Source organism: Thamnophis elegans, chromosome 3 (genome assembly GCF_009769535.1).
Source record: "Thamnophis elegans isolate rThaEle1 chromosome 3, rThaEle1.pri, whole genome shotgun sequence".
NCBI classification, from domain to species: Eukaryota; Metazoa; Chordata; class Lepidosauria; order Squamata; family Colubridae; genus Thamnophis; species Thamnophis elegans.
Window position 1 is genome coordinate 117345365 of NC_045543.1, and position 288358 is coordinate 117633722.

General features: G+C 37.9%; 3 protein-coding genes across 7 annotated transcripts; 1 reads left to right on the forward strand and 2 right to left on the reverse strand.

The window, feature by feature from the left end:
* The first annotated feature begins 20861 nt into the window (after nt 1–20861).
* CD180 (CD180 molecule) lies at nt 20862–36328 on the forward strand. The gene is made up of 3 exons (XM_032214244.1): nt 20862–20967; nt 29732–29898; nt 34460–36328. The coding sequence occupies exons 1-3, from the start codon at nt 20878–20880 to the stop codon at nt 36177–36179; spliced, it is 1977 nt and encodes a 658-aa protein (XP_032070135.1). The 5' UTR covers nt 20862–20877; the 3' UTR covers nt 36180–36328.
* Nucleotides 36329–42451: 6123 nt separating this feature from the next.
* LOC116505485 (microtubule-associated serine/threonine-protein kinase 4-like) lies at nt 42452–148609 on the reverse strand. 5 transcript variants are annotated; one of them, XM_032212730.1, is made up of 28 exons: nt 148310–148609; nt 145745–145825; nt 108490–108578; nt 98707–98776; nt 97276–97296; nt 96265–96343; nt 94291–94448; nt 91327–91402; nt 90659–90868; nt 88418–88519; nt 86886–87018; nt 82353–82414; nt 81333–81418; nt 74905–75113; nt 74177–74315; nt 73401–73533; nt 72621–72786; nt 69567–69668; nt 66794–66916; nt 66091–66209; nt 63763–63887; nt 63436–63668; nt 61613–61813; nt 59486–59715; nt 55502–55624; nt 49465–49601; nt 48501–48682; nt 42452–47857 (listed from the first exon to the last, which is right to left on the reverse strand). In XM_032212730.1, exons 1-28 carry the CDS (start codon nt 148396–148398, stop codon nt 44094–44096), a joined length of 7242 nt encoding a protein of 2413 aa, XP_032068621.1. In that variant the 5' UTR covers nt 148399–148609; the 3' UTR covers nt 42452–44093. The 5 variants fall into 5 exon arrangements, with proteins under 5 accessions (XP_032068621.1, XP_032068623.1, XP_032068622.1 ...); XM_032212732.1 differs by lacking the exon at nt 145745–145825; XM_032212731.1 differs by lacking the exon at nt 97276–97296.
* A 13426-nt stretch (nt 148610–162035) lies between these two features.
* On the reverse strand, nt 162036–236640 carry LOC116506226 (microtubule-associated serine/threonine-protein kinase 4-like). The gene is given in 6 exon segments (XM_032213875.1): nt 162036–162071; nt 213839–213960; nt 223124–223186; nt 223189–223276; nt 229837–229895; nt 236553–236640. Coding segments are annotated over 6 exon segments (456 nt in total).
* Between the last annotated feature and the right edge of the window lie 51718 nt (nt 236641–288358).

Genomic DNA, 288358 nt, shown 5'->3' on the forward strand with positions numbered 1-288358 from the left:
AATAACTATATTAAATGAATGATCCACTTAACAACTGCAGTGATTTCCTTTTGTCACCATCACAAAAAAGCTTGTAAAATAAGGTATGCGACTCACTTAATAACTGTCTTGCTTAGCAACAGAAATTCTGGTCCCTATTGTGGTTGTAAGTTGAAGACAAGCTGTACAACAGTGCGCTCTATATAGAGCTACCCTTGAAGAATATCCGGAAACTATAGCTTAGTTGCTGTTAGGACAGTGCATGTAACACTGCTGTTAAAAGGTAAAGTTTCCCCTCGGACGTATGTGCTAGTAAATGTGTATCATTTTAATGGTGAACCACACAGAGTTGCCTTGCAGGTGAGATGAGTGAGATGTTAAATAAATAAGTAAAACCGGTAGCTGCGTTTTAAACATTTCTTGTGCTTATTGCCCTGATACGGTTTTTCTGTATCCATTTTTCCATTCATGTATATTGTCAGGCCTGCAGTTATTTTAGGATCTTGGCCTGCCACACTCTCTTTTATTTCATGGTGCTGTTTCATTAGTGTAGTAGTTGGGAGGGGGAACAGAAAGGAGTAGAATTGTGGAATGTGTTGTTGTCATTCTTTTCTAGAAGCCCAAGTTCATTTTTTGTCTCCGCCCCTCTGCACCTGACCAGAACCAGCTGGGTGGAGATGCCAGTGTGGCCAAAGAAGATTGGACCATGTGATGGATTTATGGGTGTGGGGATAAGATCATGAACTTTCAACTGGGTGGAATCCCAGGAAGATTTCAGATTTGGGATTTCCACAGTTCATTGCCAACATGTCTGTCTTATTAAACTGGAACTATAAGGATAGCTCTGCCTTGGACTCTGATTTAATTCTGCATGATATTTGGAACGCTGACATATATATTCACAGCTTCCATTGCAGTTACCTGAAATAGAGCAATTTGTAACTTCAGCTCTAGGAGGAGGAGGATAGTGTTCAAGGTCAGGAATCTCCCATTACATTTCACAAATCTATAACAACATGGGGACAAATTTAGGAAAGAGCACAGAATGAGACAACACAATAATGGGTTAGGGTTAGGGTAGTGCTTGTTTAGTGACCACAATTGGAACTGGGAAGCGGTTGCTGAGTGAAACCAAGACTATTAGTTCACCTTTCCTTTGCTTTACAGACCTGTGTGGGAAGAAATATCCATTTGGTTCAGTTCCAAACTGGGAGAAAGACACTGGAAACATGGAGGCTGATTGGAAAGATGGTTTATTAGTTAACAGAACCACCAGGGTTTGTGGCTCTGCTGCAGCTGACAAAATGGAGTTGAGAGTTGTTATACTTTCTTTGGACTTTTGTATTTGAGCTTCCTGTTCCTGTGCAAGAACATGTATTCTATTGGCTGTTGTCAGATTCCTATCGGGGTCATATAGAGGTTGTGTAAGGATCATAGCTGGCTCTATAGGCAAAAGAGAAAATGCAAACCCGAAGTACTTATCTGAGCTAACTTCGTCAACCTCTGGCTTATTGTTTATGAAAACGTGTTGGGCAATTCCTATTCTGGCTTAATGGCTTTCATCCTGTGTTGTATCTTGGGTGAGAGGCTGCTTCTAATCCTACCAGTTTGCCTTTGTTCAGACTTTGCTGCAGGGAGTTTCTAACTATTCTGTCTTGAATGGATTTCTGCCTGCAGTATTTGCTTTGCTTATGAATAGATCTATCTAGGTACTTGTCTTCCTCTTTCAATAAGCTCCTTATCTCTTAAGTGTTGGCATCTTCTGTGGGCTATTAAGAAAGACTGGGGGCTGGTTCCTGCTTCTAAAAACATGCTTCTCCATTTCTTCTTTAGGGAAATATAACATCTTGCCCTTTTAATATTCCTCAAAATATTTCATCTTTCTAGGAGGGTGGGGGCTTCCCACACCTGCAAAGGTGGTAAATGTGAGGATTGGTCACAAAGCTACTTTTTCATCACTGTTGTAACATCAAAGGGTCACCAAACAAATCAATCGCTAAGTGAAGACTACCTTTGGATTTGTTTGATCTAAGGCAAGAATTTTGCAGGCCATGTGTGACCCCAGCTCGTGTGTGTGTGTGTGTGTGTGTGTGTGTGTGTGTGTGTTTGCTGTATAGGTTGTTTTGGTATTTTTTTCCAAAATAGAAAACAAAACAGGTGCATTAAGTCTCTGCTGGATTTAATGGATCTATTTTTTTAAATAAAAAAAATCCATTTCTACCATCAAGATAAAGATGAAAATCTCATCCCTGTCCCTCCAGTGACATTACCACATCACTGCCTCACAAATACAAGGTCTTTTTTTAAAAAATGTCCCCATCCTGACTTCAATAAGATTGCCTGCTGCAGGTTTAAGGCAATTATATATTTCCACAGGTTTAGGGAGTAACTCAGATCTTTTGTCAAAAGGAAGGATGGCAAAGAATAAAATTTGTATTGCTGCAAGCACAGCCTTCACACTGCAGGCAGGAGAGGCAATTAACAGAAGCCACTGATAACACTGGTGGAATAATTTATGAGGCAAGTTGTGAAGATACTATCAATGAAGCAATTATTTTTGTTCTTTATTACTCCCGCTCTCTCATTTATCACTATAAACTTCTACCTGTGAGGATAAGCTCATCTCCCAAAGTGCTATCTTGCCTCTTTTTATTTTATTGTGGTAAGCCAATCTAGAGGAGGGGATGATGAGCAGCCAAACTGTGGCTTATTAAGTGACATTGAGATTCATTCACATCGGCACATAAAACCACGCAGGTAGCAAGAGAACAGCCAGTGGGCTTATCACCTGCCACTGGGTCTCTTGCCCCCTCCTGTCCTATCCTAGGAAGGACTTTCCAGGAGACCTAATTCTCCATGCCAGAGAACTCTGCAAAAAAAAAATGGCTTTTCAGATTGACAGACGCTTGTGTGTCTTTTATTCTCGTCTTCTCTGGCTCCTCTCCAAGTATACTGAGCAGGAGGATAAGGAACAGCTCACATTTTTCTGGCAAGAACAACTTGTGCTTTATAGTGTATGTTTCCAGTGATTAGCACACTGCCACAAAAGACAAGTTAAGCACCTGTTTGAGGGCAAAGGGAATGAGAAAATCATTTTGTAATGATATTTCTCAAAAGCAAAAAAGGCAAGAGCATGTTCAGAACTTTATCTTCCAAAATTTAACCAGTTTCAATAGAAGATGCTTTGCTGTGATCTGTGATAATATACCACCTTGCTTGGAACTGCTTATATATTCTTAGCTGCTACCTTAATATTTCTTAGCTCCTTGGTTACAATTTGAATTATTAAGTTCCATCCGTCTGTGGGTTTAACTGTAGATTACTCAATCAACAGTATGATAATACAAAGCAAATTATTACTAATAAGACTTAAAATGAATGCTTGCACATTCACACACATAAAGTGAAGCTAATTCATACATATTCAAATATCACTGGACAACAATTAATAGACCAAAGAAAAATCATTACCAAAAATTAAATATTCATAGATGCAGAATTGGAAGAGACTCATAAAAATTGTGAAAAATGGAAGACTTCCAAACAATAGAAGAATAATAGAAGAAACTCAAATAACAAACAATTACAAATATAAAGGGAAAAGCTAGTAGGAACTGCAGAAATGACAACATTGAAGAAGTAATAACAACTGAGCCAGTACAGAGGAGCACTGAAATAATCTAGGAAAGGAGCCCCTAACAATAAGAATTAAAAAGGAAAATTGTGGCATACACAGAATTACCACTAGAAAGAGAAAGGCTGCCACTGATAATCTTAGTGGTTGAAAATGAAAAATATGGACTTGTTAACATTAGAAATGGCATTTTCCAGGGTAACTCATTATCACCCTTATATTCGTCATTGCTATGATCTCACTTTCAGTGATTCTAAAGAAAACAAATTTTGGCCTCCAAACAGCAAAAACATGCTAATAAAGTCTCAATTTTGCCTTATATGGATGACCTGTAGTTTTATGGAAAATCTGAATTTGAAATTCAGTCATTGTCAAATACCGTAAAATATTTTTAGTACAGATATAGCAGTGAAATTTCACCTATATAAATGTTCTACAGCAGGGATGTCAAACTTGCATCATCATGTGTTGTTATGTGATGTATTGGGACTCCCCCCCCCCTTTGCTAAACAAGGTGGGGGAGGTTTCAAATTATACCACTAGTAGTAGCAGCATAAATAGTTAAAAATAAACTGACATGGATTAAAAACTGAATGTTTTCTAGTCAATTTTTTGTAAGTGGATCAAGATAAAATATGTTAATGGCTTACAATGAAACCTAAAAAGAAAAATAAGAAACTGAAGCCTTCATTTTTTTTCTGCTCAAGAGCAAGCTATTAGAATTAATGCAATCAAGTCCAAAATTGAAAAATCACCAAATGATTCAAAATTCAGTCTGTGCAAAGAAATAGTAGATCACATGTAATCATGCAGGTCATGCAAAAAGATCACACACACTGATTTTAAATAATGACATAGCACCATTGCCAAAAATGATTCACTAGAATCATGTAAAATGTACATGATAATGTAAAAAATTATCATGTGCCAGTAATGAAATATTGGTGTGAATGTAGAGCTGAAAAAGTGGTCAAAAATGAGCTGGATAAAATATTGCAGGATTTCTGAATACAAACTGATAAATTCTTCAATCATAGCACATCAGCTTTAATTGTGTCTGAAAAGAAGACAGTGTGGATAATTGATGTGGCAATACCAGCCAATCATAGAACAGAAGACAAGGAATTGGAGAAGTTGTGAAAATAATTGACTGTAGACTGAATATGTGATAGCAATGTAATAATGCCATTTTAGACAATATGTTTAGAAGCATAATCTCCAAATCATACCTCCATTCTATTCTGTAATCATCATCTTGCACTTTGGACTGAGTTCTGAGTGCCTCCCCTTCATTAAGAAAGAACCAGATGAACTGGTATGTGTTTGGAGAAGGGCATGGAAAATGATTAGAAGATTAGAAAGTGCTATGAAAAGAGATTTATATCTTTAACCCTGAACAGAGAAAACTAAGGGAAGATGGCTGGAAAGATTGTCAGGCAGGAGAAGATTAAAACCCACTGTCCATCATTCTAAAACACTGAATACAACACAATAAAGTCAACTTCCAAGAAGGCAGAGTCTGATTGAACGTAAGGAAAAAAGTAGCAGTAAGAGCCATTCAATAATGAAATCAGTTACTTAAGAATGTAACATGCATACTTTACTACATGCATTTGTTCAGAGATTAGATATTCACCTTTCTGGGATGTATTTAGATTTCTGTCCTGAATATCAGATATCAGACTTGATGTCCTCAAGGGATCACATCCATCCCTAGGATAACAATAGCACTTAGATTCAGATTCCGCTTCACAGTGCTTTACAGCCCTGTCTAAGCAGTTTACAGAGTCAGCATATTGTCCCCAACAATTTGGGTCCTCATTTTACCCACCTCAGAAGGATGGAAGTCTGAATCAACCTTGAGCCTGGTGAGATTTGAACTGCTAAATTGCAGGCAGGCAATTTAGATTCTATGAGTTGGAGGGTCTTGATGTGGGGAAAGTTTCTTAAACAAATGCTGAAAGGAAAGAGTTTTCAAAAGAAAGCAAGAGGATTTTGAACTGCTAGGTTGGCAGAAGCTGGGACAAGTAATGGAGCTCACTCTGTTACACGGCACTAGGGATTCTAATCACCGAACTGCCGACCTTTCTGATTGACAAGCTCATTGTCTTAGCCACTGAGCCACTGTGTTCCTATTTCTATAGTAGTATTACAATAATCCCACGGTAGGGTAGATGCTGGCTTTTCTAAGTATTGTATTTTTAATTTTCACATACAATTACTCAATTCTCTATCATAGGAGATACCACCAGGAAAAAAAGGTGCTTCAAATTATAAACAACTTGACAATCTTATTGGCGACTCACTCAGCTATCAAGTCACTTATGCTTGAAATGAAATGTCAGGTTCTATGGTAAATTGTTAGCACTTTTTCATCATCAAGACTGATCAAAGTATGTATAAAAGATAATTCCATTCCTGATTAAAAAGATGAAGCAACAAAGAAGCATTAATGTGGAAACTATGTCTGTTAATCTATTAGATAATTAAATGGGGAGTGTGGAGAGTTAAAACTGAAAATCAATTTGGACTACATTTGAAAACAAATCAAGCAACCATTGATTTCTGGAGGAATACTAATTAATATTTCTCAATGTTTCTGAAAATAGAAATGAAGATGGTGCAAAAGAGGAGGAACATGGAAACATAACAGTGCTGTTTCCAAAACCTACAGAAATGTTCATTAGGATACACTGGCTGGGATCACAAGCCAAGATGCCTTTGGTTTACATTCAGCAAAAGCATAACATTGAATGAATGCCAAGGACTCTCTATTCTTCTTAACTCAACAATGTATTGCATAGAAATTATAGAGAGAGTATTTGGACTTGGCCCATCAGTAGGACAACACTCCACAAACAGAACTGAATGAGACCAAATTTGGTGTAGCAGAAGAATCTAGGAAAAGAAGGATTGTTTTGAAAATGGGTCAGATCCAGCAGAGAGCTACAGGGCAACAACATTCTCCCATGCATTTTTGTGGGATAAACTCTTGTTCTGTGCTTTTGATTCAGAGGTCAAATTCAGCAGGTTCTGACAGGTTCTAGAGAAACAGTAGCTGAAAGTTTGAGTAGTTCGGAAAATCAGCAAATACCACCTCTGGCTGGCCCCAGAGTGGAGTGGAAATGGAGATTTTACAAGGAGAGGGGAGGGAATGGAGATTTTGCAGTATCCTTCCCCTGCCACGCCCATCAAGCTATGCCCACAGAACCGGTAGTAAAAAAAAATGAATCCCACCACTGTTCTGATTGTTATTAAACATTTCATCCTCCTCTTAGTTATGAAGGATATGAAACAAATCACCTTCATCTCCATGTTACCTATGAACTACACATCTTTTCTATGGCTGTCACAGGGATGCATGAGCATGATTACCTGTGGTCATCTTAAAAGTCGTGAAGTAGTGACTTCACAGAGAATTTTTTTTTGAAGTTGCAACTAGAAGAGCTGTGATGGAGCAGTGGTTAGAACGAAGTTTTGCAAGCTAATACTGCTGGCTGCCAACTGCCAGAAGTTCGATCCTGACCTGTTCAAGTTTACTCAGCCTTCCATCCTATTGAAATTGGTAAAATGGGGACCCGGATTGTTGGGTGCAATATGCTGATTCCGTAAACCTCTTAGAGAGGGCTGTAAAGCACTATATAAGCAGTATATAAATCCAAGTGCTAAGTGCTATTGCTATTGCTAGAAAGCAGGTGAAGCAGACACAACCTCACCAGTACCCATCATGGGAGGTGGATTTTATTTTCTGCCTTTGGGGATGGAACAAAGGATGTACTCATATTTTAAATGACATTTAAATATTCTATATGAAAATGTATATGGAGATTCTCAGTCATCCAGGTCATGGTTGTGCTAAGGGTGCTTTTTCAAGAGGCAACTGGACTTTCCTGTTTTTCTTTGAAGACATTTCACTTCTCATTCAAGAACCTTCTTCAGAATTGAAGAAGCTTCTTGGATGGGAACCGAAATGTCTTTAAAGAAAAACAAGGAAGTCCAGTTGCCTCTTAAAAAGGCACCCTTGGGGTGATTTTATGTGAAAAAAATGCCCCTCTTCTGAAATGCATTTTCCTCTTTTCTTGCTACCCCTACTGTCTTCTTCTCCCTGTGTCCCAAGCAGGAACTTACTGCAGGGCAGGCAAAGGAAGAAGTGGCTGGGATACATTCAAGCAAGAACCAAGTGTTAGGAAAGGTCCTAACACAACATCAGATTTTTAACAATTGTTTCCACAAAAAGTGCTGAGTTCCACGCAGTAAGTTGGTTTCACTTTGAGATAAGAGAAGAGGGGAGAAGGGATAGTTCATAAAGTTGTAATGGACACACATTTTGCTTATGAGATCATCAACAATTGGATTTACACTATATTAACACATAATAATATTATGGTCTGGTGAAATGTGGAAAATAATCCACTGTAACTTTGATCTGTTCACAAGCTTTCAAGGAGGCCGGTTCATGAGTAGCATTCTTCCAAAGTTTATCACATCACAAGTCAGGGAGTCAGGAAGCTCTGACAATTTATTTAGCTATACTTTTTAGCCTGTATATATTGTCTATGATATAAGCATCCATCGTCAATTCTCCATTCATCATCAGGGGAGAATTAATCCAGCTTTTGCCCTATACATACTATATGTTGGACATACAGTATTGGTTGGGAATCCAACACATTTGAAGGATAATAGGTTTCAAGATGGGGGCGACATCCAGTGAAAAAATGGGTAGAATATATCCTGCAGTTATGTCCACTCAATTGATCCACTTTGTCTTACATAAATTGGATATATTAATGTGCAGAATATGGCAGGACTTTACTCCCTATAGTACTCCCATCTACTCAATGGTGGGTTTCAAAAAATTTTAGAACCACTTCTGTAGGTGTGGCCTGCTTTGTGGGAGTGATTTGCCAGCCATGTGACTAGGTGGGAGTGGTTTACCGACCATGTGACCAGGTGGGCATGGCTAACTTTTCAAATGTGGTGAAACTCACTTAACAACGCTCTTGCTTATCAACCAAAACGTTGGTTCAGGAACTCTGGCATTTGAAGCACGCAAGACTTAAAGCTGTCAAGTTACAAGACTCTTGCACCCTTAACCCTTTAGAAAAAAAAACCCAGGGGTGTTCAAACTTGACAGCTTTAAGACTCGTGGACTTCAACTCCCAGAATTCCTCCTCCAGTCATGTTGGCTCAGGAACTCTGGCATTGAAGTGTGCAAGTCTTAAAGCTGTCAAGTTAAAAGACCCTTGCACCCCTAACCCTTTAGAAAAAACCCCAAGGGTTTTCAAACTTGACAGCTTTAAGACTTTAGGACTTCAACTCCCAGAATTCCTCCTCTCACTCTTCATCTTGATGATGTGCAGGCGGGCGGGGGGAGGAAGCTGGAACTGGTTCTAAACGGCACTGTAGATTTGTGGAACCTCTTCTATAGAAGAGGTTACAACTGGCAGGAACCCACCCCTGCATGTAGTACAATGTTTGCTGTCCAGGAAGAGCAAAGGGCTGTAGGAAGTTTGCTCCCACCCCCTCCTATTGGATTGAAATATTTTAGGAAATATTAAAAAGGCAGCATACTATATTTCCCTGGATGAGAAAAGGAGAAACATGTTTTAAAGACAAAGCAGCTTCCTGCAGCTCCCTGCTCTCCCCCTTCAGCTCCAGGGTGATGGGATTAAAGCATGGTAGAGCATGATGCAGAAGTGGTATTCAGCTGGTTCGCACCGGTCCATCTGAACCAGGGACTGCCATTTTCCCGCGGTCGGAGAACTGGTAGCCATGGCCAGCTGGCCATACCCCTCAACTGGTCCCCCTGTCGCCACTTGCTTTCCTCACCAGTCCAATGCTCACTCTCCCTGCCCGCCTGCCCAATGCTTGGTCGCTCTACCCACCAACATTCACTTGCTCGCTGGACCCTTGTCCTGCCCATCTGAGCAAATTACATGGCTTTACCACGCGGCACAGCCACCAGCTATCTGCCTCACTAGTCACCTCTGCGCCTCGCCTGCTCTGCCCAGCTCACCAAAGGTAAGTAAGCATGCTGCCCGCTTGCCCTTGGTCAGGGGCCGGGACCCTAGGGATGTGCCATTCCCTGAGGCTCTGGAGCCACTACCCTCTTGCCATCTACCTTGGTCGGGTCAGGGAATGTTTCTTCCCTATAGCCCCAGCCCTAGCTCTGCTTTCTCTCTCCCCCCCCCTCTTTCTTTGGGCTACTTACCTTCTGGGGTGGCTGGTCCAGAGTCCGGAAGACAAGCTTACCAGAGTTTTCGGCAGGCCCAAGTGAGCCACCACTGCTGGGAAGCGGCTGTCTGGCAAAGAAGCCTCCCTGCCACCACCTCTTTGAGATCCAGATGGCAGGCTTCCAAACCAGCTGCTGGCCACATGGCACTGAAAAGTGCTCTGATTGACCAGCGAAAAATCTCCTGCCATTGCTGCCATCTTTGTGCATGCACATCCTGGCAGCAGCTTTCTCGTCGTCCAACCGGAGAACATTTTGGCACTCTGCAGCCAGCGGCTGGCTGGCAAAGAAGCCTCCAAGCCACCTCTTTGAGAGTCAGTGGCCTGACTGGCGCAAGTGCCACTCCTGCCAGCCCGACGGACAAAGGGAGCAGGTGGTAGCAGCTACCTCAGTCTGGTGCGAGCTGCAGGTCTGGCCTGGGGTGGTGGGGAGCGGCTTGCTCTGGTGGCTTCTGCAGTGGTGCCCCTTCTTGCCTCTGATGAGCCTTCCCTACAGTTGCAGCCAGAGCCCCCTGCTCCTGCTGGCATGCTAAGCGGGCCGCTGGGCCAGCCAGGTCCCATCTGCAAGATGAGCGTGCAGGAGAAAGCCTTCTCTCTAGATCTCAGGGTTGGCTTCACCAAGGACGAGCCCAGGCCCTCGGTACCCAGGGAAGAGGGCATCCTCTTTTCTGCAGATCCACAGCTTGTTGGCCATGCCTTTTCACCCAGAAAGGACAACAGAGGGAAAGCCAAGATGACCACTGCCATCCCACTTCATCCAGACCTAGATCTGGGCTATGAGCCAGAGGGCCATAAGTTAAAGTGACCAGATTTTAAAACTGGTTAAGCAGGACACTATTGACGGGGGGAGGGTGGCGGTGTGTTCTTGATTAAAAATTTTGCCGCCCGGCGCTATGGCTGAGGTGAAGCTGCCAAAGTTCCCGCTGGGGCCCCCGCCCGTGGCAGCGGCGGTGCTGCCTCCCTCCCCTTCCCGTCGGAGCACCTGAGCTGGGCACCAGCTGGGCATTACCCCTGCCGCCGCCTTCTCCTCCTCTGCCATGCTTTTGAGAAGCCCTGGGGCCTTTTGTTTTCTGCTCCCGCCCCCTCCGCCACATTCCTACTGGCTCCCGCGGCCTCATGGTTCCTCAAAAGCATGGTGGAGGAGGAGGGGGCAGGGGTAATGAGGTGCCCAGCTCAGGTGCTCCGAACGGAGGGGGAGGCGCTACTGCCACGTGCGGGGGTGCCGGCGGGAGCTTGGCGGCTTCACCTCAGCTGCAGCACCGGGTGGCAAAAGTTTTAATCAATAACACCCCCTCCCCATTCCATTCCCAGGCAGAAGAAAGAGACTCCGGGGAGGAGAGCTTGGCCAGTCATTGGAAGGCATTTGAGAAGGAGAAAAGCAGGCAAGGAAACTTCTCAAGAAGTTCCAGCTTCTTCTCCTCTGGGCTGGAGGGAGGGGAGGAGAAGGAAGGAAGGAAGGAAGGAAGGAAGGAAGGAAGGAAGGAAGCAGGAAGGGGAGGAGGGAGGAGAAGGAAGGAAGGAAGGAGGGAAGGAGGAAGGGAGGGAGAAAAAGGAAGGAAGAAAGGAAGGAAAGACGGGAGGGAAGGAAAGAGGGGAGGGAGGCGAAAGGTAGGAAGGGGAAAGGGAGGAAGGGAAGAGAAGGGCACCTTTTATTGTCCTTGTCTTGTAAAAGCCCCGCAGGCTGCGACCCTGGGCTCAGCTCCTTCCCCAGGCATGGCCCACCTGCTCTGCTGGCCCCGCTTCCTTCTGAAGCAAAGCTCCCGGGCGCCGGCTGCCTCTTTGTCGGAAGGCGAGGCAGAGCCGCCCCAATCGAAACCATTTCAAGCAGGGCAACGGGGAGCAGGGCGGCCATGCTGCCCGGGGAAGCCGGTGGGCTTGTTGCAATTGCCGTGGCGGGTGCAACGCCCTACCTTCTGCGGGGACCTCCGCTCCAGGCTCGTACGTGCAAAGTGCGGGGCCGAGCTGGGAGGGGCGTCACACTGGGGCCGAGAGCACTCAGCCCACCCACCCCCCATCTGCGTCCCCCTCCAGGGATGGATCAGCCGCAGCCCGGCCGCTGCAGGTGAAACAGCTGGGAGCCTCCAGGGCGTTTGGAAAAACTGGATGCACCCCCGGGTAAAAACCCTCATTGCAAGTATTGCAAAGCCCATCTAAAAATCTGAAGTTTTTTAAAATGCCGCGGGATGTGGGACAAATTGTTCAAAAGTGTGACTGTCCCACCAAAAGCGGGACATCTGGTCACCTTATCATAAGTATCAAAAAGTCCCAAACTTTTTGCCACCAGTTCAGTGGGTGTTGGTAGGGGGGGTCATGTGACTGAGTGGGCATGGGCATGAGTTATGTCAAGTTTTCCCACTCAGTCACATGCCACCCTCACCTAGCCATGCCCACCAAACTGGTGGCAAAATGTTTTGAAACCCACCACTAACATGAAGGGATTAGCACTCTACCCATCTTGCAACATAATTCAACACATGGTACCTAGATCCCCACCCCCTGGGAGTCTGGCAACTAATGGGATACATTTCTTGCACAGGAACAGGAAACTCTGAGGCAGGGCCCAAAAGAGTATATAAAATATCCGTCTCCACTTCATATCCCATTCTCCCCAGGACCTCAAACCATGTGGTCCTGCCCACCATTAAAAACCATCTTTCCAAACAGTCACCATATTTCCAGTGTCTTTCTCCCCACTTGAAACTGAACCCAGAAGGATATTTCTTCCAACAGGGCCTTATTCAAAAAGTTTTAAACTTTGAAACCAACATCTTTCTTCATTTTCAGAAGTTTTCAAAAATCTCTTCCGAGCTACTTTCACACTTGCTGCAGCTGTGCGAGACACACAGGTGCCATCCTAATTCACCTTTTGTCTCAAACCCTGACAGAGAATGACAAAATTGCCTCAAAGCATTCAAAAGCCCTTTGTCATATTCATATGCCTGAATTCTGTCACATCAAGATGACATAATCTAATAATGTCATATATGTAGGTATTCTAATTTGTTAATTAATTATATTAAAAGATAGCTCACAGACAGTGGACATGTTTTTTAACCAGCCCATACAATACTTAATGGAACCAGTTTGGTGAAGTGGTTGAGGGTAGAAACCAGGAGACTATGAGTTGTAGTCCCACCTTAGGTACAAAATCAGCTGGGTGATCTTGGGTCAATGTCATGTTTCTCAGTCCTGGGAAGGAGGCAATGGCAACCCACTTCTAAAATCTTTCAATAAAATCACAGGGACTTGTCCAGAAAATCACCAAAAGTCAACGCTGACTGAAAGGCACAAAAAATACAAATAAAAATTATTACAAATAACCACTAGGTGTCTCTGCTGCACGAAATTCAATACTGTATTGTCTTTTTCTTCCTCTAGGCCCTGACATTTCAATTAGTGTACAAAGATTCATGAAAGACCTTTTTATTCTAATAACCCAGGTCCAGCGTATGCATAGATCACCTCTCTATATAAGGACACAAAGATTTAAATGTCTAGCTAACATCAAAGTCTGGGACTGCATTATAATCAAAAGTCTTACATTTGGGATAGATTGAATGGCCAAATTAAACGCTTAAGGCTTCTTCCCAGAAGACTGTATTGGAATCAGTTAAGCAGGCACCCAACCATCCAAGAACTCTTGAAAAGATAAATGGATTGCTGTGTTTCAAAGAAGCAAATGAGGAAGCCCAAATTGCATCAGTCCTAGAATTTGGGTTTATTTATTTATTTATTTATACGATTTATAGGCCGCCTAATCCCGGAGGGTTCATACATCAAGTGAAGCCATAATGTGGTTTGACTTAATTTGACCTGTCTATTGTGTGCTTGGAGAAGTGGGGGAAAGCAGTCATCCATTAACAATGCATGCCTACCAGGATCTCGTCTATGGTCCTCTTATATGGGATGCAGTAGAAATTGTTGGCCTGATTTTACATTATGGAGCCTGGAGATTGAGGTATAAAATAGCTGTCGTGAAGTAATTTCTATATTTAAAAAACCCAACTCTTGCAATAATTGGTTTAAGCCCTGCATATATTTGGCGAATGACCCTCACCCTACAAAGCTTGATGAGACACCAAGTGGACAATGTTGCCCATTTCTGGCTTATGGCTTAGTCCAATCTAATAGATATTGGATTTACAAGTGGAATTTGATAATCACCTAAAAATAAAAAGACATATAAATAATACATGCAATGAGTGATATAGATTATCTTTTTAAATTGAAATATAAGAGATACACTGGAATTACTTAATGGAAATTGCATATGAACTTCAAGTAAGGAGGCAAAAAGATTTGAAGAAAAGAGTTCAGTTTTTATCTATGGGTCTTAAGAATGGCTGGAGGAAGAAAAAACACAAATTTGGTTTATCTAACGCTGGGTTAAATAATGATTTTCTATTTTTGATAATGTTAATAGTTACCTAAGTTTGCATAGTTTCTCTTTTTGAAGTGTTCAATGGCATAATGGACTAGTTTATAATATTTGCCTTATTTTTTTGGATATGGAATAAGTTGATATTATTTCTGATAATTAATAACTTTCAATTTTATTATTATAATTGTAATATTTGTTAAGAGATGTGAGAGATTTAGATTAAATTAAAAAGGGAATTATATACTTACGCCGTTAGATATTAATTTTTACTGGGCCTTTGTGATCTATAAAAACTAAAGACTTAGAGATGAGTTTATAGTAAATGCGGTGAGGTATGGAATAAAGACATACCTGGTGTAATTAAAGATAAATTGTTAATGTCGAATATTCGTGGGATGAAAAGGGAAGTTTCTTTTTGTTACTTTCTTGGAAGGGGAATGTCTTACTTTTTTCCATGTTTTTTTTTCTTTTTTTAATATGTTTCAATTAGGTTTCTTTAGTTCTATCTGCTTATTCTTAATAAAACTACTGGGGGGGAAATCTTACGGTCTTACAGTTTCTAGCCCATTGCCTTAAACATTACAGTATACCAGATCAGTTGGCAAACAATAGTTCAATCATATCCAGTATGTTTTATATATTTTATCTAGCCTAAACATTTTTAAATCAATGTTTGTGTTACTGAGGAAGCAAAAGAATTACACATGAAAAAAAGATAAATAAATCTGCCAAGATAAATACCTAGTTATATAATTGCTACCCAGAAAATGTATTGTACACAGACCAAATCAATAAGTCACTCACTGAAAAATTGTGCAGTTGATGGAGATATTTTTTTACTCAACCAAAAATGTTGGCCAATGTTAAACTCCTTAACATTAAATAGAATGTTTTAGTTACGAAGGATTAAACTAAGGACTAAACATTAACTATGGAAGTTACGTGTCATTCACCACCCTGGGGTCAGTTAAAGATGATTTTACAGTCTGACACTGCAGCATATACTGAGCATGAAACATGCTGAAGAAAAAAGATGGATTGCCAACAAAGTTTTTTGTGACTCCCAGTTGAGGAAGAAATGCATCATGACCCCTAGTGCTTCAACTCAAAGCAGAGCTGCCACATCAGCGGGCCAGCCTAAGCATTTTGTTTGGAGGAACAAAATGATACATCCTTCCCTGTTCTGACACCTCTTCTCCATCCAGGAATGAAAGCTAAAAGCCACGTAACTAAAAAAGTTTCTTTTAATCAATCCAAGCTCTTGTTGGCTGCAAGTCCAAATAAACAAAGATAATAGCTCCAGCAGAAAGTCCTATAACTCACACCAAAATGCAAACCCAGGTTCTCTTATCTCAACCCACTTATCCAAGTTGACTTCTCTCGGTTTGTGAACGTGAACAAGAACGATTACTAGAACAGGAACGGAATGTTGACTCCTGCAACCAGAGCGTGGCACCAGCAGTCTCTTTATACTCAGGAGAGGATCCCAATGAGCAACAGCTGCTCGCAATCATCTCCTGTAAGTACTCAGTTGTTCCTTCTGTCGAGTAACCCTTCGACGGGGTGCATCCTGCAACAACTCCCAAGTGTTTCCCTGAACACTCCCTCTGATCCAATGCTCTGCCGCCACCTGGTGGCCAATGGCTCCTGCCGGGCCACAACACTTCCCTGTCCATCTTTAGCAGTTGACTAGATAGCAAGTTAAATTTTACTTTTCCACAGGAGATCAGGAGATGGGATTGTATCCTCCATCTATTCATTCCTTCACCTACTTCCTTACTGCTTTTGCTAGATTCCTAATCTGCTCCTATTACAGCTTCTTTTTTACCTTTGCTTCCTTAGAACCTTCCCTTAGGGGGAAATCCATCTACAATCATGGAGCATGATTTCAAAATCAGTATATGACATTGCTTTGACTTTTGGGTTCCTTGTCTATTGTGGAAAAGAATCAGAGGGTGGGGGGCGGGAAGCAACCCAACCTATAGTTCTATCTAAGTGAATTAGAGCATACTGGCTGGGGAATTCTGGGAATTGATGTCCATACAGCTTAAAGTTGCTGAGGTTGCATTAGCAATCAGCACAGAAAATGGTACAAGACTACTTCATAATCATAATAATGTGCCAATATAAAAGGCAAAATAAAAGGCATTGGTTTCAGTAGAAAACAAAATTTAAAAACTGAAATACCAATAAGGGAGAATATTGGCATTTCATGTAGGAGAATAGAAAGAAGAGTCATCTTCTATTTTGGTGGGATGAAATCAAGTTAATCTGTGGGAAAGAGAAGACAGAATTATATGTTCACTTGTGTTCAGCTTTTATTTCAACATTTTAGTTTTTAAGGATTCCTTGGTGCTCTCTGAGCTTGCTTGTTTTCTTGCAGACGTTTCATTACTCTAATTAAGAAACTGCCATCAGTAAAAGCCCAACCAAAGAATCCCTAAAACTGCCCCACCCATGCAGACAGGCAAGGCACCACAATATAAACTGACAACAAACAGCACTCCTTGCTAGCACTGATGATGTTACCTAGTTAGAGTAATGAAATGTCTGCAAGAAAACAAGCAAGCTCAGAGAGCACCAAGGAATCCTTAAAAACTAAAATGTTGAGATAAAAGCTGAATGCAAGTGAATGTATAATTCTGTCTTCTCCTTCCCACAGAGATTAATTTGATTCCTTCCCACCAAAATGGAAGATGACTCTTCTTTCTATTCTCCTACATCAGGGGTGTCAAACTCGCATTGTCGTGGTGTCATCACATGATGCATTGTGACTTTTTCCCCTTTTGCTAAACCAGGCGTGGGCATGGCCAGTGTGTAAACACATCCTATCTCCTCCTAACCTTCTGAAGAAAGAAGTGTCCAGCCCTTGCCAAGCAGGATTATTTCAGCATAATTAAGGAAACTTGTCAGCATGAGTCTGGCCACAGCCTACAGCCTTGGGGATTAAGTATGCATGTCCTTGGCATGCAGGAAGTCCAGATGTCTTTATCTTCTTAGGCAATGAGTTAGATTAGGTCCAGATGGCATCATGATTGCTTGAAACTCAGTTGATTGAATTAGTAGAGCTGTTATTTGTTCAGCAGTTTTAAAGCTCGGGACTCCCATTCGTTGTCAATGTCCTAGAGTTTGTTGCCAAATGCCTGGTGGGAGGGCAGATCAATAACTAACAACTCTATAGCATTTCTAAATGTGTATATTTAACAGCCCGGTGCTGTCCTGGAGAACACATTCATATGCTTTTCTGTTGACCTTGATGTGGCTAGGCAGATGCATTGGCTGCTCTTGCAACAGAAGGCTTTTGCTGTCTGCTTTGCATTTCAGCCTCATTTAACCACATCCTCTACCCAAAACCCACAAGGCCTTGCAAGCACCTGCTATCAGGCCACTGTGCCAGGGATCAAATCAAGAACATTCAAACTCTAAAGCTTTTGCAGTTGTACTAAAAGCTACTGTAAGTCATACAGCACATTGTGATTCTTGGCCTAGTATATTATTATAGTGTAGGCATAATAATATGATGTAGGTGTATACTATTATGTGTGTGGGTGAGTACACATGCTATTATAATATAGTATGTAATTATTTAGCATATGGGTGCTCTAGGGAGAGCACTGGCACATTTCATCTCAGTTCTTGTCAGAATTTCAGTTCTTGTCATAGAATCATAGGGCTGGACATTATCTTGAAAGACTTCTAGCCCAACACCTTGCCAAACTAGGAATCCTTATGCCATCCCAGACAAATGGATGTCCAATCATTTCTTGAAAACCTCCAGTGATAGAGCACTCCAACTCTGGGACTCAAACTGTTCCATTGATTATCACTGTCAGGAAATTCCTCCTTATTTGCAAGCTGGATTTGCAAGAAAGCAAATCACTGGTCTAAAGCCATGTTGCTGGCTTTCATGCTTACAATTCAGAGTCACATGTTTTACACCAGTACCTTAACCACTACACCAAACTGTCTCTATCTTTCTCTCCCCTCTCCAAAACAATTACTGAAAGGAAGAGAAAAACAGTGTTTTTGCTTGACCAAATCCCATCTTAATGCAGCATATTGATTGTTCACACAGAAATGAGACAGCTGAACAAGGGTTATAAGAGGCAGGTAAATGCATTGATGAGTTTGGTGAGCCAAGCTGAAAAGGCTGGGGACCACTCGCTTATGGATAACTACAAGTCAAGGTGCTATATTGACTTAGTGGGTGCTCAAAGTAATGAGAGTGAATGGGCATGAAGGTGTAATAATGGAGAAGATCTCAGAGATCTTGAGCTTACTCTACTGAATAAACCATGTTGCTTGCAGAATATCAACATATTCTTAGTGCCCCTGGTGTGACCCATGTTACACTGCAGTTCTGCGAGTTACACTGATTGCCAGTTTGCTTCCAGGTCCAATTCAAGGTGTTACTCCTCACCTTTAAATATTTTCACAGCCAGGCTATCTTGGGAACCATCTCACTCTGATGGGGTAGCTTGCCTCACCTGTGCTGGCACAAGGGGCATGCTGCAGACCCCATTGGTCAAGGAATTCTGGTTAGCAAGGTCTAGAAAAAGAGCCTCTTCTCCATGGCTCCTATCATCTGAAACATTATGACCCCGCCAAGGTGAGATCCACCCCTCCCCGTTTTGACTTTCTGAAAGGGCTTGCCAACTGGCCTGAGTTACCAAAGGGAGTGTGGCATTCAAGAGGTGGCTAATGGATTAGATAACAATCACCTGTCCCCCTGTCCCCTTTGCTGCCTTCCTATGCATATGGCCCAATTTAATTTTAATTGAGTTTTAAATTTAAGATTTCTATTTATTGTTTTAATGTTTTATGTGGCATTTTAATTGAATGATTGTAAGCCTAGAGTCTGCTTTGGTGAGATAGAACTCATCAATGAATTTATTAATTAAATAAAAAAGCAGAATGAAATATGTTGATGCCAGGGAGAATTAAAAAACAACAAACTCTGAATTATGAAGCTTAAATCAAATCAAATAATCTGTGGAAGGGAAAGAACAAAGGAAATGGGTACGAATAAATGGAGACAGTAGGACAGGGATGGTAGGCACACTGGTGCACTTATGTACGCCCCCTACAGACCTCTTAGGAAAGGGGTGAGGTCCACGCTAGACAGTTTAAGGTTAAAGTTACAGGGGTTTGAGGATGTCACAACAGAATTGGGTAGTGCATTCCAGGCATTAACCACTCTGTTGCTGAAGTCATATTTTCTGTTTGGAGTCAATTGAGTTTGAAGCAATTTACCTTGAGTTTGTATCAATTTTTTGTCCGTGTATTATTGCAGTTGAAGCTGAAGAAGTCATTGACAGGTAGACTTAGTCTTCAATCACTCGTTTGGATTGCTCTGATAAGTTATTACGAGAACTTCCAAACCCACCTAACCAACTGTATCCCTACCCAATTCCTAGATACAAGTCATGATATTTTCAAGAAATAATATGCTCAGAGAACTTGGTTATTTAAAACAGACAAAATCCCATCCTAACCATACCGACGGACTCCAAATCCAACAACAATGTCCATTTTCCTCTGTGAATTCATGGAGAGCTAACCCTAACCCTAAGTAGAATTTTCCCGAATGGGATTTTTCCATGTATTTTGCCAGGAAATGTACATAAGGCCAGCCCCCTCCTAACCATACCGACAGGCTCCGAATCCAACGGTGATGTCCTTTTTGCTCTGCGAATTCATGGATAACTAACCCTAATGCTCATTGGAATTTTCCCGAATGGAATTTTCCCATGTATTTTGCATGGAAATGTACATAAGGCCATCTCAAAAGGCGTGCCCCCTCCTAACCATACCTCCGGGCTCCGAATCTAACGGCAATGTCTGTTTTGCTCTACGAATTCATGGAGAGCTAACCCTAACCCTAAGTGGAAACAGAGTTCCAGGGCTATGCTGAAATCTGCCTCTGGAGTATCACTCTAGCATAATTTTGCAGATGTGCAGAAGCAGAGTTCTGGGGTTATGCCTTTTGAGCTAGTGTTATGTACATTTCTTGAAAAAAATACATGAGAAAATCCCATTTGGGAAAATTCCACTTAAAGTTAGAGTTAGCTCTCCATGAATTCACAGAGCAAAACGGACATCGCCATTGGATTCGGAGCACATCGGTATGGTTAGGAAGGGGCATGCCTTTTGATCTGGCCTTATGTACATTTCTTGGCAAAATATATGGGAAAATCCCATTTGGGAAAATTCCAATGAATGTTAGGGTTAGCTATCCATGAATTCGCAGAGCGAAACGGACATCACCATTGGATTTGGAGCCCTGTCGGTATGGTTAGGAGGGGGCACACCTCTTTTGCTGGCCTCGTTTACATTTCCTGGCAAAATACATGTGAAAATGCCATTCGGAAAGTGAGTTTCTTGTGAAATTTTCCAATAATTTATGGCAAGAATTGTACAAGTATTTAGGAGATAAACCAGAAGTGAAAAAAAGAGCAAGAGGAACTGAAAAAAAAGCATGCTTCACAAATATCCTTTGGGTGTTAAGAGGAAACGACATCTTTTTCAGGCCCTGTTTGGTCTCTCCTGAAGCATTCGAGTCAAGATGCCTTTTCTGAACCCCACACTAGAAAATTATTTTTCATCCGTCTTCCATTACAGGCGTGTGGAGAATCTAATCAAACCCTTAATGGTTTGCTGCACATATTGCTGGCTTCTGATGGGGCTTTTAGGTCTCAGCTATGAAGTCTCCAAACCCCTCAATCAGATGTGCACTGAGGTGAGTGATCACTTATTTGTCTTTCTATTGGGAGAAAAGTAGCTTCAAGAAAGAATCAATAATTAATTTGGGAGCAGTGAATACTTGCATGCTAACACTGGGTCAGTGAAGGGCTGAAAGTCGTCCGGTGGGTGAAACAGAAAAATGCACATTTAGGAGCACATTTGCTGTACAGAAAGAAAATGCACTTTCTCCCCCACCCCACCCCCCAAATCAGACTGACTTTGTACCCATTGTTATAGTTAGTTGTGATTCTATTTTATTAGTTTCGTATTCACAGTGATGCATGCTTGCTAGATAGAATTGTGTGCCTGCTTAGAAGCAGATACCATTTTGAAATTCCCACATAGGCAATTTGAGGCAATAAACAAGCAAGCAAGCAAGCAGGTTGAGGTGGGCTATCTCTTCTTTAGGCCAAGAACCTTAAAACAAATTGGACCAATGGAGATTGGAGATGAGAGAAGATCTGCTGTTTAAGACACCATGTGGAGTTTTCAGGCACCGCTTGGAATTGGCATGTGCAGGGAACATTTGCCAAATGCGGCTGGACTAAAGAGGGGCTAGGAGGAAAACAGACCATTGGCACTTTTTATCTATGTGCACCAGGGGCTCCTGAACAGGTGCTTGGCTTTATAAGCAGTTTATATGCACCTCATTTCTGTACAACTAGACCTTGGGGTGTGATGTTTCTCATGGCACACTTACACTCACTAACACAGACATTTTTTACAGCTGTTAAGGAAAAGGCTAGCGGCCTCAGATTCCCTCTGGCTTTTTGAGTTGATCAAATGATTGCTTTCTTGATATGTGCCAAAAAAAAAACAACCTCACCACCAACCCCGGATGGGAAAAAAGGAAATGACTTGGCACATATATGAATGGTAGTAATGAAGTATCTTTCAGAAAGTTGTACATGCTGTACAGTGGTGGGATTCAGCCAGTTCGTACCTATTCGGGAGAACCGATTGGTAACTTTCTAAGTAGTTCAGAGAACCGATTGTTGGAAGAAATCTCCTTTTGTTTTGTCCACTTTGCAGGGCTAATCCTGTAAGGAAGGCAGGAAGGAAACATTGTAGTGTTGTTTCTAGCCTAATCTTTATTGACCTGCTTACAGAAACTGCCTCTCCGGTTAACCTTTATTACATTGTAACAGCTAAGGCAAAGCGTCCATCAACCTGAGTGACCTTGAGTTGGCCACGCCCACCCAGTCACATGACCACCAAGCCCCACCTACCCAGATGGTCATTAGGGCAGAGAACCAGTTGTTAATTTATTTGAATCCCACCACTGATGCTGTAGTCCACTCACAGTTTCATCTTTTATACTATGTTTCCCTGAAAATAAGACAGGGTCTTTTTTTTCCTTTCTTTTTTTTTTTTTTTGCAGGCCCCCACAAACTAAATCAGGCAACTAGTCACTTACTGCAATTTTCCACCGACTTTCATCAATTTGGCATTCACCCATGAAGTCAAAACCCAGAAGGAATTGTAGATTGACAATCCTACTGCTCCTTCTTCAGTAATTCCAGAACCCTTTATTAAACTCCTGAGTATATTCAGTTTATGCTAGACTAAAATAGGGGAATATTTCAAAAAGTACCAATTGTTCCCATAGGACACAACGATCCATTCTCCAGCTTTTCCCATCTTTAAAGTACCCTGAAACTTCTTTTAATACATTGAGTGCAATAGTTTTCCTGTTCAAAAACAAAGTGCTCTGAAGTTTAGTGCCCTGAAGTTTAATTCAGGGAGTTTTCCATTCTGAAAAGTTAGTCACAACAAGAGTTTGGTTGATGTGGGTCTTACAGAAGAAACAGTGGTGAGATTCAATATTTTTAGTACTGATTCTGTAGGTGTGGCTTGGTGGGCGTATCTTGGCTTGCTGGGTGTGGCAGGAGAAGGATACCATAAACCTCCATTCCCTCCCCACTCCAGGGGTAGGATACTGTAAAATCTTCATTCCCACCTCACTCCAGGGGAAGGATACTGTAAAATCCCCATTTCCTCCTGATCAGCTGGCAGAGAAGGCAGACAATAGATGGGGGTGGGCCAGTCAGAGGTGGTATTTACCTAAGGTGACCAGATTTTCAGATTGGTAAAGAGGGACACCTTTGAATGGGGGGGGGAGCAACAAAATTTTTCATACAACGCAAAAATAGTATTGTAATATTGCCACGAGGTGGCGCAGTGGTTAAATGCAGCACTGCAGGCTACTTCAGCTGACTGCAGTTCTGCAGTTCGGCTGTTCAAATCTCACCGGCTCAAGGTTGACTCAGCCTTCCATCCTTCCGAGGTGGGTAAAATGAGGACCCGGATTGTTGTTGGGGGCAATATGCTGACTCTGTAAACCGCTTAGAGAGGCCTGAAAGCCCTATGAAGCGGTATATAAGTCTAACTGCTATTGCTATTGCTATTTTTATTTCAACATAACTACAATTTACAAATATAAATTGTAACTGTTGCCAAACATCAAAATTTTGATCACGTGACCATGAGGATGCTGCAACGGTTGCTAAGTGTGAAAATGGTCGCTAAGTGTGAAAAATGGTCATCAGTCACTTTTTTCAATGCCATTGTAACTTTGGTCACTAAACCCATTATACCACCTTTCTTGCCACAGTTCTTAAGTGAATAACTGCAGCTGATAAGTTAGTAACATAAGTGAATCTGGTTTCCCCATTTGACTTTGTCAAAAGGTCACACAAGGCGATTACATAACCCCAGGACACTGAAACCATCATAAATACGAATCTGTTGCCAAACATCAAAATTTTGATCACTTGACCATGAGGATGCTGCAACGGTCGCTAAGTGTGAAAATGGTAGCTAAGTGTGAAAAATGGTCATCAGTCACTTTTTTCAATGCCATTGTAACTTTGGTCACTAAATGAACTGTTTGAAAGCTAAGGCTAGCTTGCATTATATTGCCTTATGCTAGCTTACATTTTCAAGAGAGAGAAGCTAAACTCCTTATTAGAATTGAAATAGAAATGAGTAGAGTAGAGTAGAGTAGAGTAGAGTAGAGTAGAGTAGAGTAGAATAGAATAGAATAGAATAGAATAGAATAGTTTATTAGCCAAGTGTGATTGGACACACAAGGAATTTGTCTTTGGTGAATATGAGCCGAGGTGGCGCAGTGGTTAGAGTGCAGTACTGCAAGCCACTTCAGTTGACTGCTAACTGCAGTTCGGCGGTTCAAATCTCACCAACTCAAAGATTGACTCAGCCTTCCATCCTTCCGAGGTGGGTAAAATGAGGGCCCAGACTGTGGGGGCAATATGCTTAGACAGGGCTGAAAGCCCTATGAAGCGGTATATGTCTGTTATTGCTATTGCTAATTTGCTCTCAGTGTACATAAAGAAAAATAAAATAGAATACATTCATCAAGAATCATAAGCTACAACACTTAGTGATAGTCATAGGTTACCCAATAAGCAATCAAATTATATTAGGAAACAAATTATTAGATTTTTAAATTATTGGATTTTCTTTCAAGGAAACTCAGTATGTGCTTCCTGATTATTAAAAGTGCAAATTCAGTGTAAATGACTCCTGACTATTTAAAAAAAGATTCTATCCAAAATAAATTAAAATAAACCATTTTTAAAAATGGTTTATTTCAATTTATTTTGGATAGAATCTTTTTTAAAATAGTCTAAGACAATTTAAAAAAAGAATCCACACAGAATAAAACTATTTTAAAAAATCCTATGCACAATAAATAAAATATTATTTTAAAATACATTTAAAAAATAAAAGAAAAAAACCTGGCTCACTTACCAGCAGGCAGGCACTCCAAGTCAATCCAGAATGATGTAGATGTTAATACGAAGAACTGAGCAAATTAAAATGGTGAAATTAGTCCCAAGAAAATATTTTTCAAAGAAACCTTGCCACCATTTTTTCCACATGAGCCGACCTCCAACCTCAGTGCCCCTCCCCTCCGGGAAATCCAGGAAGGAACAGTTGCTACTTCTCTAGCCAAAGTATTTCCTGGAGCTCTATGATACTGGGTCATCTTTTCTTATAAAAGGAAGTAAAGGGGGTGGAGGGGGGATTCCGTTTTCTTGCTTTAACGTTTTAATATCTTCAATGAAAGTACTGAGACATAGAGAGGGGTAGTTAGACAAAGTGTCTTTTGTCTTGCCCCAATTAGGATTTCTTAAGCAAATCCACTGCGCTTTCAACATGAAGCCAGAAAATCGGGACTTTTTTAAAACGCTGCAGGACGCGGGACAAATTGTTAGAAATCATGACTGTCCCGCCGAAAGCGGGATATCTGGTCACCTTATATTTACTAGTTCTCCGAACTACTCAAAATATCTGCTACCGGTTCTCCAGAACTAGTCAGAACCTGCTGAATACCATCTCTGAGCAGAAACATCTAAACGAATTATCAGATGAGAAGATCTCTCTCTGTTCCCTGTACAAACTCCTATTTTGTTGTTTAAAAAATGACATGGCACATAGTAATCTATATGTATTGACTTAAACATTCCATCAAATCAGTTTGATCTGCTCCTAAATTCATAGCCTCAGTAATATAGTAATAGAAATATTTTCCTAAGCTGTTCTTAGATATATAAAAAAAAAACCCAACCAACCAAGCAAAGCAGGTGAAAATAGGAAATGTTTAGAGTCAATTTTATCATATTTATTTTCTAGGTGTTTTTTTTCTTACATACATGAATGAATGAATCTATCATATTCATTCAATGATATTACATTTCCTCAACAACTAAAAAAAAATAGCTTAGAGTGAGTAATTCTGAAAAAAGGAAATGCCCACAGAGGATCTGCTGTGATGAGTTAGTGAATTTGCAACTTTCTGTGAGAGCAGATTCTTTGGGGCTGGCCCCAACAAATGTATTTGCTGGAAAATGTGTGATTCTTTACATTATCATTTTCTATAGGATGCTTTTTCTAGTGCCATCTAAAACAGTGCAGCAGCACTTATTTGTAATAGAGTAAGTTGTTCTATAGCCGTGATGGTGAACCTATGGTATGCGTGCCACAGGTGGCATCGAGAGCCATTTCTAAAGGCACCCGAGGCGTTGCCCTGTCAGCTCCAGCATGCATGCGCACGCTGGCCAGCTGATTTTCAGCCTTGACTTTAGGCTGTTTTTCACCCTCTGGAGACTTCCCTGAAGCCTCTGAAGGACAAAAAAACCACCCAAATTGGAAGTTCAGGAACAGATTTCCAGTTTACACATTGGATTGTTTTTTGTCCTCCAGAGGCTTCAGGGAAAGCCTCTGGAGATTGGGGAGGGTGAAAAACAGACCTACCGGACCCACTGGAAGTCGGAAAATGGGCTGTTTCCGGACTCCAGAGGGCCTCTGGGGGGCAGGGGAGGCACAGGGGGCACTGCGCAGGGGGGTTCCACCACAAAACCGCGTTCGACTAAAGCGCACTTGACGAAACCGCGTAGCTGACTTCATCAACAGGGCAACAACAGCGCGGAGACAGAAGCACGCTGTAAATGCTAAACCTAAAATTAACCCCTAAACCTAACCCCCCTAAACCTAATCCTAAACCTAACCCTCAACCTAACCCTAAACCTAACCCTAAACCTAACCCTTAACCTAACCCTAAACCTAATCCTAACCCTTAACCTAACCCTAACCCTTAACCTAACCCTAACCCTTAACCTAACCCTAAACCTAACCCTAAAGCTAACCCTAAACCTAACCCTTACCTTAAGTTGAATCGGCTTGCTTTCAAAGCGCTATTTAAAGCGCCCTTCTTTCTCCGCGCTCGCTGTTGTCGCCCTGTTGATGACATCAGCGACGCGGTTTAATCGGGCGCGGCTTAGTCGAGCGCGGTTTTGTCGTGCCACGGTGCAGGGGGACAGCGTGCAGGTGTGCTTTTGGCACCTGTGGTGAAAAAGGTCACCATCACTGTTCTATAGTATCTAGATAAGTTACAGTATTTTAAATGGAAAGAAATTGAAACTAATAAAAATGCTTTATAGAAATAAATGTATTTAGTTGTACTCTTTATGTTCACTTTCAAATGATATTTCTAATTGTTCTCCTCCTGACAGGAAAATTATATCCTAGCTGAAGGAAATTGTGTTCTATGATTATTGTATTTAGCAACGTTTTCTACAAGATTTTGAGAAATTCACACAAAATTGAATGCAGTATATTTTACTTATATAGTTATTTATTGTGCAACATGGTAGGGGATCCCAATAGCAGTTATATTATTTTGAGAAATGTTTTCAAGGTCACGCACACATTGTATAACCGTAATTTTTCAATCATTTATCATTTGTTGAACTGTCAACCTATTGTGAACTCTTTGCATTAAAAATGAGTAGAAAGCCTATATGTGAGATTACTATTTCACATTGAGCTCTTCACTGTACACAAGACACTATCAAAAACCCCTGTAAGCCACATATCATAACAGAATATGAAATCATGAACTTTCATTATCATTCATCTGATCGTTATCCTATAATGCTGATGTCTTTTTTGTCTTTTAAAAAAATGGTCCATTATGTGGCAGCAGCAACAGACAAATGGCATTAATATAAATTTTTGTGAAGTGTCAATAACTGAGAAAAACACTGTTAGCATTAATTTTTAAAAGAAATGTTAAATAGAGGGACAAAATGTCATTCTGTGACCCTTTTTATTCATTCCAAAAGGAATTTAATTTGATGTAACCTTTATACTGTAATTTACCCTCCCTTCACATAGACAATGACAGTTTACGTCAGATTCCTGGCAATGACATTTCTAACGGTAGCTCTAGTTTGTCCCTGATATAGTTTTAAAAAGAGTTAGGGTTAGGTTTCAGATTTATTCTATTGGCATATTGTGCTACATGTTGGCGTATTTGCTTAAAATATAATAGTTTTTATTAAAAACATAAAACTGGAGAGATACATATAATACATTCAGATATATTGATAGTCCTCAATGTACAACCATTTGTTAAATGTCTTCAGTCACTCTGAAAACCATTGCAGCATCTCCAAAGTCAAATTATCAAGCTTGGGTGCTTGGCAACCAACATGTATTTCTAATGCAGTGGTGAGTTACGGCCAGTACGCCCCGGTACGGGCATACTGGTGCCTGCTGGGAGCACCAGGTACTGTTCCATTATGGTGCTTTGGAGGGCCTACCAGCAAGTCCTGCGGTCCTTACCTGTATTTAGCCATTTGTGCATGCATACCAGTGGTGGGTTTCAAAAAATTTTAGGACCTCTTCTGTAGGTGTGGCTTGCTTTGTGGGAGTGGCTTGCCAGCCATGTGACTGGGTGGTCATGGCCAACTTGTAAAATGTGGTGAAACTCACTTAACAACGCTCTTGCTAAGCAACCAAAATGTTGGCTCAGAAACTCTAGCATTTGAAGCACACAAGTCTTAAAATTGTCAAGTTACAAGACTCTTGCACCCCTAACCCTTTAGAAACGAAACCCCAGGGGTGTTCAAACTTGACAGCTTTAAGACTTGTGGACTTCAACTCCCAGAATTCCTCCTCCAGACATGTTGGCTCAGGAACTCTGGCATTGAAGTGTGCAAGTCTTAAAGCTGTCAAGTTACAAGACCCTTGCACCCCTAACCATTTAGAAAAAAAAACTCCAGGGGTGTTCAAACTTAACAGCTTTAAGACTTTAAGGTTTAGATAGGACTCTAATTCAAATTTTTAATTTGAATTTTTTTTTAATGTTATTGTCAATTCTTATTGGGTTTGTTTGGGTTATTCTATTTAATTTTTTTTTAACTTTTGTATTATGTGTTTCTTTTAATGTTGTACACCGCCCTGAGTCCTTGGGAGAAGCGCGGCATAGAAATCTAATAAACCTAAACCTCTTAGAGGCGGGCAAAGCGATTGGTGAGCCAGCCAATCAGTGAGCGGCAGGTGGGGCAAGCGTGGTGCGGACAGGTGGGGGAGGGAGCTGGAACTGGTTCTAAACGGCATGGTAGATTTGTGGAACCTCTTCTATAGAAGAGGTTAGAACTGGCAGGAACCCACCTTTGATGCACACACAGTGTATGGTGCTTATGCAATGCTCCACTGAGCAACTGGTGGTGATGCACATGCGTGAGCAGCACACGTGCACATGGTGGACGCCCAGCTCCATCGCAGCGTACCGGTTGTGAGGGATCCGGAACCCACCACTGTTTTGATGGTTGTAACATCCAAAGCAGTGGTGGGATTCACATTTTTTTACTACCAGTTCTGTGGGCATGGCTTTATGGGCATGGTGTGGCTTGGTGGATGTGGCTTGGTGGGTGTGGCAGGGGAAGGATACTGTGAAATCCCCATTTCCTCCCCCCTCCTGGAAAAAGGTTACTGCAAAATTCCCATTCCCCCACCCCCACCCCACTAACCTGCTTTCCAGTTCCATTCTCCTGTTCAGGGCAGCAAAAGAAGATCAGCTGAGAGGCAGCGGGGGTGGAGCCAGCCTATTTGCCAGTTCTCTGAACTACTCAAAATTTCCACTACCGATTCTCTGGAACCTGTCAGAACTGGCTGAATACCACCCCTGATCCAAAGTCCTGAGATTGTCATTTGCAACTTTCATAGGACGCATCTGACAGGCAAAGTCAATGGGGAAAGCCAGTTTCATTGAACAACTGCACAATTCATTTAATAACTATAGTGATTTGCTTGCAACCATGGAGAAAAGGGCACAAAATGGGGTATGACTCAGTTAACAACTGTCTTGCTTAGCAACTGAAAATCTGAGCTCAAGGACTACTTGTATCGATGTACTGGTATCTAACTTGATATATAATTTTTTACAGTTTTTTATTAATAGAAGCTACAGTTGTGAAGGTTTAGGACTGACAGACCTTCCAGAAGAACTGCCTCTCACAACTGAAGTTCTTGATTTCAGTTTCAACTTCCTATATGTGCTTCAGCAATCGACATTCAGCAGGCTGAAGGCCCTGGTGCACTTAGACTTAACAAGGTAGGTATGTTGGTTGAATTATTATACTGTCCAGTTGCAGAATGATCTGGAAGGGTTCAAAAAGTTAAAATAAACAACACTGCATAAACAGAACAACATGACATCCTTCCACAGCAAACCCCCCCCCATTTAAAGGCATTCACTCAAATGCTCAATCAAGACCTAGAAAAACTGGTTTTAAAGAATTTCTTGAAAGCAGACAAAGTGGAAGTCATATGCATTTCTCATGGGAAACTTTTGCAACAGACAGATGTTGCGACAGAGAGAGCTCACTTCCTGCATTTGTTAAATTACCATGGTTCCCCCCCCCAAATAAGACAAGGTCTTATTTTCTTTTGACCTCCGAAATAAGTGCTTGGCCTTATTTTCAGGGAGGTCTTATTATTTTTGAGGTGCAGGTGGTGGCGAGCATGGTCCCCTCATGGCTGCTGCTGTGTTGCGATATTTTCGGGGAGGGCTTATTTTAGCATATGTGCTCAAAAGCCCAATTGGGCTTATTATCCGGGGAGGTCTTATTTTCAGGGAAACAGGATACTAACACCATTGTTAAATGAATCTGGCTTCCCTATTGACTTTGCCCTGTCAGAAGATAGATAGCCTTACTTTCCTGACAAGACCTGAAGCAAGCCGACTCTATTGGAACACACAGACTGAGCAGATACGATGGGAAATAGTCTTAGAGTCTGCCTTCCCTTCAAAATTTTCAAGATGCCTAACTATTCTTCTCCACCATTTTATTTTCACGCCTTTGTGAGGTAGACCAAGCTGAGAGAAAATGGCTCAGTAAATTTTTTTTAATGAACCCTGATAGTTAAATATGGAATTGAATTAAAGTCTGCTGGGTCCTATTCCAGCACTATAGGGAATCCTCGACTTACAACAATAGTTCATTTAATGACTCTTCAAAGTTACAATGGCACTGAAAAAAATCACTTATGACCCTTTTTTACACTTATGACCTTTGCAGCATCCCCAGCATATGGTCCAGTGATGGGATTCAGCTGGTTCGCACCTATCTGGGAGAACCGGTTGTTAACTTTCTCAGCAGTTCAGAGAACCGGTTGTTGGAAGAAATCTCCTCTCCCCCCCCCACTTTACAGGGCTAATCCTGTAAGGAAGGCAGGAAGGAAGGAACATTCTCATGGTGTTTCTAGCCTAATCTTTATTGCGCTACTTACAGAAACTGCCTCTCTGTTAACGCTTATCACATTGTCACAGCTAAGACAAAGCACTCATCAATCTGAGTGACGCTGAGTTTGCCACACCCACCCAGTCACATGACCACCAAGCCCTGCCTAGCCAGTTGGTCATCAGGGCAGAGAACCGGTTGTTAAATTATTTGAATCCCACCACTGATATGGTGATATGATTTACACTTGGATGCTGGGGAATTGGTTCATATTTATGATGGTTGCAGGATCTCAGGGACACGTGATCACTTTTTGTGATCATCTGACAAGCAAAGTCAATCGGGAAGCCAGATTGACTTAACAACGGTGTTATTAATTTAACAAACACAGTGATTCACTTAAAAAATGTAGCAAGAAAAGTCATAAAAGGGGGCAAAATGCACTTAGAAGTTTAGAAGTTTAGAAGTTTAATAACATTTGTATGCCGCCCAATCCCGTGGGATTCCGGGCGGCTAACAATACAAACAAATCAAAAGAAAAAGAAGAAAGAAAAGATAGATTTAAAAACACACCATGCACTCCATTTCAAGTGGGGCTGGACCATATTTTGGGGTCAACAGCCCCAAGCCTGCCGGAACAGCCAGGTTTTAGTGGCTTTATGGAAGGCCGAGAGTGTGGGAAGGGTCCGGATCTCTGCAGGGAGATCATTCCACAGGGCCGGAGCAGCTACAGAGAAAGACCTCCCCCGAGTAGTCTCCAACCGGCATTGCCCGGTCGACGGTACCCGAAGGAGGCCCAATCTGTGAGATCTTATAGGTCGTTGGAGGTATGTGGCAGGAGGAGGTCCCATAGGTATCCAGGTCCTAAGCCATGTAGGGCTTTAAAGGTAATGACCAGCACCTTGAAGCGCATTCGGAGACCGATGGGAAGCCAGTGCAGCTCGCGGAGGATAGGTGTAACATGGGTGTACCTAGGTACACCCGATATCGCTCGCGCGGTTGCATTCTGGACCAATTGTAGTCTCCGAACACTCTTCAGGGGCAGCCCCAAGTAGAGCACTTAACAAATTTCTCATTTAGCGACATAAATTTTGGGCTCAATTGTGGTTGTAAGTCAAGGACTTCCTGTACTCTGAATTTCTTTTTCTGTATCTTTTTTTTATGCGCTCATGTTTTCTCATATGTTGCTATTGTGGATGGAGTTCTAAATGGCTCAATAATAGTTGCAATCATCTTCAACAATTAGAGCTCTGGAAAACCGGAAAACCTGCAGCTGTTTGATAATGAAGGCATTGGCTCTGTATATGTCAGTGTTTCTCAACCTTGGCAACTTGAAGATGTCCGGACTTCAATTCCCAGATTCCCCAGCCAGTGAATGCTGGCTGGGGAATTCTGGGAGTTGAAGTCCGGAATCTTCAAGTTGCCAAGGTTGAGAAACACTGGTATATGTACATTTAGGTACAGTTGTCAACATAGCAGCTTTTATTTCTTGTAATATTTGACATAAGCTTTAAAATGTTACCAGAGATTGTCCTGTACTTTCATACAGAAATTTTATTTTCTACAGTGTTTTTCAAGGGTTTACTCAAGAAAATAAATTTTAATCAAGCTTGTAACACTCCTTCTGAACCTGAAATTGATAGGCATTTGTCTTGTTTAAACAGACATACCATGATGTGCTTTGATAACCATCTAAAATCTGTCAGCGTTGATTGGGTCTCTAAACTGATTTTAAAATGATATGCTTCATTTTGCTACCTACAGGTAAAACTCGAAAAATTAGAATATCGTGCAAAAGTTCATTTATTTCAGTAATGCAACTTAAAAGGTGAAACTAATATATGAGATACATTCATTACATGCAAAGCAGGATAGTTCAAGCTGTGATTTGTCATAATTATGATGATTATGGCTTACAGTTCATGAAAACCCCAAATCCACAATCTCAGAAAATTAGAATATTGTGAAAAGGTGCAATATTCTAGGCTCAAAGTGTCCCATTCCAATCAGCTAATTAAGCCATATCACCTGCAAAGGGTTCCTGAGCCTTTAAATGGTCTCTCAGTCTGGTTCAGTAGGAATCGCAATCATGGGAAAGACTGCTGACCTGACAGTTGTGCAGAAAACCATCATTGACACCTTCCATAAGGAGGGAAAGCCTCAAAAGGTAATTGCAAAAGAAGTTGGAGGTTCCCAAAGTGCTGTATCAAAGCACATTAATAGAAAGTTATGTGGAAGGGGAAAGTGTGGAAGAAAAAGGTACACAAGCAGCAGGGATGACCTCAGCCTGGAGAGGATTGTCAGGAAAAGGCCATTCAAAAATGTTGGGGATTTTGACAAGGAGTGGACTGAGGCTGGAGTCAGTGCATCAAGAGCCACCACACACAGACAGATCCTGGACATGGGCTTCAAATGTTGTATTCCTCTTGTCAAGCTGCTCCTGAACACAAACACTGTCAGAAGCGTCTTACCTGGGCTAAAGAAAAACAGACCTGGTCTGTTGCTCAGTGGTCCAAAGTGCTCTTTTCTGATGAGAGCAACTTTGGCATCTCATTTGGAAAACAAGGACCCAGAGTATGGAGGAAGAATGGAGGGGCACACACTGCAAGATGCTTGAAGTCCAGTGTGAAGTTTCCAGAGTCTGTGTTGATTCGGGGAGCCATGTTATCTGCTGGTGTTGGTCCACTGTGCTTCATTAAGTCCAGAGTCAATGCAGCTGTCTACCAGGAGATTTGGAGCACTTGATGCTTCCTTCCTCAGACGAGCTTTATGGGGATGCTGACTTCATTTTCCAGCAGGACTTGGCACCTGCCCACACTGCCAAAAGCACCAAAACCTGGTTCAATGACCGTGGGATTACTGTGCTTGATTGACCAGCAAACTCACCTGACCTGAACCCCATGGAGAATCTATGGGGCATTGCCAAGAGAAAGATGAGAGACATGAGACCGAACAATGCAGAAGAGCTGAAGGCCGCTATTGAAGCATCCTGGTCTTCCATAACATCTCAGCAGTGCCACAGGCTGATAGCTTCCATGCCACGTCGCATTGAGGCAGTAATTGCTGCAAAAGGGGCCTAAAACCAATTACTGCGTACATATGCATGTTTATACTTTTTAGAGGTCCGATATTGTTCTATGTACAATCCTTGTTTTATTGATTGCATGTAATATTCTAATTTTCTGAGATTGTGGATTTGGGGTTTTCATGAGCTGTAAGCCATAATCATCACAATTATGACAAATCACAGCTTGAACTATCTTGCTTTGTATGTAATGAGTCTATCTCATATATTAGTTTTACCTTTTAAGTTGCACTACTGAAATAAATGAACTTTTGCACGATATTCTACTTTTTCGAGTTTCACCTGTATTTCAGTTATATCCATAGTTGTGCTTTATTTTAATATCAGATTTTGTTTTGTTTTAAAAGGTGTCATATTAATTGGGTATATGAAGGCACTTTCGAAAGCCATATTTTCCTGGAAACCATTGTCTTTACTGGAAACAATCTTCTCTTTCTGGCTTCAACAGCATTTATGGGTCCTCAGAGTCTGAAGCATCTTGATCTAACCCAAACAGGGATCACTAAATTAGCATTTATCCCAATGCAGGACCTACAGAACATAGAAACACTGTTACTAGGAAGCAACCATATTCAAACATTGGAGCTGCTATCTGATTTTCCAACTAGAAAGCTCAAACACTTGGATTTACAGACGAACAATATACAAACAATATCAACTAGAGGCATAGAGGTATTAAAACAAGCTAACAATCTAACTCTCAATCTTAGGGACAACAATATTATGCACATAGAGACCAAGGCTTTTAGTTCGTTTTCTTTCTACAGTTTGGACTTTGGCCGTTGTAGTAATATTTCAGTGATCTTGGATGGATTGCAAGGTGTCAGCACTAATGTCCTCTGGCTTGGCACTTTTTGGAAAGTAGACAGCCTTCCCATTCAAGACAGAACATTGCAAGGCTTATGCAACATCTCTGTAGACTATCTCACTCTACAGTATCACTCTTTCCTAGAACCTTCTGGCGACACTTTCCAATGTTTGTCCAAATTGAAAAGATTGGACCTGACCCACACCTCCCTTTCTGAGCTACGGAGCCTTCCTCAGATGAATTTACTGAAAGAATTAAATCTCAATTGGAATGAGTTTTTGAATCTCTGCGACATCGACTTTTCTGCTTTTCCCTCTCTTACCCATCTCTATATCCAGCAGAATTATAACACCATGAACTTGAGTTTTGGATGTTTGGAATCCTTGTCAAAGCTTCAACACCTTGATTTGAGCGGGAGTCACATAGAAAGCCTAGATTGCTGCAGCAACCAACTTCATGGTCTTGTTGGCTTGCAACACCTCAATTTAAGCCACAATCGCAACCTTTTATTCCACCACACGGCATTCAACCAATGCTCTAACTTGAAAGTTCTTGATCTCTCTTTTACACACATTATCATCAATAATTCTCAAGGCCCATTCCACAATCTACATTCTTTGCAGATCCTGAACCTTTCTTTCTCTCATTTGAATACAAGCAAGCAGAATATTTTGCAAGGTCTAAGCAGCCTTATTGTCTTAAACATGAATGGAAATACCTTTAAATCTGGCACCATTTTCAATGACAACTTTCTTCAGAAAGCACCCAATCTAGAGGTGTTGACTTTAGCTTCTTGCCAATTGATGGTTATAGAAGCTAAAGCATTTTCTGCCCTCAGCAAGTTAAAACATGTGGATCTGAGCCATAACAATCTTACTGCATTCTGTTCAGATGCGTTTTCCAGCCTCAGGAACATTTATCTCAATTTTGCCAATAATAGGATCCATATTATCCCACATGATTTGTTGACTGGACTATCTGGCCAGAGTATAATCAATTTAAGTTACAATCCACTGGAATGCACCTGTTCTAATATTGGATTATTAACTTGGTACAAGCAGAACATAGATAAAATTGAAGATTCTGAACAGACCTTGTGCGCTGAGCCCAAATCACTAGCAGGCACTAAGCTTTTCTCTATAAATCTGTCCTGTGGATATAGCGCGGCACGAATAGCATTGATTACTCTTGTTGTGATAATAGTAATTGTAGTGACCTTCATTTTGGCCAGGTATACTTTAAAGCAAAAATGTTTATAGATAGAAGCTTATGAGAGAAAGTAAGTATGCAGGAATTTTTGAAAATGTACAAATATATTTCTTAATAGAAAGACGTTTTTAACATCAATGGGTGTTTCCTTTCCTTTTTATATCAATATTGCTTCACTTAATTCCAACAACATAGATTTGAGTAGAAAATGATTGCAAAGGAAGAAATCAGTGTATGTTGTTTAGTATTGCATTTTCTAACTATTGTATTTCTAATTTCATTCTCTCAATGTGTTATGTGATAACAAAATACCCCAGGCTCTCAATGTTGTGGCAGATAGGTGAACAACATAGTAATGTAATGTTCTAGAAAACAGGAGAGACCTCAACTTTCCAATTGATTTAATTATGTAAAAATATGAAGATTGTATGCCCTTAATTTTCTCTGAAACCTTTTTTTACATATTAGAACAGTAAAATCAAACTTATGACATGCATGTCAGTGGTGACACACCATGACCTGTTTGGTGACATGCCAATGTGCCAACACCCAACAAAAACTATTCTTGAAGGCATAATTGGTCTTCACACAATTTTTGGAGGCTATGGAGGCTTTGCTATTGCATAGGCCCTGGACCCTCCGAAAAATAGTTTGTTTTACTCATATTTCATTTTTGTAATTAATTGATATTTCTTTATATAAAATAAACAGCATCATACATGACTGGACTGTATTATTTTAAATAGACATATAGAGAATTGTTTCTCTTTTGTTTTGGGGATGGGGATGGCAGTAACACACCAGCAGAGTCAAGTTAGTTATATTTCCAAATTTTTGACATGGCAAGCCCCAAAGGTTTGCCCTCACTGTATTAGAATATATAAAAATTACTTCTTTTCCCCAAAATCTGTAAAGGTTTTAACACTAATATGTTAATATAAGAGAATATACAGTTCTTTTTTTACACTGGTGGTTTTATGAGATTTGTTTCTTCTAAGTGAATATGAAGTATACCTTATATCTTTTATTACGTTTCACAAAATGTAAACAAAATGTTTTAGCGGTAATGCTAAAGCATAGTTTAACTTTGATGACTAAGACTAAAGTTCTGTACTTTTTTGCACTCTTATCTTTTAGAACAGTGGTTCCCAACCTTTCCGGCTCTGGGGATTGGCAGTGATGGTGGGAGGGGGACAGATGGTTTTGCATGCGTGCCCACAATTTACACAAATATAGCTTCACATACTCATCAGCCACTTCCACAACCCAGTTCCCAATAGGCCACAGCCCGGGGGTTGGGCACCCCTGTTCTAGAGTAACTCTAAGGATATTGATCATGATGGTTTTTCTTTTATTACGATTTGCTAATCTGTGTGAACTTAAACATTAGAGAAGCATGTAGTTAAGAGGTTCTGATCTTGGTTCATTTCTGTAGATTATAATTGCAATTTTTGCTGCTAAAAATGAGACTATAATTGAAAATCAAAATGTTTTATTATCAAGCTTCATGGACATAGCTCAAAAATCTGGATCCCTTTCAATCGGGTTTCAGGCCTGGTTATAGCACGGAAACTGCTTTGGTCGCACTGATCGATGATCTCTGGCGAGCCAGGGATAGGGGTCACCCCTCTATCCTTGTGCTCCTTGACCTCTCAGCGGCCTTCGATACCATCGACAAAGGTATCCTTCTGCGACGGTTGCGAGAGGTGGGAGTCGGAGGCACCGTCCTTCGGTGGTTCTCCTCCTACCTCTCGGACAGGTCGCAGTCGGTGTTGGTTGGAGGGCAGAGGTCAACCCCTAGGCCCCTCAATTATGGGGTGCCGCAGGGTTCGGTCCTGTCCCCCCTCCTATTTAACATCTACATGAAGCTGCTGGGTGAGATCATACGCTGGCACGGGATTAAGTACCACCAATATGCGGACGATGCGCAGTTGTATCTGTCCGCCCCATGCCAACTCAGCGAAGCAGTAGAAGTGATGTGCCAGTGCCTGGAGGCTGTTAGGGTCTGGATGGGAGTAAACAAGTTGGCACTCAATCCAGACAAGACCGAGTGCATACTGATGTTCCCTCCCAAAGATTGGCCAAGTATTCCATCTCTCAGGTTGGGGGGTGAAATTATACGCCCCTCAGAGAGCATTCGCAATTTGGGAGCCCTCCTGGATCCCCAGCTGACTTTAGAACACCATTTGTCGGCTGTGACCAGGGGGACTTTTGCCAAGGTTCGCCTGGTGCACCAATTGCGACCCTACCTGGATCGGGAGGCCCTTCAGACAGTCACTCATGCCCTTGTGACTTCAAGACTGGATTACTATAACGCGCTCTACATGGGGCTGCCCTTGAAGAGTGTTCGAAGACTTCAGCTAGTCCAGAATGCAGCTGTGCGAGCGATCGTGGGTGCACCCAGGTACACCCACGTTACACCTATCCTCCGTGAGCTGCACTGACTACCGATTAGTCTCCGGACTCGCTTCAAGGTGCTAGTCGTTACTTATAAAGCCCTACATGGCATCGGACCTGGGTACCTGAGAGACCGCCTCCTGCCAATTACCTCCCATAGACTGATCAGATCGCACAGACTAGGCCTCCTCTGAATTCCATCTGCCAGCCAATGCCGGCTGGCGACTCCCCGGGGGAGAGCCTTCTCTGTTGCAGCTCCGGCCCTCTGGAACGAGCTCCCCGTGGAGATCCGGATCCTTACTTCTCTCCCAGCCTTCCGCAAAGCCACTAAGATCTGGCTGCTCCGGCAGGCTGGGAGGCTGTTGAAATAGCCAGCCCCACTGTAACTATGAATGTTGTGTATTTTAAACTGTTGTTTGTCTGTCTGTCTATTTATCCCCTTCCTGTGTTTATTGTAAGCCGCCCGGAGTCCTTCGGGAGTGGGCGGCATACAAGACCAATAAACAAACAAACAAACAAACAAACAAACTAATAAGTTTGATTTAATATATCCAGGCCTACTGATGAGCCATGCAGTATTGCAGGCTAACTCACTTCTCGCTGTCAGGAGTTTTGATTCTCACCGGCTCAAGGTTGGCTCATCCTTCCAGCCTTCCGAGGTCTATAAAATGAGGACCCAGATTGTTGGGGGCAATATGCTGACTCTGTAATCCGCTAAGAGAGGGCTGTAAATGCAGCATGAAGCGGTGTATAAATCTAAGTGCTATCGCTATTGCTACTAGCTTTGTGTATTTAAAAACAAACAAATATGCACTGTGTTTTTTTTCAAGGTTTAAAAGCAGAATATATAAAAACTGATTCATGGATAAATATGTGCTAATGTAAATTTTTTAACTGTGCATGGCTTTTTTATTGCCTATTTTATGTGGATATCTTTTATATCATCTCTCTTTAGGACATTACGTTCGTGAGCACATCGTGCTACTCTATCCTTTCCCAAAGTTACATGTATTGTCAACCATGTATGCATTCATTTTCTCTGCATTAAGCATGGATATTTATAAGAAAATGCCTATTTGTGCAAATATATCGGTTTTCTGTACAGGAAGCCTACAGGATAAGAATGTCTGACTTACAACTTATACTTATAATGGGCTATTACTAAAAATAGTGGACAACATTGTTCTTCTTCAAGTCAGTAAACTGATAAAGCCCTTTCTTTAATATGCAGCCTATTTTCAGGTTTTTGAAGACATCGCTCAGTTTCAATTTTTAATCAATTTGAGGAAGGAGAATGCCATCCACCATTTTTAATAATAGGCAGTCAGTTTGTAAGTACAAGTTCTGACCTATGTAAAAAGTACAGGTAGACAGACTTAGGAATCAGAGGTGGTATTCAGCAGGTTCTGACCAGTTCTGGTGAACCGGTAGGTGGAAATTTTGAGTAGTTCGGAGAACTGGTAAATACCACCTCTGACTGGCCCTGCCTCCATCTATTCTCTGCTTCCCGAGTCCCAGCTGATCAGGAGGAAATGGGGATTTTGCAGTAACTTTCCCCTGGAGTGGGGAGGGAATGGAGATTATACAGTATCCTTCCCCTGCCCCCCAAGCCACCCCCATAGAACTGGTAGTAAAAAATGTTGAATTCCACCACTGTTAGGAATGGAACTTGTTCTTAATCTGGAGACTGCTTGTATTTTGAAAGAGACTTTACCTTCATTTATCAACTCTTGTTTTGTGTTGTGGCATATTGTGTATGTACATTTGTGTGATACACATATGCATGAAAACTTAAGCTTATAAATTAAGCTATATTTAATAAATAGGCTTGTAATCAAAGTTAGAACTGATTAATTTTTGGCTGGGAAATTATCAAGCAGTGGGGAAAATTTGGGTTATTTTTATGTATCCATGATTATTTCTGCAATTCAAATTTGAATTAACACAGACTTTCATACACTGTACAACAATTACATCTTCAAAAGCTAAAGTAAATTTCATGGAAAATGCCTTACTGGAAAATAACAAAAACCTTTGGTATGTAACAAAAAATATGAATATGTATTCATTTATATAGAATTGCTATCTTTCTGAAACATATTAACACAAATATTCTGTACAAGAAAGAACAGTGATGCCTACAACTGATTAAAAATTTTAAGGTAATAAAATTTACTAAAATTAATAAAATATTGAAGTTTATAAATTCATTCAGCTATGTGGTATTTTCATCAAAATGTTCTAATTCAAAATAAAACTACTTGGTTTTAAAGAAAAAGTATCCAGATATTGTGTTACTGACAGAAACATGTTATTAATTGACCACTAAAAGTACAGTTTATTCCACTAAACAGTACCTTTAGTGGAAAATGTGAAAAAGGTATTCCTAGATAACTAGATGCTAACATTTTTTCTAAATAATTAGATGCCACTGCAATATGCCTTTCTTTTCTTGTGAGATGTGTAAAACTTTTTTCCCTGGAAATCTACTTTATGACCTAAAGTCTACAATGTTCTGCAAATCTGTAAACTAGGGAACTAAACTATTTGAAAACCAGTTAGCTTCCATTTGGATAGTGCCTGGTATTATTTCCAACTATGTTGTGCTGCATTATTTATTCATTCCATGGTCACAATGATGGAATAAAAAATATCCTCAATTTTCTTCACATACCTACATCATTTCTTGGTTCCAGAAAATGTCATGAGTCAGAATGGATGTGCTGACACTTCTACATCTTTACACAGGCCATTGGACAAAGTGAGCATGTAGCATATATGGTCATAAATGAAGTAATTAAAGTCTTTGTGTACTGAAAAACACTCTAATTTGTTTGTTGAAATTCTCATATATGTGATTTCAAGTTCGCTGGAAATGTTGTCGTTTGTTCTGCTTTCCTATATCTTCATAAAGTTTTACTCTTTTCATTTTATTCTCAATTTACAACCCACTAAATCTATGATCAATAATCTTTCTTCTGTCACTCTTTCGTATTTCACTGAAGAATAAATCATATTATGTTTCCAAGCAACAGAATGTTTACCAAATCTCTTTTCCTTTATTACAGCCTCATTCACATAATTCACATGGAACTCAATGCACATTGTACTTATCAGTGTAACAAAAAATATTTCACACACATTCTTGTTTATTAAATCGTGAATATTTAAAATGTAGTATTTCAGAATTCAAGAAAGCCAGTTCAAGAAACAAACTGAGATTTATTTCATGCCCTTTTTTATTTCAATGTTCTCCAACTTCCAAGTATAAATATTTGCATTTAATAGGCAATTTTTATGACAATCATGGGGATCTCTTAAAGAAAAAAAAAGAGACTGCAAATACTTTATTGCAGAAATACTAACCATTTTTTAATATAATTTGATAATTAACAGTAGGGGATACTACAAACGGACATTATAATATACAGCCACACAAAGACTGACAAGTAATACACAATTCAGAGGACCTCTAACAATTCACTTTAAGGTAAACATTAACGTACAAGGAATTACATGAATGCGAACTCAGGTGCTACCGTATTTTCAAAATGAGGGGAAATATTTGGCAAAAGTGATAAAGCACTATATACAAAATATACATTAAAAGATACATTTGTAAACAAGATAGCTACATGTGCTTTAAAGAAAAAAAGTGAAAGGGTTTACCCCCCCACCCCAGTACAAGTAATTGTAATACAAGTAATACAAGTAACTTCCCAGAGAACGACATTCTGATTTGGGGGTGCATTTGCATTCAGTTTTATTCCCAAAGCACAAATTCAGACTATAAATGACAGGAATACCTGAAGAGCATTTTTCCTTCTCTGCTTGTTTTAAATAATTCATGAGTGGCAAATGAACATACAACCACTCAAATGGACATTTAGAAACTGGCTGCTGCTATCATTTTCTGAGGCTTATAAATATGAACAAATCCCACCTGGTTTATTTCTTCCCCAGGGAAAGGCATTTAGAACACTTGTAACGATCTTATAAACAGTCAGTTCATAATTAGGTTATGCTTGGTTGGTTGTAGTTAGGAAACAGGAAAAATGCCCTGGAGGACACTCAAGTTTAAATGGACTTCTATAAGTTTGTATAAAAAGGAAGAAAAATTAATGAATTTTCTTCTCATTTTAACATTCTTGTCTATCATAACCTTTGATGTTTTCTATCTGTTTCCAACCAAATCAAGTTTCCTTCAAAAGTCATCCATTTAAACTTATTTCATGAATCATGAAATTAAAGCAAGGCTTAGGAAAACTAAGCTCACATTCTAGTCCCAAAAAGCTCCAACATGTTCTCTCCTTTTAATCTAAAAATGTTTTTTTTTCTTATTTTAAAAAATTAACTTCTTTTCTATACAAATAAATATCATGCTATGAAATGTTTACAGATACTTAATATACTTCAACCAGAATGTGAATCCTAGCATCACTTGCAAATAAACAGCAAGTTTAATTTACAATGTAAGGCCCCAGCTAAGTATTTATATGTTATCAGGTACTGAATATATTATCTAGATAAAATGATGGAAAATGCACCCCTTCACCACTTTTGTCATAAAACAGCAAAGAAAACTGAACCACTAAATGACCAAATTTACCTGTCATGATCGCAAAGATGAAATGTAGTTCTAAGACCACATTTGCTTCTACATAAGTATCATATTAGAAAGGCCAAACCATAGTTAATACAACCTGAATAAAGAAGTATACTTAGCATGCCATGAAGAAAAAGGAACATTTCCTGTTATTCCAAAACTGTCCTCCAGCAAGGAAGTATTATGTGAGAAGACAATGGAAGTTTTTTCTGTTTCCTAACACCAACACTAAATAAATACAATCACTGCGCATTAAAGAATTGCAGCTTGTTCATTTAAGCCAATGTTTTTTAAACTTGGGAACTTTATGATGCGTGGACTTCAACTCCCTGGGAATTGCTAAGTTCAAGCAGCACTGGTTTAAATGAGTAAGTCTAGCTCATGCACAAAAGTATGAATCTGTAGTGCTTAAAACCAGGCAGCAAAACTCATTAGAAATCAGTAGATCTCAATATTCTTAAATTTTTATGGTCGGTGTACAAATCTGAACAGGAAAAAAAAAAGATCTACTTTCATCCTCCCATTAGAGGAAATGCAACTGTGGGTTCGGTTTAGGCCTAAGCTTTAGCAATTCTATTTCTTCTTTGATTATGGCAAATTGGTGGCAAAGCAGCAACTCTAAAAAAGAGTAAACAATACAATCAGCAGCAGTTGGATACTGTAAATCAAAACAAACACATTAAGTATTTACATGAACTTGCCATGACCAGCTGCAACCCCAAGCCCACTTTACCTCAAGTCTCTCAACTTCTATACAAATACCATATGCTAACAGTTTAACCGGTAACATTTGGGAAGACATTTATGAAAGGGGAATAAAACACGAGTCTTTCTTTACAGACCCCGCTGAAGTGGCACACTTTTGTTTCTGAAAGAAAATACTACACAGTGCTGATTTTTGAGGGGAGGGGGAGACAGACAACTAGACTTTCATTCGAGATGTCCTATTTGCAAGCAACTACTAAGAGCTCTTTTTGTGAGGGCTGTGTCTTGAGGGGTCTTTCCCTCGTTTCTGCCGGGAAGAATCTTTGTCCAACGAAAGTGCATTGAGAGAGTCATTTGTAGTCCCTGACTTTGGCAAATCTTTACCTACATTCTGTTTTCTTGTAGCAGAGGATTGAGGCAGACTGGGGTCTCTTCCTTTTATGTCCACAGTGCTAGCAGAGTGAGACCTCTCCTGACCTCTGGGCTTACCCCCCAAATCGGAAGTAAGGATTTGCTCTTCTTTAGGGGGCGAAGTACAGTGAAAGTTCAATAGTGACACAGTTTCTGTTCTGCCATCTGCGGAGGAAGAAAAGCTGCTTTGCTTTTTGACTTCCTTGCAGCTCGCTTCGAGGGGCGGCGCTGCTGAGAGCACTTTAGCCTTTGAGGAAGGCAAAACAGGGGCTTTCTGTCTAGGTTCTGGGCAGCTGAATGGGCTGTCCAGCTGCTTTGCAGTGTTTCCCACTGTGCGACACGAATTCTGCAACGTGGTCAAGGAGGAATGTTTTGTTGGGTTTGATTTACTCCCTTCTGCCAGTTGCTTTGGATTTATGTGTCCTTTTCCTTTACAGTCCTGAAAGTTTTTGTTACCTGTGGCTGACTTTTCCACAACTTTTCCTCTGGCATCGCAAGCAGGAACAGAAAAGCTGGAATCCAATTTCCTGCTGTCACTTTGAAAATAAAGTGCATCAGTACATTTCCTTCCTTCAGGTTGTTTTTCTGGAGAGACTGTTGGGTTACTTGAATCCTTATCTCCCTTTTTGCTCAGCAAGGGACACTCTTTCGCAGTGGACACCTTTGGCTTGTTCCGTAGATGGAATGGCTTTTGATCAACTGGATCTCCTAAGCTTGCTATCTCTTCCTTTTGAAAAAGCTTGGTATTCTCCGTCCCCTGGCTTTTACTAAAAGATTTAAGCTGATTTTCAGCAGCGGTTCTATTGAGTTGGACCGGTGGTTCTGATCTACACGCTACCACCACATTCTGTTCTGTCTGAATCTGTGCATTATTTAGCTTTCTCTGAGAGCTTGAAGAATGTGAGAAAGAATCCAAAGTGATCTTAAATATGTTTTTCCCCTCCTTTCGAGAACCAGCCATTCCCAGTGCACCGTTCTCTTTTTCTTTTACCTGTGTAGCTAATGGTTTATGTGCAAATTTTTCAGAATGTTTTAATTTAGAGGAACAAGCATCAAGAACCTGCTTTGATTTCACAGTGCTATTCTCCATAGCAGGCCGGAGAGTTTCTTGATTGCTATAACACACAGGAACATCTGCTGCAGAGGATCTGTTGAATGGTTCTTTTACAGCAGGAACATCAGAATTGCTACTTTGCGGCTTAAAAGCAAAATTAGGCTCCTTATCAGCAGTCGGAGGCTGTGTGTTTTTAGATTGCCTCTGCTCTTTTGATCCCAGGTCTCGAAGCTTATCCTTTTGCACAGTTGCAGCAACCATTGTTTTTTCTATTTTAACTGAATTGAAACACTTTGGGGAAAGCAAAGCATTCGTTTTCGGCTTAGGCATGCCAAATTCATTTCCTGAAAATTCTCCAGTGATGTTTTCATCTTCCTTTGCAGCCTGTTTAAGCATATCTTTGACATCTTTGGGCTTCGCCTTGGAATTTGATGCCTGTACTTTTGCTGTGCCACATGCTTGTAAATGAGCAGTTGAATCCAAAGTATACCTTTGACTGTGCTTAGAGTCTTGATTCGAAACCAAATTTGGAACGAGGCTCTTCACTGAGGGATCTGCAGTCCTGTCATCATCAGTCTGTTCGGTTTTCATGTGGCTCTCCAAAACTTCTTTAACATGCTTCTTCTCTTTTCGTTTGCCCTTTTCAGTGTTTCCTTGTCCTTGAGTAGCTCTGCAAGTTATCATAGCAGGATTCTGATTTTGGAAGCCATTAGATTTCATATTGTTTGTACCAACCTGGAGTGTCTCTTCTTTTTGACAGGTCTCCCTTACAGATGAGTCATTGTTAACACTGAGACTAGAGTGTGATTTTTTTGACTGCTGTTCAATCATCACAGATGCTGAAGTTGAATGCTGGGTATTTTTGTTAGGCTTTGAGCTCTGCAGCTCCAAAAGATCAGCTTTACAGGGTCTGGATTGCTGGATAGTTGGTAGCACCTTCTGAGTAAAGGGCTCAGCTTTTAGGCTATTGTCACACTGGGGGAGTTGATCGCTTTTAATACTCTGGTCATCTTGGAATGCACATGAAGACACTTCTGCCTTTGAAGTCTGTGGCCCTGAAAGTAAAGCAATATCTAATGTACCTTCAATTGGTTTCAAGCAAGAAACAGACCTTCCTTCTAGCTTGTAATCTGAAGAACTCTTCCAGGCCAATGATTCTGTGGAGATCAAGGTGGATTTCTCCATGCCAGGTTCTGCTCTGCTGTTCAAGGTTTTGAGGGGAACAAAAGGAACAGAACTAATCTGAGCAGCGTGAGCACTGCTGAGAAATGATGGACTTTCAGCAGGCGAATTGGAATTCTGCGTAATATTTATAGGCTTAGCTGAATTAAGCTGTTGGCATTCAAGTATGCTTGCTGCCAATTTGGGCTTTAGCACTGGACTGGAATTGTCATCACTTTCTTCGGAAGATATTTTCTTTCGAAAATAATCTATATTTGCAAGCTTACTATCTAATTTTTCAAATTTGACAAATTCTTTTGTTGATGCACTTTTATCTACATTCCCTTCTTTTCCATTTGCCAACTTCTCAGGTGAGGGGGGCAGAACATCTAGCAATGTGCACGGAGGGGAAAGTCTTTTGAAATCATAAGACAAATGACTAAGTTCATTAAGTGCAGGGCTATGACATGAGATACATGCGTCTGAAGCACTGTATTCTTTGGACTTCAAGTTTGCATTCTTCTGAAGGGTGTCTTTCAGTATGCCACCTGTTGACTGTGTCTCCAAAGCTGTAATTTTAACTTCAGAGTGATTTGATCTTTCCAATGCTTTGTGAAACACTTTTTTGCTATCCTTGTCTTCCAGGCATGAGATAATAAGGTTTTCTGATTCACTGAAAAGTTCATGTTTTGAACATGAACTTGTTTTCTGCAAATATTCCTGTTTTTCTGCCAGATCTTGTTTTTTCACAACTATCTTGAACTTTAATTTCTCTCTATCTAGTTCATCAACAGATTCTTGCCTGCCCAGTTTCCTGCAAAGGGGGCGTTTTAAACAGCCTTGCTCAGCAGGCCTCACTCGTGTGACCGAAGGCGATTCCAATGCATTCTCCTCCAGACTCTGAAGGGTTATATCACGCTGGGATGCTTCTCTATTAACCTCTTCCTGAGTTACTTCCAAGCTGTGTTTGCGCGAGCATAAGTGTTTCTTATCAGTGCCATAAGAAGGAGCAAGTTTTTCTTCTGACTGAACCCTTTTGAGCAGTGGGGATCTTGGTGGCTCTGCACTCTTAGGTCTGACAATATGTCTTACAATAGTGGGAGGCGAATGCATTTTATTGGGGAAAGCCTGGGCTATTTTTGCACTGCCTATTGAATGACCCAGTAAGGGTGATGGAGATCGCTGAGGAGAGGTTGGCTGAGGTGTTGGAGATGGAGTCCTAGCCAATGGTGAGAGGGGAATATTGCCAGCTGATTTGCGCCTTCCAGATCTGTATCTTGATCCTCCAAGCTTGGGTCCTAAACCATGGAGTGTGCTGGGTCTAATATGTCCTGAGCCAGCTGGAGAATTGGGTGCACTTGAACTTGGAGAACTACTTTGGGAAGAATTTGTTCCTAGGGGGGGAAAAATAATACATAAAACTGTAAGTTCTTCATTTCAGTATTTAGAAACTATTATAAGACACATTATTTCCATAGAATCTAGGTAAGGTAAAGGTTCCGCTTGCACATATATGCTAGTCGTTCCTGACTCTAGGGGGTGGTGCTCATCTCCGTTTTAAAGCCGAAGAGCCAGCACTGTCTGAAGATGGTCATGTGGCTGGCATGACTAAATGCCGAAGGCACACAGAACGCGGTTACCTTCTCATTAAGGTGGTCCCTATTTTTCTACTTGCATTTTTACATGCTTTCGAACTGCTAGGTTGGCAGAAGCTGGGACAAATACGGGAGCTCACTCTGTTACACGGCTCAAACTGCCGACCTTTCTGATCGACAAGCTCAGCGTCTTAGCCACTGAGCCACAGCGCCCCTTTCATAGAATCTACAGATCATGAAAAAAACTATTGTCAAGTCTGATACAGACTAAATATTATCAGAGATCATATTTCTCTAGCCTTAGAAATTTTATGTTTGACACTCATACAGCCACACAAGAAATTTCATGAAAATCAACTCTCCTTCACACTAACTCTGGGATTAGTCTCTGAGGAACTTTTAATTTTTTTTCATTGACAATCTTTAATCACCAATTCCTTACCTGAGGGGAAATCAGGGGTGGAACGAAGGCTTAGTGTTGGTGATCGGGGAGATAAGCTATGAGTTGGAGAACCAGGTAAGCTCTCTCCTGATGATAATGATCGATTCAGACAGGAGAAACTCCGACTTGTATGAAGAAGAGGTGATGGTTGCTTAGCCAGCTTTTTGAAGAGAGATCTCCTCCTAATATGAAAACAATTTTTTTTTCAGTAAAATCCTAGTAAAAGCAATACTCCAAAAGTTATAACAACATTCCTTTAGTAGTTAAAAACTTGCCAAAGTTTTACTTGACATTGCAGCTAGATGTTTAGGTACTTACGCTGTAAATCAGAGGTATATGTTAAAATCTACAAACTATGAGAGATAATTTCCAATTCTATTCTGGAAGTTTGGGATAATGCTCTATCTATCCATCCATCCATCTATCCATCCATCCATCCATCCATTGCCCATTTCACCTGAGTGACTCTGTTCAATTTACAAATAGCAATAATAATAGCACTTAAAAGCCATATACTAAACACTTTTTAAAGAAATCCTAACTAACCAAAATCTTAATTCTGAAAAACTCTTGAAAGAAAGTTATGCTATAGAGAGAGAGAGGGAGGGAGGGAGGGAGGGAGGGAGGGAGGGAGAGGGAGAGAGAGAGAGAGAGAGAGAGAGAGAGAGAGAGAGAGAGAGATCCCACTGCCCCTCTTATTATTTACATGTAAATACCGCAACCCCAGCAGCTTTCTAGCAGGTTAATCATTATAAAAAGCACAATCTTAAATTATTCTAAAAAAAAAGGGTATTTGGGTATTTTAAGAGATTTTGTAAAGTAATCTTGTAGAGTAATTAATCAACAGCCTTTAAGGTAATATTTAATGCTAGTAATATCAAGAAAAATTGGAAATCTTGATTCTAACATAAAGAAATACATATTACAAAAATGTTACAAATTTTATTAAGGAATCACAACTCACCTTTCCAAGCACTCCTTCTTTTTTGTTTTCTTACTCCGTCTAACCATTCGACCTCTATAGCTATTCTTTCTAGCTGGTCCTGTTTTTATTGAGGTATTTTCAAATGGGGTAGTAGTAATTGACACTTTATTGCCACTCTGTCAAATAAGAAAACAGGATCAGACAATATGGTACCACTATAAAGTCTTTATTAAAAAAGGGACAAAATAATCAGAATATGGGTATCATATATGAATCAGAAGGGGGGAAAAAGAGTATATTGTTCCATTGGTATATCGTTGGTGCGTTCCATAACAAAGCTTAGAAGTTGATATACTACTGAGATACTAAAGTGCGGAGGGGGGATGTTCATTTGAACTTGGCTGATTTTTATCATCACTACTCTTTTGTGTCTTGACCAGATATTCCTGGATTTTTCTTTAATATCTATAGCCTGAAAAAGTTTGAGAAATTCTGTTTTCTAGTTTTTCTATCCTATGTAGACATAGGATTTTCTGTGTCACTCTCATAGCCAAATCTTAGTTTTTGTTAAGCAAAGCCATTATAAATAAGATTTTTACTATGAGCAGTATTTTTCTTGTTTTTAGCATTCTTTATGCTTCATCTTACAAGTGATGTTAATTTAGAATGCCCCCGTAGCCACATGTCAATGATTAGGTGTTTGGCAACCAGCTTGCACTTACAATAGTTATAACGTGATTGGTATTTATGGCCTTCCCTGCCAATTTCCTACCGCACAGTCAATGGGGAAGCCAATGAGGGAAGGTTGCAAGACATTCTGGTAAGTTCCCCCAGCCCCTCCATCCTGTCCATCACCCAGCGCTTCTTGGCTCACACCCCATTGCATGTTTATCTCGTGTCTACCTGTACATGTGGTCCACCATATTCTCATGCCCCAGACTTTCTGAATTTGCACGTGGCCTGTACCACTACTCCCAGGGCCATTACCCCTCCCCTTGGCACCCCCAAATACCTTACCTGGAACTTCCATGCTTTCCTGTTTAACAACCTGTGCATCTTGGATTATGATGCCAACCAGGATTGGAATTGTTGTTGCTAACAATATGGTCATGTGGTGTTGTAAATTTACAACGGCATCACTTAATGATAGTAATCCTGGTCGCAATTGCCATCATACTCCAAAGACTACTTGTATTACCATTTTTTTTTCAAACTAACATGGTTTTCAGATGCAAATTGTTATTTAGCATTGAATCTGCTACTCAAAGCAAAAATAAAATAAATAATTGCCATTTTAAATAGATACATCTAAGCCCCCTAAGTATGCCTAAATATTTGTTTGTAATCTGGTTATAGATTGTAAATATCCTCTAGTTGTTTTTTTTTTTTTAAAGCATATTCTGCAGATCTTTAAGAGTTAGTTGCCTGCAACAAACTGTGTTTTTGGTCTCAGGGCAGTATACACCCCCCAGAGTCTTGGGATATATAAACATTAAGCCAGTTTTGGATAAATTGAGTGAAAGGAATAGCAAATTAGGTAGTATTAATCTGGGTATTCCCCAAAAGTAACATCACAACCACGAGAATTCTATAGGCCAAATGGTATTACTAAAAATTCTGAAAGTTTATTACAACCTCATCCAGGTTAAGAAAGACTGAAATAAGCAATATAATCCTGTCAACAAACGGTTAATGCCAGAATATATAGATAGTTTATGCAGGGCAATAAATTAATATCACACACCACACATTCTGTATAAACTTATGTATATAGCCTGTAGTGCATTAGCAGAATTGTGCAGTTATCTATGTACTTATAATGTCATACACTTTAATCCTTCTATAAATTAAATCATGGTAAAAAAAAATTCTGATGTTTTTTACAGCAAAATATTTTCTAAATGACTTCATAAAAATGCATTTCCTAAAACTCTTTCATTGTGCCTTTCATTTCAATTTACAAACAAGAAAACTATTTTTTTTAACTCTACTCAAATGATTTGAATTCACACACTTTTGGTAATACGGGATATACAGTAATAACAAGATATCACATATTGTGAGAAAAATAATTAAAAATGGTATCTAATCCTTGTGAGAAAAAACATGGTCTTAATGATATACTCTGAAGGCCCATTTTGTTCCATCAGTTGCCGGATTGAAGCTGACAAATTATACATGGTGATAGAATTGTGGAAGACAGTTTTTTCAGATAAAGCTAATTATCTTTTTTAAAAAATAAAAATGGTTTTTGCTTTATAATTTCAGTCTCTCTAAAGTATTAAAGCAACAGTATGCCTAGTGCATGCTTGACAGCAATTTGAAGGAGACCTGAGTTCACTTGAAAAGACCAGCTGCTGGAGGCTTCCTTTAGTATATCATTACTATTAATCAGGTGTTAGCAGAAAAAATGGAAAGAGGATGAAGTATAATTACACAGTTCAGAGGATAGCTAATTGCAAGGACTGCTTTATTTTATATCATTATATTTCTGCCATTTTTCTCTTCATTAATTTGGGAGTGCATCTCCACCCATCCTGGCAGGTTACCTCCCTGGATGCCTCCTCCAGGTCTGAGAGGAACATCTAAGGCCTCTGTTTTTATGACATGTAAGTGATTTTATTAACCATTTTCCACTTGATTATCCAAATGCATAAGGTTCAGAATCACTACCTGGCACTCTGGACAAATAAAAGAAGGCTTTTAATTATTTAATTTAATTAAATAATTAAAGAGATGAATATAAATAAACATACCCAATTTAAACGAAAACCAAATTGAAAGGAATTGAAATGAGTGAAGGGACCAATGAAGTTGAAATCAAAGCAGGACTTTTCTGAAGCAGACTGTAGTCCTAGTCCCCTATGACCCATCCAAAGCTTACTGAATCAAAATTGGGGGGGGGGGGGCAGAGACACACAGAAACACAACAGCCATATTCAGCTGACTTGCTTAACTAACTGGATCATAATGTGTGTCATATGAACAGGAATACTGAGTCATATGAAATTTAATCTTGTTTGAGACACATCCCGAGTCAGCATGTCATTTAATTGTTGACTGGAAGGTGTTCGCTATTCCCTTTTGTTGGTTGAAATGAAGCTTTGATAACAAGATTTATTTGATAATTCCCTCTGTGTGGTCATCTCAGTTTTCATCCTCTCCAAAAGCAGAATAGGTATCAGTCTTGTGAGAGAGACCAGACAGAAAGCATGGCGAGATGAGTTAATACTGCTTTAACGTATGTTAACAGTAACAGAATCCTGCAAGTGTGAAAGTATTGTTTCTCCCTTCCCGTTCACTTTATAGCCCAAGAAACTAGCGAGGGTCCTGTGTTGACTCCCCCTGGATGCTTCCCCAGATAACTCTCTATGCTCCTGACCTGCCAGTTCCTGGCATGTCAGGAGCAGAGTTGAATGATGGCTCTGAGCAGCTGTCTGTGAAGGATTTGACTGAGGGTCCGGGAAAGTATGAAGCTGCAGCCAGTCAGTGAGGAGGAAGAGGAAATGCCTTCTGTACTTATCCGAGAAGAGGTAGGACAGAGAAAAGGCAGGAGCAGAGAAGGTCAGCCAGACTATTCATGAGGAGAAAGCCTCGCCCTTCTTGATGGGCTGTACTGGAAGCTGGATATTTGGCACCGCAGACAGATGGAGGCGATGCTGGGGACAACATGTTTGTTTCCTAACTGTGTGTTTTCTGGTTGATGTGATTCCTCCCTCACTTTGGATTGACACGTCTTGACTTGGATCGTAACTTGGAAACTCAAGACTTTTCTTGCCTTTTTGGGCGGGAAAGATAGAGGATTTGGCAAACTTCGGGGTGGATTGGCAGAAAAAATAGTGGAGTTGGAAATAATGGCTGGGTTAAATACGAAAGATGTAGATAAAGACCCAAGGGAGGAGCATGGGAAGCAAGTTAAAAAGAGAAAAGCAAAACTTCTAAGAGGGTGAGAGACGATAGATAGAAAGCATCCTTTTTTTTGTTAAAACAAGACTGGCTGATTAGAGTAGATTAAGAAATTAGGAATAGGGGGAATATTGTTATACTTATTTTTGCATAATAAATTTAAAGTGAAAGGTAGAGGTTAAGATCAGATTTTGAAAAAGGATGTTATCAGGTATGTTCAAGAACAATGCTATTACTATTAGAAGGGCGTAGCAAATATTGAATAACAGAAGAATGAAGGATTATGTGCTGACATAAATATGTATAATAACATTAGAACCATATACATTTGATTAATGTAGTAATTCTCATTTGTATCAATATTACTTTTCTATCAAACTGAATGACACTGAGATGACACACTGTCCTTGTAATAATGTTGATGTACTGTATTTTTCGGAGTATAAAACACACTTTTTTCCCTCAAGAAAGAGGCTGAAAATCTAGGTGTGTCTTATACACTGAATATAGCATTTTTTGCTCCCGAAACCCTGTCCCCTTCACCAAAATGGTCATACATAGCCTTTAGGAGGCTTCCAGAGTACTCCTGGAGGCTGGGAAGGGCAGAAATGAACCAAAAAAGGCTGTTTTTTGCTAACCCCTCCCCCCCTCGGCAGCACTCTATAAGCTTCCTAAAGGCTTCCTTCATAATCTTGGTGTGTCTTATACTCTGGTGCATCTTATACTCTGAAAAATACAGTATATTTAAAAAATTTAAAAAAACTTTATGCAAAAAAATAAAAAAGAAAAGAATGGAAATCTAAATGGAGAGAGACACTATTGTAAATGACCCCTCTGGCTTCTTACCACAGTTAATGGGAAAAGAGATTGAGATAATATACTACAAAACCTTACCAAGCTTTGTCTTGTTATTATATCTACCATCCAGAATGAGGGGGGGGGAGGAGAGGTTTTTTTGGAAAGGTATATCATCTGGTACTTTCTTAGAATATCTTATGTTCAAAGTATTTTTTCTCTGCTCCATTTATTCTGTACCAGCCAATAATTTCTGCATTATTTACTTATATATAAAGCTAGGCACATCACTTTTAATATCTCCGGATTGTGTACAAGTGAAAAACAGCTGCAAAAGAACTGAAATGAAAAGTAAGAAATAATCTAGGACTAATACAGCTAGCTCATAAAGAAAATTCTCCCTACTGGACTCCAGAGCTTTTTTAAAGGATGGCAGAGTCATGGCAATTCATATTTGGGAGTGTGGGGAGGCCGTGTGCAGGGTTATTATTCCAGAGGAGTCTTTTGTGACAAAGAAGGCAAACCACCTGGCTCCTATCAGATGACTCTGTTTTAAATTAGGATCTAAAGCTTGTCTACTTTGTCAGGACTTATTTGACAGACAGACTTTGATGCTAATTGAGAAAACACTAAAAAAAAAACCACCCACCTTTAATTTGTATCTACTATCACATTCCAAACCCCTTTATAATTTGCTGAAGTTTTGTAAATTCATAGTCAATGTTAATTAATACTCCAACTTAATAAATTATTTGAAATAAAATATAAGAATATGTTAACCTAGATTAATTAAAAATTATCTTCAATGCATTAATTGTCAGCTATAAAGTCCTACTTCACAGAAAGGTGTACATATCCTAGTGGAAATAAGTTGTCCACTGAATTGATGGACCAGTCTATATTATTACTGTTTTAATTGGTTAGTGCATGCTGAATAATAGAACAGAATAACAGAGTTGGAAGAGACCTTGGACTTCTTCTAGTCCAACCCCCTGCCTAGACAGGAAACCCTATACCATTTCAGACGAATGGTTATCCAACATCTTCTTAAAGACTTCCAGTGTTGGGGCATTCACAACTTCTGGAGGCAAGTCGTTCCACTGATTAATTGTTCTAACTGTCAGGAAATTTCTCCTTAGTTCTAAGTTGCTTCTCGATTACTTTCTACCCATTGCTTCTTATCCTACCCTCAGAATGATATAGTGTGTTTGCGTGTGTTTGCGTCCGTGCGTGTATACACACATACATACATACACACTCTATATATGCTTAAATAACAAAATGAGTAACCTATAGTAAATTCACTGATTGGGAACAAAAGAATGAATGATAAAACATACAACACGAGGGACAGGTTTTTGTCAGATTACTGTACCTTTAATAACAGTTCTATGACTTCAGTGTGAACAAGGCCATGCACTGGCTCTCCATTAATATGCGTAATGAGATCACCAGCCTTCAACCCAGCATGATAGGCTGGACTTCCCTCTTCAATGTTCTAGAAAGTAAAAGAAAATGCATAAGCTTAAATATTTTTGCCCTAGAAGTATAATGCAGTAGCTTTTGGATTTATCAAGAAAAAAATGGATTACTTTGTTGCTCTTCCACATGCCAATGGTACAGAGTCAATCACAAAAACTTATTCCATCATCTTCATAATATAAACAGTTCTGCTCTTTATATCACTAAACCTTAAAGATTAATTATTAATGTTAAATTTTCTGCCTGTTATGTGCAGAGTTTTCATTTTAAAATTTCTATGTTCAATATCATCACATTCTGATCTATCATGAGAGAAAATTTTGGGAAAACCAAGGGAAACACTAACCAGTCTGGATTGGTGACAGCACAATTGAATGTTGAAAAGTAGACAAAGTCATTTTACAAGTATATGCAAATTCCTATTGGTGGTGGGGAGTTGTTTTTTCATTTAAATTTACAGTTGTATTTTTCAAGACAAGGATATCTCATTAAAGCTTGGTTATTTAATGTATTTACAGATAAAGGAATGTTTGTGCAGAAATTAGAGGAATGTTGATTGGAGAGATATGCATGAGTACCTTTTGATGGAGATGATGCCATGTTGTTGGCTGAGAACCTGAAAGATTTGCAGCAAATGTTAGATATACTGCATGATGCAAGAGTATGCATCTAAAAATTAATGTATCAAAGACCCAGGAAATTATGTTTGGTATGGAAAATGGAATGAATAACTGCAAATTATATATAAGTGATGAAAATCTATAGCATATAGATGAATTTGTGTTCCTTGATAGAATAGTTACTAACGATGGAAAAATGGATGAAGAAATTTTATGACACACACATTCTGATTCAGGAGTGTATGGTGTTTTATTAGGAGTGTTTGCAAAGGGAAAGAACAATGGCTTTGCATAACTGGATGCTTCTGCCTGCTTTGTTATATACAAGTGAAATTTAGAAGAAATGTAAAATGTGAATGCACAGGGGTTTTAAAAAATGTGTGGAATAAAACAAGAAAAGATCTGGTTATGAAAAGATAGGTGAGGAATTAATGTGGACTGAATACAAAAATGAGCGGTCATTACAGATAGTCCCCATTTAGTGATCACAATTGGGATTGGCAACTTTGTCATTAAGTGAAGTAGTTAAGTGAAACTGGAACTGTCCTTATGAGCTTACAATCTGTGAAGGTTATAAATGAAAGGATCATTCAAAAAATGACCTTTTTCATCACTGTTAAAACAATTGCTAAATGAGACAATTGCTAAATGGGGATTACCTGTGTTAAGGAAGAATGATAAGGTGGTTTGCTCGTATAGAAAATATGAATGAAAAATGGAATTAATTGAACCAATATGTGAAGAAAAAGTGGGTAGTTGAGAGGAAGAGGGAAAGAAAATCATAGCTGAATTGATCAGAAAAGGGGGAGTCAGGCAGCAGCCCAAGGTGCTGGACTTCAGATCCCCTCCCAGCATTAGTATTGGATTCAGAATGATTCAACTTCTTTTGTTAAGTACCGCATTTTTCTGAGTATAAGACACACCTTATTTTTGAGGGGGGGGGGGGACACAAGAAAAAAAGAATTCTGTCTCCTAACCCTAACCCTACCAGCATCAGGATCAGCGGCGTCCTCACTTCCACTCAGATTTTGATAACGAGCAGCACAAATCTTTTTATCTATTTAAAACAAACCCTGTCACCCTATGTGCATTTAACTGGAGTGAGTGGGGTGGGGGATGATTTTTCATGGGAGCACAAGACGGACTTGGCACCGAAGGCTCTGCTCTCGAGACACCACAACCTCCCTATCTATAGCCGTAGGCATTGAAAGCCTTACTTTCTCACAGCAAGGCCCAATAGAGATGCAGCATTTCAGTCGTCCTAGTAAAGATGGTGCTAGGCTTCCCAGCAAGCCCCCTGTGCTTTTGCTGCCTCAGTCGGAGCCTGATTCCGCAAGCAGCCCACGGAAGCGTGGAGGTCAGGACTCGGTTGGTGAAGTGGATGCTGCACAGGAGGTGTAAGGCAAGGTGGCTAGCAGCTCTGCCTAACTCTTTCCAGATGACTCAGGTGGAAGACAGTTAGCTTTTGCTCCTGGCCCAGGAGGAAAGAGATGAGTCTGCAGAGAAGGCAGAGGAAGGTGTGAGGTGCTGTGATGTGCAACAGGGAACCAGGGAGGAAAACATTTTCAGATGGCAGCGGTGGCTGTACTCCCTGTTTTTGGATTCGGGGAGGGAATCACAGTGCTGCCACCTGAAAACATTTTCCTCCCCGATTGGGATGGAGGCCAAAAAAGTGGCTAACTGCCTGAAAAATGCCGTTCCAGGAGACAGGTATTGCCAAAATGGAGCATCGCTTTTTCGGTCTCTGCACACCAAAACCGCCGTCCCCACATTTTCATGAGAGCAAGCAGCTCCACGAATTGCATTGGGGGATCGGGCCACCAGGCGGTGGTGGTTGGAAAGGAGAGACGTTTCACTTTTGGCGCTCCTGCTCAGCTCAGCTCCCGGGAGGGCTTAGGTGGTGGTGGCAGCAGTTCCTCACATTTCTGGGGAGTGAAGTCATTGTGGCCATTGTCTCTCATGAGCTGCCTGATGAGGCTGAGGCACCTATTGCAGCCGCAGGACGACAGCGTAAAGCAGCATCACCTTAAACTAAAGCCTCTGCGGGCAGCTCAGGGGAGACAATGACGACAATGACTTCACTCCGTGACAATGTGAGGAGCTGCCGCTGCCGCCGCCACTGCCTAAACCCTCCCAGGAGCCGAGCCAAGTGGGAGCCCCGAAAGCGAAACGTCTCTCCTTTCCAGCCACTGCCACCCATTGGCCCGATCCCCCAATGCAATTAGTGGAGCTGCTTGTCCTCATAAAAATGCGGGGGCAGTGGTTTGGGCATGCGGAGAACGAAAAAGTGATGCTCGTTTTTGGCAATACTCATCGCCTGGAATGGCAGTTAGCCCTTTCAGATAGTGAGCCACTTTTTTGGCCTCCACCAAAATCGGGGAGGAAAGCGTTTTTGGGTGGCAGCGCTGCGATCCCCTCCCCGAATCCAAAAATGGGGCATACAGCCAGTGCTGCCACCTGAAAATATTTTCCTCCCTGGTTCCCCATTGCACATCACAGACCGGCACACCTTCCTCCTCCTTCTCTGCAGACTCATCTTTTTCCTCCTGGGCCAGGACCAGGAGCAAAAGCTGACTGCCCTCTGCCTGGGTCATCTGGTAAAGGGACTGGCAGAGCTCCTAGCTGCCTTGCCTTAAATCTCCTGCGCAGCGCCCACTTCACCAACCAAGTCCCAATCTCCATGCTTCTCCAAGCTACTAGTGGATGGGGGGGGGAAGCAGCAGGTGGGTAGGCCTACCTTTGGACTTTAAGACGCACCCAGATTTTCACCCTCTTTTTGGGGGGAAAAGGTGTGTCTTATACTCTGAAAAATACGGCAAATACTGCTATAGCAAGAAATTGGAAGACATTGTTCTTCTAGAACAAATACTAATTTTAATGCCATTTACATTTTTAAGTTCAAATATTCTATTTTAAATGGTTAGGGCTACTGTGTCTTACAGCCACTTTAGTTATATTTCCAATTCAGACTAAATCAGTGGCTCTCAAAGTGTGGTTTGGAGAATTCTGGAGTTTCCAGGGAGTCTATGAATATTTTAAAGTTTCTCAGTTTCAATTTCTAATATAGTACTATTGACAGATATTTGGGGTCCTCAATCATAAAGAAGATCTGAAACCAAAATGATTGAGCACAGCTGGATTACATATTATACTAAGTTATAATACTTTTCCATTTATTAAACTACACTGAATTATGTGTCTCATTTAAGCATAACCTGCAAACAAATTAATCAGATACAAGAGATTATAAATTTTACCCAAATAATGTGATGGACTGTGTAGATGTCGCTATCACCCACATATACTCGGATTGCTCGGATAGTGAATCCATACTTTTTGCCTGAAGTATGAATTATGACAGGCTGGTGGGGACTTGCAGGAGCGGTTGATGAGTCACGGCTTGGAGAAGAATCTCTGGAAGATGAAGGATCTGAAGATATGGAATGGGGAGACATTGGGCTGCCCAAAGGCGACACCCCAAATATATCTGGAAAAAAATGGTCGTCTGTTTAGGAGTATATTCAGTTTCATATATATGTTAATACAGTATGTTATCATATTCACAGCCATGTTTAAGAAGTATCTGCATTATTCAAAACATTCTAAAATACTTCTTTTATTTGGTGAGGAAAATTACCAACCAGCAGGTTTATGTATTTTATACAATGTTTATGGTTAATATCTTTTTGTTTAAAAACTTAAGGTAGAATCAGAGTTGGTATTCAACAGGTTCTGACCAGTTCTGGAGAACTGGTAGAGGAAATTTTGAGTAGTTCAGAGAACTGGTAAAAACCACCTCTGACTGGCCCCACCCCAGTGGTGAAATTCAATTTTTTTACTACTGGTTCTGTGGGTGTGGCTTGGTAGGTGTGGCAGGGGAAGGAGACTGCCAAATATCCATTCCCACCCCACTCCAGGGGAAGGATACTACAAAGTCTCCATTCCACCCCACTCCAGGGGAAGGATATTGCAAAATCTCCATTGCCACCCCACTCTGGGGCCAGCTAGAGATGGTATTTGCTGGTTCTCTGAGCTACTCAAAATTTCTACTACCAGTTCTCCAGAACCTGTCAGAATCTGCCAAATTTCACACCTGCCCCGCCCCCATCTATTCTCTGCCTCCCAAGTCCCAGCTGATCGGGTGGAAATGTGGATTTTGCAGTAACCTTTCCCTGGAATGGGGTGTGAATGGAGACTTTACAGTATCCTTCCTCTGCTAGGCCCACCAAGCCATGCCACGCCCACCATGCCATGCCCACCAAGCCTTGCCCACAGAACCGGTAGTAAAAAAAAATGAATCCTACCACTGGGAAGAATATGTTCCTACTCTTACAAACTATATAATAGACCCATGTTTTGCAGAAGATTATTTTATGGTTAAAACAAAGTAGGGAAAATATGGGATGGATAATTTCATTCTAGCTCCCTCCCAGCCAAGTCATATAGGACTAGTGCAGTCCATAGAAATACACTTCTGTATTTCTTTCACATTACATTACAGTGTAATGTGATCAGCATGTTTTCTTTTTTGCTTTCCTCTCGTGTTGCATGTGTTCACTTGATTGCTTTCAGAAATTATCTGGGCTATCCCTACTTTCATTTCTTCCATTTATCTGGTTCAAGTGTGTATCTACTTTGGGAAAGGCAGCCGATGAGCTGATCTGGATAACAAATCCAGAAGATAAAAAGCAAGGTGGCTTCGAATGGGCCAATCCTTAGCACTGCAAGCCACCATCTACCCGCCTCTCTCTTCTGGATCTGATCCAATCCATTGTTTAAATCAAAATTCCTTTTGCTAATAGCAAATATTCACCAGATAATGCAACTTTTTTTTTAGAAGAACAGAACAATATGATGCACAGTAAGGTAAAGGTAAAAGTTCCCCTTGCACATATGTGCTAGTTATTCTTGACTCGGGGGAGGGGGGGGCGGTCCTCATCTCCATTTCAAAGCCAAAGAATCAGCGTTTTCCGAACATGTCTACGTGGTCATGTGGCCAGCTTGATTAAATGTCAAAGGCACACGGAATGCTGTTACCTTCCCTCCAAAGGTGGTTCCTATTTTTCTACTTGCATTTTTATGTGCTTTCGAACTGCTAGGTTGGCAGAAGCTAGGATAAGTAACTGGAGCTCACTTGGTTATGTGACACAAGGGATTCGAACTGCCGACCTTTCTGATCGACAAGCTCAGTGTCTAAGCCACTGAGCCACTGTGCCCCTTTTAATATGATGTATAGGAAATAATTATTAGTAAAGATTCAGTGTACACACCATGCAAAACCTTTAAAAAGCATGACTCATTTTAACACAAGAAAGATTTGATTGAAGATGCAATGCTTAAAGTGGAAAAAAAGGATCAATTTCATCATTGTAAACAGTATCTACCTCCTGGAATCATAAGGGACAGAGCACTGGCCGAGAGAGACTTTGTAACCTTTCCAGGTATTTTCTTTTTTTCTGTAGTTTCTAATCGCTGACGAGCCATATGAGATGCTTGTTCAGTAGATGGCTTTGAGAAATTATCTGTGCTGTCCACACTTTCATTTCTTCCGTTTATCTGATCCATGTGCTCTGAAAAGCTACCGGCTGCACAAAGTAAAAGAATCAACACATTAAATCAAGATTTGGGAGGACGTCAAGCAGTAACATAAGGATTTATTTTTCTGGTACAATCTCATGCAATAAAATTCTAGAACAAGCACCTGCACAGTTATTAATCATCATTTTGGGATAAGGACCAAGCATTAATATCAGTTTCTTTGTCCTTCCTTTCCATGTTTTTCTTACTTTAATAATTGGTGTAATTTTCACAACCCTGCTTAAAGTTGTTGGGTTAGCTTGCTGTCAGCTACAATTTTTGAAATACAACATAAAACATACCAAAAGTGCTTTTTCTAAGACAATTTGACTTTTTTTTCTTTGAAAATATTTCTCTTATCCAAAAAGCTTCTTCAGTTCTGAAGTGAAACATTCTCAGAGGGAAAAAAATAAGAAACTTTGGTTGCCTTTTGGAAAAAGCACCATCAGCACATCCATGACTTGATTGATTGAGAATCTCCATTAATATTTATAGGATAAAACCAAAAGAGAAAAAGTTAGAGCTCCTATGAATGAGGAGCTTTCAGAAGATTATCAGACCAAAGCTGATTATTTCTATATGATTATAACATACCATTTTAGGCAGAGTATTATAGAATATTGTATCAATATAGAAAACTGGTGAGAAAGCTTCAGTAGTCAAAACATTGGAGAAAAGTGATCATCTAATGCTGGAGCTTCTGACTTTAAATTAAACTAAGCTGAGTGTAGTCAAACATGTCCCTTGGACTTCATATACGCTTTTTATTAGATAACTTTATTAACAGATTATAGGAATGCTACTGTATAGATATATCGTGATTACAGCAAAGCATTTATGCTAGTACCCTCCATGATATTTTACTCAGCAAACTAGACAAATAAGGATTACCTAACATAACAAGTAGATACATAGCTGGCTTGAATTCTGTACTTATTAAACAATATGTACATATCGAATCAAAAGATTGAGGAATCCTTCATGCTCTCAGACCTTGGCTGTTTGCTGTAGACATTTTATTACCAGTCTAAGTAACATCTTCAGTGCTAGATCAGGGCTTCAGCCTTCAGACAAGTAATGATACGACTACAAACAATCAAGCTCAGAAAGCACCAAGAACCCCACAGTTCAACCATGGGCTACATTTTTTTTCCTATTAGTATCAAAGGATTGTATCTTGGTCAATTGATGCTTACAAGAGTTATAAATCTTTATATCTCTCAGGATGAGACCATGACCTTGTCACTATGAATCACATTAGATTTTTTTTCTTCTTCATTAAAAGTAGATGTTAAGGAAAGGGTGAGGAGTACAATGAACAGCAGAATATAGAAAATGTTAGTTCTTTGTTATTTTAATAGATTTTACTACTGTTACAAATATTCTTTTAAAAAGTTGACGTAAGTACCTTCTTATAACTAAACCAAGAGGGGCAAGAGGTAAAAGAAAGTTGTGTTCGTTCCCTATATGTTGTGATATAAAGAAAACAATCCAATGTGCTCATCTGAGTGACCCATTTCAAACCCCTGAGCAGTTGAAAAATTCAAGATAACTTGTTCTTATAGCCCGCTCAATAGGTAGACCTAAGAAAAGGCATTTCTATATATTATGCATCAATTATGCATCATACCTGAGAGTGTGGAATTACTAATTGTGCTTGCTGGAGTTGTTACCTCTACTTCATCTTGAACAGTTTCTTCACTTATAAACACAGTCTTTTCTTGAAGTTTATGAGATCCAACAGAACACAGTAATTCCTCTGAATCTCCTTCAGCTGATATAGCTAATTTTGGAAGTAACCCTGAACTGTGGCGCTGCTTAACACTTTCAGTATCTGAAGAAACTGATGTAGATATCTGTTGCCTGTATTTAAAATGATATCACATGTCAACACACACTAAATATACATAAGTTCTCAAATGTAACACAGTAATCGAATATTATTAATATTACTTACATATCAGAATATTCTGAGCTCCAGCATGAAGATTCTGAAGATGTTAGTGTCACATTTGTTGTTCCTTCTACTATATTCTCCTTTTCTTCAGTCTGAATAGTGACTCGATCTATATTACTAAAAACCTGTGTGCGGGGGTTGGGTATGAGGACAAAATAATGAAAAGTTAATCATTACTTGTATCAAACACAACTTCAGAAAAGTATGTCATATTCTTCAAATACTTCAAATGAAAGTGTGTACAATCTAAGTTTACTTTCATACAAGGAAGAAATACATCGCGGGGTTTGTCTGCATCATTCTAAGTAGCTCACAGTACATACAGTCAAAGTGAAATCCAGATTATTTTGGTTGTTTCTGGTTTTGGCAAAGAAGAAACTCAGAACAGGTGAGTAGTGCAAAGCTCCTGCTCCTTCATCTTTCCTCTGTTTCTTGCATTCCTGTGTACCAACTTGCCTGCTGATTTTCCCATGGTTTTCCTTTCCCATTCCTCCCCCAACTGCAACCATCTTGAATACAAGCAGAACACACAATGGATATAAAAAGTCTACATACCCCTATTAAAATGCCAGGTTTTTAATCTGAGAGAAAATTTTTATAAGATGTTTTATAGATGGCACTTAGATCCCAAAAAGCTTGCTTCTATGTATTCAAATGTTCAGCCTAAATGTTGGAGATGTGGTTCTCTTGATGCTACGTATTTTCATATATGGTGGACATGTCGTAATGTTAAGGCATTTTGGATAAAAATTTGGTGGATCCTGCAAAATATCTTCAAAAAAAGGATAAAATTCACCCCGCAGCTGTTTTTACTGGGTATATGTATTGACTTTGCAGCCGTAGAGATTAATTTGGTTCTGTACTTAATAACGGCAGCAAGACTCTTGGTGGCGCAATACTGGAAGAAGAAAGACCTGCCTACAATTCAAGAATGGACTTTGAAGGTTATAAACTTAGCCGAAATGGCAAAAATTTCAGCATATCTTAAAGAACATTCAAACGAGAGATATAAACGAGACTGGAAAAAATGGATTGATTATACACAAAGCAAATACGGGACTAAGAAACTCCAGATAGCTTATGCTTAAAATCAGTAATAACTTAAACTGTTAAAAATTTGGGTAACAGTAAGAAGCTGAGTTCAATGTAGAGATATTTTAGACTGTGATTGTCAAAAAGTTATACCATGTATGGGCTCTGGGAAGTCGGGGGGAGGGAAGGGAGGTGGGGATCTAGGGGGAGGGGGAGGGGGAAATATAATATGTGTTAAATTCTAAAGTATGATTGCACTTGTATACTGTGGCTTTTTAATGTTAGTGTCAAAACAGAACAAACTGAATATATTGGAAGGTAATAGAAGTATACCGAAGGGAGGAGCTGAGTGAAAGAAGAAGGAGGGTGGAGAGGGTGAGTGAGAGGAGGAGGAGAAGGAAGGGAGGGAATGGATTAAGAGAGGGAGTGATAGGGTTAGGGTTAGATAGAGGGGGAGGGGAAGTAGGTGTAGAGGGGTATGAGAGAAGGAAGAATGAAAGTAGGAGGGGGTTGAAAGAGGGTGTATGGTGGGCTAAGGCGGTATATTGGGTTTGTATTGTAGGGGGCATTTTCTATAAAAGTGAGGGCTGTGTTTATAACCCAATGTTATATGCCTCGGTTATGCACAGTAAACATGTGATTGTATAGAATGAAATGGAAATAAAAAAGACTTGTGGAAAAAAAAAATGCCAGGTTTTTGTGGTGTAAAACAATCAGGCCAAGATAAAGCATTTTAGAGTTTTTACACCTTTAACATATAAGCTGACAATTCAATTGAAAAACAAATGGAAATCTTTTGGAGGGAAAATTTAAAAAAAAATGGTAATGTTTGGATTAGAGAAACACACACTTATATTTTTTAAATATAATAATTGAATGTTGTTGGCAAAAAGAATTTGGAAATAGGGCAGTCCCTCTGATTGAATTTATTCACAATAATCCAAGAGGGTACTATAGTAGGATATCAAGTTTATTGCAATTCCACATCAATTGCAAACTCACTGTAAACTTTACTTTAAACCCTCCTCCTCAACAGCTTAATTCAGTAGAAGAAAAATACACTTCATGGTAATCATATTGGCATCTTACTGATTCCTTAAGCTGCTGGGAACAGAATTTTATTGCCCTGTATATTCACAGGTGGCTACTGAAAATGACAAGTGGTTTGTGTGCCATGAGTTCCTCACCCATATTAACATACCAAACCCTTAAATTTATATGCAAATGATTTTGTAATCATTTATAATTACATTTTTGTGCTATGTATATTTGCATGCACAATATTTAAGTACTAACTTTTGAAAATCGATGTGAACATGAAGAAAACTGCCTTATCTCCAAATTAAAATCTTCATCATTTGTATCTTCTTCTTCTTCTTCTTCTGTCTCCATATGATGATACTTCTCGGAACGAGCTATAAAACAAGATAGATAAATAGATGAGACACACACACACACACACACACAAACACACAGTTTCCCTGAAAATAAGACCAGGTCTTATTTTCTTTTGGGCCCCAAAATAAGCACGAGGGCTTATTTTTAGGGGGTGTCTTGTTTTTTTCATGTGCAGGAGATCCATCACTTCTGCTTGTTTATGGCGGAGGAGGAGGCTGAGTGGCCTATCAGTGCTGCCACCGCGAGGCAGGGAGAGGGGCTGGAGCTTCTGCATCGACTTACCTCAGGCTCCCCCGCAGCCAGGCTATCCACGACCCAACACCTGCCTCACCTCACGGCTGCGGCACCAGCACACCACTTGATGTCCTGCTCCATTGCAGCTGCGAGCAAGCAGAAGAAATGGGCCAGAAGCCACGTGGGCCCTGCTGCACATGGCTGCTGGTTCTGCTGCCACGAGGCAGGTATCAGGGCATGGATGGCTTTGCTGCGTGGGCCCTCAGTTAAGCCAGTGCAGAGTATGTGGGGCAGCTCCACAGCCACCTCATCTCGTCTTATGGCTAATACATGGATATTTGGTATATCTCTATCAAAGTAGACATACTGTCAAAGTAGCTTGTGTCATCTTCAGATTCCAGCTGAGGAATGAATTCCGCTTTTTGTCTCAGCAAACTATTCCAATCTAAGTTTTGAAAGAACTGATGTTGTTTCACTTCATAAGTACCACCTGGGAGAGCAAGAGAAAACTGTTGCAGATTATATATACAAATAAATTGTTTATACTTTTAAAAATGAATTACCTTCCAGATTTACAGATAAAGATTAGAAGAGCTGCAGGTTTATCATGCCACCTCTTTTCATAACTAATGAGAAATGTTTATATTTGGAAAAAGAACACCAAAGAAAGTACAATATGCCCATTAACTATTAGTGCATTTTTAAGTTGTTAAGCAGTATATAATAATTTTCTATTAGACCCAAAACTCGGACGTAATATTAAAGGAAGCTTATTTATAAATCAGCAGAAAGCAAATATTTATTAAAACAATGGATTCCTTGTAGGTTTAAAAAAAAATATTTTTCAAGGTTCTACTTGCATTTTTGCCTAAATTTTCCCCCCCACAATACTCAAAATTGATAAGTAAATAATCTTTGTCAGCATGTAAAGCATTTGACAGTGTATTGTACACTACAATTTCTCAGAGTAGTCTAAATATTTATAGAAAGTAAATATTTTTTCACTGACATATTATCATTTGCAAACAATTCTACATTCATGGTTAATGAAGCAGAGCTTTGAAGCATAAGAAATTCCATTTTCCACTGAAAACTAATGACACTTCCCTCATCTTCCATTACTTCCAGCTGCAGCAAACTACAATTTCCAGAATTCCAAAGCAGCATTGACAATAGTGAATGATGGCTGCTATTGTAGCTTAGGCAGAAACATAGTGATATAGATTTTCAATCCCTCATGTAGAAATATAAAATAAAGATTTGCCTCTTTACCTTCTTTTTATTGGAGAGGAGAAAATTGTAAAAATTCTTTAAATTTGGTACGTTTAGTAAATATAGGCTAGATTTTAAGAGCAATTTTATATCTTTCGCAGAATTCCCTGTGGCCTCTCGGGTCATACTGTGAGAGAAAGCTAGCCCGGTCTCTGCGATGACCAAAATAAACATTTAATTGTAGGATGACCATATTTCTATTTTTTAGTCCAATGTTGGATGGTTCTGTAATCATCTGGGAAGAGTATATATCATAAATATAAATATAATTGTAGTGGCAAATGAACTTCAAAAATAAGTTGATATGTACTTACCTAAACAGATAAACAGAATTACCACAAATGGGGAAAAAAGCAGTGACAGTAGAAGTGACTTCTAATTTCTGTCATTGTTTTTGCTTGTGGGAAATGGCAGGGAACATTGGGAAATCATATGATTGTGGGGATGGTGCAACAGCCAAAACCCTTTTGCAAATAAACTTGGTCTGAACATAGTGAAAATTTTAATTTCACAGGTATAATGGGTTCTGGGTTTTTTACATATTTTTAAAGTTAGTAGATTTTAGGTACTGTATTTTTTGAATATAAGACACACTTTTCCTCCTCGGCCCTGTTTTTGGCCTCCCAACCTCCCCCATGTCCTGTTTTCACCAAAAATAGACTAATTTTTGGTGGAAACGAAATGCACAGAGTGTTTGGGAGGCCTGCAGAGTGCTCCTGGGGGCCAGGGAGGGGAAAACCCAGACGTGTGGAGGACAAAACCTTTTTTTCCTTGTTTTTCTCTTCAAAATCTAGGTGCATCTTATAGTCCAAAAATATGGTACATTGATTCAAAATTGCTGCAGTATAATAGCATTAGCAATAGCATTTAGAATTATATACTGCTTTATAGTGCTTTATAAGTAAGTAAGTATAATCTTTATTGTCATTGTACTTAAATACAACAAAATTAGTTTACAGCCCTCTCTAAGCGGTTTACAGAGTCAGCATATTTCTCCCTACAATCTGGGTCCTCATTTTACCCACCTCGGAAGGATGGAAGGCTGAGTCAACCTTGAGCCTGGTGAGGCAGCCGGCAGTCAGCAGAAGTAGCTGCAGTACTGCAATCTAACCACTGCACCACCAGACAGAGTTGTGTCTGCACAGCAGACAGAGAGATAATAAACTGTATGGGTTAATTTGAAGGTACAAATAGACAAAGAAATAAACATAAAGAGACTTTTATTAGTCTACAACTTGAGTCCCCCAACTGTAATGAACGTTTTAAGTATTAGGAGGGGGAGGGAGAAATAATTGGTGGACTGCTTCAAAACATGTGTGACCAATTTTATGATTGAAGAGATCCCATCAAAATGTTGGGGTTCTAATTGTCATGGCAAACATGATAGTTTTTTTAAAAGTGTATTTGTGAAGTACTAGTGTATTATCTAGATAAACCATTCCAGGTTATCTGCAAGTCTCTCAGGAATTAATCAATTCGGCATCCTCTACAATCTTTACCATAATGCCAAATTGTTTAACTAGTGAGGACCAGCATTTATTGATCTATTGTGAAGAAAAATAGGAGGAAGGAAGGAATATTATATATGTTTCTGGCTTTTAGCCATTTGTAAAAAAAATAAAGGCAAGATACAAATAAACAAAAAAAATAGTAAGAATAGATTAGAAAATGAGAAGAATTTAGAACGTGTAGTTAGATTCAATGCCAGCTTAGTTATTGTTTAGGTTGGCAAAACAAAAAGAACAAAGAAATACATTTTTAAACTACAGCCAGAGATAGGTTTAAGTAGAAACAAAAAGATCAAACGCACAGCAGACAAAGAGATAATACTTCTAGCATGCAGTAAAATAAAAGCAAAGTTTTCTAACCTGTTCCTAATCTCTCCAAAGGGTTTTGTCTCAGAAGCAAAGCAATCAAATCTTGGGCATCTGGAGGTGGTGCTTCATCCTTTTCAGGCCAGTTGATCTCATCTAGGAGAAATAAATACTATTTGTAAATCTGTTTTTTTAATGTTGTAGCATACTATATGGACAAATGAAGGCAGCTTAATTTTCAGTTCATAGTTGTTATTCCTTTATAGATTTTGAACCTCAAAAAATGTTTGAAACACTTTTGTATTGTCTAATATTACTAGTTTATTGTACTACTTATTGTAGCATATAATATACTATGCATACACCCAAGACTTCAAGCACATAAATAAATAAAAGCTTATTCTGAAGTTTGCTGGTTTTCAGTTTTTAAAATGCCATTTAAATTTGATTTGAAAAATATGAGTATGTGTTGATACCCTAAGGGATCAAAGCTAAAACATTTGTTACATGTACTAATTAAACATTTTATATAGCTTTGCACCATATCAGAAACAGTATTTATTACTTGTATTATGAACAGCTAGCATATTGTATAAAAAGCTCATTAACAGTAGGCATACCATATATTTCCTTCACTTTTATTAAAAACTATGCCAGATTATTTCTTTAAGCCTTTTTAAAAACACAATTGCAATTTTTTTTCCTTTACCATTACCATCTCCTTTTATTAATAGACCTTAACATATTTCGTAAAATATATTGGGAAATGGGTAAACATAGATTGTTTGACATAAACAACAGGTATCTATTTCTATGCATCTGGAAAACATGAAAGAACACCAACTAGAATCGTGATAGATGTGGTTCAATTAGCATTTAGTTTTTGCCACAAGCTGCAAAACAATACTTTGGTTCAGCCTGCAGGTTACAATCTAAAAGGTTATGGAATTTTAAATGAAATAAGAACAGCTGCTACAGAAATAACATTATACTGTAACAACTACCAGTGAAATCATTAACAATCTGTGAACTGCATTTGAATTCTTCATTTCCCCATTCTTTATTATTTGGGAAACAATTGTTTTAAAGTTTTTATTACACCTCTTCTAATTTATTGCATTACGCCATTAGGCATTTTCCATTTTATGCAAATTAAGTCAATGTGAACTTTTTAAAGTATAGATAATATTTAAGGTTTGACTAGACTATGGTACTTTGAATCATTAATTTAAATAGTTTCTGTTTAAACTGCCTGTCATTGATTTAATTGCTTTCTCCTCTCCTTTATATATATATATATTTACTTTTATTTATATAAATACTTCTATTTCCATAGTGAATTGAAGCATCAACCAACTTCCCTTTCTGGACGTCCTAATCTACAAAAAACCCAATGGCTCCCTAGGACATACCATCTACCGGAAAAAAACACACACCAACTGCTACTTAAATGCACAATCCCATCACCACCCTGCACAGATCAACTCTGTAGCCAAGACCCTCATCTCCAGAACCAAACACCTAGCCGACAAAGACCACCTGAAAACTGAATTGCACACTCTCACAAATGTATTAATCTCCAACAGATTCCAAAGAAAAACAATTACCAACCTAATACAAAGGGAGACTCCCCCAAAAAACTGAGACACAGAACAGGACAATGGCATTGCCCTCCTTCCTTACATCAAAGGCACCACAGATAAAATCAGCAAAATTCTCCACAAACACAATATCAAGACAGCCTTCAACACTGACCAAAAAATAGCCAACATCTTAAGAAACCCCAAAGACAAAATCCAGCTAGAAAACTAAGGAGTCTACAAAATACCATGCAAAATCTGCCCTGCAACATACATAGGACAAATGAACAGGAGAATAAATGCATGCATCACAGAACACAAGAACGCAATAAGAAAAAAAAGAAAAAACTTCCTCCCTTTTCCAGCACCTTAAAGCTACAGGACATGAAATTAATTTTGAAGGAACCAGGTTAATCTCCAAAACTGAACACTTCAACAAGAGAATAATTAAGCTATCGAAAGCTATCGAAATAGAGAAACACCCCCACAACATGAATAAACGTGACAATACCTCCCGCCTACCAGATATCTGGAAACCAACCCTAGTCAACAAACAAGCCCCACCCAGGCGGTTACAACACGAAACAACAATGGACACACAGCCAGCACCAATCAGCACCAATCAACACCAATCTACCAATCATGATACAACCACACTTTTAATTTCTTCATGATCTTATTCTTCTCTGGCAGCTCTGTAGCAATTTTTTTCCCTTTTCCATTCCTTTCCCTAGTTTCTTAATCACAATTGCTCTATACTGGAAACATGCAGACAGAAATTGTTCTAAATGTGTATTTAATGCATAGTCACGACTTTACCAGTATTTGTTAATGTAACTGTGATTGCTGTTATTGTAATTACTGAAAAGCAAACACATTTACTCAAATGACTTTGGACCTGGGATGTGTGTCAAGAGAAAAGGTTCTTCTAGCAGTGAAAACTTTACAGAATGGGAAAACATGGAAGTGATTCAAATCATAAAAAAATAAATTAAGCACTCTAGAAAGAATATATAATATTTCTTAAATTTATTCTATTTTTTCTGAAGTTTAAATTTGCAGACTTATAATTCTTGCCTGATGGGCGAGATGGAGATTAGTTATAGATACATAATATAGTATTATAGGCTTTCATAAATAATAAAACCCTGACTGAGGAATTAAAACTGGTCAGGGAGTGTTACAGTCACTCCCAAGCCCAAAGACGACATGTTGAAATCTAATCAAGTTCAGTTCTTTATTTGCCTATGCCTAGTAGAATCTTGCCAGACTAAAGACATAACTTTCTAACCTAATAGATATATTTTGGGAGATTTTAAAGTGTGGCTACCCTGAACTTCTTCCTACTTATCCATCCAGTTCAAGGCTGTGCAGGTTTCTGTTTTGGGCCCCTATCTGGAATGTGCTGCATCCTCCCTGAAAGCATAATGCCACGATTCCCCCACCCCTTGTTCCATCACAGGTAGCCATCCCTAAAGGAAAGTGTGTAGTGATATAAGGAAAATCACTTCTGTCTTGTGATAATTACCACTGATAACTTGTCCAAATAGCTCCTCTGGTGTATCTCCAAAGAATGGCACACACCCAACAAGAAACTCATAAAGGATAATTCCCATGGACCACCAGTCCACCGGCTTGCCATAACCTTGCCTTAGAATCACTTCTGGAGCGATATATTCTGGTGTACCGCAAACCTAAATAAGGAAACAGTAAAAAAGACATTTGTAAACCTTAACATTGTCTATCATATTAAATAGTTTTTAATTTTTAAGAAAATGTTAATTTTTCATATTTTTCTAATAAAAGTTTCCAACTTAACTTGTGCAAGTCAAATGATATTCCAAGACACTGCCTGCCAACTTGAAATCAAAATACATTATACATATATTTATACTGATTATGTTTGGACTATTCTTATTTTAAATTGAAAACTTGAACAGTTTTACCTTAAGTAAATCTTAGAGTGAACAGATTGTGGGTAAATGGTAATGAGGCATGCTTAAAGGGAAATGGGCCATAGCTAGGATTTTTAGCATCCTTGATTGTACAATGCATCATGAGTTTCACAAGTACTCTGCTGAGACTCTGAATTCTTTATAAAAACAACATTCAATTTGTCTCTTTCACAACCTCACTTGCTTTCAATTAGACCATTCATCTTACTAATAGACCATAATGGTGAAAAACCAAATCTGAAACAATCTGCAGTGCAAAAATAAAGATAACTCTTCTATAGGAATTTGCAATACTATTATAAAAATTGAAACTAATTTACTAAACTTTCGGAAAGAAAACAAACATTGGTTACCTGTTTATCCAGAAATTCTCTAGCATCCTTCTCAATATGACCCTCATAAAGATTAGTAGTCATACTCATGAGGCCAACCTTAGACAGCCCAAAATCTGTTAACTTTATATGTCCCATGGATGTTACTAATAAACTGGAAGAGAGAATAAGCATAAGTAACTATTAGCAACTTCGTTACTGTTGTAACAGAAAAGTGTTTTCAAATCACCACTTAATATTAAGTCTTTATTATAATCACATTCTATCTGCAAGAATGTTGGAATTACTATGATATTTGAAATGTGATTTTTCATGGTGTATATTTAATTTTGAAAACAAAGTGCTACTAGCTTAGTGAGATCCATTAAATCATAAGATAGCCTTAAGGAGTGACGGGAAGAGAGTCGACACCTTAAAAAACTAAAGTTATCAATTTGTAAACTGTGTCACATTTTTTTAAAGAATGTCCATTTAAATTATTCACTACTAAATATCAAACATCATAACACAAATTTATAATGCAGTGGTGTACTCAATTCAAATTTTAAAAATGGAAGTTATAAAATAGTTTAATCAATGAACACATTATGAACATAAATATCTTGAATATATGTACTAATATTCATCATAATTATGAATTTATTTCACAAATCATCCCTCTTTGTATAATTAAAAAATATTGCATTGTGAATTCTGAATATATACAAGAATAAAATAAAGATTTGCTTCTTGCTACATATTATACACTCCTAGTTTTTCTGTAAGTATTTTCTGTTAATTACATGCTACATACATACTTATCAGGTTTCAAATCTCTGTGTACTATTCCATAGTTGTGGAGATATTCCAGTGCTAAAACAGTCTCAGCAAAATACATCCTGGCCATATCTACAGGCAAAGGGCCCATATTTTTCATCAAAGTAGCACAGTCTCCACCTAAAACATAATGCATATTGCTATATTTTATTCCACACAGAGAAATCAACCACAACATTCCTACTAGCAAACAGATGGCAGTATTAAAAACAAACTTCCTTATTAGCAAATAAAAAAACAAAATACACTTCAGTGTGAACATACAGAAATTCTTTTTTTTTTTAGTTCAGGTTAAAATTTTAAAATATTGTACACTAATTTGCTTATTATACTATAGCGAAGAAAGCATTTAGCTTTACAAATGTGCATCACGATTTGGGGGCAATTTTGTACCAACCACAACTTGTTTGGTTGGAGTCTTTCCTTCCCACTCTTATTTCTTTCCTCAATAACCCGTGAGGTAAATTAAATAAGAGATTATAACAGACAAAATGACATTAGATAATCTTGTGATCATACAGAGACTTGATGCTATGTCTCCCTTTTCCATTCCCATTATTGCTATACAATTACTATGAAATATGGAGGAGAGTCATCTTTTAAGTCAAGAGATAAAACATTAGAAATTTCTAATTTTCAATATTCATTTATGGTTTCTCAATATTACAATACGTTGCACTTGACACATGATGTAAAACAAAGACTGTACCTTCCACATACTCCATGACCATGCATAAATGGCGTTTAGTTTCAAAGGAACAATACATGCTGACTACAAATGGATTTTCTGCAAATGTCAGGATATCACGCTCAACAAACGCCTGCTGAATCTGGTTTCGAAGAATGAGATTCTGTTTGTTAATCTTTTTCATTGCAAATCTCTGTCTTGTTTCTTTATGACGCACTAGGTAAACAGCCCTTGGAAAGAAAAGTAATGGGGAATTATTAAATCAATTACAATTTAAAAATTTGTAATACTAAGTAGGTGTGCAATCTGGTAGGAGTTTAACATTTAACATTAACAAGTTTAACATTTGAGAAATAATAGAATTTATTTCTTAATGCAGCTTGCTATCCCAATTTATCATTCATCTACTCAATTACAGAAAAGAAGCATTCATAATGTTTTGATCATTATCCCTGTTTCATTTTATTAAATTTTTCATAAAAAAAGATACGGCACAATATTACAACTGAAATAATACACAGTTAGATAAAATGTTATTGTACCCAGAAATGTTCAGTTTCAAAGGAAAGTTGAAAGATTATAAATATAAATAAGAAAAAAATCGCTTATTTATTAATCCAATTTATACAGCTACCTATGTCATATATATGCTCTAGGTGCCTTATAAATAAATAAAACAATATAAAACAACCAAACAATACAATAGTATAAAAACATAAAAACTATCATAAAATTCATAGCTGAGATAATCACTGTAACACTCAAAACCACCCCAGGGCAAGTTCTGCATTAATAGATTAAGAATAAATTACTTAATAATTTAAGTAATAATTAAATAATAAATTAAAATTAACACATTGATTATGAACAAGGTTGAAAATGGCATAAATTTCATAGGTAACACTGTTGTTATATTCAGGATTTATCATAAGAAGTTAAAAAAATAGATTCCTCCCCACTCATACTATATGTAGTATCACAATTAATACACTAGTTTAATTTCTTAATTTTCAAACTAGAGAAAGTATACAAAAGAAAGAAAACAAGTGAAAACTCAAAAACTGAAGATAAATGCCTTTGAACATACCATAATTCAGTGCTTGCAAGCCAATATTATTACAATAAATTAAAATTCAAATTACAATGACACTAACTTAATCAAAAGTTCAAATCACATATCCACTGTTTGCATTTCCTCATAATGTATTTTAGAGAACACCATGTTCTCATTGCCACAAAGCCACATTTACCTCTTCAAAATTTGATGTTTGTGTAAGTATTTATAGCTTAAGTTCCAAGATATATATTTTTATGAAGCACCTTCAGGAAACATTTCAAATATGTTAAGTAGTAGAAATATGTGGATTTGGGGGGGGGGGGGGGGGGGGGGGGGGGGAAATCAGCAACCTTTCCTCAGTTAGCAGGATTTAAAAGCTCCAGAAGAGAAAAGTATTGTGATTTGTCTTTATCCTTTTCTGGGATTCCGCAATTCTTCAGCACAGAATAGTTGAACAAACAACTATGAATGTGCCAGCCTTTCAAAGCAGATTAGATTAGAACAGATTGAGTTGTGTATGCTACTTTTATTATAAGATTACAATAATAGAAACTTGCAATGCTGAATAAACTCCCCCCTCCCATTCTTTATCGTCGTGAAAACTAGGGATGATCATGTATGAGACACTTTCTTACATTACAATTCTGCTTTGGGCCCCATTTTTATTTTTCTGATTGTTGCCTTAGTTGTGGATCTTCCTCCTCTTATTCAGAATTATTCCTATTGCTCATTTCAGAGGCCCAAAGCCACTCTTCTATTGGTGTACCTACACTTTGGAACAGCCTCTCACTAGAAAGTCAATCTGCCTCCCGTGCTATTAGCTATTTGGAGAGAAAACTTCTGATAATTTGTTTTCTCATTTTAATATATTTGCACTTAGTGTATTTGGTACATTTACACCTTATGTCTTGGTAACTATATTTCTTAATATACCATAAAATTGAAAATATAGTTTTTGCGACCACGTCACACTGCTGTCTCATATTCATTCATTTATTTAAGAAACTCACATAGCTGTCTGTCTTATACAGATTGGGCACTTTATGGTCTATGAGTCACAACTGGCCCGTTGACAATCCCTGTCCAGTGACAAAGTTGGCAACAATTGGGGGGGGAGTCGGGGGATGGCAGTAAGGAGTGGTGAAGGAATAGTAGTGGTGCACCAGCAGCTCTCCACAACAGTTCATTTCTCATGTGGGCCCTTGGAAAAATAATAACCCACTCCTGGTCTTCCCCAACCCCTGGCCCTCAGCCCACTATCAGGATGTGGCCCATTCAGAATAGGATCATGCAAATGGTGGGTGAGCACATGTGCAGCTCCATTTGTGTGAGCAGCAGGCACTCGCACTCAAAGCTCCATTTATGTGAGTGGTAAGCACATGTACCTGCCACTTATTCAAATAGAGATGAGTGCACTCATGCATGTGCCTGTTGCTCACACAGAACCATCCCCTCTCCCGGAGTCCTTCGGGATTGGGCGGCATACAAATCCATTAAATCTTAATCTCTAATCCCCTACCCCCCCCCCCCCGGACTGCCAAGCCAAAAAGGATGGAGACCACTGTTATATAACACTACTCCGGAAAGTAGTAATCAACTACTTTTCCAACTTTTTCCCAAGTATCTTTATCCCATACTTGTAAATGAGCTTTTTGTTTTCAAAATGAATGACTCTGTATTATACTTTTGATGCGTGTTTCATTCTTCCAGGATATTAGCTATCCCATCCAATTTTTGCAAGTCTTCTGCAAGTCTGATTTAAAAAACCTCCAATTATTAATCTAAGCTATTAATTATTTTTAAAGACAAATAAAGGGTCCAAGGCTACATCTTATTCCATTCAATACCATTTTATTTATTGGAGGAAAACAATAATACATTTCAAATCCATTCTTCTATTAGGGCTTTCCTATCAGCAACCATATTTATCATTGTTCTGAGTTTATTAAAATCAATTGTTTCTGAACTACAAAATGCACATTTGAGTGTTCTCAATCCATCATTTACATTGTCACTTCCATCTAATTTTAATACTACCTCGACTTCCTAAATTAACTTTTCTCTATCAGTTATATTCTGTCAGGAATATCTGATGTATTGTGCCTTTACTCATCCTCTGTGAGATAAGGTAGACATTCCTTAAACAATGATGATTGGCAGAGTTTCTCTCCCAAAAGATGGGGGGATAATGCAAATTTTTCATCATTACTATCTTTATGCCTGTTTGAAAAATCTCCAGTTTACTTTTGGAAATCATTTCTGTTTCTTCTTGTTAGATTGGCCATGCAATAAAAGCTATTACATTGATTTTATTTGTTTTTCTATCTACTTTAACTTAGATATTATATATAGTATTACAAGGTTTATTTATTTGGATTTCAGATCAAATGCATACATTTTAATATACAATATTAAGTAGTCTTTTTAAATTATTTTAGTCTTTTTGAACAAATTATATTCTATACTTTAGTCAAGGTATTAAGTCCCATTTATCTTCGTTGTATCAATCAAATTATAATTGCATTAGTACATCAAGAATTCAAATTGTATCTTGTCTCATACAATCATTGAAATCAAAGTATATTTGTATGATGTAGCAGTGCCCCAGGGTCATGTGATCACCATTTGCCAGACTCCCAGCAAGCTTCCGATAAGGAAATTCAAGGGGGGGAGCTAGACTCACTTAACGACCGTGTGATTCACTTACTGACTACAGCAAAAAGGTCATAAATTGGGCATGGTCACATGATGACTTAATGACCACATTGCTTATTGATGGAAGTTCTGTTCCCAAGTGGAGTTGTAAATTGAGGGCTATCTTTACTAAGTTCCTTTCACTGTGTATATCTCTTCACCATCTTGGTAGCCTATCCCACTTTAGTTTTTAAATGTCTTCTTTAAATGGTGATGCCCAAAACTGGATACATTATTCTAGATGGGTCCTGACTAAAGTGGAGTGGAGTGACATCATTTAAGACTTCCCTTTAAAGGAATAGGAGAATGGATGACACCACCACCTAATTCCCCAGTGCTTCCTTCATAAATATTCAGTCTTCTGCAATATTCCTTCCCCATATTGATTAGAAGGGATAATTTATTATTGTGTATTTAGTATGACTCAAAGTTTATTCAGTCACTAATCCTTGCTTTGGGCAGGCAGTGCACTTTATAAGCCAATTGTCAAGCTGACAAACATTTATTTTCATTCCTTGTAGTGTTATTTACCACCATGACTGTTTCATCTTCTGTCAGGATACAGCTGCATCTCCTCTATCCTTCTGGAATCCAACATCTTTTCTTCTGTTCTGCTGTCTTCATTCTTTCCTCTGAAAATGCCCAGCTTGATTCTTCTGTGAAGTCTTGATAGCGGTTTCTGAGTTCCAGCAGTGCAAAATAGTTTCTATGTAACTTGTTTCTAATTGCAACTCTCTGACTGCTTGTCCCTTTGACTCTCTTCCTTATAAAGAGTTGCTTGCTGTGTCAATTCTTAAAGTCTCTTTTATTTGATCTGATAAACCCCCATTCTTTGCCACAGGAGCAACAATGGGCATTACTTATTTCTACCAGTTAGCTTTTTCATCAATGGTGCTAAAAACAGTTCATTTGCAGTAAAGATAATGCCAGGTTGTTTTCATGTAACATACATGACAAAAAACCTGCAAGTCACATCCGAAGAATCCGGTCCATACATTTTCACTCTGGTCCTTGGTATGTGGAGTTCTGTAGCAGAGGCAGCAATAAACTGCTTATACGCCAATGTTAATCAAACCTTGCTAAAGCAAAAACAAGGTCTATGCTAGGTGGGGAAGGATCAGTTAATCAAGTTGAAGGAACAGAAAGTACCAAACCAATGTTACAGTGGGTGGATATAGTCACCAGGGGAGTATCAGACTGTGTTTTAATGTGACTGAGCAAAGCATTGCAGTTGCTGGCAACATTGAAAGCTATAAAGTAGAAATTTAAACGTTATAATCAAAATGTTTCTGAGGAGTTACAATTTTGACATCTGCTAGAAGTTATAGAAGAAGGTCATTCTGCAAATCTGTGGTGAAGGGTAGTTTGGATTCCCAGGAAGAAGAGGCTACAAAGAGCAAAAAGGCAGAGAGCAAAGAGGCAGCAAAGCATGGAAGGTTTTGGTCAGGAGAGAGAGAGTTAAGAAGACTGCTCCTTAGCGATTCCCAGAGTATATCTCAGTCAGAGGTGGTATTCAGAAGGTTCAGATCGGTTCACCCAAACTGGTAATGGAAATCGTGGGTGGGCTCACCTCGCCCCTGCCCCACCCGCCTAAGCTCTATGCCATCCTATTTAGGCACATTTTTGAGGCTGAGCGCATGTGCGGAAGGCGCTCTTGCAAGCAAAGCGCATGTGCGGAAGGACGGGCACATGCACAGAAGGGGCACATGTGCCTGCAAAGAGGACATACATATGTGAAGCGAGCGGGTGCACGGACAATGAACCAATGGTAAGAAAATGTTAAACCCACCGCTGATCTCAGTGGTGTAAATAGTTGCTTAAATTTGACAAGATTTCTGTTTATAGGTGAGCAACAATAAAGACTCAGAAGTAAGTCCACCTCTTTCTTAGTTCTTGGTGCCTGACAAATGTTGCAGCCTAGGTGCCTACATTGGTTGTTGATTTTGTAATATTTCTATACACACTAGGACCTGATGGAAAAGCATGCCAAGAATATACTTAATCAGGAGCTCTCAGGATGTACTTATTTTTAATGATTGACACATAAAACATATTACTTTGCCACCATAATCAAACAACTGACATTTTTGCTGTCAGTTCCTATTCCAGAAATGTTTGCATTCTCAATCAATCCCTTAAAACAATGTCTCTCTTCATTTCTCCCAATTCCTATTCTCTGACTTCTGAGCTCTACCAGCAAATTCCTCTCTTTTCCATTCTCTATTCCATTGAGCTTCTTTCCCATTTCTTCTATACTTTCATGACAGCTGAAGTATGAAGCCGAGTACCCCCTTCAGATTTATGACTATATGTCAGCCTCACGCTATTCAGTGCTTCACACAGCCACTAGCTCACCTCTCAATTACTTCATTCTGTCAACCTGGGATTTTTTCTTCAGGATCACTGAAGAATGCTATAAAGCTACTGTGGCCACCTATTCCCTCTTTCCCTCTCCCTGGAGTCATCTATTTTCATGAGAAATAAATGACAAATGCATTTCATTTTAAACAGCATGTCGGCTTCAGTACATTTCTTCTGACATTTTTCCACAGCAATAGTTTTAGCATTCCTCCAAAAGAAAAACAATTTTTGTGCGCACTAAGAAAAATATATCAAGGTACCTAAAGTTTTGAAACAAAATCCAAGGTACCTAAAATTGTGAAACAAAATCCAGAGAATTTTATTTGTTTTTACTCACCCGTATGCTCCATTGCTAATCAGCTTAATTGTTTCAAAATCATTTTCACGAGGCTTCCTCTTAAGTTTAAGTGATGCATTAGAATTCTTCAAAGTAAATAGAGGAAAATTAGTTACACCAGACAGTAATACTAGGATTGTACATAGTTTCAGATAAACTTCAAAGCATGCATAAGTGTGCATGAACACATGTTGGCAGCTCCTTAAGTCAAATGGTGCCGTGTCTTGAAAGTATGCTGTAATTGATGAAGGAATCATCTTGGAACAATTAGCTTCTGTAACTATTGGCAGGTTTATGTGAAAACCCCATATATTGTGAAGCATCATTTTTCCTTCTCATCAAAAGCACCACCACAAGTCGTCTGTACATTTAACCAATCCATTAGTTAGCAGATTTTCAGATGTATGCCATTCATCAAATAAATACTGCATTTTCAGTAATGCCCAGCAATAGATTAGAAGCCATTATTTTATCAATTAGATTTCCATTATATTTTAATTACTTGCATACTGTGTTTTAGATATAACTTACAAAGCATCGTCAAGAGTAACCATAACAAAATCATTATAATCAGTCCTAGATGAGAAATATAGTATCATTATTAACATCTAATACTTAATGTTTACTCTAAACTTATGTTTTGTCTTACATCATTAGAATTTTTATGTCTGTACCTCGAAGTGCATGTTAAAGTGGCAGCATGGTCAGGACAACAACCATTTTTCATCTGTGCATTTTAAGGAATGCACAGATGCTGATTTAGATCCCTATTCTTGCCTTATTTACTTTTGTATGACAGCTGAATATAAAAATCAGCTATTTCCCAAATAACACTAAGCTAAAATATAGCTTGTATTTCACTTAGCAATGACATATGTTGCTTATCATTAAGGGTGAGCTAATTCATTATGATTGTTCTCATAATTTAAAAATATCATTTGCATTTTGGGTGGATTCAGCCAAAGTAGAAACTATTTATTTAATAGTAAAAGTACAAGAAAACAAGAGATTTACACTGACCGGTTCATCCGTTTCTGGAGTGGCTGCTGCTCCACTGTCATAGTTAGTTAGCTGAGCTATTTCTATCAGAAAAAAAAGAATATCATTTTTAGAATGCATTTTACGTATGTTAAGTTTTATATTATGTAGCGCACTGTATACTGGTCTAAGATGGAAAGAAAATTCTTAATTCAGGATCTTCTTAAGTGGTATCAACTTTTCACATCAATATCCACTAAATTAAGATCAATGTTAAATTAGGTTCCTTTATATTCAAACGCACCAATATAAAAACAAACAAATTAGGCTTTGAATGAACTGTTGTGTCCCCGAGAATCAAAAACCATTATCATTTATAGGCCATCAAGTAGAATTTCTGTTCACTGTGGCTTTTGAATTCTGATGCACTGGCATCTTAAAACAACGTACAAATTTATAGGATGCTCCATAAATTACTGATAGTTTTTTAAATAAAAAATCATTAGATTTTAAGGTTTAGTATTAAAAATAACTAGTTGGTTTGCAAGGATTTCATGTCCCATATTTAGAATAAAATGTATAAATGAATTATAGAGCTTAACAGGAAATTTAGCAGATTATATGACTATTTTATATTTGAGTAGTTGATTTGTTACCTTCTGAACATTTCCAGTAATTCACTTGCAGCAAAAATATGATGAATGAAATATTTTAAAATGTTAAGATATGTCTAAATATTTATATTCCTTTTAAAGAAAATAATAGATTTGAGCTTCATTCTTGCTAAATGTAGAAAATCCAAGATTATAGCCCCACAAGATATATATTCTTGTTTATCTTCCCCATACTTTCCATTGTAATATCAGAATATGTTTGCACCAGTAGTTTTTGTTCTGCAGAAGCTATCTACTGGAAACAGTAGATACAATCTTAAGTATGAACTATTTTTTATTTTATTTATGATATAAGTAATTAACATGATTACAGTAATTCTAAAGATTTGAAACTTTTAAAAATTTTCCCATGTCTCTTCAACAAGAGCTACCTATCTTATCTTAATCCTATTCTTCCATACTAGATGCTGATACAACATGCAATCATGGCAAGTTAGTAGAAAGAGAAATGATTGGAAATAACGAATCTATATCTTCAAGATCAGAAGATGTGGAGAGGCAGGGCCCATAGAATCGTCAAGAGTCAGTCACGGTTTAACAATCATCACGATCATCATAAACTTAAATGAATTATTTAACAATGGACACTGGATGCAGCTCAGAAAAGAAATAAAGAATTTGTTTTTTTGGACTTCTTATGTTTGGATATTAGTTAACTGTCAGCAATGCAAGGGTGTTCCTTGATGTTGCATAAATGGCACACTTTTTGCTACACCAATTCTATCCCTTTATCACTCCCTCAAGCGTGTATTTTGGACGGAAAAGCAGTGAGGATATATTTTTGTCAGCAGACCTTGGGGATCATCAGAGGCTATCTACCAACAGATCTACCAGCAGATCTGTGCCTCATTCTAATCTCCTCACATTTATTCAGGTAATACAATAATTCACATGACTAGAAAAAGTCATTTATATGAAAATCTCCATGTAAATTATGTCTGTGTTTCAAACTTTGTTATTGCATTATAGATTTCCTCACAATGAATATTTTAGTCACAGAAATAAATACAGAAATAGAAACTTAAAAAAAAAATTTATTTTGTGGGTGTGTACAGGTATTCCTCAACTTGTGTGTTCAGCAGCCAGTCAAAAGTTACAATGGCACTGAAAAAAGAAAATATATAATCATCACTGCACCCCTGGGATCAAGGAATTGCAATCATGAGTTCTTGGCCAAAAGCTCACCTAACAGTTGAGGTATCCCACTGTCATATGATTGTCATTTGTGAATTTGCCTGCCAGCTTTCCAAAAGCAAAGTCAATTGGGAAGCAAGCAGGGATAGGTCACAAGTCACTGTGGTAAGTAACTCACACTCTTCACTGCCTATAGTCCTTATATCTTGTAGGAAACTTGCACACACACACCCCCAGCAGCAGTCATTCCTGGGCCCGGTGTATGCATGCCATACATCACATTTTAGCTCTCTGCTGGCCTGTATGTAAGTTGTCCAGGTCTCCTTTAATGACCTCTGATTTTTGCTGAACGATGGCAATGGAGGAATGCCATCATTAAGCAATGTAATCATGTGATGTGCTTTATGACCACATTGTTTAGCAATGGAAACTCTGGTACCAGTGACCATTTTACCTGTACACACAATTATAAACACTGACATACAACTATTTGACTTTGAAGCTGAAAGTACAAAGTAAAAGATTTTATCATGGTAAATATAACATTCATAATCCAAAATGTATTATCTTACAAATTTATAATAAATCACAACCTAAGTCAAACATGCCTGGAGGGTATTCTTTCAAATCAAACCAGCATGTTTTTATTTAAGATGAAGGGCACTTAGAGTAAAAACATAAAACTTGAGATTAGCTTTACTATCAATAAATAAATGTGAAATTTTATTAAAGAACTGCTGTGAGGAACAGCTTTTGGTTAGTTTTTCATTTTGTAAAAACCAAGCCATTGTAATGTACTTTGACAGTTTTGTCAATCCCATATTTATATTCATAAATAGAAAATCAAAGTGGTTCAGTTATGTATCCTAGTTTTGATTTAAAAAATATCCATTATCTGAGAAGTACACATTATTTGTAAACAGTAGGTAGTAATAGAATAAAATCAAGTCCGCTTTTGAAGCTGAAAGCTAAGGAAACATTTCGCAACGCCTGAAGACATTTTTTAAACTCATCTAAATACCATTAAACATCTGCTTTTTTATTTTATTGACTTAAACCATTTCTAAAGAGTCATAATTCAAAAAGGTAAAGATTTAATCTAAAAGCCACAGGGAAAAATTTCAACCTGGGGAGCATTTCTGAAATACAATGACCACACTTCAATAAATGATGAATCTGCTATTTATTGCTTTGGGTACAAAATAGTTTTATCTAGCATTATCTGAAAAAACTGCATGCATCATTTTATTTGAAAATAAACTATACCTAACAGACAAAAAAGTAAAGGATGCAATTTTAAGTCCAATTACTGGAAAATTTCATTGGAAGCAAAGAAATTTATTATAACTGGGGGAAAAAAATCAATGTCCTTCTTTAAAATGTGCTTTCATAACATAAATCAGAGCTATAGGCTTGAATATTATGAAGTTCCCATAATATAGCACAACAAATAAAGCAGGATCTAATTTATATTGATCCTAGAGAGAAACTGAATTCTCCCTTGATACTATTATAATTGTTGTATCAATTATCATATATGTATATAGCCAATTTATAATAACTAAGGACCATTATTCAGTTCAACCTAATTTCATTTTGCTCTGAAAAATTGTATTTACCTAGAGATATATCTGTTTTGTCTCATTCTAAAGAATGTAAAAATAATTGATCAATGATACCTTCTTGAATATGGAAGCTGAAATATTCAATATGCTAATTTCGGAATAAGTCTTATTCAAATCTCTTTATTCTAAAACATGTAGATTATCATATTTAATTTACATACTTTAAAAGAATGTGATGCTACAATGTGGGATAAATAGGGTGCATGACATTCAGACTTACATAATACATTTTCTTTTAAGAATGCACAAATAAAGACACTGTGGTTGAAATTCTGGGTTTGTAAAAACAATCAAAACAAATTTGCACCTTCTATAATTTCAAAACAACATAAAGCTGTGATTGATTTTAAACATTTAGGATAGAAGAAGAAAGAAAATAAAGATATTATGGTTCAAGTATAGATGAACCTGGATAATGCAATTTGTTTTGCCCTAGCATAATTTATAAACCCATAAACCCACTATTGCTTGTTCAACAAACTATTGTTAATACTAATTGAACATTACATACAAATAAAACTATATTGTCATGAATACCTATTTCCATGGCAAATAATATAAAGCATTATGTCAAAATATAAACATTCAATTTGACAAATATTCATGATTCTAAATTAAGAGATTATGCGCAGAATCAAGTGCATTTGTGCTACATTCAATTTTATTATGAAACTAGTTTATTTTTATGAGACAGATGTTTTTGTTTGTTTTTCAATTTGTACTTCTACTTCATTAATTGTCCAATAAATTCTTTCAGATTTTTACATGAAGATAATTAAAAAATGCTCCAATTATTTTCTATTAATGTTTTGATGTGTTCTCCTATAATACTGGATTTATATCATGCTTCATTATCATGCCCTACAATTTGACTAAATTTTCATTCATTCCAGCTTTGACAACATTGTCAAACATCTTGCCCCAATTTCCTTCTTTGAAAAAGTTGATATTAAGCCCTGATTAACTCATCAATTATTTTCTGAGAGAGTGAGCTTAATCAAAGGTCTTTTATTATTTTATAGCAGTTTGAAACTAAAATCCCATGATGTATTAGATACATATACTGAAATATACAAGATTAATAAAAATGGTAATACCAAAAAATGGGCATAATAAAAAAAAATCAATTGTGATTATCATACCTTCCAAAGGATCCTTATTCAAACCCAGTTGACTTATGATATATCTAGGGATGTCAGTTTTAATGCCTTGCCCCTCTTTTGCATGGCCTTCTGCAGCCTCCAAAAGATAGTAAAATTCTTCAGGATCAAACTCCTAATGGAAAAGGAAGAAAACATGGAGATTTCACCCTTATCCCAATAGGCATTAACCTACTTCTTACTGCAGGAAAAGAATCATTTCTGTGTTATGGTTGCTATTATTTTTTATTAATTCTTTATAAAAAAACATTTTATGTATAGCAATTCCATATACTATAAACACGATCATTGCTATATAGATATTTGTTTTGCAATGCAGAGTGAGCAGTTAAAAATGGAATTAAACTTAACTTCTTCTCGCAAAAAAACTCCTCAATTTATTTAAAAAGGAACTTTTAAAAATCTGGGTACACAGGACCCAGGCATGGGAACATCAAATGTCTACTAGATCAGTGTTTTTCAACCACTGTGCCGCGGCACACTAGTGTGCCGTGACATAGTGTAAGGTGTGCCGTGGGAAAAACACTTTATATATAGTCAATATAGGCACAGAGTTAATTTTTTTTAACATTTTCTAATGGTGGTGTGCCTCGTGATTTTTTTCATGAAAAAAGTGTGCCTTTGCACAAAAAAGGTTGAAAAACACTGTACTAGATAAAACTGAAAGGAAGACTGGACTAGCTCAAAGGAATATGAAACTATCATGCTGTAGACAGCATGGAAAAGTAACTTAGTAAGGAATTCTATCCTATGCATACTGCATTTATGCAGCCTACAGTAACTGTGGGGTCCTTGGTGATCTCTGATATGGTTATTTTCTTGTAGATGTGCTTGGATGATGTTACTTAGTTTGGTAATGAAATGTTTATGGACCATAAAGCATCCGTTACATGGCTATTTCCCCACACAGAATTACATATAAACTCTAAAGTGTAAAATATAACAATGAAATATATGAAATTTGATTAAGTGTTATTTTAACATTCACCATATATATATATGGTGATATATTTATATTTGGTGATATATATATAAATTGTATGTGTAACAAATTTCAATGCTATCATAAGCATATACAGTTATATACTGGTGCATTACCAGAGATAAGTAATATGGTTTGTCTCTAATATTACCCAGATATTGTCTGCTTCTGACAGTATTTGGGTCTTAATCAAAGGCCCAAGGTATTGTCGTGTATTTAAGCAATGTACATTGGCAGATTCATCACTTTCTCACTGATATTACCAGACAAGAGACCCTAAAGAGCCTGCAGATCCAGTATTTGTTTTGAACATTTATTAAATATCTATTAAATCAGATGTAATAAAGTTGCCCTATTTTCAGCCAGACCCAAGGGTAGTCCTCTCATCATTATTAATACAGGAGGTTGCTCACTTTATTGGACAGATATATATTTAATGCTATTTAAGTTTAATAAAAATATGAACATGTTTATGATTTATATGCTATACTTCACTAGCTATCAAAGTTATCTAAAGCAAACATAATCTTACCAAACATTCAAGTAAACGAGCAGGACGTGCAATCACAATAAGTATTTTTCGGACAAGCTGCTTAATAAATGCCAGTACTCCACTTTCTGATCGTTCTTGGGCCTGTTAAATAGGTATTAAAATAGTCTTGATAGTAAACATGGACACAAAGAAACACTAATATGATAGATTAAATATAATGAATTAAATAAACTATATTATTTCAACATAAGCATCTCAACAATCTTGAACATTCAAGAAAACCAATATATTTGTAAGTGAGCAATTACTGCTAGGCATACATTACATAAATGTTAAATGATATTTACCATTTGCTTGATTTCTATGGTATAGGAAATTACTATCTAGAAAGACAAACATCTTAGTCCAAATTAACAATAAAAGCTAGAGAAGAAATTATAGAAACAGACATAATGTGAAAGGAGCCCTATTGATTGATCAATTAGGGCAGTTTTACCACAATATGTGACCCCAGAAAGTTTGGATGTGGCCCCCCCCAAAATACCTTTAAATTTAGAAAAGTAACAATAAATGAATGGTCTAAGTGTGATAAATGGGGAAATAAATTACATATTTTGGACTGACTTGTAAAAGTAGACTTCCAGAAGTCTAATAACCCCAACCCCAACCATATGTTTTTTTCCTAGGTGAAATATTCTTACATGCCTTTGTTCGTATCTCAAGAAGACACTTTTTTGCTTCACTTCAAAGCAGTTGTAGGATAAAGTTTAAATCTCATACACTACTTACAGTTTACAATGGTTGATAATTATTTGTAATTCAATTAATTCAATTTGTGGAATTGAATTAAACAGATTACAAGTCACTCCTAGACATTTGGTTTTAAAACATTTGTATAGTTCAATGTGGTAGTCAACCTGGTCCCTACCGCCCACTTGTGGCGTTCCAGCTTTCATGGTGGGCAGTAGGGGGTTTCGTCCGATACTGAAGCACTTTCCTTTTTTTTAAATTTAATTGACTTTTTAAAAAAATGTCATAGCATTATTTAAAAACATTTTCATTAGGTTTTCATAAAATCACCATTACTGTGGAACTGGTGAGCGGTTAGAAAATTTTACTACTAACAGAGATACAAAAGTGGGCGGTAGGTATAAAAAGGTTGACTACCCCCGGTATAGTTCATGCATAAAAAAATTGTAAATATTTATAATTAAGATACAAATAACAACAGATTTTGAATAGATTTAATTAGTTTTTAATTCAGCTTTTCCAAGCATTAATAAATTATAATAATACAAGAAATAGATACATCATTTTGTCAAAATGCTACATATCTAATATATTACTATCTGTATCAAATGAAACACTAGGTGAAACTATAAACAAAGCTTTTGTGAAGTGAAAAAAATGCCAGCAATAAAACTCAGTTAACCTTGACCTCAGAACTCCTAAAATGTCAGCTAAACAAAACTGTTCAGATGCCTTGTGACTTCCCTAGGCCCTGCATTGCAATCACAATGTGCCAAGCAGCAGGGGACACAGCCATCTACTGAATGTCACAGCTGGGGACTGACTGAAATGCATCACCAAAATACTAAACTGTATTCCCACAGTCTAGTTCCAAAAACAGCAGGCTTTCCTACAAGACTACATGGTTGAGAAACGCAGTAAATCAGACAGAAAATAGAGGATACATAAATGAAAACCATAAAAGTGCCATTTGATTCTAAAGATACTGTTTATAAATGTGCTTGAGAATCAATGGTAAACTTATCCATAAATTAAGAATATCAAAATCATTCCACTGAATAATAAAGCATTAGGTAAAAACTAAAGCATTATTTAAATATTTGTTTCTCCTTGCCGATTTACCACGTAAAACCGTATTTTTTTCACAATAGTTATTTAGATTGTACTAGAATGGATAACATAGACTCATTTGTCTATAAAACACAGAAACAATTATTCCAATCTGTCAAATACACTGATATGCAAAGTACTTCCAAAATTATGAAACCTTCATGCATTTTACTCATACATTTTAAACATCTAAAGAATATTAAGTAACAGAGCAATTGACAATGATTCCATGCCAAAGAAAGACCTTGAAAAACTGTAATGGAATCAATATCTACTGCCCAAAAAATTTCTGTTTACGTCTGGGGGAAAAACTTGCCTAGAAAACAGCAGGGACTAGTCCAGAAGTAAGCAGTGACTTGAAGGCACGAAATAAATAAATAAACTTTGCTTATAAATTTATGAAACCTTAATTGATTATACCTCTTGTAGGAGCTTATCCAATTTGTGTTGTAATTCAAAGAAATATCGTGAGGTAATAAGACCCTGATGAGATTTATCCAAGCAGTCACGGCCCAGTTCAATGATCTGATGATGGGTGAAGCTGAGCACTCCATCTGCCAAGGGAAGGATGTTCTCAGGAGAATGGTTGGTGATAATCTCTTGAAGCCTTTCTTCCATCTGAGCAGTAGCCTGTATAATATATGTTTTATAGACTTAATAAAGGTATTAATGAACTTAAGCTACTAAATCAAAATTTGCATGAAAGCAAATGCAAAAAATCCCCAAAAATAATTTTAAATTATAAACAAAACTTTTAACTTAATCTGATATTAATAACAAAGCTATAAAGGTACACAAAAAAATTAAAACCATATTTAAAATATAACCCTATAAAGTAGGAATTGTATATATATATACATACACACACACATACACTATATATGGACTTATTGATTCCAGATACATTTTTCTGCTATGTCAATAAGGATGTTTTTACAATTTAATACTAACATAAAAGTCAAAAGTTTTCTGGAATTTAAAAGAACAAAGCTATTAGGGATTATTTTAATCTGGAACACAAGAACACTGTTTTTCCATATGGTTTTCTTGTGAAATTAACACTAGATACAATTTATATTCTTTATTACCTTAGGAAACCTTTCTTTGTACACATGGTTCATCATAATAATTTCATGATCACAGCAGGCAGGTGGACGTCCAGGACTGCAAGAAAGAAATTAACCCTTGAATCTCATTCTAAATTAACTTAAAATTTATAATTCATGTTTTCCACTGACAGCCAGTCGGTTTATTTATTACAAGTCACAATCTGCCCAAATAGTGGGACCAGGTTCTGTTTACACAGTTCCAATCTGCCAACAATATCTTATTTTACTTGGTTTCTTTTTGATTGCCAATTTTTGCCTGTGTTTTATTTGCACTTTGAGCCTATCTCACATATTCCGTTAATTTACAGCATTATCTTTTTTTAATGTACTTTTCCCTTTTTTTCTCCTGCAAATTTTGCAGTTTTCTGAAACCTGTTAATATGTTTTAATTTTATATGAATGGTGCCAAGCTGTCTACATATTAGATAAAACAGAATATCTTCTAACAACATTTCAATACATTGAAAAACTATTATTAAGCAATTATTTCATGAACCATTCAATACTGATATTATTAATAACAACATTTGGAATATGTATATATTGATAAAGATATTAAACAATTATTAATTTAGGAACTAGTAGGACTGAGATATGTGAAAGCCAGCTCTGATATGTTTCTTATATTAGACATCATAGCTAATAAATATTGTACTAGGAAAACAATAGCAATAGCAGTTAGACTTATATACCGCTTCATAGGGCTTTCAGCCCTCTCTAAGCGGTTTACAGAGTCAGCATATTGCCCCCAACAATCCGGGTCCTCATTTTACCAACCTCGGAAGGATGGAAGGCTGAGTCAACCTTGAGCCGGTGAGATTTGAACAGCCGAACTGCAGAACTGCAGTCAGCTGAAGTAGCCTGCAGTGCTGCACTCTAACCACTGCGCCACCTCAGCTCTTGTAGAAAGGCTGCCGTAAAATTCTAAACAAGACTTCTGATTTATCTATCCCAGGGGTCGGCCATCTTAAACACTGAAAGAGGCATTTGGATCCGTTTCCCACAGAAAACACCGGGAGCCACAAAACCTGGGTGGGTGTGGCAACTCAACATCACTCCCACCCAGTCACATGACATCCCCCCCCCCAGACATGCCTACCCAGGTTTCATGGCTCAGTGTTTTCTGTGGGAATAGGGTCTCTTTCTCTTCTCTCCCCCTCCCTCTCATTTCTGTTTTTCTCTATTTTTCCTCTCCCTTTCTCTTCTTCCTTCTTTTCTTTTTGCTTCCCTTTCCCTCTTTCTTTTTCTTTCTTTCTCATTGGATACGATAGCAAATCCAAAATAAAGTTATTAATTGTAGGAAATTGCTTTTCTGTAATCTTTTCATGATAAACTAAGCTGGCAAGATTGTACTAACAGCAATAGGATATATATTTTGATTTCTTTTAGCAATAGCAGTTAGACTTATATACCGCTTCATAGGGCTTTCAGCCCTCTCTAAGCGGTTTACAGAGTCAGCATATCGCCCCCACAGTCTGGGTCCTTGACAACTCAAGATGGTTGGACTTCAGCTCCCAGAATTCCTTGGCCATCTTAAAGTTGCCAACATTGAGACTTACTACCTAATATTATTCCTGATATTAAAATGCTATAATATGGGTTTATTTTATTTATTTATTCAATTTCTATAGCCACCCAACTCAACAAAGTGGCTCTTATTCCAAGTATGATTAAAGGAGCAGTCAAACAAGTGTTCCTAAGTGGGTTTTTTAAAAAAATTATCACCATTAAATATTTGATAAAACAATATACTGTATTTATTTGAGTTCAACAAATAGGAGAAAAGGGGGAAGATAAACAGTTTGGAAATAAAAATAAATGAATAAAATAAATATATATCATTAAATCGATTACTTTTTTGTGATTTCTCAATAATTTGGCATACCTGGAAGCCAAGACTATAGAATTTTGTAGGTATACTACATTTTAATCAGGAAAATTATTTTAGTAAAAGAAAATATCTGCATGTATACAGGACACACACACACAATTATAAAGTTTATAGTAGGAGGTGGACTTTTATTTATTCCAAATTTAAAATGTTAGTCAGAATACTTAATGAGCAAGTTATAAATCCATCAAAACAAAGTATCCATTGCAAAAAATGAGACCATCAATGTTTACTTCTTCTTACTTAGATTAAAATTCCTCCCCATCAGAGAATGTATTGTGGCAAGACCTGATTATAAAACATCAGCTTACCTTATCAATCTAGCCCTGTCTTGTCAAACAATATTTCTTTTTCCCATTCATCCAAAATCTATATACTTCCATTAAATTCTGATTAAAGTAATAGATGATACCAGAGAAATCTGATCAGGGTTCACTGCATGCTTGCATTAGATTGACTTGGTTATACTGACACACAAATTACAGTCCCCTGTTCAATTATATTGTTCTGCTATTCAATAAAATCAAAGTAGTGAACCACAAACATGAGTAGAATAGTTTTTGCCTGCAAAACTTCTATTCCATACACTGTATTCTACTAGTCATGAACACAGTGTTTTATTAAAAGTTATAAAGTATCCATACGTTTTTACAACAAAAATATACCTAGCATATGTTTTTTATTTAAATTTGGAGATTTAAAATTGCCATTCAATGTATGTTTATGATAAAGATATATTAAATAATTTTTTCTAATGCCCATTGGTAATCATGTTTCTAAAGAATATTAGACTAGAAATTCACCAGAATAAAAATTATGAATTTAACAATAAAAGTCAAGACTTCATACAAATACTGAAGAATTATACATTGAAAGTACCTTTTAGAGTCTATTTTCCTTTTTAAACAACAATATAAAAGAGGATAGATTAAATTTGTTTGGCATCTCAAAAACCAGTATAAGCATAATAATATATATAGTGTGTATGTGTGTATTTGGATCATTTTTCACAAGTTCTTATACATGTCATACTTCTGGAAAAATAAACCTACCTGAGGCTTCTGGATCGTGGCCTCATTTGAGTGGTCCTACATCTATTATCACTAGCAATACTTTCAGTAGCACAGAAATGTTTAGATAAAAAATGAAGTTCGTCTGGTGTTGGCTGATATGGTAACTGGTGTAACTTCTCTTGGGAAGAACAGGATGACTGCAATAAACATGTGAAATATTAATTTGTACCAATAGTCAAAATAAAAATCTGCTCTTCTCACTTCTTATCAACAAGATTAGAGTATAGAAAGAAGTTTCTTTTTACACGTAAATGTACAATGTTGCATTTCGAATATAATTTTCCATACCTACCAAAACATGTGCTAAATCAGAGCACTTGGGATTTAAAAGCACAAATTAGAATGTTTGCTTCCTGAAAAATTACTCATATTTATGGTTTTGTTTAAAATATAACATTAAAAAATTTAACTGTGAAAAATGCAGTTAATGAAAAATAAGTTTTCTCTTAATTACATGTTTACTATTTCATACATATTCTAGTGAAATACACTTTGCTCAATTTCAAATTGATAAGTATTTAGTGGAGAACAATCTCTTGAATGCTACATGATGTAAAATCTCTCTGGAAACCTCTTACCAAAGCAATTCATTGTAAGATTTTTCTGAAGTTTTAAAATAGCACAATTTGATAAAATAAATAACTTAAGAATGGAGGAATGCAATTAATTATAATTCCTTCTGTTTCTTTTGAATAGAGTTCATCATAAAAATAAATATTAATAAAGTTCAGTACTTAAAATAGTATTCCATAATACCTAGGAACCAAGCATATTTTCCAATGAATATGACACTTTATTTAAAAATGGGTTTATTTCAGGGAAAGTACCGGTAATTCAAATTTGTCAATGCAAAAATGATTACATAATGGTTAATGCAGCATTAAGTCTTAAATAGATAATAATAAAAGATTAGAGAAAATGTCATTCAATTCTCTACAGATCACTACAGACAGATCTTACCTCCCATAATTCAAGCACAATACTTTTTAGAGTAAATTATTTAAAGTATAATGGGTGAATTAAACTATCAGCTGTATATTTAAGTCACTTAAATCTCTGTCTCAATTACCAATGTGTTCACAAATTCTATTTAAGGTAATTGAAAATCTCACTATCATAGCCAGATTATGACCATTTAACAGTAAATGTTCCTTCCTGTATCATGATATTGATTGATTACAAGTTTTCAGGTTCATATTGTTCAATTATAAACCTTTTTGGATAGATTTGTTGAGGCTAGCCGCTAACCTACACTATCAACATAGAAACCACAGACTTCTTCAGCACTTCTGTTCTAATGGATAGAAAGCAAAGAAGCAGTTAATAGATAGCCGAGCTATCAGTACTTAAGTCATGATAAGTATTTAATTTAAATCAGACAAATTACATTGTATTTAATAATGTTTGCTAGAATTCCTATAAAAGAAAATAAAGAATAATGATACTGCCTAGTTTTGTGGTGGTCACTGAAATAAGTGGTAAAAATGTGCAAAAGTATTTTAAATTCAAATTGTTTGGAAAGCAAAATGCTGTGCTTTGACCTTGAAATATAGCTGTTCTGGTGCTATTCTGATCTTATTCAAAATGTTGGGTTAAAAATGGTTTGACCTTGGAATGTGCTGCACATTTCTAACATTCTAATATAGAAATTTACACGCCCAGTTATTGGATGTTCTAGCATCATCACTCAGTGTCTATCTATCTAGTAGAAAATATGACACAACCAATCTCTACAATCACACTTCTCAACAGGTTATTAAGTTTAAACTTCACAATATATATTCATATATCTATATCCATCCATCCATCCATCTATCCATCCATCTATAGAGAGAGAGACTGTGGTACAGAATCCATTCTTTACTTTTCAATACTACCCAAAACTTCACTGTTTTTTGAGACAGCGGAATCTGAACATATGTTACAGAAAGCAGCCAATATGAAATTACTTACTGAAACTGTTGAACTGGGAGTATTTGTACCATATCCAGAAGAAGGGAGAGATGCCAGTGACCAACGCCGTCCATCGGTCCTAAAGTGTATTTGAGTTTAGTCACAAAATACAACTGCAATTTTACCATGCCAAAATATTCAAATAGAGTTTATGCAATAATATGACCAAAAGGAAAATACAGCACTATAAGTAAGCCTTATTCAGTGCATTTCTTTAAAGCATGTGCAAGTGTTTGGAAACAAATGGAAGATTTCATCATTCTTATTAGCCAATTCAAAATGCTGACTAGGAAGAAAATAGAGATAACAAGTGGATAACCACCACAATCTACGCACTAAATATAACACATGTAGATTGACAGTTAAAGTGAATAAAGAATGATAATTGTTTTATTTGCAAAATGAAACAGAGATCATTATATTTTAGCAAAATATTGATCGTAGGGAACATTTTTTGATCTTTTAATACGCGTAATGAAATTTGAGACATAGAACTACCAACCTAGTTTCATTCCCAGTCACAGCCTAAATGTTTATCTAACACATACATAGCTGTTGCCTATGCTTTAAATTTCACTTCTACCAAGCAATGCTATTCTCAGACAAACATCAACAATGCATAAATAAGGAAACTCAACCAAGCTATGGTTTGTACAGCAAGTTACATGCATAATATGAATGATATAACTATAATATAAGAAATCTCTGCTCGACATTGCTCAGAATTCAGCATGCAGAAACACAGCTATATTTAGTCCCACATCTGAATGTAACACTTTATCTACCAAAGATAGGTGCCTAATCATATCAGACCAAACAGTTTAAATACACATACATGGAAAAGAAACACACCACACAAGCACGCCTTGTTTTCTCTCTATGAGGCAAAAGAAGCAGGGAGAAAACAGAATAGCTGCAGATTGTATCTGGACTTGCTGTGATGACCTATTCAGCCTTGCACAGACATGGCTGCAACAGTGAGCACAGCTTGTACAAGTAAGAGATAGTTACCTTTCATTTCGATGCCCGTGACTGCAAATGTAATTGTACCAAATATATTTAGAAAGAAACACAAAAGAACAACTTTTTAAGTATGGGTAAATTACACAGAATCTTCAAATATCTTAAACAAGTGGAATTAATTTCTACACTTAATTTCTCTAACAAAGAAAAACTGACTTCTAATGTTAACAATTTTTGATGTGCAAAGAGATCCTTAAGTGAATGATACAAATTTCTAATTCTTTCTGGTCATTTATAAAATTTATTCAAGTATCCTGTGAATGAAGTTTTTGATAATGCTATGGAGGTGATCTAGGGGAGACATGATAGCAATGTTCCAATATCTCAGGGGTTGCCACAAAGAAGAGGGAGTCAAACTATTCTCCAAAGCACCTGGGGGTAGAACAAGAAGCAAGGAAACTAATCAAGGAGAGAAGCAACTTAAAACTAAGGAGAAATTTCCTGACAGTTAGAACAATTAATCAGTGGAACCACTTGCCTCCAGAAGTTGTGAATGCTCCAACACTGGAAGTTTTTAAGTTGGACCATTTGACTGAAGTGGTATAGGGTTTCCTGCCTAGGCAGGGGATTGCACTAAAAGACCTTCCTTCCAACTCTGTTATTCTATATTCTAGTTTTGTTTTTCTCACATAATAAAGATGGGACAAATTGAATCAATTGATTGAATCAACTGAGTTCTGGCATCAGATAAGCATCAGTTGCTCCCCAATTATGTTGATTTTTAAGTATTTCAATAAAGAACACTATTAGAAGGGGAAAGGAGGTTATTCAACTATATATATATATATAGAGAGAGAGAGAGAGCAAGAATATAAATTATTTTAGCATCAAATCTCACTGTTATTTTTGTTTACATTCCAATCAGTATTATTCTATATGCATACTGGTTTTCTACTTATGGAATGGGTGAGATTAGACAACATTTTATAGAGAGAAAGTGGTGGGCTACCATAACAGAATTTGTGATAGAGCTTGTTGCAAATGATTATGTATCTTGTTGAAAAAGGAGAACATTTATAGCTTAGGGTTGAAATGAAGGGTCTTTGGTGCTCTCTGAGTTTGGTTGTTTCCTTACAAACGTTTCATTACCGAACTAGGTAACATTATCAGTGCTAGAAGGGATGCTCTCAATTTATATTCTAGTGGTTTGCCCTGTCACTGTTGGTAGGAGTGGTTGTGGATCGTCTTTGGTTGGAACAAAAAACTCAAAACACCTCCCCACTAGCAATCAACACCCAGATCAGCATAGATTAACATCAAGATTGACATCAGATCAAAAATCAATATCTAATAAGGAGTTTACTGTTATCTAAATAAGATAACAGTAAACAGCCCAACCATCAGCATTATCATTAAAGATACATATCAAAAATATTTTTCTGATAATAGAGCTGATGTTATAAGCATATATTTTCTTACCTTCGTGCAAAAGAGAAGTGGGCTGAGGCACTAGGAGAAAAATTTCTAGGGCTGTCTTGAGGACTGCTGCCTATTAAGAACAAGATAAATATGAAGTATCTTATGATAAAGTTCCATAAATCACGAGGTTCAACAAGAATCTGTAATAAATTTCAATTATTATTTCTCATTTAGATGCCTTCTTGCCCATCCCCCATACACACTTATATGAAACTGAGTTGTGCTCTAATTAAGGTACCTGGCAGGATATCTTATGTACTATCTCAAGGCATGTGAGTAAAGGTAGTCCTTAACTTACAACAGTTCACTTAGTAACCATTCAAAGTTACTATGGCAATGAAAAATGTGACTTATGATCATTTTTCACACTTATGACCATTGCACCATCCCAATGGTCACATGATTTACATTTGGATACTTGACAAGTGACTCACATTTATGGCGGTTGCAGTGTCCAGGGATCATGTGTTCACCTTTTGGAACTTTCCAACAAGCAAAGTCAATGGGGAAGCCAGCTTCACTTAACAACCATGTCACTAATTTAACAACTGCAGTGATTCACTTAACAAATATGGAAAGAAAAGTTGTAAAAGGAGGCAAAACTCACTTAACAAAATAAATTTTGGGCTCAGTTGTGTTTGTAAGTTGAGGACTACCTGTAGTAATAATTTGGTGCTAAATCTCTCACTTTTCTTCCAGACAAACGTAATATTTTTTTTCTATTTGGACCAATATTAAATAAATGCACATGAAAAAGCAGCTAAGACAGTGATGAATAATCTTTTTTTTTCTTTTCCAGGACCTTATTTCTTCAGGGAACCATATGCTTGTTGGGCTGAAGAAACAAGTCAGTGGAGCCAAACTTAAAATGGATGGATGCCCACATTTTTTTCCCTCAAATGCCCTTTTTTTCTTCAGCAGAAAGTAAAGTTTCTGTACTTTAGTATATAAAAACCATATTTTCTATATACTAAAATATATTTAAGTATATATTTAGACCAAAACAGAGTATTAAAATACAATCAATTACAGTAATATTTAATATATTACTTCTCTTTTTAAACCAATGACCCAAACTAGGTCATGTATACCAATTTGCGTCATTTGTGTTATTAAAACATTAAACATATAACACAAATTACATAACCTGTGGTGCTTTATTTTATTTCCATAACATCATCTTTATTTACAAGTAAAGTAACATGGGCTTCACATATTTTATTGATTAGGTTATTACATATTTCTGTTCTACATCGTACTTATTTTTTAAAAAGTGTTTCTACTATAAGCACATTTTTAAAATCAGATGGAACATTACTCCTAAATCTAGAAAAACCAGGCCATGTAGAGATGATTTGGAATGAAATAAAGATATGATTCCTCATTGTGAAGAAGGCATTTCCTTTGGCTTTGTTACTATTCTTACATAGCAATAGCAATAGTTCTTAGGCTTATATACTGCTTCATAGTGCTTTACAGCACTCTCTAAGGGTCACAACGAAGTGTGGATCCTCATTTTACCGACTTCGGAAGGATGACAGCTGACTCAACTTGAACTGGTCAGGATCAAACTCCTGGCAGTTGGCAGTCAGCCTGCAATACTGCATTCTAACCACTGAGCCACCATGACATAAAACCACGCAATTTGCTGCTAAACACTGGGAATGCTTGGCACACAGTGGCTGATATCCACTTCTTCCTCTACCCTCAACATGTATAACTGGAACATGTGGATTTTCTGTGGGCAAAATATATAGGTGACAAAACAAAACAAAATTGAACTTTTTATAAGCGGCGCTGCCTGTCAGAAAATGAATTAGTATCTTTATAAAATTCTTTGATAAGCCTTTATTGTGTTTCACAAAAATATATCAAGCCACTTTAGTGAATACAGTTGAGTTACTGCATATAGGACTTGCATTTTTCAACCTGTTTCAGTATTTTTTTTTAACTTAGTAAATTATTAACAAAGTGTATCGTTTAAAATATGAAGACATATCCGATATTCATTGATTAATTACTTACCATAAAATGTTCTACCAATTTAATTATGATTGTATAACATAAAATATCCTACAAATGAAAATGAATTATGGTGTATATAACATGTTATTATTTATTTAGCATATAGTGTTTGTACATTGAGAGCCAGGGAGTCTACAATGTTATTATAAGTAGTTTGGCTGCTTGTTTGTTTAGTTCTCACTCGCGTGCTATTCAGGGACCACAGCAGGGGGGCAAATTAGCTCCACACAAAGGGTAGATAACGACACTTAGCGGTTATCAGTGTTATCCAAGACTTTCTACACCAATTTTGCCTCGCATTCAGGCAGGTCCAGTGCCAGTTGGTTCTTGCTATCGCACAAAATGACATTAGCTTCCACCGGAGTGGTACCTTTCTATTTACTTGTATTTTTACATGCTTTCAAATTGCTAGGTTAGCAGAAGCTGAGGCAAGTGATGGGAGCTCATTCCATCATGCAGTGCTAGGGCTTGAACTGCTGGAATATAGAGAGCTGGCCTTTTAGGCTGGCAAATCCAGCATCTTTAAGCCACTGAACCATTGTATGTATCTCTTTTGTATAATAGGTTAATCCGTACCTTGATTTAAGGGAATATAATTTTTTTAGCCTGACTGGCCAAATTAAACTATTTCTGGTTTACATATTTAAACTGCTTCTTCTAATCTAGAATATAAATCTGCTAAAATGAAAGACTGCATATTTATGATTCTGAAAAGACTTGCACGTCCTATTAGCTTCTCCCAATTTAAATAGAATAGCTACATGATTTACATCATAGAACAAGGTCCCTTACTTAAAAGGTTGTCTAATGAAAGGTTGCCAGTTTTAAAGATACAAAAGAATATTGAATAGGGACACTGAAATTTGTTATTTCTTAATGGGCATTCCGGCTGGAGAATCATTTATAAGTAGCCAGATCTTTAAAATATTGTTAGACTCATGTCATATTTTTACCTTCTGTTGTTTTTGGCTGCTTAATTTTTTTTAATTGAAAATATTTTCAAACAGTTTACCCTTCTAGCTCTTTACCTGGTTCTTAACTAATTCCTTCCCAAAGGTTTGTTTTCTTCCAAAATAAAGCAGTAGTCTGGATTACTACTCTATTGCAGTTCATATTTTATTAAGGATATCTATTATGTTGATGAGGTGGTTTTTTTTCTTAAAAAACTCCTCTGTTCTTGAGGAAATTCTGATCTAAATGAAAACAACGAGGAAGCACTGAAACTGTTTTACAACATGAATTATGTAAACAAATTAATCAGGCAAGGAAGAGACAGTATTGTCAGGGGAAATCAATGTAACACACAGCCCTATTTGTATCTTTGCCTACTTGGGAGATGAGAGGAGCAGCAATTCTTCATTCCTGAGTTTCAAATGCTATTTCTTGTTTCTTTCTTTCTTTTAAAAGCCAAAAAAACTAATAGTGAGGTGAAAATTAACTGTGTTTGGCACTTTTTATTGGAGTAAATGTCTTACTTGTTTCATGAGAGTTTGGGAAAAATGGAGTGCTGACCAGCAGGGCCACAATTTCAACATGGGGAATGGAAAAAATGAAAGGAAAGAGGATGATGGAAATGCTTTACATCCAACTGTTTCAAAGTAATATATTTTTAATGGTACTCTTTATCTATTATGTATTTTAGTTAATTGTTTCTTTTCTTTTTCACTGTTCCATACCTACCTCGCCCTTTTTAGGGGCTTAATTTATTCTGGCTGCAAAGAATCTTCTTGTTGGACAAACTTTTATACAAGATTTTTAAAAAGGATTTTTGTCTATGCGTGTAATATTTAATTGTGTGGCAATTGAGGAAAAAATATTAAAATTAGAGCCCTAGCTTTATAACTCACAAATTTTCTCTCAGTATTTGTTCACCCTAAATCCTATTGTTCCAGAGCTTGTTGCTTTCAAAGATTTCAAAAGGGTCATGTAGTTTGCAACTACGGTTGACTACTATTTAAACCTAATCAATGGGGTCAGACATTATATACTTTATTAACACAGGTTATTCATAGAGACATTGATATGACAGTAGATAATCATTATTTAGTGAATCAGTCTGATATAGTAGTTAAGGCAACAGGCTAAACACTTTAAAATGTTGGGTTCGGGTCCCATCTTAAGTGCTAAGCCAGATGGGTGCTTTGACCTAGTTATTCTTTCCTCTCATTCTTTGACCCTTTTGTATGACAACCAAATCTTGTCAGCCACTCCCCCAGGAGTCCAAACTAATTCAAAGGCAGACACACATAAAGACACATACAAATATTTAAAATAGTAATGAATCTGAACTTGATATATTATATGGGGAATATCACTGCACATTTTAGATTTCTAGATTTTCTAGATTTTATTAACATTTGTAGGCCGCCCTTTTCCCTGAGGGGACTCAGGGCGGCTCACATAAAATCAGGGAAGGGGAAATGCAGACAATAACAAAGACACATATAATAAAACAGTAACCAACATGCAGTCATCATTCGGGAGGGGCAACTATCTTCATCCCCAGGCCTGACGGGCTAGCCAGTTCTTCAAGGCTGTGCGGAAGGCCTGGACGGTGGTGAGGGTACGAATCTCCACGGGGAGTTCGTTCCAAAGGGTCGGGGCGACTACTGAGAAGGCCCTCCTCCTTGTAGTTGCCAGCCGACACTGGCTGGCCGATGGAATACGGAGGAGGCCCAATCTGTGTGATCTTATTGGTCGCAGGGAGGTGATTGGCAGAAGGCGGTCTCTCAAGTATCCAGATCCACTACCATGTAGGGCTTTATGGGTGATTAACAGCACCTTGAAGCGCATCCGGAAATCAACAGGTAGCCAGCGCAGCTCGCGGAGGATAGGTGTAATGTGGGTGAACCGCGGTGCACCCACAATCGCTCGCGCGGCTGCGTTCTGTACCAGCTGAAGACGCCGGATGCTCTTCAAGGGCAGCCCCATGTAGAGCACATTGCAGTATTCCAGCCTAGAGGTCACGAGGGCCCGAGTGACTGTTGTGAGTGCCTCCCGATTCAGGTAGGGTCGCAACTGGCGCACCAGGCGAACCTGGGCGAATGCCCCCCTAGCCACAGTCGTCAAATGGTGGTCGAACGATAGCTGTGGATCTAGGAGGACTCCCAAGTTGCGGACCCTCTCTGAGGGGTATAGAGTTTGACCCCCCAGCCTGAGAGATGGAATATTGGTGGAATCCCTGGGAGGGAAACACAACAGCCACTCGGTCTTTTCTGGGTTGAGCACAAGCTTGTTAGCCCTCATCCAGTCCATAACCGCCTCCAGGCCCCGGTTCATCACGTCTGCCGCTTCATTGAGTTGGCACGGGGCGGACAGATACAGTTGAGTATCGTCCGCATATTGATGGTATCTGATCCCGTGCCTGCGGATGATCTCTCCCAGCGGTTTCATGTAGATGTTGAATAGTAGGGGGGATAAGACCGAACCCTGAGGCACCCCATATGTTAGGGGCCTAGGGGACGATCTCTGCCCCCCCACTAACACCGACTGCGACCTGTCTGAGAGGTAGGAAGAGAACCACCGCAGCACGGTGCCTCCCACTCCCACCCCTCGCAGTCGTCGCAGAAGGATACCATGGTCGATGGTATCGAAAGCCGCACAGCTATTCTTGAAATAGTTTTTTTAAAAAAATCCTGAAAACTTAGTTGCTATTGCAGCATGTGTATTATTTGATGTAATAAGGAATTTTATAACTTTTTATAACTTTTGTAACTTTTCAAAATATATGTTTTAAGGTTTGGCTCATCTGGACAGCAAAGTAACTTTTTAAGGCCCAATATTTGCTTGCAAAAATATTCTGATTGCTTTTAATTGCCCCAGAAGGTAAAGAATATTTAAATACAAAAATAATAACTTTTTATATGAAGGCATATTTTTGTTTCCAAGTGAGCAAAATACTAACCTTTCACTAAAAAGTCTTGTGGAAGCAGCAGTTGATTTGTTTTAATAAAATCTGTCACTTTCAATCTGTAATTTGTCTCTCTGGGCCCACCAAAGACGGGAAATTTGAAAGTACAAAAATGCAGATGGCCATTGGTAAAATACTTGAAATTGTTTTTTATTATTACATACTGATCTGCTTTTAAATGTAAGCAGGTGTACATAACCATCCCGGTGTACATGGATATGAAGTACTGCGTGAGTTTTCATTTCCTTATATTGGTAGCACTTAAATAATTGATTTGGCTCGTAGGAATGGGCTATTTTCCTAGGTCTGGAATGAAGTTTTGTGCACCTATGAAATTCTCAGCTCAGGCCATTGAATATTAAAGAAATAGTATTAGTGTCTTAAAGGAGTTTGTTTAACCAAAATATTTTTTTCACTAGAAGAAAATAGGAAGGCATTAGAAAAGAAAATAATTTTTATGGCTAAAAATTGAATCTGTTTTTATAATATTCAATGAGTTAACTGAAAATAGACCACATTGAAAACTACATGTATATTGGTTAAATGTTAGCATTTACTACGTTAAAAACAATAATTTGTGTCTTATCACAGCATATCATTTATCTGTAGAATTCATCACCTAAAGATAATATGATGGCCACTAATGTGGAAGGATGTAATTCATCATCTAAAGACAATTGATGTCACTGAAGTGGGACGGAATAGTTTCATAGGAGATACTGAACTTCTCTTAGAAGAGCTCTCATATTACAGAACTACAGAGATTCTCAATGAAATATGGATAGTAGTGCTTAAAAGTTTGTGAAATCTTCAGAATTTTCAATATTTCTCTGTAAACATGACCTAAAATATGATCTGTTCTCCACACAAGTCCTAAAATTAGATAAAGAGATCAAACAAATCAATCAAAAACATTATAGTTCTTTATTGATTTATTGAGGAAAATGATTCAGCTCCATATCTGTCTATGAAAAAATATATGAATCTCCAGGATTATTATCAGTTTGTTTGTTGACAAAATTATACTCTGATGTTTCAATCAATGGGCTGACAATCAGATTCAATGGAGACAGAAATTCTTTGACATCTCTTGTAATTTACTCAGTCAGAAAAAATAGTAAAAGTGTTAATGAGAAAGAAATAACTAAAAGGGAGTCTGCTAAAGAATATTTTTCTGCTTTGCCTCTCAATGATGGACACCTGAAAGAGAAATATAGATCTTGAATATCATATTTGTCTATGTATATTTGTCCTTTTATATTTACTTTTCTTCTTATGGGACAGCCATCTGACTAACCTGGGTAACTTTTAGATGTGATGACTTTGCTTCCCAGAATTTTTAATTCTCTATTTCACAGGGAATTCAAATTCTGCCCAAGCACTCTCTGTCTCTTGCCCTGGACAATAAGAATGGTGGGCATACCAATAACTGCTGCAGGTCTTTCTAGACCCTTTCAACATGTACAAGCTATGCAACAAATGGAAACAGAACTGGTAAATTGAAAAAGGAATCTGATCTTTGGAGTGCAAAATAGGGAAATTAGTGAGGATGGCAGGCAACAAAGTGCCTTGGAGTGAAAACTTCAGAAAACATATCAACCATATTTTATTTCTAAAGCACAACCATAAGCATGGTTGGCAGAAGCTTGTTCCTGTTGCTTGGGCAAGGATGGCATTCTATCATCCTTTGCATTGCAAGGTGTTCTCTGGGCCTGGACAAGTTGGGCAGATTTGATGACAGATGTCATCGCCACATACTTTTTCATCATCCTTTCCCAAAGTGGCAAGTCTCTTGCACTCTTACTAAGGGCTGCAGAATACAAAGAGTCTCTGAGCAACTTTAGTCTTATCTTACCCAATCTGCTGTGTCTCTTTAAAGTTAAGGTGAGTACAAGGAAATTATCAGGAAAGAACAAGGTAGGCAAAGCAAGGTAAGGCATGGAATATGACATGGGAGGGCCAGCAAACAGTCAGCAAGCAGGCAGCAAAGAGGCAAAGGCATCTCTGGAACAAGGTAGCTGGAGCTGGTACATCACATAGTCAGCTGGGCACTATATGTTGTAACAATGATTGAACTTCGAAGTTGAGTATAATGGTTCTACCTGTTGAAGATGCCACTCAAATATATGATGGGGAATACACAGAGGATCTTTAATGTTAATTTCAGTTTTTTAACTGAATAGACGAAAAAGTTATTTCAATTGCAATTAAGATACTTTGTGCAAAAGCTGTGACCGAGCTTCTAATAAGATGGATCTATGGTGTCTGAAAATTCTGGTCCCTAGAAAGAGGTCAATTATTTTTATGTATTATGTATTTTATATGTATTTGTAGCTCATGCTACAAAGTATCCTACTATACATTTTGATTAAGGCACAGGTTTGGATGCATATTTTCTATTATTGGTTTAAGTCATTCTATTTAGTTTAAGTCATTGTATATCCTTTTAAATACTTAAATTAGTTTTTTTCATACAGTTCAAGAATCTTAGTTCTTCAAGATATTAATTATGTATTACTTTATTAAAATAATAATCAAGTTCATGAATTCATGGAATTTTATAAACCCAATTCAGCACAAAGGAGGAAAAGGATAAGGAGTATTGATTATTTAAAATATTGGAGCAAGGTGCCATTTAATCATTACATCCCTGCCTCCCCACCCCCACCCCCCACCATGATTTGAATGGCCTCCACCCTACTGGCACTTCCAATGTTGCTCTTTGTCCAAACCTTTGGCAAGGATGATTAATGCTCCCTTTCTTTGTTTCTATCTAGGTTTGTTTTCTTGGTTTTTTCTGTTTGTGCTCTTGCTGTGTTGTCACTTTTGTTGTTAAAAACATTTTAAAACTGCCGAGAGCCATTGGGAGTCATTAACATTTAATAACTTAAATTAATTATTATTAATTTGAATCAGAAGAGGGTCTTTACAATGGCATATTTTAATGCTTCCTCCTCTACCTTATAGTCAGAAAGGCATTTTGAGATTCTATTCCTGAAAGATATTCACTAACGTGGATTGGAGGACATTAAGAAGTAGCATGCATACTTTTACCTTTCTAGAAAACTTCTTTTGGTTAGATTTTTAAATCCTCTTTTTATTATTTTTCATAAAATAATAATAAAGCAACTTCAGGCTCCTCTGTCTCTTGTCTGATTGTTTCCTAAGCAGCAGCCCTTTCCCTCCTCCCCCAAGGGTCATCCACACATTCCATTGCCCTAATTCTCCATCCTCTTCCTATTTTTTACCACCTCCAAAACTCTATGAAGTGAGCTAAGCTGAAAGAGAGCGATTGGCCCAGATTTACCCAACTTTTTACCAAAAATTTATTTGTACTTTCTTTTAGTTTATTTGTATCTACCAAAAATGAATGCAGCAAAGTCCTATTTATAAACCTATGCCATCTACAATTAATGTCAACTGCAATTGTTTTGCCTTGAGTTACAGTTCCAAATCTATTTTATGTCAGTTCTGCAAATGTTTTTATTTTGTACTGCGCCTGACCAATAATAGTAACCAATTTACTTTAAAAGGAGTAACGAAAGTCAGTTGTTCAAATTGTACAGAGAAATCAACTAGTGATGCAATTATCAGTTTAGTATGTTGCATAATGCATTAATTATAGTATTTACATTTTTCACTCCTATTTTATCAATGACTTTTGCTGTGGTTATAAGCAAGAATTATTCAAATAGATATATCAAATTCATTGCAATAAATATTAAAACCTATATTTCATATTATTAAATTCAACATTAAAACATATCACATACTAAAAATTTATACAACATTTCAAACAGGAAAATTTGAAAATACTAAAATAGATTTTAAAAGAACAACGGTATTACCTGCGTGAGCAGAAAGTGGTGAATGAGGCCGAGGCATAGCTGAAGATTGTCCATTACAGATCAAACTTTTTCTATTACTTGTCCGGCAACTATAAGAAGAGAGTACTTAGTTATTAAATGATAATGTGCTATAAATCATTAGTTAATATTTAAATAACTCAAAATACATAGCACCTGTGTACACAATACATTTACATCCTGAAAAGGAAAGAATAAATCCTAAAGTTATCCTATACATGAAATGGCCAAGCAAGGTATATCCTATATATCAGGAAAAAATATACTAAGATTAATTAAGCCACATTTAATACAAGCATTATCCGGCAAACATATTCACCTTCCACTTTCCTCTTCAAGGTTACAAATGCAAGTTTACTTGATATAGAGCAAAGGTAAAGGAAAGAGGTAAGGGAGCGAAGGTAAGGGGAAAAGACCAGAAAAAATGATTGTGAAAAAATATCATTAATACAATGTAATTGTGCCTATATAGATTTATTTATGCCAAACAGAGGAATGATTGATCTGTTTTATGATATACCAATTAAAAATCTAATTATTGAGGCAAATTTCACATCTGTGCTTGTAAATAGATGTGGCATATACTACAAAGATAAATGTTTTCCTTTGCTCATATGCTTTGCATCTCAAATATTGCCAATTACTATTTTTCCCAATTAGAGATGACAGGAATATTGGAGTTATATTTCATAATAGAAAGGATTCTTTGCAGATTTTTAGCAAGATTTATAAATTTTGAAATTCTAGGCAATGGTGGTTACGTGATCACCATTTGTGACCTGCCCTGCTACCTTACCATAAGCAATGGGGAAGTCAGCAAGAGACCGCAAGTTGCTCCAGTCAATCAGTGCCACTGCTTTTTTTCTGAGAAGCCCCCAGCAGGGCAAGTATAAGCCCCAACTGCATTCGTGCCATCCACCCTCAGGCCCACCTCTGCACAAATCACATCACAGCATTCACTCATTCACTCTTGCTACAGCATACTAGTCCATAATCTTTTAAGCAAGAATTTACCTCTTTAAATTATGAGTGTAGCTTGACATGAATTATTAAGGAGTTACAATTTATTCAAGGCTTCTGAAGGAGTTACTGGTTATTCAAGACTCCTGAATACATGTCTTATTGCATACTCAATTCCTTTTATATCTGTAAATCATTTTACAAGTTAATAGTGACCCAAGATTATGAATCTTGTTTACATTTCTATTAAATTATGTTGCTATTGTTTCCGATGCGCAATACTATATGGTTTGGCTGCCTGCAACCTGGCAATTCAAATCCTACCAGCTCAAGGTTGACCCAGCCTTCCAAGGTGGATAAAATGAGGACCCAAATTGTTGGGGGCAATATGCTGACTCTATAAACCACTTAGAGAGGCATATAAGTATATGTAGGCATATAAGTTCATGTAAAGCAGCATATAAGTCTAAGTGCTATTGCTATTCACTATTCACAAACATCATGGCATATAAATGCTGGTGTCTCTTTAACAGAATAGAATAAAATAGAATTCTTTATTGGCCAAGTGTGATTGGACATACAAGGAATTGTCTTTGGCATATATACTCTCAGTGTACATAAATAAAAATAAAATAGAATACATTCATCAATGTATTTTAATTTTAATAAATTTGTTTCACAGGTCTCAGTCAGATTCCCACAACACCTGTTGTTCACTAGGTATGAACTAATTTGGCTTCAAATGTTTCTATTATTTCATTTTGATCAAATCAAAGGAATCAATCAATCAAATCACTTCCACTTTCTTTTCTCTACTTCTTTAAGTTTATTCTAGATTGACAAGAAGACCAGAGGAAAACCTCTACCAATCTGCTAAATGACTTTTGTTCTGCTTTTTTCCCTTCATTCACTCTAATACTTTAACTAAACAATGAATCTGACTCTTCAATTGTCACATATTAAGCATCTAACAGACTGCCAGATTCTGTTGTTTCATTATTTTTAAATCCTCCCAAATAAAATGATTATATATTTCTAACCTGTTGGTGCAAAACCTGTAGCGTTAAATACGAAGATTCTTTATTATAAATATATAACTGTGAAGTCTTATAGCAAAAGTGCTTTTCTTCTGCAGGAAAACATTTTAAGCATTGCAGGACAAGGGTTAGAATATCAAATAACTGCTCAAGAATAGATTACTTTTGATTTAAAATTGTTGTCTGCATTCAGAAAAAAAATACCACTTTATAATAGCCATACTTACTAAATGCAGCATTTTCTGGTAAGTTACCTTAAGTTTGATACGTTCTTAGCTACTTAACAGTCATACACACACACACACTCACAGGTATGTATATATAACATAAATAAATATTAACATGCAAACATATTTCAAAGTTATACTCCTAACTGCAGCTTTCATGATAAGCAATCAACAGCATCAATAATGATACCCAATAATGCGATCCATTAAGGTTCTTTTACTCTGTATACAGGAGTAAATTACTAGCAATAAAGGTTAATTGCTAAAAGGAGCATGAATGGAAGATGTGCTGACAGCAATTACTCCTTATCATGGTTTTCACATGAAATTTGGCGTCTGCTTTAATCGTGTATAATTATTTCACTTTAACATCCTTAATTATTAATATTTGCACTTGTAATGAAGATGGATACAAGCTTTAAAATACTATGGCAGCACCTTTAGGAGCATGTGCTGACGATTGCACTCTGCTGTAATGTAGCCCATAATTTAGTTGCCATCTGGATGAGCAGGAGATGAAGCTTAGAAAGAATATGAACCACTGTATTTGAAAAGCTACTGTGAAATAAAATAGTGCAGTCGGCCAATAAAAATGTGGGGAAGAACTTTTGTTATAAAACTTAGTTGCAGTAAGAAAAAGGAAAAAAAAGATATATATATTACACAGATACTTTCCCCTTCTTTATTTATCTTTCTTTGTAATAAAACCTATGCCAAACATCTCTTTCCAAGACATAGAGTATTTAATTTCTACTTTGTTTATATGGCATGTGTTATGAAACATGCTGATCTGTCATTTCAATTGTTTGCTATCTTTGCAAATTCAGGTATAAAAAGTTAACTATGAATCAACATTTTAGAATCTAGATAACAGAAATTATCTAGTAGATTATACATGTGACTAATGTACTGCAAATGGCTAAAAAAACCAACTGGAAGAAAACTGTTATTTAAAAAAGTAAAAGAAGTTAATAAGTTTTCACTTAAAAATACTTTTTTTAAAATTGCACCAACACTATTAATATGGGATAAGAAGGCTTTCATCAATAAAACAATATTGAACATACTTGTAATTAATGTTGCTATTGCACAGATGCTAGTTATTGGCTTAGTTCCAACCTAATTTCTCTTTAGTAAAATGTATCACAACAAACCTGACAGTAAAATCCCTCTTTCTCTATACAGTACTGCTTCCAAAGAAGGCAGAATATTGTTCTGTGCCTTATTTTGAAATACAATGCAGTTTTTTGCTAGGGACAAAACAATATTATGCAGCTAACATTTCCATTACAAAGAATCTCTATCAAATTTTATATGTACTTCAAATGGAATGAATCTTGTCCACCAGCAATAAATAGGAAATGTATATCAAGTTTCATATTTACTTCAACCTTTCTTGTGGTTGTAAAATCTCAAGGGGATATCCTCCCGATTCAGTATCTATATACTGAATGTATTAACTGCGCTTATCATTTCTGATTCTTCTGCTGATACTACAGGGAAATTAAAAAATATATATGTTTCCTCTTTTAAAAGTTTGTTTTGGTCAGCTTGGAAAAATTAGGTAATAAGCAAGTTCTCTTTGTTTTTTTATTTTATTAAATAATTGAAAAACGCTGAAGGAAAAAAAGCAGAAAATAAAACAGAAAAAATATAAATTTAAAGATGACCTGCACACAATTGTTTCTCAAACCATATAAAGCAAAACCATTGCACAGAAAAGAGATGGAAGATCTCTAATGCTAAAGCAAATATTTCTTTTCTAGGGCTTTATTGAGAGCTTTTAAGGGTCATCTCTGCTTTGGAGTGGCTATGCAAAACTTGTGAAGTTAACCTTCCCAGTCTAACTGGGAAGGCAGCCAGAAATTTTGTATTTCTAAATAAAAGAAGACAGTGATAAATTTTTGAACTACAAAAGTGGTAAATTTAAAGAAATGAATAATTAGAATTGTAGGAAAAAGAACCAAAATAGTGGTAACTTCACAATTCTGGAATTGCCTTCAGAATAAGAAGTTCAGTTATGTTAACTAGAACAATAAGATTTAGATTTAAACTTCACCCATCTTGCACACTGAAGTATATGAAGCACTGAAAGAGAACTTGGGGTACTAGTTAAGGCACCAGGCTAGAAACCAAGAGACCAAAACATCTAGTACTATTGGGAACAAAGGAAGTTTGGGCCAATCACTCTTTCTCAGATCTGGAAGGAAGCAATGGCAAACCACTTCCAAAAATTTTGTCAGTCCCAAGAAGTTAAAACAGACCCCAAAGCATGAACAATAACAACAATAGCAATAATGATAGGAGTCAAAACTGACTAGATTACCCTCCCCTCCGAAATGAATCACCACCTCTTCCAATTTTCCCTACAATAATCCTTTGAGATAGGGTTGGGCTGACAGATACTAGTCTTTCATAGCACTTTATCAAAAATGAACGTAGATCTCCATGATCCACTTTAACTGCAACATCATAAAGGTTTTTGTATTTCAAATATTCCAGTTCCATCTTGCACCCTCCACTCAGTTTAGTGAATGCTTCTGCCAACTTCTATGAATCTCTCAATAGTTTAAAATCTCTATTATACAGTTGATTCAGAAATGCTTTAAAATTAAGGCAAACATTTCAAACTTGTTTTGATATTAGCAACAGGATACAGATAGTCAACATTTACTTTGCTTGTTAGACATTGGCTGGTAAGTTTCCCCAAAACTCATCCTAGGTTGAAGGCCCTTTGCAACCAGCTGGCAATGTAGTCAGCATGCAATTTAGATTGCCTAGAATAATGTAAGCATGCTTGGATAAAATTGGGCTTCAACTGCATTTGTGATATATATTGGGCAAAATGCATGTAAACTCTCTGATATTATGCTTTACTATCAGCAAAGAATACTGCATGGGTCACTATGGCTAATTGACTTTTCCAGTATCTTACTAAAAGGCATTATAGGTAGTCATTATTTACTTTGCTTGTTAGACATTGGCTGGTAAGGTTGCAAAGGGCCTTCAACCTAGGATGGGGGTTTTTTTTGGGGGGGGGGAGAGGACCATGCAACATTCTGAATAATGAATCCAGAAGAAAATTCTATGGTAGGTAAATTAGTGAAATTGAAACGACAAACAACAGGAAAAAAGTCAGACAAACACCCAAGAATGAGTCAATATTGTTTGAAGATTAGTTGCATTAGTTGATTAGTTGCAATAAAGCATTTTTTAAAATAAAGTTAAAATGTTGCAAATAATTTAACACTGCACAGACTAAATGCACAGTTGAATGGCAAGCAAAGTGATTGAGGATGGAATTATGAAGCAATGTAAGAAGCACAGTATGTACAAAATAGAAGCAAAAATGAATTTCAAGACAAAAAGATATGAAGTTTAATGAATGTTGGTATAAATTATATTTAACTATTTTACATTTTCTGATTCCTTGCTTTAACATTCTTTTGCTTCTTCCTTTTTTTCTTTTTCTCTACACTTTGCCTAACATTTTTTATCTGAAAGGAAATTGTGTCATGGAATGTATGTATGTATGCATGCATGCATGCATGCATGCATGCATGTAGATATTGGGAGGCATAGACTATCAAAAAGTTAAACGTAGATTTCATTTCAATTTTGTAAAGGATCCAAATATATTTGATAATGAATTTGTCATTTCCAACTGTATCAATTTAATCATCATCACCAGCATAAGCACAGTATTAACAGGAACTGAGGTTATCTTCATCAAGACCACGGATGTGTAGAAGATAAACTGGTCAGCCCTTCAAAATAAATCATATCAGGAAGCAGACTTCACAAGGACTACTGGAACTCTACCACTGTAGGGTATAATAATAGCATCTTGAAAGGCTGCCAGAGTTTCCCTCTGTCTCGTTTTATATCATGTACAATCAAGGCAATGTTATTTTGAGTCTCTTTCTTACTTTCCCAGAGCTGACATTTAATTTACAGTTCTTGCATTCCTTCACCGACATTATTTCTGCAACACTCTGCCAGAGTCTTATTTCTACTGAAAATTGTACCACATACTTTAGATAGTACCTTCATGCCTACTGTCATGAAGAATATTATCTCCTTAAAAGCCAAGGTATACATGAATGTGAAAGTCATAGGAAGTATTTTTGGCACTGAAATGGATGTTATTTGCCAATAATTCCAATTTTTAATCATGCTTTGAAAGGAAATGATGTATTTGGAAGTCAGTGACCCTGTATCCATATTTTGCTTTATTCTTCAATGGCAACCAATGAGCCTAATTAGCCAAAAAAGTAAATTATGTACCTCTATGTATTTTCCATTGTTTTTCTGTTTTCCCATTGTGGGAAAGACAGGAAATTCACAAGATGCAGACACTGTTTGATTATCCCAAAATTGCTGAAGTAGTACAGTATTATAGGAATCAACCATTAGCAGTGCTATGTATAGAAATATCTGTGGTACCTAGCTTCAAGGCAAGAAACAACAGCTAATATCATCCACTAATTGTTAAAGTTCCATTTGTCATCCAAAGATCTATAGAGATGATAACGTAAGTTCAATAGCTTAATTAAACTGCAGGAAAATTCCTGAGGAAAATGTGGAAATGATTTTATATGTGCAAAACAATTTAAAATTCCTTGCATTTCTTTTTGCATATAAATTTTGAAGAACTTCATGATTTCTACAGATTCATTATCTGCATTTTATGCATCATGCAGAAGTATCGGCAACAAATAATTATATAAGTCATATTAACATATCAGCCTACTACATGCTACTTCTACATTATTTCTATATAAATAAGACCAATGATAATTATGGACTTAGGGAGCAAATGTTGACATCCATCATAACATAAAATACTGTTCAAATTAAAGGAAATACTTTATGAATAATGTTGGACAAAGGTCAGTTTGATCTATTGGAAGAGAAAGGGCTACAGTTACTGTACATGTAAAACAACTTCAGGTTGTTTTAAAAAGCTACTGGAAGCACAAGTATGACTAAAAAGAGTAGCTATTATACATATAACTCCATATTTATTTATTTTTAATTGACTACATGATATAAACCACAAAATGGTTATTCTGATCATCTTATCATGATGGCTGAACCATTAATTTTGTTTTCTTGGGATGAGTTTGTACATCAAATTATGCCAAAATTAAACACTATAGATCAGTGTTATATATGAATAAGGCCTGTGATTTACTATGTTAGTAAATTATATGTAATTTATTAAATTCAGCATCTCTTTTATTCTTTGGTTAATAGGAAACTACTTTTATGCATATACCACCACATAAGGGTAACAGAGAGATGGCATTTGCTACCTGTTGCTATCTTCTCAATTGTGCCTTTGTATGCATTAGTTCTTAAGGCTTGATCTTGTGCAACCAGAATTAACTCCATCTCTTTCTTCAATTTCCCTGGTGCCAGGTCTTGTTCTCTGCTCTGCCTGCAATTTTTTCCTTGCTTGCTTACTTGTTTGTTTCTGTGCTTGTACTGGCCATGTAATAATTTGCCTTGCCATATCTCTTTTGTGTTTTTTCTTGTAGGCTAGTTTTGTCTGTCCAGTATTCAGTAAGCCTTCATGGTGTGCTAGCTTCAGTGCATCTTCTTTGCTGTCCTTCAGATATTCTTCCAATGTCCTTTTTTATTTCCTCAACTGTCTGCTGTACTTGCAACATTCCACATCCAATTATGTTCTTTGGTAAATAGCATCAATGTTGCTATGCACATATTATTATTATATTTTATTCATTAAACATGAAACTCAAGCCAACTGAAGATTCAAAAATGCATCACAAATACCATTGACTGGTGCTAATGGTTGATACGGGTTGCTGCCAATGTCCTAGGTATCAACCAAGTACTACATGATCATCATCATCATTATTATTATTCCTGCCCAACTCTCAACAATTCTAAAAAATATTGTTGGATTCAGACTACATGCCCAGGAAAAAATGTTTGTTTCAGCCAGTGAAAGCACTTCATTTGGCATTCGAGTCACACTGGTTTAAGTAGGGAAGGATATTTTGCGATTTGTTTTAATTGTTATATTCTGCTTTCTGACCACAGTTTGGTTGGCACAAATGGTGAGATTCAGGCAGTCCTGGCCAGTTCAGACTATGTCACATCCAGTTAATTACCTAGGGGGCAAGCCCTCTACAAATTATATGATGACACAGCTATTCAACCCCCTACTTTGGAGTCTTGCCACATCAAAAATATTCTTCCAGGTATCAATAATATAAACCAGGCCCTCCATATATAATATAACCCAACAGTTCTCCAATTGATAGCAGGCACCCCTATAAGTGAACTCTCAATCTTGCAGAGATTGAAAACTCATCTTTCTGTATCTGAGGCCCACAGGCTGTAACTGGATATGAAACCATAACTGGAACTGGACAAAAACTACATGGTCCTGTTCAACTCTCTGCTTCACTACCAATACATTATTGCTCCTACACATAACAAGACTTGTTGCTACAGTCTCTTCTTCTGTAGCCACTTCCAACCAATAAGGCCTCTAGGATGGTTCCATTGTTGTGCCATACCATCAGCTGCCAAGCAATTGATTGGCATGCCAGATGTAGCACCTAAACTCTTTACCCCATGCCAACTTTCAAAAGGGCCTCCTATGCAGCCTGCTTTAGCTCTTGAAGGGCAACCACCAACAGCCTCTAGGTCCAAATCACCAGAAGACCCAACAAGAGGTCCAGATCACTCTGACTTGATTGAAATGCAACTCTTCAGCCTCATATTCTGGAAAAAATATTGGAAAATACTGTGGGGTTCTACACATAAAACAATAATCCACTTCCAATAGGCTTTTCACAAACCTTTAGCAACACAATTCAATTCAATTAGTAAAACACATGAAAACCAAACTGTATTCTATTGCCAACTCCAATGCCATATTAAAAATAAATATTGCACAATTCTTGGTTTATTTCCATAATAATTGACTCCAAGGAAATGAAGAGAACCATTTAGAGTTTTCCAGATGATTATAAAACTAGTCACTAAATAGGTTCTGGTTTTTGTTTTTGCATTTATTTCATACAATTGGTTTTATTGAAGCCACAATTTTCCTTAAAGTAACCTATTCCATAAATAGTATCATATACAGAACTCTTTATAGAAGAGATTGTCAGAACCGACAGAACTAAATCTTGATTCCAAAGATTTATTATTTATTATTTTAACTCTGTTATTCAATTAAGCCTACAAATATATAAATAATAGCAATGGAAGCAGAATGTAAGAACCAAAGTTTAATGAAGAACACTAGAATATTTACAAGTCCTTTGTTATGAACATTCAAACTTTTACATGATCATATTCCCAAGGATTAAGAGCTTGCTTTGTTTGGCTATTTTTCAGGCAACCAGCTGGGATAATTAAAATATAAAAATAATGCATTCGATGCCAGAATATCTATAGGAAACAAACAACTTGATAGTAAATACTTCTTGTTTCTTTCAGTGCTGTTGTAACATCAAATGGACATAACTGTTGTAAGTCAAGACTACCTGCACATTGAAAAGGTATTATTTGAAAAGAGGCATTAGAACTAAAGACTACAGCAAAAGTTAAACACTGGCAAAGTTCAGCTTTCCTATGCTCTATAGATCTGTGAAGGTCATAAATGTGAGGAGGATTGGCAGCAAGGTAACTTTTTCATCACCACTGTAACTGCAAATACCTGCTATACAAGACAGTCATTAAACAAGGACTACCTGTACCTTTCCTTCCCTTTGTTTTTTACTAGCAAGAAGAATTACACACTGTCATCAATGGAAGGAAACTTGCATCTAACCCATTCTGCCCAGTTCATAAGCATTTCAGATTGGGAGAGTAATTGTTTAAACTATATACACTGTAAAGGTGAAACTGCATAGAAAAATGCAGGAGCTATGATCTTGAAATGCACAAATTCTGAAAGGAAGTGGTTCCCAGCCAAAAGCTCAGAACTAAAATATACCTACCAGATGATGGTACAGAATTAATATACTGTATGAAAATTACTGACATTCCAAAAAATAATATTTTTGTTTTTTTCTCGTATCTCTCAACTAAAACAAGTTAGGGTTTCGTAGTTTTGCAAAAATTTCTTTTCAGGCTAATTCCAGAGTGTGAACAAACAGAAATAATTAATTTCAGGATTATTAACCTTGGAAAAATTGGTAAACTAATTATTTCATGTTATCCGTTTCATAGAATTCACAGAAATGTAAAATAATTTTTTCCTTGCAATACAGAATATTTCATCTAAAATCCTAAGTGCATTAATTTAATGCATCTTTTAAGAGAGCAGTAGACATTTTGCACGAGTCCAATTTTCATGCATTCCTGTTCTGACCAACCATTCCAACAAATTCTGGAGGGCAACTGCAAAACACTGATGGGATTTAAAAGTATTCCACAATTTGGAAAAAGGCAACATATGAAACTATTATATAAATCATAAGGTAAGACTAGATCCATCCCAAAAACCATGTGTAAAATAATAAAACTCAAGAGTCATCTATGCAGTTGATGTAGATCTGTTTATTTTGCAGCATCACCTCAGGCCATCGTACTCTTGTCTGAGTTTACTAAAAGTCAGATGTTATGTGATAGAGTCTGTGAATGAGAAACCTCCGTAGCCAGAATATGTTTGTATGTCAAATAATAATTTTTAAACTATAAATAGATTTACATGCAGTCTTTTGATGTTGTAATCATCATACATATTCCATCACATAAAATGCAATCTAGCTGGTTGGTCTTTCTTTTAGGCATAATGTGACATATTTAGTTGGGGAAGGATTCTGCTGACATTATATTTTCTAAAGATTCACTATTTTCATGGGAGCACAAGTCAATTTAAACCCTACTTATATGTGTCCCCCCCCCACCCAAAAAACTTTTTTTAGAAGAGGGTTAAATGGGACCTTGAAGGTCTTCTAGTCCAACCCCCGTTTAGGCAGGAAACCCTACACCACTTCAGAGTAATGAATATCCAACATCTTCTTAAAAACATCCAGTGTTGGAGCATTCACAATTTCTGGAGGCAAATTGTTCCACTGATTAATTGTTCTAACTGTAAGGAAGTTTCTCCTTAGTTCTAAGTTGCTTCTCTCCTTGATTAGTTTCCACCCATTGCTTCTTTTCCTACCCTCAGATGCTTTGAAGAATAGCTTGACTCCCTCTTCTTTGTGGCAACCCCTGAGATATTGGAACACTGCTATCATGTCTCCCCTGGTCCTTCTTTTCATTAAACTAGACATACCCAGTTCATCTAACCGTTCTTCATGTTTTAGCCTCTAGTCCCCTAATCATTTTTGTTGCTCTTCTCTGCACTCTTTCTAGAGTCTCCACATCTTTTTTACATCGTGGCGACCAAAACCGGATGCAATATTTCAAGTGTGGCATTTTCTTAGTCCTCAGTCCCTTTCTTTTCTTTTCCTATATACTGAAAAAGGTACAAATGATATAACATAAGATAATTAATTATAACATGAGGATCTCAGGTGACAATCGATAGGGATCAGGCTATTTTCAACATTGGAAAGCTGCACTTGAGAAGATTTTTGGGTATCTCAGGTATAAAACATGGGGGCTGGTAGGATTGTTTTCCTCTCCTCTCAGCCAGGATGTAAATGGACAGATTTTCCCTGGATCATATAATACCGGAAGTAACAAGGATGTGAGCTGTAAGGACTTTATAACTATAAACAAACCTTAAATTAGACTCAGAGGTAGACTTGCAGTCATTACAACTCCCACAACGTCACTGTTATCTGCTATTCCAGTCTGACTGGTCGGCATACAAGCAATTGACTTAATACCAACTGTAGCTTTCAGATTACCTTCAAGGCCAAACCCTGTGTAGAATGTAATAGTGTGTGTGATGGGAGGCAGGAGAAAGAGCCACAGACTGGACGACTATCATGTAAAACATATCTGAGGTCACAAAACTGAGAGGGGTGATATGGAAACTGTTTCAGAAGAGTCCTCTCTAGTTTTCAGAAAGTAAAAGGAGGGTAGAAATACCTTAAGTCTTGTAAGAGTCTTAAAGAGTCTACAAGTCTTTAAATTGTCAAGTTTGGAGACCCTGACAGAATTTGTACTCACAGTTGTGCTTCTTATCTAGACTACTTCAAACAGCTAATGTAGCTTTGAAGTAATAATGATATTGTCAATTGACTTGGCCTTTTGAAAAGGTTTCGAAACATGGCTATGATGTCTTACTTGGGCTCGGAGAGGAACACAGCCATGATGCTGGTTAGTGCCCTGAAAGCTTACTTTTAACTCTGATATTTAATCAGCCTTGCCTCTTTTTAAATTTTATATCTGTTTTTATGTTTTAATACTTTATTCGTACATGCCCACAATCCCGCTTTGAGGGAGATGGGCAGCTTCAATATATATATACATACATATGCATATGCATATGCACATGCACATACATACATACATATATATATATATATATATATATCCGTTCCATTATATGTCATAAATAAGTTAAATACTTAAGTTCTCCTCCACTTATCATTCACATTTGAATGATAAGTGGAAACACATTTTCATCAGGTTTCATAGTGTTTTTCAAACTATATTCTGTATAATATTTGATGGGATTTAAGAGGGGGGGGGGGGGAGAAAGTTTCACCGATACATAGCAATTTTCTATCACTAGAGTTTTGCTTTGTGATAGAAAAGAGGTTCTGGATTTTCTTTTTAAACTAACAAGTTTCCACAGCCTAAAAGCTTGGAAAGCCCTGGTTTGGTTTAGCACAATGAATTTGTAAATATATATTTTTTAATACCTGCCATGATGAATAATGAAACTGTTCAACTACAGAGCAAGCTTCACATGTGAGATTTCTGCTTGGCATACAAGAATGTTTGTCAGGGAAAAAATATTGGCAATAGGTATATTCAAATCACTTCCTGTTTTCTAGTCTGCTGCAGATAACTCATTCAATTGGCCAAGTTCTCTGCTAATTATTTAACAAGGAAATAGAGGACCATGTAAATAGAAACAAGTCTTTGCTCAGATCCGAAAGTACGGATTTATGAGAAAAGCATTACATCACCTTTTAGTTCCTTTTAGTATAAGGAAGTGGAAGAGAAGAGTCATCATACCTAAAGTGAGAATGAAGCTTAAAAAAAAAACCTGACCCTAGCTTTCTAACATGTCTCTTCTTGCTTCCTAGATAAAGTAAGGCACGACCTATTTGTTAGTAATCTTTGGGTGGCACAGTATTAGTCATATTATTTCACACACTCCATCTAAATAAAAAGAAAACCAGACAGCAGCAAAACTCGTTTCACTGCTTTTCCTTCTGTTTCATTCAGAAGAAGTTTATGAAAACTCCCAGTGGCGTAAAAAATATTCCATCTCACCATGACTACACCATGCCTTTTGGCACATGGAAAAGTTTAACTTATACTGTATTTATATGTTATACAATTTACTTTAGTCAAAATAATTGCTAGGAGAGTCTAAAACATATGTCCACTAAAATAACTATAATCTATGTATATGAATCAAATGAAGTAAATCATAACTTCAAAAATGTATATTGCATTAAAAATACCATTTTGAAATAATGAAAGTGTGCATAAGCAAATTTATTCTTATGCTGGATCACCAAAATGATACAGATGTCTCCTGTATCATTTTAAGTAAGGATAATCTCCAGATGTAGCTGGTTAGCTATACATTCATAGTATATAGTTATAGGAAGCGGGATATTTTTCAACAACATATTTTTATTGTTGACTTCAAACCAACAATCAAGGTTAACGAGTGAATTTTTAGGAAGTTATGAACAGACATGTTCATATTATTTTTCATAATCTAAACAGATACACTTACTTGTTGTCTAATTTTTTACCCCCATTTTAGTTCATCATAGGGATAACAAAGTGAGACATACTTCACTCAAGATGCCCTATTCATTATTAGCCGACCTAATGTAACTATTTTTGATGTGATAACAATACTTCCAAAAAAGGAACAGTATAGTTACAGGTATGTTTATGCTATGTTGTAAAGAAAGATCAAGGGAAATTAATGGCAGTAATCCTATTAATAGGATTTGCTTTACTTGTGTGCTAACTACATCCTTTCCTTTTGAAGGAAGGTTTAGAATCCATGATCCAAACTTCAATAACTCTTCATTTATATTATTACTGTAATGTACCATGTGTGGGAATTGATGTCTTTAAAAAAAAAGGTTTGAAGACTACATTTTATTCAAAAAAGACTTTTGCCTGAGACTGCTTTACACATTACTTTATATCAGTCCTGAAAAAGTTTAATCACTTTCCAGTTTTATTTCCTGACAGACTTCCTAAATGATTTGAGGCAGTGGTGGGTTTCTAATTTTTTTTACTATCAGTTCGCTCATGAGCAATCGCAGAAGTTTCCAGGTGGTTGGGCAGAGCCTCCCACCACTGCCACTACCGGTTCGCCCGCTCTGGGCTGAACAGGAGCAACCCACCTCTGATTTGAGGTCCGATTATCTACAGGGCTTACCCACACCTCCCTCTAATTTATTGTCATTATCATGGACCATGTTGTAAATAAAGGGCTTTTTGAATAATAGTTATTTTAGCTGTTAAACATCTTCCTATGGAGGTGAAATTTAGACTGTTGTTAATGTGTTTTTAATACAGTGTGGTCTTCCATTATGTTCAGTTTTATCAAACCACAATAGTTAGCTCTTCTATTTTTCAGCATTAACTCCGCAAAAGCAACAAACAAACAAAAAGAGAGAACAAAAAAATGTCAGGCTCATCTTGCCCCAAAAAAGATTGCTAGCTCCTGAATTGAGAGTCCATTTGATCTAGTAGTTAAGGCATCAGGCTAAAAACCGGGAGACTTTGAGTTCTGTTCTTGTCTTAAGCATGAAATCTAGCTAGGTGACTTTGAGGCAGTCTCTTTCAGCCCTAAACAGGGAAATGCAAATATATCTATTTACCAATCTATCAACCAATCTATCTGCCAGTTCAGTATGGTAGTTTATACTCCATTATCTTCAGTGAAGAGGTCTTCATCCTATAGTTGATTTTGACTGATGATGATAATAATTTGGAAGCGGTAAAACAAAAAATCCCACAATGAAATAATCAAATGGTTACCACCTGCCATAAGAAAACAAGCAAAACATGTACAAAATGAAAAACATATATATCTGAATACAAGCTTTGTATTGTAAACAACAAGCCAAGAAGGAGAATAGGAATGCATCCAGAAAAAATATGTTCCATAGATATTGGCAATCAAAACTGATACAAGGTATATTGCTCCTGCATTAAGTCTAAATATGACTGAATTTCTTTCTTTGAAGATTTCATTAAAATGAAATCTTTGAAAGTATTATAATGTGGGCTTAAAACTTTCCTCCCACACAACCCAAACTCCTCCCAGGAAGACTTAAAAAATGAAAGACTCTAGTGAATTCTTGTCTAATGCAAGGAAAATTGGGTTTGCTCAGGGATGCATTTAACTGGCCTTTAATGTGCTTTCTTATGAGAAACTTAAGGATAGATTGTGATTCCTGTCAGCACATTCTGATCTAAGAAGGATCTCTGGAAGCTGTTAAAGGGCCATCTGTTATACAACCACTTTCAGTACTCTACTGTTCTTGATTGCCTTTACTGTTTTTACTGAGTTAATCAACCATGAAAGATTTGCTGGCATGGTTGGCTAGAAATATTTAATAAATAAAAATATACATAAAGTACTACACTTGTGCATAACGCAACTTTTCCATGAGAGGCCCAAGCACATGGGAAAGCTTCCAAGTTCTCCTCCCAGTGGCAGCTACTTCAATATCATGAATGCCATTTGGGAAGGTCCCCAAGCTTACAGAGCACAAGCAGCTGATATATTGGAGGGAAGGACTAAAGGTCCTTGTATGCCTACAGTAAATCAAAACTTATTCTGATAACAGACCATACATTTAGAATAAACAGCCAACTTTTGTTTTCTTATAATCTTTTTCTCTAACTCTGCTGTTAATTCCAATCAAAGGAGATACACTGGCATGTGCAAAATGTATGTGGCTATGTTCAAATGGCCCAAACTATGTTTAAAACATGAAGATTAATTTTACATGCAAAATCAGTTTCTATAAAGCTTGAAACTACTTCAAAATATTTGCAAATGCAGGGAATCCTCAACTTACAACTGTTTATTTAATAACAGTTCAAAATTACGACAGCCTAAGAAAAGGCGCCTCACAGTATGACCATTGCACCGATCACATGATCCCAATTCCAGTATTTGACATTTATGATGACTGCAATGTCTTATGGTCACATGATCATGATTTGCAATCTTACCAGTCGGCTTCCAACAAGCAAAAATCAGATTTACTTAAGAAGCCAGATTTGTTTAACAATCGTGTAATCATTTAAATGTGATGAAAATTGTTATAAAATTGAGTCCAAATAGGTGATGCCTCCCTTTTTGACTGTGGTGACTTATAATGGAAATTCCAGTCACAGCTGTAGCCATATGTCAATAAACACCTGTATGGCATTTTCCAATCCTAAGAATCTGCCAACTGCCTTTTCATATTTTGTTGAGATAAAAACAGGTCAGAAAAATAAAATTAACAAAATCATCCTTCTGAAGACTAAAAGAAACAATCTTAGCTCCAATTAAGATAAACTATTTCTTCCTTTTTCATTTATCTTCTTTGTGTCCATTTACATGCCTGGTTTCTGCACCAATATTTTGGCAGATATTCCCCTTTACAATCAAACAGTCAAACAGTGGTTTATGAAACTTTCTACATAAATAGCAATCTGACTATTCATGAGCATTCAGACTATCATTTTGAGATTCTTATAAATGAATATGGTGCTGCGTTGATTTATTTTGTTATGAATTTATGAGTCCCCCAAGGAGCAATTATTATTTCATTAACATTTTATCTAAAAAAATGTTAGGGGGGAAATTCCTTCATCTTAGCACAGTCACCAATTTTCTGTGGCTGATGTTCCAGGCCTGAGTTTCATTCCAAACCCCAACACCACCTTCAATTTCATTTACAATACAAAATGTTCTTAAGTGTTATTCTTTGAAATCCTCCAAATCCAAAACGAACAAAGAGTTTATAGTTTCTTCTTTATTGTTACTATTCAAGTCAAGACATAGGCCAACAGGAGAGCACCCTGAATTGCATAATAATCCTATGTTGCAACTCATTTAGGAAACAAAGAAGCTCAAGGAATATATTTTGGCTCAGCTGTAGGCAAGAAATGGACATGGTAATCCAGAGGAGAATTAATGTTTAACTTAAGCTTTCAACGTAGTACTCATTCGATCCTGCTGAATTAATACACACACAGTGAAAGACTCACCCTACCCAGAGCTGTGATAATCAATCCACACACTTCCTTTAATGCTGAAATCTGTTAATGGTCAAAAAGGCCTATTCCATCAAAACCACAGGGTATGTATGGAGACTGAATATGATGCTGTTTCTTCTGATGTCAAGCATCGATAGGGATGTAATCATATCTAGAACTTAGATCCAAAGAGAAGAATTCCTTTTTGCTTGTAACCTGAGAGGGCAAACTGTACTTACTTCAGTAAATTTTAAGGTTCATAGTTTAGCAGAAGATGTGAGCCTAGAGTTGTCCAAAAGAGATAAATGCACGAAACTACTAACATAGAAAATGGACAGCTATATCCCATTCACTAAGGTAAGCACTACTGCATTGGAGAACACAAAAGAAAAAAAAACCCATTGCTTAGTGGAAGCACTCTTCAAGGTCTGATATGACATTAAAACATGTTATTAATAGCTTGCATAGTTACCAACAGTTCTAACTTTTGTATTTTAAAGCAGTACAGTTACCAACAGTTCTAACTTTTGTATTTTAAAGCAGTACAGTTAGTCCCATTCTGAGCAAATAGTGAAATGTTTGTCTAGCATTAAAAAAAAGCTTTAAGTACAGATGTAGAGGGCATACATATAGCAACCACTAAGTATTTCTCCAAGGAGGGGCCCTTAATACAAAAACATTTTTGTCATTTGGTCTGGTGCATCCTGAAGATGGCTATATCTAAAGCATTCAATTGCAAAATGATATTTTGGTATCTTCAGCTATGGTAGTCTATTTTTCCAGACTATGAGAAATAAAACTGGTTGTTCATATTAAGAGAGACACTAAAAATCAAAGAATTGACCTTAACTGTTATCGTGAAAAAAATAAACCACAAAATAGTTCTGATCAGTACTATTTACCTAACCTATTGCTAACTGATGCAGACTAATAAAAAGCAAGTCCTACTTTCAACGTGCTATGTGTTATAAAGTGATATTTGATAAGGCCTCAAACATAGACAAAAATCCAGATGTTCTTTATATGTTCAAGTAATCTTTGACTTACAACACAATTAAGTCCAAAAGTTCCAGTTCTGAGCAAAACAGTTTTGCCCACTGCAGTTGCCCATGCATTGCCCACTACAATCACTGCAGTCGTTAAACTAGTAAGATGGTTATTAAGTGAATCTGGATTTCATATTGTCTTTGCTTGTCAGAAGGTTGCAAAAGGTGATCAAGGACCCTGCAAACATCATAAATATATGCCAGCTGCCAAGTGTCCAAATTTTGACCATGTGACCATGGAGATACTGCAATGGTCATAAGTGTGAAAAGCAGTCATTATTAACTTTTTCAAATGGTCACTAAATAAATGGTTGTAAGTTGAGGATCACCTATATTGCAATCAGATCCACTGGATCATATCTGGACTTGCATTCTATAATTTTATTAGGGGGGGGGAAGAAGGGAGGGAGGGAGGGAGGGAGGGAGGGAGGAAGAAAGGAAGGAAGGAAGGAAGGAAGGAAGGACTCTTTGCTAATATGTGTCTCATAAATACAATCCCACCATTATTTAGAAACACAACCAAAGATCCATTGGTATATAGTAACCATTCCTAATGTGAGTGAACTTATGATATGTGGACTTCAATTTCCTGAAATTCTTGGCTGTTCCTCAGAATCCCTGATCTATATAGATAAAAGTGAAATACCACTCACACATCATCACGAAATCTCAAAAACCATAAAGCCTACAAACTTGAAATTTGGCACATATGTTCCTCTTGGCTTCTAGGATTTTTTGAAAAGACCATCAGATCATTAGTATTTCTTATATTATTATTATTATTATTATTAACATGCTAAGGAGTCAGACATTCTACTCCCCCTTCCCACCTGAAAAGAATTCTGTTCCAATTAACACTTGGGCATAGGTGTGGCCAGCACATGTGGCCTGCGGCCTGGGAGTTTAGACATTCTACTAACTCTCTCTACCTGAAAAACGCTCTGATGTTAGACTAAGGAAAAGAAGGGGGTAAGATAGGAGAGGCCTCTGTGGGGAAAGCCTGAGGGAGAGAAGAGACTTCTGAGGAGCAAGCTTGAGAGAGAGAAGGAGAGAGGAGAGGCCAATCATAACTGCTCATTAATTTTCAAGCTGTAAGTGTCGATTTATCAAGCCCAATCACATAGATTCATAGCGGAGCACGGGCATTTAGCTAGTATCTATATATAAAGAAAAAGTCTGTAATTTTGGAAAAGCAGAAAGAAAATGTTGACACTTTTATTGAAGTTTTTATAAGGCAAAACGTATGGAGTTTATACTGGCTTATAAATATAATGAAGAGTTTTATGTTATTATTTTATTTATTATATTTGTTTGACACTCATGCTCCCCAAGGACACTCTGGACAGCTTACAACATCAACATAAAAACACATATCTATATATCTATGTCTATACACACACATGTAAGTGTATAAAATCTCAATAGAATCATAACAAAAACACAAATTATAACTAAAAATATAATAGATAGGGAGGAAAGGGGGTACAGAATGTTCAGGGAAAAGTGGAAGTTGATATTAGTCAATCACCCATCTACAGTGTGCTATTCCCCCACTGGGGTCCTACTAAGCCAACTGCCGGGTCTTTTATTTGTTTACAGGATATTCTTAAATATAAATCATTTCTCCTAACTTTAAAATAATAAAAAAGGAATAAAGCTGATGAGACCCACCCAAGCAGCATAAAATTAATATTTCCAACTATTAGAAAAAGAAAAGCATTTGATACCAGCAGAATGCTCAGAACATTACCATTTGTTCTTATTTTAATTACTGTCTCACTGATAGCAGCTAATCACTAAAAGTACTGGTATAGGTTAGGAAACTCACTCATACTGAGTCAGACCACTGGTCTATTTCAATCTCAACTGGCCTTTTATGTCTATAGCTTCTCCCCATACCAGAAACCAAAGATTAAACCTGTATGCAACAATTTGGCACTCGACTACAGATCCTTTTGTGAACTTCACACCATTCTACAAGTAGTTACTAAAATCCACTCCAATTTTTAAATGCAACTTATCTTCAGTATTTTCCAATTTTATAGTGAAGCGCCAGATTCTGAACTTGCCACTTGGTTTGATTATACTCTACTTAACTTGTCATGAGTGCATTTTTCTTCCATTGCCACTTTTACCATAATTTACTTAGCTACTAAACTTTTGTTGTTTGCTTTATAGTTAAGTTAAAATAATTTTTCAAAGTATTTTTCATTACTAATTATTAATTTTTATTTTATATATATATATTGTTTTTCCCCAAAAATAAGACAAAGTCTTATTTTCTTTTGACTCCTGAAATAAGCACTTGGCCTTATTTTTCGAGGAGGTCTTATTATTTTTGAGATGCAGGAGTTGGCGAGTGGGTCATGTCATGACTGCTCCTGTGTTGCAATATTTTCAGGGAGGGCTTATTATCCAGGGAGGTCTTATTTGGGGCGAAATAGGGGAGAGGGGGGAAGAGAGAATAGCTGAATACTGAAATAAAGTACTGAGATAAATATATTCCAAACAGTTGATCAGTTTTAGTTTCCCGTAATTTATCAACCAATGTCTCATCTATACACTCCCTATATAAACCAGAAGCTAAAAATCTTAAATAACATAGAAATCAAAAGTCAGACTATTAATTATGTAAACATATTTCTAGAGAAAATTGAACTGAAAAAGAACTCCATATCTACTATTATAGGACTCTTAATTGGTCTTGGTAAAGATATCTCAGTTTACCTAATAAATGTGATAATTTTCTCATGTTTTCAACTCAATTGCTCCCCCAAAAGCAGGAGGCTTGAAACAAGGAACAATTGAATTTTTTAGAATATCTAGCTCAGTAGACAGACTTCAGTGAGCAGTAAATTACAATACAGCATATGCAGTATGCTTATTGTTCATCCATATCTTTCAGTGTATTTGTTCAAGGATAAGTGTATGCAAACTGTATACAAAAATATGGATAAAAACATGTTACATAAATCAAGTAGTAATATGAAAAAATACATGCTCATTTTGGAATAGTATTTTGTTCTTGAAACAATTTTTATTTCACTATTACTTCAAAATTATGTATTTCTTTCTGCTTTGTTATCACTTTGATGCATCTACTATTATATTGCTTCCAATAGAATAAGAAAAGTAATTTGATCCAGATAGATTACTGAACATGCAAATGCATACAAAGGAGAAAATAAGATTGAAATAATTATTATTATGTTTTAATAGTCTCAATATTATTCAGCAGATACTATTATCACATACCTAAATAAGCAACAGTGCCAGTCTATCCTAAGATAGATTTAGGTAGTTCTAATCATGCTTCTAAATAAGTACATATTCTGTAACTATTTTTAAATATGTGCCATACACATTAACTTCTAAGAAAAAAATATCATAATATTAATAAAGCAGCAGCTCATTAGCTTTTATTTTATACGGGTAAGAATTTGATCAAACCTGAATTTATACCTCAACTTCCATAACAAAAGTTATACTACTTCAAACAACAACATTTATAATAGTTACTGAATTCAAAAGTTTCATCCCATAACCTGTATTTAAATTAGCCCAAAATCCACTAATTATTTACAGTCTACCAACTATTAAAAAGCAGCATGAAACTTGAAACAAAAATCAGGAAGTTACTAAAGTAATATTTACCTGTTTTTCAACCTATTTGACAACAGTGTTAGGTAAAGAATTGTATGGAGTATTTTTTTTAAAAAAAAAGAAACTTTACAAAATAGGTAATAGACAAGTCAGTACAAGAGTTTTCTGGAGTCTGTTTTACCTTTGTGTTCGACGGAGACTGTTTCCACTTCTCAAATGAGGCAACGTAAAGTTTGAGAGGACACTCCAAATCGCTGGATCAGACATATCCGTACACTCTTTACTTTCACACACCAATTATTTAAAAAAGTGGAGAATAGAAAAAAAAAATTAAAAAAATAATCCCAGTTCGATTATCTCTCTCTCACCACTGAAAATGTAAACATTAACTCCACTCAGAACAACATTACTGTAGATCAAACAGCTGGGTACTTTAGATGTCTAAAGTAATAATCATAATCATAACAATAGTAATTTTTAAAAATCCTCTTCTCGCAAATACAAAAAAGTTTTTCCTTTTCTCTCTACAATTCCTGTGTTCCTAAGCATTACAATAGTTTCTAGACTCCAGTTCTGCTGAAACTCTGTTCCTGTACGTGTGATTCAGCCAAGGTACTTTGTCATCTGTTTGGAAGATACCATTCTGAGCCAGCAAGAGGGGGAACTATAGTTTTGTTTCTTTTATAATTTTCCGGTTATAATAGGTTTAACATATAATTCTACTTTTAAAAAGCCCAGTACATGAAGGACACTCTTACTTTTTTAGAATTCTTTAATATCGGAAAAGCTAAAGACCATACAATTGCTCCCCTAAACAATTTTTGGAAATGGGCTTATCTCTCAGGGATTTTTCCAGGACTTCAATCTATCATCATTGAACTTGTATTTCTGATTAATAAAAGATTGAAAATTTAAACAGTGTGGTTTATATGGAAGGAAGAAAAGGTCTCGCTTCTTTAAATTTCCTGTTGTAGATATTCTAGGAGTTATTTATTAAAAGAGAGTAATTTAGTAAGAGGAATATAAAAAGTGTGAATAAATCATTTCATTCAAATCAGAGGATCTTATAAATATTAATATTTTTCTACATATGAAAGATGGTTTATTGAAGTATATTTATCCTGTGATAATCACTTATATTCAAAGCAAAACACTTTTCATTATTTACTTGCTCAAAAATATTATTTTAATGAAACTACTTCTCAAATTACAGACAATTTAGGAAGGGCGCTTAGTACAGTAAAATTTGAACACCAAAAAATAATACTTTTTTTAAGGAAAAGTACAACAGGGATGGTTATGTTCATATTCTTGCACTTGTAAATTTTAATTTAATATATCTGATCATATTCTGACTGCCAAGACTGAAAGTGAAATTGGAAAAACGAAAACATTTTACAGTACAGATGGAGTAAGCAGAATATAAGAAGGAAACCACCTCAGTATATTCCTGCCAAACGTTCCACAACCTGGACTTAACCACTGCAAGATGAGTATAATCTCTCTCACAAACATTAACTCTGCTATATTCTCACAAACAATCCACAATTTTGGGTGGGGTAGGAGAAACTATTTAATGACTAAAAGTACACACCCCAGCGTTTCTTTCACTTTGAAGCACCTTCATGCTTACTCATTACTCACTCACTATATGATAAAAATACAGTATTCCAGTTTATACATATACTGTACATACATACATACATACATACATACATACATACATTTTGAATTCAGTACACTCAATGGATATGTTCATAAAACTAAATTTAAGGAGGTAAAAGATGATGCAGATTATTTGTAAATGTCACACCTGTCAGCAATTCCTTAAAGAAGCAAATTATATTTTCTGGAAATGGAAAATGTGTACTTAAGACAATGTTAGAAATGCAATGTGTATGCATTCCAGTTATGCTCCAAATCCATTTTCCTCCTCTGAAACCAGATCTCTGCATAATCCAGCGAGGTGCAATGCTGAAGTTGAAAAAATAATAAGCTGGGATGCCAACAGTTTTTATTGTTTTTCTAGTTGTTGGGAGTTTTTAATGATTTTGCTGTTTTACGAGCTGCCCCAGGTTATAGCTGGGCAGCTATATACAGTCAAAGTCAAATAAACGAATCTTTAGTTCTTGATTCACTTTGTTTTGTTTTCAAAACACTAAATTCACTTTACGATTTTACTAATGTTAATTATAGGTAGTCCTCAACTTGCTAGCAGTTGGTTTATGGGTTATATGACCACATTTCAGGCATTCACAATTGGCTCATATTTGTTAACAAACAATTTATGATAAACAATTGGTTGGCTTAATGACCTTGGATTTACTAAATGATCATTGCCACAAAAAAATGTAAAAATTGGTTTGGTCACATGATGATGTGATTTACAACTATCATGACTTAAAACTATAACATGCAGGCCCCATTGCAGTTGCAAGTCAAGCACTATCTGTTTTGCAGTTGATATCAGACTTTTCTTGACATGTCCTGAAATATTTTAAATCCAATACAAATAATAATCCCTTGCAGAAAAGTGTTGCTGTTCAGCAACTATGTACAGCAACTTTTGCATTGATTTAGAAAGCATTTGTACCTGTTTGCATTCAAGGCGGCTTCAAATATTATGTTGAAATTTTGTCTTATGATTCCCATTTTCTATAACTGGAGGTAAAAAATACATTAAGTAGAATTCACAAAATGAATATTTTGGGAAAGGATCTATTTGTAATGTGCAAATGAATATATACTGTTACTACTATTTCTACAACAGTAGCTAAAGATTGCGATAAAGATTGTCAGCAGCACAACATTTGATTAAGATTTAAAATCCAAACAATGGTGAAAGAAGTTGTTATCTACAATGGTTTCCACCAAGGTCCTCTGTTCCGGCGGGAACAGAGGTTTAATCCTATTGGTCGAAGGGTCTGACAGCTCCTATAAAAGGGCTGCTGTCAGACTCAACCTTCGCTGGGTTGTTCTCACTTGTTGTATTCAATAAAGATCTGTTGTTACCGTTTAGCCTATGTGTGCCTATCCATTACTCAATCTAACAGAAGTAATAAGTAATGAGGAAAAAAAACCTGGTACCAGAAGAATCTATCCTAAATGCCACCAAACTGTCACTATTAGCTGCCAGCTTTTTGAAAAACTGTAACACTGCCAACAAAAGTAACATGTTCTGGGAGAGCCAAACAATATTTAATTACCATCTATAATTTACCCATCACAAAATAATTTTTAATTATGTAATGCTGAAAATTAGACAAGCATCCAATATTGTTACACATTGTAAATTTTTGTTAGGATGTGCTCTGATGCTTTGAATTACATATCAGATAATAGTTTTTATGAAAAAAACAGATAAGATATTAGGTTAATATCTATATTGATCCACAGAAAAGAAATATAACATGCCTTTGGCTAGGAGAATTACCTGTACCTTAAAGTATTTGTACATCAATCAAAATATTTTTAAATGTATACTTTGTTTCTTTAGGATAGGAAAGGCGGAAGGGAGTGAGGAAGGGAAAAAAATTATGTTGCTTATAGGAAGTTATTTAGCCTATTTTTTAAATATTTCAAACATATAATTCTTCATACAATGACAAGTTCCAAGTTTTTTAAAAAGAATTCAAAAGAACATTAAGCCAATCTTTATAACACTATGAATATTCAGCAAAATATAGTGTCCATCAGCCATTTAACAGTTACATCAATGCACTGATAATTGCTTTGTAAAAGCAAAGATCCCAACTTCAAAAACAGACCTATAGAATATTTATTGATACTGTTTATGACAGATGATTGTGTAATAATCTTTTAGACAAATTCATTGTGTATCCCATCACATTTGGCCTATAAAGAATATTCTGTCCTGATCTATTTTATTCCTATCACAGAGACTAGTAAACTTCAGAAGGACAGTGTAGCCACTGGTCCATTTCTATAACATTCACTACAAATTAAACCTGAGAAAGTAAAGTCCTTTTCAAGGGACTTTTTAAAACATTACTATGAGTATCAAGGTGCATAATATATAGCAAGTTCCCTGTTTTTATTTTTTGGATTTTATGTTGCAATATTCAGTATAAAGCACACAATTCAGTTCTCTTAAAGTAGCCAGCACATACCAGCTGCATTAAATTTTTTCAAAGCAAGATACTACTACAGTTCCTATATGGAGCTCAGTTAAACCCAGACATCACTTATGATAAATTAAAGATGCCAAATCAGTTTTGTATGCCAATTATTCAGTGTGAAAATATTGTGCTTAATGTCCAAAAGCAAGGCTGATAAAATTGGAATGATGGTATAGTTTTGTGTGTTTAAATATTGGCCAAAAGCTAATTTTCAACCTCAAGACTTGATGCGTCTTATTCTCACAGCTAAATATTAATCTTTTTTGAAACAGCAAATATAACAAACATGATCAATGGGATTTCCAGATGAAATGCTGATACAGAATTACAAACTGAATTTGATAAGCTGTTACACCAGCAGTGGTGGGTTGCAGACGGTACGCCCCAGTACGGGCATACTGGAGCCTGCCTGGGGCACCGGGTACTGTTCCCTTCCAGTGTTCCGGAGGGCCCACCTGCCCACCCATGCTCCTTACCTATATTTAAAGTCTTTGGCGCTTCCGTGCATGTGCACAGCGCATACAGCACCTGCACGATGCTCCGCTGAGCAGCTGGAGCATCACAGAGGCTCACAGAGGTGTTGCTGGACAGTACAATGTGCTGCACGCATGTGCGCATGCGCCACACGCATTCATGTGGACAACACCTGGCCTGTTCCAATCGTATCAGTTGGAACGGGATCCGGAACCCACCACTGTACACCAGGCATGACCAAAGTCCAGTCCGGGGGCCAACTGTGGCCCGTTTTCAAATTACGAGTGGTCCACAACCTCTTCTCCCTGCCGGAGTTATTTGTTTAGCCTTTCATAAAATAATTCATTTGCATTTAATGTTAAAGCCTGATCAAAGAATATCAGGCTGAATGGTCGGCCCCACACATTTTCACCTCACCAAATCTGGCCCTCCTTGCAAAAAGTTTAGAAATCCCTGTGTTACACAGAGTACAACTTACAAACAACACATTTCATTGGGCTTTCATATTAGTGCAATTCAATATATTTCTGTCAGCAGAGCTGGATGGTAAATTCCAGATAATCCCTTACATTGAAATTTTTAAAAAATTCAGAAAACAGGACCAAAGAATCAAGGGGTCATATTATGTTTTACTGTATTTGTTTATCAAAGTATTTGCAATAAACTACAGGTAGTCCTCAACTTACAGCAATTTATTTAGTGACCAAAGTTAAAATGGCACTGAAAAAAGTTACTTATGACCATTTTTCACACTTATGACCATTGCAGCATCCCCATGCTCACATGATCAAAATTCAGATTCTTGGGTTGTGATGGTTGCAGTGTCCCTGGGTTATGTGACCACCTTTTGCAACCTTCTGACAAGCAAAGTAAATAGGAAAGCCAGATTCACTTAATAGCTGTCTAATTGACTTAACAATTGCAATGATTCACTTAACAACTGCAGCAAGAAAGGTCATAAAATGGGACAGAACTCACTTAACAAATGTCTCGTTTAGCAACAGAAATTTTGGGCTCAATTGTGCTTGTAAATCAAGGGATTACTACACTATTTTTAGTTCATTTCCTGGATGGACAATAAAATTATATAAACTTTGGCAAGTAAAGTTCTTAAAATAACTCTTGCCATTGCTAAGTTTGCAACAGTAGCTTGAAGAAATCAAGGTTTGTTGTTAGAAAATAGACTGGGCATGATCACCGGCCTTTTTATGGCATACGTTATATTGAGTTTTTATATTTGTGTTGTCTGGAGCCTGTGACCTATATAGTAATAAAGATAATTTATTCATTCAAATACTCCTTATTGTTCAAACACCAATATGTACATATATGTTTATACTGATAAGACAACAGCAGGAGTGTTTTGCTCTTGAACCTCTATTATTTATTTTGATCTGCTATTATTAGATAATAACTAAGGTAGGTACTTGTAGCTACAAAGCAGCATGTTCAAGTAAGTATATAAAATATAATTAGAATTAAGAAATTCTGATTTCCCCCCCCCAATACTGCTAATATAGCCTACATTCACTTTTCTGTTTCTCATTGCCAAATTATTTATTTTTCTACCAAGACAGGTAGTCTTCACTTAAGGACTGGTTGTTTAATGACCATTCAAAGTTATAACCTACTTCAAAAAAGTTATTTATGGATGTCCTCGAATTTATAACTGCTGCTATAACTGTGATCACTTAATACTTTAGCCCATTAATACTTCTGCAAATTGCTCCCCTGCTCTTTTCATTGTTAATTTTTAAAAAACAGTATTATCAAAATAAGGAGTAATTTTTGAGTTGTGTGTGTGTGTGTGTGTGTGTGTGTGTAGATGAAATCAAGGTATTTTATAAAATCTGCATATGAATTATCTCTATATAAAACTCCTATAAACTAGAAGTTTGCAATATGCTTTGCAAACTAATGATATTATTATCCGTAAAGAACAAAGGTAATTTTACATTTTTTAATCTAATCATGTAAATGTTTCACAGCAGACACCAAAATAAACAAAGATTTGTATAATGTACCCACACAAACTGGGGATGTGGGGCCCCAGTATGGTAAAATTAATAAATAATAATAAACAAGTAAAGATCAGACACAGACTCACAAACTCTATGTGCAATAATATATTTACAATTACAATGAAAATAAAATGCTGTACAATTACATAAAGCTAAACCTTTACTGAACCAGTCCTTTTGCCATTCTTAGCATCTGCTAACAAACACTTTTACCAATCTGTCAGCTTTATTAAATAAAAAGGTTTTTCAAATTGTTCCTAAATGTACCCAAAGATCTATGGTGCCAGGAAGTGGAAAATATTCCCATAATTGAGCACCGAGAAATCCATACAAATGAGATAGAATAATACTCAAAAAGGAAATGAAAAGAAGCTCTTATCCAATTGTAGAAATAGGCACATTCCAGGAGAGGAGCTGGGCAGATAACAGGGAAAAGCTTTTTTTTAACAGTAGTATCTGTTATATGTTAAACTGCAGGCCTTGAAATTCTAGCATCAAGATTCTAAATGTAATAAGAAAATATAGGAAAATATAGGTTCTGCAACAGAACCAGGTGTTGGTGTTGTAGTTATTTAATTTGCTAAGACCAACCAAAATGATTCTATGCAGTTGCAATATATCTAAGTTGTTTTTAAGAAAGAACATGACTGCTTACAATAAAACAGCATTCCCATTATTTTCAGAACTTTGAATAAAGCAATAGCCTTACATATTGTCAATACAGTTTGGTGGGTTACATACCGGTAACTAAAAATTACAACTAGTAAAATAATTTAAATGATGAAATATGTTCAGCTATTGATTATGTGCCATCAAGTCACTGTTATCTTTGAGTAGCCACATATATAAATATTCTATATGACAATCTCTTCCTAAACTGGTTTTTCAGGTCTTCCATATTGCATCATCACCACTGTAACTGAATCCATCCATCTTGATGCTGGTCATCCTCTTTTTATATTTTCCTCCCCCCAACCAGAGCCTTTTCCAGACAGCTAAGTCTTTGCATAATTTGGGATCACAAGTCAGAGCGATAGAGGTATTGTGCTATTTAATTTTGTGTGAGTGTGTGTACATATACTCACCACACACTTCTGTGTCAAGTGCTTTACAGAATTTAGACATGTAATAATCCACATTTGCTATCGTGAAAAGAAAATCCCATGTATTTGCTATAGTCAAAAGAGACATTGTACACAGACGTATCCAATGAAAACAGAACTGCAGCTAGATGCCTAAAAGTGACCAGGTATGTCAACCTACATGCCCTCTTTGTAATGTTCCACACAACAGAACAATAGTGTATTCAGGCTGCCACCTAGAGTGGAAAACAAAGTAACTTGTTTTGGCTCAAAAGTAAGTGAGAGGCATCTGCATGTATATGTGCATTAATAAAGAACATAAATTAAAAAAAATAAATACAAAAATTAGATGAACACTGAGTTCACAAGTTATTATTTGTGCAAACTTAACATATAAATGGGGGAAAACAAAATGAGTTAATTGGAAAAAATCTATGGCAGAATGTTTTTTAAAAAGTAGCTAACATTATGCAAGAGACTCAACAGCAGCAATAAAATTTACTTAAGAACAAGAAAAAAATATTTCATATGCTTCATTTTTTATTATTTACTCAATTTCTATAGTGTCCATATCAGCCAACATATTCTAAGATATTTTAAAACTACAAAACAATTAACCAATAAAATAAAATCATCCAAATCATCCACAACCAGGGGTTGTGACTCTATATATATATATCTTTTTTTTATTTGTGCTGATAAATAAATAAAGGGAAACTAGTATAGATCTATTTCAAGCTATTTAGCTCTCATCAGCTAGCCATACCCTTACTGGGATTCGAACCTGTGCTGTATTGCATCTTAGGCAAACGTCTTAGCCATTAAGCCACAGGTCTCCTCCTTATCAGCTGAAGCCAGGGAAGAAGGTATATATTTAGAGTCACAACCCCTGGTAAGACAGAAACCCAATATTTTTACTGTTGCAACGTGATGGACTCTTGTGACGAGCCAATTGACAGATGATGGAAGCCGTTAGCTTCCTCCCATAATTGGGGCTTACCAGGGGTTGTGACTCTAAATATATACCTTCTTCCCTGGTTTCAGCTGATAAGGAGACCTGTGGCTTAATGGCTAAGACGTTTGCCTAAGATGCAATACAGCACAGGTTCGAATCCCAGTAAGGGTATGGCTAGCTGATGAGAGCTAAATAGCTTGAAATAGATCTATACTAGTCTCCCTTTATTTATTTATCAGCACAAATTTTTAAAAAAAGACAAATATAACAAAGGCAACAGTAAAAATATTGGGTTTCTGTCATGATGGACTCTTGTGACGAGCTGATTGACAGATGATGGAAGCAGTTAGCTTCCTCCCATAATTGGGGCTTACCAGGGGTTGTGACTCTCTCTATATATATATGTTTGTGTTTGTGTGTGTGTATGTATATGTGTATATATATGCACATGTATATATGTATATATATGCGTATGTATGTATGTATGTATGTATGTATGTATGTATGTATGTATGTATGTATGTATATATAGATTTTTACAACCCCTGGTAAGCCCCAATTATGGGAGGAAGCTAACTGCTTCCATCATCTGTCCTTCGGCTCGTCACAAGAGTCCATCACGACAGAAACCCAATATTTTTACTGTTGCCTTTGTTATATTTGTGTTTTTTTATTTTATTTGTGCTGATAAATAAATAAAGGGAGACTAGTATAGATCTATTTCAAGCTATTTAGCTCTCATCAGCTAGCCACACCCTTACTGGGATTTGAACCTGGGCTATATGGCATACTAGGCACACTAGGCTAAGATCTTTGCCTAGTGTGCCTAGTATGCCATATAGCCCAGGTTCAAATCCCAGTAAGGGTGTGGCTAGCTGATGAGAGCTAAATAGCTTGAAATAGATCTATACTAGTCTCCCTTTATTTATTTATCAGCACAAATAAAAAAACATATATATATATATATATATATATATATATATATGTATATGTATATGTATATGTATATGTATATGTATATGTATATGTATATGTATATGTATATGTATATGTATATGTATATGTATTATGTATACACACACACACATATATACACACATATACATATATACATATATACATATACATATATATATATATATATATATATATATATATATATATGTAACACATATTATTATATGTATATTGTATATTGTAGGAACTTAATTTAATATTGTAAAGCAGGGATCCCCAACCTGTGGGCCATGAGGGGATTGCAATCGGGCTGCGAAAACAGAAGGTGAGCATGCATGCACATCCTCACTTGTGCGAGCCATGGGTAAAAACGTGTGCATGCATTCCATTTCTGTGAATGGTAGACACGCATGCACCACTCATGCAAATGGAGCTGTGTGCGCGCACACTTGCTGGTTACACACACAGAGCCATCCCCTCTCCCCCCCGCCCAGTCTGCAATGCTAGAAAGGTTGGGAACCGCTGCTGTGAAGGTCAACCATCCTTACTTCAGTTGCTAATCCTACACAGGTTGCATTCTCACAGCCTTGGTGTATCTGTTCCAATCAGAATCTAACATGGACTAGATGTGAAGTGGCATTGTAGGGTCTACCTCCAAGAGATCAAGAAGAAAGAGACTCATAGCGTAGCTTTGAAAGTAGTAGCCCTCTCATTGTATTGCTACCTGCACACAAGTTCATCTTTCTATAATTTAGGATATCTTTTTCATAGGATCTTTAAACTGGAAGGTTCTGAATAGCCAACAGTAATGGAGGATTATCTATTATTGATTCTATTATAGTAATTATATTGTTACATGTTTGTACAAATAAGCCAATAAAATTCAGTAAACAGGTTGTACTAAAACTGATTAATAAATGAATACTTCTGAGAAATTATTTAAATATTTAATGAACAAATATTTTATCACATTTGATTCATACAATTCTAAACATTAGAGGGAGAGCAAGTTTGGTGCAGTAGCAAAGGCATCTGCCTACAAATGGGGAGGTTTTGAGTTCTAGTCCTCTCTTAGGCACAAAACCAGCCAGTCACTGTTTCTCAGGCCTAGAAAAGAGGCAGTGGAAATCTTGTCAACAAACTTCAGGAACTAGTCTGGGCATTTGCCAGGATTCAACAGTGACCTGAAGACACCAAAAGAAAAAAAAGAAAAAAAAGGAAAAAGGACCCAGAGAAAAGCAAAAGCACATTTAGGGCACAGTATGGAAGTTTTGGCAAATCTTCTTCTATTGCAAATCTAGACAGCTTACTAAAAAGCAGAGACATCACCCTGCCAACAAAAGTGGGGAAAAGGCTATGGTTTTTCGCGTTGCAATGTATGGCTGTGAAAGTTGGACCATAAGAAAGGATAAGCGCCAAAGAATTGAGGCCTTTGAACTATGGTGCTGGAGAAAACTCCTGCAAGTCCTTGGACTGCAAGGCGATCAAACCGGTCACCCCTAGAGGAGATCAGCCCTGACTTCCCTTTAGAAGGCCAGATCCTGAAGATGAAACTCAAATACTTTGGCCACACAATGAAAAGGAAAGACTCACTAGAGAAGAGCCTAAAGCTGGGAAAGATTGAGGGCAAAAGAAGAAGGGGATGACAGAGAATGAGGTGGCTGGATGGAGTCACCGAAGCAGTAGGCGTGAGCTTGAATGGACTCCAGAGGATGGTAGAGGACAGGAAGGTCTGGAGGAACCTTCACCATGGGGTCGCAATGGGTCAGACACGACTTTGCAACTAACAACAACAATGGAAGTTTTGGGTACATTTTGGTCTGCTAATAAGAAAACCAAAAATAGATCTAGAGAACAGGTGGCCTGCAAGTGTTCCAAAAAAAATTGTGATATCTATCAGGAGTTGCAAAATTGAAATATTTTAGAAAGTACATATCACGGTGCCATATTTAATATAATTTATAGCTATCCATAATAAAAACCATCACCCTGGAGAGCTAACAAGACAAAAAAGTTTTTTTAAAAAAAACAAGCAACCACTATAACAACTCCTGGCATCCCAGAACAATATCCTCCCACAATTATCTCCTTATTTCCTCATTTAACCCTGATGCTTGTGGGGAGAGCCATATGTGTGTGGCGGTGTCTTTGTTCAGCATAATGTAGCATGTTCCTCAGATTTCTTTCATATTCACTGATCTGGGTATGTAATGTAGTTTTTTAAAAAAAACAGGCTTATCCTGCATTTGCAGATTTGCATTCACAAATATGACTCACTTTCAAGTGGGGTTTTAAAATCACATTTAATATACAAAAAGCCAATAAAATTGGTAAGCTTTCTAATCCTAGCTTTGTGTCATTTCTAAGTCCTGTATCCAGCAGCAGTAAATAAATACTGCCTTTAGAAGTGAAGGTCAGGAGGATCTGCTAATACTGCCTAAGGAGTAAATATTGCCGAAAGTACTTTTTGTTATGCCAAGAATTTCAATCATATGTGAAGAGAAGAAGGTAAATGTTCTGCTTATTCATTCAATATGTTTTTATGCGGAAGCGCTTTTGAATGCTGTGTAGAATCTACAGCTGATGCAGGATGCAACTGCCTGGTGGACTGTTAACTTATGAAAACATACTCTGCATCAACAAGGCAGATTGCCAGCTTATTTCTAGTATAACTTAAAGGGCTAGAAATCATCTAAAAGCACTCCAGTCTTTGAGAGCATACTTTGGACACACTGCTCAGGTTTCATAGTGCTAGAGTGATGCCAGAAGAAAGAGGTCTGGCCAGAGAAGAAGGCACAACATCTTGAAGCCTATCAAAAAGTTCATTTGCACATTCTGGACATACTAGATTGTACTTAATAGTACAATTCCTATTTTCAGAGCAAAAACACCTTTTCATGGTGGGCATTTAATCAAAGAGGCAGCTGTCCTTTTAAATTAAAACAGATGGAATAGAGATAGCTACCCATCATAAGGCAAAAAAGTGGGAATACAAAAATTAAGTGGACCATGATAATACAGTATCTGCTATATAAGATAATCTTACATATGGCTGAACATTTTGCTCCAAACTAAAATTGCTAACAATTGCTTGCAAAAAAGAGAGCGGGGGAAAACATACAATATCCTTAGTTCATTTTCTTACATGGTAGATGCTCATTTTCCTTGCATTTCTTCTATTATACTGCTGAATGTTTTCTTCAGATTCATAGATATAAATTGTAAAACTAATTTCATTGAAGTCACTACTCTACATCCTTGTTGGAATAATGGTCACTTAGATCTCCTAGAGTTAGTGAACAGTTTTTGTAAATATGTTAAAGCTATAATCAAAGCCTCTGAATGCTAAACTGTAAGTAAATAGCAGATTTAAACAGCACATATGAAATTCTGTATGACAACTGTAATTCCCTTTCCCACAATGGACCTTCACCAACAGTTCCAACTCTTTGCAACAATCTAGTTCTATCTAGAGCAGGGGTGTAAAACTCGATTTCATTGACGCTGCATCAGGGTGGTGTTTGACCTCGGGGGGGGGGGCATGGCCAGCTTGACTTCACTCGTGTTGTGGCCCAAGCACTCTACCAGCGAAAACAGGCTCCTGAGCTATACTTTCAGGTGCGAAGGTCTCCTGCAACCCTCTGCCAGTGAAAATGGAGACACTTGTGACCCTCCCAAGCTCCATTTTTGCTGGCAGAGGCACTGTGCACTGGCCCTTTGCTGTTTCCAGAGTTGCCCTGTGGGTCAGGTCTAAGTAACCTGCAGGCCAGATCCAGGCCCAGGCCTTGAGTTTGACACCCCTGATCTATAGGATTACGGTTTGGAGACTGTCTGATCTATTTTTGTAAAAAAAGGTAATTGTAGCTGTGAAGTAAAAGCTTCCCTTTCCATTCTAGGGCTTTTAAGGAGATTTGCAACCTCTCTGAACACTACCAAAACAAACACATTTGAGTTTACTGTTTCATGGAAAGTTTTAATTCAGTACATGAAGGGATAATCTGGGTCCATTGCTTATCCCCCAGAATCAATCTTAGGATTGAACTAAAGTATTAGATATTATTTCCGAAATGAATGTATCATATCTTTCACACAGCTAATTAGATGAGTCATTTGAGTGGCCAACTTGATTTTTCATTCGCAAATGTTTTCTTTTTGAAAAATATAACCGTCTTTATTATTTATATAACATCTTATGTGCTTTCCCATGAACTCATTCATACAGTCATCCCTAATTAGTTTCACAATGATGCATCAACTCTTTTCTTCATTTCTAGAGGCTGCTGGATCTATAGTACTGTAAGCCCTTGGAATATTGGTTAGGCAAACTGATAGAAATCCATTTCAGTAATTTTGAATTCCATCTAAGCAGAAAAGGACACATGCCTAAACAATATGTTTTGCAAACCGCATCAAAATGCTCTTTTCTCCAAACTTTTATAATATGTGAGGCGATTCTTTGATATAATATAGCTAATGACAATATGTATTATACATGCACAACTTCAAAAATGATTTCAGAAAAGTAATTCTGCTATTTTATGTTGCTATTACTAGTATTGTATCTTATATCAATATCTCAGGCTATCATAAATACAATGCACATAATTTTCAGACTATTTAAATATTCTGAACAAAATTTGAATTATTAAACGTTTGCACTGAAAGCTATTGGACTTTGCCTGAATGATAAAATTTAACACAATGCATTTTCTGGAAACATATTCTTTGGACCAAGAAATGCTTTATGGTGGTATGCATATACTGCAGGGGTGGGTTTCAGGCAGTTCGCAGCGGTCCCCGCGAACCGGTTGGTCGGCGAACCTGGAAGTAAGTAACTTCCGGGAACGCCGAAGGGTCCACCCGCCCGCCCGCATTTCTTACCCGGTTTTGACGAGTTCTGCGCTTCCACGCCTGCGCAGGACGCATACAGCGCCTGCGCGATCCTCCAGGAGCAGCTGGAGCATCACACAGACGCTAGTACGCATGCGTGCACTGCGCGCGTGCATGAGGACGCCGCCAGCCCCGTTCCAACCGAACCGGTTGGAACGGGGCGAGAAACCCACCCCTGATATACTGGCTCCAGAATAAACCTTTGGCATAGAGATTACTGAAATGAGTATTAAACATGCTCAGTTTTCTTTACTGCGATAGGTAAACTGGACTATTATTAGTTCTCAAGAAGGCAATCTGTTTTTATTTCATTTTCCTAATCCAAGCACATTGCTAACATTTCTGATTCTGTCCTTGTACTTTAGGTATTCGTATAGAATAGTATACTTTGGAGCATATGTGCACATATAAATATTTCAATTATTCACTTTCTTCTTTTCTTCAATGTGGAAAGAAAAAAACTACAACAATGGAAGTATAGTTGCTTACCTCCAAAAATGAAAAGCGAACAGAGGACTGCATGGACTGCAGGGGCTGGTTGGGGTTGGGCTCAGACTTCTTGGGGTGAGACTGAAAGTTAAAATAATGTCATCTCTAGTGATAGAAAACCATTAAAAGCTCTAGTTTGACTGAATTCATAGGATTAGTTCTAGGGACTAATAATAATAATAATAATAATAATAATAATAATAATAATAAAGCATGCTAAAGAAGTATGGGTTTCAGGACAATCAACAATAGGAATCTGTATTCCCTATTTTGATTTTTAAAAGCATGCTAAAATAAATATTGCAATGTCTATTTTTAATATTTTTCAGTGCAAAAAATGCCATTTTTGCACTAAGAAAACTGTGTTAAGCATGCAAGTGTTTTTATTATAAAAATAATGCAAATACTTTTTTAAAAAGTATTTATAAATATACTCATTTTCAGTCAAGCACCGCTATTCCGAATTTCCATATCTCAGAGAACTTTAAGATAAGTTTTCTGTTAGAAATATCATGCCTCAGCTTTAATCACCCTAAGTACCAAGCAAGAACTGTGAATTAAGTATTTATAATTACATCTATTGAATAAGGAATAAAAACATTGCAAATAAAAATTTAAAAATAAATAGCAAATTTTAAAAATGCTCTTTTTAGTTTTTGAGAATGCCATTTGTGAAAAATACATTCCAACAACAACTACAGTATCACACACAGGCATACCTAATTTTAATACATTATTGAAATTATTTTATCTGCTTTTCAAAGTGTCTTATAAAGTTAGTAACTATAATCATTTACTGCTTGGGTTTGAATCACAGAGATGAACTTAAACATTTCTGATTGCTAAATTATAAACTTTTATCATTTCATTTAACTTCTATATTTGACAAAAATGTTTTATAGTGACAATGTTCTTAATGTTTTAGTATTTCTCCAAGATTAGTTTTGTACTTAGCCATGATAATAATGGTTCAGAAATCACACCAACCTATAGAAAAAGATTAATTATCATCAAAATTAAAATGATGAATAATAGTATTTAGTAGAATTAAAGTAACAAGAAATGGAAGTTTGCAAGGAGAACATCAATTCTTATAAAATTGTTTCAACTTAATGAAAAATATACAATATAGAATGATTGAGATCCATTTTTTGTTTAAAATTCTAAAGTTTACCAAGTAAACGTTTGTATTAAAATCTGAGATTAGATGCTTAAAAAATGTCTATTAATAAACTGATTTACTTATACGTATTGAGATAGAAAATTAAGTTGGGAATGAACACTTCCTCGCAAGAAATTTAAAGTTTGCCCCAAGCAGCAAGTGTCTAAAATTATAACCATATAATTAATATGTAACCAATAAACCATGCTGCAATAAATTCTTTCCTAATATTATTTACAATTAATAGAATCTTATTAATCCATACACAGAAATATTGAAGACTTACTCTTCAACAAACTGATACAAAATTAGAGCCATTATAAATAAATACATTTAAAATCAATGGTTTGTAATACAGTTATCTGAAATATAAAAGCCAGCAGAATATCCTCTTTAAAGGAATATTACTTTTCATTAGTTATAACTCAAAGAAATTGATACTGCATGTAACAGCAGGAATATATGCAATAGTCTCTAGATACACAAAATTCATTCAATAGCCTATGGTTAAATAGCTTAAACCACATAAAAACCTGTTCTTTTTGCACAATAACACAACTGATATTTAAAATGTACTGTATCCAATCACTACCAACATGAAATCTTAAGAGAATGTTTTATTTGTACACATATGCACATAGTTATATACCCATGCAGTAAATTTTGAAACTCAAAATTAAATGAATTTAAGTTTTGGCTGTTTAAATAGAAGAAATATACTTTTGACAGAAATAGCCATCATGGTCTATAATGCACTATGAATATATGTATGCAATTGTTTTTTAAATGGAAGCTAGAATCAGAAAATAAATCTATCATTTCTAGAAGATAGTAAGGAAAGATTTTTACCCAGCCAAATATATTTAGCTTAAAGTCTCTAATACCAAACAAAAATGTCACGATGCAATATAGTTCAAGAATATTCTGCTGCTCAGTAAAAAAAAAAAGAGAGAAATCATATATAATGATTTTTCACAAATAGCATTCCTGTTCTGCTCTAATTTTTTACAGAGCTCTCTATTATTCACGAGGGGTAAAGGCCTTTCAAAAAATGCAGCATTTGGATAAACAAATAGTAACTGGTGGAGGGGTGGGGGGTGGAGGATGATAGACAGAAAAGGATCACCATGGCCTACAGAATGATGGTCTCTCTTAATACATTTATGATGACCCGATTCATGCATTCAGATACATCCAATTTAAATATGCAGTATCGTTTAAAATATCCTGCAATATCGCTGCTTTAGAGCCACACATTTGAAGCTAAAGCAACTGCAGTACATTTTGAAAATGTTCCTGCAACCTAAAGCTGCAGTGCTTTCAGCCTGTCAGCATAAACACATGTAAAATAAGCTAGTGCCATGCAGAAAGCATTAAAATATTAAAAGGCAGACAATACTTACTCCAAGGTCAGCCCTGGAATTTGCAGCCTTTCCCGTTGGGCTTTCATGGCTGTTAGGTTAACACATTCTACTGTAACCATGACAAACATTCAGTGGCAGCATCCTGGTGATGACAGAGAGCCCAAATGAGCCATTATAAAGGAATGGTCTAACAAACTCTTGGGGGAGGAAGCTCTGTAAATTTGGGTCCTTCCACTTCTAGCTGTCATGAAAAAATGTCAGCTGCTTTCGTCTAGATTAACCACCAAGTGCAGTGCACTGATTTAGCTAGCAGCAAGAAAGCTTCCAATTTGAATATCAAGCTACTCATTTCCAATGTTCTAACAAGCATTGCTTGGCACAAACGGTTTTCATGTTAGAGGACAAAGAGCCACAAAAACTATTAGATTTTTTTTTTAAAAAAAGAAAAGTGCAGTAAAAAGATTACTCTTTAACAGAGCTAACAGACGTCACAATCTTATCTAATAAATGTTAGCTCTGAGGAAATCATAGGAAGATAAGATCTGCTCTTTCTCTTCACATGCAGCAGATTAAAGTTTTAGAGAGTGATGCAGGATGTCAAAATTCCTTATTTGTGATTCAAATAAGTCATCTTTCTAAATAACCTCATTCAAACAACAAGATGTGCTCAGCGAAGGTTCAACAGGGAAGTAATTAATGGAATGGAACAGGACTATTTTGTTTTGTTTTGTTCCAAACATAAGGAATAAGAGCAGGAAAAAAATCAAGGTTGAGAGTTTTCTTAGTGACGGGTTCGCAAATATCAGTGGTGATAGATGTGGTTGTGAGAGAGGGAAGATACTGAAAAAATTGGTGTGGGCAGGTTGGTAGGATATGTTGCTCTGGGACACTGGTGACAGCAAGGATGAGAGAAAGGCAGAGACAAGGAAGGAAGGAAGGAAGGAAGGAAGGAAGGAAGGAAGGAACGAACGAACGAACGAACGAACGAACGAACGAACGAACCAAAACGATCTGGAGAAGGCAGGATAGGAGGATGTGCCATAGTGAACACCAGTAGCAGCACCATCCATACCAGTTTAAGGGGATAGTTTTTCATACCAGTTGGTATCACAAGGAGGGAGGGAAAGCAAATCTACGATAATACAGCACAGTAATCAATTCCCTTAAATTTCCCTGCAATAATAAATCTCTAAGAACAGTTGGGAAGACAAAATTATAATTCAGCCATTGGGGTAATGCAAATTACACCAGAATAGATTACTATGGGTCAAGAACTAGAGGAATGTACATTAATGTGGCCATGAGAAAGACTAGAGTGGCATGTTATAGTGTTACTTTATCTTTCCTATTATAGAACAAAAGAGGGTAAGAATGAAGACAGGCATGCCTTTCACCAGTTTTCTAGTGAGGATAGGAGGTTATAAACGAAGATATAAGTACTATATAAAGATTTTTTTAAAGCAGCTAAAAATCAGAAATGTGTATGTTTTATGCTTCATAAACTTTAACAATCATATATGATAAAATTGGCCCAGGGTTATTTTCAGCTTTTTACAAGACCCTCTGCAACTTGCAAAAGTTTTATTTATCCAATGAGCACTGCTCCTGAATCCTTGAGGAGATATTGCAAATCATTCTCCAAAGGATGGATTTGATTTTTTGTTTTCATATTCATATCCTACCAACCTGCCTGCCGCAATTTTTTTCAGTACCTTCCCTCTATCACAACCACATCTACCAGCACTGATATTTGCAAACCTGGTTACCAAGAAAACTCTAAACTTTTCCCCCTTGTTCTTATTCCTTCTGCCATATTTGGAACAAAGCAAAATAAAATAGTCCTGTTTCCTCCTCCCCCCCCCCCCCCGTTTAATCTATTATAATAAACAAACTGATGAGAGAGGTTGCGGTTGCCAAACTTTTCCTCTTGGGGAAGTCAACCAGCTTTTGATGGCATGTCAAAATTAGCAAGACTGCCCCCAAGAAACAGCACCCAACCAGATGCAAATTTAGGTTTTTCATCCTTTTATATGTGTCTGGAACTACCTGCTCAATACTGGGCAACAGCAGCTCAGTAATAAAAACTGCTAAAATGGGTGACAATGCACACAGTTCTTTTCCAAGCAGCTATTCATATTGGGGTATTTTATGCCACAGTTTTAATAGTTTTGAGAAGGCACACCTGCCAGACTCTGTACTCTCTGTTGGCCATGTGCTGTATATGGTCCAGGCTCTTTCCATCCTGTGTTTTCCTTTAAAGTTTGGCATTTTGCTATCACTGTGCTCTCTGCCTGACCATCTTTCAACCCTTCTATCCACTATAGAAAGTAAAGAAGCTGATCTTGATAGAGCTATGTAATACCAATACTTAGGCAAAGTCGTGGAAACATTTTTTAAGGCCAGAACAATTAGATAATTGTGAGGGAACTAGGTTAAGAATAAATATTCAGAAGATTCTCTGAAATACATAGAAGATAAAGAACTATAAGACACTCAGATTTGCAAAATTCTGTTCTTATAAGCTAAGCTCAATAAAAAAGAGGTCTAATGCCCACTGATGAAATGATATTTTTCCTACAAGCCAAAATGATATTCTAATGTTATTTCAGAGCCAGATTAAGACCCCAAGTTTTCAATTTTTATTAATCACAGTGTTTATTGTGATTTATATATTTCTTGTTAGTACTTTAAATCTATTTTAATGGTTTGTTATTATAGCTTGCTCTAAGATCAAGGGATATCGGATGGATTGTAAATATTTTAAATTATCTTATTTACTACATAAAATATTTAAACAGATGAGAAAGCAAAGCACCAAATAACATAAAAACATTAGCAGTGCTTTGCTAGTCCAGTGATGGCTAACCTTTTTGCCATCGCGTGATAAAAGCGAGGGGAGTGCGGGGGATTGTGCACGCCCGTGCCTCCTCCTGCTCATGCATGTGTGACCCCCTGCCCTTCCCCCCGCTTTTGGCACATGAACCCATTGTTTGCCCTCCCCAGGCTCCAGAGGATTTTTAGAAGCTGGGCAGGGTGAAAATGTTCCTGAACTTCTGGGTTGCCCGTAGGGCCACCCTTCGGAGGGTGAAAAATGGCCCAAAAATGAAGGCCAAAATCAGCTGGCCAGCGCATGCATGTACGCTGGAGTTGACAGGGCAACACCTTTCATTTCAACTCCTCTACTGTTAGACATTGGACAGCCATCTCTCAGGAGTGGTATAGAACAGGAATCTCAAATTCGAATTCATTGAGGGCTGCAGAAAATAAGGGAAGAAAATACTTAAGAACTTCAAAGGTGTATAACTCAAAGTACTGTGACTATTGGGGGGAAAACCTTGCTTTTCCTACATAAAAACTAGAAATTCTGTACGGAAAAACTTGTTGATCTGTCAACTAAGAAACTCTGTCTTTTCTCCTTCTTTAGCTACCATAGCCATACGTTAGTACCAGGGGTGGGTTTCGACCGGTTCGCACCGGTCCCTGCGATCTGGTTGGTCACCGAACCCAGAAGTAAGTAACTTCCGGGAACGGCGAAGCCCCCCCCCCGCGCCCGCACACCAGTGCCCGCTCCTTACCCAGTTTTTACGAATTCTGCGCTTTCAACGCATGCACAGAACGCATACAGCGCCTGCGCGATCCTCCAGGAGCAGCTGGAGCATCGCGCAGACGCTAGTACGCATGCACGTGCCGTGTGCGTGCGCGAGGACGCCGCGTGCGTGCGCGAGGACGCCGCATGCGTGCGCGAGGACGCCGCGTGCGTGCGCGAGGACGCCACGTGCGTGCGCGAGGACGCCGCGTGCGTGCGCGAGGACGCCGCGTGCGTGCGCGAGGACGCCGCGTGCGTGCGCGAGGACGCCGCCGGCCTCGTTCCAACCGAACCGGTTGGAACGGGGCGAGAAACCCACCCCTGGTTAGTACCATAGATGCTTTTACTAGGTAAGATTGCCAAATCATATTAAAAAGGAAACTACTGTATATACTCGAGTATAAGCCTAGTTTTTCAGCCCACTTTTTGGGCTGAAAAAAAGCCGCCTCGGCTTATACTCGAGTCAGTGAAAAATTTGCCCGAAATGGAGGAGAAAAAGGGGCGGGGCCATGCCGCTGGGTGACGCTCGTGAATGGCCCAGTGCCCCTGTGAGTTTCCCCTCCCTCTGTGTCAGTTTGCCGCGCAGCGCGCACCGCACCATCCCCCCTCCTCACGTTCTAATGTAATGCAGGGCTGTCTTACGATTCCCCTTCCTCCCCCTCCTGCCGCTCTGCAACGATGTCCCACCTCTTCCTTGTTATGGCAAGCAGCCACATAGCGATGTCCCACCTCCTCTGGTACAGTGATCCAATGATAGGAATCACTGTGCCGTGTGTCATAGGAGGCGGGACATCGCTCCCGCGGCTGCACGGGACATCATCATCACAGCGGGACATCAGCATCATGAGGTGAGTGAAGTATTTCATTGAATACACCGCTAGTTTACTGTTTTTCTTTGAAATAAATATTCAAAAACATTATTGGTATCTATTTTTATTTTTGAAATTTACCGGTAGCTGCTGCATTTCCCACCCTAGGCTTATACTCGAGTCAATAACTTTTCCAGTTTTTTGTGGTAAAATTAGGTGCCTCGGCTTATATTCGGGTCGGCCTATACTCGAGTATATACGGTAAGTATTTCCTCAAACATCAAATATTTTCCAACATCTTATTTTTCAGAATCTCCATCCAACCACAACTTTCTAAATCTTTCTCTAACCTTTTATTCTCCATTCATTTTTTTTTATGATTCAATCCTCATTCTTTCTCTGTAGGTGATCTAATTTCCATAAAATGTTTCATTCATAATGGTCCTTCATATTTTTTTTCTAGGTGGATGGTCACATCATCATTTTCATTCATTCTTGACTCTCCAAATGGTTCAAACTCTTTTTCTTTATCTTCCATCTCATGCATCCATTTATGTCAACTAATAATTCTGCCCAAAATCACATTCTTTCAAAACGTTGCATCATTTTTTCCAAAAGCATATCTAGTTTTTCATGATCATTATTCCGTTTAGTTGAACAATATATGGCTTTCCATTCTATGGGCATATTCAACAAACTATATTACATCATTCACATTTTTTTGATATTTTACCCCCTGTATTCATAATAATTCATTTCATCTTCATTTCTATGCATTCATCAACTCCATTCCATGAGATCATACCATTTACATATAGATGTTCTTACCTTCTCTTTTAGTTTCAAAAACACAGCATATCTATTTTTATTTTTATACCTGCTTTTGTCATAGAATACTGTTGCATTACAAGTTGCATTACATCTTCCTTATGAAATGTTCATGAACAGATCATCCAGAATATTGATCTCTACCTTCTGTCTGGGCATTAGGCAATCAAACCACTCACATAATGTTTCAGTAAAATGAAGAAAAGATGTGCTAAATTATAAGCTATAGTTATAACCATACAAAATGCAACATCCCCTGTACACTGTTAAGATTTTGGCATAATTGGCCAGTATGCTACATTTGCATGTCCATTTCTTCTCCAAGTATGTTCACAATATCCATTTAAACTAGGATTATCTGTCAAGGGATTACTTTGCAGGCCAATACATTGTTGTTCGCATGTTACCCACTATAAGCTTTATACAATATAGTGATATACTCATAATAATGGACTTTAATATTTACTAACTGTCAAAAACATTTTAAAATACACGGACACAAAACAAGTACTAACATCAGATTTTAGTAACTGTTTTTAAATATACCAAGTTTTATAACACTTATTATTACATTAAGCTTCATTAAATCTGGATCCAACTCATGATTGGTATTTTCACCAAATAAATGAAACGATGTACATTTTCAGAATCAATTTCTTAATAGGCACCACATTTTATTTCCATAAAAAAAGAAGTAATGGTTGATATCTACAAATATATGTGAATTGAAACATAGTGTTGTCACAACCGTATTGGAACCATATTTTTTGAAAGTATATTACTTTTAAAAGTAAGTTTTTAATTCAAGTATTTTTAATAGACTGCAAATTAACAAACTAGTTGAACATTTACAATAAAAAGTTTTGAATACTACTGCCACAATAAAATTGAAGTACTATTGAATATTAGATTAATAATTGAAAAGTATTTAAAATTATTATATACAAACGGAACTTTACATAACAAATCATATTTGACAATGAAGCATACTAAAAAACTAGCATCTGACTTGAAAGTAATATTTTGAAATGTATGAAATGTAATATGTGCATTGGTGAATTTATTAAGATAAGTAAGAGTTGTTCCTAGAAAATATAGTCAAACATATTCTAATATATATTGGGTCCTTTTTCTACCAAACAGAACTGGGAGAGAAAGAGTGAGAGTGAGAGTGAGAGTGAGAGTGAGAGAGAGAGAGAGAGAGAGAGAGAGAGAGAGAGAGAGAGAGAGAGAAGGGGGGAGAGAGGGAGGTTCCAATATTAATAATATATTAGATTAAAATATTTTATCAAATATCCTATCAACTAATTTTTTCATATTTATAAAATATATTTTCCTACCTAATCTTCCTAGTATTTTTGCCTACTGACCACAATTTATCACCATGCTAGTAAACAATTAAAAAATGAACATTGTAAAGATGAAAGGACCAACAGATCAGTGCAAAAGGTGAAGAAAGTCTATAAGCATACACAATCTTCAAACATAAATATACTGAGAAAGTATCTTTGAAGTATCACATAAAGATGGGGAGGTTTATTTCTTTTTTATCTATATCTGCTTGATATTTTCTACTGAATTTTATGAGTTTCATCTATTCATTCTTTTTAACAATTGCTGGAGACCTTTTACCTAAAGGGTATTCTTTCTCTCTCTTTCTCTTTCTTCTTTTATGAGACACCTTTTCAAGAACATGCCTACTATACAAGAAAGGGGTGACTTGAGAAATACAGAATGTACAGTATAATCTATTGTGTTTCTTCTTTAGTTCCCACCTACAGTTTTCAATTTGGTAAGGATTTCTGACATATTGATTCACATTCACTTTTATTATATTCTGCTACATACAAAATAAGGAGCAATTTATTACTAGACAATATGCTTACAGAAAATAATAGTTTTTGTCACACTGAATTTCATGCTAATATTTTTGCTTCAAAAGTATTAATTTATTTCCATTATCAGTTGAGATATATTTAAATCATAAAACAAAAATATTATAGTAAAAGTTACCTGAACAGTATTAATTTTGAGACTGATAATTGGGAGAGATGGCATATTCCATAGCAAATAGAGGATCAAGTATGCCGATAGATAGAGCAGGGGCGTCAAACTCAAAGGCTGTGGCCAGATCTAGCCCATGGGGCTGCCCTGGAAACAGCAAAGGACCAGCCTGCAGTGCCTCGGCCAATGAAAATGGAGCTTAGGACTGCTGTGCATAGCCTGCCCGATATCTGTTTTCACTGGCAGAGCGCTCAGGCCACCAAAGGTGCCACCGACAAAAGGGACATTGAGTAACTATGCCCATGGCCATGCCTACTCAGCCCCCCAAGGTCAAACAACCCTGATGCAGCCCTCAATGAAATTGAATTTGACATCCTGCAATAGAGGATCAAGTATGCAGATAGAGCAGTGGTTCTCAACCTTCTTAATGCCGTGACCCTTTAATACAGTTCTTCATGTTGTGGTGACCCCCAACCATAAAATTATTTTCATTGCTACTCTATAACTGTAATTTTGCTACTGTTATTAATCGTAATGTAAATATCTGACATGGAGGATGTATTTTTATTGTTATAAATTGAACATAATTAAAGCATAGTGATTAACCGCTTGAAACAAGACCTCAACTTTGCCAGTCAGTCGTCCCCCATTACTTAAGGCATGATTCCCTCTGGGAAGTTTAAGAGCAGGCTCCCGGCTCTAAGTGGAAAGAGTGCCTTTCTTTTAAAAAGAAAAAAAGGAAAGAAAAAACAAAACAGCCACCAATTCTCTCTCTCTCTCTCTCTCTCTCTCTCTCTCTCTCTCTCTCTCTCTCTCTCTGTGTGTGTGTGTGTGTGTTTGTTTCTGTCTCTGCCTGTGGCTCTTTGTCTCTCTCCTCCCTCCCTCCCTCTCGGTATCCCTCTCCTCCCTCCCCCATCTGTCTCTCTGTGGTCTCTGTCTCTCCCCTCCCTTCCTCCCTTCCATGTCCCATTGCTGCTGGAGCTACTTTTGCTGAATCCGGCGTGGTGGTGTTGGCAAGAAGCGGCTGCAAGTGAAGCTCTCAGCAATGGCAAGGGTCCTGCCACTGCATTGGATTCAGCAAAAGCAGCTCCAGCAACAACAGGACATGCTTGGGGAAGGGAGAGCCGGAACTGACTGCCCAGGATTGTGCTTCTGCTGCCACTGTGAAAATGTCTGTTTTCCAGCCGTAGGAGGGAAGGAAAGAAGCCAGTCTTTGGAAAGAACCCCTCTCCCCCTCTAGAGAGCCCATGCCCATAGACAGGAGTGGGCAGGCTAGTTTGAATGCGGGCGAGTGGGCAATTTGGGGCCAGCAACTCCTTCGCTCATTCAGGCAGGCAGAGAAAGAAAGGAGGCTTGTGATAAAGCACCCCTACCAGCAAGGGTGAAGGGAAGCACCTTTGCCCTCAACTATTGCATGCCTCCTTTCTCCACCTGCCCAAACTAGCAAAGAAGGTGGGCCACTAAACCACCCGCTCACCTGCATTCAAACCCGAGAAGAGGGAGCAACCCGCTCCTGGTCTGTCTGTCTCACTCACTCACTCATTCAATCACTTACTCTTAAAAGTACCTGGCAGTACCCTTGGAGGGCTTCGGAGAGCTTTGGAGAGCTTCTGCAGAAACCCGGGTGAGTGAGAACAAGTTCCCAACCTTATGAAGTCTCCGAGGCTGTAATTGTATGGGGTGTGCATACGCACCTATGTTTTCCATGGCATGGAGCCGCGGCAACGCTCTGCACAGTCGGTGATGACTTCAGAGCCCATCCGCAGGGGTTTTCAAGGAACGTGAGGCGGAATCTAAAGTTTAGAGTTCCAATGGTCTTAGCGACCCCTGTGAAAAGGTCGTTCGACTCCCCAAAAAGGTCACAACCCACATGTTGAGAACGGCTGTGATAGAGGATCAAATATGCAATCAGCTCACCTTTAAGTAGAGAAGAGCTACATTAAGCAGGTAGGATATGATCAACATACTGAGAGGCTTTGTGGTGTGTATTGTTACATTTTGCCGGCATAAATAGTTTGGTACTAAAATTTTAGTCATGAATTTCTGAAGCTCCATTCCAGATGAATACTCCAAGACTAGAAAGAAGTATTCTAAGACTGAAGATATCTTTGTAATACAGATAAACCTTAACTTACACCATTTGTTACAGTGGCATTGAAAAAAATAACCTACAACCCGTACAATATCTCCAGGGTCATGTGATCAAAAGTTTTGAGTTGGCAACTGGCATGTATTTATGATGATTTCAACCTTCTGGAGTCACATGATCACCGTTTGCAATCTTGTAAGCAGACGTTCAATAACTAAAGTCAATAGGAGAAGGTGGACTGGCTTAATGATTGAAAGATTCACTTAAAAATTACAATGATTTGCTTAACAATCATGGCAAATAAAACTATTGAAATTGGGTGCCATTCACTTAACAACAGCCTTGTTTAGCAAGTAACGTGCTCTACATGGGGCTGCCCTTGAAGAGTATTCGGAGACTTCAGCTGGTCCAGAATGCAGCCACGCGAGCTATTGTGGGTGCACCTCGGCACACCCACGTTACACCTATCCTCCGCGAGCTGCACTGGCTGCCAATTACACTCCGGACAGGCTTCAAGGTGCTAGTAGTTACTTTTAAAGCCCTACATGGTATTGGACCTGGGTACTTGAGAGACCGCCTCCTGCCGATTACCTCCCTATGACCTATTAGATCCCACAGACTAGGCCTCCTCCGAATTCCATCTACCAGTCAGTGTCGGCTGGCAACTTCTCGGGGGAGGGCCTTCTCTGTGGCTGCTCGGCCCTCTGGAACGATCTCCCCATTGAGATCAGGACCCTTACCACCCATCCAGCTTTCCGCAAAGCCCCAAAGACCTGGTTGTTCCGGCACGCCTGGGGCTGAAGAATCTTCCAGCCCCATTCGAATGTTGCGACTGTTGTTATATTTTAATTTGTTTGTCTGTAATTGTTGTCATTTGCACCCCTTCCCCCATGGTTGTTCGCCGCCCTGAGTCTCTCGGGAATAGGGCGGCATACAAGTTGAATAAATCTAACCTAACCTAACAAAGTGAAAATCTAGTTCTAATTGTCGAGGGCTACCTGTATTTATATTCTTTATAAGTAAAATATATTTGTGTGTACTTTTGTATACACTGCTTGGAAATAGATCAGCATAGTCAGCTGTTTTAGCTATAGAACAGAAATGTCAAACTGACAGCCTGTGGGCAGGATTCGTTGCACACAGGCCACACCCACACTAGTTCCGCAAATGGGAAAAACGTTGCAAAACGTCAGGTGACGGCAACATGATGCGGCACGTTTGACACCCATGCTATCAAATGTTATCCATTTTATTTCAGTTGGCTTCCCCAGCCAAAATAAAAAACAAAACTCAAAATTGTAGAGCTTTCCCTCATGCTTGGAAGTATAATTCTTTAACTTCATTTAATTTTGTGTAAGCCTGTTTTTTTAAAATTTAATTTTGTTTACAAAATCAAGATGATCACTCCAGTGCTTCATCTTTTCACACATGCCTTTGTTTATTCATTCTCTCAAAATAGTCAAAATAGGCTTCTGCCTTACAATAGAACAGACAAATGAGCAACTTATTCAAGTAATTTATTTCCCAAAGGATTTATTTGTTGATGTAAATTTGCTTTTAATCATAACTGATTTTTGATTTATTTATTATTATTTAAATAATACATAATTGCTTAGAGAAAATAGTGACTGCTTAATTTCTTGATAAGATAAATCCTATTTTGTGGGAATATTCTGAAAATGCTGAATATTCAGCCAACAGTACTTCTCTGCTTTCACCTCTTCCTCACTGAAATTTTAAAAGCCAACAATAAATAAATATATAAAATGCCATATAAGACTGCCAATGACTGCATGGCTTATGATTGTTCTCCTAGAGCTCCTGACACAGGGACCTCTACTGCATCGGTACATTAGAATTGAAATTTCAAACAAATCTGTAAGTCTGTGAAGACAACCGCATTTTTCTTAATTTGGACTTAAACTGGTATCAAACATGCATCATTTTATTTTGAAGAATATAAGAATATTTCTTTGTATCTTCCACCATTATTATCTTTCCTTCCTTAAAATAATCCAATAATTCACATTCAAGAATTACTGTTGGAAAGATCAATTATAATCTTTATCAGCTTTTAGGAAACATGCTAAAATAAACCTTAAGGAAAAAGTATCTTAATAATTCTTGTTGAATTGCATATGTGAAATTTGTATTCAGCATCTCACTTAATGCTATCAGTCACTTTTTCCCCCAACACAGAATGACACTTATGATTACTATGTCGGAAACCTGCAATAGCCTGATTGCGAAAACTGCTTAAAATAATAGAACAAATATTCTATGAAATATTTTCACAGACGACATTTTGACATATTTCATTAAAATTAGATGTAGCAAATGATAAATAAGACTGTAACAGTATTAAAGTCAAACATGTTGTACAATTTTCCCCCCAAAAAATCTTCTCTGTAGACTTATAAGCCTACTGTCATGTTTTAATGTGACATTACTAAAACAATCATAAGAATCTCAAATGACTAAAACAAAGACTCAAAAAAGGACCAAATTTACCTTTTCAATAAATAACAAGGAAAAGATTTTACAGTGTAATAGTTTTAAAAAGAAATATTTAATGCTCATATTCATAAACACCAGTTCATTATAGCAACAGCTTGAGTCTGCTGATAGTTTTGTAAAATAGATGAAAGGTTCAACTCAAATTTTCTGAGTATTTTCATAGTTAGTTCTCTAAGAAAAATCTGTTTATTCCCATCAAGTAACATAAACAATATGATATGCAACTACAGTACTACATTCACTAGTTTTCTCTAATATTGCTCCAGGAAGTGAAAACAGATCTTGTATTAAGTATGCATCCATCAAGAGCAATTTATACATTGCTAATTGCTCTCAAAATAACAATATTTTAAATTTTTGCTATAATTTTTTCAAGCCATTACAGCATATCTTATGGAAGAACTCAAGAAAAAAGTGAAAATTATTCCCAATAATCAACATTAAACAATGTATCAGTATTATATCCTCGTGCATTCTAGCCTTCACAACAAGTTTTAGGAACAGTTTTTAGAAAGAGAATTTTGATTTTCTGTACTGAATTTTCTTGACACAGATGGGAATTTTGTTTGTCATTTACTTTCATCTGTCATTTGCAGCATTTTTTTTTGTTATTTCCAGGTAGACAAATATAATATTGTAATGGTCTTAATTTCAGGACTATTAGTCCCAAAATAAATTAAAATGCCAAAATGTTCTTAAAGGGTCATTTACTGGAAACAATCCCATCTGAGTTGCAATTAGCTAAAGTTTAAAATGGAATAGGACTCACCACAATGGCCATAAGGTTGCATGTAGATACAGTTTGGACATTGAAGTAAAAGCATTTACACCTTTAAAAAATCGCATTCTACAATGGTATAACCCCCCCCCCAAATATTTACTATTAGCAATAGCAATAGCAGTTAGACTTATATACCGCTTCATAGGGCTTTCAGCCCCCTCTAAGCAGTTTACAGAGTCAGCATATTGCCCCCAACAACAATCCGGGTCCTCATTTTACCCACCTCGGAAAGATGGAAGGCTGAGTCAACCCTGAAGCGGTGAGATTTGAACAGCCGAACTGCAGAACTGCAGTCAGCTGAAGTAGCCTGCAGTGCTGCATTTAACCACTGTGCCACCTCGACTGTCTCTATTAATTATGTTTCACTATTTATATAAAACATCCAAAGATCTGAGATATGCATGGAAAGCAGGTTAATCAACCAACATTTTTGCAGCTCATAAGTAAAATTTTTGCAAATTTTCAGTGAACTATTCTGCTTGATGTTTAATTGAAACAAGATTGTCACAAAATGCACCTGCTCCCAAATTTAATGTCCGATTGGCAAATGGCAATAAATGGGAGTGGGATAAGATGAAATTATTTAAGTGCCAATACATAGCAGAATATTGTTTTTTAGCTAGAATCTCATTACTAAGTTCAGCAGCAGCGGCAAACTTTCTTAAAGCAACTACCAATAGCTGTTTTATTTCCCATTCATATATTTGGCATATAAGCCAAATCAATCAATCAATCAATCATTCCATATTTAACAGTCACAATTTCTTAGAAGATATGATAGGCACCAGTAAAAATTATTATTTTGGGTGGCATGTATGCATTTTTCTAGAGTTTCAAAATAATACAGATGTAACTTCATAGAAAAGTATTCACAACCTATATACTGTTATAATGAAACTTTTTTAATAGAAATGAACAATTTAATTAATAAATGTCTTAATCTAAAAAATTTCATAATTTGTCCTGATTGATACATTATATCTGTAAAGAAAAAAAATAGAATAAAGCAAGAACTACAGTATAAACTTTATTTGTTCACTATCTACTGCCACCTTTAACCCCTGTTTATCAGTCACTGATAACACACACATACTGAGGACCTGTCACAGCCTTTATAATGAATACACGTAATCAAAATAAACATTGGTTACTTACAAACTTCCCCTTCTTGGAAGGCTCAGCTCCTTCTGCAAAAGTAGGAAAAGAGTATTTTACTATTATTTCCCAAAAGTATAATAAGATTTTCGTGGTTATTATTATTATTGTTATTGTTATTATTTACTTTAGTTCAGGAATTGAGGTTTAACCATTTTAGCCACGGACAACATTGCAGATACAAAGAATATCAAAATACAGAATATGTAAATAAACCTGTAATAAATTGAATAGTTTAATTACAGTGTATGGAGACTGGCTGAGACTGTAGAAAATTCATTGAAACATATAAGAACACAACCTGGGAAATAAGGGAAACAGCATCATCAGAGACTCATATAGAAGACTTTGAAGTCTGGCATTGATTGAATGTTTATCAGCAACAAGACCACCCAGTCGTTTGTCAACTCTTCAGTCTAAAAGTGCATGGTAAAATGTCAATTAATATCACAAGATCAAGAGCAGTAAATAAGAGTATGACTAAGAATTATGAATCATGGTCACATACGTTAAGAACACATATGTGTTCCGTGAACATTATTTGGTATTAAGATACTTTAAAACTTTTGATAACAACCACAAGTTTGGAGAAAAAAATAATAAAATGAAAAAAATCCTTTGCTATACTATAGTACAGTGTTGGGGAACCTTTTTGGCACCGAGTGCTGAAACGGGAGCACACATGTGTGCCGGAAACCGGAAGAGCAGCCACCCTGTGTCCATGCGCACTGGGTGGCTGCTCTTCCAGTTTCCAGCGCTCCTGCACACGTAAAGACCAGCTGGCCAGCGTGCCAGAACCTTGAAGAGCAACAGGCAATGGTTCGTGTGCCTGGAGATTTTGCTTTGCATGCCACTTCTGGCACCCGTGCCATCACAGCTATAGTATGTTTGTCTAGAATGAGAGAAAATGGTATATGCAAAACAATTAGCTGGGGAAATGAAACTTTTTGACTCTTTCAATAATGTTGGAATGAATTTGCTTCTTCCCGTCTGTTAAGTTAACAAAACGAGAAATAAACATTAAAAACCTATATAGCTCTGCCAACGTCTTTCAGATCTGGGATCCTGGAGAATGTTCCTAGTCACACTAAATTTTCTCAGTTATTCAAGACAAGGATACAACTAAAATGTTTTTCAGGTTTTTTATTCAGTCTCTGGCATGAAGGATGGCACATTGCATATTGGGAACATCACCAACTGAAAGATACAGCTTTGTCCTCTCAGCTGCCAACTGAGGGAAGATGAGTAAAGTGACTGAAAATACCACCCCATGAAACAGTACAATCTCCTCCTATACTTATTCATTGGATTTGAATTATTCAAGATCTTTCACAACAAAGTCAGGAACTTCCCCTCTATTTATGAATGTAGAACTAAAGTTTTAGAATTATCTAGGCAAGCAACAGGTTACAAGTTATTCTGCCCACATCTGTTATCTAACATCTAATGATACTACTTTGCACATTATTATTAGTATTATTGGTCCTACTGCCAATTGTTTATACCTGGATTTTATCAACCTATTGAGTCTTTCACAAGGATCCGGGATAAGCAGGTGTTCTTTGACGGTGTTAAACGTATTGTTGCAGAAAGTAAACTGTTCCAAGCAAAAGCTGCTGTTGTGGCCTATTGGCTGCCTCCTGTAGGCCCCTCCAGCAGCTGAATCAGATGAGGAGACATGGGAGTCAGGGTCAGCATCAAGGCAACCGGAGAACTCCAAGGGGGAAGAGGGAATGGAGCTGGTGGAGAAAGAGAGAAACAGAGGTGGAGCCTGGACCATCCATCAGCCCTCAAGTGGAGACACAACAGCCCCCAGGTCTGGAGTTGGCTGATGAGGGAGGAGAGGAACAGCTGGGACCAGTGTCTGACACACGGATGTGCAAAAGGCAAAGGAGAGGAGAGGAGTGGAAATCTGTGGACCGATCCTTGGGAAGCAAGAGCCACTACTGCTAGTGAAGCCTCACCCTAGCTCTGGGGATAAAAGGCAGGGGGCAGAGATGAATAGATGTGGCAGACAACTATTCATTTCCCTGCAGGACAGACTTGGTAGCCTGTGGGGAAAGAGAAACTTTTTGCCAGGGTTGCTGACACTCCTAATAAATGAATCATTGATTTAACTACAGAGGGTTTGTCATGTTCAGGAGGCTGGTCAGAACAGCTGCCTTTTGCAATTGACTGATGGGTGTCCAAGTGGTGCTCCAATTGTTTTTGGAATTGCATACAAGACACCTATGACTAGTGGTACTACTTTTACTTTTTTGCCACAGATATTCCATTTCACATCTTTGTATAAGAGCCAAGGTGGCGCAGTGGTTAAATGCAGCACTGCAGGCTACTACTAGATCAGCAGTTCAGCGGTTCAAATCTCACCGGCTCAGGGTTGACTCAGCCTTCCATCCTTCCGAGGTGGGTAAAATGAGGACCCAGATTGTTGGGGGCAATATGCTGACTCTCTGTAAACCGCTTAGAGAGGGCTGAAAGCCCTATGAAGCGGTATATAAGTCTACTGCTATTGCTATTGCTATTTTGTCATCTTTTTCAATTCTTTCTGTTCTATTCTGCTGTCTCCATGTATTGCAATATCCACTATCCAGATTTTTTTGTCTGTCTTATAACAACTGTTAAACCTGGGATGTTAAATGGCAAACGCTTGTCTGTTTGACTTCTAAACTACAAAATCACTTTAGCTTCTTCATTTTCTATTACTTTGTCTACTTTGTGGTCCCATCGGTTCTTGCTTTGATGGCAGAAAAACAGTATTTTTTGCAGATATTCCAATGCACTCTGGTTGCTAGTTTGTCATGCCATTGTTTGTGTTCAGTTGTATGCAAATTTCTTGCAACAGCTACCAGGTAGTCCACTGTTTCCTCAGCTTCTTTTTAGAGGTAGCATTAATGTCTATTGCTGTCTTCTTACCCCTTGCTTTCTATGCATTTCTTCATAAGTCTTGGTCTTGCGCAAGGATTAGCCCCCACTCTTTCTTCATCTTTCTTGCTGTTAGCCATTGCTAGGTCTTGTTATCTACTTTGCCTGCTAGGTTTTTTTTATGTATTGCCCATGTAACACTTTGCCTTGTCATGTTTCTTATTCAGCCTTTTTTTGTAGACCAGTTTGGTCTCTCCACAACTCAATAAGCCTTCCCAATTCAGTATTCCCAATTCAGTAGTTTCATTGCATCTTCTTTGTTGTCCTTCAGATATTCTTCCAATGCCATTTCTCCCTTCTTCAACTGTCTGGTGTACTTGCAACATTTCATACCCACCTATACATATTGGTATATAGAGTCTGTCAGTGTTGCTGCTTGGATGAACGGCACAATTCATTGTAATTATATTTCTTCTTATACAAGGATTCCAGTTCTGTTTGAGTCAGATCCACAATTCTAATTGTGTATCAACTGCCCAGGTAATAATTGACTGGATGGCATTTCCTCTGAGTTTAGACTGTAATATCATCTTCATTCTTATATATTAGATGTATTCACTAATAACCTTCTTCTTGACTTCCACATTCTTGATGTTAACAGAAGGAAGGAAGTCCAAGGAAGTCCAGGTATTTGTAGTGATCTCTTTATCCAGACTCTTGATGTTATTTCCATAAGACATCTTCAATTGTCACTATTTTTTTCCACTGTTGATGGTAAGGGTAGCACATTGCCCAGTACAACTCCATTGTTAATAGCCTGGATGAATATATGGACAGTGTTGAGCAGCTATTTTATTTCAAATGGAGTTTTTCCATTCAGCTTCAGTCAGATCATTCATGTAAAGGGGGTGGGATAGCCTGACAGATGATTCTGATGCCTGATAGCCATGGCCTGACTTGTTCAGTATAATTGACAGAGGAATCTGTACAATGACAATCAGTAGTGCTGATACTGAGCCTCCTTGAAACATTTATCTCTTGATGTTAACCTCTTGTAGTCTATCATCATGGACAAGTAATTATGTCATCCATTGTGTCCCTGATTTTGCACAAAGCTTCCACTATTTCTACTGACCCTTATTTCTAGGTACTTGATTATCCAACAATCAGGAATCAAAAATTTTCTTGTAATCAATCTAAGCTACAATACGTTCAAGTTGGTCAACATTCTCTTGCAGTTTTCCAAAATCATCTTGTCACTTAGGAATTGATCTTTGGTTTCTGCACCACTGCACTGTGGTTTCCTTTCTGCTCAAATGGAAAGAAATCATTTTCAACTAGATGCCATTGGACTGTTTCAGGCACAACACCAATTAGCAAGGTATAAGTTGTTGGCAAGCATGGCATTGACCTGAAACTGCTTGATTCTGCTCTTTTCATTGCAGAATTTTTCATTATCATTGCTAAATGTTAAGCAATTTTCAATTTTATTTCATTGCAGTATGTTAAACCGCTTGACAGTAAGTTGGTATAGACCAGTCAGATGTTTCAACCAAAAACTATGCAGTTCATTTTCACCTGGTGCTGACTACTTCTTGATTTTCTTTATCCTTTTCTCCATCATTTCTGCTGCTATTATATTTTTTTTATTTCAGCTTTTTTATTTTTATCTACATCCTTTATCCAAGTGGTATTCTTATTGAATTTGTTTTGGTTGTCCCATATCTGTTTCTCAGAATTGCACCGTTTCTACTTTGTCTGGTATTGGACATTGCAATCTTTCTGTTGTTGCCCAACAACCAAAGACTCTAATATCTTATTTTCAAATCATTAGAGCAGAAGCACCTTTTTCAGGGCCACGTGGCTGCTTCAGAAGCTACTCCTAACAGCCAGAACCATAAGACTGGAAAAAGATAGTTTTGTTTAACTATTTATGTGATGCACTTTATACATGTTCCTAAACATTCCAGAATATCTATTTTGAGGTTTTGCACAACAGTACTAACTACATGCATTTTCCCTACATCTTTAAATTTACGTAAAATTTACCTATATACTACTGCAATGAAGAAATGCATTTCAGAATCTGTTTTGCCTAAGAATACTATATACCTGGGGGTAATACCATATATTCCATATATGCATATGGGTAAGCCAAGAGTTTTAGATAAAGTACAAAGTAAATTTGGATACCTATGGATAGGCTTGTCCACAAGCATACATGGTAAAAAAAATGTATATACTCATAAACTCATAAAGCTGAACCAAAATACCATGAAAACTGGGCTACCCATGGCTAAACCAATTGTGAAAAACTGAAACAGAATATGTTCTGGAAAACAACATTTATTGATACAAACTATGAAATAAAATAAACAAACAATCTTTCAGAATTAATTGAAAAATATGAGCTGGTTTATCTATGTGCAACCCCAAAAATGTCAGCTGACAGGGACTGGAAAGTGAGCTTTTTCTGCAGTAGACCCTGCTCTGTGGAACATCTTCTTTTCAGAGATTAGAATGGCCCCAATCCTGTTAGCATTCTGGTAAAGCTATGGTTATGGCTATGTTCATAAGCCTGAGTTACTATATAAGCCAACAGCCCTTTCTCCTGGCTATATTGTTAACAGACCAGACATCTTAACAAAACAGAATAACAGAATTGGAAGGGACCTTGGAGGACTTCTAGTCCAACCCCTTGCTTAGGCAAGAAACCCTACATCACTTAAGGGAAATGGATATCCAACATCTTCTTAAATACTTCCCGTGTTGGAGGATTTACAACTTCTGGAGGCAAGTTGTTCCACTGATTAATTGTTCTGTCAGGAAATTTCTCCTTAGTTCTAAGTTGCTTCTCTCCTTGACTACTTTCCACCAATTGCTTCTTGTCCTACCCTCAGGTACTTTGAGAACAGAACTTTTTTATTTTTCTTTAAAAAAAACACAAATATGTCATCATTTGTCAATCATTAAGACATTGAAGTACAATTTTTTTTTTGTTGTGTGTACCCCTCCCTCCCTCCACCCCCCCACCCTCCCTCCTCCTTCCCCCCCCCCGACTTCCCAGAACCCGTACACGGTATGGATTTTTAACTAACACAGTCTAAAATCTATTGAGAAAAAAGAAATAAATAAATTAATAACATTCTAGATTGACCTTAGCTTCTTCTTACTGAACTGACTTTTAACAGTTTAAATCATTTCTGATCTTAAGCATAGGCTAACTGGAATTTCTTAGTCCCGTATTTATTTTGTATATAGTCAATCCATTTTTTCCAGTCTCGTTTATATCTCTCATTTGAATGATCTTTGAGATATGCCGATATTTTAGCCATTTCAGCTAAGTTTGTTACTTTCAATGTCCATTCTTGGATTGTAGGCAAGTCTTCCTTCTTCCAATATTGCGCCACCAACAGTCTTGCTGCATTAATTTCTTCTTTCATTTCTTTTATTTCCTCTTTTCTCTCCTGCTTTACCACCTCTCTATTATCTCTAAACTTATCTTCCATTTTAATTGTCTGTGCATTAAGAGCCTCGCTTAGATTACTCAGGAAAAATTCTTTCGTTAACACATCCCCAGCAGGGGGTGTAGGAAGCGGAGGCTGCAGCTTTGTGCCAGGCACTGAAGATGTGCCCCTGGAAGTAGAGGGTGACGACTTCAAGTTAATATTTGGTTTTGAGGCCATTTCAAAATGTATCTGCCTGCAGTTAATGAAACTCTATTGCCTGAATATGCAGCTTTAAGTAAAGAGGCTTTTATTTTGAAGTTTAAGGCTTGGCAAAACTTTCAGTGAGTAAACATTGTAACAAGACCATTCAGCAGATTCATCACCATTTAACTTCCAAATAAGCAAGGTTAATGAAGGAGTAAAATTCTTCTATTGTGAAACCAAAACAAATGATAAGCAATCTCTTTTGTTTTGAATTCTTGTGAGGATTTAGCAAAAAGTGTTCGTTATTACCGGAGAAACCAGCCTGCTCGGCGCCATTTTAGAAGCCTCTGAGTAAATAATTTTTCGGAGGAGAAAAAGAAAAGAAGCTAAAATGTTGATAAGCAATTATTGTCCACAGTAAACGGATTCAGCTCGTGATAAGAATAAATCAAACAAAACTTTGAGCAGAGTGGGAGAGACCTACTTTGTCCTGCACAAGGCAGTTTGAAGTTCCCAGCACGGACAGCCGTTCTGCCTTGGGCTAGCCCCCCTTTCCTTGCAAGCACAAAAGCTGCAAAAATCGAAGAGCATTTGCCAGCAAAACAGTTTCTTCTTTCCTTCTTGCCTGAAGGATAAGAAAACCTGATAAGACGTCAGATGGAAGATCCTCTAAACAGGTACGTAGCCAGGAATTCGGAGGCAGCTGATTTTTTGCTGCCTCCACCAGTAGGCTCCTCCCAGGAAGTCCCTACCCTCAGGTACTTTGGAGAATAGTTTGACTCCCTCTTCTTTGTGGCAACCCCTGAGATATCGGAACACTGCTATCATGTCTCCCCTAGTCCTTTTCATTAAACTAGACATACCCAGTTCCTGCAACCGTTCTTCATACGTTTTAGCCTCCCTAATCATTTTTTCCCAATTTTTTTTTAATTTTTATTCTCTTACATATCATTTTAGGTATACATTCACATAATTGTTATTCTTCTTTACATTTGTCATTCTTAAACATTTGTTATTTCATTTAATAGGTTATAATATACAGTTTGGGTTGCTTTATTTACCATCCCCACTGTGCCTCAGATAGGTGGGAGTGAGTCCCTTTTTATGAAATGGGGCCTTGGAGTTCAGGTGGGCCTTTTTGTTACGTACCTGTCTCCCTGCTACGTTTCATCGGCCCTGCCGGAGCTGCTGAATGTGTTAGCTGGATTGGCGATTGATTTCCCCAGGTTTATGATCCTGGGGGATTTCAATCTGCCTTCCATTGGCAAGACATCCGAGTCAGCTTGGGAGTTCATGGCTTCCATGATGGCTATGGACCTAACTCAGTTAATTCAAGACCCCACCTATAATGGGGGACACACACTCGACCTGATTTTTATCTCTGGACAGTGGATGAATGATCTAGATTTAGGGGATATTTCTATCCAACTCTTGTCATGGTCGGATCATTTCCTCGTCAGGCTTGACTTTCATACTTCTACCCCTCACCACAGAACCAACTAGATGATTCCATCCCAGGCACCTGATGGACCCTGAAAGGTTCCTGATGGAGCTTGGGACTTTTCCTGAATCCCTTGCTCACAACTCGAACGAAGCCCTAGTGGAAGCCTGGGATATGGCGGCCACTGTGGGTTTGGATCGTATTGTGCCTTTGCGGCCTCTGACCCGGTGTCGATCCCGGGTAGCTCCCTGGTTTACCGAGGAGCTCCGGGAGATGAAACACCAGAAAAAACGCCTAGAGAGTGGTTGGAGGGCCAGCCGGTCTGAATCTGATCGAACACTAGTAAGAATTCATATTAAATCCTACTTAGTGGTGATAAAAGCGACAAAATGGCAACATTTTTCCGCTCTTATCGCGTCTACAGATAACTGCCCAGCTGCCCTGTTTAGGGTGACTCACTCCTTACTTAACCAAGGAGCTGGGAAAGACTCCTTGCAGGGTAAGGCTGAATATCTGCAGAATAAAATCGCTCAGATCCAGACAGGCTTGGACTCTGACTGGGTAGATTTGAGCGAGTCGACGGGGATGAATCTTGTGGAGACCATCTGGGATGAGTTTGATCCTGTGATCCCGAGGGCATGGACAGGATTATGGGCAGACTCAGTGCTGCCACTTGTGTGCTGGACCCGTGTCCCTCTTGGTTAGTCTCTGCTTCTCGGGAGATGACACGAGGCTGTCCAATGCTGTCCAATCACACGAGGTGATTACCAATGCTTCGTTGAGAGAGGGGTTCTTTCCCTCCTTAAGAAGCCTTCCCTGGACCCAGCTTCTTTAGCCAACTATAGTCCGGTCTTCAACCTTCACTTTGTAGCAAAGGTTGTTGAGAGTGCGGTAGCATGTCAGCTTCCCCAGTCTCTGGATGAAGCTATCTACCTGGATCCGTTTCAGTCGGGTTTCAGGCCCGGATACAGCATGGAGACAGCATTGGTCACATTGGTCAATGATCTCTGGCAGGCCCGGGACAGGGGCTGCTCCTCTGTCCTGGTCCTATTAGACCTCTTAGCGGCTTTCGATACCATCGACCATGGTATCCTACTGCAACGACTCAGGGGGTTGGGAGTGGGGGGCACCGTTTTACAGGGGTTCTCCTCCTACCTGTCGGATCAGTCGCAGTTTGTGTTGACTGGAGGGCAGGGATCGAGCCTGAGGCGCGTCACTTGTGGGGTGCCCCAGGGGTTGGTTCTCTCACCCCTCCTGTTCAACATATATATGAAACCACTGGGTGAGATCATCCGTGGTTTGGGGGTATGGTATCATCAATATGCTGATGATACCCAACTTTTCATCTCTATCCCAAACCACCCAAATGATGCCCTCGACGTGATGTCCCGATGCCTGGAGGCTGTGCGGATCTGGATGGGGAGGAACAGGCTCAAGCTCAATCCCTCCAAGACTGAGTGGCTGTGGTTTCTGTCATCCCGATTTGTGCTTCTTGTTCCATCTTTGATGAGAGGGGGCCCGCAATCTGGGTGTCCTCCTGGATATGCGGCTTAGTTTAGAAGAACATCTGATGGCCGTGACCAAGGGGGCCTTTTACCGGGTTCGCCTGGTACATCAGTTGCGCCCCTTCCTGGATCGGGATGCTCTGTGCACAGTCACTCATGCCCTCGTCCTTTCTCGCCTGGACTACTGTAATGCTGTCTACATGGGGCTGCCCTTGAAGAGCACCCAGAGGCATCAACTGGTCCAGAATGTGCCTGCATGGGTTATCATGGGGGCACCTAGGTGCTCCCATGTTACACCCCTTTTAGGCGGCCTGCACTGGTTGCCGGTTGTCTTCCGGGAGTGATTCAAGGTACTAATTATGACCTTTAAAGCGCTCCATGGCTTAGGGCCAGGGTACCTGCGAGACCACTTATTGCCACCGGTAGCCTCCACCCTCCAGTGCGATCCCACAGAGTTGGCCTCCTCAGGGTGCCATTGGCCAGACAGTGTCAGCTAGCGACCCCCAGGGGGAGAGCCTTCTTGTGGGAGTGCCTTCCCTCTGGAATGAGCTACCCCCGGAGCTTCATATAATCCCCGACGTCCAGTCCTTCTGACGCATCCTAAAAAGTTGGCTTTTCCAGCAAGCCAGCCTGGCCTGAACAAAACAAAATAAATTATTGATCATTGTTAATTTTAATTCGAATTTTTTTAAAAAATGTTATTGAGTTTGTTTCTATTTAATTTTTTTTAAACTTTTGTATTATGTGTTTCTTTTAATGTTGTACGCCGCCCTGAGTCCTTGGGAGAAGGGCGGCATATAAATCTAATAAACCAAACCAAACCATCCCTTCCTCCTGTTGTAACACCACCTTATTTTCCCTTTCTTTTCCCATAATCATTTGTGTTGCTCTTCTCTGCACTCTTTCTAGTGTCTGCACAAACATTTTACATCGTGGCAACCAAAACTGGATGCAGTATTCCAAGTGTGGCCTTACCAAGGCATTAGAAAGTGGTATTAACACTTCACATGAACTTCATTCTATCTCTCTGTTTATGTAGCTTAGAATTGTGTTGGCTTTTTTGGCAGCTGCTGCACATTGCTGGTTCATTAAATGGTTGTCCACTAGGAGTCCAAGATCCCTCTTACAGTTACTACTATTAAGCAAGGTACCACATATAGTACCTGTGCAGTTTGTTTTTCTTGCCTAAATGTAGAACCTTACTTTTTTCACCATCTTGGCTTTGTATATACTTCAAACTCTTAATGTTCTTACTGTTTAAATACTTTTTACTGTTTCATTGTTTTAAAACATTTTTAAGGTTTAATAGTAATATATGTTTTGAATTGTGAGACACCCCAGAGTCAATTGCTGAGATTGATGGCTATAGAAATCAAAATAAATAAATAAACCCATTTTTCATATTTTGGTTAAAAATTTGAAGCTCATATAATGTGTATATGGGCTTATATGTCAGGAATCAGAAACCATTAATGCTGAAAGACAACTAAGACAACAACATAAAACAATTGTAATTTGAACATAAAACACAAACACAAAAAAACACACCAACAAATTAACAAAAATTTGTTAATTTTGCAATTAACCAAAATGTTAAGAATGACCTTATTTAAGAAGATTTCCATTGCTATTCTGTTATATGGAAATAAGATATATAGTCAAAATTATAAACAAAAGATCTTCAAACAGGTTTGGTCTTAAAAATTCTTTCAAAGCAAAGTAAAAAAAACACAGCTAATTCCTAACACAGAGATTTCAAAGCATAATAATAACTGTCTCTTAAAACAATTATTATTTCTACTACCATTTTCTTTTCTACATATTGTTGGTTATAAAAGTATATTTAATACATTATTAGAAACCAGACGCATTATTCAGAAAGAATGTATATATCAATTATACCTTAAAGAAAAATTGTGCAATATAGGATAGTTTAGTTCTGTGATGGCTAACCATTTTGTCATCATGTGCCAAAAGCACTTGCACCCTTAATGTAATGTGCACATGAATGCCCCCTGCGTGCCCTGCCTCCCTGCACATGCACATGTGACTCCTGCACTCCCCCTGCCCTCTGTGCATGCACACGCAAGCCCCCCATGTTTCATCCATTCCACATGCATGTGTGAGCAACCCCCCTGTGCCCTGTTTTGGGCCTAGTAGGCCTCCCTGCAGCCTCCTGGGAGCAAAAATGGGCCACAGGGGAGTGTGTATCCCACTTCCCCCCACCTCCCATGTACAGAGACCCAAAAATCAGATGGCCAGTGGGAAGCGCAGGCGCGGTAGAGCTGAGCTGGGCGACATTTCATGTGCCTGCAGAGAAGGTTCTGTGTGCCACCTGTGTCACGCGTGCCACCGGTTCACTATCATGGGTTTAGTTCATTTTCATTGTCTCTAGAACTGAACGACATAAGAGACAACACTTTTCCATACCTTTATAATGCTTCTCTATGTCAGCAGCCAAAACTGACCAGAAATAGAAAGGAGCCAGAATTTTCTTAAAATAAACAAATCTTTTGCAATCCTAAATTATTTCCAGATTAATTCGTGAGAAATAACTTTCGCCCCAAATTTGACATGGATGTGAATATAAAGATAAAATAATCTTTTAGCAAAAGCAAACAATAAGAAGAAAAATCCATTAAAATGTCATTTCTTGCCTAAATATGTAACATGGACTTCTTGTAGGAGCTAGCTTTGATAGCAATCCGAAAACTACACCTGTGATTTTGGAGTAAAATGTTTCTGAAAGGACTCCTGTATTCACAGTAACTTACACTAGTCCAACGGTACCCAAAGGACACCAGCTGCCTATGATTAACAAGAATACTAATGTAAAATATCCAGCATACATTTATGAAAGCCACGAAATATTTCCCCTGTTTGATACATTTAAATTTCCCTTTAGCCCACTCACTTTTGTAGCTGCTGGTTCCACTAGCCGCTGGCGATGCCGGATTGAGCTGAAATGGCTCTTCGGGGGTATCCCTTCCTGACAGTGAATAGAATGCATTGGAATGGGGGGTGAGGGTGGGGAATGCAAGACAGGAAAAGATGAAATATGGGAAGGGAGGAATGGGAAATGATTGGAAAAGGGAAAGGGAGAGTATTTAACTAAAATATATTTAACTATATTTCTAAGAATTTAATACCAATAAAGGAGAATATAAGACAATCTAACAATATTAATACTGAAAAAATATAGGTACCAAGTAGTATTAATATTATAATTGATATGAGGACAATTCAGCCAAATCATGAGATTTTTCTAATTTCAAGCACTCTTCATCTGCATCCAAACATCTTCATACTTCTCAGTTAAAGGTACATCGTTTATATGTAGCAGTTTTGAAAAATCCCACAACATTTACTGGCCTCATGTGAAACTTATATATACAGTATGCACAGAAGAACATGGTGAAATGAACGGTGAAGCTTCAGGCTGGCAAAGGAGTGTGAGAAGACTGTATCCTCTCCATCAGTGGTGAAACTATATTTTTGTCACCAGTTCTGTGACCCTTGGGAGGGTCATATGACTGGGAGGGCATGACCAACTTTTTCCACTTTTTAAAACTATTTTTGCTGATGTTTCAGGCGAATAGGAAGGAAAAATATCCTTTAAAAACAGAGGGGAAAAAAGCTTCCGATGATCATGTGGCTCCCAGCTGATCCGCATGATTGTTGGAAGCTTTCCCTCCACTTTTTAAAGCATTTTTTCCTGCCTATTCACTCAAACTGGCAGGAAAAAAATGCTTTGCAAAGTGGGGGAGAAGTTTCCAACGATTGCGCAGATCAACCGTGAGCCACATGATCATTGGAAGCTCCCCCCACGACTTTTTAAAACATTTTTTCCTGCCGGTTCGGGCGAATAGGCAGGAAAAAAATGCTTTAAAAGTGTGGGGGGAAGCTTCTGACAATCGTGTAGATCAGCTGTGAGCCACACAACCATCAGAAGCTTTTTTTCCCCACTTCTTGAAAGTATTTTTCCTGCCTATTCACCCGAGCCTGCAGGAAAAAAAATGCTTTAAAAAGTGGGGGGAAAGCTTCTGAGGATTACACAGCTCACAGCTGAGCCGCGCGATCCTTGGAAGGTTTTTTTTACTACCAGTTCGCAGAACCAACGACAATTGTCCGTACTGGTCGGCCGAACTGGGCTGAACCGGGCCAAACCGGGAGAATTTCACCCCTGCTCTCCTTATTTATTCAGTTTATATGCTGAATATATATTAAAAGAACCTGGATTAAAAGAAGGTGAATGTGATTTTAAAATTGGAGAAAGCGACATCAATAGCCTACTATCCTGGCAATACTAGATAGCCAAAAATGCAAATGATCTGCAAACTCCAGAATAAATGGAGCATGGTAAAAAAAAATGGAATAAAATTAAATATAAATAAAACCAAACTAATGATAATAAGTACAACAACTGGCCTTACAATTGACAACAAAGATATCACACTGGTGGATAGTTTGTGCCTTTTAAGATCAACCATATATAATAAAGAACAAGCATTAAAGAAATATATTACAGACTAGCACTTGATAAAGCAGATGTGAAGGCTTGGAAAAGATATGCAAATGCCATGATTTGCAATCTTTTGAATACGTACAAATAGCCACTTTATTTTTATATAACTTTTAGAATAGATAGATACATAGATAGATCGAATTGTACAACCAATGGTATTCTTCTGTGATATTCTATGGAAACAAAAGATGAAGAAGCAGGATAGGAAGAGTATAGATGCTTTTGAACTTTAGTGATGGAAAATATTCCTGAAAATACAGAGGACAGCTAAAAACACAATAAATGAATCACAAATCAACCCCAAATTTTCACTCAACAAACAAAGAAATCAGACTCAAATCATCCTATTTAGGATGCATTATGAGAAGACCTAGCTTTCTAGAGAAGGTTCTGATGCTTGGAAAAATGGAAGGAAAAAGAAGAGGACAATCAACAGCAAGATGGATGGACACTGTTACAGTGGTGATGAGTGCCCCATTGGATGACCAGGCTTAGGGACAGATTGTCATGAAGAAAATCTATCTAAGTGGTTTCAAAGAATAAATAATGACATGATGGTATTCATAAATTACATGGATTATATATTCTCTTGAGCTCTAATTAAACCAATATCATTCATTATTTAGACTGACATCTATTCCTTCTTAAAGGTTTGTTGCGCCAATATACTTAATCAGGATGACTGTTTATCTTTATTTTGTCTATTTCCACGTGGATAACCTCAAATGAAGAATATTCACCATTATATTCTGCATGGCTATCTTTAGGAGACAACAAGTAAATAATTGTTAGACTCATCATTATGTTTTGTAGTTACTACATAAATTATATATAGAGAAAATGCCACAAGGGCAAGAAAAATATTCTGTTCATCTATGTATCTATCTATTCTAAAAGTTATATAAAAATAAAGTGCTAACATTTTTATAACTTTCTCCACCTTATATTGTGAAATAGGCATTTCCATGGCTATGCATTTTTATAAAGCTACTATGAATTTTCCAATAAAAAGGAAAAAGCTACTTTATCCTTTAATACTACATTTCTTAATGTCATTCTGCTGCACAGTGAAGTCATATAATCCTGGGAAAGACGCAGCTGATAGAAGAAGTTGCCTACAGATGCTACAACAACCCCCCTCATACATAACAGATATATTTTTCATCATCAAATGGAAAACATTGCAAAGACCTAATTGGAACTGACTTGATCACTCTGGGGAATCATCTTTGCCAGATAAAAATCAGGGGAATGCTACTTGATTCTCCCAGACACTATAGGATTCTCATCCTTTTGTATTCATTCCTGTTTCATAGAGAAGTCTGTTAAATAGAGAAATAAATCTGCTGAAATAATTTAATGTACAACAATACACAAGGCAGCTCTTTCTCCTTCCTCTATCAACACCTAGTGAGATATTTAGAAGTGAGTATTGTACAACACTGCTTGCCTGTGGTAATGATCTGGATGGGAACCAATAAATTAAAGCCTATGCCAGCAAGGAGGTTTTGTTAATGGATGGTTCTTTCTGGAGATAATAGATTGGAATGGATAATCATGTGCTTCCTATTTTTCATTTTAAAAAATCAGCAGAGATATTGCTGAGCAAGAAAGCAGCACTTTCACTGAAACAATCTTTATAATGTTTATGGTTCCTTATATGAAAAAAAGATTGAAAGCTTTTGAAAAAACTGGCTAATTTAAAATATTTAGATATTAAACCAGAAATTTTGAAAGTGAAATGTTTACAAGTAAACCTCTCTATCTATTCAAATGATTCATTTAGTGAAAAAATGAATTGGGAGTTGTGTTTACCAATATAGGCTGGTAAAAGTTCAACTGGCAACTATCCCTTCATTTTGGTGTTTACTAAGTATCTTTTTGTTCTGTCCTGTTAATTATTTTTTTCTGCTGCCATTTGTTTTAGCTACTATATTTGTAAGTTCATATATAATGTCACTGATTTTTTATTTGATGCTTTTAAACTATTTTAACAACTTTGCAGTATTTAACAGTTTTATTTCTGGTTTTTAAGAGTTTTACTTCTTTTTTAAAAAAAATTTCCCTTGGAAAACTTCAATATATGACAACTAAAAAAAATAGAAAAGTTTAAAGAATTCTGTTTGGCCTTTAAAATATAAGTCTGTTCACTAGATGATACCTGTTAACATTTCTTGTGGACAAAAAAATAAAAGCAGTATTTCTGATATGCCTTTTGGATTTACTCTTTCAGAGTTTTCCAAAATGTAGTTCTTTGAAACAAAATGTTACAAAGTTTGGGGCATCACTACTGCCTCTCTGTAAAATGATAAACTTAATTTAGGATCATAGGGATTCTCACAAATACACATGGTTTAGTTTACTCTAATCATTAACCCCTTTCCTAAGAGTAAGATTTAGAATTATAGTCACCAATATATTCTAAAATATATTCCAATAGTCTGTTTTGTTCTCAATATTCTAAAGTTGTTTTACTGAAAATTTATATATCATTTTTACAATGCAGTCAAATGTATAGGAATTTCAATATAAAACCCTGAATCTCTCTTCGCCTCATTTATGCAGCCTAGAAGACCTAGTCAGAACAAAATTAGTCTTTTACAGATTGAATATAGTTCTTCCAGTTATTTGTACAAAATTTATTTATTTATTTATTTATTTATTTATTTATTTATTTGTTATTAAAATTTATATGCCGCCCAATCCTGAAGGACTCCGGGCGGCTTACAAAAGAAGAAAAAGAGAAAGAAAAAAAATAAGAAAAAAGACAGTTTACAATCACAAAACCACATGCATTCATTCTAACCGGGGCTGGACCTCAACAATGAGGTCAACAGCCCCAGGCCTGCCGGAACAGCCAGGTTTTTACAGCTTTCCTGAAGGCCATGAGAGTGGGTATGGTCCGGATCTCTGGGGGTAGCTGATTCCAGAGAGTCGGAGCAGCCACAGAGAAGGCTCTCCTCCGGGAGCCTCCCAGCCGACACTGTCTGGATCTTACTGGCCGCTGGGAGGTATGTGGCAGTAGGCGGTCTCGAAGGTAATCCGTTCTATTCTTCCTACAAACCACTAAGAACTTTATAAATCAATGTTAAAGTTTTGGTGTGCTTCATCACTTTTCTTAGACCACAAATGCTTCCCTGCTTAGTTCCTAATAAATACACTAGAAGAACATTTATATGAAAAAAATTCAAGGTAGAGAGATAAACTTTGTGACTTGACAAATAGCCCCTACAAGAAGTTCCTCAGCTATTTACCTGCTTGTGGACTTTTCTTACTAGAGGAAGTCAGATGTTTATAAATCAGTAACCTCATTGTACACCTTCCAAAAAGAAGTAGCTGCCATACAAGGAGATTCAGGTTTTGATTAAAGAAGAAAACCCAAAAAACATTTTGGCAAATTGAAATTCTTAAGCAATATGAGGTCCTTCATTTGTATGCCGGACCAAGTACAGTATGAAGGATCAAACCTCAGCACCTGAGATGATTACCTCTATAGAGGCTATATGAAAATCTGACAGATAAAAGTAGCGGGAAATGAAAAACTCAAAGAGCCCAGCCATCAAATATGTAACAACATGAAAATAAAGCAGTGGTAATTAGAGTAATGAGGGTTAGATGAGTGAGTACCCCACCAATCCAGTGACAGAGGACTAGTTAGGAGTATAGGAAGAGGGTTTAGCAGTCCACTTGGAGAAGGCTGTAGGTTGTACATGTATGGATTGGGGGCCGATGGGTTTGAGCAAGGAACAATATGAACAAGGAAGAGGAAGAGGATGTTACAACTCACTCTCAACCTAGCAGGCATTTCCCTCTTCATAGCCTTCAGTTACCAAGACAGAATCAAGCATAATCAATGCTACTTCAGCTACTGGGCCTGAAATCTGATTCAAGAACCATGTTATTCTAAGCATTCATCCAAGCTCAGTTGTACCATATAACAAACCTTCATGAACAACACAAAGGTATCTCTAAATCACCGTGAGTTTGCTGTCACATGACATTTCGTGACGTTTTTTCCATTTGCAGAGCTAGAATGGGCATGGCTTGCATGTAACGCATTTGGCCTGTGGGCCACCAGTTTGACACCCCTGCTCTGAATAATCCCTTCTGTAAAAAGTATAACTCCAAGATTTCATAAAATGACATGTGAAAAAAACTATTTTTTTTTTAAAAAAGAGATGATTAAAAAAAGGAATTGATCAATCTAAGACAAACATGCTGAGCGTATGATATTTGAAGACTCTATTGCAGGGTTCTGTGCAATAATAAACTCTGAATCACAGAGACCACAATGACAAACTAAAAATGTAATCCTATTCAAAATATCCTCAGATTCTTTTATCAAGACATATTGCTTGATAATAGATTTGACATGAAGGAACATTAAGTTTATGCTTTCCTTTCAAACAGAACACTAAATAGTCAGTTTGGTAACATATTGTACACATTATCAAGAAATGTTGGTGCAATTACAAAAAGTCATTAATGAGAAGTACGATACAGGCTACAGACATTTAGTTTGGCCAAATGCCAAATACTCTAGCTATTAACTTAGCAGGTTCTGCTTCTGTTACAAGAGGCTACTAGACTACAGGAATAGTGAAGCCACAGGGATTGTGTTAACCCTTTTGTGAAGCTTAATAGCTTTGATAATAGCAGGATAGACAATTAAAAAATGAAGAGCCTGGAGAAAACTTGGCAAATGTGCTAAATGTTTCAAAAACATAAGACAAAGCAAGCAAATACACTGTTACCTGGTACGCCAACAAAAATGAACTCAATGGAAATTAAAGGCACATCCAGATACAACTAATTTGAGAAGTAAAGCCACATATTGTTCAGAAGTACAAACTTCTAATAAGCAATTTAATTGAGAAAAAATAAAAAGATAGCTAAATTCAGCAATGCACAGTTCTGGTTTTCCAACCATTTTTCAATGAAAGCCAATTAACCAATAGGAATAGGGCTAAGGTAGGTGCGGTTAATTCAATCACAATTATCCTCCACAGAGTTCTAGAAGCTCATAACAAACAGTACAATCTCTAACACATGGAGAGAAAACAGTAACAAAAAGACAAACACATAAATTGTTTACAAATAAAATAAAATAAAGGAGGTCTTTACCAACTTCTGAAATGCTCCTAATTAGAATATAGGTTTTATTCAGGATAAGCCAGGTATGATTTTTTTTTTATTGACTAGAGGTCAGACATAAAAAAAAGAGCATAAAATAAAGGTTGGTATAGAACAGGGGTCAGAAACCTGCGGCTCTGGAGCCGCATGTAGTTCTTTCATCCCTCTGTTGAGGCTCCCTGTAGCAAGTCGCCTCCACAATTGATAGGGTTAGGGCTTTTGGTTAGGACAGGCAGAGGAAAAAGGACACTACGCTACAAGGAGACTCTATGGTGGGGGAACCAGACTTCCGGTCAGCAGAGAAAAAGGATGCCGCACTAGGAGAAGACTCTATCCTGGGGGAACCGGATTTCTGGTTGGCTCCAGAATTGAAAAGGGGGCTTTCGGTTAGGACATTTATGGCTCTTTGAGTGTTTAAGGTTGCCGACCCCTGGTATAGAAGATACAAGGATACAAAAGGTAATGCAATGATTGTGGGTAGGTCTAAGATCTATCTTCTTTGTCAGAGCATGGTTAGCAAAGTTTTGTTTTTTAAACAATGTTGAACAGATTTTTGGAGCTAATTTTTGTGCATTTCACATCTCACAATAGCATGACATTATGCCACTGATTTTGGCAACTGTATAACAGGTTTCAGTGGTTTACAAATGGGTCTTTGGGGACGCAAATTACTCTTGGGCCAGAACCTCTCTTTAAACCCAACCAAAAGTTTTCACGGATCTTGGGGATTACTGATCCTCAGAAGAAGGCTTCTGAAGATAACTCAAGAGACAAATTCATTTTATAGAAGGTAGTCTTTCAAATGTTTTACCTCTAAAGCATTCAGGATTAGAATTATTTGTATTTAACTTGTACACTCCAAACTCTGAAGTCTCTCAGCAGTTAACAACAAAAACTAATTTAAAAACTATAAAAATAACAATTAAGACAAACAAGTAAAATAAACAAAATTATTAATGTTACCAGCTAAAATTAGCAGTCTATACAAAATGATGTGTTTTAACTGTCTTTTTAAAAGCTAATAAGCTTTTAAATGCTAATAAAAATGTAATATCACTCAACTACACAGGGCGTGAATTCTAAAGAGCTTATACTCAGAAACCAAACAGAAGCCAGACAGTTTTTTAATGGTAGTCACAGGATCTCTATATGCAACTTCTATTTACAAATAGATTGCAGCATTCTAGACCAATTGAGATTTCCAAATACACTTAAGAGAACACGATCAGAATACCTTTCAACACCTTTCAATGTGCTAACCAGTCCCAGAGCTGTCTGTTTCTCTGTGAATCCCAAGCAAGACAGGACAGCCACTTTCTGAAAGGTTTATTTATATAAATAAATAAAACTTCAAACAGTCTCTAAATGAATGGTTGTAAGTCAAGGAGTAGCTTGTAGGAGTGGCACAAAACTTGCATCTTTCATTGTTCATTTTCCTGGTGCATCTACTAATATAAAAGTAAGCAATTTGCAACCCATCAGTTGCATATAAAATCCATGTGCCCAAATCACATTGAAACAAAGCCATCAGTTTTCAGCACTATTTTTTATCTATGTATTTGACTTACAAAAGCGCCATATTCCTATATTTGAAAAATCATACAAACATACTTGTGAACATATTCAGTTTGCCTCCCAATAATAATATACCATTGGACACTTGAATGTCAATTACAGTGCCCCACACACACATGTAGTTTTATTAGTAGCCACAGAGTTATGAAACAATATAGATTTTGTGCACCTATGAGAAATAATATCACTGTCATGAAAATTTATTTATGCATTGCATTGTATGTGATCACTCATTCATCTTTGCAATGAGAAGCAAAAGCTATTACTTTTTTTAAAAAAAATCCTTCCTTTTATTTGTAGAGAAATTTGAAAATGTAGTATAATCCCATTTTATATCTGGCCTTTATATTTCTCCCTATGCTTCTATCCATGGTCTATAGTCAATATTCTTATCAATTTTTATTTCAAGCTGCTAAAACACTTAATTTCAACTGTCAAACTATAATAAGGGCAACAATTTCAGTATTCACAAAAACCTGTCAAGTAAATCCCCTCACTGCACAACAGGCAGTTACTCTTTTGTCTGTACCAAAAGCAACGTGCATTAATTTTTAAAATTCATGCACGTTGACTCCTTTGACTCCTCTGAATTATAAGTATTAAATTCTGTAATCGACTTCAGTTCAAATGCATAATGAAAGATTACTTAAGATCAAGTGATGCTAAGACATTAATACAAACATTTTGGCTTTCTTCTTAAAATCATCATCCAGTGCCTGGGGACTATGTGACTGGATGGGGAAAAATAGACTCAGTAACCTGATCTGACTCCGTAGCTTGGTTTGTTTTCCTTGCTTTATTCTGGGGACATTGTATCTTTAGTCTTTGATGGGGTTGCACTTGTCCATGCATGACTAGGATACAATCTGGGAGTCCCCTAGGCTTAAAGAGCAGGTGACAACTTTGGGCCAAAAGGGTCTTTGCAGAGGTTCATCTGGTCCACTAGCTGAACCCAGAATGCCTTTAATCAGACATTCATTCATGCCATTCTCACCTCTCAACTGAACACCTGAACTGCAGTCTACATAGGACTGTCCTCCAAGAACACTCATCCAATGCAGTGGCAATGGGCAGTGATAGGTACATTGCAAAACATCCACAAGTCCCTACTACTTTGCCTGCTGCAGAACAGTTGGTTTCCAGATAGAATCTGAGGTGTAAAGTTATCCCTTAAAAAATCTTTCATAGCTTAGAGCCTGGCTACTTGGGTACATCCTATCTCCAGATATTTCCGCCCATCCAATGCGGTTACCTAGATGGACATTCTCCATATCTCACAGATTCAACAAGACTCAGGAAATCTGCCTTCTTTCTAATGGCTCCTCTCCTGTGGAATTATATCAGTGGTGGCTTACAGGAGGTACGGGCATACTGGAGCCTGCCCGGAGCACCGGATACTCCAGTACGGTGCTCCGGAGGAGGGCCCACCCACCCACCCAAACTCCTTACCAGTCTTTTAAGTCTTCGGAGCTTACATGCACGCGCATGGCGCATACAGCGCCTGCGCAATGCTCCGCTGAGCAGCTGGAACATCACAGAGGCTCACGGAAGTACTAAGATGCATGCGCACACTGTGCACATGTGCGTGCATGCTGCATGCATCCATGTGGACGCCGCTGAGCCAGTTCCAACCATACTGGTTGGAACGGGATCCAGAACCCACCACTGAATTATATCCATTCAGAAATCCATATTGAACTTTAAAGAAATGGGATAGGAAGAGCATCGATGCTTCTGAATATTGGTGTTTGAGAAGACTCCTGAGAATAACATGGACAGGCCACAAAACAAACAAATAAATAATAATATAAATCAAGGTTTAAGGTTTAAGGTTTATTGGGATTTATATGCCGCCCTTTTCCCTGAGGGGACTCAGGGCGGCTTACAACCACAGGGGAGGGGGGTGCAAGGTCAAAAACAAACAATATGTGCACAAAGAAAAGATAATAAAAACACAACTTTCATTCAGCAATCAAACACTCGGGCGGGTAATTGGAAGCCTATCCCCAGGCCTGCTGGGAGAGCCAGATCTTGAGGGCTGCGCGGAAGGTCTGGATAGTGGTGAGGGTACGGATCTCCATGGGGAGCTCGTTCCACAGGGTCGGGGCAGCAACAGAAAAGGCTCTCCTCCTTGTAGTCGCCAGTCGACATTGACTGGCAGATGGAATTCGGAGGAGGCCCAGTCTGTGCGATCTAATTGGTCGGTTTAGGGAGGTAATCGGCAGAAGGCGGTCTCTCAAGTACCCAGATCCACTACCATGGAGTGCTTTAAAGATGGTCATCAGTATCCTGAAGCGCACCCGGAGACCAACAGGTAGCCAGTGCAGCACGCGGAGGACAGGTGTAACGTGGGCGAACCGCGGTGCGCCCACTATCACTCGCGCGGCTGCATTTTGGACTAGCTGCAGTCGCCGGATGCACCTCAAGGGCAACCCCATGTAGAGCCCATTGCAGTATTCCAGTCTAGAGATCACAAGGGCTCGAGTAAATCAACCAAGAATAAATCAACCAAGAGTTTGCACTCAAAACACAAATGACCAGGCTCAAATTATCCTACTTTGGATGCATTTGTGAAAAGATATCTCTCTGGAAAGACTCTAATGTTAGGAAAGGTGGAAGGGAAGGGAAGAAGATCATCAGTAGCAAAATGAGTCAGTTACAGTAATGATAAGTGTATGATTGGAAGAGCTGAAGAATCAAATTAAGAGACAGATCATCATGGAGAAAATATAACTATGCGGTTGCTAAGTACTAAGAAAGACGATGACATATCATCATCATTGTCATCAGAGATCTGTACTGCTTCCATCCTTTTGATTTTCACAAGACATTAATTACCTGGATGGCAGTGGTTTGGTAGATTGGTTTTTGGTTCTGTCTTCCCTTCAGCTGTGCATTTTCTTCTTTGCTATAAATTGTTTCCTTTTTAACTGTAAGTCACCCAGAATCACTGTAGAATCAGATGACTTTCAAATTGAAATGATTTAGGTAAAATATTTACATTCTTAAAAAATAATCTAATGTGATAAATTTCAAAACTTAACAAAGCAGGGATCCCAGGACCTATGATGCTACTTAAAATAATCATGAATATGCCATCTGCAATTTTAAAAAGTTATTTATTCCAGGATTGGTGGGTTCTCAGAAGAATAAAATTATGTTGTTAGTTCTTCCAACATTAGCTTAAAATCGCAGCAACTTGACTATATGTTACATTTCCTATTTCAAAGTGGAAAAAAATTCAAAAATTCAAAAAATAAAGTGACATTTGATATTAGGTAGTGCTGCACATATCATGCAACTTAGTTTCTTTTATGATGAACTGTCCAGTAAAAACGTTTCAAGTACTCATTTAAAAACTATAAATATTTGAAAAGCTTTAGTCAGATTTAGAGTAAAGGAGTAAATAAGAGGAAGGTATGAGTATAGTATCAGATTCAAGGTAATTATGGAAACTATATAGTTCTTTCTAAGAATTCTATATCATTTATTTGGTCATGTAAACTCAAAGTAAATAACAGTTTAAAAATAGAGTTTCTTCACTGTATGGCTCCATATTTGGTTGACAATAGTATTATTACTCTACTCCTTAAAGCAGTTGGACAATTCTAGAAAAAGACACACTGGATAAACTGTTTCTGGCCTTCAAATCTGAAATGCAGCACAAAATTTACCAGCCTAAACAAAAGCATGTGTCAAATCACATTAACATTGTAGGGTCCAGTAATTTGCTTCAAGGGAAATATTACTTTCAAAAATATGAAATAAACTTCCACTTAATATTAGTTAAAATTATTCATACTTCTCAGAAGGGAATTCTGAGATATGGAGAGGGTCTTATGTCAAGTGATGACACAATAAGCAATTGTGCTGAGAATATATGCAGAGCCTCCGGCCAATCTCAGTGCAGAGACAACTGATATTATATATGCACTTCTCTGCTAAGTTATTAGGACTTTTATATTCATATAAAGAATTAGGATAGATAGCAAATGGACAGCTTTGATGAACCTGTGAGATGACTCCTCTTCTGAGGAGGACATATTGTTGTTAATTCCTGATTTGAAGTCCAGCCTTTCCTGCAACTTCAGGCTATCCAATATCTACTATAAGTTTAGGCAAGGTAATCTTAGATTTAAAACATATCAAATCTGAATTTAATCCTCAATAAGAAAAAAAAACTGGAACAAACAAGTAAACAGTGAAGCCATAAGCATTCAATATAGAGACAATGTTACTAAAAGAAATCCTACAGGTAGTCCTCGCTTAACAAAAATTCATTCAGCAAACATTTGTAGTTACAGCAGCACTGAAAAAAATGATACTTACCTCTGGTTCCTAAAGTTACAGGCATTATAACATCACAGTGATTATGTGATTAAAATTCAGGCACTTGGCAGGCCACCCATAATTTCAACCCACACTGTTACATCCTGTTAATAAAGCCTTGATCGTTACACAAGCCTCCTCTCATTCCTCAGTAGCTTCGAATAAAGCACACACGGTTGCCAAGTGACTGAATTTTAAACACATTACCACTGGGGCTTTATAACACCTGTAAATTATTGCCTACCTCTCCCATTTATACCCTTTTTGGCTGTCCTACACAGTGGCACAGCTCAGTGGAAGTGGAAATACTGCAATGTTGGGTCCAGGGTACCACTCCTGGCCTCTAGTTCAGGCCCAATGGTGCCACCATGCCGTGCTTCCTTAAAACCTGTGCTGTGTCCAGCTACCACAGTGGCACAGCACAAACCCCCAGCCAGCCCTGGTGCTCTCCAGCAGACCTTCACCATCATCTTCCTCCCACTACTGATAAAGTGTGTCCAGCCTGGCCCTATGCAAGGCAACTGCTGGCTGCCCCACGTCTTCTTTCCAAAGCCGGCTCACACTTTTCCAAATCATGCGAGGCCTTTTTGCAGGCATGAGCCTTCCAAAATCTCAGAAAAGGCTGTGAGCTACTTGGACAACCACTTAACGTTCTTTATTGTTCAGTATTATGCCAACAATTTGAAAGAAAAACAAATAGTCAATATATTATAGGGGTTAAGGTTTAGACTAACCTTTAGTCTTTAGGACAAAAGTGAATCAAAGATTTGGTTTCAACACAAAACCTAGAAATCTAGGGATACACAGTTAACAGAATTGGTTCAAATTCCACCTCAGCAATGGAAGCTCAGCCTGTCAGTTGATCTCAGGCCATCCTACTTCACTGGCTTGCTGTTGTGCATATAAAATAAAAGAAGATCTTCCACATAAGATAACTTAAGTTCCTGGAGAAAAAATAGGTTGTTAACAAAGGAGCAATATATATATTTATAAAACTTCCTGGCTAATTTTCTGTTATTGTTTTTCCTGTTTAACATCAGGTGGTTGTTTTTGTTTTTTGTTTTAAAAAAGCTGGTCAAGGGGCAACCCTCAAGGGGAGCAAGGAAGGATTATAGTGATAAAAGTAGCATTGCAGCATCACAAAAGAAACCCTGACTTTGCTTGTGTGCCCAAAATGGACAGAACTAATTTTCTGCAATATTGATTTCTAGAGAGATGTTCCCTGAAGATGGGCTCCAACAGGAGTCCGAAAGCTCAGAAAACAAAACTTCAGTCTTGGTGATCAACCCAGATTGGATCCCAGATACCCATATATGTATCCTGAGATACGCATATTCACTTTCATTCATGAAAATTGATTTTGTCACAATGAGTGTCTCCAGATGCTGCTGCTTGGAAGACGTTGAAAGAATGTGATGATTATTTCTGATCATGATATGTTCGTTAACATTAAATATATTTGTTCAGATTTTCTCATGTGTGACAAAGTCTGCAAACAGTTTCCAATAGTAGCATTCAATATTTATATATTAGTGAACATTGCTCTTCAGTATGAAAGCTTCCAGACTGATATATGTTCTTAAAACATAATATAAATAACTAAACCAACACATTGTTCACAATAAAAATTTACATTAAGCACTCTAAAAAGCCTTGCATAATAATAGAAATTCTAAGAATTGAAGTCTGTTTATCTTAAAGTTGCCAACTTTGAAAAAAACACTGATCTAGGCATATAAAGTCTTTATAAAGTCTTTATAAAAAATATCTGATTCCGTCAGGGAAGGTACTATTACTGGTTTGGCTTTCAAAAATAAATAATATCTTAATACCTTATCAGCTTAATGTAGAAGCTGCAGTCATTTAAGGCAGTCACATCTCAAACACTTTGAACATGACTTTTGCAATGAATGAAGTTTCAAAATAATCTTTAAAAGAACACCCATGCTCAGAGTCTAAACCAGATATGTGCAATTTGTGGGTTTTTCTGCCACATACAGCTCTGGACAACTAGTTATGTCACCTCCCAAGCTCATAAACCTTTATCATCATTATGTAAGTTATATCCATTAACTATATTATATATTTTATATGTGGCACAAGACAATTCCTCTGCACTCAATGAGGCCCAGGCAAGCCAAAAGGTTGGATATCCATGCACTAAACTGAATGTTAAACATAAAGATAAGGATTCCCCTCGCACATATGTGCTAGTCGTTTCTGGCTCTAGGAGCAGTCCTCATCTCCGTTTCTAAGCCGAAGAGCTAGCTCTCTCCGAAGATGTCTCCGTGGTCACATGGTCATGACTAAATGCTGAAGACACACAGAGCGCTATAATCTTCTCACCAAAGTGGTTCCTATTTTTCTACGTGCATTTTTATGTGCTTTTGAACTGCTAGGTTGGCAAAAGCTGGGATAAGTAACAGGAACTCACTCCGTTATGAGGCGCTAGGATTCACTACTGAACTGCCAATCTTCTGATCGACAAACTCAGGCTCTTAGCCACTGAGCCACCGCTGAATGTTACCAGACTTTGAATAACAATTGTTAGACTATCTCTGTTGGAATAAGATCTTCTAAGTATAGTATTCTTAATTCTGTGCTCTACTGGCAAGTAAAGTCATACCTAAAATCTCCAAAATTTTCATTTAATTCCTTTCAGAAGTACAATCCTATCTTTAAAAAAAAGATTGAAAAAGTCTTCTGAGTCAGATTAACTCACTGAAAACCTTGTAAGCCAGAGGTCACGTAATATTTCAGAATGCCTTAGGTTACTTTTGAGGAGACTCACAACTGTTTAATAATAAACTGAATATAGCCATGCTTCCTAAGCAAGTTCAATTGAATTGGGCAATTAGGTAGGATAATTAAAAGACTGCAGAGTTCAAAGTGTGGTTGCAAACTTTCTGATGAGTATTGCTTGATTTTTTTTGCATCATTCCACTATTATAATGTATATTTATAAATATAATTTATGTTTCTGTCATAATTATATAATTCTATTAAATAATAAAGCAGGATATATAAGTACATATTATATGACTATACAATTAACATGCAGATATCCTTCTCTCAAATCATGTAGGGATTTGTTTGTAGGTAATAAATAGCATGCTGAACTCTCCGAGGGGACCAGCCTGCATTAAATCAACAAGATGTATTGTTCTCAGGATTCTATAGGAAGTGACTAGTTCAACATCTGCTTCTGGTAAAATGACTGGATTTTATATTTAAAACATTGAGGGCAGTTCCTAATTTGTACCAATGGCTAAAAATGATCTAAAGATTCAGCTTTCCCATCAGGCAGTTTTCTAGAAGGTCTTTCAAAGTTTGTCAAGCCTTTTTAAAATATCCCAGACATAGACTGCTGAGTCCAAACTCTTCGGAAATACCATATTTTTCAGAGTATAAGACGCACCTTAGTTTTTGGGGAGGAATATAGGGGGGAGAATTCTGCCTACCAGGTATTCGTCCTGTTGTGGTCTGCCAGCAACTTGCAGAGCTGGCAGCAGACTCGGACAGTGAGGATGTTGGGGAAGAACATAGGTCAGTCCTGGAGTCTGGGGAAGACTCGGACGAAGGCTGTACATCGAAGGCAGAGAGGGGGCCAGGGCCAGAGTCAGATATCAGTGAGGCAGAGGAACAGGGGGTGCCTGTTCCCAGTGTGCACATGCGCAGAGCTGTCAGAAGGCAAGAAAAGTTCAGACAAAAGGGACAACTCCAGAGTAAGGCTTGGAGATGATTGGCCCCCAGTGGTAGGTTTCAAAAATTGTTCGAACCTACTCTGTGAGTGTGGCCTCCTTTGTGGGAGTGGCTTGCTGCCCATGTGACTGAATGGGAGTGGCTTGCCACCCATGTGACCGGATATGAAGATGCCAACGATACTTGTCAGAACCACCTTAAATTACCTCACACACAGCACTGGCATGCATAAGAATATGATGTAAACTTGTTTTTTAAAAGGCATCTTTGGTTTGCATTAAAACAACTTCAACACACGCAATGTTCTGATTGCACCACAAATCAGTAGTCATCCTTACCTTTCACAGAGGCACTGAGTTTTATAAATATGAGCATGATAGTGTAGAATAATCATATCCAAGGACCAGTGGTGGGTTTCAAAAAAATTTGGAACCTCTTCTGTAGAGGTTCTGCTTTCCGGGTCCACTTGTGGAACCTCTTCTAACCGGTTCAGTAGATTTGACGAACTGGTTCTACCGAATAGGTGTGAACTGGTAGGAACCCACCTCTGGGCCCCTCCCATAAGACATAAAGGGATGTGAGCCTTTGCAGGAAGCAACTTTGTTCGTTCTGGTCAGATTAAATTCCAACCAGAAGCTTCGTTTTGACTTTCTGCTCTGTGTGGCCTTGCAAAGCTAATTTCCAATTAGGTCTTAGGACTGTGGCAGACTTCTGTCAGACTCTTTACAAACTATTTGTGACTCATTATGGGCTGTGAATGAACATAATTCACAGCCATTGAAATAAAAGGTTGTTTTATGGGTGTTTGGGACTAAGCATATGCTTTTTACTGTATCAGAAAGCGTAGGTCAGAACATGTCCTTAGCCTGGTCAGCTTCAGCACATTAGTTTGCTGGTTGTGAGCGAGCCATACAGGGGCATAGTGCTTTGCTGCAGAGAATATCAGCCCTAGTGCTGATGGCCTGATGGGTGATGGGCTGATGGCTGATGTCACCCTGAAGGTGACAGCTGAACCTCCCCATTTAATTCCACATAATTTCTGCAGTATGTTGTTCCGAGTATTGATTTCTTGCAGCCATTTTCTCTAGATCTATCTTATACGAGAGAGTCCAGTCCAATGTTACTTCAAATTACTTGGGATGATGCTTATAGGGGAGTAAGTTGTTGTTTAAATAGATCTTCAGGGCTTTGTATGCTAGTTTGCTGTGTGCAGTTATTGTTTTGCTGGTGCTAGGAATAAGTCCCTAGTCAGTGAAAAATGTTCTCAAGATCCTAAGATCTTTGGACAAGAAGCTGTCTGCCATGACCATGTATTTCTTTTGCGCTGCTATGACCAAACCATCAGCATATCCAAATTTGTGTCCTCTTATCACTGGAATAGCTGATACGTATAGGTTAAATAGTGTAGGTGTCATTACAGAGTTTTTTGGGAAGCTGTTGTTTAACTTTCTTACCTTACTTATGTTGTCCATCACTCAGTATTTTATGAAATAATCGACAGAGTTTTTTACAGGAGATAATATGGCCCACTTGGTATAGCAGCCCATTCTTCCAAACTGTGTTGTATGCCACAGTTGGAATCATAGGGTTACAATAATAGCATTATTATATTGAATGCCTTTTCCTTCACTCTAGTTACAATTTGTCTTCGTTTCCATAATTTTGTCAGCTGGTTTGTTTTAAGTCTGCTTCTTTTGCCCTACAGATTCTTCTATTTTCTTAACTTCTTTCAGATTTTCTTTAAGCCCTGCAACTGTTGCAGTAAACTTATTGCAAAATTATTCAAACACTTTCTGCATTCTGGTAAAGTACCTTTACTTGTAATTTGTTCTAGTGAACCCCTGCATCCCTCTCCCAATTTAGCAGTTTTTCTTATGGTTGCCATGGTGAAAAAGTGAAGGAGTGTCAATTGCTACAATGGAAGTAAAGGCAGGCTTTTTGTTTTGCTTTGCTTCTCTCTATCTTTAACACTTTAGTCCCAATTAGGTCTCCATAGTTACAGTCTCAGTGTAAGTTAGCCCGTATCCTCATATTTTTGTTTTGTAGTATCCAACAATTACTTCTGTCTTTAAAAGTAAACAATCATGACATTTAAAAGTAAACAATCATGACAAACATTTTCATGAACTTCCAGTCTAATTAATTTTACTATTTTCAAACACACTTTTCATAAGAAAAAAATTATTTTTTAAAATGTTCCTTTTGTCTGTTTAAAACTTTCTTAGTTCACAATCTCCTTAAGCTTTTTGCTTTCAAAATGAAATCCTTTAAAATAGCATATATATTTTTCTTAATTTCAAAAAGAAGGAACTTGCTGAGAGGCTTTCGTCTTTACTGTTATTTGGAATATCTCCTTTAAGTTGTAAAGTAATTAAATCATAAAGTGATTAAGAAGATGAGACTTTTACCAGTCATATGTCCATGAAGCAGTTAATGGCATGTAATAAATCCCTCAGCTCCTCAACCGATGGACCTATGATCAACCACAAAAAAGAAACTATATTCCTGTGGTCTTCTTTTGAGGCGCTCTTTCACAGCACAAGTAGGTGGTCCCCATTTTCTCCTTCCAAAGAAATTTCCCTCAGCCAGAACCATTTCATAACTGAAGATTCCACTGCTGTGTTTCGTCTACTTTTCAGCTTCCCACAGAGGCATCTAACCAGCATAACACCTCACCTGAAAGCTTAGGTGTTTGTTCTGTTTCTGGCTATACACTAACAAACATGCAGAGAGGTTTGCAAACTTTACTAGAAATTTTCCAACAAATAAAAAGGATCAAGGAATGTACATGGAAATGTGCATGTACACATACACACACACGAGAACTCAAATCCCCTATAGAATAGAATTATTCTAGAACAGAACAGAACGGAATGGAATAGAATTCTTTATTGGCCAAGTGTTATTGGACACACCAGGAATTTGTCTTTGGTGCATATGCTCCCAGTATACATCAAAAGACAAGATACATTCATCAAGAATCATAAGGTACAACACTTAAGGATAGTCATAGGGTACAAATAAACAATCAGGAAACAATCAATAAATTGTAAGGTACAAGCAACAAAGTTACAGTCCTGCAGTCATAAGTGGGAGGAGATGGGTGATGGGAACAATGAGAAGACTAATAGTAATGGTAATGCAGCCTTAGTGGATAGTTTGACAGTGGTGAGAGATTTATTTGTTTAGCAGAGTGATGGCGTTGTGGGGGGGACGACTGTTCTTTTGTCTAGTTGTTTGATGTACGGTGTTCTATAGCATCGTTTTGAAAGTAGGAGTTGAAACAATTTATGTCCAGGATGTGAGGGATCTGTAAATATTTTCACAGCCCTCTTTTTGACTCTTGCAGTGTACAGGTCCTCAATAGAAGGCAGGTTGCCAGTAATTTTTTCTGCAGTTCTGATTACCCTCTGAAGTCTGTGTCTATCTTGTTGAGTTGCAGAACAAAACCAGACAGTTATAGAGGTGCAGATGACAGATTCAATAATTCTTCTGTAGAACTGTATCAGCGGCTCCTTGGGCAGTTTGAGCTTATTGAGTTGGCGCAGAAAGAACATTCTTTGTTGTACTTTTTTGATGATGTTTTTGATGTTAGGTATCCATTTTAGGTTTTGAGATATGATAGAACCTATGTATATCATTTAGCTAATGTTTAGCCATTCTAAGCCTGAACATTAGTTTTTCCATAATCAATGCTATGCTGCATATCATGTCTATCCAAAATTGAATTGAATACATTGTCTGCTTAGCTATCTCTAGGCTGGCTATGAAAAGAAGAAAATATTTATTCTCTAAGAACATGTTTCCCTGTTTTAAAATGAAGAGCAAGCAGTAGTTCATTACCCTATAATTATTTTATGGAATTACAAAATTCAAGATTAAAATGTGTCAATCAAAATAAGCTTATGTTCAAATGACCTGTATATGCAATGCAATGTGCTACTGAAGGAAAATACTTTTTTTTGGGGGGGGGGAGTCAGCAGTAGTACTGCAGCTTCCCAGGAAGGAAGAAGGACATTCCAGAGAAAGACCCAAAACAAGAGACAAGAGTTGCATAGTCCTGAACTGGATGGTGGGGAAAGAAAATATTCAGAGTAGCCATATCCCAGAATATCCCAAGGTATATCGGTTAGGGTAGAATGTCACAGCTTCAGTCTGGCAAGATTCTATTATGTGCAAATCAATAAGATCCATTCTTGAGTGGATCTCACTGTTTCATTTCTGGGGCTTGGACCCAGTGGTGGGTTCCGGATCCCATTGCAACCGGTACGGTGCAACGGGGCCAGGCATCCACCACATGAACTCATGCAGCGCACACACTCACAGTGCACACATGCATACTTACCACCCATGATGCTCTGTGATACCTCCGCGATGCTCTGTACGCTCCATGTGTGTGCACAAAAGCCCCCAAAACTTCAAATACCACTAAGGAGCACGGGCGGGTGGGTGGGCCCTCTGGAGCACCGTACTGGAACGGTACCTGGTGCTCCCAGCAGGCACCGGTACGCCCGTACTGGAGCGTACCAGTCGTAACCCACCACTGCTTGGACCTGACACTATTCCTACTCAGTCAACTCTGAACAGGTAGTCCTGTTATTCATTGTTACGACCACAATTCAGCCCAAAATTTCTATTGATAAATGAGACATTTGTTAAATGAGTTTTGCCCCATTTTATGACCTTTTTGCTACAGTTGTTAAGTGAACCATTGCCGTTATTAAGTTAGTAACATTTTATTAAGTGAATCTGGCTTCCCAATGACTTGCTTGTCAGAAAGTCACAAGACCCTGAGATACTGCAACCATCATAAATATGAGTCAGTTGCCAAGTGACTGAATTTTGATCATGTGACCATGGGATGCTAAAATGGTCATAAAGTGTGAAGAATGGTCATAAGTCACTTTTTCAGTGCTGTTGTGACTTTGAACGAACTGTACTAAATTGAGAACTGCCTGTAACTATAGAACACCTTCTATAAATCCCATCATATATACATTTAACGTCAATTTAAACCTACCTCCTTACCCAAGTGTTTTAAAGCCTTAGGGTTTAATTTTTTTTAGTATTCAGCTTCCATGCCAGTTAAAGTTTTTGTGGGCTTAGAATTGTGTGTTACTTCCTGTCCCTTCTCTCTGTCTCCAAAATTAAATTTGCTTCAAATCCAGAACAAACCATATCTTTCAAAAATTCTACCAATTCTGCCATGGTTTCCTAACATTGCTTAATTATTCCTGTATTTTACAATTGTTTTTATATTATTTTATTGTATTGTAAACAGCCCAGAGTCACTCTGGATAGCAAAATGGGTGGTATATAAATTTAATCTATACAAATCGGGACGGGTTTCAAATAAAGGAGAATATTTGTAGCTCAGGGTTGAAATGAGGGGTCCTTGGTGCCAGCCGAGCTTGCTTGTTTCGTGTTTTTTTTTGTTTTTGAAGACATTTCATTACCCAAACTAGGTAACATCATCAGTGCTAGGTTTTTAAATAAAACAAAATCCAAAGGGATCGAACAGAGCAGGGCTGGTGTGTGCATCACCTCTTTTCTTTCCTCTTCCCCTCAGCAGTTCCCATTGTGTCATGCCTTACCAACATACTCACCCCAGCATTTTCATAGCATGCTCCCCTCTAAGCCATTCAGCTTTTATGACTGCCACCAATTCCTAGCAGCATATTTCATTGGCCTGCCTTCTTTCTTATTTCCTTTCCTTCAGCCATCACAACCTCAGACCTGGCTAACCTTCATCAACACCTTTTGATCTCCTTTCCTTCCCTCTCTCTTCTGCCTCCCCTCAGCTAAAACTGGTTTCTTCCACCTTCCTTCAAATCACTTCTGCCCAAAATAAACGCTCCCAGTCTGTGCATGGACCAAACAATCCAAATATTTGTGTTTCAGTTCAGGCAGGGGACAGAATTTATGCATGGGATGTTTTGTACATCCCTATTCTACATCCTTTCCTTGACCAAGAAAGGGGAATAATTTTGTGCAATTTAAATGGAGAGACGTATCATCTAAGCAATAATTACACGGTGAGGTCTTAAATTTCCCATGACAAATCCTCAAAATTTAATTTAAAAAAAAACCAGTCCCCATAGTTATAATAAAGGCTAATAATACAGGTCCTGAGTAAATAAAACTTTTGTAAACAAATGAATTTGCTTCAGTTGGAATTAGCAAAGTTTGTAGCAAAAGCAGGTCCCTGGGGTTTCAAACAAGTAAGGAAGGCATTGGGGGGGGGGGGATCTTAGTTTGACAGTTTCTGCTTTCATTCCAGCCCTTACACTAAAGATGCTCATCATAGTCAAATGTTGCCCAAGTAAACCTGATCCATATAAACATGATAAAGCTACACAAATCATTAAATTAATGCTAACACTTTTTTCAATTAATCTAATAGTGTCAGAATATGCAAGATAATCTACCATTATAGAGGTCCAAAGTAGACTTTCATCTGATGCCTAATAAACAGTAAGCTGTACCTTGGGAAAATCCATTTTCCCTTTTATCACAGCCTGGAAAGTAACAATCCACCATTCTCCTAAGTAATTTCAAATAAATGTATGCAACTGATTTGCCAACATTATTGATTCCTGTCCTACCATATTCCTTCTCCCTACTCAATTCATGCTAACTTAGACAGAACAAGACAAGTCCATATATCTTTAACCTTTCCAATAAATCAACATTACACCTACAATTATTTCCACTAATAAAACTAATTAGCACACTGTTTTTGTATGTATAATAGTTGCATATAAAGACCAATTTATTCCTATGATAGCAAGGAGTCAGCAACACAGTGCTTTCAAACACATGTCCATCAATTCTAATTCCCTAATTTTTAAACATTTGATTTTTAGAATTGAAAAAAAATATGGTGAAACTGCCAAATATGAAATTGCAGTACCTTTGCATGAAATCTTAATTTTCTCAATCATAATCTCAGTTTAATACTGAAGCATTTAATATTTATTTAATATTCATTCTCATGTGCTGGGTGACCTTGGGCAAGTCACTTTCTCTCAGCCCATCTCACAGGGTTATGGCTGTTGTGGGGAAATAGGAGGAGGAAGGAGCATTATGTATATTTACCACCTTGAAGGAGATATAAAAATCTAATAAATAAACCAAATTGAAATTACTCAAATCCTGCAAAAATTGGAATTTATTACTGAGAGGTAGACTCTGAGTCTCAGATGCTAAATGACATATTTACCCATGCAGAACTGAAGTTAATAATGCTTAAGAAATATATAGAAAATGTACCATTAAGCACACATATGCAACACACATACATAAACCAAGAAAGAAAAGCATATGTATACAGAACATAGACAAAACATCATTACCCTAATAATCTCCACCAACCACATATTATACAAGAGACAATCCAATAAATGTAAATGATAATGGATATTAAGAGTTTTGTGAAGATTTAGATTCTATTCCAAAAAGGTCTTTCAAGGTATGGAAAGGATATGTCCATAGCACTTCTCTATAACTCTTTAACACAGCCATGTCTTTTCCTGGAACAACTGGCAGATGTGCAATTTCCAAGACAAGGTCTGCTAATTTTAAAAGTTAAAGGCAAATGCTATGTCCATGCTCCAAATTGTATTTTTTGAATCATATTTGAAGCACTGCACAGTCCAATTGATTAATGGCATTTGGTTTGCAATATGTCACGTAATCTTTTCCCTGTTCTCTAAATTGAAAGAATTTTTAAAAATATTTTAAGACCAGTTGGACAAAGAGCCTAGCCGATACCAAAAATTCAGGCACACTGATGTTCACTGTCAATATATTGGCCACTGCAGTCTTAATAAAATATCATCCCTTTAGTGCAAGAAAACTAAGGTCAATTAATGTGACCAAGGTCTTGTCAGCACTAATTAAAGTTCTAATATCTTAGGGAATCACATTTTTCCTTAGTGAATGTAAGCACAAAGATACCAGGCCTTTAATGCTGTAAATAAAATACAAAGAAACAAATAAATGTTACATTTGAATAAATATTAAAGCCACACTGAGGAATGTTTTCTTAACTTTAATGTTCAAAGAAACCAAAGCTCAAAATTTCTTTGCCTATGTGAAATTCTCAGCTGAATGAGAGGCAAGAAAGAAAAATCAATAAAGTTGAAAAACTAAGTACTTAAACAGTTTTTGCATTTATTTTGGTAGCATAGTTCAAAAAATCAGTAGTAAAATTAGATGGTATTTTCAATATACAGCAAAAAATACTTGATTCATATAGATAAATTTATTTCATAAAGAACAAATTATATATCTTTGATAAGCACTATTAGCACTTAGAAAAATAAAGTAAAACTTACTTTTTAAATCCTAGTTTCAAGAAATTCATTAATGCTTCTAATAGTAAAACTATTTATTTTAATCATAATCATCCCAATTATTTAATACATTCAGATCATAAGAGTTATTTAATATAATCAATACATGACTATTCTTGTGACCAGTGTTAATATAAACAAAATATATTCTTTTTAAGGCTATATGTTTTATCAAAAAACCCCAAAAGATTTGGTTAACTAATAATGATCTCACTATAATAATTGTCAAAATAGCCATGTATTTCAGCAAAATAGTTATTTCAGTAAGGACTTTCATTTATAGGTTTAAAAGTTTAAGAATTTTCAGTAACTAAATATCTGCAAAGTTACAGTGGCAGTAACATAGCTTCTTTGAGTACAATGAAACAATAGAATTGCATAGAAAACATGGGAAAGGAAGTTTAGTCAAAGATGAATGACCTAAGCAATTTTTTTCTTTAACAACAGAAAACAAAGAGGTTTAAGAGTGGTACTTCATCTGTCTTCAATCATGTTAATTATGTTTTATTCTTTGCTTACAAGTATAACACTGAACACTGATTTGTGAGAGTTTAATTCACTAAGTTGACAAGACAAAAAGTTTTGAAATTCTAAGCATCCACAAGTCCAGACAACAAAAGGCATAACGTGTCTGAACATATATAATAACTCAGAAATCTTGAACGATAAGCTAAGTATTCTGAAATTATTTCTCTGGCAATGAATTCAAAGAATGCTAAAACTTTGTTCACATTCCCAGAAAAGTAATTTTCTTTGCCAATATGTTAACCAAAAACAATCACACTGAAGCATCATTGATGTTTTAGGCTTAAAACAGTATTACTAATAGCTTCCACATTTGCCAAATATGTACAGTGAATGCTGAAAATTCAAAACATTTTAAAACATGCAGGGTTGTTTGCCTTTTTTTTATTTTTTGCTTAAATATTCAAAACATTTGAAATCCTTTAGAGCTGTTCATATTTACCTGAATGCTAAATACTTTCCCATTTAAGTTGCTTTTAAAACATTTCTTTATAATGGAATCAGTGATCTATTTACTCTATCTGAAAGAGCAGATAAGACTGTAACGTCAGACTGTATCTTTTTTTAAGAGCTTTTTTGTTCAGGTGAATGTTAGTAAAAGAGGTATGATTCCATATCCTTAGAGGAAAAAAAGCAGGCAGCTTTCTGACAAGGAATACTTCACTGATGAACCATTTATCATGCTGTACTTGAAACATAGTAATCAATAGTTTAAAATTGTCTCTACATTTTTTGCCCAGGGCATAAATGCAAATGAAACTTTTACAACAAAATTATTCACTGAGAAAATAGCTCTCAAAGAGCTACATAGCCTTACCTGAAGCCCTCGCCTTCTCAGAATGCTGGACTCGTCCATTCTCTCCCTCATTCCTTCTATAACAATATAGCCATGCTCTAGTATCTCAGACTTCGGCTCACTTATTCAGATCCTAGCAGCTGCTAAACACTTACATCACAGTTTATCTGATTGGAAAGGAATAGTCAGCTGACTTTAGCCAGTTATTCACTCAGCAACTTCTGAGCTCATGCATGTTTGCAGTGCTGTATTACAAAGCAGCAAGTGGGCTCCAGACACCTAACAAATTTATCTAGACAGGAGTAGCTATTTGACAGAGGAAATCCTGCAAGAGGATTGTTATTCGCATAGAACAATACGCCTGCCATCCTGTGCTAGCATGCCGTTTTAAGCACAGTCTATAGATCAAGTTTTTGAGAGGAAGCGGTGAGGTAAAAAATGCCTGAGTTAATTAGCAGTGGCACCTAAAGTGAAGAGAGAAATTAAGACTAATCATGGAAAAACTGAAACAGAGCTGGGTATTCAAACAACATAGCTCACTGGTTCTAAAAAACAGTGACAGTTATTTAGCTTCCTAAGAAATAGTAATTGTCTCAGGATATTTAAAATATCACTACATCCAGGATTAATATCTGATTTTAAAAAACCAATTATCAGTTAGAAAGTTCACCTCAGAAAAGAAAGCCATAGACAGAAATATTATTTCTACCATCATGCATAATTTCACACTCTGATCTCAGTTGTGTACTCTGATCATTTTCATTTTATTCCAGTCTCAAATAGAAAGGTACTTAATGTTGAGATTTAGATTACTGCATATTGTAAAACCAGTGTACCACAACATTCAGATATATTTAAAGCTTTAAATTATTCTTTCTGTATTTCAGCAGAGAAAAATGACTGAATATCAAAGGGAAATAAAACTCAGCTTGACAACAAAACAAAGCCTCATTTTTTTGAGTTTTTTGTGATTTCTAGACAAATTTTAAAAGAAAAGGGGAAAGCTATTTGAGTTTACTTATCACTTTAAGCTTAGGTTATCCCAATTATTGATTTTTTGAAGCTGTCATCAGGCTATTAAACTTGAAATCAATTGATTAGACTGTATCATTAAAAATTGCTTAGGGATTTAAATGTCTATCTACCAAGTAAATTGATTGCATTTCATGCTTCATAAATGGGCCCTGCCATTCTCTTTATACTTACATGACAAAATCTTGCAAACACATATTTGCATCCCCACTAAAAAGCAATCTTTTTAAATATATGAATAACAAATATATGAATATTTGTTTTTGGAAATAACTTTAAATTAATCCACAAAATCTAAGGATACGTAAGCAACAAGACACCATCAAAGCTGACATCAGCCACAGCATAGAAAAACCTCAAAGAATTAATGCAAGATTGGAAGATGTGGAAGACCTGCTCCATAGAATCACCAAGAGTCGGACACAACTGAATGGATAACATCATCATCAGCTACCGTGTTTCCCCAAAAATAAGACAGGGTCTTATTTTCTTCTGACCCCCCCCCCTCCCCAAAATAAGCACTTGGCCTTATTGTTGGGGAGGTCTTATTATTTTTGAGCTGCAGGAGGTGGCAAGTATGGTCACCTCATGGCTACTGCTGTATTGCAATATTTTCAGGGAGAGCTTATTTTGGGGAGAGGGCTTATTTTAGCATTTGCACTCAAAAGCCTGAATGGGCTTATTATCCAGGGAGGTCTTATTTTCAGGGAAACAGGGTAGTAAAAGAAATTAAAGTGAAATATCTCTGTCTACAGGTCGTCCTATGACCATTTGTTTAACAACAGTTCAGAGTTAAGGTCTTGGAAAAAGTGATCTAATATTTAGTCTTGGTGTTATTAGAAATTTCCCTTTCTTGGTTAATGGAGGCAATTATTCGGTCAGTGTTAAGAACTCATTGGCTATTTTGGAAATTGGCTGTTTTTCTCTTTTACAGCACAGAAAAAATATAGAAAGAACAAAAGCAAACCAACAAAAATAATACATGAAAAAAATCTTTTGTGTGTGAGGGGCATGTGGGAGTCTATGTGTAAGTTCATATGCACGTGTAGAGGGAGAGGGGGAGAAGGAGAGAGTGAAGGTGGGAGAAGAGGGAGGGAGGTGGAGAGAGCGAGAGAGAGAGAGAGAGCGCTATGACCTCTGGTGAAGCACTGTGTCTTTGCAGTGGCTTCTGAAAAGCATTGAAAGCAACACTGCTAGCAATAAGGGTTGGGCAGGTCTGAAAATGGGAGCTTGAACATTGAGCACTGGGACATTTTCAGTAACCTGTTTCTGGACTGGGAAGATTAACTTATAGTGACATGCCTTACTCTCTTCCTATTGGATTACAGAACTGCAGTCTACATGGGGCTTCCCTTGAGGAGCATTTGAAGCTGCCACTGGGCTAAAATGCATTGGCATGGGCACTTCATGTTACACCTACATCACACATCACACCTCTGCTGCACTAGTAAGCTTCCAAATTAAAGGTGATGATTGTCACCTGTAAAGTCCTACATGGTGTAGTGACAAGTTTGTTAACGGGCTGCCTTTCAAAACATACATTCTCCCTGTATCTCGGGCCAGAGATAACTTAGATCAGGTCCATGGTCGATCTGACAGCTGTGAACTCTCAAGCATCTGTCAAGCCCACGACAAGCAAAACATAGTTAAGTCCTGTGATGCCAAAGATTTGGGAAACTCTCCTGCCAATCCAGAATCTCATGGTCTCAATATATTATCGAACTTTTCCTGACTGATCCATTCTCCCTTTCAGAAAAAAAGGGCTTCATAAAAAACATTCATACATATTATTGGGCCAGTGGTATTGCCCAGTAGTGTGTAACAATTATGAAGATGATTTAATGTACATTCAGCAACCGTGTTCATGATTACAAGCTGAACAACCTCCCTCCTCTATTACAAATCTCACATACAATATCCTACAGCATTTGTCTATGGAGATTCTTAGTCACCCAGGTCATGGTTGTCAAAAGGGTGCTTTTCCAAAAGGCAACTTTTATTGTTTTTCTTTGAAGACATTTTGCTTCTCATCCAAGAAACTTCAGTTCAGAATGAATAGTGGTGAATAAAAGGATTTATATTCCTTGCAGTCATCTGGTCATTAGCACTCTCTACATCCATTTGCACTATTCAGGTGACATTGAGGGCACAGATAAATTTCCAAGTGGTCTCAATGACCCTCAAAGAGAATGCTAACAACCAGATGACTGCAAGGAAAATGAATCTTTTCATTCGCCATCATTTTCCCTCGTTCACTTCTTGGATGAGAAGGGAAACGTCTTCCAGGGAAAATAAAGAAAGCCCAGTCCAGTTGCCTTTTGAAAAAGCACCTTTGGGACATCCTACTGCATTCCCTTTCCTACCCCACAGTCAACAAGATGTGGAAAAACTCAGAAGCCAAATCATCTACAGATGTAGATAACTAAGATGCACCCTTGCTTCCCCCAACCCTCACCCCAAGGAGAATAGTTAATATGCTGAACTAGACAAGCATTTCACTGCTACCTAAGGGCAGCCACAAGACACAGGTCACTTTGCTCTCAAGATCAGCGGCCCACTACTGCTTCACTGCCATTTGGAATAACAGTACAGGCCGTCCTTGACTTAATGATCGGTCATTAATTTAATGAACGTTCAAAGTTACAACACTAAAAAAGTGCACTAAAAAGTGACTTAGGACCATTTTTCACATGTAAGAACATTGCAGCATCCCTATGGTCACATAATCAAAATTCAGATGCTTGGCAACTGACTTATATTTATGATGGTTGCATGATCGGGATCGCACGATCACCTTTTGTGACCTTGTGTGCGGCAAAATCAATAGGAAAGCCAGATTCACTTAACAACCTTGTTGCTAATTTAACAATTGCAGCAATCCACTTGATTCAATTGTAGCAAGAAAAGTCATAAAATGGGGCAAAATTTCACTTAACAACTGTCTCTTAACAGTCTAAGATCTGCGCTCAGTCACTCATGCCCTGGTCAGCGTGTGTTTGGGCTACTGCAACGCGTTCTACATGGGCTACCTTTGAAAAGTATTCAGAAGCTACCAATGGCACCGAATGCAGCTGTGCAGGGTAGCCCATGTAACACCACCGTTGCATGAGCTGCCCTGATTGTCAGTTTGCTTCTGAGTGTTGCCCACCACCTTTAAAGCTCTTATTGGCACGGGACCAAGTTATCTAGGGAAGAATCTCAAGGATATTCCAAACTGGGACTTATCCGCAGGTAATAAATGCAAATGAAGTTTCTTATTTACAAAATTTGAACAATATTCTTACGCTGAATATTTCCTCAGTTAGACAAACTGTACTAGCAAGAAACTATAGAGAAGAATTTAACTGGACAATCAGAAATGTCAAAGAAAGAATTGGTGCCTTTTCTTATACCAGAGATAATATTTAGAGATTACATATTGAACAGAAGAAAACAGAAATACGGAAATAAATTGTGTCTGATGTGTTTTGACACCCAACTGTAATTCTTAAATTACCACCAATAATACTAAGTCCTGAAGTAGATTCACAACCAGTGGCTACTCCACATTTGGCAGTATCAGACCCACCAAATATGCCTGCATGTCCCTGTGTGTTCCTATACTTAACTGTATCTATAGTTTGGCAGGAAGTGTGTTACTGTATTGTATTATTGCTGTAATTCTTTCATTAATTGATTATGTGCCATAAGTTGCTTTCGACCCCTATGACCACATTGATAGGTCTGTTATCTTATTAGACTGCTTGCAACCCATTGAATCATCTGTTATATTTATTTACCTAAAGAGATAAACAGAATTACCATAGGTGGACAAAAAAACAGTGGGAGTAGGAAAAATGTCTGGCTTCCTGCCAGTTTCCCCATTGACTTTGCTTGTGGGAAATTAGCTGGGACATTGAAAATCACCACCACGTGGCTGCAGCTGACTTTGGTGGTGCTGCAGTTGTTTGTGAATACAGCTGGTCTGGATATTCTTAAAATTTCTACTTCACAAAGCAGGGGAGAAATTCAACCAGTTCAGAACAGTTTGGGCAAACAGGTAGCAATGATTTGAATTGGTTTGCTGAACCGGTAAAAACACCCCTGGTTGGCCCTGCCCATGCCTGCCTGCTTGCTCACTCGCCCCTTCTGGTCACTCGCCCCATTCACTCACCCCATCCCTATATATGTTGCCTTCGCCATGTGGAATGCTCCATTCCCTGGCTCCAGCCTTGCCCCACAGTCGCCGCCCGTGTCGTTCACCTACCTTCATGCCTTGGGGGGGGGGGGGGACACAGCCATCTTTCACACCAAGAAGCCTCTAGCCACCAGCAATAGTTTTCGCCGCCTTCTGAGCAGCTCCACTGTGACACCGTCAGGCAATGGGGTGTATGTGTACAGCCGCTGCCCTGTTCCAGCCATGCATGTGCAACCACTGTCTGCAGTGCCGCTCATGGCCAGTGCCACTCATGGCAGTTTCTCTCTGCCACAGCATTCAACGTTGCTGCTTCTCTCCTCCTTCTCAGGCTCATACACACAGAGCAAACATGAGAAGGAGGTGAGAAGCAGCTATGTTGAACACTAGAAAACTTGGCCGGCTGAACTTTTTTGTAGGTTCGGGGCTGTGGCTTGGTGGGTTGCCATGAATGATGTAAAGTTGGCCATGCTCACTCAGTCCCCCAACCACGCCACGCCCACCAAGTCACACCCACCACACCACGCCCACAGAACTGGTAGGGGAAAAAATTGAATTTCACCACAGTCATAAAAGTTATATCTAAACCACTTCCTCAATTTACTTTCCACTTCCAAATTCCAGATAAAACAGCTGGTTAATATCCCAGCCTTCATATTAGAGTCTGCCCAGGAGGAATCAAGACTGTGGCATTTCTGAACAATTTTGTCTATCTTCTTCAAAACACTAAAAGTCAGTGTAACATCTTACACAAGAAAGAAAGCCAATAGCTTACCAACAACAATAAGGAAGATATAATGATGTTTTTCCTCCCTTATTGTTAAAGTATGGGCTTATACCTGGGAGTGTAACTGCCTGATCAGGTCCAGTTTCAGTCTTTCTCTGCAGGTAATCCAAGGATTGTTTCTATGACTCCCTTCATTTCCTAAACCAAGATGCATCCAAGGTTGGCAATTAGGAAAAGAAAAAACAAGCCACAGGGGGATTTCATCAAAATCCTGAGTTGCCCAAGGCTAAAGGGGCACACAATCCAAGTCATGATGACCTATTGTAGCATATCTATTTGACAAAGTACTAATGGTATTAGCAAAATGCTGATAGAGTCTGAAGAAATAATGGGTATTTTATCAGATTATACTCCCAATTAAAAAGTATACAAAATGAGTCTACTAATAGTAGCATTTGCAAAAAGGAATTAACTTCTGATTACTAGACATTAAAAAATAACATAAAAATGCATGTTGAAATGCATAAGGTATCTCAGGAAACCAAAATAAAAAATAACACTGAAATCCAAGGAGCCTCAAATAATTACACAATTGTTTTCTCAATAGACTATTCAAGAGGGATTCAAACACTTAAACATCAGATGCTATATAGATGCTATATAATAAAACTACATTTTTATAAAGGGACTTCTAAGCAAAGCACTACATGGTTAGCCCCAATTGCAAATAATTAACCTTTTATCCAGCTCCATTCTTTGAAAAGATTTTGCTAAGTTTACACGTATTAAGTCATAATGTAATTCATTTGTTTTCAGGTAAGTGTATTATAAAATCCATGCAATGTGGATTATTCACCAAACCATGGTTAAACCATGGCATAGATGCAACATTTTAATCAGACTGTGGTTTAGCGTATCAGTACATTTTAAGACAGTTATCCTCTGTAAAATTCCTTTCCATAGCTGTGGGAACATTAGACTTAAAGGAAATACAAGCAGCTTAAGGTTAAAAAAAATCATATTTGCTTTTTGTTGCTTGGATCACTACTAGTATTATTTTTATCAAACCAAAAATAGCATTTTGTTTTTCTAAGATTGTCTGTATCTTTCCTTCAAACATCTTTTATAGGTTATCCTTTCATTTCCATGGCATTTTTTGCAATCCTCACTCTATCATAGCACTATTGTGTTTCTAGCACCTGTAAATATCTTAAATTCTAACTAAATTAACAAATAATTCTTCATTTGATATATCACAGCACATTAAATCTATTTTCATAATATATACATGGTTTATGCATGAAGCAAAATATGTTAGCTTCTACTGCAGGATGCTGATCACATTTTAATATACGTCTGTCCAAATACTTTCCTTTCAGGACAGTTATTGAGTTATTTCAAAATGTGTATAGAATTTCTAAAAGATGAACTACTAAATTATTACCTTTTCTGTTCTCTAAATAGACACACATTCTATAATTATAGATAGATAGATCTATAATCATGACAGCCAATATATAGGTCTCCCCTAGCATCATTTTTGTGAGGGTTTCCCAAACAACAGAATATTTGAGGAAGTAGAAAAAATAGGACCTGTTATTATCAAACTTGCAAGTTATGCCAAAATACCATCTTGGAACTTTAAATATCTATGACAAGCCTTGCTATTTAAGATTCTTGCTTCACTTTCAACTTTTTAAAAAGATTTCAGGAGGGGTGAAAGAGAAACAAGGACATTTTGGAGTAGAGGTGAAAGGTACATTTCTTACCAAAGGCCAATGAGAAAGATAAAAATACAGGTTTGTATTTAGCCATTAGCAAAGTCTACAATAGGATTATGCCAATCTTGCCATCAAATCTACTATGAAAAATATTGATTTTCTGTCAGAAAGCATCACTTTGAGAAGACGCGCACATGGCCACAATCACATTATACACACACTGGCCTGTGCATGTGCACGCACACCTCCACCGCCATCCCCCACGTATAGATGGATAGATAGTTACATGCTGGGGGGAACAATATAGAATAAAATAAAGTTTTTGAGAGAGTACATCTATGCCGTAAGAAATATATAACAAAAAATTGTAAAATAAAACTATTTTCTGCTATATGCTTAGACCAGATGAAAAACAACAGAAAAATAAGAAAAAAGGTATTCTCAGATACAGAAGTAAACTAAATGACAAAACTCATTGTTTTTTTTTCCAGAAATATCTCTTTTGACTTTCAGGTGCTAGATTTAAACATACATCATTTTGCAAATAAAGTAGAAATCACTGAATACAAATAGCAAATCTAAAATTCTATTACATTCTGAAAGTAATTTTTGCAAAGTATGCCAGTCCCTATCTATTGCAGCAATTTAATATCCTTTTGGGGCTTTTCAATATTGCTGCCAGAAGGTAAACCCGGGCTGCAAAGCAACTTTTGATTATTTTTATGCAGGACAATATGTTACCGTACAATATGCACCAGAAAACAAGTGTTCTGCCAACACCATGACATTCACACAAAGATTCTTCCAACCTCTAGTAAGTCTAAGCTCGTTAAACCAGATGTTTCTGACAGAACAAAATATAAACTCGGCAAGGCTTCTGATACAATCCCTTAAAGGGAGTGATGTTAATAAAACCTTTATATATTTTCGGTATCAACACGCATGTCTCAGAGCATTTTATTATCTATCCAGCTGAAGTAAATTTTGAAGAACTTACTTCTATTTATCCAACAAGAATTAATTCTAGACTGTAACAGAAGTATTTGCTGGGACACAGTCCTAGTCAAACACATCATGGTTAATTACCAAATGCTAAGTGAGTCAGGGAAAATATCACACAAGAGGCCTTAAAGATTGGACAGTTACTACTCACTCAGTCAGTGACAGAAACAGTCCCCACTGAGGCGCATTTGGATCATTATTTTGGCACTGGTGCAAATTCACCAGCTGCACTGAATCACTAGATTTCTTCTTCAATAAGTAAAGTACTGTATCTTTCGGACTATAAGACGCACCGGTATATAAGACGCACCAAGATTTCGAAGAGGTAAGTCAGGAAAAAAAAGGTTTTGCCCTCCCCAACCCCGAAGAGCACTCTGCAGTCTTCAGTAAGGCTGAAGGAAGGCAAAAATGCCCTCGTTTTTCATCCACACTGGGGCATTTTCCCCTTCCCCCAGCCCTGCTTGAAGCCTGCAGAGTGCTTCAGGGGGGTGTGTGAGAGAAGGCAAAAACAGCCCGTTTTTTGCCTGTTTTTCATCAACATGGGGGCATTTTTCCCTTCCCCCAGACTTGCTGAAGCCTGCAGAGTGCTTCTGGGGGGTGAGGGAAGGCAAAAACGCCCCCGTTTTGGGAAAAACGGCAGTAATATCAAACCTGTAACATACTGCAAGGCTACATAAAATCTTAGATCTACTTAAGTATTTATCGGCATTTCTAATGTCAATGATTAGAAGGCAAGAAGGACAGAAATCTTTTTCAAGAATAATAACTCAAAATAAGCTAAACATAAGATTAATAGTTGGTTATTGGGGGGCAAATCGCCCAATGTTCCTCCCCAATTTTTTAAAATAATTATTTAGTGTACTACTTTAGAAACATTATTATTTTATGCTATTTGGTATGGGGCATTCCTATGCTGTATAATGGATTTTAGCATTTTTCCTCTACATAGTCTTTGCCAAGATGTTATCTTTTTCAATGTCACTTCCACCCTACCTTTAACAACTGCTTTATAGTTAAAACAAAGTTCCAGATATTCCAGAACCTATAATGTATCTGTTGGTAACACTAGAAATTCAGTAACAAAATTTTAAAACCACCCATCTCTTCATATAGGCACTCTGGACAGGGTACAAATAAAATACTAAAAACATAAAAACTGTATATAAAATTTAAAAAACATGCAAGCAATGTTAAAAATTAATTACCGTATTTTTCAGATGATAAGATGCACCGGTATATAAGATGCACCTTCCGCCAACCCTGCTGAAGCCTGCAGAGTGCTGCTGGGTGATGGAGGAAGTCAAAAATGCCTCCGTTTCTGCGAAAAATGGCCCGTTTTTTGCAAAAATGGTATGCAGGGGCAGGGCTTGTATTCAATGTATAAGACGCACCAACATTTCCACACTCTTTTGGTGGGGGAAGGTTCAGCTTATACTCCGAAAAATACGCTAAATGGTGAAGCGAAGGCTTTCAGGACACTAACCAGCCCCATGGTTGAAGGTTCCTCTAAGTGCCCCACACACTGCTGGAGAGCCAGGTTTTCTCTCCACCTATATCTGGGAATGTTCCACAGGGCAGGAAAGAGGTTCTCTTCCTAGACCCCACCTGTTGGAATTCTTTGGCTGAAGAGGTCCACAACATACCTTCCCTGCTTGACCATGTGAGATGGATTGATGTAATGGATTGAAGACAAGGTAACCTGGTCTTTACTTAAAATCCAACACTTTGTCTTTATGTTAATTTATTTTTTGCATATTGTTCTATAGCATTATAAAATACTAAAATTACATTTGGGTACAGTGACATTTGTATAATACTGGAATTTATTAAGATTCGAGGATTTAGATAATTTAATAGAATAACAGAATTGGACCTTGGAGGTCTTCTAGTCCAAGCTCCTGCTCAAGCAGGAAACCCTATACAATTTCTGTTCTGACCCAGGTCACGTAGGCAGATACAGTCGGATCCCGATTCCAACTTCTATTCCTACTCCTCTTCTGAACCTGACAGGGCCATGACAATTTCAGACAAATGTTCTAATCTCTTCTTAATAATATCCAATGTTGGAATACTCATAACTTCTGGAAGCAGCTTGTTCCACTCATTAATTGTTCTATCTGTCAGGTTGGTTCTCTGCTTGATTAGTTTTCATCCGTTCTTTTGCTCCTTCAGGTGCTTTAAAGAATATATTGGAAACACTCCTCCCCTTCCTTGTGGCAATCCTTTAGATATTGGAATACTGCTATCATGTCACCCCTAGTTCTTCTTTTAATTAAACTAGACATACCCAGTTCCTGCAACCATTGTTCATATGTTAAAGCTTTATTTTATTTTATTTTAGGACTTTAATTTAAACCTTTAAAGTTAAAGAAGAAAGTTTATGTTTGTGAAATGTTATTGTTAATGTAAGGTTGCTTAAATGTGTATCTAGAGCAGTGGTTCCCAACGTGGGACCCATGACCCACAGGGGGGCAATTTGATTTTTAATGGGGGTAATTTGAACCTTGTTTAAACCAAGATAATGGCCTTTTAGGCTTCCTCCACATGAGTAGAGCTGCCTTTTTGAGTAAAGTAAGAATTATATGTCATGGGGAGGGCACCAAGATTTGAGAGATGCTTAGGTGGGAAATGGCCAAAAAAAGGTTGGAACCACTGATCTAGAGCTATGGATACACAGCTTCAAAGTTATACACACACACACAAACATTTTGTTTGACTAACTGTATGGAATTAGTCCAATTAGCAACAAATGGTTATAGGTACTCATTATATTTGAAGTAAAAGTTATATTAGATGATACCAAGAAGATAAAAATGCCTCTCTTCTAACTAACAACTTTACAGGAAGGCTGTGGTTAAGTCTCAGGTGAGAGAATGTATGTTCTCTTTTTCTTAAAGAAAGAGATTCCTTTGACTAATAAAACAGCAAGAATTGGGTGTGAAGTCACCAGCCTAGCCCTATTTATTTCTCACGATCAGCCCTAGTGATCAAATAGCTCATAGGTGCAAAGTAATGCTACCATCTTCAACTTTTCCTCTTCAAAATGAATGAATGAATGGATGGTCTCATTCTTTTGTAATTCCAGAAAATTAAACAGTACTGCAAAGACTGATTCAGAAGAAACATCGAAGGAAAGTTGAAAGATGTAACTATCAAAAAGACTACTGAACAACAAGAAAGGAGCAGAGGAAATTGAGTATACTTTCTGGTTCATACAGAAGAAAATATTTTCTCATGAGAATTGCACCTAATTAGAAGGCTTCCAAGGACACTGCCTTGCTAAACTTCAGTTCATAGACCAAACCAAGAAGTGTGTTATGAAGAAGGATCCAGAACTCTCACTTCCTTGAGCATAAACAGTAGTTTGTAACTTAGAGATCTGAATAAGCACAAGATGGGAAGCTCAAGAGAAAAGAGCCTCAAATTAGAATAGCTAGAAATTTGAATCTTTACAAATCAGTTTTTGAAAAGCAGAAGAAATCAATAAATATGAACTGGCTGTGTGGGTTTTCTAGAATTCTGAAGCTGCACTTACTCAATTCTAATACAATCTATTCTGAATTTCAGATATGAGTACAATTTTGGAATTCCAAATTCCTATTGCATTCATATTCATGAAATATTTACACAAATAGTAAATATTTCATTATTTTATTTAATATATCAGTATGTGTTTTAATCCTTCTGTATAATTAATAAGCATTAGTTAACAGCTTGGTTGGAAGAAGTCAGCTCCATTTTTTTTCAAAGTGAAAACTATATTTTGCTTTTAGAATCCTAACACAGGAATATGTTATAATCATTGCAATGTCTTATCTACTAAATAGTTTAAAAACACAATAATAAAATGCATGTAGAAATATAAATGTATTTCTCAGAAGAAAGTCCCAGTTAGTAGGACTTAAGAACAAAACCAGTAAGAACCTTTTCTCAAAATAGAGCAATAATGCTGTATGATACACACTTGGTTTTTATGCCATCTACTGGACAGTATGTTTACAACACTGCTTCCATAATAATACTGGATGACATACACCCAACCATACCTTAAAATGCAAAATATGTTCACCCTTTCAGCTATCAATTATTGCGCCTAATATAGAGTCAGCAATCAGATAGAAAACAATAATACATCCCACATCTGGATTTTTAAGTGTATGTTATCAACATTCTCGAAAAACTGACCATGGAAACTACCATCTACAAATATCGGATTTAGACTCTTTTGCAACATAAAACTTTTATTTTCTGCACTAAATAAATACTGCATGATACTTTACGTTTCTACCCATTATTTGGTGACATCCAAATATGCAGATAAGAGAATCATACTTGTTGAGTATGCCTGTTACATGCATACAGCAACAGATAATCCAGAAAAAGTCTAATATTTTAAACCAGTGGGTTTTTAAAAAAAAATGTGATGGCCTCTTTTTCTTAAACAGATGACTTAAATGGAAAAACTTATAATAAATATGCTGCCAGCTCATTTTATATGAAATTAGTAACACAATTCAAAATTAGAAGCCTCCCAGCAAACGTAATTCAGATACACTGAACATGTTTAGTACTATGATATACAATAATCGACCCCAGTTATGTGAAAGGCCCTGAATTACTGTGGTTTTGGAAAGCAATTGGGGATTATTCGACTCGTGTGCAAATAAAATCCGAGCCATAATATTATATTAACATTAATCTTTTTTTGACGGAACAAATATTGGAAATGTAACTCACCAAGCTAGCTGTCAGAGAAGGAGCAGATTGTCCAAGAGCTTGAGTGCGCATTCGGACAAGATTGGAAGTTTCGCCAGTTTGCCATGAATGTTGAGTAACAGCATTTGGCAACAAGTACCTGCCTGCCGAGAGGATGAAAATACTTGTTAAAACTAGGTTTACAGTACATAATATAGAAAGTTAACAAAGTGCTGCAAAATTAAGGCAGGTAAAAGCAAATCTTAGAGCTAAAAACTGGGCACATTTTGAGAAATTTAACAGGAAGTACAAATAGTCCTCAACTAACAACAGTTCATTTAGTGAATGTTCAAAGTTACAACATCACTTAAAAAAAATGACTTATGAACATTTTTCACCCTTACGACCATTGCAGCATACCCATGGTCACATGATCAAAATCCAGACAATTGGCAACAGACTTGTATTTATGACAGTTGCGGTGTCCAGAGGGTCACGCCATTGCCTTTTGCAACTTTCTAACAAGCAAAGTCAATGGAGAAATCTGTTTCACTTAACAACCCTGTTACTAATTTACCAACTGCAGCAATTCACTTAACAACTGTGGCCAGAAAAGTCCTAAAATGGGGCAGATCACACTTAACAAATGTTTCACTTAGCAACAGAGATTTTGGGCTCGATTTTCATCGTAAATTGAGGACTACCTCTAATTCTCAAAGTTCTGCTTTTATACTGTAAGCTTCTAAATTCAGAGTTTTTCAACCATCCCCGGATGGCAAAGTAATAATTTTATATGACAAACTAACATGGATGAGCAGGCATAGTTCAGTTACAGGTTAATAGCAATTCCTTTCTTCTTTCATTTGTGCTGCCTATTTGAGATTAATAAACTGTTAGATAACAGATCTCCTATAATCTATCCACTGCACCGTAAGAGGCGTGTAATATACCTGTCAATATAATTTAGCTGTTTGTAGTATTATTTTGTTTGCGAATGCCTGCAGTTCAAAATGTGTATGTGGCCAGTCATTTAAGAGAATTTCTAAAAGAAAAACTAGTACATATATATTATGCTAGTTACTGCATGTACTGCATTGTCAAAATACTAAATACTGACAGAAATAAATCACTGGAAGTTGAATCCTAAGGAAATCTATTTGATCTTTCAAAGAGAAAGCTATTGCTTTAAAAAATTGAACATTATCTAACCAAAATATAGAGCCTTATCTAAAGTACAATCAATATCAGGTCCACAGAATCCAATCCCAAAATAGGGAATTTTTTGTTGTTCTTCTCTCCTCTACACCCACCATTCTGACATGGTATGCCCCAGAGAAACACAGGGGCAAGATTTTCCATAATATCCATTCTAGAAAAGAATCTACATCAAATATTACTTTTATAATTATAATTTAACTTCAGGATGGAAAATACAATTTTTTTAGAATCTAGCCAGGAGTTACAGTTTAGTACCGCAGGCTTTCCCATTGTATCAATCTCACCAAAACAAAAGATGAAATACAGATGCCTGAATTTGTGCTTAACATAAACATATGTAACATATTTAACATAATACTCATTAATCTTAATATCAAAAATAGATAATGAATTGATTTTAAACCAATGTTTCAAATCCTTAATTTTATTATTATTATTTTAATTTTGTTGTGGCAACATCAAGAAACTTTATTTAAACCCAACGGGGGAGGAATACAAGCAGGCATAAAAAGTATGGTGCTGCTTAATTCATGCATCATTTGCTGCTTACAACTTAAGGAAATTAGCATCTGTCAAGTGTATTACTCAAGTACATATGGTTAAAATTAATGGACAGCACTTCTTTCTCTGCCAGATTTAAAACAATGATGAACCTCCAGTCTATTAAAGCTGATAAAATTCAATCAAAGCTAGAATTACAGCTGTCCTAATTATGTTGTCCTTGGCTAATGCAAGCGAACCCCATTAACAAAATTCAGCACTTTCATGCCCCTTTCCCTTTTTCATATATAGTAATAAAGCTATCTAGCAAACATTATTGAGGTCCTAAATATTCTCAGCAGTTTGAAATAATTGCCCAGTTAACATTTACAATTAGTGTTATTTTAATTCTTTGCTCTTTAAAAACGACTTTCACTTTTTCAATGCGATCTGTAATAAAAGGAAGAAATGAGATCCAGCTCAATGCTTAAGCTAAAATTAATGTCCATAAATAATAGAAATGTTTAGAAATAAGTGGCAAAAGCACATTTCAGATTGAGTAGGATGTACTTTAATCAATATCACAGTTCATTACATCAGAGAAAAACACCAAATGAATAGAAAGAAAAAGAGGTTTTTTTTAAACACGAATTCAATTTTAATCTATTTAGATCTTTGAAGTCTAGCACTGTTTATAATATCTGTATCTGCAGGATCTATTACATGATGTTTTGTATCTCAGTAATAAATGGATTTCTTCATTATTTCTGTTGCTTTTATGCCACTTCAATCAAAAGCAGTTTAAAGATCTGGTACCATATATAAAAACAATTAATACTCCATCCCCAAAATCTATATAGGATTATTCTACACTATCATGCTCCTATTTATAAAACTCAGTGCCTCTGTGAAAGGTAAGGATGACTACTGCGTTTGTGGTACAATCAGAACATTGCGTGTGTTGAAGTTGTTTAAACGCAAACCAAGATGCCTTTTAAAAAACAAGTTTACATCCTATTCTTATGCATGCCAGTGCTGTGTGTGAGGTAATTTAAGGTGGTTCTGACAAGTGTCGTCGGCATCTTCATATCCGGTCACTTGGGTGGCAAGCCACTCCCATCCGGTCACATGGGCGGCAAGCCACTCCCACAAAGGGGGCCACACCCAGAGTAGGTTCGAACAATTTTTGAAACCCACCACTGTATATAACATACAGTTCAACATAAATAATAATAACAGCCAACAACAATATACATCCCAGACTCCATCAAATTCTTCACCAACTAAACTGCTGGGTCTTAGCAAACTATTTGAATCTTAGCAAACTATTTGAATATTAACAGTGATGCAGATCTTCTGAAGGTTACCGATTCCACAGGAGAGGAACTCCAGCATAGAACACTCATCTCTAAGTCCTTTCCTGCTAAACTTTGCAAGTATCTAGAACACCTAGCTGCACCATTTGTAAATATCTCTTAGGCAGGCAAATTTTACTTGAAGCAGATGATCTCATAGATATGTAAGTGTCAAATTATGTAGAACTTTATAGATGATTAAAAGCACCTTGAATTGCACATGAAATCAAATAGCAGCCAATGCAGGTCCTGTAATATTGGTGATGAATGACAATATCAGAAGAGTTCTATTAGTTCAATATAGGTTATTGAATTATATACCAATTGGAGTTCCCAGGTGACCTTCAAGGTGGCCCATATAAGCATATTATAATAATCCAGTTGAAAATAATAAAGTCATTAAGTGACTGCGCCAGTAAATTTTGTTTCAAGGAAAGTTACTAGTTAAGGGGTCAACTAGGTGGAATTGGGTGAGATTCTCCTGGCCATATCTTCTAGTAAGAGTTCTGAGTCCAGAAATTTTTTTTCTTAAAACCATCACAATAATTTGTCATCGTCATAACTTGTAGACAATTTTACAACCTAATTATGTATTGTATAAAATCAGCTGTATTGATGTATTGCTCATCAACTACTGTATGTTGGCATCATTTGGTGACTCATTTTTCTAGGCAAATTGCATAAATGCCTAAAGTTTCTTAAAAACCTCTATTGAAATGAAATAAAATATCCCAAAAAGAGGATCTTTTGTTATGTGACTGCCCAGCATTCAGCATATATTGAGAATATGAAAATTTCTATTTTGGGAGTACATTCACTGCATATTCTCAAAATTTCAAGTGTCACCAGGTTTAAAATGTTTCTGTACTTTATCCATTACCTCTCAGGTTTCCTCATATTTTTCTCATCTAAAATATCTCAATTTCAAGTAGCATTGATTGATTTACTGACTGACTGATTGATTGATTGATTGATTGATCACATTACATCAAGTTGAAATCAGCTCCTAGCAATCACGTAGATCAGTGACAGGATTCACAAATTTTTACTACTGGTTCTGTGGGCGTGATTTGGTGGGGAGTGGCAGGGGAAGGATATTGTAATACTGCAAAATCTCCATTTCTTTCCGATCAGCTGGGACTCGGGAGGCACAGAATAGATAGAGGTGGGGCCAGTCAGAGGTGGTATTTACCGCTTCTCTAAACTACTCAAATTTCCGCTACCGGTTTTCCAGAACTGGTCAGAACCTGCTGAATACCACCTCTGATGTAGATTATTTTCCATGAAGGTGGGACTTATTATATCACCTAATATTCTTCTATTCTAGACAGCTTTGCCTCAGCAATGTCACTGTATTGGTCCTGAAATAGCTAACATCCATTTTCCTTTACCTGGTATAATTACTAATAAAAAGAACCTTTCAACTGCTCAAATTTTACACTTCAAAGTTTATTTTCTTTCTTCATTGTTCTATTCTTAAGTACCCTAGTATCACTGCTATCACTTATATGGTTATTTTAATGATCTGCTTACTTTATTTAGAAAGATTCATGCAGAAGATGAATAAAAGGGTGAGTAACCTATAGTGTGCTTTGTCTAATATTACAACCCCTTTCCTATCTGCCAATTAAATTCTTTGTCAAGCTTTGAAGAATACATTCCACTTTTCTGCACCTACTATACCGATGTTTAACAGGATTTTTCTCTAATCTCTCAGGGTCAAAACCTCTTTTCAAATGCTTTAATATGTAGGTGATCATTTTATGCTATAAATTTAGATTTGCAGTGAAATCAGAGTCCAGCACTGCTTTCTAAAGCTCAAAAGGAGTATTGAACTTAACCTGTCTTGGCATTCAGTCTGGTATCAAAGGAATGATAAAAAAAATGTGAGAACAAAAAATCCTTTTTAATAACTGCTTTTATGAAAGTATTTTCACTGGTTGGCATATTCAGGGAAAAAATCGTATCTTCTTGTGATGGAGATGTAGAAGGAACTCTGAAAAATCAATTAACAGGCAAAATTGACTACACAATCTCTCTTCTTCCATCCCATCCACAAACTACACACAAAAAAACTATGCATCCTGAAATTTTTTTAAAAAATCAGCTAAAATGGAGTAAAGAGACATTTATTACCCATTTACTATTTAAAAAATGTTTCAAGAGGATACATTGTGTGCCAAATTATGAGTGCTAAACGATAAAATATTATATGTTTGTATCGGAAAGATATGCAATGTTGAAGAATTACTGTATTTTTCTGAGTATAAGACACACTGGAGTATAAGACGCACCAAGATTTTGAAGAGGCAAATTAAAAAAAAAGTTTTTGCACTCTGCAGACCTCCGAAAAACGGCCCATTTTTTGTGAAAACAGGCCCAGTTTTTGTCAAAAAAAAAAAAAAAAAGAGCACGCATAGCCTTTAAGGGGCTTATACAGTGCTCCTGGGAGCTGGGGGACCAAAAACAAGCAAAAACGGCCCAGTTTAAAAAAAAAAAGGGCATGCATAGCCTTTAGGAGGCTTATAGAGTGCTCCTGGGGTGGGGGTGGGCAAAAAACAGTCTGTTTTTCACTCATTTTTGCCACTCTGCAAGGTTCCTAAAGGCTACGCATGGCCATTTTGGTAAAGGGGTAGGATTTCGGGAGGCCAAAAATGCTGTATTCAGTGTATAAGACGCACCAGATTTTCAGCCTCTTTTTTGAGGCAAAAAGGTGCATCTTATACTCTGAAAAATACGGTACTGGAAATAAATCTTCACATCCAAAGTAAAAATGCTGTAAGAAATTTAAAAAAATAAATGATGTATGGATGATATAATTGGAGAAATATTAAAATATGGATACTTGAGTAACCTGTTTACCATTATCTGAAGAGTAAATTTCTGACTGATCACTGGAAAATTGCCAATATTATTTCCCTTAAAAAAGGGAAAAATAACTATAGAGTGAATAATTTACCAAACACAAGATAGTGTTTGTTAAAATTCTGACTGAAAGGATATAAAAGGTATAAAAGAGCAGAAACTGTGAATACAATGCAATTTTATGCAGAGCGGGGAAAATCCGTACCAATTTTTTCTTCTTCTTCTTCTTCAAAAGGTAATTAAATGTGAAAAAATATCATTATTGTGTATTTGTCGATTTAGGATGAAAATTATGGAATATTTGGTTAAGGTTGGTATTGGCTGTTAGTTACTGAATATAGTAAGTATGGTATATGATGGAAATGAAACATGTATGAGAATAAATGGAATGCATATGAGGGGTTTCAACACTGAGAAAGAAAATAACGTATGATAAGTTATTGGTGGTTTAATATATTTATGGATAAATGTCATCCTAGTGAAAATATAGTGTTGAAGAGGTAACTCGTGGTATGCTTTTGTATGCAGAGGATGCCATATGGTTGGCCTCAAACCAGGGGTGGGTTTCAACCGGTTCGCAGCGGTCCCTGCGAACCAGTTGGTCGGCAAACCCGGAAGTAAGTAACTTCTGGGAACGGCGAAGGGCCCACCCGCCCACCCGCGCTCCTTACCTGGTTTTGACGAGTTCTGTGCTTCCACGCATGTGCAGGACGCATACAGCGCCTGCGCGATCCTCCAGGAACAGCTGGAGCATCGCACAGACGCTAGTATGCATGCGTGCGCCGCATGCGTGCACACACGCACCGCACACGTGCACGAGGACACCGCTGGCTTCGTTCCAACCGAACCGGTTGGAACGGGGCGAGAAACCCACCCCTGCCTCAAACCCAAAAGACATGCAAAGAATTTTATCCCAATTGAAAAGAATATCTGCAGTTCAGGTTTCATCTCTGGATTTCTTGATGCTGGAAGTTGTTTGTTTGCTTGAGACCATTAGCCAAGTAGTAACATAATTAGTGCAGGAAAACAAGCAACCTTAGAGAGCACCAAAAACTCCACAGAGAATGTTGTGTATGTATGATGCAATGCAAAGTATGGTTTTGAAAACTGATGCATGAAAAACCAACACAATTATACTCAACAGGTTAAAGTAACTCAGCACCTGGAAAATATACATAAGCAGCAAGAAATTGGAGAAAACAGATAAGTAGCATGATCATCAAAGATAATTAAACAGCTGGAGAAACTTTTAACATTTGAAAATACCAGCAGAAGAATAGTGACCATCATGTGATCTATTGTGAAGAACAAGTGTTTGTCAAAAGAAAAAAAAACATGGCTGCATTCCACTTTGTTATATGGAGGTTAAGTGTGAGAAATAAAAGTAAATTAAATGTAGAGAGAATTGAATACTTTACTATGATATATACTAAAGCAAGAAGAGACTGGGTCAAGAATGAATGTGTACTGAACAAACATGTACTGAACACAAAAGTAAGGAACAAGTATGAAAAAGAAATGCATGAGGTAATTTGCACTTCCAATGAGGATAAACCTGCAAAAATATATGAAAAAGAGAAACGTGGAGAAGAAACTAACAAAGTTGTGGTTGGATGGAATTAATATAACCTGAAGGATAGGTGAGAAGTGTAGAGAACAAACCAGAATGCATGAAATGTTGTATGTATTGTCGAAAGCCGAAAACTTTGGAAGGTTACAAATATAGTGAGTAGGCTTGATATACATTACAGGTAGTCTTCAACTCACAACAGTTCTTCAGTGACTTATGACCATTTTTCACACTTATGGCCATTGTAGCATCTCCAAGGTCACATGATTACATCAGGGGTAAATGCTACCAGTTCAGACAAGTTCACCTGAACCGGTAGTAAAAAATGCTACCAGTTCGCCCAACTAGTAGTAAAAAAAATGCTACCGGTTCAGGCAAACTGGTAGTTCTGACAATCAGCTATGCGAATCGTGCAGCACAGCTGATTGTCGCACAGCTGATCATCAAAACTAACGGTTTGTCCGAACCAGTAGCATTTTTTACTACTGGTTCAGGCGAACCGTAGTTCTGACGATCAGCTGTGTGGCACAGCTGTTTCCCCCCCTCGTTCTTCTACTTACCTTTGCAGACTCAGAAAAGGTTTCTTAATCCTCCTTTTTCAGTACTATGTGATAGCGCCTGTAGCACGCATACACATGAAGCGTGCTTGTGCAAAGTGAACTGGTAGCAAAGCGAACCAGTAGCATATTCAGAACATTGTCACCCCGATTTACATTTGGATGCTTGACAACTGGTTCATATTTATGACCCCTGCAGTATCCCGGGGTTAGAAGGTTTTGCGACCTTCTGACAAGCAAAGTCAATGGGGAAGCCAGATTCAGTTAACAACCATGTTCTTAAATTAACAATTGCAGTGATTCACTTAACAAACGTGGCAAGAAATGTTGAAAAATGGGGCAAAACTCACTTAACAAATTTCTCACTTAGCAACATAAATTCTGGCCTTGATTGTGATCATAAGTCGAGGACTACCCGTACTTTTAGATTCATTTATATATTTTTCTAATGCTTTAATTTGTTGATTTACTATTTGTTATACTTTTTGTGCACTCTGCACAATGCTGCTTACCCTTAAAAAAAACCAGTGTGTTTGATATACATATATGTATACATTCATCATATTTGCCTAAACAAGCTTTTCTGATATTTCAGCTTGTTGCGTACAAAGGCAGTTTAAAATAAAAGTATTTGGTAAGCATTATTCTGTTTATAGGAATAAGTATTAGAAATAGACATGGTTGACATTAGAAAATTACTAGAGGACAACCAGTGAGGGCAACCGGTGAGAGATAAGTTATCATACACAATGAAGTCAATCACAGAGGATAATTTGTGTTTTGCTGTAACGTTAGTAGTAAGAACATGATAAGTTCAAAGGTACAGTAGTCGGCGACTTATAACAGTTCGTTTAGTGACTGTTCAAGTTACAACGGCACTGGAAAAAATGACTTACGACCATTTTTCACACTTACAACCTTAGCTCTATCTCCATGATCTTTGTGATCAAATTTCAAACACTTGGCAGTTGATTCATATTTATGTGTATTGCTGTGTCCCAAGGTCATGTAATCACCTTTTGGACCTTCTGGCAATGGGGAAGCCTGATTCACTTAACAACTAGATTACTACCTTATCAACTGAGGAAAGAAAGGTTGTAAAATGGGGCTCACTTAACGAATGTCTTACTTAGCAGCATAAATTTTGTGCTCAACTATGTTGAGGCCTACCTGTACTCTGTCCCTGCAGTGGTCAAGCAAGTATGGGTAGAAATCCCTCAAACTGCATAAGTGTATTCTAAAGGAAATGTACATGAGTGATTTTACAGTCATTTTTTCTTACCAGTTAGCGCTCCTCCAAGACTTCCTCTTCTAAAAGGTCGTCCATCTTCACTGAGTTGCCTTTAAATTTCAGCGATTTTCCAGGCCCAGAAGAAACTTCAGGATTACTGGATTTTCGAAATGGCATAGGTGGAGGAGACAATATACTATCAAGCTGGAAAAAGAGAGAGAGAACGATTGAATATGGGTTATGGCTACTGTGAAGACAGTTTGAAAGTTAGTCGTTAGATATTATGTCTTCCATTCATGACATATTTGCACAGAACAAAATCCATTAAATGTATGAACCTTTCTTTTTAAATAAAGATAAATATGAACAGTGAATAAAAATAGCAAAGACAATTAAAATAGTTATCTTGGAGTATCTTGCCTACAGCATCTAGAACTTGTTAGCTTGGAAAGCAGAAAGATAAGAGCATATATTGCAGAGGTACCGTATATAAAATGATTGGAATGTCACTGGTGAAACATTTCTCTGTCTCTCACAATAATGGAACCAACAGCAATTGACTGAAACTAGATGTAAAAAGATTTAGGACTGATGAAAGAAAATACATACCCAATAACTAAGATAATTATGGCATTTTCTGCCACCGTATGGGTAATCCTCAACTTATGACCACAACTGAGTCCAAAATTTATGTTGCTGACTGAGTTTGCTCCATTTCACAACTTTTCTTGCTACAGTTGTTAAGTGAATCATGGCAGTTGTTAAGTTAGTTATATGGTTGTTAAGTGAATCTGGCTTCTCCATTGACTTTACCTGCCAGAAGGTCGCAAAAGGGGATCACATGACCTAGGGACGCTGCAACCGTCATAAATATGAACCCGTTGCCAATCATCTGAATTTTTATCATGTGAGCATGGGGATACTGCAGCAGTTGTAAGTGTGAAAAACAGTCATAAGTCACTATTTAAGTTCCATTGTAACTTTGAACAGTCACTAAATGAACTGTTCTAAGTCGAGGATGTACTCCAATTTGATATATTTAAACAGCAGTTTGAATAAATAACAGAAGGGTCACACTACTAGTATGACTTTAATTTTATCCTTGGTGTTATATTTTGGTTATGTTCTTTATTGTAAATCATTGAGAGATTTCAATAGTCAATGAGCTTAAATTTAAGAAATAAAATAAATGATTTATGTTTTATGTATCTGCACGCAAAGCCTAGGTCTAAAGGTGATACAATAAATCAAAAGACTCCAATTCTATACATCTAATAGACAGAATCTTGCCAGAATAAAGCCATAAGTTTCTAACCTATAGAGATACCTGGGAAATTCTAGGGCATGACAAGCCTGGATATCTTCCTCCTTTCCCCCATCCAGCTTGGGGCTGTGAAGTCTTTTAATTGAATTTCCCTCTGGAATCTACTGCCTCCTCCCTGGACTTGCCAAGATTCTCCCTCCAGTACTAAATGCAGAATATATACAAAATATACTAAATCAAATGTAAACACTGCGACCATCAACGCATTGAAAAACAAATAGAAGCCCAGCAGAAGATATCCATGAACACCAATTCATATACTGTATGTTGCAAAGAACTAGAGACTATTTTTATCATTTACAGACAACTATATTGTGAAGTTCAAATATTAGAACTGAAAGGAATACTTCATGAATTTCATCATGGAATTTCTTGTCCAGATTTCCATTGTAATAATACTGTTGGGAAAAGTAGAATATCCACCAGGTGGCACTATACTATAATGAACAAAACAGCAATTTATTTACACCCATAGTATAACACCATCAACAAGAATTTACTAAGGAAGTTTATTGTATCTGAGAAGAATCTACTCTTTGAGAATTCTACTTAGAAGTAAGATCTAATAAAAGAGAGGAGCAGTCTTCTAAATGTGACAAAAATCCACCTTCCTATTTCCATTCAGATTATTTTAAGAAATACATAGTGGTGCTTAAAATTTTGTGAACCGTTCCTTTTTAATTTTCATTTTTTAAAATAGGGTTCTCTTTACACAATTTTAGGATTTTTGAGAAAACAGATCATATTTTAGATCCTATTTATGCAGAAATGTGATCTATTTTTTTTCCACAGAAAAGTCCTAAAACTAAATAAAGAGAACCCAAATTTAAAAAGTTAAAAAACACCATTCTTGTTCATCTATCATGGGAAATGATCCAAAGCTAAGTATGCAAATATGGGAGGTCCTGCCTTATTTAAAGAATTGGATTCTGGGTATTCACTATCAAAGCCTGATCTTTATAAAATAGATATGTGGATGTGTGGATGGCTTGAAGAAAGGAAATTTCCAAAAACCTCCAAAAAAACAGTTGATTGTGTCCCCAGGACAAAATTCCATGTAACCTGCAAAAGGTTACAAAATGATTTCCAACAAGTATGGATGCCACCAGTTCACTGTCAGGCAGATCAGGTACAAACAGAAACAATTCCACCCCATTGTCCCTACTCACGGATATGGTGGCTCAGTGGTTAAGACACCGAGCTTGTCAATCAGAAAAGTCAGCAGTTCGGCGGTTCAAATCCCTAACACCGCATAACAGAGTGAGCTCCCGTTACTTGTCCCAGCTTCTGCCAACCTAGCAGTTCAAAAGCACATTAAAAATGCAGAAAAATAGGGACAACCTTTGGTGGGAAGGTAACAGCATTCCATGCACCTTTGGCATTTAGTCATGCTAGCCACATGACCACAGAGACATCTTCAGACAGCACTGACTCTTGGGCTTTAAAACGGAGATGAGCACCGCTCCCTAAAGTTAGGAATGACTAGCACATATGTGCGAGGGGAACCTTTACATTTACCTATCCCTACTCATGATCATTCATGCCCTAGTCACTTCCCATCTTGACTATTGCAACATGCTCTCCATGGGGCTGCCCTTGAAGAGCATCTGGAAGCTCCAGTTGGTGCAAAATGCAGCGGCCCGCATGGTTTTGTGCAGACCTCGGTGTCCACAGGTATCACCTCTCCTGCAATAGCTGCATTGGTTGCTGATTTGCTTCCGAGTGCAAATATTTGCATGATTATCCTCTTTTTATTGCTTTTATTGTTTTATATATAAGGTTTTTATATTTCTGTAAGCTGCCTTGAGTCACCACATGCAAATAAGCGGCAATGTAAATTTCCTAAAATAAGTAAATAAATAAATAAATACGCTCCACAGGAATGGCTGACTAACCAAGATCCCACCAAGAGCAAAGAATGTGGAGAACACTGAACAATAGTATGCATGGCAAGATCGCAAGGAGAAAGCAACTTTCAGTGAAAGAAGACTGCTGCCCATCTACATCTTGTAAAAGACCATGTGGATAAACCAGAAGACTATTGGAAGAAAGTTCTGTTGACAGATGAGACTAAAATAGAAGTTGTACTTGAACGAAATATGTTATGTTTGAAGAAAGGCAAACACTGCATTCCAGCATAAGACTCTTATCCCTTCTGTGAAACACAGTTAGTGACAATAACATGGTTTGTGCCTGACTTGCTTTCTCTGCACCAAGAAAGTTTGCCATCATGGGTGAAACTATGAACCCTGAACACGATCAGCAAATTCTATAGGAAAATGTCAGGGAATCCGTCTGTGAATCAAAACTCAAGAGAAAGTGGGTCAGAGCAAGACAACAAACCAAAATAGACAAGTTGTACAACCAAATAATGGTTGAAGCAGAAGAAAGTTAATGTTTTAGACTAGCCAAGTACAAGTCCTGGCCTTAATCTTATAGAAATATTGTGGAAGGATCTGAAGAGGACAGTTCATGCAAGAAAGAGCACCAAATTCTTGTACTGAAGCTTTTCTGTAAGGAGAAATGGGCTAAAATTCTTCGAAGCTGCTCTGTAGAACTGATCAACAGTAATCGGAAATATTTAGCTGCAGTTTTAATTGCCCAAGGGGACATCCCGAGATTAAAAGCAAAAATTCACATGCTTTTTGCCACAGACAAATATGTGGTTTTGGATCATTTTCTTCAATAAATGAATAAGCATAATGTCTTGTGACTCATTGGTTAAATGTAGTTTCTTTATCTACTTTTAGAAAGTGTGTGGAAAACACATATTTTTAGGTTATATTTATGCAAAAGATATTGAAAAATCAAAAAGGTTCACAAACTTCTAAGCACCACTATACAAGCAAGATACAATTACAGCAGCTCTCCTGTAGCTGTTTATGAAGCCATAAGTTCTATTCTAGCCATCATAACAGGACTTAGCAGAACGATTTTCCATGAAGCTGTTTTCTTTTTCTTTTTCCAAATGAAAATGCTATCAGTTATAATTTTTTTTTGCATTGAAACAAATTGTGAAGAGAATAGCTATTATTTTGAATCTAACACCTATCCATTTCACTGTATAATCCTGAATTCCAGTTTTATGGAAGATGGTAAAATCTCTACTAATGAACAGCATCCAATTTTCTAATCTTACTCTTGCATGCTTGTACTTGTTTTATTCCTAAATAAACAAGGCCAAAATATTTTGCTCTTCCCTTAAATCCTATTCTCATTCTCTCCCTCCCTCCCTCCCTCCCTCTCTATATACACATACATGTGTATGTATTCCTATGCATGCGAATACATGTTGATAGCTGAAAGCCTAAACCATTAACAACAGAACAGCATGGATTTAACAAACGTAGCTACTTTTCTAGAAGTTTCTGAAGACAACTCCACAGCAAGTTCCACCAAACATTTCCTTTCTGACCTACCAAAATAATTTAGCAGCAAAGGAGTTATTAAGCCTGTGAACTAAGCCGTACCAAAAATGCAGTAAGACATGCATGACAGATTCAATTTCCCTCAAGAAGACATAATCAATCTTGCATTGGATCATGTTATTCTCTTCAGAAGTGAATGCAAAAACCACTGGAGCACACCTGGGAAGCAGTTTGGCAGAATTTCAATTGAGAGATGACAATTTGGGAAGTGGAAGTGCAGCTTTATGTCAAGCAGGAAATGTGCGCTGTGTGTGTGTGTGTGTGTGTGTGTGTGTGTGTTTTTTTGCTCTTCAATTGGATTGAGGAACGTACATATGGGGGAACTGGCTTTATTCCATGCTTGTTGAAGTTTATTGACTGTTTGTTCATTTCCTTCACGATACACTTCATCTAAATCAACTTAAGTTATGATATATTTTCCAGAAACATGGAAGTGATGATTGGTTGCTGAAGGTGCTAAAAGCAGCATATGAAGGAAGATTTTTTTTAAAAAAATCACAGATATAACTTGAAAAGAGAGATGCTTGAAAAGAGAAAGGTGAGAAAATTTGAAGGAAAAAAAATATGAAGTAATTCATGAATATGACGGATGAAAAGATGTTTGGAAAGATAAGCAGGAATAGGGATTTGAACTTTTTCTCTATTGGATCTCCAGAACACTGCAGATAGGTAGTTGCAGACATTTCCCCAATATAATCTGTAGAAATTTTAGAACAGGAAAGGCTAACCTTTTGTTGTTGCATGTCAAAAACATGTGCGCGCGTGCGACAGCACACACACATGTGCCTACACCCATAATGCAATGCCACATGACACCCCTCATGCACTCCATCCCCTTGCGCATGCGTGCAACACACACACACACGACCCCATCCCCTGCGCATGCACACAAAACTCCCTCCCACAGCTCGTTTTGGGCCTAGCAGGCTTCCCTGCAGCCTCCTGGTATCAAAAATGGAGCAAGGGGTGTGTGGAACATCACACACACTGTGCTCCCCACCCCCATGCATGCGAGCACAACCCCCCTGCGCATGCACGTGCATCTCCTGCATGCACCATTTCCCACACACACGACGACAGAGACCCAAAAATCAGCTGGCTGTGGAAGGCATGCACCCATATGCAGTGGACCTGAGCTGGGGCGATGGCTGACCTCCCCACAGAGAGGGGTCCGCGTGCCACAGGTTCGCCAACACGCTTTTAGAAGGAGCTCTACAAAGGCAAGTGAGCAATTGGTGACAGGACATGGGGAAAAGGATGTAGGACCCAGCAGGGTGAGTAGCAGGCCCATAGCCTGTGGGGACACAGACGAGAGCTCTGCAGTGGCAGAGAGGGGGCAATGCGATCTGGTAGTTATTTGCTGCCTCTGGAGCCTTTGGTGTCTGACATTAGTAAGGCGGGGGCCTGTTCCCAGTGCGCGCATGTGCAGAGCTGCCAGAAGGCAAGAACATTTAAGAAACAGGGTCAACTCAGGAGTAAGACTTGGAGATTGGCCCCTCCCATAAGACATAAAAGAGGAGTAAATAGGACATGAACTTTTGCAGGAAGCAATTAGTTGATCTGGTCGGTTCAATCATTGACTCTGTGCTAAGTTTGGCCTTGCAAAACTAATTTGGCAATTAGGTCTCTGGCAGTGTTCCCAGGGAGATAAGGTCGGTGCTTATCAACATTCCTTTGAAAGACTGTGGCAACTCAAGCAGACATCTGCCGGAATCTTCACAGATTGTGAAGACTTGCGGGCTGTAAATGACCATAATTCACAGCCGTATAAATAAAAGAGGGTTTGGGGAACTAAGATTGTGATTTATGCTTTCTCAGGAAACCTAGGCCAGAACAGCATTAACTATGTAACAGAGAAATATTTGTTAGAAAACTAAAAAGCTACATTTATAATTGTTGAAGTTGAGAAGAAGCCAATGAAAATATAAGACTTTCATCTGAATTAAGAAAACTGAAAAAGTTAACTAAATGAATACACCCAATAAAGATGATAAGTGAGTACATCCACCTACATGTTCCTGGAAAGTCTTTGATATAAAAGAATCTGTATTCATTTTGCGAACATCAAAAGCTGGAAAACAGAGCAATCATGTAGAAGAAAGAATTTTCAAATTAGCCTGTAGATTATAAGGGTTCAGTCCTACTTAGTTGAGAGTGTAATTTAGGACAATTTATGCATTATTCATGCTGCAATAAACTATTCCATTGGTTCACCTACTCTCACAACAGATATGGATTGATTCAAATCCATTTAATTCTTGATTCAAGAAGCAAAAGAAAGATTGGCTTAACTTTTAAATCAAGTTTCTCCAAGTCTTTAGAGGATCTCTTACTATAGTGGCAGTGTAAGCATTAAATCATATTTAATTTAACATGCTATCTTTAAAAATCTCCATTTATACCAATCCCTTGCCCCAGCCTGCAGTGCTCGGGGAAGCCCTACAATCTGCCAAGGTTTTTAAATTACAACTTGGCATCAAAGTGTAAGTGGTTTTTCTATAGTGGCACTTTAGAATTATCTCTGGGAAAGGCTATTCCTGATCTACAATTGTACTGAAGACTCACAACCAATAGATTAGGAGGTACATCAGGGTATTTATTTGTGGGATATTGACAGGATGAGGAATAGAGGCTGTAGTAGCTGCCATTGAGTTCCAGGAGGTTGATAGTGATAGAAGAATTAAAAAGGACTCCATGTAAGGAGGAGTTTTGCAAATTGAAAAGGGGCAAAATAACTGAGAAACTCAATACAAAATAGAAGTGCTATGGCAATCATCTTTCCTCGTTCCATGATGAACTGCAAGATTACAAGACAAGAAAAGTAGGTGAGCAGAAGCTGCATCTCTTTTACTTTGGCCATGCCATGTGGGGAGAATCACTGGAGAAAGTGGTAGTGTTAGTAGTAAAAGGAAACCAGGCCATGAAAGAAAATGGTGGCCGGATATTATCCAAATTGAGACCAGCCACAACATAGAAAAATTCAAAGAAGCAGTGCAAGATCAGAAGAAGTGGGGAGACCTGGCCTATAGAATCACCAAAAGTTGACACAAAACTGAATGTATAACATCATCATCACCACATCAGCAGAAAAGGAAGATACCGTATATACTCGAGTATAGCCGAGTTTTTCAGCCCACTTTTCGGGCTGAAAAAAGCCGCCTCGGCTTATACTCGAGTCTACAACTGGATCCGGCAGTGCTGTTGCCTGTTGGAGGAGGAGGAGGCGAACCAGCCTGCCATCGCCAGCCACCGCTAGCCCTGCTGCTCTTCCCACCCCCTTCCAAGCCCCACAGTCCAGCGGATGGAGCAGCGAAGCCCCGGGGCTTCGCTACTGCTCCCCGCATTTTCTGCACGGGGATCCCTTGGAGAGGGATTCCAGCCTGCCATCGCCAGCCACCGCTAGCCCTGCCGCTCTTCCCACCCCCTTCCAAGCCCCACAGTCCAGCGGATGGAGCAGAAGCAGCTCCGGGCTTCGCTGCTCCATCCGCTGGACTGTGGGGCTTGGAAGGGGGTGGGAAGAGCGGCGGGGCTAGCGGTGGCTGGCGATGGCAGGCTGGAATCCCCTCTCCAAGGGATCCCCGTGCAGCAAATGCGGGGAGCAGCAGCGAAGCCCCCGAGCTGCTTCTGCTCCATCCGCTGGACTGTGGGGCTTGGAAGGGGGTGGAAGAGCGCGGGGCTAGCGGTGGCCGGCGATGGCAGGCTGGTACGCCTCCTCCTCCTCCAACAGCACTGCCGGATATCCGCCCAACGCTGCGGGGGCGCCAGCGGGAGCTTTGGCGGCTTCACCTCAGCCGCAGCGCTGGGCAGCAAATGTGCTGGTGCTGTTGGAGGAGGAGGAGGCGGCGGCAGCAATAGCACCTGAGGACAGGACAAGAAGCAATGGAAACTTGTCAGAAGGAGACTCAAGCTGGAATAACGAGAAATCTGACAGTAAGAACAATTAAAATCCTAGGAAAATGTCCTTTCATGAAAAATTACTTTTTCAGTTAACTCTGCCTGACATTAGTTGGGTGAACAGAAATATTAGTTGGCCAATTCTAAAAGGGAGCACCAGAAGAACTTAAAATATTTTTTAGAGAGCTGGGTTTTTCATTTATTTATATGTATGAACAGAATTAACACAAATTGCAGATACCAATCAAACATAAAGAAAAAAGTATGAAATAATGCTCATTTTAAAAAACTCAGTGAAAATAAAAACAATATACCAAGAAGGTAGCATACTGGTTGTGATTTGATCTCTTCGGGGGATCCCGGGGATCCCCTATACAAGTATTTTAATATTGCAGACTTGCAGTATTATAAGTCATACTGATATTATAGAACACTTTAATTAAGCGGGTCCCTTGAATAAACATAACTTTGAGTTTCAAATAACACTGATTTTTTATTTTGAAATTTACCGTAGCTGCTGCATTTCCCACCCTAGGCTTATACTCGAGTCAATAACTTTTCCAGCTTTTTGGGGTAAAATTAGGTGCCTCGGCTTATATTCGGGTCGGCTTATACTCGAGTAATACGGTAACTGATTCCATAGATCCCAAAGGCACTTTTTTTCAAAAGGCAACTTGGAAGAGGAGAGACGTTTTCAAGGAAAAACAAAGGAAGTCCAGTTGCCAATTGAAAAAAGCACCTTTAAGACAACCATGATCTGAATAACTGAGAATCTCCATAGATGATTGCTTGGATCAAACCTTAATCAATCTTCATTCAGATGTTGTGAATTCTTATTATAAAATTTTTACTAAAATATTAGCAAATAGGCTAATGGTGGTAATTCAACAATTGATACATACCGATCAAACTGGTTTTATACAGGGCAGACAGATGAAGAACAACGTTAGATTAATTATTAACGCTTTAGAATACCTGGGAAAGAACAATCAAATCCCGGCCGCATTCATATTTTTGGATGCGGAGAAAGCCTTTGATCGAGTTAATTGGCAATTCCTGCTGAAGACATTGCAAAAAATGCAGATAGGAGATGGCTTTTTAAGGTCAATTGGTGCAATATATCAGCAGCAAACAGCCCAGATCATTGTCAATGGAAGTCTGACAGACTCCTTTCAAATTGAAAAAGGTACAAGACAGGGCTGTCCTCTGTCCCCATTATTGTTTATTATAACTTTGGAAATATTGTTGAATAAGATACGGGGCTTGGGCGGTCTAAAAGGGATTAAAATTAGACAGCAAGATATAGAGTCCGTGCATTTGCGGATGATCTGGTTATAATATTGGAACAACCGCAGGAATCTAGTAGGGTATTATTGAACACGATCAATCAATATGGTCAAGTCTCGGGATTTAAAATAAATCTAGGAAAAACCAAAATATTAGCTATAAATGACTATCAAACAGAAGGAAGAACTGGGGGCGATGCTAAGATGTGAAGTAGTTAAAAAAGTTAAATATCTTGGAGTTAATATTTTAATCTCAAATGGGAAATTATATAAGCATAATTATGAACCACTTTGGCATAGTATACAGTTGGAGTTGAAAAGGTGGGAAAAACTGCATTTGTCCTTGCTGGGTAGAATAGCGGCAGTAAAAATGAACATTTTACCAAAATTTTTATTTCTTTTTCAAATGTTACCAATACTTAAAAGAGATGCGAATCTTTCAGAATGGCAGAAGGGTATCAACAAATTTGTGTGGGCAGGAAAGAAGCCGAGGGTAAAAATGAAAATAATGCAAGATGCACGTGAAAGAGGAGGATTGAAATTACCTAACTTAAAATTATACTACGATGCAGTGGCATTATCTGCAATTAGTGACTGGATTCATCTAACTAATGACAGAATTTTGAATATCGAGGGATATGACTTGTTATATGGTTGGCATGCTTACCTGTTATTTAACAAAAAAATGGATAAGAAATTTAAAAATCATATCTTAAGAATGCTTTATTGCGGGTTTGGAAAAATATCAACATAAATTAAATGATAAAGTGCCCATGTGGGCAATTCCTAGACATGCAATTGAAAATATGAATGTAGAACAAAAACACGATAGAACCACCTATAGACAACTTCTTATCTCAGAAAGAGGGGTGATGCAACTAAATCTTTAGAGGTACTTAAGAGAGAAGGTAGTTCAAACGTGGTTTCAGTATGGTCAACTACAGGCTAGGTGGAAAACAGATCAAAAAATTGGCTTTGTAAAAGTTGAGGATAATTTGTTTAAACAAATAAGAGATCAAAGTTCAATGCATATAAAGAGGATATTATGTACTAATACAGATGGATTCTGAAACGGAACTGATTAAGGATTGTATGATAAAATGGGCTCAGAATATCGAGGAACCAATAATGCTTGAAACATGGGAAAGAATCTGGGTAAGAAATGTGAAATTTACACAAGCACAAAACTTGAGAGAAAATTTTTATAAGATGTTTTATAGATGGCACCTAGATCCTAAAAAGCTTGCCTCTATGTATCCAAATGTTCAACCTAAATGTTGGAGATGTGGTTCTTGTGATGCTACATATTTTCATATATGGTGGACATGTCATAATGTCAAGGCATTTTGGATAAAAATATGGTGGATCCTGCAAAACATCTTCAAAAGAAGGATAAAATTCACCCCCCAGTTGTTTTTACTGGGTATATATTGACTTTACAGCAGCAGAGACTAATTTGGTTCTGTATTTAATAACGGCAGCAAGACTCTTGGTGGCGCAGTATTGGAAGAAGAAAGATTTACCTACAATTCAAGAATGGACTTTGAAAGTTATGAACTTAGCCGAAATGGCCAAAATTTCAGCATATCTCAAAGAACATTCAAACGAGAGATATAAACGAGACTGGAAAAAATGGATTGATTACATAAAAAGTAAATATGGGACTAAGAAACTCCAGATAGCTTATGCTTAGTATCAGTAACAATTTAAATTGTTTAAAATTTGGGTAACAGTAAGAAGCTGAGTTCAATGTAGAGATATTTTAGACTGTGATTGTCCAAAAGTTATACCACGTATGGTCTTTGGGAAGTCGGGGGGAGGGAAGGGAGGTGGGGATTTAGGGGGAGGGGGGAGGGGGAAATACAATATGTGTTAAATTCCATGATTGTATTTGTATACTGTGGCTTTTCAATGTTAGTGCGAAAATAGAACAAACCGAATATACTGGAAGGTAATAGAAATATACCGAAGGAAAGAGTCGAGTGAAAGAAGAAGGAGTGGAGAGGGTGAGAGAGAGGAGGAGGAGAAGGGAGGGAGGGAATGGATTAGAGGGAGTGATAGGTTAGGGTTAGATAGAGGGGGAGGGGAAGTAGGCGTAGAGGGTGTGTGAGAAGGAAGAATGAAAGTTGGAGGGGGTTGAAAGAGGGTGTATGGTGGGCCAAGGTGGTATATTGGGTTTGTATTGTAGAGGGCATTTTCTATATAAGTGAGGGCCGTGTTTTTACTCAATGTTATATGCCCTGATTAAGCACAGTGAATATGTGATTGTATAGAATGAAAACATAATAAATATATATATTGAAAAAGATGTTGTGAATTCTGCAAGTTAGTGTCTCCTCTTCCCCAGTCTATGAACACATCCCCCTACAAAAAAAAAATTCTACTTGATCCTTTTTTTTGCTATGGGTAAATTGAAGTGGTGCCCTAAAAAAGACCTGGAAAGACTTGGTATGAGGCAGACAATGGGTGGCTTCTGGCACTTGAAGATCTATGCCCTGTGGATTGAACAGTGTGCCATAGGGTTGAACACTGATCCACTGACTTATCTTTTAGGGCATAGGCATTAGCACCCATATCACATTATTCTCCTCCTTATGGTGGAGAGTCTTGGTTTGTTGGTGTTGAGTTGAAAACAAATCAGAAGATTTACACACAGCCTCAGGCAAGTTCTAGAGGGGAGGAAAAAGAGGTGTTGCTGTGATAACTGGTGTAAGTAAAGGTTCCCCTGCATATGCATGCTACTCGTTTCTGGCTCTAAAGCGAAGTGCTCATCTCCATTTCTAAGCCAAAGTGCCAGCGCTGTCCAAAGATGTCTCTGTGGTCATGTAGCCGGCATAACAAAACGCTGAAGGCGCACGGAACGCTGTTATCTTCCCGCCAAAGTGGTTCCTATTTTTCTACTTGCATTTTTTATGTGCTTTTGAACTGCTAGGTTGGCAGAAGCTGGGACAAGTAACGGGAGCTCACTCCATTATGCAGCTCTGGGGATTCGAACCGCTGAACTTCTGATCTTCTGACCGACAAGCTCAGTGTCTTAGCCACCGAGTCACCGCGTCCCAGCTGGTGGTAGCTGTATATAATTAGATGAAAGTGGTTGTAGTGGATGTTTGGTGGTATTGCAGTGTGAATGTGTTTATGTGGATGTGGGAAGTGGGAAGTGGGAAGTGGGAAGGATATGGGAGTGGGCATGAGCATTTAAGCGGGAGATATATCACTATCTGAGAGTGGGCTGCATTTGGTATGTTGAGCTCACTGGTTGAGAGGGATCTTCCAGTCCCCAACTCTTTCCTCAGAACCATGTTATCAGATCCTTGATGGACCTGGACTCCGGCACTTGCTGCTGATCGCTAGATTAGTCTGCAATAAATTTGTCAGCCTTTTGTCTAGAAAACCAAAGTTATGAATGCTAATATTATTTTTTATCTGTTTAAAGCAACAAGAATCTTGCAACTCTGAATATGCTTCTTCCCTCCTTTATCTTCAGGAGAATTAGGGAGGGTTGAGTTGAATCATTTTCTCTAATTGCTTTGGACTCAAATTCCTTCTACCTGACTTTTGTCTTGGTTGCAGCTTTTCCTCCTGGTTTTCAAGGCTATCCCTATAGCCTATTACATCCCCATCTGTCCTCATCCTCATCCTACATGTGCATCCAGGTCTCATTAAGGCATGCCAGGGCAGCAACAGCACCTACAGTAACTGCATGTGAGGCCCTCTAGTTGAACCTGAGCTCTAGAGAACAACGGGACTGGTGTATCATTCTCTCAGCATTGCTCCTTCCTGAGCTGTTGGATTGCATTAAACTTCAAGGTGTCAGTTCTTGTGGACTTTCATTTGCCACTGAATCCAGAGTGGTGGGGGTTTATTTACCCTTCCCTTCCCTCTCATCCTACAGTTTGGGAGAGAGGGTGCATGGCATGTCTCCTGATATGTCTACTAAAGGTCCTTTTAGGCATAATTTTATTCTCAATTTTTCACCTTTCTTTTTCTGCATAACTGAAAAAGTGACATTCCAATTCTTTAGTCCATGCATCAAAAAAATCTGGGATTTCAATTTTAAAAATATTCTTTAAGAATAGGATGTAAGTTTTGTTTCAGAATTAGACTCCATCAGAAGCATACTTTTCCCTGGTAAGCTGTCAGGACACAACTAGAGCTATGTATATGTATCTCCACTAGTGTAAACTAGGCAAACAAAATTCTATTTGAACTTGAGAAAAATCCTTAAAATAATCATCAGAAAGTATTAGATTTAAAATTTATTCTAGATTCCACTCGTAGTTTCCAATAGAACAGGGGTGCCAAACTCACGTGATGTACCGGGACTTTTTCCCCCTTCATTAAACTGGGTGGGGACAGGGCAAGCATCTGGCCCACAGGCCGTGAGTTTGACACCCTTGCAATAGAATGTTTCAAAAGTAAATCCTTCTATAAAATTAAATATCCATGGTCTTCAACATCAATCTATACTCCAAAACACCCAAAATTGTCATTTCCAAAAACAAAGAACACTTTGGATTATACGTTGACCCAAGTAGTTGCCAAGACTGTAATAGCAATAAATAAAATGTAATAATGAAGCTCAGAAGTCTTCTAATTTTTAATTATTTATATATATATATATATATATATATGTATGTATGTATGTATGTATGTATGTATGTATATGTATATGTATATGTATATGTATATGTATATGTATATGTATATGTATATGTATATATGTATATATATATATATATACACACACACACATATACATATACATATATACATATATATATACACACACACACACATACATACATACATACATATACATACACACACACACACACACACACACACACACACATATGAACAATAAAGAAGCCCTATGACATCTTTAGAATGCAGGTAAATTATCTTGTTTAAAAGATAATCTGTTTATCCTTGGTGGAATATTTAAGCCATATACATTTCCTCAGCAATTTGCTTATCTGAAGGAAATATCTATTTGAAATTCATTTTGAAAGACCTTTTAGAACATAAATCTACCAGGGAACAATATTCATTTTAATTACATTAGTATTACCACAGCAACTTAATGGAATTTAATCAATCTATTAATATCCAAGGCAACTTCCTAAAACTTTAAATGTGATTGTTTCTGTATATTTAGAAATATTTATAAGAATATAAAATTCTAAATCCTTAACATATTCTGTAGGGATTATTCAGGCCCAGCTTTTACATTAATTTATTTATATAGCAAAATTCAAAGGAAATATTAGTCAAATCTGCCAATGATTACAATATAATTTTATTTAAAAAAATAAATTTAACATTTTATAACATTCACATAAGAATTAATGAATGAGGGAAAGAACAAAATGAAAGCAATGTTTATATGGAACATAATGACTGGTGTGAAGGAAATGTTCTTACAGGAACTTAGTAACTGGTGATAACTCAACAGATGGAAAAGAGACAATCTATTTTAACATTTGGCTGAGAACAATTCCCCGTTGTGTTTCTTTATTCTAGGAATTTATTCTAGGTTATACAAAGTCACTAAAACATTACTCATCATTTTTTAAATTATAATCATCTAGTATGTTTCATTCATCTTATTATAAATCCAATTTTTGAATATTAGCAAAGCAGTATTTTTACAAATAAAAAGCAGAATTATTCCCTATCAGATTTCACTATAATTTTTCAGTATATTCTGCAGAAAGCCTCTGGGTGAGAGGATCTAATCAATAATGATGGGAGAGGAGACTTGGGATCTTCAACATTTTACTGTGGGATGCCTCATGGCTCAATCCACTCTTCCATTTTATTTTTTTTACACAAAACCACTGGGAGAGATCATCCATTGTTTGTGATGAGGAATCATCAATTCCTGACATCCAGTTTGTATCTCCAGTCTAAGCAGAAAAGGCAATGAAAATTCAGAGCATGGAAGCTACCATGGCACAAACCTAGCTTGAATTATAGCATAAACAAATGTGTTATTTACAGAAGTCTTTGGGTACTAGCACACTTCCATATTTATCTCTGAACCTGAATTGGCAGGTCCTCAATTTGGTTTTTTTTTTAAGACTTGCAGCTCCTGCTGACATAGTAGATGGAGGGATGGGTTTTCTCCAGCTTTAGCTGATACATTAATAATAGTCCTTTCTTGTTCTGGAGAACCTGCTCTAGCACAGCAAATCACACTCTTGACATTCAACAGCTGAGTATAGAACTCTCTCTATGTGGGTGGCTGCCCTTGAAACACTTTGGAAGCTTCAACTGGTGCATAACCAGCTAATCCACAAACCATACACACACCGCCTTTGGTGGAAGCTGTACAGGCTAGTATATGTTTCTAGATGCAATTCTGATCTATTACTACCTATTATGGTTTTATAAAGCCTTTCATATCTCAAGACCTTGTATCCTGGAATTATCTGCTCCAGATAGAATCTGTGTGTCCATTCTACATAGGGCAAGAAGCTAGGCTGAGATTCCTCTTTTGCAAAGGTCAAGGAAAGAGGAAGCAAACTTTACCAGTGATATATCCTTGTTATGAAACACCTTACCTTACAATAAGGAACACCTTTTCTCTTCTTTTTGAAAAGCTTTTTTCATATAAACTTAAGGGGAAAGATATTGGAAGCAGACAAATTGTATGGGGGAACAATTGAGATAATACTGGGAACATACATTTCTATTATTGCTTATGCTTAATTTAATGCTATGATCTAATCATTTGTGGTCGGATATCCAGGTTAATCACTCTAAATTAATACTTTTTCACTATCACTTTTAAAATAATGTTAATTTATAATGTTAATAATCTTGGTTCTACATTAGATGAAAAACACAGGGGAAGAGTGAGGAATGTAAATGTTTATAGCACCTGAATTAATGGAAGTGCTCACTAGGGCTTTGCTACCAGATTAGAATATGTCAGAAGCTGTAGACAATTTCAAGTATCGTTATTTCTAGTCTTAGAACATAAAGAAAGAAGTTTCTTGCATCACCAACCTAGAAATGCTATATACTCAAGGCAGGGATCCCCAATCCCTGGGCCATAATCCACTACCATGGCCATTGTGTTGAATATGTTTGTGAGGGATAGACGCAGGAGCCATGGAATCAGAGAGTAGATGTTTATTGCGAGATGACAGCGATTCAAAAACGTCCCTGCAACTGTCAGGGTATTTATGCTCGAGCCCAAAGCAACTGTCAAATGACCAGCCAATCAGAGAGCTGGTAACAGGGAACATTTGCATATATAACACTCCTTCCCCCCCCCCTTATTTGCTTTGTGTGTTATTTATTTGCATTTTTTTTTGTTTGTCCATGTTCACATTTATAATTCACTCCTTCCCCCCAGTTATTTGCATATTCATCCTCTGCGCATGCTTGGCAAGACCTTAGGGAAGATTTTTCCGGTCAAGGAGGCTGGAGAGCGTACATGAAGTCCAAGCCTGTTGGTAACTTGAAATTGCGGTTTCTGCGGGGGGGTTGCTGCGAGCAGGACTGGCGTTTTGGTTGTGTCGGAAGGTGATTTGAGAGCGGAGACGGCAATTTGGGAGCGTTTGAGAGCGGAGCTGGCCCTGGAGGCGGCAGCGTGGAAGTTCCTGGGCAGGCAGGTGGCCTTGGGAGGCAGACAGCCTTGTAATGCAAGTGGCCTTGGAAGGCAGGCAGCTTTGTAAGCGCAGGTGGACTTCTTAGGTAACAGTCTGTTTATTGCAACAATACCGTTTGTAACAGTAGCAAACAGCAGACCGGATAGACTCTAAAGTTGTGTCCGGTAGATCTTCTCGGCAGAGAGGCAGGCAGTCAGGCAGCTTCAGCCACGGTTGAGCCAACGCGATTTGTAGCTCGTCCCTGAGCAGAGGCGCGTCTCCAGCCAAGGTTAAGCATAGGTTGCCCGTCCCTTTGACTGAAGGAGTCCGTGCCTGTGGATCTACTCAGGATTGGCTTGATCAGAGGCGAAACCTGAGGCGGTGGCAACTGCTGCTGCAGCTCTGACAGGTCTTCAAAGTATTCTCTGTTCGCGTTTACTTGGTTGCGTTGCGACTGTCTTATTGTTTAGTTTTATTCTTAGTCCAGGCTCTGCAGAATCGCGATCCCATCCTCGTCGCCAGTGTTGAATATGTTTGTGAGGGATAGACGCAGGAGCCATGGAATCAGAGAGTAGATGTTTATTGCGAGATGACAGCGATTCAAAACGTCCCTGCAACTGTCAGGGTATTTATACTCGAGCCCAAAGCAACTGTCAAATGACCAGCCAATCAGAGAGCTGGTAACAGGGAACATTTGCATATATAACACATTGGAACCAGGCTGTGTGAGCTACTGACAGCCCAGTTTCAAAGCTCAACTTGTGGGACAGTTCTCCTCTTCCCCTGCCAGACCACCAAGCTGTAAAGTTTGAGGACCACGGCTCTAACTATGGAAGCGCTCATATGAATCGTTCATATGAAACAATCAGATACTAGACTGGTATGCCTTATGGCTGGTAATGATATCATCTAGAGCAGGGATGTCAAGCTCAATTTCATTGAGGGCTGCATCAGGGTTGTGTTTGACCTCAGGGGGCCAGGGGGTGGCATGGCCAGGATGGGAGTGACCAGGGGGTGGCCAGCTCAACATCACTTGTCAAGGCTGTTTTCGGCCACGACAGCCTCCTGCACTCTTCTGTCAGCGAAAAGAGGGGGGAAGCACAGCCTCCTGAGCTTTGTTTTCACTGACAGAGGGTTGCAGGAGGTGGTTGCAGCCTCCCGTGCTCCATTTTTTTTCTGGCAGAGGCACCACGGGCTGGTCCTTCACTGTTTCCTATGGGCCAGATCCAGACTCTCAGCTTTGACACCGCTGATCTAGAGCATCAGTCCCCAACAGCTGTTAAGAACTGGGCCAGCAGGTCAGCAGCAGACAAGTGAGTGCAACCGAATTCATCCCTAAACTCCTCGTTCCATGGAAAAATTGTCTTCCACAAAACTGGTCCCTGGTACCAAAAAGGTTGGAGACCAAGTTCTAGGGCATAAGTAGCCAACTTAGTGTTCTCTATAAATTAAAGTCTCCTACTCTTGTAAGACTGAAGTACTACAGTCAGTTATAGGTCATTGTCAACTAGTTATCTAGAATATCTGCAAATTCATTTGTCCTAGAGGACAGGAAGGGAAGACAACAAAAGAATTATAGTAGTGCAGATGATAAGAAGAATGGAATAGAAGAGTGTTTATTTCCTCAGGTTGTTTATCATACTTTGTCACATCTTATGACTCAGTGAATTAGTTTAGACAATCTGAAGTAGCAATCAAAATAATAAATTTTAAATAAATTTTAAAATGCCAACAAAAAGGTAAATTTAAAGTGTGTTGTGTATATGTACAATGCTATTAAAAAGTAAGCAAACTTATTTAGCTTCAGTGGTATATTTTAAATATGTAAAAATTCTACTTGAAAAAAGTATAGGCAATATTGCTTAAAATCATAACATTCATAAACACACTTCACATTATACACAATAACGCACATACTGTACTGTGTTATTAAAATTGTTTTCACATAAGCTACTTGCCCCATTTATTCTTTATGAAAATAATACAATCTCACTTTAAGCCTCAAGTGATTTTAGACGTTTGTTTTCTTCAATAAATTAATAAACATTTAGGATTATCAATTCTTGACCTCTGAAGAGGTATCAGACAATTGTCAGGTTTAATGGAAATGGGATAAAGACTTGAGTAGACACCTCACTGGAGTAGAGAGCTATTGTGGTGTCTTGCTAATCTTCAGCTTCCACTCAACAAGCCATTATTCAAATACATAAACTGTTGTGTTATGATGAATATGTACTGTATCACCAGAGGTTTGCCTTTAGAAATGAAAACTTTCAAAAAAAATTATGAATTCATTTTCCAGGGAATGGATCTTAGCCAACAGTGTCCAAGCTAGTTTCCACTTGCAAAGCAGCATTTCCTCGTCTCTGTATCTGCAGAGATAGCCCACCAAAGGCTTTCAGGAATTCTCCTACCTTCTGCTCTCTTTCTATCATGTAGATTTTCAAACCAGAATGAACAGCTAAGCAGAAATAGAAGATCAGAGAGAAATATATTGGGTAACTCAAAACAAAAAAAATTGTTCTTGCCATACATTTATGATCGTGAAGGGGGGAAAAAAATTAAAGCAACTGAAGGGAGGCGTGGAAGGGAATGAGCCATATCAAAGGGTTTCTCCTTCCTTCACCTGAGGCTAGTTATAAACCTCCCTTTGAGTATCTGTTGAAGCTCATTCTCTCATGGGCTTTGTGTGGGCAGGTACATTTCCATCATTATTCATAAGCTGCGTGTTTTCTTCTGCAGCTATATGTACAGTGCGACAGCCTTTTCGTGAAAAAGTAAGCATCACCCAAAGCAATCTCAGAAAGTACCAAATGGGTTGGTCTCATCGGTGACACGATTCCACCAAAATTTACCAGATCCATGAAATCCTAAACCAAAGGGGTTGATTCCGGGAGATTCAGCTGTTGTCTAATCAAAAGCCAACCTTTCAAAGTGGGTGGGGTGAAGAAATTAGAATAGTATGCATGGTATTGAAGATGCCCTTGGGTGAATAAAATCACTTCACAAATAAAAACTCTCTCCTATAAAGGAGACAGGCAACAAACCAGACTGTTATCTTTCATAATGGTGTGGAAAAAGGCAGTGCAGGTAGCCCTTGACTTACAACAGTTCATTTAGTGACCATTCAAACTTACAACAGCATTGAAAAAAGTGACTTAGGACCGTTTTTCATGCTTATGACCATTTCAGCATCCCCATGGTCATGCGATCAAAATCAGATGCTTGTTAACCGACTCATATTTATGATGGTTACAGTGTCCTGGGAGTCATGTGATCCTCCTTTGCAACCTTCTGACTAGCAAAGCCAATGGGGAAGCCAGATTCACTTAACAGCTGTGTCCTACCTTAAGAACTGCAGTGATTCACTTAGCAACTGTGGCAAGAAATGTCATAAAATGGGCAAAATTCACTTAACAAATATTTCACATAGCAACACAAATTTGGGCCTCAATTGTGGTCATAAATCAAGGACTACCTGTATATACAGTAGGCCTATTTACAGCAATTTTTTAATCTTTCCTATGTAACAAACTTTCCTTACTTTCTTTGAATACTTTGATGAGGAAGCCACTAATAACTGTAAAGGTGCATGCCAATAAAGATACTTTGCTTCAACTATCTGCAATTGTTTTGGTTTTTTAATTAAGTGGCCATTTTTTCCACCACTCAAGCCTGGCAGACATTCTAGGAATGCTTGTGATTTTAGCAATAGCAATACCAGGGACATGCAGTCAGGGGAGGCAGGGGAGGCAGAGCCTCACCACTGTCAGCAACTAGCCCAGCCTGACCTCAGCTCTTGCCTTTTTCCTTTTACATTTTTTTTTCTTTTCATGATGGCAGGCAAGAGCAGAGTTGAAATCCTCTCTGAAACAGCTGGAAAATGTATGTGTGGGTCGGAGGGAGGGGGAGGAATTCAAACTTCATCCTCCTGGTACAACTTTGTGTGTGTGTGTGTGGTGTGTTTGAGAGAGGGGGAGGGAGGGAGGGAGGAAGGAGGGGAAGGGAGAAGAAAAAGAAAAAAAGAAGGAAACTTATTTAGCAAAGGAGAAAAACAAGTTCTTTATTTAAGGAAACGGGCTATAGCCAACAAGATGCAGTAGTCAGGTAAGCTTCCCTTTTGTTCACAGTAACTTATTTCATGATGTCTCTCCAACTGAGATCGTAAGAAACTCCTATTCTTTTCTTTTCGCCATTCCCAGCATTGGTGCATTTCTCAGTTACATTTTTGCACAATGTGCCCTAAGAATAATTTGAGCCTTCCATTTGTGTCTTGAGAACTCTGAGCTGATTTGGGCTAATTAATTTTGTTGATTGTCTATGATATTTCCCAGAATCTTCTCCAATACCAAAATTTCAAAGCGTTAATATTCTTGGTTTCATTTTTTTCCAAAGTCTAACTTTAATTTCCTTACTGTTGCAGGGAAAACCATTGCCTGCCCAATTCTTCTTTGTGGGCATAAAAATGTCACAATAAATATCTTTTACCAACTTAACTCTACAGGTTATTTTTATTTTACTGCTATTCTATCAAGTACACCAGTAGTCTGCAGGGTATTTCTTGACTATTAGTTACTTTACTGTTGATACCATGTAAAGGTTTAATTCATGTAGATGATCCTAAACATTATTTTACTGGAATGTAAAATTAAAGATATTACACAATCTTTCACTAGTTCTTTTAGGTCTCCTTTTTTCAGTATTAGTATACTTGTTTTCAGTATTGGTAGTTCTCGTTTAGCAATCACAACTGGGACTGGCGACTAGATCATTAAGCAAAATTACTAAGTGAAACTATAACTATACAGATTACTTCAGGGTTTTTTTGCTTTACAGACCTGCAAGTCATAATGTGAGAATAGGTCAAAAAAGTTACTTTTTCATCATTGTAAGGAAAATAACCTACATATTGAACAGCTACGGTGACACAGTTAACAAATGTTTTGCTTAGCAACATAAATGGGCTCAATTATACTCATAAGACGAGGACTACCTGTATTCATTCATATATTATTTGAAACCACACCTGAAGCTATTAACTTTCATTTCTTGTACCTGATCATCAGTTTCAGATGTTTACAACTTCTTTAAAAGTATGACCTATTATAGGGGTGTCACACTCAAGGCCCAGGGGCCAGATCTAAGCAACCCATGGGCCAGATCTGGTCCCCGGGCCTTGAATGTGACACCCTATAATAGGTCATACTTTTAAAGAAGTTGTAAACATCTGAAACTGTTTGATGATCAGCAATGTTTCCTCTAAGCTGCGCGGGTGCGCGGCCACACAGGTGGCAGGAAAACACATCACAGCAGTTTCCAACTGCTGCACAGTGATCTTTAGCATGATAGACTTTAGTCTGCAGGCAGCTAGGAGGCTTCTGTCAGCTGGGCCGGGATATTATAGTGGCTGGACACACCCAGAGGAGGGCGGGCTTTTGGCCAACAGAAACATGGCCACGTAGGGTTATGATTGGGCTCCCTCTGCCAGCGCATGGCTGATTGATAGGGGGCCGCTCCCTCCTGGATCAAAGTTACTGAGGGGGCTAGCGGCAGCAGCAGCAGTAGCGGCAACAGCCAACTCTCCATGGGACATGCAGAGAATTGTTCCGTCGCAGTTTGTCGGCTAAGCCCCCTTGGCTGGGCTCCCCGCCGTTGGCTCCGCTTCTGAGATGCCGGTGTGCAGGAGGTTCTTGGCAACGTAAAGCAAGTGGAAACCCATGCCGGGTGTGCACATGTTGTCTGAATCCAGCCTCTGCGTTCGGAGCATTGGTGCTAGAAGGGTATTTTTTGCAGGAAGGGGGAGTCGAGCTGGTGCTCCACGGATTTTATTTGATTTTATTGCTCAAAAAGAAAAAGAAAATAAAGGCTTCTTCATCCGCCCAGACCAGAAAGTCAAAATCCAGAAAATTAACCTTGTTTAGAAAAGTTTTGCGTTGATGGAAAAATAATGTTTTCCAGTGAAAGTGTTTTCCCTACTTTTCTTTGTTTGCTTTTTTTTACCTCTATTCCTTCTCTTCTCTTCTCTCTTCTCTTTCTTCCTTTTTTCTTTCTTCCTTTTTCTTTCCTTCCTTCCTTCCTTATTTCTTTCTTTTTTTTTTTTTTTTTTTGTTTTTTTTTTTTTTTTTTTTTTTTTTTTTTTTTTCCTTTCTTTCTTTTTCTGCCTTGCCGCTTTTTCTTCTCCTCCCTCCCTCCCCTTTTTTTTCTCCTTCTCTTCTCCTCTTTCATTTTTTTGTCTCTCTGTCTCTGTCTCTCTCCCCTCTCTCTCCTCTCCTTCCTTCCTTCCTCACCTTCCCTCCTCTTCCCTCTTTGTTTCTTTATGTGCCCCAATTGCTAATATACATCAATTGGTAATTTATTCATAACTTGCTAATATCACTGCAGACTATTGGATAGTAAGGGGGGAAAGTATAAAGCATATAAAGTAATTCATAGTATGGAAAATGTGGATAGAGGGAAGTTTTGATCCTTTTCCCATAGAGAGTCATCCATTGAACTTGAATACAAGTAGTCCTCAACTCACAACAGTTCACTTAATGACTGAAGTTACATCAGCACTGAAAAAAGTGACTTACGGCTGTTCTTCACACTTATGATCATCAGCATTCCCACGGCCACATGATCAAAATTTGGATCTTTGGCAACTGCCTCATATTTATGATGGTTGCAGTGTCCTGGGGTCACCTTTTGCAACCTTCTGCCAAGCAGTGTCAGTAGGAACGTCAGATTGACTTAACAACCAGGTCACTGATTTAACCGCAGTGATTCACTTAATTGTATGTAGCAAGAAAGGTTGTAAAATGTGGAAAAACTCACTTATAAATGTCTCACTTAGCAATAGAAACTTTGGGCTCAGTTATGGTCGTAGATTGAGGACTACCTGTATAGGGAGATTTCTTTACTTAATGGATATTTACATGGTAGAATTGAGTTTCAAATAAAACTGATTTCATTGTTGTCTTGGGTGACATCTGTGAAAAAATTTCAGGTGCTCAGGCATGAAAATGTGCTGCTCAAACACTATACTTTTCCGCCCACGCTGAAAAAAATTTAGAGGGAACATTGATGATCAGGTACAAGAAATGAAAGTTAATAGTTTGCTTCAGGTGTGGTTTCAAATAATATATGAATGAATACAGGTAGTCCTGACTTATATATATTTGAGCCCATTTATGTTGCTAAGCAAAACATTTGTTAACTGTGTCACCGTAGCTGTTCAATATGTAGATTATTTTCCTTACAAATTGTCATTGACAATGGGCATAATATTATATGTAGTCCTCAACTTATGACCACAATTGAGCCCAAAATTTAAGTTGCTAAGCGAGACAGTTGTAAAGTACGTTTTGCCCCATTTTACTACCTTTCTTGCCATCATTGTTAAGTGAATCACTGCAGCTATTAAGTTAGGAACATGGTTGCTAAGTGAACCTGGCTTCCCCCCATTGACTTTGCTTGTAAGAAAGTCATAAAGGTAATCACGTGACTCTGGGACACTGTAATTCTCATAAATATGAGTCACTTGCCAAGTATCCAAATTTTGATCACATGACCATGCGAATGTTACAACAGTCGAAAGTGTGAAAATGGTCATACGTCCCTTTTGTCAGTGACGTTGTAACTTTGAACAATCACTAACAGTTGTAAATCGAGGATTACCTGTACTCTCTATGTTTAAGGGTACATTTACTTCCTAAGGCAAGTATTATTACATAAAAATACAAGATCACTGTATCAACTGATTTTGAAAATCAACTGATTTTGAAAATTATGCTAAGCATAATGTTGTTTATTTCGCTACAGTTCACATAGTTTGCAAACCACATTTTAATACTCACTACTATATTTTGAAACTTGTATTAGCAAGGAAAAAAAGTACTTGGACAATACTGGTTTATTAACCAAACATAATTCAGAAATTGATTTATGAGTACCAAACATGTACATTAGATCTTAATTCCACGTAGATCCTGCATTTATTAGTATACAGAGTAGAAACAAACTTATTCTTTTCTCCAAATTGCAAGCTCCTTACATTTCTAGTATTTATCTTCTTACACCTATATATATATATATATATATATATATATATATATATATATATATATATATATATATATTCAAAGGCAAAAAATGTTTAGAAAGTAAGGACGTAAAAACATAGCACATGACTGCAATTTCTTACAGCAATACAATTGCTACACAATCACAGGAAAAAACATATATAGTATACCATAGTTTAGGGAGCTATAGTTCTATATTCACGCCCAATACATACAAAGCATTTGCCTTTAAATTTGGTACAACCCAACCTAGTTGTTAATTTCAGATACTCCAAAATAACACCATCTTCAAGAAATTATGTTGCTAATATTATATACTAGTTTTTGTAACCATATACAATTGTAGCTGTAATGAACAATATTATACCTCTTTCAGCTCTCATAGCTGAATTAATCATTTATAAATCCATTTCACCAATGACTTACGGTGGTCTTTTATCTAATGTTGAGAAAAGCTAAGTGTCCTCCTCAATACTTTCAACTACTTTCCTAGTGCTAAAACTATTCATATGATACACTACATTACTTTATAAGCAAGCATGAAGCAATTATTCACCTGCTTTATTCTAATTCAAAAGTTTTCACTCTTTAGATTATGATCATGTTTTAAATCAAATATGCAATAGGAGTTGCATTTAAAATTTTACTACAAATATTTATAGTAACAGTGTAGCAGTAGAATCCCCTTTAGAGTGAATTACAGCATACCAGATAAAGATGCATTGTAGAATTCCTTCCATATACATAGGTTACTAGACATTAATAGATTAGCACAAAATAAGATCATAGAAATACTTGAACATACATTCCTGAAATCCATATTTATAAGAACTCTAGTCAGATTTGAATTAATGAAGTTACGAACAAATAGCTTCTCTGTTATAAGTTCTTCTATTCCAGATAGTAATGTTTAGTATTAGAATGTAATGCTTTACATTTAATACACTTTTGTTGACACTGGTAGGCAAATATTTTTTCCTTGACAGAAGAAATGCTCTTTCAGATTGTTTTTGAGTAGGCAAAGTTTGATAATTCTATTTAAACCGAGAAAACATTTTGTTCTGTGTACATACTGGTTTGTTTATATCTGATATCTCAGAATGCCCTCAGAAGGAACATTTATAGCTCAGTTTCAGCTAAAACAAATGTGCTGACTTAAAAGTACACAATTGTAACTGCACGTTACCAAACTGCAAAGTGACCTCAAATAATTAATGCAGACAGAATAAAATTCTATACCCAGAAAAAGAAATTACTAATTTATGAAGCAAGACACTAAAGTTATCACATCAGCATGAACTTCCTCCAATGTGACACCAGATTCCATTGATCTGTTATCCATTTTAAGCTGGATAAAATGTGGGAAGGACTAAAGTAATGGAAAACAAAACAAATGTGCTTTTCATTTGAAATTCTAAACATTCATTTTTTTCATTGAGAAATCTAATGAAGTTGCAGCTCTTAAAGAAAATTCAAACATATTGTAGGTTTAGTGGTCAAACTTCTGAAAATATTAACAGCCATAAAACCAAACAAGCTGACAAATAATCATTTTGATATCCATTACAACAAAATACATAAGAACGGGATTCCTTTAGGTCCAATTGTGACTCTACCTCGAACACCGATATACAATCTAGCAGAAACCCTTCAAAGGAAACTCAGACAGTTGGTCAATGACTCAACCACTCAATAAACTCCCCAGAACAATTTCTCCAATGTATCAAACATACCAAGATCAACAAGGAAGAAATCATGGTCTCATTCGATATCACCACTCTCGTCATCGTGATTGCCTAGCTAAATAAACCCTACACCACCTACTCACTCATATATGATGGCACTACAGAACACTCCATGTTCACAGAAATCATCATGAAACTCCTGTATCTATGCCCCAACACATGTTCAATGAGAAAATCTGCAAGGGTGTAAAGACCCTAATGGGATCACCCATGGGATCACCCATATCACCTAATAACAAAAGTGGTCCAAATCCATATTTCTACCCACCATCCAACCAAAATTCTGGACATGCTATTTTGATGACACCTTCATCATCATCAAATGCTCCCAAATTGAAGACACATCACCTACTCAATAACATTCCCTGGGATCAAATTCACACATGAAAGAAACAGACCACAGACTTCCATTTGTTGACATCAACATAAGGAGGCTAGACCACGGAGAATTGGAAATCTGCATTTACCACAAACCCATGTATATGGACCAGATCCTCAGCTTTGCAAGCAATCACCCCACCGCACACAAAAGAAGCTATGTCCCGACACTATTCAGAAGGGCCAGAACATAGTGCACCACCACAACACTAAGAAAAGCAGAAAAGAAATGGCTGGCTGCTGGACATCTTTCTCTGTAATGACTATCTCAAAAACCTCATATTCTGACATACACAGCACCTAAACCACAACACCCCACACAGCCAACCACCACCCAAAAATCCTACCGTACCCAAAAGGAGTATCGGAAATGACAGCCAGAATCCCCAAACCCCTAAGAATAGCAATAGTCTAGAAACCCTCAGCCACACTCTGCCAGGAATTATCCAGAACCAAAGATACAGAAGTATGAAAGAAACAATATAATCTACAAAATCAACTGTAACCAGTGCAACCAATTCTACTGTACGTTGGACAAACATGTCAATTAAAAACCAGGATCTACAAATACCGCTGGCAATCAAATGGCAAATCCTTAATCTCTTCCCACACTGACACCAAACAGCACCAGTTTGACTGGAGCAACCCAAAAAACATCAGCCACACTACCACCTGTCACACTTGTGAGTTGATCTAAACCTGGCATTCCACAAGCAATTCCATCAACAGTCACATTAACCTACAACTATGAACCCCTCAGATCCAAAGTAACCACACAGCCAACCAGAGACAGCACTGACCCTCAAACAACCCATGCAATCCTCTCACCAGCAATTCCCCCCCCCAATGACCCCAACCTAATGTAACCTCCCTATCATAAGATCCTCACTTGACACACACCTATATCTGAACAGAAGAACACTGTCATCCCCTAAACTCCACTGAAGATGTTACCTAGCCTGGTAACGAAACGTTTGGAAATCAACCCACAAGCTCGGAGAACAAACTTTCACTCCTATCCTACACCTGAGGTACAGATATTCACCACTATTGCAAATATCCATTACTGCACTCAGGACATTTTCTGTAAAAATATATAGCCCTGGTATTTTTTACACATCATATTTATTAGTCCACATTAGAAAAAAGACATATCTAGCTCAAAGGAACAATTCAGCCCATCCAACCTCTCATCCCTAACTTGGGGAAAAACCTCCATTGTGGCCCTAGCCTTTGTTCTCCCCTTAAGAAGACTCTACATTGTTTTATAGGCATTTAGAAAGTAGCAAGTTCAAATGTACAAAGAGCATGTCCAGGCATATTACATTCAACAGATCTGTCAATTACAAACAGTCATTAATCCACATCACTCAAATCTTCCAAGATTACTGCAGCATGAGTATGTAGTATGTTTTTGACACTGTCTTGATTCAGTGAACACACTAAGCTATAAACGATTGGCTTGGTTTTGGTGAAACTAGCCTTTTTTGGTTGTAACCTATGTCTAATGCAGGCATGTCAAACTGGCAGCCAGTAGGCCGGATGTGTCATATGCAGATTGCACCCACCCCAGCTTTACAAAGGCAAAAAGTCATGATACATCATGTAATGAGATTGAATTTGACACCCATGGTCTAATGCAATGAGGGAGAACCATTTTCTAAGGGTGTGCCAAAATTGTGTGTGTGCATGCTATTGCGTGCATGTGCGTGCCCTCACCCACAATTCAATGTGCTCCACCCACCTGTGCAGGTGCGCACGATCCCCCCATTCATGTGCGCATGACTCCCTGGAGGGGGGGGTCGCCCTTCCCAGGCTCTGGAAGCTTTCCTGAAGCCTGGGGGGCAAAAACGGCCTTCCCCAGCCCCCAGGGGCCTATGGAAGCCAGAAACATATGGTTTCTGAACTTCCAATTGGCCCATTGGGTCTGTTTTTTTGCCCTCCCCAGGTTCTGGAGGCAATCCTGAAGCCTGGAGAGGGCTAAAACGGATTCTCCTGGCTCCAGAAAGCTGAAAATCAGCTGGACAGCACACACACACACACGCGCCAGAGCAGACAGCAAATATGGCTCTGCATGCCACCTGTGGCACACATGCCCTAGGTTCGCCATCACGGGACTAATGTGTCATGCAAACCAAGGTTAGGGTTTATCCAATAGCTATGGCGAAACGCAATGTATAAACAGGTATAAATTCTAAAAAGCAAGGTTAATTTTGTTCAAATTCTAGGGAAAGCTGTTTGTAAGTTGATCAATAAACACAATTCATTCTGAAGTGTCTAAATTGAGGACACTGTACTAGAAGATTCCCATTTTCTGCTGTTTAAGAAATAGGCATTAATGTTTAGTGTTTAGTGTGGGATCAGGTCCTAGTATTTGATAAGAGGTTTCATGAGTCACACGTAGTTTTATATTGGGAAAACTTGGCCAACGTTAACGGATTTCAAAAAGCTAAGTGATGAGAGCTCTGACTGGTAACTCCATAGGAGGTGATAAAGAAATTCCAGGCTACAAATGGAAATCTGTAATCAGGAGAAAGAAATGGCAAAGTAGACACACACTGTGGGGAAAATTGAAACCCACTATTCTCAGGACACTTAAAATAAAAACCACAGTTTTTCATAGCAAATATGTCAGTTGTGCCAACAACCAAAAGACACAGTTTTCAGTTATGCAAAAAAAAAAACAAAAAAACCCCTAATTGTTTTTCTATAGGCATAACAAGGCATTTAAGGCTTGACACTTCCTGTTTATAGCCATCAGAATATATCCTATGAAAAACCATAACTCTGAAGCATCCTCTCTAAATCAATTCACAGACCTAATTCCACAGGGGAGAAGGTAATTTCAATCAGAATGAAAATATACATAACTGCATGTTGATGATTTACATTGTAATCAGCCCATCTTCACAACAGTGGACCACCTTAAGTCTAGTAGGTTGTATGCTCCCATGTGATCATGATTTTTATTTTATCAGGATTGAGCCTTAAATTCTCTCTACTACCTACCTTCTCAGTCTTTCTCTACAATGGGGAGGCAGAAAACACCTCAAAGTGTATTTTAAGGCTGCAAGCATTACGGCAGTTCATCTTCTAAGCAGTGCTTGTTTGTTTGCATTTAAAAGATGTCCACACCTCAATTTCAGGTCCGTTGGCCAATATCATCCACCTCTCAGGACTCTCTGGAGCCTCACTCCACAGAAAGTATCTAAACCTTCACTGGAGTCTTGTATTTATGCCTTACGCTGACTTTATGTGGAATTTACCACTTCCTCCCTGGAAGGTAGCCCTGGAAATGCCTGAGACAAGCCCGCTTTTCCTTGCAAAAAGCCTTCTAGGAACCATTATCCCGAGGAGCTGGGCGCCCAAAAAACGCCTCCGAAGCGCCGACCCCAAAGCGCCTCCAAGCGTGGAAGGAAAGGACTCGCCCTCTCGGCCGTCGCGGGGACCACCGTCCGCACCCCGATATCTAAGCGGAGCGGCCGCCACCGCGACCGCCGCCTTCCCCCCTCTCCCTATTCAACAAGCTCCACCTGAGGTGGAAGATGACAACCGCTCTCCGCGGACTCCGAGCCAACCCGGAGAGGCGGAGAAGCGATTCCCAGAGCCCCATTTGTGGTCGGTTTCAAGGGTAATTAAGGAGAAACGCCCCGTACAAACACACAGCCCACTCAGGCAATTAGGAAGAGGCTCACCCGACCGTCAACACGCGGCAGGGATCCCGCCCTTGGCAGCTTCTTCCCGGCGCCCCGAAGGAGCCAGGCAGGGCAGCCGCGGCCGGCGGTGGCTTTCTCCTGCCCTCCCTCCCTCCCTCCCTCAGTCAAGCCAGGTCATTCTCTCCCCCAGCCCTCGGTCGGCCGCCACGACGCCCGTCATCGCTGGCCTCGGGTAGCCACCGCCAGGCGGAAGAAGCCAGCCTGGATCCTCCCGCTCTTTTCGGGGTGTCGGGGGGACACAGCCGCCCCAGCCCTCTCCCTGCGCCGCCCCTCCAAACCCTGATTTCTCCCACCTCCTCGTCCTGCTCCTCCAGCGAGGCATCCGTCTCGGGACGCGGGCGGGCGCCCCCGCAGCCATCTAGACCTCCCGGAGTACCACGTCGTCCTCTTCCTCTCGCTCTCCCGCCGGCCGTCCACGCACCCTTCCTTTTCCACCTCGCCTCCTTCCTTCCCGGCGCGAGGGGCCACGGAGGGCAACGTCGCGGGGCCGCCCGGCGCTTCCCCTCCTGGCCGCTGCGGCTCGGAGGTACCGTCGCGTCGGTGGGGATCCGCCCGCTGGAAAGCGCCCCGGCTGGCTGGAGGGGTGGCCGAGCCGGCTTCGCCTTCTTCGGAAAGAGTTTGGGAGTCAGACGACGAGGGGGACGAGCCGGAGCTGGAGGAAGAAGAAGAAGAAGAGGGCGAGAGTCGCTGGCCTCCCTCATCTCTCCGCTCAGCCTCCTCCTTTGCCGCCGCTGCCGCCGCGGAAACTTTCTTGCCCATCGCCGCCCCTCTAAGTGCGGAGGGAAGACCGCCACCACCGCCTTGGGTGGGTCGGAGGAGAAAGTCAGCCGGCCGCCTCCGCCGGCGGCATCAACACCGGAGGCATCCTCCGCCGGAAAGGGAAAAACGCCAGCCGAACCGCTGCCGCCGTGGCCCGCTAGACCGGCACCTCGCCCGGTGGCAGCAACATCCCACCTCGGCCGCTTTCGCCGACGCCAGCGGCTGGGAAACTCTGCGCGGGCTGCAGGGGAGCTCTCGGCGCGCAAGCCGCTCCTCAGGCAGCCCGGGAGGCGTCTCTTGCCTTCCGCGGACCCGCCTCCTGGCAATAAGCGAGGTGGATGGGCTGTCCAGGCAGCCAATGGCGAGGGCGGCGGCAATGATGGGCGGGCCTGCTAAAGAGGAGGGGGAAGTAATCCTGAGCCGGGTGAGCGGGAAGCAGCAGGTAACACGGGAGCACGAAAGCGGTAGGCGCAGCAGTCGCCGGCAAAGGGAGAACGGGCGCCCTGAAGTCGGAGAACGCCCCTGTTGGACGTGTAAATAGGGCTGACTTCTGAAGCTGGGTCGCCTTTAAAAACGGGCTGCCCGCCCGGATAGTTTATGCTTAGATCTCCCAGAATCCGAAGCCTTCAAAACGACACCTGGAAATCCCAGGTAGGAGGCTTAGACTGAGAAGCCGTCCATAACAGACCATTTTAATGCTCTTATTAAGAAAGCTGCAGAGAGCATCAGCGATACTGCATTTATTCAGGTATCCCATTTCCTTTGGATTTAACTAAATGCATTCCGGAGTGGAACAACTGTAGCAGCTTCATCAATTTGTTTGTTTGTTTGTTTGTTTGTAAACCTGTCAAGGCACTGGAATTGGGAGGTCATTCCCAGCCTTCCCAAATAGAATAGCCACTCATTCTGGACAAGGTTTCAATGAAATTACAAGTATGGACGTCTATCACTCTTTGGCCACCCTTTTGGCCACAATGTAAGCCTAAACCAGAGGTCTTCAAACCTGGCAACTCCTATGCTAGCTGGAGAATTCTTGGAGTTGAAGTCCACAAGTCTTAAAGTTGCCAAGTTTGGGGACCCCTGGTCTAAACCTTGTACCTGTTTCTAAGCAAACTCGCTCTTCATTTTCTGCCAAACACCAGTATTTGTCAGGCTTGGCTGCATTAAGATGTGTGGACTTCAACTCCCAGAATTCCCCAGCCAGTATGGAAAAACAAAGGTTTCCAGGGAACAATGGCATCCAGCATCCTTATTATCACTTGAGCTCAATGCAACTTATGGCAGAATTGCCCATCATATTACTGGACAAATCCCAAGCATCTGTCGGAAACCAAGTGGATCATGTTCCTGTCTCAAGGAGTCTTTGATATTGGCATATTAGGGACACTTTGACAAATGGCTTTGTTGGAAATTTACCCATTTACATAATTAATGATGAAGCACAGTTGACCAAAATGCTATTTCCTTGATCCTATCTTTAAAATCTGCTCTCCGCTATCTCCCATTCTGTTCTTTTCCTAGGTACATGGACACATTTCCAAACTAACAGGGCTGAATTGAACAGTTTCTCTATCTTTTAAGAAATTAAAACCACTACGGCATCTCCAACAAAGTGGTTATCCAGTCCCTTTGAAATCTTCCTGTGAAAGAGAGATCTAGCCAAGTGTTCTTCTTAATAGCTCTGATCATGAGGAAATCTCTTCTAATATTCAGCTTGGATCTCTGGTCTTGTCACTTCAAGCCATAGGTTTTTAACTCTCAATTTCACACAACATTTTAGGTATTTATACACTGATAGCATGTCTCCTTTTAGTTTTCTTTTTTCAGGGATATTTGCAGGGATATTTTTACTGATCTTTCTTGGGCTTTCTAGACTTCTTATTATTCTGATAGTTGTCTGAATCTGGTCGTGCTGAAGTTTTTATTAGGCCAAAGAAAATTATAATAGTTTTTAGAATGAGAATGTAAGTTAGCTTAATTTTTTCCCCCAGGAATTAGAATGTAGCATGTAGATTTCATCCAGAGTTCTCTAAGTCATATATCACAATTGAGATCTTCCAGAAATCAATTTTGGGTTAATTTACAAGACATTCAATAGGTTTTTTTTTTTTTTAAAAACAGAAAACATATAAAAAGTAAGTAAGATGAGCCAAAATGTGGCTGACTTATTAATTTTTGGAATATAAACAGATACAATCTAGTGATATGTTTCAGATATTATAGAGAGAATCAGAAAAACTGAAAATGATAAATTAGCGCAATGGTGATAATTCATCATGTTAATTTGAAACTTTCCCTTCAAGTTCCAAAATTACAGTCAATAGCTATGGTTACATATTTTTACCAAATAAGTTAAAGACCTAGTTTTACAATTCTCCAACATAAAAACCTGGTTAGTGCTTAGCCATGGTTAATGCTCTTGTGACTTAATTTGTTGTGTAAATCCATCTCTTTTGATTAATTTATAGTTCAAAATATTCCATAAATCCAGAAAATAGTAACTAATTTAAATATGTTAATATACCTATGAGAATGAAGACTTTGTGTCCTTTCCAAGTTATCATTTTGAAGGTAATATATCAAAAGGTTTAGGCAGGCTCCCTTGACATTATTCATCAAAGAAGCACTAACATTTCAAAGGTACTATACTTAGCTTGGTTTTAAGAAAATGTTTGCCTTATTCCTTTATAATGATTATAATGCTCAAAATGACGTTTTTCACTATATTTATTTGTGGTAGTTTTATTTTGCTTTTTTATTCAGCAAAAACCAGTACTAAAAAGAGAAGCTAGAATCAACATAGGACATATTTCTCAGTGAGAAAGCACATGTAATTGTAATTTCTATTTAAACGGTTTTGATAGGTTGAGTAACTGAGACTTCTGTCACTGCCAGCCAGAATAAACACTGATCTAGATGGACACAATATCTAAATTGACCTAAGGATGCTTCTTATGTTTCCAAAATTGGAATTAAAATTGTTATTCTGTTAAAAATAACTTTGTTTTATTAGATAAATGTCAAGTATTTTGTGAAGTTTACTGCAATAATTTAATTAACTGGCCCAAGGAAAGATTATTATTGTGTAAAAATTTTTGATGCCTATCTTATCCTTTAGCTTGTTCATTTCATTCTTCAGCACTGAAATACTGTACAGCTCTCCATTAGCAGATCTGAATTTAGAAGTAATGAACAAAATACACTTTTGAATCAAGATTGTGTTTTACCATCTGGATCACTAAGTACTTGGGATTTGGAACCAAACTAAGTGTACAGTACTGTGATCAAAAATAAATCCTACCAATGCACTCAGGTGGGTACAACATCTTAAAGTTGCAACATCCATTAACCTTGTGGCTCAACCATAAAGAGATGGTGAAAGGATAAAAGTACTATATGAATAGCCAAATCATTTTAAAATGCTTCATTGTAAATTCTAAAATGATGTTTGGATGCCACGTTGCATCAAAACATTCTTAAACCTAGTTTATTGAATAAACAACAATAGGCTATTTTGAACAATATATTCGTCCATAAACTATTATATAAACCACATATAAGCACACATTAGGCTGTAACACACACTAATATAAACCAAACAATAATCATGTAATCCAATCCAGGATTCCAACCCAATTTTACAACATTTTTTGGTCACAATTATTAAGCGAACTCCACAGTTGTTAAGCAAATCAATGGTTTCGCTATGGGCCAGTTTCGCAGCACGACATAAATGCCAGTTTTCAGCAAAAACCATAACATGCAGCCATGTGACCTCAGGATACTACAAGTGGCCATAAAGTGAGCTTGTTGTTGAGTACCTGAAATATGGTAATGTGACCCGGGAATGGAATTTGGACTTTGGTAGCCCTGGGAAAGTCCATTGTAACTTCAAATAGTTGCTAAGGGGCAATCAGGTGTAAGATGAGGATTACGTCTAGGTCTACTTATTGTTAACAATAGGGAACCTCTTCAAGTAACTAGACCAGTTATACTCTTAACCAACCTGCCCAACAGAATTATTCTGCTAGAAGCGCCTGCACACACACAACACACACAAAAACAACCCTCCTATAAAATGCTAAAGTTACCCACTGATAGTTTATTTTAAATTTATTTTAAATGCACAGGCTGACCTCATCAGATAGATTATGTTATAAATATTGGTATAAACACCCCAGTTGTGATTCCAACAGACGTTTAATGGGAACTGCTGTTTCATTGCAATTTGTGCTGCAGAGACATACAAAATATGGTGTGCTGCTGTACTGACTTTACAGTTTTTGAGAGCAATATTGATGAGGCATTTGAGAAATAGAAGCAAAAATTAAAATAGTATCTTGGTGTTGAATTATTATTGCTAAAGAACGAACCTAAAGTAGAGATCAAATATGAACAATGAAGGTTCTAACAATAGTACCTAATTGTCAAGGTTGTCTTCTACAATTTAAAAAAAATATTTATATTAAATCTTTTTTTCTCTTTGCTTCATTTCTAGGCAAATTATCCATCCACGTTTTGTTCAATGCTTTTATTATCTTGGGACATTATACTAATATTTTCTGCAAAACAAAACGGAAATTAGTTGACACCTGGTAAAAGCCAAGTTGTAAAGCACATTTGATATATAATTTCTATATCAGCAATTTTTGAATTGCTCTCAGGTGAGGTACATAAAAATCAAAAATAAGGAATAGAACAGTATAAATGTAAATGATTAAAATTATAATACTAAGAGAAATTGTACAGTTAACATAAAATGCTAGTTGGGGATACTTTTGTAAAACCAAAAATACGAGGCCAAATGAAACCCTAAAGCACTGAAAATTGAAAACAACATGGGAAAGGGGTATTTCCTTACTCTACTTCCCTAGAGTATTAGACCTTCCATCTTGCTTCACACTCTGTGATCTACTTGTATCATGGCATTACATGTATGTTATGTGGCAATTGCCGTTGCAATGGCCATGCTGCTTTTGTCATCTTGACAGAAGTGCTAGGTCCTCCTGTGAACATATCTCTCTCATCTCCCTCTGAAAACAGCATCTGCTTAAATTGACAGTATTTTATCTTCATCTGCATTTCCACTAGAATTCAAAGCTGTCAACTTGGATTTGTTAGATACAATATATTTACTCTGTGCTGTAAGAGAACACTGGAATGGTTATAAATTAGTCCTGCTGAATAGAGAGATTCCAGATTTCAGTTCAATTTCAAAATCCAGCAGTAACTTTAAAAAAACACCCAGGAGTAGCCTGAAGAGTATATTCCCTAAGTCAGAATGAGTTTTTAGCTTTTTTCATCTTCTGTTGTCTTTTCTGATGACCATGGTGTATTATTTCTCTCCCCTGCCCCCAAAGCTGGTTGTTTGTGACTTCTATAGTTGACCCCAAGGCCCAGGGGGATTTACAAAGAATTGTTTACAAGGGATTTCATGACAAAATTTTACAATGCCAATCAAACCACATTTAATGTTTCAGGACTGTTAAATTAATAATGAAAAATTATTATGGTGTATTGCAGTAATATGATTGTAATATGATTTTTGAATGGGATTGAAAATAAAGGCAGTAAATTATGGTCAGTTATATGTCAATGATAATTAGAGTAATTACACGTAAGGTATAATTTAGTTGTATAATTAATCAGAGAAAAATTACTTTGAGGCATATATGAAAAATAAAATCATTTTATAAGTTTACTAATCATTAACTGAAAGGACATATACATAAAATTGCTTAAGCAGTATTAAAATAGCTATCTATGTTGCCCTAACTCAGTGGTTCCCAAAGTGGGCGGTACTGCCCCTGGGGGATGGTGGGATAACTTAAGGGGTGCTCAGAGGCAAGGGAGGCAACAGGGAGGCGCTAAGAGGCAAGGAAGGTGGCAGAGGAGTGCTGGAGGTGGCCCCCTCCACTTGGAATGACAGGACCATAGAAGGGGATATAGTGTGTTGTGTGTAAATAACAAGCCCCAGAAAGGCCATCCAGCCTCCAGTGAGAGCCTTATACCAGCGATAGGGAAGAAAACGGAGAAACGCACACCTATGGGTACATTTAAAAGCAAAGCAGAGAAGCCAACTTGTTTCTTTCCCAAGGCTCCTTCTCCCCACTTGGGAGCTCCTCTCAAAATCCTTATCCACAAAGCAAGGGCTTTGCCTGGCTACTCCATTTTGTGCTCCTCCTCCCTGATTTATTTATTTTTTAAAACCTGGATTGAAAAAAGCAATCCAGGGTCGACGTAGGAGCCGAGCTTCCTTCGATGAGTTGAGGCACCAAAGCCCGAGCGTATCGGCCTCCCGTCTGCTTTGAAGCTGGACATGGGAGAATAGAGAGGCGGGTTCCTCAGCCCAGAAAAGAGAGGGGGGAGGGTCCCTGGAGGGCTGCTGAGACTCTTTGCAAGAGGAGGCAGAGGACGGGCTGCCGCTCTTTCTCTGCCAGTCTGCTCTGGAGCAGCAGCCCTTGCCAGCCGGCAGCATGGAAGGAGGGTGCCACCCATCCCGCCATTATAGCCTCTATTTCTCTCCCACCTACCCACCACATGTCGAGCCTGCAGCGCCCTCCGGCTGCTTCGGCCCAGGCCCCGCCAATTTCATTAAGCGCGGAGCAGGCCAAAGGTGAGACGGAGCAGGTTTTGAGGGAAGGTGAACATGCAAAGGGGGCTGCAGGAGACCTAGTGATGCAACGGCAGAGGCCTTCCTGCATGGTGACAGAGCTTTATTCTCGTCCAAAACCACGTCTTCCCTCCCTCCGCCCCGCCTCCCCCAAAATCTCTGGCCCAGATTTCTCTGCCGGTGCCCTTCCTGCTGCCGGTGCTCAGGCTGCTTCCTGGCCCCAGAGAGAAGAGCGCCCTGCCAATCATAAATACAGCAGGAAGCTGAGAAGGAGGGTGGGGAAATACATGGGGGGGGAGGAATCCATCGTATCCGCAAGGGAGGTTTGCATGACAGTAAATGGAATGGTTTTCATTGGAAGTCTGGAAGAATGGGCCATTTCAATATTTAAGGTTTAAATCTAGAAATCAGGGGTTCTAGTTTTGGGTACCACAATTCCCCCTGTCGCTTGTGCAGACAAAGAGAGGATCAGAGTCTTGAGCTCTTCCTCTGCCTGTAACCAGGTTTTTAAAACGGGGATCGTCCAGGTCCCACATCCTGGAGTTCTGCCTACAGTTTGGGAAATAGCTGATTGCCACTTCCTTTGAAAAGACATTTTTTCTGGTATCACTTCATCAAGCCCATCCATCACATTAAGAATTTGCTGAACAGTGAAATAGTTACTAAATTTTACTGAGTTTACTAGTTACTAGTTACTAAGGTTCTTGATAAATGACTATCAGACTTTGAAAACCTGGTATCACTGGATCATGTTCAACAATTTTGTTGAATTAGCATTAACTAAAAAGGTTTTTAAATTGGATTTTGAAGAAATGTGCAATTAATTATTACAGTTTTGAATTTTACTGTTACTATCTTCCTTCCGTCATGCAAACCACCCAGTCACATGACCCCCCTTCAGCCACGCCCACAAAGCCACGCCCACAGAATCAGTAGTAAAAAAAAATGAATTCTACCACTGGGTGGGGGGCACTGAGGATCAGTTTGTAGCACCAAGGGGGTGGTGGACTGAAAAAGTTTGGGAACCACTGCCCTAACTTTTAAATTAGGCTACTCATTTCTAGACTATAACTTTAAGAAGGTTTCAGAAAATGGAATGGTTGCCCATTCTTGTTTTAATACGCATTCTAAGTAACAAACCTAACAAAATGCCACAGCCTGAGAGCATTGAAACTTTTAGAAAAACATCGGAGGCACTTCATGTAAAGCATGGAGCTCTCAGACCTCTGAAGTCATAAATGATGATCATTCCCAGCAGGTGTGAAATGCTCTGAAGTCTGCTACTGGTTCGGTTTGCTACTGGTTTTGCTTTGCGCGCACATGTGCCCCGCAGATGCTACCACGCAGTGCTGAAAAAGGATTAATAAGCCTTTTCTGAGTCTGCAAAGGTAAGTAGGACAGCGATGGGGGAAACAGCTGTGCTCCCTGCTTTCTAGACAATATAAATCACGTGGCGCAGCTGATCGTCGCAAGCTGATCGTCAGAACTACCGGTACGCCCGAACCGGTAGTAAAAAAATGCTTTTAAAAAGTAAAAAAAAAGTTCCGACAATCAGCTATGCCGCACAATTTCTAGAATTTTTTTACTACCGGTTTGGGTAAACTGGTCCAAACCGGTAGCATTCACTCCTGATCCCCAGCCATAATTAATATTTATGCTTCCAAGTGCCACTATAGAACCAGGAAAGGCATTCTTGAAGAACATCATGTGTTCTTCAAGTAACAAGGTAATCTGGACTGCCACAATTGACATGCTAAATCAGATATATAATTCAACTAAAACCACACTTGGCTGGTATATATTGTTCATTTGATTTGTAAGCCTGGATTGTTTGCTGTATATATTTGGCACGATAGCTTCATCTTTTCTCCTAGGTGTCAGTGTTCTGAGATAAGTCAGGTCAAAGACAGTCTAGGACTATCTATCTATCTATTGTTATAGTGTATCGCAACGGTTTCTTACATTTTCTTCATGTCGGGACTGAACGTTGTTTACTTATACAGGAAACCCATGCTTATCAACAGTAACTGGACCTGAGAACGACATTGCTGTGATGCAGTCATAAAGCACAATGTCACATGACTGCACTGATTTACAGTGGCAATTCAGACAATCCCATTTGCCGCTAGGTGAATCCTACAGAGACACAATGTCCTCTGGTCATGGGATCACCATTGGTGACCTCCTGCCAGCTTCCCTCTTCACTTTGCTTGTGGGAAGCCGTCAATGGTCATTGTGTGACTATGGGGATGCTGCAATGAGGTAATTGCAACTCAGTTGTTAAGCCCCAAAAATATGATTACATGACTTCAGGAAGGCTGTGACAGCCACACCTAAAATGATTCTTTGTAAGTACCCCTTGTTCAGCACCTCATAAATTGGAATAGTCGTGAGCAAGTGGCTGTTCGGTGAGGATTCCCTGTATTTCTTTCATTCCTTTCTTAGTTACTCCACGCTCCTCCGTACCAAATGAAAACGGAGTATGAAATTAACTGAGTCATTAATTTGTGGTTACTCTGAATGGCAGTTCTGATCGTATTAACATGGTATAAGAAACCAGGCTTATACATAGGGAGATATTTTAAGAGCTCTCAGGTTTTAATTTGCACAACTGTGATCTACCTCTATCCCTATAATTTGTGTTGTCTTAATACGTCTTTATTAGAATAACACTTAATTTCCAACTTCCGCACATGGAAGTGGAAAGGCTGAGTAATATCGTGTTTTAGAAACGGTGAGAAGGTGAGAGACAAACAGTGAGATAACATGTGTGCAGTCTAAGGAGAAACCAGAATTAGAAATAAAACGCTGCAGGACTATACAATAGGCCCAGGAACAGTTTTAAGATTACAATTTACATAATTAGCAGTGAAACATATTTGTCCCCTTAAAACATAGCCAAATTCGGGTGTTTCCTTTGCCCATTTTGATGCCATACCTGACCTGGAGTTCAAGGCTGAAAAGGCTTTGGAAAAAATTTCTAAAGCTTTTCCCTCTGGCTTCATCGTTGAAGGAATCACCATAGTGTCAATCAGTTCCAAACACTTTTAAAAAGCAATAATAATAATACGTGGCATTCTTCCATTTTAATTTTTCAATATTTGCACTCTTGATATATAAAACATTTCATTAGGAAACTCAGTAGGAAAGGGTTCATTAATTTTGATTTTCAATGTAGCTCAGCAGATAAGAGGAAAGCAGGAAGCAATGTGTTTGGTATGTGAAATGCTACACATCTTTCACACATATTGCTATTAGGTTTTTTTAATCAGATTTATTTTCACCTTTTACTCAACTTTTTCTCTAATTATCTCCTCAGTGAAATGCCTTAATAGACTACAATGGTACATGACAAATACGCTGTTTCCCAAAAATAAGACCTCCCCGGATAATAAACCCAGTTGGGCTTCTAAGTGCATGCGCTAAAATAAGCTCTCCCCCCAAAATAAGCACTACCCTAAATATTTAAATGCATGCGCAGGCAGTCCCCGCCATTTTCTGAGGAGAATGGGGAACACCCCCCCCCACACACCCCACATGCACCTGCTATCCATGTGGAACAGCCTTGCAGAGGCCACTCCCACAAATTCTAGCTACCTTATTGGCAGCCGCAAAAAAGAGTGGCGGGCCCAGCGACACTAAGGTTGGCAAGAGTGTGCCAGAAACAGAGACAGAACTTCCAGCCCTCTCAGGATCAACTGATCTGTGGTCCACGGGCCAAGGTTAGGGGCCTCCTGCACCTCAAAATAATAAGACCTCCCCAAAAATAAGGCCAAGTGCTTATTTTGGGGCTCAAAAGAAAATAAGACCCTGTCTATTGCAGGAAAATACGGTATATAACCATAAGTTTCTGTAATTAGGCATTTGGATCACCATGTAAAACCGAGAAACATATTTAAAATTAACCATGTATCAAATTAATCCTCTATTTAAAATCTGATGAAAGCAGAAAGGAAGGGAAAGAAGTTGTATTAGAAAGTATAAGGAAAGTTCAAGGAAAGCAAAGTTATCTACTACGTAGCAAGGAGAAGCAAATAGCAAAACATATGTTGTAATGTCACAACACAAACTACATGACTAACATACATCATATGTTGGGATATAAATTGTCAATGTTTACATCATAACATTGTTATGCATGCTTTGCATTTTCATGTCATTACAGATTGCACTGGATGTCTACGAAGGAAAGCAGTGGAAAAAATGGGAACAATTGCTAACGCGAAAGAATATATATTTGTTAAAGCTTTACATTATCTATATAAATATTCTGTCACTTTCTTATAAGTCACAAGCATTTGTATTGGCCATCATTAGATACTTACAGATCCAGGAAACATAGTAACAGCTTGGTTTAAATAATGATAAAAATAATATAATTGCTTTTAGCTTAGAGTGACATGTGAAATTGATCTCCGATGGCTCAGCATGATTTGTGAACTAGGCTACAAAACAATGAAATGTGTTTTAAAATCCAAACAATGTATAAATACTATGGTTTACTGACCATATACTTTCTGGATAGATCAATGTTGGGTTCCTACCAGTTTGGACGGTTAGGATGAACCGGTAGTAATTTGGCAGCCTGGTCACTGGAAGCGGCAGCAACCTAGGACTGCCATGCCCCCAAACTGGTTCTCCAGGTGGTGCCATAGGCACCGCCATCTTGTTTTTTCTTCTGCGCATGCCTGTGGTGCTGCCATCTTGCTTTTTGCTTCTGTGCATGTGCAGAACAATTTTATTGCACATGCACATAGGGGTGTACACACACGAGTGAACCAGCAGTAGTGCCTGCCGGAACCCCCCCTGATCTAGATGCATATATGTTTCTTAGATATATATGAAATTAATATTCTCCTTGGTACTACATTTCCCAATATGAAATTAATATTGCACAATTGCCTAATATGAAATAATATTCTCCTTGGTACTACATTGCCCAATAAAAATATATGGAACTGATAGAGGAGCTTCATACACAAACAATTAAAGATAGGAGGTTTAGCCAAATATGGCTTCCTAGGCTCGTGATTCAGCATGCATACTTTCCAATGAAACAAACCAAGATAGGAAGATCATTTTATTACGAACATTCTGACTAAAAGATTCCTCTCAAAGAGCGAACCTCGGGACCCAACTTCAGTCCCTTTTAACACATTAAGGAAATTACAAGAGAAAAGTTAATTGGACAGGACAAAGTAACCCCTCCATTTCATTGAAAATCAGTTACATGAAGCTAAACATATTACATGTGACAATACACATGTCCATTTAAATGAAGTCTGACGAAAGCAGAGATGTAAAATTTAAGATGTTAATGAAGGGGGGAAAGTCATAAGGTTATTTGGAGTTTGCAGATAGATGAAGCCAGGGGTGGTTTCTCGCCCCGTTCCAACCTGGTTCGGTTAGAACGGGGGCCGGCGGCGTCCTCGTGCACAGCGCACGGTGCACGCATGCGTACTAGCGTCTGTGCGATGCTCCAGCTTCTCCTGGAGGATCGCGCAGGCGCTGTATGCGTCCTGCGCATGCGTGGAAGCGCAGAACTCATCAAACCGGGTAAGGAGCGCGGGTGGGGCGGGTGGGGCCTTTCGCCCGTTCCCGGAAGTTACTTACTTCCGGGTTCACTGACCAACCGGTTCGAGGGGGACCGCCGTGAACTGGTTGAAACCCACCCCTGGATGAAGCTGATATGAATTAGCACTAACAAGCTTTTCCTTATCAGAAGACAAACTCCAGTCATCCCATCCTACCCTGATATGGGGAACAAAAATGGTTTATATCGTGAAGTTTAGGAATGTTGAAAGTTATCAATAAAACCTTAAAAAGGTAAATATTCCCTCGCACATATGTGCTAGTTGTTCCCGGATTCTAGGAATGGTGCCATCTCTGTTTCAAAGCCGAAGAGCCAGCGCTGTCCAAGACGTCTCCGTGGTCATGTGGCTGGCATGACTAACGCCAAAGGTGCACGGAACGCTGTTACCTTCCCACCAAAGGTGGTTCCTATTTGTCTACTTGCATTTTTACATGCTTTCGAACAGCTAGGTTGGCAGAAGTTGGACAATTAACGGGAGTCACTCCATTGCGCAGCGCTAGGGATTCAACCTGCCGAACTGCCGACTTTTCTGATCAACAAGCTCAGCAAATTAAAATACAAAATAATTATGTTAGTTAACAAGTACAATAATACTATAAAGTCCATGTTGTTGGTATTACAAAGTCCATCCTGTGTGGCCCTCAGAGGGAATATTTTTACAGCAGACTTACTCTCTTTACCTATTCTAACACCCAAAGCACCATACTACAGTTTAATACAAATGAAAATGAGAACTTACGGATATTTAAAAATAACCCATGAATAGTGACAAATAAGATCCCATCCATGGCAATCCCATCCATAGACTTTAACAAATTGCTGGGGAAGCTAAAAGTTTCCTTCAGGTAACACTTTGTCAAAAGCACAGTGATGCATTTTAAGCCAAGTTACTACTTTTGTTAATAATAATAGTAATAACAATAAGCAGAAAGGAGAATATATTTTTCTTTCACAGATATATATTTTATTCCTTCTCAGAATATTAAACATTATATCCATCAAAGCTGTATGTATTCATTAAGGTATTAAATATATTACAGCAAATTGTTGAAAATGATGCATTAAATCTGCGCATGAAAGTATTTCAATAGGCATGCTGTCTTATTCAATCTTTAATGTGCTTTTTTCACACAAAATTCTATTAAGGACATAGATTGAATATATTTATAGATAACAGTTCTATTACTTTGATTCTTCAGTAACCAGATTTTTCAAAATAAATGTCTTCAACTTTCAAAAGTAATTTTGCAATAAAAGCCTGTCATTCTTGAGAAGTTCATATGAATATTGAAGTTTAAATGAAAGTAGTGAGAGACTTTGAATGCTCCTGGTTCTAACTTGATAAATTTAAGTTACAAGACATACTTAAATTAGAGCAATCTCTAGAACAGGTGAATAGAACTAACTTGCTGTAGTTTGATAGGTATTTTATTTATAAATGATTACAATCTTTGGGGAAATTTTCAGTTTAATTTCATAAAGCATACCATGAAATAATATATTCAACTAACTAAAGTTAAAGAGCATCTGGCAAAACAATAAAGATACACAATATTTTTGCAGAAGGGTGTTATTTTAGAAAGTCAGATACAATTATTGTGATGGGGAATGGTGTTATTTGTTAAGCTATCTCATGTGCCTGCTGGAGTTCCTATCTCACTCTAGGCCCATGATGGTGAACCTATGGCACGTGTGTCCTCTCTGCAGGCACGCAACTGTCACCCCAGCTCAGTCCATCACTCATGCATGCCTGCCACCCGCCAGCCAGCTGATTTTTGGGTCACGTGGGGGGCAGGGATGGTCACGTGCGCATGCATGGGGGCAGAAGAGAGTAGGGGTGGCAGGAAGCCTACTATGCCAAAAACAAAGCACAGGGGGGGGTCACGCATGCATGTGCAGGGGGAGCACAGGGGTCTGTGTGCATGCGGAGGACGTGGGAGGGTCATGTGGACATTGGATTATACTCTGCAAAAAAAAATGTAACAACCACTAAATATCATTTTAGCTGAAGATCTTCAACACAGCGATGCTATTAGTGCAATGCTATTATTTAAGCTATTAGTGTCATCTTCCACAAGTATTTCTACATGAAAACATGAGCAGTATTTCAGTGATCATGTTAATCACTCTGAAAATTCCATAACACTCAATTTTCAATTGTGAGATTAACAGCAAAGCCCTCAGTGAGTATAATAATCTTGAAACATAAAGCAATAGTGCAAGCAGCCCAAGAAACAAAGCCAGCCTTGCACTGGATAAAAAATGTGATTATCCCAACCCAGGTTTATGACTGAAATCACAAAGGGTTAGTGCGATACAAGATTTGTTCAGAATTGCTGAGTACATAATAAACAGAATTTATTTTAAGCTAAAAGATGAAGAGATAATTACAGATAAATTAATTTACACAGATCTACATACGGCGAAAATGAATTGAAAACAAAGTTGCCAGAATTTACTCACCTAATGATTGAGAAACCATTAGTCTTTCTATAGGTTGTAATAAGAAAGCCTTCAAATAAATTTACTTTAACCCAAGCTTCAAACTCACAGCTAATGTATAATTATCGACACTTCATTCTGGCCATTCCGCAGTTACTCTTTATAGTACATAATAATTAAGCAACGAATTAGCAAACACCTAGAAGTAAACAAAGTAATAGCCAAAAGCCAACATGGGTTTGTCAAAAACAGATCATGCCAGACGAATCTTATTGCATTCTTTGATGATGTGACAAAATTAGCGGACCAGAGGAATACGGTCAATATAGTTTACTTGGACTTCAGTAAGGCATTTGATAAGGTAGACCATAACCTACTACTAGATAAAGTGGAAGGATGTGGGTTAGACAGCATCACCACCAGATGGATTCATAACTGGTTGACCAACCACACTCAACGTGTAGTCCTCAATGGAACTGCATCTACATGGAGGGAAGTATGCAGTAGAATACCCCAAGGCTCTGTTTTAGGCCCAGTACTCTTCAACATCTTCATCAATGATTTGGATGAGGGAATAAATGGGGAACTCATCAAATTTGCAGATGACACTAAGAATAGCCAACAGTCCAGAAGATACAGAAGGATCTTGACAAAATTGAACATTGGGCACTATCTAATAAAATGAAATTCAATGGTAAAACGAGTAAGGTTCTACATTTAGGCAACAAAAACGAAATGCATAGGTGCAGTTTAGGTGGTACGTGCTCAAAAGTAGTAACTGTGAGAGGGATCTTGGAGTCCTAGTGGACAACCATTTAAATATGAGCCAGCAGTGTGCAGTAGCCAACACAGTTCTAGACTGCATAAACAGAGGGATAGAATCAAGATCACGTGAAGTGTTAATACCACTTTACGATGCCTTGGTAAGGCCACACTTGGAATACTGCATTCAGTTCTGGTCACCACGATGTAGAAAAATGTGGAGACTCTGGAAAGAGTGCAGAGAAGAGCAACAAAGATGATTAGGGGAATGGAGACTAAAACATATGAAGAATGGTTGCAGGAACTGGGTATGTCTAGTTTAAGAGAAAGAAGGACTAGGGGAGACATGATAGCAGTATTCCAATATCTCAGGGGTTGCCACAAAGAAGAGGGAGTCAAACTATTCTCCAAGGCACCTGAGGGTAGAACAAGAAGCAATGGGTGGAAACTAATGAAGGAGAGAAGCAACTTAGAACTCAGGAGAAATTTCCTGACAGAATAATTAATCAGTGGAACAGCTTGCCTCCAGAAGTTGTGAATGCCCCAACACTGTAAGTCTTTAAGAAGATGTTGGATAGCCATCTGTCTGAAATGGTATAGGATTTCCTGCCTAGGCAGGGGGTTGGACTAGAAGACCTCCAAGGTCCCTTCCAACTCTGCTATTGTATTGTATTGTATTGTACATTGGAAATTCCTTACTTCGCCTGCTTCCTGGTTATTTCCTTAGAAACTTTCTTGTAGATTTTGAATGCAAAGAAGCATGTTTATCTATGCAGTCCTATGAGTTTTTAAAATGTTGTATAATAAGCCAGCTTTATGACACCCATTAACTAGTCAATTAAATACGTTCAGCTATATAGTCAGCCTATTACTGATCATACCTAAATACATAATAGTTAGCGAAGAGCACCCTGGTCTATTTACATTTTAATTGCCCCATACTATCACCTAAGATAGGAGTACCCGTTTTATATTGTTTGGTATGATTTTTTCATACCAAGTAATGAAAAGTAAAGGGATATTTCTTGCTATTAATTTTTAGCTTAACAGCATTTTAATGTATGAGAATTAGGAAGCTGTAATAACTACCTATAGAGATTTGACATCAAGGTTACTGAGTAAGAACATGCTAGTGTCAGATATGCCTTTCACATGAAAATTTCTGAGGTTCAAATCCAGCATCTTCACGTACTTTATCTGAATTCTCTCAGATAATTTTTTAGCCTTCTCAAAGCTTGGATTAATTTTGAATGAGGATTATTAGAAAACTATTGTAAAAAAAAGAAGCAATTTGTTACACAGTAATATAATTAGTAAATGACTGAATTATCCTTATAGACACAGTCTAGACCAAGGGGGTTCAACTTGCAGTGTCATGTTGTGGTCACATAACATATCACAACTTCCCCCCCTTCACTAAACTGGGGTGGGCGTGGCCAGCGTGTGACACACCAAGCCTGCCGGCTGCAAGTTTGACACCTCTGGTCTAGACCATGTTTTTCAGGCAAATTTAAGTTGTATGAACTTCAATTCCCAGAATTGTCTAGCCAGCTGTTGAGCTTCTTCAGTGCTTTAAAAGTTGCCAAGGTTGAGAAACATTGATCTAGACCAGGACTGTCAAACTCCTGGGCTGTGGGCCAGATGTGTCACATGCTGGCCACACCAATGTCTGGTTTAGCAAGGGTGGGGGGAAAGTCCCAATACGTCATGTGCAGGGATGGGATTCTACTGGTTCGGGCAAATCGGTAGCTCTGACAATCAGCTGGGAGCGAACCAATTTGCCCTGATGATCAGATGGACCTACCTGCCTGCCCATGCTATTTTTATCTTATCAGATGATTCGCGTAGCAGAGCAAATTGCCGCACGAATCAGCTGTGTTACTCCTCCGAAGGAACCCAGAAGTGAAAATTTCTTCAAACTGTGTACATGCATGCAGTGCGCATCAGGCCCACAGCGTGCATCAGGTGCTGGTGCGGGCAATGTGCATGTGTGCACGCAAATTGTGCAATCACTAAATCGGTTGTTAAACCAGGAGGATCCCACCACTGGTCACATGATGATGCTGTGGCAATGTGATTTTGACAGCCCTGATCTAGACACTCATAATTCTTGTTTGCCTTTAAAGCTGTGTAACGGTGTAAGAAAAAGCACACCATAAAACAGATGTAGGCAATCTGGTAGTCACAGAAAGCACCTGGAAACCACTCTACTTTTTACAGTTACCATATTTTTCAGAGTATAAGATGCACCTTTTTCCCTCAAAAAAAAGGCTGAAAATCTGGGTGCGTCTTATACACTGAATACAGCATTTTTTACCTTCCAAAACCCCGCCCCCTTCACCAAAATGGCCGTGCAGAGCCTGTAGAAGGTTTTCAGAGAGCTCCTGGGGGCTGGGGAGGAGGAAAATGAGTGAAAAACAGGCCGTTTTTCGCTCAATCCCTCCCCCAGCCTCCAGGAACACTCTATAAGCCTCTTACAGGCTTTGCATGCAAATTTTTTGACAAAAAACGGTCCTGTTTTTGTGAAAAACTGGCTTTTTTGCTCATTTTTGGGGGGGCACCTCCCCCAGGACTCTGCAAGCCCCTTAAAGGCTATTCATGCCTTTGTGGTGGTGGGGGAGATTGGGCCCCTTTTTCTCAAAAAAAACAGGCCTTTTTGGGAGGTCTGCAGAGTGCAAAGACTTTTTTTTAATATGCCTTTTCAAAGTCTTGCTTCGTCTTATCCTCCTGTGCATCTTATATTCCCAAAAATACGGTATTTCAATTTAAAAAATAAAGTGGCTGGTAAAATGCCAGTCTGTTGAACTAACATTATTTATAAGAATGGTACAGAGCCTACGTAGAACCCCACAGGCATTCCTCCGAATAAGGATGGCAAGCCGCAACACAGAGCTTTGTTGAGAAATGTGTCCCAATACTTAACTTACTCATGACAATAGAAAGCTAAGTTAGAAATAAACAAGTTTACTAATTAGCTTTCTGACGTATGAGTGTTTTGTGACTGCTGTATTCACCGTGGCAGATGTTTTGTGAAAACATTCCTGTCATCTCCCTGTATATTCAACATATATACAAAAAGAACATTTTAAAAAGTAGCATTTTCCCACTGCTATTCAGAGCTTAGTTTATAAAGTCTTAAAAATTCTGATTTTGGTTTTATGAAGATGGTGGTATGAACTAGATTTGATAATTTTTCATTGTTTGTGAAGTGTAAGTACAATATGAGACCTGGTAACACAGGTAGTACCAAATAATATAATAAATAAAACTTTTAATTTTTTAAAAAAACAGGACGCTTTAGAATTTATCTACATCAAATATTGGATTTCAGAAAATGGTTTTGAAGAAAAGGCATTGTATTATACTGAATCTTGAAATAAATTTCAATGATGCTTGGAGATCTGAATCCCCAACCCTAGAATCTAGAAAAAACTATTAAAGACAGTTGTATGCCCCTCAGTGATAAGTTGGCTAACTATAAACTGTGGGTTTCCCCTATTTAGGAGTGGGCTGCTGAGAGTTCGCAGAGGTTCAGGAGAACCTCTAGCTAAGCTTCTATGCAGTTTGGAGAACCTCCAAATCCCACTCCTGACTGGCCCCACCCACCCTCCTCTCCCCTCCCGTCCCAGGAGTCCCCATGTGGCCCATTTTGAACACAGGTAAGTGCAGGGCATACACGGAGGCTCGGGCAGGACAAAGTTTAAAGTTTAATAACATTTATATGCCGCCAATCCCGTAGGACTCCGGGCGGCTAACAATACAAATAAATCAAAAAGAAGAGAAGGGAAAAAAAAGATAGATTTAAAAACGCACCATTCCAAGTGGGGCTGGATCATATTTTGGGGTCAGCAGCCCCAGGCCTGCCGGAACAGCCAGGTTTTAGTGGCTTTACAGAAGGCCGAGAGAGTGGGAAGAGTCCAGATCTCTGCGGGGAGATGATTCCACAGGGCCGGGGCAGCTACAGAAAAAGACCTCCCCCAAGTAGTCGCCAACCGGCATTGCCCAGTCGACAGTACCCGAAGGAGGCCAATCTGTGAGATCTTATAGGTTGTTGGGAGGTATGTGGCAGGAGGAGGTCCCGTAGATATCCAGGTCCTAAGCCATGTAGGGCTTTAAAGGTAACGACCAGCACCTTGAAGCGCGTTCGGAGACCAATGGGAAGCCAGTGAAGCTCGCGGAGGATAGGTGTAACATGGGTGTACCTAGGTACACCCGATATCGCTTGTGCGGCTGCATTCTGGACCAATTGTAGTCTCCGAACACTCTTCAGGGGCAGCCCCAAGTAAAGTGCATTACAGTAATCAAGCCTAGAGGTGACAAGAGCATGAGTGACCATTTGAAGTGCCTCCCGGTCCAGGTAGGGCCGCAACTGGTGCACCAGGTGAACTGAGGATCCAGGAGGACACCCAAGTTGCGGACCCTCTCTGAGGGGCGAAGGGTTTCGCCCCCCAGGCTAAGAGATGGAATATTTGGTCCGTTCTTGGGGGGCAACATCAATAGCCACTCGGTCTTGTCTGGATTGAGTGCCAGCTTGTTTACTCCCATCCAGACCCTAACAGCCTCCAGGCACTGGCACATCACTTCTATTGCTTCGCTGAGTTGGCACGGGGCGGACAGATACAACTGGGTATTGTCCGCATATTGGTGATATTTGATCCTGTGCCGACGAATGATCTCACCCAGTGGCTTCATGTAGATATTAAATAGGATGGGGGACAGGACCGAGCCCTGAGGCAACCCATATTTTAGGGGCCTAGGGGTCGACCTCTGTCCTCCAACCAACACTGACTGCGACCTATCTGAGAGGTAAGAGGAAAACCACCATAACACAGTGCCTCCCACTCCCACCTCTCTCAGTCGTCACAGAAGGATACCATGGTCGATGGTATCGAAGGCCGCTGAGAGGTCAAGAAGCACCAGGATAGAGGAATGTCCTCTATCCCAGGCCCGCCAGAGACTATCGGTCAGCGTGACCAAAGCAGTTTCGGTGGAGTAACCAGGCCTGAAACCCAACTGAAAGGGATTTAGATAATCAGCTTCATCCAAGGTCCGTCGGAGCTGAAAGGCCACCTTCTCAACAACCTTCCCTGCAAAAGGGAAGTTGGAGACTGGACGGTAATTGTTAAGACAAAAAACAGACGTATCGGAAGTTCGGGAAAGCTGGAAATGAGCCCATTTCTGGCCTCCAGGGGACCTCCAGAGCCTGGGGAGGCTGTTTTCACCTTCCCAAAGGCTCAAGGAAAGCCTCCGGAGCCAAAGGAGGGCAAAAAAAAATCCTGCCGTGTTGCAGGAGGCCTACTAGGCCACGTCCACCATGGTCATGCCTACCCAGCAACCAGGTAGATAACCCCTTGCTCTCTCTCTTCTTTCTTTCTTTCTCCCTCCCCCCCCTCTCTCTCCCTCTCTCGCTTTCTGTCTGTCTCTCTCTCTTCCACTGTCTCTCTTTGTCTATCTATCTCTCTTTATCTATCTTCTGGAGGCGGGGTTGGTGAAAAGCACGCCATTTTTGCCCAGGTTTTTTTGCCTCCTGGGGCATCTATGTGCCCATTTTTACCCCCCACCTTCAGAAGCGTTCTACAGGCCAAAACCGGGCCATTTTCACCCATTTTTTGGCCTCTTGGGTTGTCTGTGCACCCCGTTCCCCCCCTCCAGAAATAATCTGCAGGCCCAAAACAGGCAAAAACAGCTCCTTTTAGGTCTCCATCCCATTTTTCACTCCCCCACCTCCAGAATGTCTCTGCAGGCCAAAATTGTTGACCTTCCCTCTCAGTTCCAGCCCGCGGGGCTTGCAAAGGCTGAAGGGTGGGCAAGTTGATGTGGGCAGAGCAGCCTTGTTATCCTGCGTGGGCCAGATTAATGGCTTCAGCAGGCGGCATGCACTAGAGAGTCTTGGCATAAGTAACCATTGTCTACTTGCCTTACTTCTAAGAATTTTAGAAGTCATTAAGAACTATTCCAATAACAGTATATAAATTGGATCTGAATTAGAAAATCAGAGTTAATGTTCTTAGGGCAAGCAAGATTATCAGTTCACAGCATCTCTGTTATCAGATGTTTTGACTCTTTCAAAATCTTTCAGAGCTGAATGTTTGAATTGAATAATTCAGCTGAATTTAGATATTTTAATGTACCTAAAACAACATATCTAATTTCAGTTCAATTATATATTAAAATTAAATGTATCCTACTTTAGCAACTAATACTGCTGCTTCTTATTTCAGCAAAATCAAATATGGCCAGGAGAATCATTCTTTGAGAATCACCTCTTCAAAGTATACTGTACTGTATCTCCCTTTACTTACTATATGGAATGCCATACATAATTTTCAAAATGGCCAGATGAGTATAAAGAGAAAGCTCTAAATAAAGAAAATAATGGAAGTGCATTCTGAAACTATCTATACTAAAGTAGGCCATTTATTTTAATTGGGCTCTTCAGAATAACTCAACTAAAGCACAAATTATAGCCAACATACTACTTAGAAGTTAAAACTCAGATGATAATACATTTTCAGCTCTATTAATGCATCTTGTTAAAATGAAGACAATGACAGTCAGGTTCAGTGGCCTTCTTTTTATATTGTGTTTTTTAAAAATAGATTATATTAGAAACAATAGTTGCTGCAGGTTATTAAATATGGTTTTTTAAAAATGGTTCTGCATTTATAGAATTTGAATTCTGGTTATGTGTTCATTTCCATAATAGTTGTAATTCCACTTTAGAGATGAAGAGTACAAATAGTTCTGTACAGACTGATCGCCTTTTGACATTTAAATTTTAGGGCTATGCACTGCACAGAGATCAGACTAATAACATAGGTACCATATTAGTCTCCAAAGTGTCTTCGCTCAGTTGAAAAATTAATCTGAATGAAAGGACATGGGACTAATTTATTATGTAAAGGCCTTTAAATTTTAATGGCTCTTTTGATTACTGTGCTACAATAAAAGTACATAATCCCTTTTATATGCCAAGATTGCCAAATGCGAGACAAATCTTGCTAGGAAGCTTTCAGTGTTGCTAGGGGAAGTGCAAGTTTTTTTGCAGAAACCTTTATGTCATGCTTTTCAGGCATCCCACTCATAAGCAGTTCATAAGAGATACAAGATTTAATTCACCAATTTATCATATTTGTAACCTGAACATTTTATGTCATTTATTCATTGTTCAATAAAGGTGCACAAAGTAGCATAAAATATTTTCCCTACAAAACAGTGTCATTCAACATAGTCAACATGAATCAAGATGGGCTGCAATTCAATAAAATTTACTACTGGTTCTGTCGGCGTGGCTTGGTGGGCGTGCCGTGGTCGGCGTGGAAGGGGAAGCACACTATAATATCTCTATTCCCACCCCACTCCAAGGGAAGGATACTTTAAAATCTTCATTCCTTCCCGATCAGCTGGGACTCATGAGGCAGAGAATAGATGGGGGGCGGGGCCAGTCAGAGGTGGTATTTACCGGTTCTCCGAACTACTCAAAATTTCTGCTACTGGTTCTCCAGAATTGGTCAGAACCTATGAATACCACCTCTGCTGTGAACTAATCAAATGAATAAATAAATAAATATTACAGTTAGAGAGCCAGTTCGATCTAGGGCCGTGATGGCAAACCTATAGCAAGCGTGCCAGAAGTGCAGTCATCTCTCCAGATACTCAAGCTATTGCCCGTTGCTCTTCTGTGTTCCAGCACACCGACCAACTGGTCTTCACATGCGCAGGAGCACCAGAAGCTAGAAAACCAGGTGGCCAGTGCGCATGCACACACTGGAAACCGGAAGATCATCTTCCCAGCAGGCGCATGCATTCTGCTGTTCTGGTTTCCGGCACGCACGCGCTCACACACTCATGTTTCAGCACTCCGTGCCAAAAAGTTTCCCCAACACTGGTCTAGAAGTTAAGGCACCAGGATATAAACCAAGAGACTGTGAATTTTAATCCTGCCTAAGGCATAAAATCCAGCTGGGTGACTTTGGCCAGTCACCCTTCCTCAGCCCAACCCACCTCACAGAGATGTTATTGTGATGAAAATAAGAAAAGGAAGTAGTATTGGTCTGTTCACCATCTTGAATTATTTGTTAAAATATTAAAGGCAGGATATAAATTAAATGAATAAAATTAAATGTATGGTTAGGTTGAGCTGTCTGTGAGTAATCAACCCAACATCACCAAGGAAAATTCTATGGCCAAGCCAAGGTTCCCCTTAGACCTAAACTAGGAGTTTAGCCATCATATCACGTTATAGCATGCAATTTACTTTCTGGTACTCAGATTTGTCACATTAGTTGGCAGCAGTGTTAATGCAAAAATAAAATCTATAAATTTTGACTGAGGGAACTTTCACTGAATCTTACTGCTGGTTAAAATTCTCTTTTTGTCCCAGGATGTCTGAAATTCCTGCTTTTTCTGTCATGCCACCTCTACAATTTATGTTATCTTTTTCACATAACATTGATACCAACCAATATATCAAATAATAATTTATCCCTGGTAATACTGAGGCTCATTGCTATTATCAAGGATAATATTTTTTTTTCCTATTGCAAGTTTCAGCACGAGCTCATCAAGACAGACAATAATTCTTCTACAGCTCCAGGTAAAACAGGCAATATTTCTTACACCTTAATTATTCTAAGAGTTTGCAATGCCATTAAAGTCTGTAAACCATCATGCCATGATGGTATTGTGTTCCCAGTTTAACTTGGAACCTATATTTATAACAAAGGCTCTTGTTTAACCTCTGTACCACACTATTGCTACCAATCATGCCACCCGCATCATATTTTTTTGAATAACAACAATACAAAATATCTTATTCTAAAAATCTAAATCATGCCAGTTATTGTATCACTGCATTTTCCTATGAAAACTTTGATTATTAATCTTTCCTGTTTATGCCTGGCTACTGTGAACACTTGATATCCACCAGCCCTTGTTCAGATTATGAGCTATTTCCTATGTAGTAAATTGCACAGCTAGCCAGCAGTGCAAATATTGAGAGTAATTAAAAGTCAATTTTGGACTGTGACTCTGTTCAGCAACACACTGAGTCAAGATTGACTTGGTCACATACTGCAGATCATAATTTTCAGGGTTCACATAACATATTAAACTATGCATCATGACTGGATTAACTCAATAGACAAATAGATATGTTTGAATCAATCCAGTTCATTTATTTATTATTTCCCACCTTTATTATTTTTATAAATAATGTGGCAAACATACCTAATAATGCAGCAAGGTAATTTGTATGCAGAGGGAATAGTTTTAATGAGCAGAATACAATAGCTGCATTGCAGGTTTTTTTTTCTTTCTTTCTTTCTTTCTTCTTTTCATTTCTTTTGTTTTTACTTTTCTTTTTTCTTTTTTGGTTAGGGCCTAAGAATTTAAAGATATTGTAGAACAGCGTTAAATATATAGCTTTAAAGAACTAGGACAACTTTTCATACATTATTCTTCCACAACCTGCCACCTTTCAAACGTGTTAGGTTATGAGAGTTTTAACCTTGTTAAAACAAGTTGAGATTATGGAAGTTCAAAAGAATCAATCTTTCCAAAGTGATTTTTCTTTTCGGATATTAAGAGTGTGTTACAGATTGTGTTAACTTTGTTCATGCTGACTCACAGAAAGGATATTGACTAGAATATAATAGACATTACATGTCTGCATTTCTATATTCAAAATTCCTTCACAGGCAGAGTTGAATCCCCAGTTAGTTCTTGATCTCGCTACTGTTTAGAATGTTTGTTTGCTTGTTTGCATTCATATAATATATATATATATATATATATATATATATATATATATATATATATATATATATATATATATATATATATATATATATATTGTTAATAAAAGTGATTGGCAATAAGTCAAAACTTAATAAAACAAAATTATTAAAGGGACAGTAAGAATAGAAAATAGTTTTAAAAACCACAAAATAGAAATGTGCAGCTTTTTTATTGGGACATGCTTGACCTTTGAATGGTTTATAATATGACCTCACCCTAAGAGGTGAGAATAGCCTTTATGTGAGAAATTTGGACAAAAATAATTTTTAACTAACATTGAAATTAAATTAATTGAAGACTCTTAACTATTTTCATCAATTTCATACTGTCCTCTCACAATAAAAATTACAGTTGGGAAACAAATTTTCAAGAAATGCTGGATGCTACACTTAAGGCTTGATTAAAACTTTGTATTAAAGTAGCTGGACAATAAAAGGAATTCTATAGAAAAAAATATTTGCATACATTATAGAGGCTTAACAGCGCAAGATATATATTAATGAATCCTTGGATGTCAGAGGAACTTACTTCTAGTAAATGGGCAGTTTAGATGACACTAATTAAATTATTTTGTGCATCTGTATTTACTGAATAATCTGTCCTATAAATAATTTGATTCTTATGTTTTAATTGTAATGCCAAATAATTCCAACCCACACAGATGTTAACGGGACATTCTTGCTGTGTTTTTACATTCACCAAAAGGAAATAAGGATTTGGAGGCCTCCCAAATATGAACTTTAACATTCATTAAATTGTTCTCATCCTATTTTTTTATTGAAGCCATTTTTATAGAATCTGTTCTTTCCAATTATGTAAGCGAATATACATATGAGTGAATATAAAAACATAATTTTTTTCCAGAAGCTTTAGACTAGTGATGGCAAATCTTTTAGACACCAAGTGCCCAAACTGCATGCACGCATGTCCAAACTGAAAGATGTATGGATGTGTGTAAATGTGGACATGCATGGACATGCGCAAACATGTGCATGCATGGATATGCACGTATGCGCAGCAGAGACTGGAAGACTTGCTGGCCGGTGGGAGGCGGGGCATCCCAACACCGGCAGCATGGCAAGAGGTAAGTTCTTTTTCTTTCATGAGCTTCTCTTTCGTTGTTTGCAGGAAAACAGAAGCTCATTAAAGAAACGACACGGAGATCTGACCTGGGGCAATGGCGCATGTGCCAGCAGAGAGGGCTCTGTGTGCCACCTTTAGCACGCATGCCATAGATTCGCCATCACAGCTTTAGACAGATTTTCGAGCAAAGTTACATACTGCATTTATTCTTAAGGCTAATTTGCTGACTTCCCTTGGGATACATTGGTCTTTGACTCTCATCTTTTCCACAAGGCTAGTTGGAGTTGAAATTCCATCCTGAAAACTGTAGGATGTCCATACATCCAAACATTACACACACACACACAAACACATATTTTTTAAACCTCCCCTTCATTAACAGCCTTCTTCCTTGTGTACTTATTTCAAAAGCTTTTTGTCTATGTTTTAAAGGGCAACCTGTTCTCAGGGCATGTAAGAAATGGGATCCTGTTATTTTAAAGTGTTTCTTTTTAATCCACTGTGCAAGGATATCTGAACAAGGGCTTGTGACAAAGATCCACTTTGGGAAATATTGAAAGAAACTGTCTGCCAAAAAAAAAAAACCCTTGCCCTCTTCCCACTAAAAAATCAAAAGCTTCCTAATTTAATGCCAACCCCCAGTTGAGCTCAAAAACATGCTAGAAGTCAGTACAGTTGAATTCGGCCATAAAGTGACTTAGACTATGCCAGTGGTTTAAGTTACTCCCTTATAAACTGTCATCTCATTTCCTCTTTTTGTCCGTAATCCGACCCCCATTTGGCTAAATCATAAATAAAGTATTTTTTTAAAAAAAAAAACCAAAGGATGTCCTTTCCGAGCAGACATGACCTAAGATTGTTCAAACATCCTAGTCTAAGCCTTCCTTATTTGTATAGCTGATTGACGAACGTTAACAAGTCAGTGGCAGATTTAGCATAAAGATATTTGCAGTAAATATTCAAGCAGCTTCTCTGACCAAAAGTAAAATATCAACCCTGATGACTTCATGGACACACCCATGCAGTTTTATTAACAATAATACCAAAATATTTTGTTATTGTTTTTCCTCTAAGATGGACTTCAACTTTCCCATTTACTCAATCCCTGATATTTCCTGGAGGTTTCTGATTCAAAAGAATAGAGAGAGAGAATAAAACATGCAAGGAAAAAGAAAGTAAAAAAAAAAGAAAAAGAGAAGAAAGAGAAAAGTAAGATTATAACAATGAGAAAATAAATACAGAAGTGACCTCCAACCTTAATCACAAGAAATATAAACAAATTTAGAAACTCTTCACCTTCTCTAATACATTTATATCTTCATCCCATATCACACTCTTATCTATAAATAAGTAAATAAATAAATCAATAAAAGATTATTGTTTCAGTCCTGGTGCCAGCAGAAAGTTCATAAAGCTTAACCAGAAGTAATATATCTCATTTAACTTTGATCTAATAAACCAACTTTATATTCCTTCATTTTAGTCCTAATAACCTTTAGTTCATTCAAATATTGTTATAGTATCTTATTCCTTTTATTTTTGTTCCATTCCAAAATTGTTCAAGGCTTTAGCAAGCCTCTTTTGTAAATCCAGTAAGAAAAAATTATCCAGACTCTTGGTTTGTAATTTGTTTTTTCATTTTAAATGTTAAAACCTCAGCCAGTTTCTTGTCTAGATCCAGTGAAATATCCTTTTTTAAATTATTATCTTAGCCTGTCAGTTGTAAATCTACTTTTGAACTATTTCTACCTGGCCAGATTAAATTTATTCTACACCTGACATTACTTCAACAAAATATTTGAGTAATCTATCCAAAGAAGCAGAAATTATTACTGAGATTGTTAATATTATGACTAATATGACTAGCATTTTCTGATTCCTTTGTGCAAACGTCTTTTTGTTGTTGAATGTTTCGTACCATCTTCCAGGCCTTTATATCTTTCCACTATCTAAAATCTTTCAACTGCTTTATTGTCCAGTTTTTGAAATTATTAAATATTTTATCTAATGCTTCTTTATTTTTATTTCTGATTCTTTACATTCTTAAGTTTATGATTAACTTTTTCTTTTGTTCAGGTTTTATTGTGTCTTTCACATGGCTCAGTTTAATTATTTGTTGTTCTATACATTCTGTTTTTTGAAACCGATGCTCTCCTAAATTTCACATACAGTATCACTTTCTTAAGTTTCCCTCTTCCTCACCTTCTCTACCTCCAAAAATTTATATTCAGGAATCTTTGCAGCTCAAGCTACTGTGTATAGGCTATCATAGTTAAAGCTACAGTTGATTACATCATAAAAACAGCATGCTCTATTGAATATATATCTATTCAGCTCTTAAAATTTCCCTGAAGCATTTATTCTCATCAGCTATTGTTTCCCAATTCTGCATATTTACTTTTGCTTTTCCTTAGCTATGTATTCTTATGTTTTAATGTGGAGTTTTATGGATAGATTACAAAAATAATAATAATTTGAAGATAAAATCAGTTTCCGTACTTCTTCAATATGTGTGTGTGTTTGTATACATACACACACATGTATATATGCACATATACACTAACACAGAGACATAAAGTATTTTCCTTAGATTGCTGACTTTGACTATACATATTTCTTGTTTTTTCCTTCCATGTTCAAACATTTCAACCTTACCCCAGTAAGTCTCGTTTCCCAGTAAGTACTACAATTGAGTACAGACACTATTCAAGCAAAGTCATTTCCCATGACAACTCTATTTTCCTTGTTATTCAAAGCTCACTTACCAGCATACAACTCTTAGTTACTTATTTGCCTGAGCATAATGTAAAGAAGAGCCAAGCTGTCATTTTTCTGATACATCGGTTGCAACTCTTCCCCATGATTTGAAAGAGAGTGTTATCCAGGAGCTTACTAACTTAACAACTGCAGTGATTCACTTAACAACTATGGCAAGAAATGCCATAAAATGGGGCAAAATTAACTTTACAACTGTCTCTCTTAGCAACAGACATTTTGGGCTGAGTTGTCATATGTTGAGGACTACATGTAGTATTCTGCCTATTGTCAATGACAATTTCCAAGGAAAATAACCTACATATTGAACAGCTAGGGCAGGGGTGTCAAACTCACGTCATCAGGACGGCATCACGTGACGTATCAGGACATTTTTCCCCTTCGCTAAATCGGGAGTGGCTATGGACAGCCTGTGACACATCTGGGAATTTGACAGTCCTGAGCTAGGGTGACACAGTGACTAAGATTTAGGCTATGACCAGAGAGACCCATTTTATTTCCCTACAGAATTGTAATGTGTTTACTGGTTATGTTATGTTCTTCGCGAAGAATGGAGGTGAGGCCAGAGTGACTTCTAACAGCTCTTTATTCAGTACTGCCTATGAGGCAACTGAACTCCCTGGCTGACACAGCTCCTTTTATAGGAAACTGATCATGCAACTAACCAACCAACCAACCAACCAACCAACCAACCAGGAGAGAGTATTTTCCCGCTCCCACAGAGGACCAGAATGAGAACTTTAACTGACAACTATACACTATATACAATAACAGGTTACTTTAAGCCAGACCCCGGCTAGAGTTGCACACCATAATGTGACATAAATGGGTCGATTGTATTTCCCCTTAGTGTATTGTTTAAACCCTGCCTATGTGATTAGTTTATGATTATGATGTTGTCCCAACCCAGAAAACTGGTTAAATATATTATACACAAAGAATCATGTATGCATATGCTGCACAGTCATTATGAGCCAAACATACCTTGTAAAGTTGTAATTATAAGAATAAAATTAGGCAAAATGCCCTCATTTAAACTAATTAGAACACCCAAGAATCAGGATGAAAAGATACAGGTAGTGTATAGCTAGAACAAACATCCAAACACTCTTTGCCCATTCATTCATACAACATTTGAATGCAGTTATTATTGATTGTAAGCATGCTGAGGCAGGCAAGTAAATGGCATTCTTCAATTCCCACGAGACTTAATACATATTTTCTGTTACAAACCTTACAAGGAAAAAATAGACTAAGGAAGGATGTATTTTTCCCTAGTACATTGTTAGGGGATGTCAAAGAATTCCCATGAGCAGAAGTTATAGCTAAAGATTCTAAAGATAAAGGGCCAAAACCGTTATACATATGACTGCAGGTTGCAATTCTGGAATGTAAAATGACTTCACTGCTTTTCCTCTCTTTAATGGAAAGCAAAAGCAAAAGAGTATATAAATGGTTCTTGAATTTCTAGACTACTGTGGAAAGTTTAGCCTTCTTCATAAGATGCCTAATCCACATTCCCTAAGCCACACATGGTGGCTAATTTTCTCAGGCCCCTCTTCGCTGGAACAGAGAAATACACTGCTCATTTTAAAACTAGGGAAGAATTCCAGAAGATATAAACGAAGAATGGAAAAAGCATAAGATGAAGATAGTTCCTTCTAATCTCTGAGTAAAGTTTAGGATTTCTACAAATCTTAGAAGCTCAACTAAGTGAACAGAGAACATATCAAAAAATTTGTTTCTTCATAAGAAATGAAGGAATTCACATTACACGTTCTGGGCAGGACTAAGCTCATGTTTCTGAATTTCTTCATATTCATACTTTGCACTGGGTTCCTGACTTTTTTCTTTTTAGAATTCAACTTCCAATTAATAAAATTAATTTGAAACTGTCCATTAGAGAAAAGTTCCATCATCTACCCAGAGCGTTTTCTTTTTGGATTGTCTCTTTTAAGTTTGAGGGATGTGGTGGCTCAGTGGCTAAGATGCCGAGCTTGTCAGACAGAAAGGTTGGCAGTTCGGCAGTTCGAATCCCTAGCACCACGAAATGGAGTGAGCTCCCATTACTTGTCCCAGCTTCTGCCAACCTAGCAGTTCGAAAGCATGAAAAATGCAAGTAGAAAAATAGGAACCACCTTGGTGGGAAGATAACAGAGTTCCATGCGCCTTCAGCGTTTAGTCATGCTGGTCACATGACCACAGAGACGTCTTCGGACAGCACTGGCTCTTTGGCTTTGAAACGGAGATGAAAACTGCCCCCTAGAGTCAGGAATGACTAGCACATACGTGTGAGGGTAACCTTTACTTTTCCCTTTTAAGTCTAATTATTTTACTGAATGAGCACCCCATTAGAATGGAAAATACAAAGTCCTCATCCGAAAACAAGATAAAGATCCTTGTAGAGAAGAATCAAGACTTCCTGGAGGTTCAGCCATAAACTACAGTCACAATTAAGTTCTCAGTGCAGTGTAACAATGTTAGCTATGAAAGAACCCATCAATCTAGAAACAATTAATTTAATTCAGATTCTGTTGTAATACACTAAAAAAAGTGGTTATTACTTCCAAAAGCATCAGAACAATAAAACCGGCTGCAGGATAAACAAAGAGATAAGCCTTGCGCTTTAAAAAAAAAATCTTGCATTACAACTGAACAGTTGATTTCCAAATACAAGGCAGGTTTTTTTTAAAAAAAAAAAGATCAAGATTTACTTTTTCTACACTTGCTGTCACTAAGCATTAGAGCACAAGATTCACAACCATTGATTAAGTCAGTGGTCTGAATGACACATCAAGGAGAGCCAGTAGGGAGTCTCCAAATCTTGCAGGTTAAAAGACAAAACCCGTTCAACAAAGAACATTTCTATGTTAATATATCATTAAGCTAATCAGTAAGTGATTGAACATTTAAGCCCTGTGTATTCTTTTGAAAGAAACCGATTTTCAATCATCATATCATGCTTCATCTCTAGGCATCAGGTCACATTTTTACTCTGTAAGTCAGATTTCTGTGTTCAGCCTTCTCCACATATACTGGAGAAAGATGTGTATTGATTGTTTGTTAATGACTGAATAGAAAAGGTAACCAGTAATCAAAATGCAGGACCCAGGCTGAATTACAGCCTCTTTAAAGATGTTTGCATTTTTCAGCTGAAGCAGAGTCAACCTCCTGACCTTTCCTTTCATTCTTCTGTCTAAATTAGCCTATATCTATTTCATTCAAATACATGTTCTTCTTAACCTCTATTTTTGTCCCTGCATAAGTGACCCACAGAGGGCATGCAGATGATTTTAACAGCATCTTAGGTTGAGGGCATATGAAGGACAATAACAAAGTAAGAAAAACTGCACTGAAACAGGCCAAAGGACAGCCTCCTGTTGCATTCAATAGCCAACTGTATGCCTCAGGGAAGCCCACACAAAGGAGAGCAATGATACATACACACAGTTGTTCTCCAACAATTGATATTCTCCTTGTGGAATATTATCTCTGAACCTGCAGGCTATGTATGCCCATCTAATTAGGGGCCATTAGTAAGATTCCTGGCCATTAATTTATCTAATCCTCTTTTTTAAAGTTCTGTATGCTAATGGTCTTGTTGTATCATATAAAGAGAATTCAGCTGCATTGATTAGTACTAATGTTGTAGGAGAAGACAAATATTTTTAAAAGCCAAAAGCTGTAGCCTTTCTTCAGAGTAGAATTGTTCTAATCCTCCAGTAGTTTTGATTGTCCTTTTCTGTATGTTTTCCAGCTCAACAATAACCTATTTGAAATGTGGGTCCTGCACTCAATCTTTTAAATGTACTCTGTCATGAACGTAGATAAAAGGTATTATTTTTAATTTCTTTTGTTCTTCAGCACTTTCTTAAAATTATGTTAGCTTTTATTCATGTGAATATTGTGTGTCTGTGTGTATATTTCAGACAAAAACTGAATTCTGATCACTGTCTTGTTGGAAGGATAGAGTTACACATCTACTAATGAAAGGCAATATATGCCAGAACAATGTTTAATGTGTATGCC

Excerpts from the sequence above, each read along its gene's own strand:
- CD180 (XM_032214244.1), top strand. The coding sequence starts at position 20,878 with ATGGTTTGCTGCACATATTGCTGGCTTCTGATGGGGCTTTTAGGTCTC. Across the intron at positions 20,968-29,731 it reads TCAATCAGATGTGCACTGAG|TTTTTTATTAATAGAAGCTA; the intron begins GTGAGTGATCAC and ends AATTTTTTACAG. Across the intron at positions 29,899-34,459 it reads GTGCACTTAGACTTAACAAG|GTGTCATATTAATTGGGTAT; the intron begins GTAGGTATGTTG and ends TTGTTTTAAAAG.
- LOC116505485 (XM_032212730.1), bottom strand. The coding sequence starts at position 148,398 with ATGTTTGTCATGGTTACAGTAGAATGTGTTAACCTAACAGCCATGAAA. Across the intron at positions 97,297-98,706 it reads CACTTCTCTTTTGCACGAAG|TCACGGGCATCGAAATGAAA; the intron begins GTAAGAAAATAT and ends TTACATTTGCAG. Across the intron at positions 88,520-90,658 it reads TGGATAAGCTCCTACAAGAG|GCCCAAGAACGATCAGAAAG; the intron begins GTATAATCAATT and ends CCTATTTAACAG.